Source organism: Centropristis striata, chromosome 19 (genome assembly GCF_030273125.1).
Source record: "Centropristis striata isolate RG_2023a ecotype Rhode Island chromosome 19, C.striata_1.0, whole genome shotgun sequence".
NCBI classification, from domain to species: Eukaryota; Metazoa; Chordata; class Actinopteri; order Perciformes; family Serranidae; genus Centropristis; species Centropristis striata.
Window position 1 is genome coordinate 26,057,101 of NC_081535.1, and position 241,594 is coordinate 26,298,694.

General features: G+C 38.4%; 7 protein-coding genes across 8 annotated transcripts in view; 4 read left to right on the plus strand and 3 right to left on the minus strand.

Annotated features, from left to right (window-relative positions):
• LOC131992184 (golgin subfamily A member 6-like protein 24) overlaps nucleotides 1-2,391 on the minus strand; it is a 10,809-nt gene extending 8,418 nt beyond the window's left edge. The window contains exons 1-2 of the mRNA XM_059357669.1: nucleotides 2,258-2,391; nucleotides 1,057-1,483 (exon numbers count right to left, since the gene is read on the minus strand). Of these exons, the coding sequence (XP_059213652.1) occupies nucleotides 1,057-1,483; nucleotides 2,258-2,391 (561 nt within the window). The remainder of the gene's footprint in view (nucleotides 1-1,056; nucleotides 1,484-2,257) is intronic.
• Nucleotides 2,392-16,646: 14,255 nt separating this feature from the next.
• dnajc25 (DnaJ (Hsp40) homolog, subfamily C, member 25) lies at nucleotides 16,647-25,502 on the plus strand. Its single transcript, XM_059358557.1, has 5 exons — nucleotides 16,647-17,031; nucleotides 20,440-20,592; nucleotides 21,990-22,360; nucleotides 22,465-22,564; nucleotides 24,793-25,502. The coding sequence occupies exons 1-5, from the start codon at nucleotides 16,690-16,692 to the stop codon at nucleotides 24,913-24,915; spliced, it is 1,089 nt and encodes a 362-aa protein (XP_059214540.1). The 5' UTR covers nucleotides 16,647-16,689; the 3' UTR covers nucleotides 24,916-25,502.
• Nucleotides 25,503-30,824: 5,322 nt separating this feature from the next.
• On the minus strand, nucleotides 30,825-51,775 carry LOC131992404 (spindlin-1-like). Of its 2 annotated transcripts, none has more exons than XM_059357974.1 (9): nucleotides 50,702-51,775; nucleotides 50,326-50,517; nucleotides 44,859-44,942; nucleotides 41,879-41,984; nucleotides 40,993-41,041; nucleotides 40,712-40,847; nucleotides 38,474-38,591; nucleotides 35,812-36,045; nucleotides 30,825-34,926 (listed from the first exon to the last, which is right to left on the minus strand). In XM_059357974.1, the coding sequence occupies exons 4-9, from the start codon at nucleotides 41,916-41,918 to the stop codon at nucleotides 34,727-34,729; spliced, it is 777 nt and encodes a 258-aa protein (XP_059213957.1). In that variant the 5' UTR covers nucleotides 41,919-41,984; nucleotides 44,859-44,942; nucleotides 50,326-50,517; nucleotides 50,702-51,775; the 3' UTR covers nucleotides 30,825-34,726. The 2 variants fall into 2 exon arrangements, with proteins under 2 accessions (XP_059213957.1, XP_059213956.1); XM_059357973.1 differs by having other exon boundaries at nucleotides 50,698-51,775.
• Nucleotides 51,776-69,482: 17,707 nt separating this feature from the next.
• On the minus strand, nucleotides 69,483-89,180 carry zmp:0000001301 (uncharacterized). Its single transcript, XM_059357670.1, has 18 exons — nucleotides 89,119-89,180; nucleotides 87,711-87,783; nucleotides 87,527-87,569; nucleotides 87,090-87,168; nucleotides 85,051-85,139; nucleotides 84,788-84,934; nucleotides 81,971-82,022; nucleotides 81,121-81,221; nucleotides 79,590-79,675; nucleotides 78,837-78,918; nucleotides 78,672-78,757; nucleotides 78,500-78,587; nucleotides 75,651-75,699; nucleotides 75,410-75,500; nucleotides 73,862-73,962; nucleotides 73,473-73,557; nucleotides 70,939-71,043; nucleotides 69,483-69,670 (listed from the first exon to the last, which is right to left on the minus strand). The coding sequence occupies exons 1-18, from the start codon at nucleotides 89,178-89,180 to the stop codon at nucleotides 69,566-69,568; spliced, it is 1,524 nt and encodes a 507-aa protein (XP_059213653.1). The 3' UTR covers nucleotides 69,483-69,565.
• Nucleotides 89,181-93,023: 3,843 nt separating this feature from the next.
• mfsd14ba (major facilitator superfamily domain containing 14Ba) lies at nucleotides 93,024-120,462 on the plus strand. Its single transcript, XM_059357928.1, has 12 exons — nucleotides 93,024-93,305; nucleotides 101,280-101,378; nucleotides 101,543-101,605; nucleotides 103,272-103,399; nucleotides 106,568-106,682; nucleotides 110,415-110,633; nucleotides 110,738-110,851; nucleotides 111,012-111,083; nucleotides 111,857-111,969; nucleotides 112,493-112,590; nucleotides 113,165-113,328; nucleotides 116,324-120,462. Exons 1-12 carry the CDS (start codon nucleotides 93,228-93,230, stop codon nucleotides 116,594-116,596), a joined length of 1,536 nt encoding a protein of 511 aa, XP_059213911.1. The 5' UTR covers nucleotides 93,024-93,227; the 3' UTR covers nucleotides 116,597-120,462.
• Nucleotides 120,463-121,694: 1,232 nt separating this feature from the next.
• LOC131992884 (uncharacterized) lies at nucleotides 121,695-134,432 on the plus strand. Its single transcript, XM_059358596.1, has 7 exons — nucleotides 121,695-121,805; nucleotides 123,849-123,968; nucleotides 124,064-124,429; nucleotides 124,547-124,660; nucleotides 126,874-127,437; nucleotides 130,335-130,451; nucleotides 131,699-134,432. The coding sequence occupies exons 1-7, from the start codon at nucleotides 121,724-121,726 to the stop codon at nucleotides 132,298-132,300; spliced, it is 1,965 nt and encodes a 654-aa protein (XP_059214579.1). The 5' UTR covers nucleotides 121,695-121,723; the 3' UTR covers nucleotides 132,301-134,432.
• A 6,806-nt stretch (nucleotides 134,433-141,238) lies between these two features.
• On the plus strand, nucleotides 141,239-239,566 carry shroom3 (shroom family member 3). Its single transcript, XM_059357671.1, has 26 exons — nucleotides 141,239-141,403; nucleotides 153,940-154,094; nucleotides 175,004-175,186; nucleotides 201,040-201,165; nucleotides 209,464-209,682; nucleotides 212,822-213,147; nucleotides 213,239-213,491; nucleotides 215,384-215,433; nucleotides 215,551-216,028; nucleotides 216,802-217,098; nucleotides 218,696-219,137; nucleotides 219,768-219,901; nucleotides 220,089-220,238; nucleotides 220,743-221,203; nucleotides 221,493-221,720; nucleotides 221,852-222,035; nucleotides 223,309-223,636; nucleotides 226,101-226,177; nucleotides 228,426-228,514; nucleotides 228,823-229,591; nucleotides 229,717-229,963; nucleotides 230,446-230,591; nucleotides 232,886-232,985; nucleotides 233,114-233,279; nucleotides 234,390-234,511; nucleotides 236,771-239,566. The coding sequence occupies exons 1-26, from the start codon at nucleotides 141,239-141,241 to the stop codon at nucleotides 237,173-237,175; spliced, it is 6,300 nt and encodes a 2,099-aa protein (XP_059213654.1). The 3' UTR covers nucleotides 237,176-239,566.
• Nucleotides 239,567-241,594: the final 2,028 nt, after the last annotated feature.

Below are 241,594 nucleotides of genomic sequence, written 5' to 3' on the forward strand. Positions count from 1 at the left end.
AGCCCAGCAAAATAACTAGGTTTGCGTTGGTCGAAAAGGGGTAAAAGAAATATACACAGCTACACCATTAGCAGTAGCAGCAAGAGTTTGCAGCTTTAGACCTAAAGCTAAAATTAAGATCGAGTTGCATTGTTCGAGTTGCTGCAAGAAGCAAGCTCCATCCTGTAGTCTCTCCCATCGGACCTGATCCATTACAACAGTCTCAACAGGTTAGGAATAGGGCTTGTAACTGGAGAGTCGCCGGTTTGAATCCCAGGACTGACAGACTGAAGTGCCCTTGAGCAAGGCACCTAACCCCCCTGCACAGCTCCTCGGGCGCAGTAATGTGCTGCCCACTGCTCCCTACATGGTGTGTTCACTTGTGTGTAAAAAGGATGGGTTAAATGCAGAGGTTGAATTTCCCCATTGTGGGATTAATAAAGTAATCTTCTTCTTCTTCTTCTTAAATTCACTACGCATTTTTGAGGACATTACAAAGTTTATTGGATATGTAACTGTAACATTACACAACACATTAATATACAGTACAGGCCAAAAGTTTGGACACACCTTCTCATTCAATGTTTTTCCTTTATTTTCATGACTATTGACATTGTAAATTCATCAAAACTATTAATGAACACATGTGGAATTATGTACTTAACAAAAAAGTGTGAAATAACTGAAAACATGTCTTATATTCTAGTAAGCAAAGGGTGGCTACTTTGAGGAATCAAAATACAAGACATGTTTTCAGTTATTTCATACTTTTTTTGTTAAGTACATAATTCCATATGTGTTTATTCATAGTTTTGATGCCTTCAGTGAGAATCTACAATGTAAATAGTCATGAAAATAAAGAAAAACGCATTGAATGAGATGGGTGTGTCCAAACTTTTGGCCTGTACTGTAGGTATTAGCTGAAAATAATAAATCATGTAAATCTTGCATGAAGGTGAACTATTCTGTCAATATATTTAAAGGTCTGAACCAGTGATACCTATCCAAAACACATGGTCCATAACTCATAAGAAAACTGACCAATGGTTTAGGTTTAGGCAGTTTGTGTCTCAGTACCTGTTTCCAGGAGTGACTCCATTTTTCTGCAGGAGACGCCCATTCAGCTTCTGGTTCACAGCCCTTTGGTTTGTACTTGGTGTTGTCAGTCAGCTCTATGGTTGTGAATCCTGGGACTCTGCTTTTCGTCTCTTTGTCCTTCAGGAAAAGATACTTTGGAGGTTTCAGGCTCATCCAGGAGTCTTTCCAGAGAATACTGAACGCATCCACGACAACTTTACGTTTTTGCTTGGGAAGTTTGGGCGTTTCGGGTCTCTTGGGAGGAGGCGGAGGAGGAGCAGGCTCATGTTTGGGTTTGGGAGGAGGAGGGACAACTTTGAATTTGATTTTGGATTTGTTATTTTCCTCATTATTTGCACCGCTGGTGAGCTTCTTGTATTCACTATCAGCAACAAGTGACCAGTGATAATTCCACTTTGAGGCAGATCTGCAGATGCAAAAAAAGAAAAAAAAAAGTTGTAAGAGAGGACAAGGAGAAACGTAGCATTGAGTTGTATGTAGTAGTAGTAGTATTAGTTCTACTTGTATGTGTATGCGCGTGTGTGTATACATACATATATATATATACATATATATATATATATATATATATACATACATACATATAAAAATAAGTATATATATATATATATGCAGCATATTTTATTTTGCATATATTAGACCAATTTTATCTTCAATTTCTTGTTCATTTTAATGCCTGGTACAACTAAAGGTCCATTTGTTTGGACAAATATAATGATAACAACAATAATAGCTGATAAGAGTTAAATCTAAGAGCTGATATCTAGACATTTTCCATGGTTTTCTTGATAATACCTAAAATCATTATCAAGATTCCATGAGTAGTGTTGCACAGTGTCGCCAGGTGAACTTCTAAAATGAGTATTACAACAACCACAGAGCTTAACAGCTCTTCATTTCAAACTCTTTCACTTTACAAAAAAGATAACAATAATTTATAATTAAAAAAACCCACAAAACCGTTTTCACTTGTTTTCACTGATGAAAAAACTTTTTTCCCCATCCGTTCTTATTCATGAACACAGAAAAATTTAGATCAGTCTGTGAAAAATAATGTGCAATAAATCTATATAAATAATGATAATAATAATTATTATAATAATAATGTGATATGATATGCCTCTCAGGGTTTCCATAGTAAAGTAATACAAAAACTTTTATTAACATCACATATTCTCACTCTTTGAAGGAGCTTTTCTTCCTAAATTCGGCCTCCTGTTTGTTCTGCTCCGCGATGCTCTGAGCTTTCTTCTCCCATTGGTCTCTCAGATTCCCGTTGCTGAACGTCCTCTTCTCCCCCTTTTTGGACAACATCCTTTAGTCTGAGAGGAGATCACACAAACAAACCAGAAACATCAGAAACAGCAGCAAATCTGTCACTCGTGCATTACGTTGAATTTCCACAGTATGCACTGTAAAAAAAAAAAATTAAAAAAAATTGTTTTTACGGTAAAAACCGTCAGACAACTTTACCGTAATAAATACGGTGCAACTTTTTCTAATATTACGGTAAAAGGATATTAGCACTGTTGATTTCCAGTTTAACCCTTTGATGCACAACATATTGACCCCCCTTCTAATGCACAACATCAGTCAAAAATTACCCTCATTCATTCCCCATGTTATTTAATGCTTACTGTGTGTTTCTGTGCTCTATCTTTTGATATCAACGTATTTTATGATTGAATATTCCAAGTATTCTTTAAATATCTTGTTTTTTGATAACAACAGATCATTATTTCCATTTTGCTTCTCATACTTTATGAAATTTTTTTTTTTGTATTATAACATAGCTAACTACTTGACTAAGTAGCTAGCTATTTAGCCAAGAAGTTAGCTAAGTAGTTAGCTTAGCAAGCTACTTAGCTAAATACTTGGCCAAGAAGTTAGCTAAGTAGTTAGCTTAGCAAGCTACTTAGCTAAATACTTGGCCAAGAAGTTAGCTAAGTAGTTAGCTTAACAAGCTACTTAGCTAAAAAAATGGATATGGGTCATTTTTGACCCATGTTGTGCATTAGAAGGGTAGTGACACAAAAAGGGATTTTATTAAAAAATGAATAAAGGAAAACTGAGGGATGTATGATGATTATAACAAACTAATTGAGGAAAACCTGGAATACTGAATGATGAAAATAATTTATTGCAAAGATATACCACATAAAAACTCACTGGGTCACTTTAGACCCATGTTGTGCATCAAAGGGTTAAGTTTGCCATTTTATTCCATATTATACTGTAAAAAAAAAAAAAAGTTTTTCCATCAAAAGAAACACTATTCGGCCATATGATTGACAAGAAAATACTTTATAAATGCTGAATAAATGAAAGATTTTACCATTAAATATGACAGTATATTTCTGTTAGAGATATGATGTTTAGTACATTTAACAGTGAGAAAAAGTATTTTTACAAAAAATAAATGCAAAAATGATGGCTTGTATATATATTACAGTATATTTTTGCTACAAACACGGTGACAGTGTATTTTACAGTGGAGTAATGTATTTCAAAAAATTAAAAAATGTAAAAAAATACAGTTTTTACTGATATATACATTTATGCTGTTTCATTGTTACTGAAACTGAATTAACCCATTTATCATTTTACGGTCTTTTACTGTCATGGTTTACATTTACCATTAAATATTACATTATATTTTTGTTAGAGATATGGTGTTTAGCACAATTAAAAGTGAGAAAAATATTTTTACAAAATATAAATGCAAAATTACAGTGATGGCTTATATATATATTACAGTATATTGCCAGTGTATTTTACAGTAGAGTAATGTTGTTTTTTAACTGTAAAAGAAAAACTGTTTTGGCTGATATATACATTTACAGTGTTTCATTGTTACTGACACTGCATCATGCCATTTATAATTTTACGGTCTTTTGCTGTCATGGTTTATAAGTTTTTCCACAATAAAATCTACAGACATTTTTAATGGTGTGATGCATTTCTCCCTTGACAGCTCATGGTGTGTTCAGGAGCTGGTAAAGAACTCCAGACATCTGACACTTAATGGTAAGTTGTTACTTTTACTACGGTACAAGCATCATCTCATAAAGATGTCAGGCATCTTTAAGTAATCCATCACAGTAAGGTCAACTACAACTGCAACTAATAGTTATTTCAGTAATGAACAGTCCACTCTTTTCTTTTAATAAGGCAAAAACCTTTCTTATGCACCCATCAATGTTTACAATCTAGGTAACACTGCTTTCATGAGATGTCCTTTATCAACTCATAGAAGGAAACATTAAAATTGTTCCATATTTTTAAAAGGTAAGAGGTAAAAGAACCTCGAAAAACATGTGTAGCCCCCGGAGCTAAAGAAATATTAAGGCACCACTGCTGTTAAAAAAAACGTTTGACTATGTCAACTAAATGAAACAGGAATTTTGAACAATTAGATTTTTTCTTTTGTAAACTCATGCAAATTGGCAAATCAGCATTTAACAAGAGAATGGTTAATTTGCATATTTAAATAAAATATGAAGAAATTAAGTATATAAGTAATAATACATTTCTATGATAATTCTCTTGCTGTGAATCCAGTTCAGGACTTCACAAAGTCATTCTCTTCTTTCTGACCCTTTCCCCTTCTGTTCCCTCAGTCAGTACATAAAGAGCACACAGACATAATATGAAACGTTATGTATACATGTGCATAATTCATGAGCTCCGGTATTCATACATACCTACAATGCAAGACAGACAAATAATTGTATTGGTCCAGTTTTGGTCCAGTTCTCAGTGCAGGGTCTTGTTGAAGACTGACTGGTCAGACTGTGACACCACACGACAGGCGTCACTCTATAATTAAACACAGTCAGCAGCAACGTGCTTCAAGCAGCAACAACAACAAGAAAACTCTACTGCACCGAGTCTGTACAGATGGAGATATTGCTTCTATTAGTGGATTTTCAGGTTAAAAATGTTTATTTGTTAATATATTATACACAACAACAAAATTTAACTTCTGAATTTAAATATACTCAGTTTAATAATTGTAAGACATCTACTTTTCATAAACCTTTTTTCTATTTAATTCTCATTTAGACTTTGACAATGACTTTGTCAATATTTTTTCTGAAAAAGAACAAAATGACAATGGGTTAATGGTAATTTATTGGTTGACTTAAAACCCACAATGTCAGACTGTTGTTGAACACACCAACAAATTGTATGAGGGGCCAAATAGGCCATGATTCATTCTTCCGTCTCACATTCACAATTTTACCTCTCACATTCACAATTTTACCTCTCACATTCACAATTTACTTCTCACATTCACACATTTTTTTCAAATGTGAGAGGTAGAACTGTGAATGTGAGAGCTATTTTTGTGAATGTGAGAGGTAAAATTGTGAATGTGAGAGGTAAAATTGTGTATGTGAGAGGTAAAATTGTTAATGTTAGAGGTAAAATTGTGAATGTGAGAGGTAAAATTGTGAATGTGAGAGATAAAATTGTGAATGTGAGAGGTAAAATTGTTAATGTTAGAGATAAAATTGAGAATGATAGAGATAACATTGTGAATGTGAGAGGTAAAATTGTGTATGTGAGAGGTAAAATTGTGAATGTGAGTAGTAAAATTGTGAATGAGAGAGATAAAATTGTGAATGTGAGACGTAAAACTGTGAATGTGAGATGTAAAATTGTGAATGTGAGAGGTAAAATTGTTAATGTTAGAGGTATTTTATGAATGTGAGAGGTAAAATTGTTAATGTTAGAGATAAAATTGTGAATGTTAGAGGTATTTTATGAATGTGAGAGGTAAAATTGTGAATGTGAGAGGTAAAATTTTGAATTTGAGAGGTATTTTTGTGAATGTGAGAGGTAAAATTGTGAACGTGAGTGGTGAAACTGTGGAGGTCTTTGTTTTTCCTTAACAGGAAATCAGGAGAAGAAATAGCAGATTTAAAGTAAATGTTGCCACCACAGACTCACTGACAGTGGTGGATTATCTTTCTCTAGTCTTTCAAGTTGACATCTTTGCAGAAATTACATGACACCAATGAAAATTAACCTAAAACTATACCATAGGCCTACTAGCCATAGACTCAGAGGTGTTAGGGAGAGTTCTGTGTAAAAATAAATCTGCAGACTTTAATCCCTGACTGACTGGAAGATGGACTCTGGGACTTAACAGTATCTGTTTTGATAATGATCGCGACATCTAAATAACCATGACTCAGAATAAGGAAATGATCTCAGCCTCCAGGCCCCTGCACATGATAATGTAACAGTGACCTCAACATCCTAAATGGGTATGGAGTGTAGTTTCTGCTCCTGGGATTACACAAAAATTGTGTTTCGATGGGGCTCGTTAGCAGCTTGGTCACAAACATAAGGACCTCTCTGTGAACTGGGCACATGTAACGAGGCTGATTGTAGAGCAGTAATATTTAGCTGTGATTTATTGTATTATAATTACCCAAAATATGTACATATAGTTCTTACCTGACATGTTTATCCTCATATATATTCCATTCCTGTAGCCCACGGTCATTTTTGTGTGTCCACATATTGGGCCGTCACACTAGCCTCCCCCTTTTTTTCAGTATATTGTTGCTACAAACACAGTGCCAATGTATTTTACAGTGGAGTAATGTATTTCAAAAAAATAAAAAAATAATAAAAATACTGTTTTGGCTGATATATACATTTACAGTGTTTCATTGTTACTGAAACTGAATTAACCCATTTATCATTTTACGGTCTTTTACTGTCATGGTTTAGCAGTTTTTCACCGTTAAATCTACATTTTTTACAGTGTAGCCTCCACCAGTTACACATAGATCAATTTAATATCCATCTGTCTCTAGAAAAGTCAACAAAGAAGCTTATTATAAATACTTAAACATTGGCAGAATGGCTGCTATCATAGTTGCTCACTTAACCATTAGCTGGGTTTGACTTTGCCTTATTTCATTAAATTAATTGACAAGGCTTGAAATGCTCTAAAAATAGAAGGGTGCTTCAAGCCCTAAGTGGGATTGTGTTCTTAATGCCGCTACCGCCTCCAGCCACAAACATCCAGACCATGCATACATGCCTGACCCAGCACAACAGAGTTCATCAGTCCAACAGTCTGATACCCTCCACCCCCTGCCCAGGCACAGAGACAGAGGCAGCCCCAGGCTTCCAAAATAAGAGCCCACAAAAGGTTAAGTTTTGTGACAAAGTGATGAGGAAAACATAACAGTAACTGTAGGAAGTTCTGTCCAATTCACATTAAGTAGAAATGTGTAGTTGGTAAAATATGTTTGCTGAATCACAGAGATTCTTTTAAATATTCAGAAATGATGGCAAATCTAATTTGTTTGGTTATCTTCTCAACTTGAGCTGTTGATCTTTCTGGTGTTAGTCCTCGCTAAATCCTGCGACCTGAAGTTTATGTTTTTGACTACCCACTTCTATCTGATTGGCAGCTCTCAAAAATTCTGTTGGCCTATCACATCCCAAATCCCACTGCAGTCGTAATGTAATCAAAGAGAAAAGTAATTTGTGTTATCTGCGCCACGATTATGTATGACAGGCCATATGGGCCATAATTCATTCTTTCCTCTCACATTCACAAAAAATACATATTTTTTTGAGTATGTGAGAAGTAAAATTGTGAATGGAGGAATTTTATGTGAATGTGAGGGGAGTTTTATGTGCATGTGAGAGGAATTTTATGTGAATGTGAGAGGAATTTTGTGTGAATGTGAGAGGAATTTTATGTGAATGTTTGAGGAATTTTATGTGAATGTGAGAGGAATTTTGTGTGAATGTGAGAGGAATTTTGTGTGAATTTTAGGGGAGTTTTATGTGAATGTGAGAGGAATTTTATGTGAATGTGAGAGGAATTTTGTGTGAATGTGAGAGGAATTTTATGTGAATGTGAGAGGAATTTTATGTGAATGTGAGAGGAATTTTGTGTGAATGTGAGAGGAATTTTATGTGAATGTGAAAGGAATTTTATGTGAATGTGAGAGGAATTTTATGTGAATGTGAGAGGAATTTTATATGAATGTGAGAGGAATTTTATGTGAATGTGAGAGGAATTTTATGTGAATGTGAGAGGAATTTTATGTGAATGTGAGAGGAATTTTGTGTGAATGTGAGAGGAATTTTATGTGAATGTGAGAGGAATTTTATGTGAATGTGAGAGGAATTTTATATGAATGTGAGAGGAATTTTGTGTGAATGTGAGAGGTAAAACTGTGTATGTAAGAGGTAAAATTGTGAATGTGAAAGGTAATATTGAGAATGAATTATGGCCCCTCATAATTCTGGTCTGCTACACAAACTACACTGAAAACCATCTTCTTGTAATGAAGAAACTGGCAAAACAAACCAAACATTCTCCTTCCTGTAAGAGCATGGCACCCATATTACCCACATTGCAACTTGACTAGCTAACTGTCGTCATGCAGGCTAAACAACGACATGCCTCTAAAATAATATGCAGTATAACATATTCATATTAATCCAAACCACAATCTTTTCCTAAACCAAGTAGTTTTTGTGCCTAAACCTAACCAAGTATCATCTAGACCAGGGGTAGGCAACCTGTGGCTCCGGAGCCACATGCGTCTCTTCAGGCCGTCTGCAGTGGCTCCCTGAGGCTGTGATGACAAAAAACTTATGCAAAATGAAGCTTTATTTATTAACATTCTAGTTTTCATTAATCATTGGTTTAGGCCCAAGCTATTTGCATTCTTCAAATATAAAAAATATGTAGCGTATATATGGCACTAAAAAAACGACAACATTTTAACACTTTAGTCAACAAAAATATGCACCATAGCTTATGAAAGTCTACAGCCCAATGCCTTAACCTCTACATTTTGCCAACTTCCAGTCTAGTTTGGAGTTTCTCTGGCTAGGCTAGATTTTAATTGCAAATCTCCTGAGATATTTCTTCGGTATCCAGCCTCTTATTACCACTTGGGTCCTAGCTGCATTAGGGCTGGGCAACATATTGATATAAAATATATATTGATATATTTTTTAATGTGATATGGAATTAGACCATATCACATATATCGATATAGTTTTTAAATATATATATATATACATATATATATATATATATATATATATATATATATATATATATAAATGCTGCCCTTTCTTGGGTTTGTCATATTTAGTTATTTTGTAGTGTTCGCTATTATTTTCTCATATAAATATATTTATTTCAGAAAAAGATCGGCCTATTCAATTTCATGGGCTATTTTTGTGCACTTTATGGAGCTTTGATTAAAAAAAAAAAAGAAAAAAGGTGCACCTGTTGTTTTGCATTTGCTCTCACTTTGCGATAAAAATATTGGGATATATATCATATATCAATATTCAGCCTAAATATATCGTGATATGACTTTTGATCGCCCAGCCCTAAACTGCATTAGTAATGTCGGTTGGCTGATTTGGAGTCAGTAGGCTGGTTTATCTTCATAGTAAGGCTCATAATAAGGTTTGTGGCTCCTTTACAACATTGTTTCTCTTCTTTTGGCCAACAATGGCTCTTTTGTAAGTAAAGGTTGCCGACCCCTGATCTCGACCTAACCAAACTGTGACTGTTTGAGGGTGTGTCCTGTAGTGGGTGGGTCCTACTGTGCACCAACAGATAGATCTCTGGGTAACGTTAGCGGACACCAATGTAGCCTGAGCCATGAGCCAGCAGCAGAGACGAGGAGTTGGGAACAACAACGCTGACTCAAGTGGAAGAGCTTTATCCAACTACGCACATCTACCTACGAGACACAAAAGGCTTGATACTATTTTAAAGTAGATATAAAATCAGTGGAGTTCCTCAACATTATCTTGTGTCAGTCACATCAGCGTCAGCTTGCACATAATAGCAGATAAAGATTGCTACAACTACTCCAGGACTGTTTTGAATTGATAAAAAAAAACCAATATTACTTTTTTTCTTCAGGCTCAGTACATTTAGAGAAATAATTAAACCGATACCGACTTACCTGATGTCTTTCTGTCTCTCTCTCACACAGTCTGTCTGTCTGTTTACATCCCCTGCGGTGACCAATATCAGTTCACCTTAAGCTGAAGTAGAGTATGTGTCTGCTGTCTGTCTGTCTGTCTGTCTGCTGTCTGTCTGTCTCTATCTCTGGGCTTGTCTGTCGCTAAGCTTTGAAGGTACCTGTTTGTCTCTGACAGTTAAACTGTCTGTCTGCTGTGTATCTGAAGTCTGTTTCTGCATTTAACTTGAAACAGCTTACACTCATTTGATATTCAGGGCACACTGTGTGGTGAGTGGACTTCCCTCCTTTGCTATTTTTACATCATACGTTCAAAGATCCAGAGCTGCCGCGCTAAATTTAGTGCCTGGGTGAGGCAAACACGAGGAGAGCAGCCAGCCAGCAGCCTGTTAATATATAGAAGTGACTTGAATTGGATGAAAACACGGAAAGGAAATCAATCTTAACTTAACAGGTGCCTCAACAACAGCAGACAGAGCAGCAGTCTAAGCCAATCATAAAGCAGAGCTGTGAGCTAACCAGAGTCACTAAAACACAGCAGTGAAGACATTAACATGCCAAGGATCCAACTGGAAGCTCCGCCCCCAGAAACTTCTACCCCTGTATCAGTTGGCGGTGTAGTGTTGTGGGGGTCCAGAGGCCAGTACTACCAAGCAGAATTTGAGGTTAGGAAGGTAACTTCATTGTTAATATGCTAGTTTACTTCTCCAGTGGTGAAATGTAGCTAAGTAAATTCACTCAAGTACTGTGCTTAAGTACTATTTTGAGGTAATTGTACTTTATTTGAGTCAAGGTTATAATAGTTTTGGATTTTTCATTAGTTTTAGTTTCATTCTGATTTTTTTGTTTTCAAATTCAGTTAGTTTTCATTCGTTTTTAGAGTAAGTTTGCTAGTTTTAATTAGTTTTAGTATTTTTTCTTTTTTTTAATTGGGTATTTGTTGGGTGCGAGATTTTAAAAAGTCACAATAAATGTTTCCTTTATTTCCGTTTATTATCCATCTCAGGCCCAATAAGTTTATTAAGTCATAAAACCAGATAGATGAAATAGATTTCCTATTAACCAAAAAGGTTTACGTATGAAAAAAGTTGAAAACGAAGGATATTTTAACTATAATTTTAGTTAGTTTTAGTTAGCTTTGTAACCTCACAATACAGTTTCAGTTAGTTATCGTTTTTTTTTTTAAACTCTCGTTTTTATCTAATAATCTATTAATATATTTAGAATATATAAAACAATCTGAGTGGGTCCATTCTGCATTTTGATACATTTAGAGGCAAATATTGTACTTATTACTTCACTACATTTAGCTGCCAGCTTTAGTCACTTTTCAGGTCCAGATTTAACATAAAATATATAATCAATTTAAAGTGAGACTTTTTAAAAAATTTAATCTTATAACAGTATATTAAGTAATTAAATGAGCTGGCTTAGAGGGGAAGTATAGGACATAATTTATTCTTCCCTCTCACATACACAATTTTACCTCTCACACTCACAAAAAAATAGTTTTTTTTGTGTATGTGAGAGGTAAAATTGTATTTCCATTTTATGTAACTTTATACTTTTCCTTCACTATGTTTTAAGGCAAATATTGTACTTTTTACTCCTCTACATTTAGCTGACAGCTTTAGTTACTTGTGACATGAAAACCATAATACATTTAAAGTGATAAGATTTTTTTTTTTTTAATCAAACCTCATAACAGTATATTAATTAGTTAAATGAGCTCTTTCTTGAGGAAACTGAGATGCTGCTTACATAAAAACATCAATACAAATAATGTAATATTTAGAATATACAAAAAAGTCTAAGTTGGTCCATTCTGCATAATGAGTACTTTTACTTTTGATACTTTAAGTACATTTTGATGCTGATACTTCGGTACTTTTACTTCAGTAAGTTTTGAATGCAAGACTTTTACTTGTAGTGGAGTCATTTCACAGTGTTGTATTAGTACTTTTACTTCAGTAAAGGATATGAATACTTCTTCCACCACTAGCTCCTACTAAGCTCTCGCTCAAGGGCACTTCAGTTTTTGACCCATCAGTCCTGGGATTAGAACCGTAACCCTCCAGTTACAAGTAAGATTCCTAACCTCTAGGACTGCCCACAGACACCAGATCAAGACCGTTCTCAATTCTCTGACACAGATTCTGTGTATCTCAGTGTATGGGCTATGAGACGATTTATTTGGGGAGAAAGACTGATCTGAGACCAGCAAAGCCCTCTGGCTTTGAGATATAGACTGATTTATGAAACATGAGACCCAGCTGAGGTCTACTAATGCTTGTAAACAACTAATTGACCAACCGAGATGATAAATAAAGCCACAGGGCTCAGTGAAGTGCAGCATGACTCAGCACTAGGCCTGCGCGATACGGACCAAAAGTCATATTCCGATATATTTAGGCTGAATATCGATATACGATATAGATGATATTTCTATAGCGAAGTGAGAGCAAATGTTCAGTCAAAAACCAAATATGACATGTCACATAGTTTTATTGAAACTGTTTATTTGAGTGAACATAAATACTGTATAACAACAGGAGTACCTTTTTTTTTACATTTAAAGAGAAAAATATCTTAAATAAAAATAGCCTATGAAATAAAGTAAACCAATCTTTTTGATTTTTGAGAAAAGAATATTGAATATTACAAAATAACTAAATATGACAAACCCTAATGAGGGCAGCATTTATATATAAAGAAATATAAAAAAAAAAAAACGATATCGATTTATGCGATATGTTCTAATTCCATATCACTTTAAAAAATATATAGATATATTTTTTATATCAATATATCCCCCAGCCCTACTCAGCACATTAAACTCTTTAGATTTTCCCTCATTTATCTATGTTGGACTAATAATGCAGCACCAAAACTGTCCAATGACTAACCTGTGAGTCATTATGACTTCAGTTTTACCCTTTATTTTAAATTTATTTGTAAACTCTGAATGTCAAATGTCTCTGTTCTGAACAAGTGAACCAAATACAAACTTTCTGAATACATACTCAAGCAGGCAAGCTGTTACTGCCTCTGTCTACTTCAGGGGTCAGTTTTCTGTGAGGTCCTTGAGCAGCGGGAGACCCTGTAACAGGATCCTCAGGTCACTCTGCTACTGCTGATGAAAACTGCAGCAGGTCAGTCTGAGCTACACACCAGGCCTCACTACTATTTTTATTTACAACCACCGCTCACTACTGTGAAGCCATTTCTATATGTACAGGTGCTAATGTTGAGAAGGAGAAATTGTAAATAGATTTAAAGATTGCATGTTCTCCCCGTGTGAGCGTGGGTTCTCTCCAGAGGGTCCGAGGAGGAGAACCTACATTACAGAGTTTGTTTCAGGTGGACCACAGTGCCACACGTACAACGTACAACATCTGGGGAAAACACGGGTTGAATGCGAAGGAGTAACATGTAATTGTACACTCACTAGAAGCCAGTCAAAACACACATGCTCATTTATTTACTGTGTCTGAAACCATCAAGCACCATATATCCAGCTATCATATGAAACTAGAAGATCTGAGGCATCTATAGGCATCATGTGCGGCAGGATATCGTGTCGAAATAACGCTGCAAAGTTATGCTATTTTTATTTTAATTTTCATGGTGATTTTTAAAGAGCCCATCCTATGATCTCAATGAAAACAGGCTCTCTGTGTTCCCATGAGTCTCCTCCATAGACTGTATAAATAATGGACGTAGTGACCGTGATGTCACCCATTGGTTTGTGGCCCGTTGGAAGCATCCAGTTCAGCGTTACACTCGTCGCCATCTTGTTTCCGATATGGGGAGCAGACCATATCTGGACTGTGGAGAAGCTGCTGCTAATTCGTGTTAGCATTAACTAGGGGCGTTCCCGGTGGCACACCTGGTAGAGCGCATACCACAGAGGCCCAGTCCTCGTGAGCGGGCTGCCCGGGTTCGAATCTGGCTCGGAGCCCTTTCCCGCATGTCTTCCCCTCTGTCTCCCCCTTTTACTCTCAATATCTCTACTGTCAATAAAGCTACAAAATGGCCAAAAAAAAAAAAAAAAATGTTAGCATTAACTGGGATGTGCATTTTAGCTAGCAAAAAAACAAAAACAAAACTTACTTTAAACTTGTTACTTACCTCAGAAAACGGAGCAGCGACTCCTTGGAGTGTCTGTTAGTCCAACCAAACGCTGAACAAGACATTTTTACTGAACAAAACGTTCAAGTAAACTGTCATTAAGAGAAAATACAGTGAAAGGGTCAAAGTTATGAGATCAAACCGGTAAACTTCCTTTTTTATATCTATATAACGTTATATATAACTTTATTGACACATTGCCGTGGATACGCATTGCTCTGCTTCTCTCCTGATGAAGGCTCGCCTTGTTAGTGACCTGTCAATCAAAGATAGCCATGCCCCAAATCATAATTGAATATATATAAATATACGGCTATTACTGACTTCTTGTTTTTTTCTTTAAATGGTGCCATCTAGATACATAAACTACAAAATGATGATTCTGATGATTTTAATTTAATTTGACCTGGGGCATATTAATTATCCAAAAGTCTCAGACAACCAAAATCCCAATAAACATTGTTTATATTATGATTAACTCCATTACTAACCATCTCAATCAATATTCAGTGCAATGGTGTTCTTTACCTCTTGTAGATCATGGTTCAATGAAGATAATTCACTAAAAAAATGCATGTTAAAACTTTTTTTATGTACATTGGAAATACCTACATATAAAATACAATGGTTAGTGATGTGCCAATGAAGCTTCACCATTTTCATTATTTTATGAGTCCACAAGATGGTGCTATTGGTTTAAAGAAAAAGGCTGAAGTAATGGTGATTGTGTGTGCTTTCAGCTCTTTGTTGAACAGAGAGTGCCATCTAGTGGGTTTATAAAATAATGAAAATGGTTCATGAGGCTTCACTGGCACATCACTAACAATGGTTTTACAAGGCATTGTTATGTGAAATGAACCCTTTTCATTGTATATGTCGATTACACTTATTAAGCCAATAGAATAGGTTTCATCCCGAAAAAATACTTTTTACTATTTATTTTTCATTTTTATATTTTAAAACTTTGAAAAGGGTCAATTTGACATGTCAGTCATTTATGAATGTTACTTTTCTTTGAACAGTCATGGCCTCTTCTGAATACACAGTTCTCTATCAGGATGTCGTAGCAATCAATGGCTACCTGAGGGTGCAGCAGAACAAAACATGTCAGGCTTATTTTGTGTGCTTGCTTGCAAAAGCACACTAACGACTATTCACCGGGTCTATTTTTAGTGCCACGGCTTAGGAGCGAGGCATCTCTTATTATTGCTCATGTTTATTATTATAGATTATTCTTCTGTAAAAACTTTGCCGCGTAAGTAGTCTCGCAGCTTTGAGAAATCGCGAAAAGTAAAAACGTTAAAAGTTGCGCCCTAATCGGGAATCGTGTAGAATGACTTTTACTTTTGATACTTTAAGTACATTATGATGCTGATACTTTTGTACTTTTACTTCAGTAAGTTTTGAATGCAGGACTTTTACTGTAGTGGAATAATGTCACAATGGGGTATTAGTACTTTTACTGAAGTAAAGGATCTGACAACTTCTTCATCCACTGACTGCACGTCATCATTCTCTACCTGACACAAAGATCGTGTATGCAGACAGAGGGATAACTCGGTAACCATAACACGGTCCGGTTCTGTGCTGGGGGCCACTAGTCGGTAGGTTCGTTCGAGATGAACCAGGTGCAGAATCGAATCGATGCGATAATGCACGTCGTAAACCGAACCGATACAAGACGTCACACGTAGGGAACGATAATCCCAGCTGCTTTCCAGAGACTGCAAGACCCAGGGCATCACGCATAACGTCTGGCTCTCACCAAGGTTATAACAGTTAACGAAAACTAATAAAAACTAATAAAAACGAGTTTTTAAAAAAATAATTACTAACTGAAACTGTATTGTGTGGTTACAAAACTAACTAAAAGCTTTTAAAGTGTAGCAGAGTGCGTTCACATTTCTTATTTGACATCAACTCTAAAGTCTCGATATAAAATTTAAATTCTTTTGTAAAACACTTAGGTTAGGGAGGGATTTGGAAAACTTCATCTTACCCATCAGAAGCACAAGATTTTTTTTAAAGCATATACTGTTTTGTTATTAGATTATATCTTTAGGGACAAAAATGATGGGCTGTCCAGTCTTATCGAGTATGAATTTTTCCATATCCCTCCAAAATATAGATGACAATGGGCAACTAAAATAACTAAATAAATAAATGTAAAGTTGTCTCTGGCTCATCTCAACAAAAAGGGCACATTTCGCCTACATCAGCAAACCTGGAAATCAATTTATCACTTGGGTAAATATTATGCAAAATTATAAAATGAACTTCTCTGATATCTCTTATTTGAGAGACAGAATTGGAAGGGACACAACCATGCTCTATGCCAGTTTATTACCATCTCTCCCTCTGTTGTATTGACGATCTTTAACACCTCGTCATCTCTCCATCTCGTCGCGTCCTGGTGATGCAGGCAGCGTGCGACGGGCAGCCTGCTCCGGAGCAGCAGCAGCAGCAGAGGCAGTAGACGGAGATGGCTGCGCCCACGGAGCGGTGCCGCGGCGGAGGGTTTTGTGGCTCTCCGCGGACCGTGAAGCCTTGGTGGCGGCTGGCGGTGCTCTTCTTCTCCGTGTCGTCGCTGCCGGCGGTCACCGCGCTGGTGGAGGGCCTCTACTGCGGCACGGAGGTCTGCTACGATGTGCTCGGCGTCACCAGGGAGGCCCCCAAGCTGGAGATCGCCCGGGCTTACCGGCAGCTGGCCCGCCGGTACCACCCGGACTCAATCAAGAAGGGAGGGCCCGGTTCGGAGGGAGAGACCCAGGAGTCCGCACACAAGAAGTTCCTGCAGATCGCGACCGCGTACGAGACGTTAAAGGTGGGTCAAAGTCTCAAAGTTTTTATTTAGACACTTCAGCAGATCCTCATGTTTCCACTGTGTCTAATATTATCTTTAATATTCCAGTAATATTCATCAAGTGTCGCCAACTATTGTGCACTTATACTCACATTAGGATTCATTGTGCATTTTTATTTACATCTTATTTATTTACATTCTTTAATATAACGTGCATGATGGGGACTGACGTTGCATTAATGGCGTATTATTTATCCACTTTATTTAAAATAAAAATACAAAATCTTTATCATTTTCTTATTAATGAGGGGGCTGGCATATGGTACTGTTAATACCACCTTAAAAGGAGAGGTGTGAATCAGCAGAGGCCCCACAATAGGGCTGGGCAATATGGACTAAAAGTCATATCCCAATATATTTTGCCTGAATATCGATATACGATATATATCCAGATATTTTTATTGCAAAGTGAGAGCAAATGTTCAGTCAAAGTGAAGTTTTTATTGAGATACTCCAGCAGCCACTCGTCCCTAAAGATCCTCAATTCCAGTGCACACGGTGTCTAATAATATCTCTAATATTCCAGTAATATTCATCAAGTGTTGCCAACTATTGTGCACTTCCGCCTCCGTAATACTCACATTAGGATTCATTGTGCATGTTTTTATTTACATCCTATTTATTTACATTCTTTAATATAACGTGCATGATGGGGACTGACGTTGCATTAATGGCGTACTATTTATCCACTTTATTTAAAATAAAAATACAAAATGTATAATTTTTTGTTATTAATGAAGGGGCTGGCATACGGTACTGGTAATAGAGGTGTGAATCATCAAAGGCCCCACGATAGGGCTGGGCAAAATGGACCAAAAGTCATATCCCGATATATTTTGCTTGAATATCCATTTACGACATATATATCCAGATATTTTTATCGCAAAGTGAGAGCAAAAGTTCAGTCAAAGTCTCTGAAGTTTTTATTGAGATACTCCAGCAGCCACTCGTCCCTAAAGCTCCTCATGTTTCCATTGTGTCTAATATTATCTCTAATATTCCAGTAATATTCATCAAGTGTTGCCAACCATTGTGCACTTTCGCCTGCGTAATACTCACATTAGGATTCATTGTGCATGTTTTTATTTACATCCTTTTTATTAATATTCTTTAATATAACGTGCATGATGGGGACTGACGTTGCATTAATGGCGTACTATTTATCCACTTTATTTAAAATAAAAATACAAAATGTATCATTTTTTGTTATTAATGAAGGGGCTGGCATACAGTACTGGTAATAGAGGTGTGAATCATCAAAGGCCCCACGATAGGGCTGGGCAAAATGGACCAAAAGTCATATCCCGATATATTTTGCTTGAATATCCATTTACGACATATATATCCAGATATTTTTATCGCAAAGTGAGAGCAAAAGTTCAGTCAAAGTCTCTGAAGTTTTTATTGAGATACTCCAGCAGCCACTCGTCCCTAAAGATCCTCATGTTTCCATTGTGTCTAATATTATCTCTAATATTCCAGTAATATTCATCGAGTGGCGCCAACTGTTGTGCACTTTCTCCTCCGTAATACTCACGTTAAGGATTCATTTTATTTACATCCTATTTATTTACATTCTTTAATATAACGTGCATGATGGGGACTGACGTTGCATTAATGGCGTACTATTTATCCACTTTATTTAAAATAAAAATACCAAATCTTTATAATTTTCTTATTAATGAACAAAACCGACTTTAGAAGGGAAAAAAGAATCTCCATTTATGAATACATTTTTGACCTGGAATGAAAATAGACTTCTTCTGCGTGCATTTTCTACGTGCAGATTTTGCACATATGACTAGAGCTGGGCAATATATCGATATAAAAAATATATTGATATATTTTTAAATGTGATATGAAATTCATATTGCATATATCAATTTAATAAAAAAAATCTCCTTTTTTACATATAAATGCTGCCTTTACTTTGGTTTGTCATATTTAGTTATTTTGTAATGTTCGTTATTCTTTTCTCATATAAATACATTTATTTCAGGAAAAGATCGACCTATTTTATTTCATAGGCTATTTTTAAAAATATATTTAGATATTTTTCAATCTAAATGTGCACTTTATGGAGCTTTGATTAAAAAAAAAAAGGTTCTCCTGTATTTATGTTAACTTAAATAAACGGTTTCAATAAAACTACTTGTGACATGTCATATTTGACTTTGACTGAACATTTGCTCTCACTTTGGGATAAAAATATCCGGATATATCGTATATTGATATTCAGCCTAAATATATTGGGATATGACTTTTGGTCCATATCGGCCAGCCCTACTGGGCAGCATGTATTGATAGATCTTGGGATAGGTTATGTCTGTTAACTCATAAATTGGTTTCACTCTAATTCCTAAAATATAAATTATTTTGCGTGTTTTTATTGCTGTAGTTTCCTCCTGGTTAGGATTCCTTCCAGTTCAGGAGGTTTTTACCATGAATTATCTGCAGCATCGTCTCTAAGAGCCACTGATCAAAATCTGTAAAAACACTGAATATGAAAAGCGTTCATGTTAATAAGCAGTGTTTCTCTGAAGCTTGTGACCTCCTAGAGTGCTCCGAGCTGAGCTGTAGCCAGTGTTTGCTCAGCTTGTTTGTCTGATAACCAAAGATCCAGGCCTCAGATTAAACATGCTTCCCCTGCTTAGATTATATGGTATAAAATCTCAAAGATCTAAAACGTGTATCACAAAAATGTGCCTTAAAACTGAATTAAAAGTCAATTTATGATGGCTTCATTCAACACTCAAAGGGGATACGAGGCCACTGACAAATGAATGGGACCATTACCTTGATTGAAATGAAGGATCTCTTTCAGTATATTGTATTGCAAAGACACATTTTCATTTAAGACATGATGTAAACTTTTGTTTTTGATCACCACAAATGCAGCTACATATTTTTCTCTGATTAGAATGATTTTAGTTAAACTTTCTTGTTGTGACATGTGCAGAATGCTCTTATTCATGCACAACAGACATAAAACAATGTGTATTTTTTTGTTGTAATGTGCACAAATGTTTTGTTTGATTCGATTATTCTTCCAGAGAAAAATGTGGTTCCACTCTGAGGTGGAAATAAACTTCTAATATTCACCAGAAGGACTGATATGTGTATATGCAGATGTCCAAATGTTTGCTTTAGTTTCGTGTCCAATGGGGAAGTGCCACATAGACAGAATAGAGTTATTACTCTGCAATAATTGCACCTGAGAGCAAACAGGGTGTATCAAAGAGATATGAAGAACACCTGCAGGAATGAAGAGAAAAAAACCCACTAAGACTTAAAATATAGATTCTTGAGTTTGTGTGAGCTCTGCCTGCAGGTATAATGCAGAAATAATGTGTGTCTGTGTGTTTGCAGGATGAGGAAACTCGGCGGGACTACGACTACATGCTGGACCACCCTGAGGAGTACTACCAGCACTATTACACCTACTACCGCCGACAGCTCACTCCCAAAGTGGACGTCAGGATCGTCATCCTGGTCACCATCTGTGCCATCTCCATATTTCAGGTACGACTACAGACAGCCTCCAGAAACTACCAAGCCAGAGCCAGAAACTACCAAATGTTCTAAACACCACTCCGTCCATATTAACTGGCTCTAGTTCTAGCAGGTGAGAATCAGCGTATCGGCCCCACAATACCATTTTATCCCGATACTTGAGTCACAATACAATATTATTGCGATTTTAAGCATTTTACGATATGGTGAGTATTGCGATACAATATATTGTGATTTAACTGTTTAACTGCATTTTGTGTCCAAAAAATTAAATTCAATCAAGAATTTTATTTGTCAAATAAGAGAAAGTTCTCAGTCTGTTCATCTCACTTAAGTCTTTTTATTTCTCCACAATGAGAGTCAAACCCACAGTCTGACCAACAAAGTATTCAGTCAAACTGAACTGAACTGATATCAAACATGTATGGACGACAACAACTGCAGCATTTTTTCAAACTTTCAAAAACAACAAGCTTCCCTGCTCTCTGTTTTTTTGATTGAAACATAAAAAAGCCAAATTTTGCAGCGTTATTCCTTCCTGACATGATATCCTGACGATATGGCGTCTATAGATTCCTTAGATCTTCTAGTTTCATATAATACCAGTATCTCCAGTATATTCCTATTCCTACTTGGTGGCCATGAATTGATATAATATTGCCACACAAAATATGGCGATACTATTACGATTTGAAGCTGTGTTTAATGTCATGGATATATACGAGTCTGGACCATTGATGTATCATAAAAACTGGATACTGGATAGAAGGATGGCCCCTTTTTAATCCAATGAGAAATGCTTACATGGCGCATACGACAAAGAAGTTTTCTACCTTTTTAATTTCACACGATGTGCCCCACTGAATCTGCAGTCTCTGTGCTTCTCCTGCAAGCTCAGCACGTAGACTTTATATTGTGATGAGGTCACAGCTTTCTAAATCGCCTCAGCTCAACTAGTATTACTCAAGGAATTATTCTAACTGGTTGGTGGATACTGGTATCATATGAAAGAAGAAGATCTAAGGAATCTATAGGCTGCAGTTGTTGTCGTTTGTTATCAGTTCAGTTCAGTTTGACTGAATACTTTGTTGGTCAGTCTGTGGCTTTGACTCTCATTGTGGAGAAATGAAAAGACTGAAGTGAGATGAACAGACTAAGAATTTTCTCTTAATGGACAAAACAATTCTTGATTGAATTTAATTTTGTGGACACAAAATGCAGTTAAACACTTAAATCGCAATATATTGTACAACAATACTCATTATATCGCAAAATGCTTAAAATCGCAACAATATCGTATTGTGACTTAAGTATCAGGATAAAATGGTATCATTGGGCCTCTGCTGATTCCAACCTCTAGTAAAGCCTGTTCTCTGAGGCCTCTGACCCTCCTGTCCCTCCTCCAGTACTACAGCTGGCACAGCAGCTACAACGAGGCCATCAACTACCTGGTAACGGTCCCCAAGTACCGCATCCAGGCCACGGAGATCGCCAAGCAGCAGGGCCTCCTCAACCGCACAAAGGAGAAGGGCAAGAATCGCCGCTCCAAGGAGGAGATCCGGGAGCAGGAGGAGGAGGTGATCCGTGACATCATCAAGACCAAGATCGACATCAAAGGAGGCTACCAGAAGCCCAACCTGTCGGACATCCTGCTGTGCCAGATTGTGCTCTTCCCCTACTACCTGACCAACTATGTGACCTGGTACGCCTCCTGGATTTATCGCTTCACCATCTGCAGGGAGGAGTACGGAGAGGAGGAGAAGTTCTACATGATCAGGTCAGTACTTCCACAAAGTTTAACCAGATACAGTATAGTAGACGCCCTGATACCTCAGTGTCTTCTCACTGTGAAGTTCTCCGACTCATTGTTTTCTGTCTCAGGAGGAACATGAAGATGTCTCAGTCTCAGTTTGACAGTCTGGAGGAAAACACCAGACAATCATTCCTGGACAAACAGCTCTGGATCAAAGAAAACTTTGAGGTTTGCCATTATTTAATCCTTCTTTAACTCTTGTGTCGTCTTAACTACTTGTCCTAAGGGTCAAAAAATGACCCACCTTCACTAAACCCAAATCTATTTTGCATGTAGAAACAACCTTCACTCATCACAAACTTTGTGAAAATCGAGGTTTTCCCTCTTTATACTGCAGAAAAACTGTATTTAATCAGTGGAAAACTCACCTTTATAACACCTGTCATTATTGGTTTACTGTTTTACTAAAGGGGTTTATTTTTATTGCTAAAAAGCTACTGCATAGGTGTAAACATAATTTTTTATCAAGCGTGCATGTGTACGTGCATGCACGCATGCATGGTTTTTATGGTATGAAAAATTACCATAGCTTCAGCCTTTTTCTTTAAACCAACAGCACCATCTAGTGGGCTCAGAAAATAATGAAAATGGTTCATGAGGCTTCATTGGCACATCACTGGCGCTATCAATCCGTAGCATTTCTATTTTTGCCGCGAGCCGTTTCTAAACCGCATCAAGCTCAACAGAGCAGATCGCACCAGACAGGAAATCCGACACAGATTCAACGTAATACACTTCCGCCCCCTTTCAAAATAAAACACAATACGCAGTTCATGCAGCCTGAAACTGCTTCACATCAACATTATGTTATGACCGGGGCACCAGATCAGCAATCAATCAATCAAAGGGTCTCAGAGGGTCAGAGACATGGACGACAAGAGACTGATTGTTGAAGGGGAACAACATACAATCATTTGTGACATAACACATTCTTTTTATAAGGATAGATGTCGAAGAAGCGTCGAAGAAGCAAAGTAAGCTGTTTTTATACACACAGTTTATCACGGGATCTCGCACTCTTCTGTATGTTCAGGATTATATCGTGTTCTCGTTATCTTGCGTGTATACGGCTGGCTCGCTGCGCTGCCGTTACTCTAAGGCTGCACAATTAATCAAATTTTAATCGTGATCACGATTTTGGCCGCCACGATTAAATTAACCTGATCGTCGGCGATATTTCCATTTTAAAATGCGGCTCTCCTGCATATCTAATCAAGCACTTTTTACACCAGTAGTCCACCAACCACCAGGGGGCGAACACATAGTTAAGGTTTCATGTAGCTGCCTAAATAAATAACGAGCGATCGCTAAGCAAGATGTGACGTAGTACTCGCCGCCACAACAACACATGCCTTTTGTAAAAGCCGGCGAAGCAGTGTTGCCAATTTAGCAACTTTGTTGCTGTATTCAGCAACTTTTCAGACGTCCGTAGCAACAATTTTTCAAAAAAAGCGACTGGCAACGAATCCAACGACTTTTTCTGCTGTTATTTGAGACTTTTGGAGACTCCTTCTTACTCTTCTTAACTTGTTAAGGAGTCGAAGCGGCACAGTCCTCCTGCAGCAGTCTCTCCCAGCTGCAGAACCAGAGGAGATGTTAACCCCTTAGCGTCCAGTCTGCAAATTGCTAATAGGCTAACAGTTAGTTTGTTTACAACAAGCACCGGACACTAAAAACTGTTCCTATTTTTCGTTTAAAAGTAGTGCAATAAAAATACGGGTGTTTTCCCTAACATGATGAATAATCTTGATTAATAATCGTGATTACGGGCGTTCCCGGTGGCACACCTGGTAGAGCGCGTACCATAGAGGCATTGTCCTCGTAAGCGGGCGGCCCGGGTTCGAACTCAACTCGGAGCCCTTTCCCACGTCTTCCCCTCTGTCTCCCCCTTCACTCTGTCCTATCAATAAAGCCCAAAAATGGCCAAAAAAATATCTTTAAAAAAAAAAAAATTGTGATTACAATATTGATCAAAATAATCGTGATTATCATTTTGGCCATAATTGTGCAGCCGTATGTTACTCGCCCCCCGGTGGGAATTGACGCCGAGCAGAGGACGGAGCAAAACCGCAGCCGTTCCGCACCGGGTGGAAATCCCCAGTAAGACAACACAAGGGTTAATATCTTCTTTCTGATAGCTTCCTTTTTAGTTTGTTCCCCGTCATCATGGGGCCTCTAGTGATTCACACCTCTATTGTCTAATCCTCATAAGTAACCTGATTGGTTGAATCCTTTATGAAAACTCAGAAAATGAACCTTGTTCCAAAAGAATCTAACTTTGCTTTTGCTGAGTTTATATTCTGTGTGTAATGTACATTCAACTGAACTGACCAAGTGATCTGTAACAAACTGCTGTAAGAAGTGACCCTGTAACCGTGGTGACGTGTGTCTGGCAGGTGCACAGAAAAGAGCAGGAGGAGGAGATGAAGGTGAAGATGGCGACAGACCCGAGGATGAAGAGATACCGCCGCTGGATGAAGAACGAGGGGCCGGGCCGGCTGACGTTCATCGACGACTGAACGGCCCCCGCGCTCCGTCTGTGACATACACACCTGCTGCCTCAGTGCCAACACACACGGACAACACACACACACTGCTGTGTGAAGATGTAAACCTGTACAGAAAGATTAACTATGCCTGTTTATATAGTGAGAGATATTTTCATAGGGATCAGGCCTCATCAATGGGATGACTAAGTGGAATAAACTGTGAGCTGGGGATTCAGATTTTTGAGTCTTTTTTTTTTTTTTTTTTTACATCTTGCTATTTTTTTTTTTTTTCAAAACCAAAACAAATTTCAATGATTAATTATATTTTTCTGTACTTTTCTCCAGCTGTTGTGTGTTCTCTCTCCTGCTGGTAAAAGCAGATGGATGAATGGATTTTGATGAAAGGATTTTGTTAACGCCAAGTAACTTGAAGGCTACCAGTCAAAGTGTCCTTGGGCAAAGCAGCCAAAAGTCTAAATTGTAGAATTATTGAAGATTATTAACACTTATTGAGTCTCCGATGAATAAACCAGATAGGGTTTTTTGTTTTGTGACATTTTTTTAACTTTTTTTTTACCCGGTTAGGTGAGAAGAATTTAAATGTAATTCCTTGTGTATCCAAGGTGTGTTTAGCAGGCTGAGCAAACAGAACGGGAGCAATGGAATAGTTGGTCTAGCGCCATCAAAAGTAAGTAAATCTGCTTTAAAAAAACTCACGCAAGCTGTCTGGTTTACATATTATAACAACCATGATTCCGAAAAGTTGGGATGCTGTCTGAATGAAACAGTGTGATTATTTGCTTTTTTTCTCAGTTTTTAATTTTTTTATTTTTTACATGCAGATGAAACCATAACTCTTTGAAGCCATGCTGTTGTAACAAGTAGAGGTGGGGCAAAAATCAATACAGCATAATAAAGATATTTTGCATGGTGATATATCGATTCATGACCGCCAAGTATCGATATTTAGCGTTCCAGCGGGCCGTCAGTATTTTCGCTCGCTTTTAGGAATATACTGGAGATGGTATCATATGAAACTAGAAGATCTAAGGAATCTATAGGCACCATGTGTGTCAGGATATCATGTCAGGAAGTTGTTGAAATAACGCTGCAAAGTTAGGATTTTTTTATGTTTCATTCAAAAAACAGGGCAGTGAAGCTTGTTTTTGAAAGTTTGATAAAATGCTGCAGTTGTTGTCGTCCATACATGTTTGATATCAGTTCAGTTTGACTGAATACTTTGTTGGTCAGTCTGTGGGTTTGACTCTCATTGTGGAGAAATAAAAAGACTGAAGTGAGATGAATAGACTGAGATTGATGATCCAGTTAAACAGTTAAATCGCAATATATTGTATCGCAAAATGCTTAAAATCGCAATAATATATCGGGACAAAATCATATCGTGGGGCCTCTGGTGACTCACACCTCTAGTAACAAGTGCATAATATAATATATAATGGTATTATCTCGCTGAAATAAGCAAGACGTCCCTGGAAAAAAAGGCTTCTGGGTGGCAGCATATGTTGTTTCATAAACCTGTGTGTACCCTCAAGCATTAATGATGCCTTCACAGATGTACCCATGGGCACTAACACACCCCCATACATGATGTTTGAGCTGGTAACAGTCTGGTTGGTCCATTTCTTCTCTAGTGAAAGAGAACATAGTGTCCATGATGGACTTTTCAGACCACAGCACACTCTGGGCCTGGGCCTAGAGGAGTTGCCTGTGTTTCTAGGTTTTGGTATATATGGCTTTCTCTTTGCATGGTGTTAAGTCTTGAACAGACTTGCATTTGTCCAAAACAAACTGTTTGACGACAAGTTTTCCCAAATGTTCCTGAGCCCACACAATTATGTCAGTGAGGGATCCAATGTTATTTTTCAGCCTGGCCCCTTATGGATAGAGATTTCTCTGGATTATCTGAGGCTTTCTTGCAATTGTTTAAGAAATGTACTTAAACAGTTATTATTTGAGGTGAGCAAACACCCCATCCTTGCTTGTAAGCAATTGAGCTTTTCATGATGCTCCTTTCATACCCAATTGTGAAAATATCCCGTTACTGGTGATGTGCTAATCTCTTCATTTTCTGAGGCACTCTAAGTGATTAGTGTTACTGTGTTACTGATTGGATAGATCGCTAAGCAGGATGTGACGTAGTACTCAACGCCACAACAACACACGCCATTTGTAAAAGCCGGTGAAGCAGTGTTCCCAATTTAGCGACTTTGTTGCTAAATTTAGTGACTTTTCAGACTGGAGACAAATCCAGCAACTCCTTCTTACTCTTCTTACTGAGCCGCTAACGAGCCAGAGGCTGTTAGCTACAGTTAGCTCTGTAGCAGTACAGTGTGTATGTGCTGCTGCTACAGGAGGTGTTCACTTAGCGATCTCTGTTTGTTTACAACAAGCACCAGATACTCTGTGCGCAGTTGGCGATGCCGTTAATTCACAATCACTATGTTTATGATCAGTGGAGACTCTGTGCATAATTAGCCATGCTGCTTTCAGCTGCTGACGTTGTGCACAGTTAGCGACGGTGAAAACTATACGACACCTCCAGAGTCTCAAAATCCCTCTGGGGGCTAACTTGTAGTGGAGACACGCAGAGTGAGTGGACTTTTCTCGGTGGCCATTTTTCCCCCTAGTGGAAACACTGCTGTTCAACAAAGGGCTGAAAGAATACTCAATTTACAATCGCTTAAGTCTTTTTTCTTTAAACCAAGATCACATCTAGTGGGCTTAGAAGAATAAAGAAACATTTTTTGGAACATATTTCAGGCATCAAATTCAGAGTGGGTGTATTTTTACATTTAAATATTAAATTAATGTCAAGAAAATAGAATTGGGGAATGATCACACTGCTTTATTTGCATCCCAACTTTTCTGGAATGAGGGTTGTTTACTGAATAAGTGTAGAAATAGAAATTTGGTGACGAGCTAACAAGATACGAGAGGGAAGTGCTGCTATCCATCTTTTCATTTTTTTTACTCTGCTAAGATGACAAACAGCAGTTCTGTTGTTGAGGAGCACAAACTGGTGATGCTGATAAGGTTCTTCTCTCTTTCCTGATCCGGTTGTTAAAGCTTTTTATCAGAGAAAAAGCAGAAGCAAAGAGAGGCTCTAAACTGATATTTATCTTATTGTGTAAATGGAAGCCAAAGTCACAGCTGCAAGTATGTGAAAATTTGTGCAACAGCAGATGTTTATCACAAGTGGTGTCTGCTGTTTCTTCAGAAGTTTACTGCATCTGAATAACTCGTTTTTCTTAATATTTATTGTTTCACATTTCACTGGTCTTTTTGGTATTGCGGCAGCATTAAAGTCATACTGTAACTACATAGCCATTCAGTCTATGATATGAATACGACAAAATTGTTTTATAAATAAATACATTTTTAAAAATAAAGTTTTAAATAACTTTGTGTCCGTTTCCTTAATCTAACCCCTTCTTGGTGCCCCCATGTTTGAAAAGATGACACCACAAAAGTCCTCTCTTGGATGCCTCCATTGTCTGTTTTTCAGAATAAGGGCAAAAATCTAAATTAAATTATTTCCCAAAATGTTGAAATACTCATTTGCTTGGTGTAGGTTTTAAATGGTTGCCCTAATGGGAAGTTAAATGAATTATTCAGCATGTTTACTGCACAAGGCCCCTCGAGGGGTTTATGCTCTGAGATTAGAGCCCGGCTGCAGCTGGATTTCTAAAGCCAATATTAAATATATTAACAAACACAATAAGAACATAGCCAATTTGAATATTTCTGTAATGTTGTGATTGAAAGCCAACCTAGGACACCACTACTAAAGGCTAATACATACTCTGCAAGAACAGAGAAATGTGTTCTCTCTCCCAGGGCATGATGTCTTTTTGCTCTTGCAGCCCTGGGAGCAAGGTTATAATAGTTTTGGATTTCTCATTAGTTTTAGTTTTAATTTCATTGTGATTTTTTGTTTTCAATTGCAGTTAGTTTTAATTTGTTTTTAGAGTGAGTTTGCTAGTTTTAATGAGTTTTTATATTTTGGAAAATGCTTAGTTTTAGTTTTTTTGTAACGGGGTATTTGTTAGGTGTGAGATTCAATAAGGTCACAATAAATGTTGCCTTTATTTCCTTTGTCTGATCCATCTCAGCCCCAATAAGGCTATTAAGTCATAAAACCAGATAGATGAAATAGATTTCATATCAACCAAAAAGATTTACGTATGAAAAAAGTTGACAAAGATGAAAACGAAGGACATTTTCACTGCAATTTTAGTTAGTTTTGTAACCACAAATTACAGTTTGTTATTTTTTTTTAAATCATTTTTATTTCAGTTAAAACTTTTTTCAATTCTAGTTTTTGTTATTTCATTAGTTTTAGTTAACTATAACAACCTTGACTAGGAGAGGGAACAAATTTCTCTGTTATTGACCATCATCTGGGCAGAACTTTGTTCTTGTGTGGTATCCAAGAACTATAGTTTGATTGGTCAGAAATTTGAATGTGACATGTGCTGCAGTGACGACTTCCCAGGACTTCTGCAGTGGAGTTTCTCTTGATGTATTTAGTATTGTTCTTGTTCTTGCCACATTGAGAAAAAAACAAAACACATTTCTCTGTTCTTGATGAGTATATAAAATGCTTTAAGCTTGCCTGGGTGAGTGTGACTCTTCCCTATATCTGAGAGGTTCATGCTGTGTTCAAGACTCACCCAGCCACTCCCCGTCTCTGCCTGCTTGCTCCAGTGACTCACTACTTTAAATAGGTGTATTTACAAAAGTTGTGGTGTGTGGAAAAACAAGAATAGTTTCAATCTTCATTCCTCCTCAGTCTCTTCCTCCAGTGTCTTTTTCCCATTGTGTTGCTGCAGCCTGTTGGGCTTGATTGAGTCCAACACCACAGCCCTCATGTGCACGCCAGTCTGAACCGGTCAATCAAGCTAAAACTAGTGATGTGCCAGTGAAGCCTCATGAACCATTTTCATTATTTCCTGAGCCCACTAGATGGCGCTCTCTGTTCAACAAAGAGTTGAAAGCACACTCAATTAACCTATGGCTAAGCCCCGCCCCTCCACTCACTCGGACAAACAGTCAACATTGCATGACAGGCGCGATGGCAGCTGTCACAGTAGGAGATATTTCAAATGTACATGATTGTTAGCTGTTGTCCAAAGTACAAAACTAGCACATAACAGGCCAATGAACTCCCAGCAAACAAAGTGACATGATGTACAACACAGCTAGAAGCTAACGTTAGCCTAACGTTAGGGTTAGGCTAAAGTTAACTTTAACATCTCTAAAAAAACATCTCTAGCAGAGTGACAATATCTTGCCTCAAATACGTTGTTGACTTACCTTAGAACAGACATCCTTGTTCATTTTATCCACATTTAGTTGGTGTTGTGGTCTACCACAGAACTTAATCCAGAGCAGACACTTATCTGGGTTGAGATGTGGCTTGGGAAAGGGTAGAAAATCCACCCCGTTTCCCAGCCTCTCAGGATACCTGGTGTCAGAGTTGCATGTACCCCATGCACACTGTTCGACCGTTTTAAACTTAAAATCTCAAGAAAAACATTGAAAACGATTGAAAACTGACTAACTCCAATGCGTTTCAATGGACGTGGAAGCAGAGAATGTCCGAGTGTATTGGGTTAGCTATGCGCACTGTGATTGGCTCAGCGCATGTGGGGGCGTGGCTTAGCCATAGGTCAATTACCATAGCTTCAGACTTTTTCTTTAAACCAATAGCACCATCTAGTGGTCTCAGAAAATAATGAAAATGGTTCAGGAGGCTTCATTAGCACATCACTAGCTAAAACCACACCTACTCCCGTGCAGACACTGACTGAACCATAGCAATAAGAGAAGTTAGACACTAAGTTGAAAAAATATACTCTCTGGAGTTACAGTACTTATACTTTTCTTATGTTGGAAATAAAACAAAGGACGCCATGTCAGGTTTTCCATCAACAATAAAAATTATTAACATACATTTTAAAACATACAAAAACAAAAAATACAAGGCAGGAGGATGATAGAAGGCCCAAGTCATTCCAACTTCAACAACAAACTGAAATGAACTGACTCAATTATTTCTCATAATCTTTCTGCAAACCAATTCTTGCTGCGTTTTTTCTCGTTAAATTAGAAATAGTTCCTGTTGAGATGATCACAATCATACTTCAATGAAAAAAGAGATATACAAGTGCAGAAAACGACAGATCTCTGAGAGTCTGTCTTTTTTTTTTAGTGCGGTTATAATAAGAGCTGTAATCTGCCTCAGCAACTAACTACATCACAGGAAGAACACAGGCTGAAGGTTTTTCATAAATTAGTCTGTTCTGTGCTTTTATTCCGATTGGTCACCGATGTAAAGCATTGCTCATCAGTGCAAAGATGTGTGGGAAATCTATGAGGAAAAAAAGTAGCAGATTTATGAGAAAAAAGTGGCAAATCTACGAGAAAAAAAGTAGCAGATTTATGAGAAAAAAAAGTGGCAAATCTACGAGAAAAAACTTTTTCTACTTTTTTCCTTGTAGATTTGCCACTTTTAATCCCATAAATTTGCCACTTTTTTCTCGAAATATAACCCCCTACCCCCTTTTTTTTTCCCCCCATAATACACTGGCGTACAGAATACATTAACAATAGGTTTATTTTGTTGATCAAGACACAAACTAAAAAAAACCAACAGAACTACCTATGAGCAACACCTCAAAGCACCATCATTTTCAATGTTCTTTTGTTACAGACTTTTTTTTTTTTTTGTTATAGGATTTTTTTTTCTTTTCGTATTTGGTTATTAGGATTTGAGTAAAAACAGCTCCATCCTAACCTTCAAATTGCAATTTTACCTCCAATACTTGCTGTTCAACTACAAGTTCAAATCAGTACAGAACACACGTTTATGGAAAACCTTCAGTCTGGAGTAAATCCAAATAAAATAAAATGTACATTTGTATAAAAGGAAATTTAACCCTTCATATTGATCTATAACAGTGACAGTTAACTGAGGTAATTGAAAATAAAAATTGGCATTGAAACAAGTTTTGGCACTGAAAAATGGTTCAACTGAAAATTAAAAACACAAACATTCAAAAAATTACAATCTCACAATCATGTTATGTTATTTCATGTTTGATATCGTTACGCATTATCATTGGTTTGGAGGATTTTTACAATGGTAATGCATTTTTCACTGGTTTTTCTGATTTTTTGGTGTGGAGAGGAGGGACAAGGAGGGTCCAATTTGCCAAAAGAGTGACAAAACTTGTTGTTTCAATGCCAATTTTTACTTTCAATACCTCAGTTAACTGTCACTGTTCTAGCTCCATACCTTCACTGGTTGTAAATCTCTTCATATATACTAAACACGACTGATTGTGTCCTCACTTACTGCATTCGTGCTGCGGAAGAGACCGGATCATCTCTCTGTTTCTTCAGACAGAAACAGCCAGGAGAGCATCAGATCTACACCACGCAAAGTTCACAATCTTTTGGTTTGTGTGATACTTTTGTTGCAGTCATAATTTTATCAGCAAAGACATGGAAGTGAACTGGTGCCACTGATGCCTCTGAAACTGAAGACTCCACTGTATCACTACAGTGGATTTGAGTCTTTAGTAGATTCTGGCAACAACTAAAGTCAAACATACTCATGAACTGTCCTGGGAATATTCTTCTGATCTCTCCCGAGATTTAAGGTGCATTAAGCCATGTTTTCTGATCCTCACATCCACAAGTTTTTAAATTTTGAATCCACCGCTGTCTTCCAAGTTCACACGGACGAAGAACAGTCCAAGAAATCTCAGATCCAGGCGTTTGTCCGTCCGTAACAAGGTATTCAACAATAAAACCATCTGCCAAGGACAGAAAGGGCTTTGGCCAAGTTTCAGTTTTGTCTCTCCGTCCTTTGAAATCCTTCATTGACAACTTAGAAAAGACAACACAAGAGCAAATCCAAAAAGGCTTTAGTGAAATCACAAGAAAAAGCTGTCCGATCGTCTTTAACATCAAACGACTTCACGACAGGAAGGGGTTTTGGCAATGATTAAAAGCAAAAAAGGAAAAAAAGCCCCCTTGTTTTTTTAAATCACAGTTTTTTTTGTACTGAAGACGTCTTTTGATGAGGATTACTGAACCTCTTTATTAATATTCAGTTGGAGTTTTTGAGATGGAGTCTGTGTAAGTAGCACACTATATTGTTTTGTTCTATACAGATATTCCACTTCAGTCAACCTTTATTCCAACCGAAGGCCCATGAATTAAGTTTGGGGATTTTTCCCCAAAGAGTTCCCCTTTGTTTGTGACCAGACCATCACGTGTAAAAGGTTAAAGGTTGGTTTGTCGGGTTTCCAAGGCTTCGGGAAGTATCTCAAGTCCAAGTTGAACCAGCTTGTGTTGTTTCAGTTATATGGAATCTCATTAAGCGTAGAAAAAAATGTGTTAAGAATGGAAAACATTCAAACAGAAATGATGAGATATCAATTCTCGTAAAAAAAAAAAAAAAAGTTTAGTAATGCAAAATTATGAGATATACCAATTAAATCAAAATGTAATCAATTAAAAAATATATTGGTTATCTAGTAGCTCAAAATGATGAGATAGTATATCACAATAAGTCATGTTACATCGTAAAAACTTTGATTTATAGCAGTTCTAATTGGTCAAAAAAAGTAATAAATTAGGAGGTAACATGTCTAAAATTATGTCGATTTTTCATGGCAAAAATGGGCTTCCATACAGTTGCGATTCTGGATACTGGAGATGACAAAGATAACAGACGATGCCCCTAAGTTGTGTTGTCCCAAAAACACAAGCTCATTCTCCATTGTGATCACAACTGGGTTATTTTTGCTGTCCAAGAATTCTTCCTCAAGTCTTCTTTCCGCAAAGAAATCTTTGAGGACAGTTTTGTCATGTTTCTACACTGCCAGCAACTCCAGACCTTCAGAGATAATGATCCCATTTCCTTATCATGTGAGAAGAATCGACTATGATCATTATCTTATCATTATCTGTGGCACAAATCGCAGAGTCCACATTTTTCCTCTACAATACCCCTTTTTTGACCAAAGCAGTTCCAGGGCCGGTTCGGAGCCGGTGCGGGTTCGCAGTTGGTTGAACTTGCGAACCACGTTTGATACACATTTTAGTTGGTCTCTCTCAACAGCACTTAGTTGGTCTTGTTGGTCAGAAAACCCCGCCCCCAGCCCCTGATGTAAGCGGTTGAAGACCAGCAGAGAGTTGGTGCCGCTGTGGAACCAGTTTTCCTGGCAGAGAGCCAGTTCTTTGGCAGTCGAAAAAAAAACAAAGAACCGGTTTGTAATTGGGCAGCGGCCGGGAACAGGCTTGGTCGAACAAGGGGTTTAACAAGAAGAGCATTGGATGAAATCTAGATACTGACGGCTTCCTTTTTGTAGGTGTAAGTGGTCTTGGGAAAACACAAAAGAATTTCAGGGTTCAGCTACTTTTGAATAGAATGTCAGATTCCTAAAAATACTGCCAAGAGAAAGTTATTTGTATCTTTTTTTCTGAAGTAAAAGGGAATGATTTAAGCCAGGGGTATTCAAAAAATGTTGGACTGTGCAACGTAAAAAATTTAAGAATCTGAGAAGGTCAATGGTGATTCTTCATGTCACTAAACTGGGATTATTTCCCATCTTGAACATCCCCGGACCCAGTTCGATATCCATCCAGTCGTTTTCCATGGTGTATATGATTTTTTTAAGTCTTTATTTTTGTCCTCGGTGGTCTGAGAGGAACGCTCTGGATCAAATGCTTCCGATGTTTCAACATGTGCTGCATTTTGTTTCTTGTCGTGTGGGAGGGGCTCAGTCAGGACGTCTGCAAAGTCTTATGAAGTTTTGACCAGGTCATAGACGTAAATGAGGAAGTCGTCGTCAAACTTGATGAAGTAGACGGACGGCTTGGCCTCCACCTGGTGGATGACCATGCCTGTTCGTTTGCCGCCATCCTCTTTGGCGTACTCAACCTGTTTGCCCACCAGACTGTCCACCACCTCGCCTGGTTCCCTCTCTGTCGGGACAGTGTCATCTACAGGGAGACGGAGAGTGAGAGAGAGGTGTTAGCACTGGTTGATATTAACATGTACTCCATCTTGCCTGGTTTTTACTCTTCTCGTAACACATTAAAAACAAAGACAGATAAAAGGATGTTTCTGCCCTAAAATTACTTATCTGCTGCAATTGAGATTCCAAAACTTGGGATGCTATGAAAAACATGATAAAAACATAATGCAATGGTTTGCAAATAATTTGCAACTAGGGCTGCACAATTAATCAAATTTTAATTGTGATCATGATTTTGGCCGCCACAATTAAATTAACCTGATCATTGTCGATATTTCCAATTTCAAATGCGGCTCTCCTGCATATCTAATCAAGCACTTTCTACACCAGTAGTCCACCAACCTCCAGGGGGCGGGGCCGTTTTTCTCCCCTGAAAAAAGCCTGGTTGCTGATTGGATTTAACGCTTTTAACAACTTTTCAGAACACTTAGCGACAAATTTTCAAGAAAGCGATTGTCGACAAATACAGCTACTGTTGTTATTGGAGACTCCTTCTTACTGTTCTTAACGAGCTGCGGAGGCCGGCGTCTCGTTAAGAACTGGGGACTTCCACCGGAATGACTGCACCGCGGGTTTGCTCCATCCTCTGCCCGGCGGCAATTCCCACCAGCCATGTACACGCGGCTGGTGGGAATAAGCAGCTGGTGCTAATAAAACTTGCTGAACAGAGTATTGAGTGCTTTGTGTTTGGCCAGCTCACCCATTAACTTAGTGCAGTTGTCAAAATTGCCACAAGACGGCCAAAATAGGCTCAGACCCCAGAGGGTTAAGACCCATGAAAGGACCAGACGGGTTTAGTTGCCACCTGTTTAAAAAAAACAAAAAAAAATAGAATAAGACTCTCACTCACTTGAGTCTGGCATGATGCGGAGGTCTCCCTCTTTGTAGTCGTCCAGCAGCTGGTACATGTAGAGAACTGGGTCTTTCTCATAGGTGATGTAGAACCAGGTGGTCATGATGGGAGCCCGAGCCAGCACCATCCCCCTCCACTCCTCCTTCGGACCCTCCTCTGTCTCAAACATGTGCTCCACCGCTTTACCGATCATAGTGTCGGCTAGGTTGACATCTGTTAGGCGGGATTTAGCTGCAGGGATCAGAATTCAAATCACCCGTTGGATTCTGATTGGGACCTTTGTTACATGTCAGACCCCTCTCCGTCTCTCTGTCTAGCCCTTTTTTCTTCACTGCTGATTGAATAAAGGCTAAAATGCCACCAATAATATATTTCAATAGAACATAAGGAAATGAAAGTTTGTCAGGCAGCTTTACATTGTCAGATTTTGGTTCAGCTGTTATTGGGAATGTGGAACAAATTTTTGATTTATTGTCATAATACACGTCAGAGAGGAGAACTGGGGCTATTTCTAGTTCGGGGTAGAGGTTGGGGAAAAAATCGATACAGCATAGTATTGTGATATTATTTTTTGCATGGCAATATTATATCGATTCTTGGCCACCAAGTATCGATATTTAGCGTCGGCGGGCCGTCAGTATTTTTGTTGTTTTTGTGGGCTCACTTTTAGGAAAATACTGGAGATACTGGTATCATATGAAACTAGAAGATCTAAGGAATCTATAGGAACCAGAGGCCATGTGACACGATTTTATCCCGATACTTGAGTCAAGATACGATATTATTGTAATATTTTTGCAATGTTATTGCGATTTTAAGCATTTTGCGATACAGCTATAGGCATCATGTGCGTCAGGATATCATGTCGGGAAGTTGTCGTAATAATGCTGCAAAGTTCAGCTTTTTTATGTTTCATTCAGAAAAATTGAGAGCAGTGAAGCTTGTTGTTCTGAAAGTTTGATAAAATGCTGCAGTTGTTGTCGTCCATACATGTTTGATATCAGTTCAGTTCAGTTTGACTGAATACTTTGTTGGTCAGTCTGTTCAGTCTGGTTTATATCACCATATCGCAAATACTTTAAAATCACAATAATATCGTATCGTGACTCATGTATGGGGATAAAATCGTATCGTGGAGCCTCTGGTTCCTATAGATTCCTTAGATCTTCTAAAAGTCTTCCTAAAAGTGAGCCTGCTATGGCCTCCGAAAAAAAACAAAAAAACGGCGAAAATACTGCCAGCTGTCGGAATGCTAAATATCAATACTTAGCGGCCATGAATTTTTTCATTTTTTTCCCCACCTTGCAAACATGATCTGCGAACATTAAACATTACTTCACTGACATACTAAAATCTAGAAAGTTAGGATTTGCAGACAAAAATGTATACCGTATTTCCTCAAATAGGCTTCTATTAAGCCTCTCATAAAGGACCAAAGCATGACTTCTTCATCACATCCAGACTAGAAAAAAAAGCAGCGTGGAGCCCTACTGTAAATTTACCTCTAAAGTTCTGGCTGTTAACTCCATGAGGCCAGTTTCAGTTTGATGATGATATACAAAGTAAAACTGGAGACAAGCTCAAATATATTTTGTATAAAATGATAGAACTGGATGTAACCCTCTTATATGTTAAATTTGCAACCTTTGTTCACATTTGCAACATTTAAAATTCTTTATTGAGCATGATAGTGTTTTGAAACTAAAAAAAAGATTCAAAATCACATTTTATGTTGGACTAAAGGACTAAAAAAGACACAAAATGACTAAAAAAAGACACAAAGGGCACAAAATGACAAAAAAAATACACAAAATGAACAAAAAAGGACACAAAATGAACAAAACCCCCAACAAAATAACATAAAAAGGCACAACAAAAGACACTTGTTGAGGTTGTGCTGAAAAAAAAAAACCAACATGGCATTTAAACATTTTTAAGTGGTGTATACAGGCAGGATGAAAAGGATTCAGAAATGGACAAAATAGCCCAAGACTCCATAGGGTTAATAAAAAATCAGTTTGGGACCCGGCTAATAATAGGGGCAGGCTATTATTTGAAGGAGGCTTTACCTCACAGTACCTACAGTACTAACTCATGTGGCCAAACTTCAAAATACAGGTGTTGTGTGGAAATCTGTTACCCGTCAAATGATGTTTCCTGAATGGTGTTCTCCGTAGCATCACCTCCGCGGTTGGAGTTAGGATTTCAGTTTAAGGTTAGGCCTTGTAGAGAGAACTGTTTGGGGTTAAGGTAAACTTGGGCTCATGTAAACACCTTAAAGGAGGACTGGTTGGGGTCAGGGGTCAGGTTGGTGCAGGTTAAGGTAAGGGGGACACATATCGACGGGGGAACAGACTTTGACATAACACCGGTAGGTAAGACACCCGGCTTATAAAAGAGGCCGGCTTTTATTTACTAAAAATTGTTTTTACACCCGGTTACTAAATGAGGCCGGTCATTAATAGGGGCCCGGCTTTAAATTGAGGAAATACAGTATGTGGTAAAATTTCCAGGAAAATGTCGAACATGTTCAAATATTGGTATTCCAGTGTTATTTCCCAGTTATAAAAACAGTAAAAATAAAAATAAGTTTCGACTAAAACTAGTCATCTAAATAAGCAGCTGTGTTCAGTGTGATTCTGTCCTCAGTTCATCTTACCGAGTCTGTCAGGGAGCACCTCCAGTCCCTGAACCCTCTCGTCTTTATGAAGCTCCAGACCATAAACACAGTCGAAACCATCGTACTTTATCAGATAGAGAGAAGGGTTGACAGGCACCTGGTGGACACATACATTAGAAACATTGTTTCTGTGCTCCTTTTTCACACAGCCTTTAAACAATTGTTGAAGTCGGGACGTTTGCATCAACAATAAAAAACAGCAGGTAGCAGTGAGGAGCCTGAACTCAGCAATAGTGTATGCACATACTAGAGATATAACGAATGTCATTTTTTAACCTTTGAAGCTTCGAGTGTCTGTCGTCATATTTTATGAAGTCATCAACCTAAAAACAAAAAAATCATCAAACAACAGCCTAAATTTGAATAAAGTGATTCATCAATTAAATTAGTTAGTCTTTTTAATTAAATCAAAACTTTCTCATTGGATATAACTGGTCCGTTTTGTCAACATAAATAATATAATCCAATAAGGTTTAACCCTCCTGTTATGTTGCGGATCAAATTGACCCATTTCAAAGTTTAAAAAAAAAAATAATAATTAAAAGTATTTTTTCATGAAAATACAAAATTTTAAAAAGTAAAATAAAAAAATTAATTTAAAAATTAGTCAGGTAAAACCATTATTTTTTAAATGTAAAGTTTTAATATGCATTTTCTTTTATGAAAAACGAGTGAATTATCCTCATTGAACCATGATCAGTGAGAGGTAAAGAACAACACTGCACTAAATACTGATTTAAATCATTAGTAATGGAGTTATTCATGAAATATAAACAACTTTTATTGGGAATTTTTTGGTTGCTGACATTTTTGGATAATTATACATGCCCTGGGTCAAACTGACCCACGAACATTATTGCTGTTCCTGAGAAACTAACACAACAGGAGGGTTAAAGGAACATTATGCTACGACAGAGATGTTAATAAAAAAAAATGTGTTTAAGCAGAAATAACATTTTTGTTATTGTGGTTATATAATTGTAATTGATGGAGCTGTTAGATTGCTTATTACAGGTGCGTGCCTCCCTTTATGACTGGCAGAGAGTGGCAGAGAAAAAGTTTTTTTGACTACAGTGAAACATTTTTTTAAAGGCTAAACGCAAACAAATGTGGTTTGAAGCAGAATATTTCCTTCGATAAAAATACGTTGTGAATTTTCAATAAATTACTGTATGTACTTTTTGATTGGAGTTACTGGAAATTAGTGATGTGCCAATGAAGCTTCATGAACCATTGTCATTATTTACTGAGCCCACTAGATGGTGCTATTGGTTTAAAGAAATGGTATGGTAATTGAGTGTGCTTTCAGCTCTTTGTTAAACAGAGAGCGCCATCTAGTGGGCTCAGAAAACAATGAAAATGGTTCACGAGGCTTCACTGGCACATAATTACCGGAAATATTTGGATCAGCCAAGTCGGAAACAATCCTATGCAGCCACTACTGGAATCTACTATATCAGTGGTTCTCAAATGGGGGTACGTGAAGGCACTCCAGGGGGTACGTGAGATTTTAAAATATACATTTAAAAAGTAGCATCCATGCAGAAAATCCTTTAAAATAATCATTTAATAAATATTTTAGGAAAATATAAGTTCATAAATGAATTTTATATTCAGTAGACTATTCAATTTCATGATCCTAAAAACCCAGAGTCTCCCCCATACCAGGATGGTTGGACCCAACCTGTCATATGCCACCTGGCATCACCTGTCAATCACTTGAAAACTCAAAGATGGAGTCGTGGTTGAAGCGTAGCAGTTATAGTTTTAAATGGTTATATGCTCACTGTTTTTACTACAATAGTTTGAATCACTACATTTTAGTGATGAAAAATATTAATCAGACACTGATGGCACGGCGCTCTGTTTGTAAGTCTTTTTTTTTTTTCAACCAAAAATGCTTTGTCCTGGTTAGGGGGTACTTGGCTGAAAAAATATTTCACAGGGGGTACATCACTGAAAAAAGGTTGAGAACCACTGTACTATAGTATTATCATAATAATATTAGTATAGCCCAACCTTTATCTGCATCTGTGCTCAAATACTGGGTTAAAACGGGATGAATAAACATGCAAAAAAAGCCAAATTTGAATTAGAATTAGAAGATACACACATGATTAAACCGTTTATGCAACATGTAACTATAAAACATATTTCGTGCCTGCCTGGCTCCAATAATCCCTCACTCAGACAGTGATCACTCGGCCCTCTGCTCACCTGGTCCAGCACGGTTCCTTTCCAGACCACGTGTCCTCCTCCGTCTTTCCAAACATGTTGGATCCTGCAGCCGACGATGTTGCGTCGTGGCTGCTGCAGGACTTTGGTGGTCGGACCCAGACTGCTCTTGTGTTTCCTTCCAGGAGACATGAAACAAACACAGTCAACATTATCTTCTTTGAGATTATGTTCATTGTTTAATCTATTGAATTACATACTTTCTACTCAAATTACATCATTTTGTCCATAATAACAAAGGACTGCAAGGACTCATAACTCACTTATGGGGATTCTTTTTCTTCATCATATTTGCAGAAACACCTGCATGCCCTAAGAAGAGAAACAAATCACTGCACATTAAACATTATTCAAATTACAACTTCCAGCAAAGATAAAAATGGTGGAGGTTTTGTATGTTTTAGCCCATTTACCACAGGTATTATTATCACTACAAACATCCATATTCAGGGTCTCTGCAGGTTTCAATCAGTCAAATTTAAGACTTTAAGGACTTTAAGACCATGATGAATACAATTTAAGACCAATTTCACATCCATACTGCCAAAAAAGTATCAAAGACATGAAGGAAAAATTCTGCTTTTACTTTTGATACTTTCGGTACATTTTGATGCTGATACTTTTGTACTTTTACTTCAGTAAGTTTTGAATGCAGGACTTTTACTGTAGTGGAGTCATTTCACAGTGTGGTATTAGTACTTTTACTGAAGTAAGGGGTCTGAATAGGGCTGCAACTAACGATTATTTTCATTATCGATTAATCTGTCGATTATTTAAACGATTAATCGATTAGTTGTTTGGTCGATTAAATGTTGAAAAATATCAGTCAGTGTTTCCCAAACCACAAGATGACATCCTCAAATCTTTTGTTTTGTCCACAAACCAAAGAGATATTCAGTTTATTGTCATAAAGGAACAAAGAAACCAGAAATATTCACAAACAGATTCACAGAGAATTTGGACTTATTGTCTTTAAAAAACTGCTCAAACCAATTATTCGATGATCTAAATAGTTGACGATTAATTGAATAATCGATTATTGTTCAATTAATCGAATAATTGTTGCAGCTCTAATCGAATCCAATAGAAAACAGTTGGAAAACATATACCACCACGATGGAGTGTAAATAACTGTGTTTGACCTCTGACCTGCATCAGCTGTGTCTCTGTGTCCCGGAGTGCTCTTCATTCATCTGGAGGCAGGGAGGCAGCCAGGCTGCCCAGCCACACAGAGACTACTCAAACCTGTCCAGGGCTGGAAACAACAAGAGGAAGTGATCACCTCTGGGAGGAACAACACAATGACTGGCCACAAAAATAGGTCTTTACTGATATCTAGTGGTGAAAAGATGGAACAACAACAACACACAGACCTTGTGTAGTGTGATGATGACAGAGTTCATCAACTGTTTTCCCCCCAATTATGACTAACTGGCCACAAACATTCAGCTTGATATTAAATATGTCCATGTTGTTGTGATGGAAATGATTTGTCTGTGGTTACAAGCTGGAAACTCTGCATGACAATCATAGAAATAGAATTATAGACAGAAGGGTGTTAGAAATAATAGTTATTCTGTCTCTGTTGTCTGTCTGTGGGTGACGAACGTCACTATTTATGCATGCGTAATTCACTATACATGTGTGTGTGTGTCCTCTCTGTGCATGCAAGCTGCTTTGCTACAATGCTCATGTGCTAATATTGTTTTTAAACTATGATTAAACTAAACACATTTACTGCATCTGCTTAAACTTCCTCTGCTCTATTTAGAATAAGATTCTATAATCACAAAAATATATATTTTATTGTTTTGTTTTGTTTGCAGGAGTTTGTGTTTTGAAAGTTTTGTTAACAGGTCACAGACATGATGTGCTGAGCAGAAAGATAACGGTCTTCTCTGCTTGGTGACATGACGTGTCCACGTATTGAATAAACTGATAAATTAGCGGATCAAAAGGAGGCACCTTCTGGAAGAGATCTGCCTACATTCTTAGTAAACTTTTGTTAGGCTATAAAACTGGGTTTTAGTGAAATTATACTTGGTTCAGCCTCATGAACTAACCAGCCTTTGTGTAATCAGGGACGTGTAGACTGAACCCAGAGACTCTGTAACTGCACATTTCTTGACGTATTGTAATAAAATGAAGTTAAACTGAGAACTCTGACGTCTCCTGCTCATCATTCCCCATCAAACGATCAGCGCAGAGAAATAGGTGAGGATTTTGTGTTGGAGTCAGATAATTTAATTTTAAAGGTTTCCTCAATGCATTTCTCAACAAAGGGATAGAAGGCATTTTCAATCCAACCAACACACGCTCTGGTTCTGGCATGACACTGGCGACACTTTCCACCAATATCTCTTCTTCCACTGCCACAAAGCTCCAGTGCTACCAACACTAGCTATTGCTCTGAGCAATCCTGGCACCCATCTAAATAAACAACTTTAACTGACCACAGCTGGAGTCAGCAGCAGGTAGTGGTTAGACTTATTTCAGCAACAGGTAAAGCTATTTGTCTATCAGGAAACCCCATAGATCACTGATAGTCCTTTCCAACCAATGCAAACCTAGTTCTATTACTGGGCTCTCTGCGACTACAATAACAATAACAGCAGACTACATCGTCTCTCTACAAATGTTGCTCCTGGCTTTGCGAGTCTACATTGGCGTCCAAACACAACATGTACAACACATTTGTTCTGCTCGTCCACAATCCTATGGACGGAGATTACGTCCTTATTGACACTGAACGTAATGTTAAAGTTAGACTTTGTTGTAAGCTCACGCTAGCCTGTATCAATCACATTGCAGTTTAACAAATGAAATAAAATGAATGACTGATGTAATCGCTTCGTGGTTCAAGTCCAGCAAAGAGTTGGTACTCCTCTGGAACTAGGGCTGGGCGATATGGACCAAAAGTCATATCCCGATATATTTAGGCTGAATATCCATATACGATATATATCATGATATATTTATCGCAAAGTGAGAGCAAATGTTCAGTCAAAGTCAAATATGACATGTCACAAGTAGTTTTATTGAAACTTTTTATTTAAGTGAACATAAATACTGTATAACAGCAGGAGTACCTTTTTTTTTTTTAAAATAAAAGCTCCATAAAGTGCACATTTAAATAAAATAAATCTTAAATAAATATAGCCTATGAAATAAAATAGGCCAATCTTTTTCCAAAAATAAATATATTTATATGAGAAAGAATAACAATTATTACAAAAGAAGTAAATATGACAAACGCTAGAAAGGGCAGCATTTATATATAAGGACTTTTTTTTTAACTATATCGATATATGCAATATGGTCTAATTTCACATCACATTTAAGAGTATATCGATATCTTTTATATCGATATATCGCCCAGCCCTATCTGGAACCAGTTTTCCTGGCCGAGAATCCAGTATTTGGCAGTTGAAAAGTGAGGAACTAGTTCAACATTAGGCACCGGCTCCGAACCGGCACTGGAACTGCCTTGCTAGAAAAAGGCGAGTTGAGAGTTGAGGCAGAGCAGATAAATAGAGTAAAAAAACTTGGCCTATCTCCCTACAATTCTATTGGCTGTCTCGAATCTGCAAATGCACCATAAAAACTAACAACAACAACATATTTCGGAGGCCGTAGCGGGCTCACTTTCAGGAACATACGGGAGATACTGGTATGATATTAAACTAGAAGATCTAAGGAATCTATTTATATAAATATCGTGTCGGGAAGTTGTCGAAATTACGTTGCAAAGTTAGGCTTTTTTATGTTTCGTTCAAAACAAATTCAGAGCAGTGAAGCTGCTGAAAAATGCTGCAATTATAATTATCGTATCGTGACTCAAGAATCGGGATAAAATTGTACCGTCTCATGATTCCCACCTCTATATATTAGTATAATAATATAGCTATAATAAGAACTTACACTATATTAACCATTTCCATATTTCATTAGAAAGTTAAATGTTTGCATATTATCTTGTTTTGCCAACTGAAGATAAGAAACATTTGCATGTCACTCACAAGCTAAAGGTTAAAAAAAGGTATGTAATTCAACAATCCATCTGTAAGAAAAGCACCAGTGCAGTCTAATAATGTAAGGAAAAACACAAGTATTTGTGAAGAGTATTTACCCAGTCCCCAGTGCTCAGGTGTGCTGACGGGATGTTCAGTCGTCTGGATTTCAGGATTCAGGCTGCTCATCTGCAGAACCAAACCTGTGGCAGGAAAACACAAATCAACGATTCAACAGAACTGAAGGATGATTAATCTGCAAAAAACGACTGTGGCTTTCAGAGGATGATATCAGTAAAATAACCGAGTAATCAGGACATGCAGGGAGCTGAGGAAGAACATGAAATGCTACAGAAAGCTCTAGAAATTCGAGACCTTGGATTAAGATTTCTTTTTAACCCTCTAGAGTCTATGAAAGCACCTGCACATTACTTCTTCATGATGTGAAGACATAAAAATGAAGCAACATTGAGTCTTCCATCAGCTTCCCTTTTAAAGTTCTGGCTTGAAACTCCATGCCAGATTTTTTTTGATGATATTCAGCCAAGTAAAACCGGAGATATTTAGCTTAAGTATAAAATATTGAATTAGATATTATCCTCATTTTACCTGTTATTTGTTATATATGCAACCTGTATTCACATTTGCAACATTTAAAATTCTGTGTATTGAAATATAATTTAAGATCAGATTTTATGTTTTCCTTTGTTTCTTTTGGGTTCAACATTTTTATGAGGACATATAGGCGAGGTAACGCTGAAAAAACTGACACCAACATGGCATGCTGAAGATTTTTTAACAGATTTTTTTAAAGGACATAATAGCCCAAGATTTCAGAGGGTTAAGGGAATCATTCCTGACCACATACATGCTAAATTCTGTCTAAAACTATGCCAAACACTATGTTAGTGTTTTAATCCAATGTCCAAGGTAATACTTCAGCCCTACCGGGACATTTTCACATTATATATCATGATTTAGCATTCAAAAGTCATAAAATTACAATGACACAGCTCGGCCAGTTCAGTTCAGATGAGTGGACCAGCATCCAAAAGGTTCCATATCCTGAACATGAGACTTTAATTATTGATCAGTGGAGCCTTTGAGAAAGGCCTGGAGCGTATTATTTATTTGTAGGCAGGGTGTTATGTAACACATGTGACCCTCTAACTGCTCACTGTCCCCTTCATGCTCTGCTCTGCTCCAAACCCTTCAACATGGAAATCTCCCAACTATGATTATTAATGGAAACTGAAAAATGAGATGTGGAAGAAACTATGCTACAAATATTTTTTTGTCAAATCAACAGACACACCTACATCTTTAAGACCCAACCTACACTGCCCTACAAAGCCTAACTGCAGTAACTACATTTTTGTTCGAAATTGAGTTATAACTAAAAATGACCTCCTTGATGTCTGTTTTATGTTGTGACAAAAACATTTATTTTAATTTTGCTTTATTTCAGAAAAATGATGAAATATAAAAACAGACACTTATGATAAACATTCATAGCGCCCAATAAACAGCTCTGGAGGAGGTTAGCCAGGCTAGATATGGTGAGTATTAAGATACAATATATTGCGATTTAACTGTTTAACTGAATTTTCGATACTTTGACAACTTTCCGACACGATATCCTGACGCACATGACTCCTATAGCTATATCCCAAAATGCTTGAAATTGCAATAACATCGCAATAATATTACAATAATATTGTATCTTGACTCAAGTATCAGGATAAAATCATATTGCGGAGCCTCTGGTTCCTGTACATGGTGCCTATAGATTCCTTAGATCTTCTAGTTTCATATGATACCAGTAGGGATGTGCCAATGACGCCTCATGAACCATTTTCATTATTTTCTGAGTCCACTAGATGGTGCTATTGGTTTAAAGAAAAAGGCTGAAGCTATTGTAGTTGAGTGTGCTTTCAGCTCTTTGTTGAACAGAGAGCTCCATCTAGTGGACTCAGAAAATAAAGAAAATGGTTCATGAGGCTTCACTGGCACATCACTAGATACTAGTATCTCCAGTATATTCCTAAAAGTGAGTACTGGGGGGTTGCGACTGTGAAAAGGTTGAGAACAACTGTTTTAGCCTACTTTGTATCTTAGAGATAATTAGATGATGCACACCCATCAGGTGTTTTTCCTAAAAGTGAGCCCGCTTTTTGACTTCAACAAAAATGTTGAAAATCCTGACGGCCCACTGACGCTGATGAAAGGAAAAAAGGATATAATGATCTGTTGTAATAAAAATAAAAAAGATATTCAAACACACAGCCAGCATGAATTAACATGGGAGATGAATGCGGGTCATTTTTGACCCATGTTGTGCATCAAAGGCTTGAAGAAAATATATTTGAATGCCATTTTAGGCCAATTTTGAAAGCCCTGTGTCATCAATATCTGCGTATGGCATCAACTGATGACTTTTAGCAACTTCTGAAGCTAGTGCTAGGAACGTTCATTTAAAAAAATAAAAAAAGACTTGGCAACGCTGCTCCTGCTCACAGCATGTTACCTGCAGAGGAAACACTAGGGACATTCTGTAACATCTGGCTGCAGCTGGTGGTGGTTTCCCTCCTGTTGCTACAGGCAACATTATGATTAGTCATCAGCTGTCATAAGGGGCCGAACGACGCTGGACTCAAGTCTGATTCTCTTCAAGACATAACTTCAACATACTGAAACTAGATAGGTGGAGCTCAGCCCAGAACGCAGAGCAAAACTACATTGTTCTTCACACACACACACACACACACATACACACACACACATACATACTGCTGTTACTGCAAGGAACTCCAGCCTGAAAAATCTATCAAACACTGAATGTTTCCCTCTGGTCTCCCCCAAAACATCTGGATTAAATCAAGTCCCTGCATTGCCAACTGTTAAGACATTTAGACCTTAGTTGTGTGAGTTTTCCTCATATGTGTTTTTAAAAGACTAGTTCTACTACTAAAACTCCAGACCTGCCAAACAATATTCAGTGGACACTTTGCATTTAAAAAAGCAACACTTTTAGGTACTCTGTGTAAATATCTCAGTCTGCTTTCTTTGATATATAGCCAGTGTGTTTCCTTAATTGGCCTTGCCCATGAGCTACCACTCAACATACAGACATAACATTGGGATGAAGTCACAAATTGAGGAAAGTTTAACAGATTTAAAACCTTCATGGATCAAAAATTCACAATAAAGAGTCATCATCAAGCTTCTTTGCAGTTGTCCTGTCAACAGTTTTGCAGACTTGTCTGTTCCATTCTGCATAACGAGTACTTTAACTTTTGATATTTTAATTATTACATGTTGATGCGGATACTTTTGTACTTTTACTTCAGTAAGTTTTGAATGAAGGACTTTTACTGTAGTGGAGTAATTTCACTAGGGCTGCAACTAATGATTATTTTCATTATCGATTAATCAGTCGATTATTTAAACAATTAATCGATTAGTTGTTTGGTCAATAAAATGTTGAAAAATATCAATCAGAGTTTCCCGAACCACAAGGTGACGTCCTCAAATCTCTCGTTTTGTCCACAAACCAAAGAGATATTCAGTTTATTGTCATAAAGGAACAAAGAAACCAGAAATATTCACATTGAAGAAGCTGAAATCAGAGAATTTGGACTTATTGTCTTTAAAAAACTGCTCAAACCAATTATTAGATTATCAAAATAGTTGACGATTAATTAAATAATCGATTATTGTTCGATTAATCGAAAAATTGTTGCAGCTCCACATTTCACAGTGTGGTATTAGTACTTTTACTGAAGTAAGGGATCTGAATAGGGCTGCAACTAACAATTACTTTCATTATCGATTAATCTGTCGATTATTTAAACGATTAATCGATTAGTTGTTTGGTCAATAAAATGTTAAAAAATATCAATCAGTGTTTCTCAAACCACAAGATGAAGTCTTCAAATCTCTTGTTTTGTCCACAAACCAAAGAGATATTCAGTTTTTGTCATAAAGGAACAAAGAAACCAGAAATATTCACTTTGAAGAAGCTGAAATCAGAGAATTTGGACTTATTGTCTTAAAAAAAACTGCTCAAACCAATTATTGGATTATCAAAATAGTTGACGATTAATTTAATAATCGATTATTGTTCGAATAATTGTTGCAGCTCTAGATCTGAATACTTCTTCCACCACTGGAAACAGGCATGCTGCAGAAATAATGGAATAATTAACTTTTGGGTACAGCAAGTAGATAAAAACAACAAAATCACTGTATGTTTACTATACTAATCTTCAATTCAAGTGCAGTGGGACAGAACAGGGGAATGAGCAGGTCGGCTGTAGTTGTACCTGCAGGATCAGCCTGCAGATGACCTTTGCTTTGATTTGGTTAGGAGTTGGAAAAGGGGGCGTGGCCATCAGCAGACTGGAGCATTCAAATCAGCTTTCAGCAACTTCAACAGAAAAATGCTAGGGCCGTACTGTACACGCTTTTAATACTCTATTAGATGCATTGGTATAAGAAACACAGCACTTGCATCCATGAGAGGTTGTGTAAAACCACACTCATGCTTAAAAATAAAGGTCTACAGAGGAAGCATTTTTTTTTTAGCCATGTGTCTCTCCTTTTTTTTGAGCCGTCAGTGGTGGAAGAAGTATTCAAGTACTAATACTACTGTAAAATGACTCCACTACAACAAAAGTCCTGCATTAAAACTTACTGAAGTAAAAGTACAAAAGAATCAAAAAATGTACTCAAAGAATGGAAAGTGAAAGTACTCATTCTGCAGAATGGACCCAATCAGAGGTTTTATATAGTCTAAATATGTTATTACATTATTTGTACCGATCACCAATTTAATTTTCTCAAGATAGGGCTCATTGAACTACTTAATATACTGTTATGAGGTTAAAAAAATGTCTCATAACTTTAAATTGATCATATATTTTATATTAAATCTCGACCTTAAAAGTAACTTAAGCTGTCAGATAAATGTAGTGGAGTAGGGAGTAAAATATTGGCCTAAAAATGCAATGGAGTAGAAGTATAAAGTTACATTTAATGGGAAGTACAAGTACCTCAAAATTGTACTTAAGTACAGTACTTGAGTAAATGCACTTAGTTACTTGCAACCACTGGAATGGGGTTGCTAGTTTGACCACCACTATGCTAACTGGCTAAATTAAAAAAATAATATATATATATATAAATATATAGAGTCATCATCTGCACTGATAATCGACCAGGCAGGTTGTGCAGGGCCAGTGTCAGCCATGTTTCCTCGCCTTGTTTTTACTATGATAACAGCCCAGATCAGGGGAGAGGGGCGGATATGGGGCCTCACACCAGTGGACAGCGGAGGGACTGGTCGACGGGATTTCTGCGGGAAAGGCAGAAATATCCCGAGACAGAGAGCCAGCAGCGGCAGACCGGGTCCTGTCTCTCTGTCTGCTGCTGCCTCCCCGCCCCTCCCCCGCCAGACCAGCCGTCGGCGGGAGAACGCCACCGACGAACCGAGCGGCGCCCGGTGTGTTGTTGCTGTTTGGCGCTTTACCTGAGGGCTGATAGCTAGCTGGCTACGAGACAGGTGCATATTTGTTTCTGTCTTACCGTTATTATTTTTAACAAATGGAGGTCGAAGCGGGCTGCGGCGGGTTTTCTCGCCTCCTCCTGCTGTCTGTCTGTCTGTCTGTCTGTCCACAGAGCCTGTTTCCACTTCACAGGAACCAGCAGAGGCTCCACAGCCATCTCACCGCGGAGAGTCAAGGCAGACACGGTCAGACAGGACACGTCCGGTTAGGTCTTTCACAATAAAAGCGCCAGTGACCGCGATTAGATGAGATAAGATATTTTCAATTCGAGTCAGTTTATTTGACAGACTCGTGTCCAAAAAGCCACACAAGACAGGACAGATAAAAACAAACAAAACAAGGCAAGCAAACAAACAAGAAGAAAAACAAATACAGGAATTAAAATACATACAGACATTTCAGCCAATGTCCTCTCAGTCTGGATGTGGACCTGGAGCAGGTCACAAAGGGATCAGAGAGTACCACCATCAGAGCTGGCCCAAGCCTCCATGGGGCCCTAACCAGAATTCGATTTTGGGCCCTCTATTTCTGCCAATAATATTGATTGTTAATAGCAAGTTAATAACATAAATAATACCAATGCAATAATAATACGTAATGTATAAAATTGCCCCCCTAGAGGCCACAAGGCCCTAAGCAGTTGTTTAGTTTGGTGGACTCATCCAGACTGCGTAAACTTAAACATCACATTTCTTAAAAGTGCTTTCAGTGTGCTAACTCCTACAGATACAAACATCTGACTAGCACTCCATCCTCTGGGAACCTGCAGTAAAATTCTCATTGCGTCTTTGTAGGCAACTTGTTACTTCTGCATGCTGGATTTTTTGTCAGAAGACCACAGATGGGCAGTATAGATGGTGTGCAGTAAGCTTTGAACAGAGCCACTTTAACTTGAGTAGAACAGCAGCTAAACTTACATGCTATGGTGTTGGCCTGTGCATATAACTTAAAACACTGTCTGTATATGTCATCATCATCATTCATATCATCTGCAATACAATGACCAAGATTTATTCTGCAGTGGGGAAATTTAATTGTCACAGCAGCTCAAGATACAGACACATAGGTATAGAAGACAGAATATAAAAAATAAGACGTATACATTCTATACACATTATCTACATACATTTCTGCCACTTTGCATTTATTATTAATTTATATTTTTTGTGAGAAAATATATTTTAGCATGTTAAATAGGTTAAACAGGTGGTTTCATGTAGTAGTATGAACATCAATGAATAAATATATTTAAATATATGCAGAGATATACACAATATGGTTTAAGTGGTATATGACATATACAATATAGGAATGTGGTCGAATGTAAACAAAGACAGTGCAAAATAAAGCAGAAAGTGACCTGGTGGAACAAACAGTGCTGTATTATGTGGTGCTGCAGTCAAAGTGATTTTAAAAATGTGTCAAATAAAGTGAAATAAATGTAACTTTTTATTATTATGTACTTTTATTTTTTACTTTACCTATTTTATTTTTTTGAATGTAATTCATTTCTAAGCTGCCTCCAGTGTTTCCTCACTGCTACATGTTGAGATGGAGCTTCCTCAGTTTGTGCTTTGTTTATAATAATAATAATAATAATAATAATAATAATAATAATAATAATGGGATGGAAGTTGCTGGGGTGGAGGGTGTTTGCTTGTTTCTATGTTTTGTTATTATTGTTATTATTACTTTCTCCTTTTTTATGTAAAGCACTTTGTGTTGCATCTCTCTTGTATGAAAAGTGCTATACAAATAAAGTCTGATTGATTGCTTGATGCATAATAACAAAATGTTTCTGTGTAGTTGGGAACTATTAAATCATTTTTGCCTCAATTTTAATCCCTGTCTTCTGTTTCTCTTCGCATTCCACATATTTACATCATCACATTTGATTTGACTTGAAACACTCTCAAAGCAGATGTAATGTGAATAATCATCAAGCAGATAAGAGTTGTATAACATATTCTAGGCAAACTCTGCTGAAAATAAATATGGAAGAAGAGGTGTGAAAGAATTGGATTATAACATTAAGTCAAAAACAAAGCTTTTATTTTGTTTTATCGCCTCACTTCCGGTCATATTGCTACGAAGTGACACTCTCCACTCTCTCTCCCCGCCCCTGCCTCGCTCTGCTAAATAGTGCAACCGAGGGGAAATACAAGGACGCCGACTGGCGCATTACGCTGTTTTTCCTTGCTTAATAGTGATCCGTGCTGCTGTTGAATGCGACAGTGGAGGAGACAGAGACAGATATATAGATGGAGAGAGACAGTCAGACAGATAGACAGTCAGAGAGACAGACAGCTGTTTCAGCCAGATGTTCAATTAATGAAATAAGTTGTGATACATTCTGTGACATTTGTTAAAACAACATTTTCTTCTTTTATTCCTCCATGTTAGCACTGCAAAAAAGTGTTGTCTAAAAACAAGATAAAAACACTAAATCTGAGGGAAATGATCTTGCTGCATGGACAGATAATTTCACTTGACAAGATTTCTGAAATTAAGATTATTGAATCTAGAAATAAGCATGTTGTACGCTTAAAATAAGAAAGCAACTCTTAAAACAAGATCAATTAAAGCTGCAAGCAGCGATGAACTGGCCCGAGCAGAGTGCACTGACAATTATTTGTTTCCTACCAAAATAAAAAAAACTTTATATTTAGAAGTGTTGGATAATTTATCTTATTTTAAGAGTTAATTTCTTATTTTAAGTGTTCAACATGCTTATTTCTAGATGTAAGCAGCATTTTTAATTTACTCAAGATAGGGCTCATTTAATTACTAAATATACTGGTATGAGGTTTAATTTAAAAAAAATTTAAAAAGCCTAATCAAATTTATCATGATTTTCATGTCTAAAGTAACTAAAGCTGTCAGCTAAATGTAGTGGAGTAAAAAGTCAATATCTACTTCAAAATGTAGTAGAGTAGAAGTATAAAGTTACATAAAATGGAAATACTCAAGTAAAGTGTAAGTACTACAAATTGTACTTAAGAACAGCACTTGAGTAAATGTGCTTAGTTACATTCCACCACTAGTGACAGTAACCCCTGTTGGATTATTAGAGCCGTAGTGTGACTGAGATTGGCCACATTCACCATTGTATGGCACAGGACGGAAGAACATTGCATTTTCCAAAGACCAAAGACTTTGTTGCTTCCAAGTGGAACTCCTGAGCCCATGGTTACCACATGGGAAGTCCTGTACACAATATGCTGGCTGAGTCAACAGCAACGTGGACGACAAAAGACTCCTTGTTCTCTTGTCAATCTTTCTTTACTCACTTTTAACTTTTTCCTAATGTCTACTCCAGTGGTTCTCAACCTTTTTTCAATAATGTACCCCCTAACCAGGACAAAGCATTTTTGGTTGGAAAAAAAAAGACTTAAAAACAGAGCGCTGTACCACCAGTGTCTGATTTATTAAACTTTGAAACTGATAAACACATACAAAATTCAAACATTTGGAAAAAAAACCCCCAACTATTTCAAACATTTTAGATGTTGATAATCCATGACTACATTTATTGCAAATATTTCTAATCACTAAAATGTAGTGATTCAAACTAATGTAGTAAAACAGTGAGCATATAACCATTTAAATCTATTACTGTTACGCTTCAACCACGACTCCATCTTTGAGTTATCAATTGATTGACAGGTGATGCCAGGTGGCATATGACAGGTTGGGTCGAACCATCCTGGTATGGGGGAGACTCTGGGGTTTTAGGAGAATTAAATTGAATAGCCTACTGAATCTAAAATTAATTTTATGAACTTATACTTACATTTTCCTAAAATATTTATCAAATAATTATTTTTAAAGGATTTTTGCATGGATGCTACTTTTTAAATGTGTATTTTAAAATCTCACGTACCCCCTAGAGCAGTGATTCCCAACCGGGGGGTCCCGGTTGGGAAAGACACAAAACGACAAAAAAGAAACAAAATGACCAAAAAAGACACAAAATGACCAAAAAGACACAAATTGACCAAAAAATGACACAAAATGACTAAACAAGACACAAAATGACCAAAAAAGACACATATTGACCAAAAAGACAAAATGACCAAAAAAAGACACAAAATGACCAAAAAAAGAAAACAAAATGACCAAAAAAGACACAAATTGACTAAACAAGACACAAAATGACCAAAAAAGACACATATTGACCAAAAAAGACACAAAATGACGAAAAAGAGGAAACAAAATGACCAAAAGACACAAATTGACCACCAAATGATAAAAAAAAAACACAAAATATCCAAAAAAGGAAACAAAATGACCAAAAAAGACACAAAATGACCAATAAAAGACACAAAATGACCAAAAAAGACACTAATTGACCAATAAAGACACAAAATGACTAAACAAGAGACAAAATGACCAAAAAAGACACATATTGACCAAAAAGACACAAAATGACCAAAAAGACACAAAATTACCAAAAAAAGAAAACAAAATGACCAAAAAAGACACAAAATGACCAAAAAAGACACAAATTGACTAAACAAGACACAAAATGACCAAAAAAGACACATATTGACCAAAAAGACACAAAATGACCAAAAAAAGACACAAAATGACAAAAACAGACACAAAATGACCAAAAAAGACACAAAATGACCAAAAAAAGAAACTAAATGACGAAAAAAAGACAAAATGACCAAAAAAGGAAACAAAATGACCAAAAAACAGACACAAAATGACGGAAAAAAAGACACAAAATGACCAAAAAGACACAAATTGACCAACAAATGATAAAAAAAGACACAAAATTAAAAAAAAGGAAATAAAATGACCAAAAAGACACAAAATCACCAAAAAAGTAAACAAAATGACCAAAAAGACACAAAATGACCAAACAGACACAAAATGACTGAAAAGGAAACAAAATGACTAAAAAAGGAAACAAAATGATCAAAAAAGACACAAAATGACCAAACAGACACAAAATGACCAAAAAAAGGAAACAAAATGACTAAAAAAGGAAACAAAATGACTAAAAAGGAAACAAAATGATCAAAAAGACACAAAATGACAAAAAAAGGAAACAAAATGACCAAAAAACAGACACAAAATGACCAAAAAAAGAAACAAAATGACCAAAAAGACACAAATTGACCACCAAATGATACAAAAAGACACAAAATTAAAAAAAGGAAACAAAATGACCAAAAAGACACAAAATCACCTAAAAAGTAAACAAAATGACCAAACAGACACAAAATGACTGAAAATGAAAGAAAATGACTAAAAAAGGAAAGAAAATGATCAAAAAGACACAAAATGACCAAACAGACACAAAATGACCAAAAAAGGAAACAAAATGACTAAAAAAGAAACAAAATGATCAAAAAGACACAAAATGACTAAAAAAGGAAACAAAATGACCAAAAAGACACAAAATGACCAAAAAAAGAAATAAAATGACCAAAAAAGACACATATTGACCAAAAAGACAAAATGACCAAAAAAAGACACAAAATGACCAAAAAAAGAAAACAAAATGACCAAAAGACACAAATTGACCACCAAATGATAAAAAAAAAACACAAAATATCCAAAAAAGGAAACAAAATGACCAAAAAAGACACAAAATGACCAATAAAAGACACAAAATGACCAAAAAAGACACTAATTGACAAATAAAAAGACACAAAATGACTAAACAAGAGACAAAATGACCAAAAAAGACACATATTGACCAAAAAGACACAAAATGACCAAAAAGACACAAAATTACCAAAAAAAGAAAACAAAATGACCAAAAAAGACACAAAATGACCAGTAAAGACACAAATTGACTAAACAAGACACAAAATGACCAAAAAAGACACATATTGACCAAAAAGACACAAAATGACCAAAAAAAGACACAAAATGACAAAAACAGACACAAAATGACCAAAAAAGACACAAAATGACCAAAAAAAGAAACTAAATGACGAAAAAAAGACACAAAATGACGAAAAAAAGACAAAATGACCAAAAAAGGAAACAAAATGACCAAAAAACAGACACAAAATGATGAAAAAAAAGACACAAAATGACCAAAAAGACACAAATTGACCAACAAATGATAAAAAAAGACACAAAATAAAAAAAAAGGAAACAAAATGACCAAAAAGACACAAAATCACCAAAAAAGTAAACAAAATGACCAAAAAGACACAAAATGACCAAACAGACACAAAATGACTGAAAAGGAAACAAAATGACTAAAAAAGGAAACAAAATGATCAAAAAAGACACAAAATGACCAAACAGACACAAAATGACCAAAAAAAGGAAACAAAATGACTAAAAAAGGAACCAAAATGACTAAAAAGGAAACAAAATGATCAAAAAGACACAAAATGACAAAAAAAGGAAACAAAATGACCAAAAAACAGACACAAAATGACCAAAAAAAGAAACAAAATGACCAAAAAGACACAAATTGACCACCAAATGATACAAAAAGACACAAAATTAAAAAAAGGAAACAAAATGACCAAAAAGACACAAAATCACCTAAAAAGTAAACAAAATGACCAAACAGACACAAAATGACTGAAAATGAAAGAAAATGACTAAAAAAGGAAAGAAAATGATCAAAAAGACACAAAATGACCAAACAGACACAAAATGACCAAAAAAGGAAACAAAATGACTAAAAAAGAAACAAAATGATCAAAAAGACACAAAATGACTAAAAAAGGAAACAAAATGACCAAAAAGACACAAAATGACCAAAAAAAGAAATAAAATGACCAAAAAAGACACATATTGACCAAAAAGACAAAATGACCAAAAAAAGACACAAAATGACCAAAAAAAGAAAACAAAATGACCAAAAAAGACACAAAATGACGAAAAAGAGGAAACAAAATGACCAAAAGACACAAATTGACCACCAAATGATAAAAAAAAAACACAAAATATCCAAAAAAGGAAACAAAATGACCAAAAAAGACACAAAATGACCAATAAAAGACACAAAATGACCAAAAAAGACACTAATTGACAAATAAAAAGACACAAAATGACTAAACAAGAGACAAAATGACCAAAAAAGACACATATTGACCAAAAAGACACAAAATGACCAAAAAGACACAAAATTACCAAAAAAAGAAAACAAAATGACCAAAAAAGACACAAAATGACCAGTAAAGACACAAATTGACTAAACAAGACACAAAATGACCAAAAAAGACACATATTGACCAAAAAGACACAAAATGACCAAAAAAAGACACAAAATGACAAAAACAGACACAAAATGACCAAAAAAGACACAAAATGACCAAAAAAAGAAACTAAATGACGAAAAAAAGACACAAAATGACGAAAAAAAGACAAAATGACCAAAAAAGGAAACAAAATGACCAAAAAACAGACACAAAATGATGAAAAAAAAGACACAAAATGACCAAAAAGACACAAATTGACCAACAAATGATAAAAAAAGACACAAAATAAAAAAAAGGAAACAAAATGACCAAAAAGACACAAAATCACCAAAAAAGTAAACAAAATGACCAAAAAGACACAAAATGACCAAACAGACACAAAATGACTGAAAAGGAAACAAAATGACTAAAAAAGGAAACAAAATGATCAAAAAAGACACAAAATGACCAAACAGACACAAAATGACCAAAAAAAGGAAACAAAATGACTAAAAAAGGAAACAAAATGACTAAAAAGGAAACAAAATGATCAAAAAGACACAAAATGACAAAAAAAGGAAACAAAATGACCAAAAAGACACAAATTGACCACCAAATGATAAAAAAAGACACAAAATGACCAAAAAAGGAAACAAAATGACCAAAAAACAGACACAAAATGACCAAAAAAAGAAACAAAATGACCAAAAAGACACAAATTGACCACCAAATGATACAAAAAGACACAAAATTAAAAAAAGGAAACAAAATGACCAAAAAGACACAAAATCACCTAAAAAGTAAACAAAATGACCAAACAGACACAAAATGACTGAAAATGAAAGAAAATGACTAAAAAAGGAAAGAAAATGATCAAAAAGACACAAAATGACCAAACAGACACAAAATGACCAAAAAAGGAAACAAAATGACTAAAAAAGAAACAAAATGATCAAAAAGACACAAAATGACTAAAAAAGGAAACAAAATGACCAAAAAGACACAAAATGACCAAAAAAAGAAATAAAATGACCAAAAAAAGAAACAAAATGACCAAAAAGACACAAAATCACCAAAAAAGACACACAATTACCAAAAAAGACACAAATTGACCAAAAAGACTAAAACACATTAACACATGAACACTTTAACACAGTGGAGACAGAGCTGACTTCCAAAATAATTTGGCGACCCCCAGAAACCATCTCGCGACCCCAATTGGGGTCGGGACCCAAAGATGGGAGAACAGCTGCCCTATGGAGAGTCAAGAGTGGTGATGTCATCAAGCAGAGTGTAGAGGGAGAGGAAGATTTATCAAAAAATAAATTTGAAAACTGCGCTCAAGGCCGCAAATTTCACTTTACAGAAATAATTTATACATAGAAACGTATTGAAAATTTGTCCTCTGACTCTGTCGCTGAGACCATGTGAACCAGTAACTCTGCCGCTGAGACCATGTGAAGCAGTAACTTTGTCGCTGAGACCATGTGAACCAGTAACTCTGCCTCTGAGACCATGCAAACCAGTAACTCTCCTGCTAAGACCAATGTGAACCGGCGACTGCCACTGAGACCATGCGAACCGGCGACTGCTACTGAGACAATGTGAACCGGCGACTGCCACCGAGACCATGCGAACCGGCGACTGTGTCGCTGAGAGACCATGTGAACCGGTGACTCTGTCGCTGAGACCATGTGAACCAGTAACTCTGCCGCTGAGACCATGTGAAGCAGTAACTTTGTCGCTGAGACCATGTGAACCAGTAACTCTGCCTCTGAGACCATGCAAACCAGTAACTCTCCTGCTAAGACCAATGTGAACCGGCGACTGCCACTGAGACCATGCGAACCGGCGACTGCTACTGAGACAATGTGAACCGGCGACTGCCACCGAGACCATGCGAACCGGCGACTGTGTCGCTGAGAGACCATGTGAACCGGTGACTCTGTCGCTGAGACCATGTGAACCGGTGACTCTGTCGCTGAGACCATGTGAACCAGTAACTCTGCCGCTGAGACCATGTGTAGCAGTAACTTTGTCGCTGAGACCATGTGAACCAGTAACTCTGCCTCTGAGACCATGCAAACCAGTAACTCTCCTGCTAAGACCAATGCGAACCGGCGACTGCCACTGAGACCATGCGAACCGGCGACTGCTACTGAGACAATGTGAACCGGCGACTGCCACCGAGACCATGCGAACCGGCGACTGTGTCGCTGAGAGACCATGTGAACCGGTGACTCTGTCGCTGAGACCATGTGAACCAGTAACTCTGCCGCTGAGACCATGTGAAGCAGTAACTTTGTCGCTGAGACCATGTGAACCAGTAACTCTCCTGCTAAGACCAATGCGAACCGGCGACTGCCACTGAGACCATGCGAACCGGCGACTGCTACTGAGACAATGTGAACCGGCGACTGCCACCGAGACCATGCGAACCGACGACTGTGTCGCTGAGAGACCATGTGAACCGGTGACTCTGTCGCTGAGACCATGTGAACCAGTAACTCTGCCGCTGAGACCATGTGAAGCAGTAACTTTGTCGCTGAGACCATGTGAACCAGTAACTCTGCCTCTGAGACCATGCAAACCAGTAACTCTCCTGCTAAGACCAATGCGAACCGGCGACTGCCACTGAGACCATGCGAACCGGCGACTGCTACTGAGACAATGTGAACCGGCGACTGCCACCGAGACCATGCGAACCGGCGACTGTGTCGCTGAGAGACCATGTGAACCGGTGACTCTGTCGCTGAGACCATGTGAACCAGTAACTCTGCCGCTGAGACCATGTGAAGCAGTAACTTTGTCGCTGAGACCATGTGAACCAGTAACTCTGCCTCTGAGACCATGCAAACCAGTAACTCTCCTGCTAAGACCAATGCGAACCGGCGACTGCCACTGAGACCATGCGAACCGGCGACTGCTACTGAGACAATGTGAACCGGCGACTGCCACCGAGACCATGCGAACCGGCGACTGTGTCGCTGAGAGACCATGTGAACCGGTGACTCTGTCGCTGAGACCATGTGAACCAGTAACTCTGCCGCTGAGACCATGTGAAGCAGTAACTTTGTCGCTGAGACCATGTGAACCAGTAACTCTCCTGCTAAGACCAATGCGAACCGGCGACTGCCACTGAGACCATGCGAACCGGCGACTGCTACTGAGACAATGTGAACCGGCGACTGCCACCGAGACCATGCGAACCGGCGACTGTGTCGCTGAGAGACCATGTGAACCGGTGACTCTGTCGCTGAGACCATGTGAACCAGTAACTCTGCCGCTGAGACCATGTGAAGCAGTAACTTTGTCGCTGAGACCATGTGAACCAGTAACTCTGCCTCTGAGACCATGCAAACCAGTAACTCTCCTGCTAAGACCAATGCGAACCGGCGACTGCCACTGAGACCATGCGAACCGGCGACTGCTACTGAGACAATGTGAACCGGCGACTGCCACCGAGACCATGCGAACCGGCGACTGTGTCGCTGAGAGACCATGTGAACCGGTGACTCTGTCGCTGAGACCATGTGAACCAGTAACTCTGCCGCTGAGACCATGTGAAGCAGTAACTTTGTCGCTGAGACCATGTGAACCAGTAACTCTGCCTCTGAGACCATGCAAACCAGTAACTCTCCTGCTAAGACCAATGCGAACCGGCGACTGCCACTGAGACCATGCGAACCGGCGACTGCTACTGAGACAATGTGAACCGGCGACTGCCACCGAGACCATGCGAACCGGCGACTGTGTCGCTGAGAGACCATGTGAACCGGTGACTCTGTCGCTGAGACCATGTGAACCAGTAACTCTGCCGCTGAGACCATGTGAAGCAGTAACTTTGTCGCTGAGACCATGTGAACCAGTAACTCTGCCTCTGAGACCATGCAAACCAGTAACTCTCCTGCTAAGACCAATGCGAACCGGCGACTGCCACTGAGACCATGCGAACCGGCGACTGCTACTGAGACAATGTGAACCGGCGACTGCCACCGAGACCATGCGAACCGGCGACTGTGTCGCTGAGAGACCATGTGAACCGGTGACTCTGTCGCTGAGACCATGTGAACCGGTGACTCTGTCGCTGAGACCATCTGAACCAGTAACTCTGCCGCTGAGACCATGTGAAGCAGTAACTTTGTCGCTGAGACCATGTGAACCAGTAACTCTCCTACTAAGACCAATGCGAACCGGCGACTGCCACTGAGACCATGCGAACCGGCGACTGCTACTGAGACAATGTGAACCGGCGACTGCCACCGAGACCATGCGAACCGGCGACTGTGTCGCTGAGAGACCATGTGAACCGGTGACTCTGTCGCTGAGACCATGTGAACCAGTAACTCTGCCGCTGAGACCATGTGAAGCAGTAACTTTGTCGCTGAGACCATGTGAACCAGTAACTCTGCCTCTGAGACCATGCAAACCAGTAACTCTCCTGCTAAGACCAATGCGAACCGGCGACTGCCACTGAGACCATGCGAACCGGCGACTGCTACTGAGACAATGTGAACCGGCGACTGCCACCGAGACCATGCGAACCGGCGACTGTGTCGCTGAGAGACCATGTGAACCGGTGACTCTGTCGCTGAGACCATGTGAACCAGTAACTCTGCCGCTGAGACCATGTGAAGCAGTAACTTTGTCGCTGAGACCATGTGAACCAGTAACTCTGCCTCTGAGACCATGCAAACCAGTAACTCTCCTGCTAAGACCAATGCGAACCGGCGACTGCCACTGAGACCATGCGAACCGGCGACTGCTACTGAGACAATGTGAACCGGCGACTGCCACCGAGACCATGCGAACCGGCGACTGTGTCGCTGAGAGACCATGTGAACCGGTGACTCTGTCGCTGAGACCATGTGAACCAGTAACTCTGCCGCTGAGACCATGTGAAGCAGTAACTTTGTCGCTGAGACCATGTGAACCAGTAACTCTGCCTCTGAGACCATGCAAACCAGTAACTCTCCTGCTAAGACCAATGCGAACCGGCGACTGCCACTGAGACCATGCGAACCGGCGACTGCTACTGAGACAATGTGAACCGGCGACTGCCACCGAGACCATGCGAACCGGCGACTGTGTCGCTGAGAGACCATGTGAACCGGTGACTCTGTCGCTGAGACCATGTGAACCAGTAACTCTGCCGCTGAGACCATGTGAAGCAGTAACTTTGTCGCTGAGACCATGTGAACCAGTAACTCTGCCTCTGAGACCATGCAAACCAGTAACTCTCCTGCTAAGACCAATGCGAACCGGCGACTGCCACTGAGACCATGCGAACCGGCGACTGCTACTGAGACAATGTGAACCGGCGACTGCCACCGAGACCATGCGAACCGGCGACTGTGTCGCTGAGAGACCATGTGAACCGGTGACTCTGTCGCTGAGACCATGTGAACCAGTAACTCTGCCGCTGAGACCATGTGAAGCAGTAACTTTGTCGCTGAGACCATGTGAACCAGTAACTCTGCCTCTGAGACCATGCAAACCAGTAACTCTCCTGCTAAGACCAATGCGAACCGGCGACTGCCACTGAGACCATGCGAACCGGCGACTGCTACTGAGACAATGTGAACCGGCGACTGCCACCGAGACCATGCGAACCGGCGACTGTGTCGCTGAGAGACCATGTGAACCGGTGACTCTGTCGCTGAGACCATGTGAACCAGTAACTCTGCCGCTGAGACCATGTGAAGCAGTAACTTTGTCGCTGAGACCATGTGAACCAGTAACTCTGCCTCTGAGACCATGCAAACCAGTAACTCTCCTGCTAAGACCAATGCGAACCGGCGACTGCCACTGAGACCATGCGAACCGGCGACTGCTACTGAGACAATGTGAACCGGCGACTGCCACCGAGACCATGCGAACCGGCGACTGTGTCGCTGAGAGACCATGTGAACCGGTGACTCTGTCGCTGAGACCATGTGAACCAGTAACTCTGCCGCTGAGAGCATGTGAAGCAGTAACTTTGTCGCTGAGACCATGTGAACCAGTAACTCTGCCTCTGAGACCATGCAAACCAGTAACTCTCCTGCTAAGACCAATGCGAACCGGCGACTGCCACTGAGACCATGCGAACCGGCGACTGCTACTGAGACAATGTGAACCGGCGACTGCCACCGAGACCATGCGAACCGGCGACTGTGTCGCTGAGAGACCATGTGAACCGGTGACTCTGTCGCTGAGACCATGTGAACCAGTAACTCTGCCGCTGAGACCATGTGAACCAGTAACTTTGTCGCTGAGACCATGTGAACCAGTAACTCTGCCTCTGAGACCATGCAAACCAGTAACTCTCCTGCTAAGACCAATGCGAACCGGCGACTGCCACTGAGACCATGCGAACCGGCGACTGCCACTGAGACCATGCGAACCGGCGACTGCCACCGAGACCATGCGAACCGGCGACTGCGGTTGATAGTTATGTATACAGATAGCTTTCCCCTGAGACGCCGGTGTTGGTCTCTTGCATGCAATGTTTAGACTTACCCTTTCCGCCCCCTCCCCAGCAACAACAATTACAAATATCACAAAAGTTTTGTTAATCTAAAAAGTTACCATCAAGATGTAACCTCTCCTTGGATGGAAGTGTGTGCAATGGTTGGTTTAAAAAAAAAAAAGATGATGTTTAGTATGATTGACTTGCATTAAGTCATGTATTTAAATATACATTTCATGTTTGTGTTTGTTGAAATGGAATACAGACAATGTTTTGTGTATCACTTTGTGCAGGATTAACAATTGAAGAATTTTTTAAAAAGCTTATCTTTTCAACTGGTGAACGGGGGCAAGTGGGTCCAGAGGTCATCCAGCTGTTCTTGGACTGTGGGGGTGTCTGTATTTTCAGAACCTGATGACACACAATACCAAATGTATTCATACATTATAAATACTCAATTGTGAATTAATATTGTATTATTCAAAGGAAGTAGTTAAGACAGCAGATTGTATTATCAGGCCATGTCTGTGTCCACTGTGATGGGGAAAAAAACAAACCCATACCTTGTAGACTGGAGAAGGAGTTGTGGATCCGTTATCCATCATCCACAGCCAGCTGGTTAACGGAGGTCTTTGAGGTACCCCATGGTCAGAAGTGGTTGGGCTAAGTGGGGCAGGATCTGCAAGGTCGAGACTTGTCCAACGCACTTTCTGAGCGGCATCTTGGAAGCAGTGGTCTTCCTCGTCTCACTTGGTTCTGCAATATACAATAGCCTGTACAACAATAACTCACAAAATAACACAATTGTAACAATAATATGCAATTGTAAGTGATCTGAACTAAATTAATTTGCTAACTTAACTGTCCCTAGACCAGCATAAAAAGCTAAACTATACAAACTAAATACTCTACTATAAACCTAACCTATTCCTAACCTAACCTAAATATAAATGTGCAAAAAATATGAAAAGTTAGCTTAGTCTGTCTTGAATATGCTGGACACAGGAAACCTGGAAAAGTCAGAAAATGCAGTGACTTCTATACTATATATTGAGGACCACATGCTGAAAAATCTGCATAATGACAACAAACAACAACATGGTGATGGCTTCTCTGGTTTTAGCCTACAAAATAAATAAATACAACATGTTAATGAGACAGCAATATTTAATTAGATGAGAGTTTGACCAAGCGTCAATTAATGAATGAACATTATTGTTACCAATTTTTTTTTTACTAGTTACTAGTTTTTGTACTAAGAATCTATTTTCCCCCCATTCTGATTTAAAAATAAATAAATGCACGAATAATACTAATAATATTGATTATCCCAAATACACCTTTCCTTCAAATATATTTGTATATCACTATACATGACATCACAGAACAGTGGTTAAAAGTTCTTTATAAATAATAATTTCAGTGTTTCTCAACATTACAGAAGCATTTTTTAAAAATTGCTTACCTGAAAAGGTGAAGACAAACAACTGAATGCTGAAGGTCAATGAAGAACTGGATACTCAAGTCTCTTAGGTGATGTAGTGTTTATCTAGAACAGGATGACAACTGTGAGCATTGCAGCAATGTAACAATAATGTGTTATTAATGTTTTAAATAACTGAATTAATGAAAAATCAGTATGAAGCTGAATATAATAATTTGGATGAAATACACATATAGCACCTCTAGAAACATAGCAAAAATGTCAGCATATGTGCCCCTCTGCATCCTTTATAGATAATATAAATTTTAACTTTCTTCATACATTTTTTACGTGTTTTATACATTTTTATAGCACCCATGGTCCTCAGGGGTCAAAAAGGACCTCATGACATTAGACTGGTTTTAGGAAATGTAGAAAAAAATATTACCAACTTTTTTTTCACCTTTTAAGGTAACTCATGACCAAAAAAAAATATATTTCATTTTCATTTTTTTCAATATTATTGGTCAATTTTATTCAAATATACAAATATCAAAACATAAGTTTCACTAAAAGTTGACATGACCTACTCTGTGCATTCCAATCAAGAATTATTTTTTTCCACTATTACTATTGAAAAAAGTATCCATGTTTTTTTTTTTACTTTTTTCTCTCTTGAAATGGAGGCCTAATTTTGAATATTTGACTAAAATTGACCAATAATAAAGAAAAAATTATGAAAATTATATATCAATCAATCAATTCCTGGGGTATGAGTTGCCTTAAATGATAAAATAATTAAAAAAAAAAAAAGTTGGTAATTTTTTTTTTTCTACGTGTCCTAAAAACAGTCTTGTGTCATGGGATCCTTTTTGACCCCTGAGGACCATGGGTATATAGTCGACGGGAGGACCACACAAGGGTTAAAAAAAAAAATAATGCATAATTTATGAAAGTAGTTTATGTTAATAACAGTCTTTGACAAACACTCACCAGTAAATAAATGGTCAAGCTGTAAATCTGTGAGGTGAAAAACAGGATTAAAGCTTGCTAAGAAGATGAATATGAATGGATAGGTTGATAATTCTATTGACACCACAGCTCGGTAACACCATGGTAATAGTTAGATAATAATCTGATAATAGTGGCGAATACTTTCAAAAGCTTTCAGTGTAATAGTACCCAAATGCACCCTATACTAAATTTAAGCCATTAATGGCTATGTCTCTGGTATTACAAATACACCTTATTACATAATAACCTCTATTATCAAAATAGTACTGCAGTATTAATATCAGAAGAAAACAGGATTAAAGCCTACAACAAAAATGCTTCACAGCACCACTTGAGGACACACACACACACACAGAGTACATTAATATTAGTCATAGGAACACATACTTCAGGTACCAGTTGACATGACAAATTGGAAAAAAGAAATGGTAATAGTTTTGGTAATAGTCTGCTAACAGTAGTGAGTAACATTGACACTGACACAATGTAAATTTTAAATGGTGAAGTAAACTACCAGTTCATCATTACAGTACATTTTTACAGCCCTGACTCCATGGTTAAATGTATATCCCCATGATTATCTTTTCTTTTTAACCTCTCATTACCAAGTGACATGAGTTTCAGTTTAATATTATCCAAATACACTGAATGTTCAAATTTAGCCATTGATGAGTATGACATTGGTATTACTATTACACCTTATTACATAAGAATACCAAAACATCCTCACAAAAAACAGGACTACATTATCAAGAAGCTACCATCAAAATCCACATACAATTAGCTACAAATCACAGTTAAACAAAAATTAGTCAGGCCAACATTGTACACAAACCCTACATTAAAAATGGCACTTGGACAACATTAATCAGGGAAATAGCATAAGCTAGCAATTTTTAGCATTATTATATCATTATTAGCATAATGACCCCTTCCCAGATAGACACAAGACAAAACAGCAATCATAAACTGTTGTGGCCTAGATTATCAACCCACAATGCATTATAGGCTGTCTGTCAGTAGCATCAAATCAGTCAAACCATGCAATGCACTCTTAGAATCAATAGTGTTTAATAGTGCTAACACCAGACACATCTCCTGGTATAACAACTGTTAGCATCATGGTAACTGTAACATGAAGTAACTGTGAAGATATTCTGCCTCGACGGACCATTTCTAAATTGCTTTGACATGATGCTAAAGCTAGCTCGCTAGAGAGCGCTAGCTCAGACCTAAGACCAGTAGCCGCGAATAAATTAGCAAAATAAAATGACAAACATCGTCCAAAAAAACCTCAAATAACTTGCAACTACATTTCACAAAATTTTCGACAGTAGTTTAAAAGTTCAAATATGAAAATGCTAACATTATAAGGCACAACTGTAACGGTAGCATGCTAGCGAAATATACAGCAAATAAAATCATGTCTTCTTACCTCAGAGGAAAAGCCAGAAAGGCCGAGTCCCGCCAGCGGACAGGATTTACACCAAGCCAAAACAGATTCGCCCCATAACTGTGCTCCAATCCAGTGATTCCCAGCCGCTGTTCCGCCGCACACAAGTGTGCGAACACTTGTTAAAAATGCTTCACCACGCATGGTATGGTCCAGGTCAGCCTCCTGACAGCAGATAGACTCAGGACACACCGACACCAGGTGCTGCCGACCCGCTCCGCCCCCCAGACGGGCTCCGGCTCCACATCCTCCTCTCTCCGGACCGCCGCTCCAGTCTCTGATCAGAAAGTCTTCCAATGTTCATCAAACAACCGTTGTTGTTCTTTAGATGATGCCGCCGCTACCAGCTGTCAGCAGTAAACTGAAAAGGCACCCACGTGGGCTGGAAAATGACCAATCATAAGAGGCCTAGGGTCAGCCTTGGCCCCGCCCCCAATGTGTCAAATGTCCTCGCTCCGCGCGACTAGAGCTCCACCGCGAGCGAGCACGGGGGAGAATCTGCTTCACTCAGTTGCTGAATATGTGCGCGAAGATCAAACAAGTGCGCGCGGCAGTTGAAATCTGCGCGCGTGACACGAAATAAATGCGCATGCAAATGTGTTATCGCTCGCACGACTTTTGACTCAAATATGACGCCATAAAGTAACAGCATTTTTTAACCGTTTTATTACCAGTGATGAAGCGTAGAGTTGTAGTCGTGAACGTCATGAAACAACCGTTGTTGTTCTTTAGATGATGCCGCCGCTCCCAGCTGTCAGCAGTAAACTGAAAAGGCACCCACGTGGAGGGCTGGAAAATGACCAATCATAAGAGGCCCGGGGTCAGCCTTGGCCCCGCCCCCACTGTGTCAAAAGCATAGACGTAGTCACCTAGTCACTTGCTGAATATGTGCGTAGATCAAACAAGTGCGCGCGGCAGTTGAAATCTGCCTGCGTGACACGAAATAAATGCGCGTGCAGATGTGTTGTCGCTTGCGCGACTTTTGACCATAGTTTTTGACTCAAACATGACGCCATATTTCTTGTTTCTAAATGGGTTTGCCGTGACACGGAGCAGAGACCTTACAGTCCAGCGGTGCATGCTGTCTCTCTGAAGCAGAGGATGGCGGTCGTCGGCTTGATTGCTCTGCTCTGATTGGTCAACTCCACCTGGCCACCTGGTTGCTCCTCCAAGACAGACATTCTAACTTAACGGACATGGTGTTTTTAAAAAAACCACGAGACCTTATAACTTGACCATACATTGTCCAATCTGCCTCAAACTTGTCATGCATGATGATGGTTCATCACTGACCAGTTCTACATAACAATATTTAATAAATTCGCGCCCTTTTTGATTAGCCACGCCCCCTTTCATAACTAATAAACTGCCCTAGAAACTTGTATAAGGTATCAGATTACTCGGCATAGAGTTCCTGTTTAATTGGTGGTTGATTACCCCGCCCCTTTTCATTAGCCACGCCCCATTTTACTAACTAATGAACCGTTTGTCCTAGAAACTTGTATGAGGTGTCTGTGAACAGAGTCCCTGTTTAACTGCTGATTTAATCAACGAGAATCAAGGGCCAGAGGCAAGCACACAATCAAAATTTCTTTAGAAATTTTGTAGTTGTTTATTATTTTACATCCAAATAAATAAGTTAATGAGTCAAATAGGGCTTTAGCAATATGTTTTTATTGAAGGAAAGTTTAATACACAAAGAGTCATTCAGGATGAATGCCAGGGTCCAAAGGATCTATCTATCTATCTATCTATCTACATTCCTTTGAACTGTTGCATGATGGACAGAAGATGTTCGTTGCGTTTCTGGATGCTGTTCTGCTCCTCCTTCAGCCGCTCCTGCTCCTGCACCACCTCCTCCTGAGGACCCAGCAGACAGACAGACAGACAGACAGACATACAGAGTGAAGAAGAAGAAGCACTTGTGTATTGATTATCTTGGTGAATTTTACAGTTTTTCTCAGTGACTTTGGTGCATTTCTCACATCACTATTCACATTTGCACAACAGTTAATGCATTTCTCAAAACAATTAGTACAAACTGCAAAACCTAGTTGATAACCTGCAGAAGTGTGTCACTGTCTCAAAATGGATCATAGCTCATTCCTCAAAAGCAAGTATTCATGTCAATGAAAGTGTCATCAAGATGAAAAGTCCTGACACCATGTTTATGAACAAGATGTCTCTGTCATGTTTTCATTATGACAGTTTACTCTGGATATGTTTTCAATGCTAAAAAGTCAGATATTGGTGACGCTACCTGAAAATACTCCAGACAGACTATATACTATTTACACAGCCATTTGAAAACTACAGTAAAGTTACACATTACTGTATTTAGTGAGGTAACTGAGTAAAACACACTGAATATGTATGTTTCACATTTTTACTTCATATGCTCTTTGCAATTCTAATTTGTTTACAGCATTGTGCAAAAGGAAAAAAACAGCCTTATTTACAACAAACATGGCGTCCATTTGGGTCGAGCTGTGACAGTCCAGTGTCCAGGTTCAACTAATGCTTCACACAGCCTTCTCATCAGTGAAAGCTGAGCCTCACCTCAGAGAAATTATTCAATTTAGGAGAAATTTTCAGTAAAAAATAAAGATTTAAAAAATGTATAAAATTTGCTTGACAGTTTTTGACAACTATTTCAACATTTTTGTATGTAATGACTCAAGCAATGAAATGAGGACTATTAGTTGAATAGTTAATTTGACTGACATGACATAAACAATGATAATGTTATAAAACAGCAGAAAGTTGTATGAAAGCACTTGATGACTGTCCAAAATCATTTGTAACGTGTTGTTAGGAATGAGAAACTGCTACTATGAGGAGCACAAATGACTAAATGTTGTGGAGGTTGAACTAACTGTTGTGCAAATGTTAATAGTGATGTGAGAAATGCACCAAAGCCACTGAGAAAAACGGTATTTCCAATGAACAGACAAAACTGATTATGTCTTTCTGAAGGCCTTCAACAGAGCAGATGACTGTATTTTTAGCAGTGCAGGTTGCAGGTGCAAGTAATGTTCCTGAGGACCTTTGTGTACAGTTCAGCCACCAGACAGAAAAGTCAATTTCCTGTTGTGCAGGAAATGGAAAAAAAGTTAGTGTTTACTGACTCTGAGTCTGCAGAGCTCCCTCCTCTCTCGGTCATTCTCCTCTGCTCTTGCTCGGAGCCATGCCTCATTTTGAGATCGATGTCTTTCGAGCATCTCCTGCAGCTCCTGACACACACACACACACACACACACACACACACACACACACACACACAAGATGCAAGCAAAGCAAGATGTAGGTGATTAGGTTATTATCAGACATACTGTAATGTTGACTGGTTACATGGTGACCTGCAGATTGAGTTTCTGGCCAGCTGTGAAATCATACATGAGTAACTCCTGTTTGGTTAAGTTCAATCATGTTATGATTTGGTGGGCGTGTTAGTGGTTGTTTATGCACCATTCATGTTCCAGGTTTTTTGTTTTGGTCTCTTTCTTCGGGTTATGTCTTATTCATGTTCTTGGTTTCACCACATACCCTGGAATGTGGATAAGTAGTGTTAATTGCCACACACCTGTGATTGCCAAATTCACCTGGGCCGCCACACAAAGGCTGCGTTCAGACTGCAGGCGAAACTGATTCAAATCAGATTCCTACTCAAATCTGATTTTTAGGGCTGACTGTCCACACTGTTTTTAGCAAGTGTCCAAATCGGATATGGCTCTGTTCAGACTGGGCCACATTATTGACTAATCTGACAGGTTGCTGTAGTAATATACGTCATATAATTGCGACAACAACAACAACAACAAACATGGTGGATATTGGCCTTATCACTGTCCAGTAGAGGTGCAGAACATCTCAGACGCACCAGGGGAGAAACCGGGCGGATGGACGCCCCCATCGGGCCCGCATGAGTAGGGCGCGGCTGCCGGTGGACACCTCGTCTCCACGTTGCCCGCGATACGCGTGCCGCGTAGAGTGACATCACGGACAGTCAAAACCGATCTGAGTGTTTGGAGGTTCAGACTGAGACGCATCTATCCAAATGCGATTTGAAACTACCTCCCGAAGGTGGTTTTGATTGTCTGCAAAAATCGGATTTCATGTGATTTGTGACTGTTCGGACTTCAAAAGATCCATCCAGTTCCAATCTGGATGGGCTAAAAATTGGATTTTGGCTGGCAGTCTGAACGAGGCCAAAGAGCAGGTCAGGTAGAGCAGAGAAACAAAGAGCAGAAAAGCAAGAGAGCAGCAAAGCTCAATGCAGTTTGGTTGGTGAACCTGTTGCCATTTACTGCTTGGAGGAAAGTTTCACGGTGCTCGGCGATAGAATAAAATTTTGTACCAGCTGAACTCTCAATATCTCATTGATGCCGAGGGCTGTTATAGACATCATTCAAGGATACAGAAAACATCGTCTCCTCCAGACTGAGCGGCTCCCAATAATAGCCGATACTGAGCAGTACCTCGGTAACTGTTTAGCTCTTCTTTTAGAGAGGCCCTCAGGCCATCTGAAGGCCCCTCACAACCAACTTGTGCACATGTCCCAGACTACCAATTATAAAAACTAGAAGTTTACATTTGTATCCTAGCTGAGAGATAATCTGCTTCAGCTGCTGATATTTCAGCACTTTGGTTAGGAAGGCCTCTTCAAGGCTGTATTCAAAGGTACAGCCGACCTCCAGAATGAACAACACACACACACACACACACACACACACACAGGCGCTGAGAGCCCTGTAACAGTGAATTCCCTTGCAAGGTTATAACAGTTTTGAATTTTTCATTAGTTTTAGTTTTATTTTTGTTGTGAATTTTTGTTTTCAAATTCATTTAGTTTTAATGAATTTTTAAGAGTGATAGTTTTAGTTTAGTATTTATTTTAAATGCTTTAGTTTTAGTTTAGTTTTTATTAGTTGAATTTTTTTGTAATGGGTGTATTTGTTGGGTAGGAGATTAAAAGAGGTCACAGTAAATTTTGCCTTTATTTCCTTTGTCTGATCCATCTTCATTGTGTATGAAAAAAGTTGACAAGGACGAAAAAGGACATTTTCACTATAAGTTAGTTTTAGTTAGTTTTGTAACCACACAATACAGTTTCAGTTATTTATCATTTTTTTAAAAACTCATTTTAATTTATATTTCAGTTAATGAAAATGTTTTTTCAATTTTAGTTTTCGTTATTTCGTTTTGTTTTCATTCACTGTAATAACCTTGTTCCCTAGCCCCTTACCCTAACCCCTTAACCTAACCTTCACCATCACAACTAAATGCCCAAAACTAACCCTAACATAAACCTAATATAACCAGCACCCTAAAATAAAGTCTTAAATCTCCAAAAAGCCTTTAAAGAAGTGTGGACCGGCCAAAATGTCCTCACTTTGCAAAAATGTCCTCACTATGTTGGTTAAAAACAGGTCTTCACTTTGTAGGAAGTACAAGTACACACACACACGCACACACACACACGCACACGCACACACACACACACACACACACACACACACACACACACAGACCATCTGTGACATGCTGACTCTGCTTACATGCACAGAAGCATTTTGCTAAGCTAACATGAGGTAAACTAAGCTGGCATTAGCATCTTAGAATGGATTAAATGAGATATATTAGTATTGTGTGAGTGATGAACCTGTTGCTGTTGTTGTCTGCAGGATTCATGCGCATCTTTATCTCTTTGCAGAGCAGCAGCAGCTTGAGACAACTCTGACTTCTCTCTGGAAAAAAAGAAACTCAGCCGTTAGGAAAACACGACAGGTTTTATAGTTATACGGATATCCAGAGAGTTAATCAGTCAATCAAATGATCTCGTGTGACCAGACGGCAACCTTCCCAAAAAATGAAGCCAGAGCAGAAGTGGCAAAAACTGCATTTCCTCGAATGACCACTTGAGACTGGCTACAAAAGTCAGACTAAATAGTAAACGAACCAAATGTATCAATTTCACTCTGATTCTATCTAATGAAACATCTTGGGTTGTGAAAGTAACATTAAACAACTTAAACAAACATGAACATGTACCGATCCAGTTTGTGGAACTCCTGGTCCAGCAGAGTGAAGGCTGTCTGGATCATTTTCATGGCCTGATCTCGAACTGCACTGAAGTCTCTGTGGACAAACGCCTGCAGGAGGAAACATCAAACTGCCTGTGTTAATGTTAGAGTGAGGAGAAAGTATAGGCATACCTGTCAAGTTTTGGATTTGAAAATAAGGGAAATTTTCCTGCACCCGCCGCACCCACCTTAACCAAGCTCCAGTATCTCTTACATCTTAGGACAGGTGTACAAGAAAGCTAAAATCACCACTTGTCAACCACTTATAAACTACAGTTGGCTTTATGCAGAGCTGCACTACTTCCTGAACTTCAGCCAGCTGCTTTGTTTCCTGTCTGCCATTATTGGACAAACTGATTAATCCAGGTGTGCCTGACCTCAGTTGTCCCGACAACAATAATCAGACACACCTGGATTAATCAGTTTGTCAGAACTCTATGGATGACGGTGACTACATCCATTATTTATTTAAAATATATTTTTTGGGCATTTTATAGCTTTATTGATAGAGATGTTCAGAGTGAAAGGGGAAGAGCTCTGAGCCGGATTCGAACCTGGGTCACCCGCTCACTATGTATATGTGCTCCACCAGGTGTACCATTGCACCTTATTTGTTTCACGGCACCAACATTTTTATACTGCATATTCATATTTATTCTGCACTGGAATTCTACTCCTTAATACATACTCCTTCTTTAGACACTTTATTTTTTATTCTATTTTATATTTTATTGCTTGAAGTATGCCTAGGTTGTTCTTTTTATCTAATTTTTATCTAATTGTGTTGTTCTCTATCTATCTATCTATCTATCTATCTATCTATCTATCTATCTATCTATCTATCTATCTATCTATCTATTTTTTTACTCCGCCCGGGCCTGGTTAAAAAACGGGAGATTTATAGGAAAATACTAATACGGGAGGACGGTGGGAAAGAAGGGTAAAATGGGATACTTGACAGGTATGAGTATAGGCAGTGTATCAACCAGGACTACTGCTACAACTACATCTGATACTAGTGCTGTAACTACTACTGCTAATAATGTGAGACACCTCTAACTCTCAAACAGCTGCCAACCTTAACTATGAACCAACATGGTCTCACAGAAATCCGTGTAATAGCCACGGATTCGCTTAACTTAAAATCCGTGGAATAGCCACGGAATCACTCAAATTTCCGTGAAACTGACACAGATTTTACTGCAATGTAAGTTAATGACATGTCATATCTCGTGGCTATTCCAACATACAAAGTGATTATGTACATTCACTGAGTGAAGATTTAGAAAATAAAACACATATTTCTCGCTAGAAATGGGATCAAAATCCATTTTTTTGCAGAAACTAAGTCAAAATATTAATTTTTTCACTAAAAATGAGAGAACTGTCCGCCATGTTTTTGAGACCAGGTTCCTATGAACCTACAACAAGCACATGTCCTTGAAGAAATGTAACATGCAACACCTGTGACAAAGTATGGAAAGTGAAATACCAGTGACGTGTGCAATGTCATCACCTGAGCATTAGCTGCTGTGTTCCTGGACTGGTTGAATGGAGCAGACTCACTCAGCTCATAGCGAACATTAGGAACCTTTGTGGGAGTGAAGCTGTTAACGGTCAAAACCACAATGAAACCAAAGTGTCAAAACTGAGATATGAGACTCAAACAGAGCGTGACAAGAAGCTAAAACTGTAGACACACACTGCTCACACACAATAATGAAACTGAAACACAAGTGTGCTCAGCAGCTGCTGACCTGTGGCTGACTCCCTGAAGACCAAACTCTGAGAGAATCTCCTTCATCACTGTGGAGAAACAATCGTCACTCAGTCTTTTGTTTCCAGTTTTATATCACAGACTGTATAAAATAAGTAGACATAGCCGCCATGACGTCACCCATTGGTCTGTGAACGACCAATCTGAAGGATCTAACAGATGAGTCCTGAGAGCAACAGCCACATGCTGAACAAGACTTTTTTTTTGGCAACCAGAATGTTAAAATTAACTTTGATTCAGTGAAAACACCTTGAAAGGTTTAGAGTTCAAATACAAAATCACTGATTAGACTCAAAAGTGTAGAAACGAGTCAGTCAACACAGCCACACTCTACAAAATACCCTGCTTCATCATCTATTTTTACTCTAAATGGGACCATAACTTATAAAATGAGCATCACTCTGTATTAAAGAACACTTGAAACTAAAGACTGAGACCATAAACTAATTAGGAACATTTTAACTGAGGTAATAAATCGAGTAAGAGTCATTTTCTGATTTAAATCGGTACAATCCAGGTGGCAACCTCCGGGTCTGGGCAGGGAGGCAAACCAGGAAGTGCCTTCAGCTGCATTCTACCGAAAATTCCAGCAGGGGGCGCTGACGGCTGCTGCAGAAGTTTTTCTGTCCATTAATTTCGATACACAAAGAGAAAACTTATTATTATTATTACCTCAGAATTTTTTTATAGGACACTATGGTCTCAATCGCTGATAGAAATCCAAGTCAATTTTATGTTAATAGTGTAAAGAATGGCCCCATTTAGAAGAAAATTGAAAATAAAGAATTGTATGATTTGGGGCGTGGCTACCTTTGATTGACAGGTCACTGACAAGGCGAGCCGTCATCAGGAGAGAAGCAGAGCAATGCGTATCCATGACAACTTAATGACAGTTTATTTGAACGTTTCGTTCAGTAAAAATGTCTTGTTCAGCGTTTGGTTGGACTAACAGACAGTCGCTGCTCAGTTTTCTGAGGTCAGTAACATACATTTTGGTTTTGTTTTTTGCTAGCCAAAACGAACATCCCAGTTAATGCTCCAGTTAATGCTAACATAAATTAGCAGCAGCTTCTCTCAGTCAGGTTGAGGTGTAGAGAGGCTATAGTTAGTGATCAGACCCCTCTCCTCCTCCACAGTCCAGATATGGTCTGCTCCCCGTATCAGAAACAAGATGGCGACGCAAGATGCCGACGAGTGTAACGCTGAACTCGATGCTTCCAACGGGCCACAAACCAATGGGTGATGTCACGGTCATTACGTCCATTATTTATATACAGTCCATGGTACAATCTGACTTTTTTTTTCAGGCAGTGGAGTCACCCCCTACAGTTCATTAGAAAGAATGCAGGTTGAAGCTTCATTTCATTTTTCAAACCTGGAGGCTGTGCCCACTTCTTTCATACAGTTCTTCTTTTAGCCATTATATGCAATTTTTAAATAAAGGCCAAATTCTTTGTGCAGTATCTTACACTGTAAAGAATTTATTGTGATTTTTACAGTAACTTTTTGGCAGCAATTAACAATTTATTTACAGTACTGTTTTTTATACTGTAAAATAATAAACAATTAAACACTGTGATTTTAGTTTTATTTACAATTCTGGTTTCTTTACTGTAAAATAAAAAAAAATTAAACACTGATTTTTTAGCTGTGTTTACTGTACTGATTTGTTTACTGTAAGAATAAAAAAAACAGTTAAACATTGTGATTTTTATTGGTACTGTATATGGCAATACGGCACAGTAAACAATGCTGTTAATTTGATAATAATTTGAAATAACTAGTTGAAATAATTTGAAATAACTAGTCATTGCAAGTAATTACTCTATACACTAAAACAAATAATATTAATACATTTACTGTTTTACAATTGATTTCCATATTGTGTTTTGAATGAAAAACTTTACTTTAAGTTAATTATTTAAACAGCATTTAGATAGGACTGATTCTGATCAAAATTATGATAAAAATGGAAAATATAGACGTCTACTTTACTTTTCATAGTACTACACTGTCTATTGTGTTTTTTCTACAGTAATGTTTTAACTACTATAATTTTCCACAGTAATGCTTTGGCTACTCCAATTTTGTCATAAGGAGACATTTTTATTGTAAAATATACAACAATATACTGTAAAAATCAAACAAAGTGATGAACTGTGAATAATACAGTAACTGACTGTAGGTTTCACAGCGATTATTTACAGTGTAGGAAAAAATTTTCCATTTCAGCTCCACTGATGGTAAAAATAGCTTAATCATAAGGATGTTATTCACTGTAAAAAAAACGGTGCAACTTTTTCTAATATTACGGTAAAATTATATTAGCACTGTTAATTACCTGTTTAAGACATTTTATTCCATATTTTACCATCAATAATGAAATGTTTTTCTGCCATAAAATTGATCAGAAAATACTTTATACCATTTTACCATTAAATATTACAGTATATTTCTGTTGGAGATATGGTTTTTAGTACATTTAACAGTGAGAAAAAGTATTTTTCCAAAAAATAAATGATAAAATGATGGCTTGTATACAGTATATGTTTGTCTACAAACACGGTGCCAGTGTACTTTACAGTGGAGTAATGTTTTGGTTTTTTTTACATGTAAAAAATACTATTTTGGCTGATATATACATTTACGGTGTTTCATTGTTACTGAAACTGAATTAACCCATTTATCATTTTACGGACTTTTAGTGTCATGGTTTAGCAGTTTTTCACTGTAAATTCTGACATTTTTTACAGTGTACGTTCTGTCCGGTACTTTCAGATTGTTGCTTTAATTAGTAGTATATTAATAAGATAAATGTGAGTAATATACCTGGTTGTCTCTCCGAGGGGTTAATGAGCTTCATCACCTTCAGGTCATTGAACTCCTGCTCCTCATTCTTCCCTCCAAATACATACAGCTGTGAGCCAGACACAGCATATTTCAATATTAAATAAATAATAAATATAATAAACAGATATTATATTATTTTCAGCACACTGACGTGGCTGTGGTGGATGAAGGCGGTGTGTCCGTGGCGTCGGGCCGGAGGAATCCCAACGTACAGAGGAACTTTCCACTTCATCTTAGCTGAAGAGACACGATGTGAAATATTAAGAGAATAATTATATGATCATTATAGTCAGTTAATCTGCAGCGTCTCACTCACAGATACTGAGTTTATGGATTTCGTTGGAAGACGTCACCGTGCCATCCTCATTTTTGCTTTTGCCACCAAACAGATAGATATCCTCCATGAGATGAAACAGAGGAAAGTTACATTCAGTACAATTAAAACGGCAATAAATAATCCATGTATGGATAGAAATATTATTTAACAATAGCTAAATTGTAAAATTATTATTTTATGAACTGAGGTCTTCTTCCTCTTCTCTTCCTTCTCCTCCTCTCTCTCTCTCCACCTCCTCCTCCTCCTACTCTTTCTCTTCCTCTCCTCATCCTCCTCTCTTTCTCTCTCTCTCTCTCTTTCTCTCTCTCTTCTCCTCCTCCTCTCTCTTCTCTTCCTCTCTCTCACTCTCTCTCCTCCTCTCTCTATCTGTCTCTCTCTCTCCTCCTACTCCTCCTCTCTCTCCTCCTCCTCTCTCTCTCCACCTCCTCTCTCTCTCTCTCTCTCTCTCCTCCTCCTCCTCCTCTTCCTCTCCTCCTCCTTCTCTCTCTCTCTATCCCTCCTCCTCCTCTTTCGCTCCTCCTCCTTCTCTCTCTCTACCCCTCATCCTCCTCCTCCTCTCTCTCCTTCTCCTCCTCCTCCTTTCTCTTCTCCTCCTCTCTCTCTCTCTCTCTCATCTTCCTCCTCCTCCTTTCTTTTCTCTTCTCCTCCTCCTCCTCCTCCTCTCTCTCTCTCCTCCTCCTTCTCCTCCTCTTGTGTGTGTGTGTGTGTGTGTGTGTGTGTGCGCGCACGTACTTTATCATGGTGTGCAGTCAGTGTTTGTCCGCTGCAGGCTGCAGGTGATTCTCCCTTCACCTCCCATTTCTGCCACACCAAGTTCTCTAAAAACAGAAGGAACTAAAACTCAGAATCAAATCATGTGTAAGAAATCACAAGTCAGACTGTTTAATGTTAGGGTGTGTAAAAGCTTAAAAAGACTACACTTTGTATGAAAGACCAGGTCCAGGATTGACTATACTAAAGGGAAATCAGTTAATTTATCACCAACTTAACTAGGGCCTCGGGGCAATCGCACCGAGCACTGGTCCCATACAGCAATAGCTGAAGGGACCAGTGCTCGGGGCAAAGCCCTCGGTGTGCTATCACTTTTCTCTACAAAATACAAATTTTGCATTGAAATTAATGGGACGGCCAAAAAAAAATGAGCGAAAAAGAACAATAATTGGAGATTTTTAAACGTCTATTTCTCCGGCATAATTTCACCTAGAGATTCCATTTAAACTTTAAACAGTAGACACAAGTCTTGTGTATCGGTGTATTAATCCACGTTTCGATAGGTCATATAGTTTTTTATCAATCCCTGTTCAATGACCATGATCATTTTTGGAGAAATTCAGAGATTATAATGGGTGTGTATTGCACGCAATGTTCGTGTCAAAGTGTGTGACATCATCGCCAGAGTGTCGAGGGAGAGAAAAAATTGTCAAAAAAATAAATTCGAATATGTAGACGTTCAGGAAGAACTCAGGGCGCCCAAAGTGAAGTCGGATCAATGATAGGTATTATGGTTTTGCCAAAAATGCTTTCTGTTCGAGGCCAGAAATTCCAGTCTGTCCACCTCTGGCTGTTGTCACTCTTCCGGAACATTCAGGTGGCAGTTGATTCTGTTGATTGCTCTGCTCTGATTGCCTTTGATCTTTGATGTGATCACAGTTACAGATACACACACACACACACATGCGCGTAAGCGCGCACACTCCTCACACCAGCATATACATGCTTCAAACACACACGCGCACACACACACACACACACACACACACACAAACACAGGTAACTTTATGTGATTTTAGTTACACACACAAACACACACACACACACACACACACACACACAGGTAACTTTTTCTACACACACACACACACACAAATGCGCACGTAAGCGCGCACACTCCTCCAGATACACGTTGCACACACACACACACACACACACACACACACACACACACATTTTGAGGTTAAAGGACATAGTTTGAAATCTCTGAAGAATCTCATCATAGTGTACACACACTGGCAGTAGCCCCCGTGGCCCTTTCAGAATTTCCCCATAGGAAATTTTCTAGTTATTATTATAGTTCTGCTTTTAAGATATAAATACTGTACATTTTCAACACACAGATAGAGTGTAGACTTATTCCCAATCAAAAGCATTTATGCTTCAGTCAAAATAAACTTACAACTGGCAGATTAGACGCTACTTAAACTTAAACTCGATAATCCCTTAAAGGATTTTTATATATTTCTATATTATCTGAATCTGTGTTTACCTGTGTTGAAAACATGAAAGTCTTTACAGAATTCTCCAGCTGCGTCATGACCTCCAAACATGAACACCTGATCTCCGACCAGAGCAAAGCTCTGATCACTCCTACACACACACACACACACACACACACAATGACACAATTGCTAAAATTACTGTCAGTGTGGAGTTTTTATGTTCAATATCTTTGCAATAAATTATTTTCATCGTTCCAGGTTTTCCTCAATTAGTTTGTTTTTGATCATCATACATCCAAATTGTATGTTTTCCTGTATTCATTTTTTAATAAAATCCGTTTTTGTGTCACTACCCTTCTAAAGCACAACATGGGTCAAAAATGTCCGGTATCCATTTTTTTAGCTCAGTAGCTTGCTAAGCTAACTACTTAGCTAACGTCTTGGCTATTATTAAGTAGCTTGCTAAGCTAACTTCTTAGCTAACTTCTTGGCTAAGTATTAAGTAGCTTGCTAAGCTAACTACTTAGCCAACTTCTTGGCTAAGAAGTTAGCTTAGCAAGCTACTTAGCCAAGTAGTTAGCTATGTAATAATACAAAAACTTTTTTCTTCATAAAGTATGAGAGGCAAAATGGAAATAATGATCTGTTGTTATCAAAACAAGATATTTAAAGGATACTTAGAATAGTCAATCATAAAATAAGTTGATTTCAAAAGATAGAGCTTTTGAAACTCAGAAACTCACAGCAAGCATTAAATAACATGGGAAATGAATGCGGGTCATTTTTGACCCATGTTGTGCATTAGAAGGGGGGTCAATATGTTGTGCATCAAAGGGTTAATGAGATTCAACATTCCTGTAATAACTCCTTCCACTGTGAAACTAATAAGTGTCTTACAGGGCAGGAGGCAGCGACCCGCTAGTTTTTACCGGCGTCCAGGTGAGAGACGCTGAAACAGAGAAAGCACAGAAACTAAATGGCATACTCAAATTTGTTACAGGCTGAATTGTTTAGCAGCCTGATCTCACAAAATTATGTGATATGACCACAACTTCTTAACACCAAATTCTACTCCAATTAAACATGTTCCCTGGTTTAACAATGTCACTGAATGAACAAATGACTGACTTTCACTCATTAGAACAGGTTTTGTGTCCCATGTGAAAACAAAAGTAAACGACTTTTACGCAACTTACATTTTTTACCTACCTTCAATGGCTCACGTCACCATTGCAACAACTTCACTTCAGGCATTTGTTAGAATATTCTGTTATTCTGTCTCCGTGGATGGGGGTCGCTATCTGTTGACATACGTCACTATCTATGCATGCGTAATTTGCTAACTGTGTATGTAACCTCTCTCTGTGCATTTATAGATTAATCATGCAAGATGCTTTGCTACAATGCTCATGTGCTAATATTGTTTTTAAACTATGATTAAACTAAATACATTTACTCTAAATACATTTACTCCATCTGCTTAAACTTCCTCTGCCCTACTTAGAGTAAGATTCTATTATCATAAATATATATATATATTTTATGTGGATATTGTTTGTTGCAAAATCTGTGTCTCCAATAATATCTCTGCAAGTCATTTTAAGGCAGGAGTTTGTGATTTGAAAGTTTGTTCCAAGTCAAGTCACTGACATGGTGTGTTGAGCGGAAAGATAACTGTCTTCTCTGCTTGACGTGTCGACAAATTGAATAAACAAATGAAATCACAGGATCGAGAGGAGGCACCTTCTGGAGAGATCAACCTACATTCTTAGAAAACTTGTGTCAGGCTATAAAAAGGGTTCAGGGAAATTAGACTGCGTCCAGCCTTCATGAACTCACCAGCCTTTGTGTAATCAGGGATGTGTAGATTCAACCCAGGGACTCTGTAACTGCACGTTTCTTGATGTATTGTAATAAAATGTTTTACATGTAAAAAAAAAAGTTAAACTGAGAATTGGGATGTCTCCTGCTCATCATTCCCCATCAACCGATCGGCGCAGAGAAATAGGTGAGGATTTTGTGTTGGAGTCAGATAATTTAATTTTAAAGGGTTCCTCAATGTATTTCTCAACACATTTCTGTATGTTTATATACTGTTCAAACTGTCATTTATAACGCCTTACCAGGAAGTTTTGGGTCCTAAACCAAGATCAGTGGTTTTGTATCCTAGATTCACCGAAACTGCAGCCTTCTTTAGAACCGTATGTGTATGTATAATGACGTGAGCTATTTGTAGACGACTCCGCTGTACTGCAAGCTGCAAAACGCTCATATGGGTCATTTTTGGCCACTGAGTGCAACCAGCACAGAATTCTGTGTTAATAAAGCCCTTTACATACTACTCAAGAACAGAGAAATGTTTTCTTGTTCTCGAGGTGGCGGGAACAAGAAAAAAGTTCTTTCTGGGCAGGACATTTCATAGTTCACGAGAAACTCCACTGCAGAACTCCTGGGAGGTTGTCTCATTCATATTAAAATTTCTGACCAATCAAACAATAGTTGTCGGACACCAAGCAAGAAAGTTTTGCCCAGATGATGTGTCAAGAATAGAGAAATTTGTTCTCTTTCCCAGGGACGTAATTCTGTTCTTGCAGCCCTGGGAGAGAGAACAAATTTGTCTGTTCTTGCGGAATATGTATTTGTCTTTAGTCATGGTAAATGGACCTGCACTTATATATCGATTTTCTAGTTGCTTTGCGACCACTCAAATCGCTTTACACTACAGACTGCGCTCATTCACCGGTTAACACACACACCCTAACACACGTACCCTAAATGGTGCTACCTGCCACCATTGGGAATTCATTCTCACACCGACGAACGCAGCATCGGGAGCAATTTGGGGTTCAGTATCTTGCTCAAGGATACTTGGACATGTAGTCTGCGACAGTCAAGGATCGAACCACCAACCCTCCGATCAGACGACAACCCGCTCTACCAACTGAGCCACAGCCGCCCTTATGGTCATTCCACATAATTTTGTGAGATCAGCTTTCTTTACGACAAGGAGAAGAAAGTCCTTCAATCTTAAAGCTGATGGAGGGTTTGAAATGAAGTTTTATAACTAAGTTCAGGAACAAGGACCACACCGTAAACACACCCAATTTCCGCCACTAATATACTTAAGCACGCCTCATCCATTCCCTTCCTCTTGGTCTACGTTTTTCATATCCCTCCCACCCAAAATGACCCCTTTTATTCCTGTCCTTGTTCTTCCTCCTTGTCAATTTATCCATCATCATCATACTAACTCCCCTCTCTGTTGTTGGTTTCCAGGAACCTGGGGCTATTCCCGTGCCAAGGCTCACCCAGAGGCGGCTCCATTCCCCACACGGACGGGACTCCCCACGTTCCCTAAGCGTCCAACCCTCAGAGCACCACTCTCCGATCCTCAACTACCCCCTGCATCCTTCTCTTCCCTACCCTCTCATCCCCATGACTCCTCTCCCCATCCTATCCCCCATCACTCCCATCATCCCTACGACCCTTCCCCTCCTTCTCCTCTACCCTCATCCTCTCATACATCTCGCATTCCACCCCATCCCTCTACCCTCCTACTCAGTCAGAGAGAGCCCATCTCTACTTCACATTAAACAATTCCAAATTCATACATCTGTTGGTGTGGTACTTGTTAGTGAAATGATGGAAGGTATTCAGGATAGAACATAAAAAAGCAAAAGCATGGTCCTTTAAACAAGATGATGATGTATGGACCTGTGTTGAAGACCATGAGATCGTCAGTTGGATTCCCTCCCAGAATGCCTCCATACACATAGATGTTGTCTCCCACGACGGCAGAGCTGTGTCTCAGCGTTCTGAGCGCCACACCCCCAATTACCAAGCAATCCCAGGTCAGAGACACTGTTAGAGAAAGAAAATAGCATCACATCACATTGCTTGGCTTTACACTACTCATCCTCTTCCTTAAACACTAAAGCAACAACACCAACAAACCAGGCTGGACATCACATCCTCACCGATATCGAAGCTGTGGACTCCAGGGAGACACTCAGTGGCGTCAGGGCTGGACACTCCTCCAAACAGATACAGCTTCCCTTTCACAACACTGAAACAAAAAGCAAGATGAAGCTATACTGTCATCTCGCAAAAGATATTGTATGAACTTTATTAGAAACATAGATCTTACTGTAGCTCTATTTCCAATGGGGCTAATTACTGGACGTCTATATGTACCTCTTTGAGGTCCAAAATAGGTACATTTTTCTCCCCAAACCAAGAGCTGTGCAGGAGCTGAACCTTAGAGGGTACTTTTTAGGAAGTGGGACCACAATGGCTTAAATTGTAGGAGGCAGACTCAGGACACTGTCAGGTTGCAAAAGCAAAGTTTTATTTACAGTGTAATCCAAAAAGTAGTGATGGGACGGAATGTGCCGAGGCTTCGGAGCGTGTGTGGAGAAATCTGGGAAGTCTTTTATGAAACGCGTGAGTGTTGGCGTGATATTTGAACATATAGAGACTGTATCCCAAATCAGACACATCTGCAATGTCGCACTTTCTGGTGTTTTCAAGGTCATTTTGAATAAGATCGCCACCACCAGTGTAGGTATAATTGATTTATACATATTTAACAATCAAAGTGTGAAATTTAGTTTATGTACATGGAGATTTATATGTCTAATTACAATATGACAGAAAAAATGCTGAGAGAAAGCAGTAAGAACACTCGGGTGACGATCTTAAAAGTAGTGATGTGCCAGTGAAGCCTCATGAACCATTTTCATTATTTTCTGAGCCCACTAGATGGCGCTCTCTGTTCAACAAAGAGCTGAAACCACACTCAATTACCATTGCTTCAGCATTTTTCTTTAAACCAATAGCACCATCTAGTGGGCTCAGAAAATAATGACAATGGTTCATGAGGCTTCATTGGCACATCACTACTCAAAAGTACATCTTTATTTTTACTCTACTGTCCGGGTGTGATGATAACGATGATTGATAACATTGTCATTCATTTGGCTTACCCAGAAACATCCAATTTCCCCCGAAAAACCCAGAAGCCCCCATTGTTTTACAGCGAGGAGATTGAAGTGTCCGATTTGGGATACAGTTAGCACACGGCTAATTACCCAGTATTCATTAGCACAATCATTGTCCCATCTTTGGAGAACACTGCAACTATTTTAACGAACATCTCATCTCATGTCCTATTGGATTTATTCAAACATTGACTGAAATCATTCTGACAGGTTTTTTTTTTTTAACATTAATAGACTTTAACCATTAGCCATAAATGAATCAAAAAAGATTAGATGAATGGATGAACCACGCAAAATTAAATTAAACTGTTCTTGGCAGTTATTATTCTCATGCTGACACAGTTGCAGACAGCCAAGAGGCCATCACAAATAGTTGAAATGACAATAAAGGTTTTGACCAGCAGGGGGAGGTCTGAAGCAATTGGATGGAAAGCCTCAAGGCTTCACGAGGCTTCATTTGGCCATCACTAATTTACAGTGCCACCCAAAAAGATAAGAAAAACTTCTGCAGCCACTGTCAGCACCCCCTGCTGGAATTTTTGTTAGATTTTGGAAAATGCTTAGTTTTAGTTAGGGTTTTTTATTAGTTTCAGTGTTAGTTTTAGTTTTTTTGTAATGGGGTATTTGTTGGGTGCAAGATTCAATAGAGTCACAATAAGTGTTGCCTTTATTTCCTTTTATTATCCATCTCAGCCCCAATTTTATATCAACCAAAAAGGTTTACGAATTAAAAAAGTAGACAAAGACTTAGTTAGTTTTAGTTAGTTTTGTAACCACAAAATACAGTTTTAGTTAGTTATTGTTTTGTTTTTTTTAAAACTCTCTTTTTTTATTTCAGTTAACTAAAATGTTTTTTCAATACTAGTTTTTGTTATTTTGTTAGTTTTCGTTAACTATAATAACCTTGCCCTCTACATGTCAATGCAGAATGCCATTGATTAACTGTAATATGATGGAGAAAATGTATTTGTGCTGTTTCCCATTCATCCATGCCAAGCATCAGTGCTGTGGTTTACCAAAGAGTGTGTCCTTCTCTGGCTGAGGGAACTTCTCCGCTCTGAGGAATCTCCTCCCACGTCACATCATCAGGAGAAACTACATACAACAACAAAATCTCTTGTTAATAGTTCATCTCTTCAAGTCTGTAATTCTGCTGAACTACCTGTGATGCACTGTGGAGGACCAAATCTGACTTTTTCTTCCGTAGAATACAATAAAATCAGACAGCTTGTAATGCCCGCGAATTTAATTACGCCCACAAATGTAATAAAAATCTGCACAATAGGCCTACTAATACTGACCGAGGGTGCAAAATCCAGCTGCTGGCTTTATTTGAATAACAGGCTAATGTGACTCGTATAGTTTTCACACCCAAAAAGTTAAATTACCTTGTAGTGTACGTTAGTGAGCATTATCACATTTGTGGGCGTTAAACAGCATTTTTAATTTGTACCTGTTAGCATGAAGAAGTCACTGTAGTAAACAGGGATGTCCTCCTGAAAGAAATGAGAGGAAAAAAAGCAGACTTTTACCATCAAGATTCCATGTGTCAGACAATGTTTTGTGTGTAAATGTGAATCAGTCTGCCGTTAGCTAATTCTACCTGAATTAAAACTGTTTGGAAATGCAAACATCACCTCTTGGTTGATGCTGGAGGCTCCTCCAAACAGAAAGGCCACATTTCCTGCCACAGCTACAGCATGGCCTTGTCTGTGACAGGAGACAGAGACAGTAACGAGGAGTCTGTCCATGTAACAGCAGCCACCACTTCCATTTCCATCTCAACAGCACTCCATGTAAAGCTATGAGGGTCGTAAAGGCAATAATTCATTCTTTTGTCTCACACACATAATTTTACCTCTCACAGAAGCCTGTTTCCTTTAGGGGGGAAAGTGGCCACCAGGAAAGTCTCAGGCCACGCCCTCTCAAACGTCCGCTCACTCTGTGTGTCTCCATTACATAAAGGCCCCCAGAGGGATTTAGAGACTCTGGAGGTGACGTATGGTTTTCAATTGTCGCGATGGAATAAACAAGGGAGACTCAACTGTGGCCGCTGTCACTAACTGTGCACAAAGTCAGCAGCTGATCATAAACAAAGCAGCATGGCTAATTATGCACAGAGTCTCTGCTGATCATAAACATAGTGATTGTGAATTAACAGCATCGCTTACTGTGCACAGAGTGTCTGGTGCTTGTTGTAAACAAACAGAGATCGCTAAGTGAACACCTAGCAGCAGCAGCACATACACACTGTACTGCTACAGAGCTAACTGTTAGCCAGCTCTGTGACTGCAGCTGGGAGTAGTGATGTGCCAGTGAAGCCTCATGAACCATTTTCATTATTTTCTGAGTCCACTATGGCGCTCTCTGTTCAACAAAGAGCTGACAGCACTCTCAATTACCATAGCTTCATCCTTTTTCTTTAAACCAATAGCACCATCTAGTGGACTCAGAAAATAATGAAAATGGTTCATGAGGTTTCATTGGTACATCACTAGCTGGGAGAGACTGCTGCAGGAGGAATGTGCCGCTTCGACTCGTTCTTACTCCTCTTAACGAGCCACCGGCCCCCGCAGCTCTTTAAGAAGAGCCGAAAAGTTGCAAATTATAGCAACAAAGTCGCTAAGTTGGCAAAACTGCTTCGTTGGCTATTACAAATGGCACATGTTGTTGTGGCATCGAGTACTACGTCACATCCTGCTTAGCAATCTATCCAATCAGTAACCAGGCTGTTTTCAGGGGAGAAAAAAAAGACCCTGCTCTTCTACAGGGACAAAAAATTCCTGACAAAAGGGTTCAGGGTATTGCCCGGTAGTGGAAACAGCCCTATACAATAGACTGTATAAAATAAAATAGCCCTATACACATATTATTTGTGAATGTGAGAGGTATTTTTTGTATATGTGAGAGCGAAGAATGAATTATGGCCTCTATGGCCCCTCTTATAAAGCCTTGACATAGTTTATATCATCACATGGCTCCAAACTGAGCTGCAGAGACCACAGATAATTTCCTCTATTATGGTATGAAAACAGTGGGACCCACCTGGGACTCGGGGCTTCACCCCTCACTTCTTTCTCCAGCCAGTGACCACTGGCTAAGGCCATCTTCACATCTGCTGTCTTGTTGTTACAAACACAGCAAATAAATAGGATTATGTCTTGGTGGAGTTATTCAGTGTCTGAATGTTTTCTAGTTACATTTATAAAGCGACGTCATCCGATGAAACCTACCTGTCAGCTTTGTGTCTGTCTTCTTGTATTTTCTGTTGCACTGAACCACGGATGAGTCCTTCAGCTCGGAGTCCTCCTGACAGCAGTCCTCTGCTGCATCTCAGCTTACAGATAAGATACACTTTCCTCTACAGGTTCACTGTTGCCCAGCAACACCCCCAAACACAGTGGCCACCATGTCAGCACTTCACAGGACAGAGGAGAGCACTGAGGAGAGGGAAATGAAGATTGATTGAAAAAACGGATTTGGATAACGTATTCTGATATACAGTGGTGTGACTAAGAACATTCACTCAAGTATTTTATGTAAGTGTCATTTTCAGATGCTCGTCACTCTGCTTAAGTGAGGAGAAGAATTTTAAATTCAATTCTGGGTTATTATAGATTAAACAACCCAGCAGTATATACAATAATGAAAATGAGCTACCTCCCTATAACAGCAACAACATTTAAAGTGATGAAAGCATCAATAATAATAATGATAATAATAATAATAATCCAATAATATAATACATTTTATTCTGAAACTGAAACCATTTTGCAATATCAGTACTTTTACTAATTTATGTGTATATTAATGCTTATGTTCTTTTACTTGTATCATTGTATGTATTATTTATAAACATGTCTATACAAAATGTATAGTATGTACACTGAGTGCTGTGACTGTATAAAAACACTAAATAATCGGGCTATTTTACTTAGATACTATGGGCCAGATGATGTAAATAATAATAATAATAATAATAATAATAATAATAATACCTGTTTATACAAAATTCATTATGTACAGTGTTGTGACTTTCTGTATATACTAAATAATCTGGCTATTTTACTTAGATACTTTGGATCAGATGATGTAAATTATTATTATTATTATTATTATTATTATTATTATTATTATTATTATTATTATTATTATGTGTATTAAGACTGTGCAGACTATTAGACTATTAGGACTGTACCTTTATTTAGGTCACCTTCAGATAAATAATCTTGTAAAGCAGGGTGTGTTTATGTGCAGATGGGGATGTGTTCACACTGTGCTGATATTTGTTGACACTTCCTCATATCTCATTTGTTTATTCAAATATGATAACAGCCTGTTTCTGTCTGTCTGGATTACATTACAAAGTACAAAAAATCTGCTGGATGTCTGCCCTTCCTTTTCCACAGCACTTTGAACGTATTATTATTATTATTATTATTATTATGTAGTCTAATGCAAATATTGAAATGTTTCATGTTTCCATGCTCTGTATCCAGACAGACTCGTGCCTCCTTCTCTATGACCTCAAAAAGATTAAGAAGAAGAAAAAGATGAAGGACATCTTCGTTATAAATATATTTTTTTAATTGCGCTGAGAAATAACAAACTGGAGTGATCCCATAATAATAAATGGTCGTGTGTCTCGTTCTGCGTCTCAGTCTGATTGATGATGTAAGACAGCTCACGTTTTCTAGCCGTCACCACTCTTCTTTTTTTTAATCATGTTTTATTCATACACACACACGAGCACACACAACCGTGACCACAGCCGCCGACACGTGACGTGCCGACTATTAACCTCCGTCTGCCACCGTCACGCCGACTGCTGCATTTTCAAAATAAAATAAAAACACACTTTGACGAATTCTCACAAACACATTTCGCATAAAATGGAGTTTTTTCTTCATAAGGATGTATTGGGTGTTTAAAGAAGCTTCGAAATACATAAAATCAATTCAGTTCGAAAATCTGTTTGCTTTTTGTTTTCTTACCAGGCGCTTTTATTGTAAGGGGTATATTTTATTTCCGGTCTGAAACTAGTTTATGTTCGCACTTTGATATACAGAGGCTCCTGGGATGCTATTGAGATGTCTTTTTTCGTTATTATACCTGCTCTCTTTTATTTGACTTTATTTTTTACAAATTAGTTTTAGAAATCCTGCCCCTGTCTGTCTTCTGTGCTGTTCTGGCCCGACTCAGTCAGGCCTAGAACTAGTCCAGGGCTTTGAAAACCCGGCATGGATTTACCGCATCACAATGTCAGGTGCAGTAGGTGAGACAGGAAGTAGATTGATTTGCTTTCAAAATAAATATATATTTTTTTAATGAAAGAATTAACTTCACATGTGAAGAATGAATGAATAAACTTTTCATTTTACACGTTTGTTTAAATTACTCCCAATTTCCAGTTAATACCCATAAATTCCCATAAATCTCCATAATTCCCATTTTACAATATTTCCAAAATTCCCCAGCTTAACTTCCCATGAAAACATGTCTAGAAATTCACCAACATTTTACCAGGAATTTTCCACCTCTTTGCAAACCTAGACAGTATAATTTGTATATTCTTCATTAACATTAATGCACATATGTTATTTATGTAAATTACTTTTCCATATTACCAGTGGTGGAAGAAGTATTTAGATTTCTTACCTAAGAAAAAGTACTAATGCCACACTGTGAAATTACTCCACTACAAGTAAAAGTCCTGCATTCAAAACCTACTGAAGTAAAAGTACAAAAGTATCAGCATTAAAATGTACTTAAAGTATTAAAAGTAAAAGTACTCGTTATGCAGAATGGACCCACTCAGATTGTTAGTTGTAATGTTATTCTAAAAACATTATAAGTTTATTATTATTGATGCATTGATGTTGTTTAATTTAATAAAGGTAGGGCTCATTTAACTACTTAATATACTGTAATGAGGTTTAATTTAAAAAAAAGAAAGTCTAATCACTTTAAATTGATCATGTTAAATTTCAACCTGAAAAGTAACTCAAGCTGTCAGCTAAATGTAGTGAAGTAAAAAGTACAATATTTGCCTAAAAAATGTATTGGAGTGGAAGTATAAAGTTACATAAAATGAAAATACTCAAGTAAAGCACAAGTACCTCAAAAAGTACAGTACTTGAATAAATGTACTTAGTAATTCGCCACTTCATGCGACATATATGTCAAATAATGTAGTATATAAACATACACATTTGTAAGGGCTCCCAGGGACCAAGGTTATTATAGTTAACGAAAACTAACAAAATAACGAAAACTAGAATTGAAAAAACCTTTTCGTTAACTGAAATAAAAATAAAAACGAGAGTTTTTAAAAAACGATAACTAACTGAAACTGTATTATGGGGTTACAAAACTAACTAAAACTATAGTGAAAATGTCCTTCGTTTTCATCTTCATACATAAACCCTTTTGGTTGATATGATCTAATCTATCTGGTTTTATGACTTCATAAACTTATTGGGGCTGAGATGGATCAGACAAAGGAAATAAAGGAAACATTTATTTACTTATTTAATCTCACACCCAACAAATACCCCATTACAAAAAAGACTCAAACTAATAAAAACTAAACTAAACCTAAGCATTTTCCAAAAAATGAAAACTAATTAAAACTAGCAAACTCACTCTAAAACTCATTAAAACTAACTGAATTTGAAAACAAAAAATCACAACAAAACTAAAACTAAAACCAATGAAAAATCCAAAACTATTATAACCTTGCCAGGGACATACATTACATAAATTTTTTTTTTACTGGATTCCTTGTGAATTTGAAATCATAGATATTGGTTGGAGATTGGATCAATAAGCATATCAACAGGCTTTTATTTTGAAAATAAGCGCAACCCAGACGGGAAACACTATCCTCTTATCATGTTTACTTGACCGTGTGTTAGTGCACTGAGTACCAGGAGAGCTGCGGACTAACGGGGATCTAACGGGAGAAACACTGTGGACCTTAATACGCTCTGTGCCTCAACACAGTGAATAATAATAATTATTATTATTATTACCATCCGTTAGCTCGGTTTAGCCTCTTCGGGGCTACATACGGAGGCATCCTGGAAGCACCCGGAGAACCGCGGATATCTACGCGGCATGGATGCTTCGTGACCCGCGGCAGGTGTGAGGAGATGAAGGGGGAGCCGCCGGCGGCAGCCACCGGCCGCGTGGTGCTGGTCAAGAAGATCATCATGAAGGACGGAGCTGCGGTGGGTGAAAGACCCGCCATTTTTATTCACATTTTTTTTTAATTCATTTTGATGTTTATCCTGCATTAATCCACCAGGTTACACGTTGCTGCTCTTATTTACGCATTTAGCAAGATTTCCATACAATAAGTATCGCTTTAATTTCCCTTTTCTTTATTTTTTTCAGCTTGTGTATTTTTATTTTTTTATTTTATTTATACCAAACGGCAATACAATGCACAGTTACAAAGAAGAAGAAACCAGTTACAGAAAAATTAACAATGCAAAAAATAAAATAGAATTAAATAATATATTTTTTTAAATAAAATAGAATTACATAATATTTAAAAAATAAAATAGAAGAATAATTAAATGGAAAAGAATGAAACAAAAAATAAATAAATAATAAAATAAACAGACGCAAGATTACATGTTAAAGACATTAAACGTAGTGCTATGTTGGCAGTCTTCACAGCTTTTTGGTTTTGTAGACAGGAGAGTTTTCAGCTTGTGTATGACATAAGAGCCTGTTAAACATATGACGCATGGCTCATTAATAAATTCGGTGGCTAGAATAACCACAAATGGAGCCACTTGATATAAATCTGCTCACACAGTTCATTTTCAACCATTTGTCAACCTATTGACGGTTGCAAACAGGTATAAATGGCTGATAGAAATAGATAAAATGCTACAGATGATAAAAAAGAAATAATGTGGAAGGAAAGCAGAGCAGCTCTGGTCCAAAATGGCTGTTTGTCGGATGGAGATCTGTGTTTGTTGTAATGGAGACATGGCAGAGAGGTTTAATGTGGCCCACAGACAGCAGCAGAGCTTAGTGTGAGGATGATGTGGTCAGGACGGATCCATTATGTGTTACATAACAGCTGAACACTCTGAGGGCAGCCAGGCTCAGGCTGCAGCTCACTCAGCCTCCATTTTAACATCCTTCATCACAAATTATTATTTTCACAAGCACTTTTCTCCTTTACTTTAGCATCAGACGTGACGTACCACTGCAGGGAACAGACATGCTATTAAAATGACCTTCATCTGTGTTGTTATACCATCCTTATTTCATTTTATTTCATTTATTTTCAGTGACAAATAGGGGTTGGCAAGATGTCAAATGGTGTAACCACAAAAGAATGATAAATATAAAATACTTTATCAGCCTACAGTGTATTTAAGCGGTCTTATACATATAATTACTTAATTTAAAAAAACATATTTCTGAGTATTTCTACATTTACACATTTCATCAATATTGAGCAGAACATATTCTTCAAACAACCATTTTTTTTACTAAAGTTTGGAAAAATTATGTAAAATTTGTCATACACCATAATGTTGCAATGTAAACATGGATTGTATTTTTTCCTCATTTAAGTTCACATTTATTTTCCAGTAAGTGATCGGATTTTTATGAAAAAAAAAAAAGACTGGTTACACCAACTGACACTGCTTAAGATCACGTCATTGACCCATGCCTCTTGGAATATTCAAAGTCTTCACCATAGGGTCTTGCCTTGGAATTTTTATTTATTTATTTCATTTATTTATTTTTTAGTTCAATTAACTTTTTTTTATCCAATATCCCAAATCACACATTTGCTTCAGAGTAGGGCTGGGCGATATATGGATAAAATTTTAAATTGTGATATGAAATGAGACCATATCGCATTCATTGATATAGTTACATTTTTTGTCTTTCTTTATATATAAATGGAATGTTTGTTATTCTTTTCTCATATGAATATATTTATTTCATTCATATTCATTATGAATATGTACTTAACATGTAGCAATATATTTTTACACATGTCAGTTAAAATACACAAACAAAAACATTTTAGACAATGCAAAGTCATATTTTTTAAAATTTCATTACAGATGTAAAAAAAACAAATATTAGTGACATATATGTATGTCCCATATGTGTACATGATATATAAGGCATGTGTATAGTTGCAACATTCTGGGAATTTTCAAAGTTGGAAACTTTCCATGGGAATTATAGGAAATTATTGGGAATGAATGGGAATAAACTGGGAATTTTCAAAACTGAGTTACTTTATACTTTAAAATATAAATCTGACTAAAACAACCAGATTTCATGGTTGTAAAAAACTAGAGCTGCAACAATTATTAGATTAATCAAACAATAATTAATTATTAAATTAATCGTCAACTATTTTTATAATGGAATAATTGGTTTGAGCTATTTTTTCAAGACAATAAGTCCAAATTCTCTGATTTCAGCTTCTTCAATGTGAATATTTCTGGTTTCTTTGTTCCTTTATGACAATAAATCTCAATCAATCTCTTTGGTTTGTGGACAAAACAAGAGATTTGAGGACGTCATCTTGTGGTTTGGGAAACACTGATTACACTGATTGATATTTTTATACATTTTATCGACCAAACAACGAATCGATTAATCATTTAAATAATCGACAGATTAATCGATAATGAAAATAATTGTTAGTTGCAGCCCTAGGTGTAAACACCTAGCAGCTGGGCAGCAGGGGTCAAACATTCCCTCCACCAGCACATGTGTGCAGGCGCATTAGGCACCAGCTGCTGTTTCCGATGCGTCTATAAACACCAGCTGGACTGTTGATGTACTGAAATAGGTATAAAACAACCAACAGCAGGGGAAAGGGGAAAAATTATTATCTTATTATATATCTGGTGCCCTGTGGTATGTGCCAACAAATCAGAAAAGCAGCAATTTTCAGCAGGATTTTCTTAACCAATGACGGAAAAATCTGAATGCTGTCCACTAGAGGTATGAATCAGCGTATCGGTCCCATGACACGATATTATTGCGATTTTAAACATTTTGCGGTATGGTGAGTATTGTGATACAATATATTGTGATTTAACTGTTTAACTGCATTTTGTGTCCACAAAATTCAATTCAATCAAGAATTGTTTTGTCAAATAAGAGGAAATTCTCAGTCTATTCATCTCACTTCAGTCTTTTTATTTCTCCACAATGAGAGTCAAACCCACAGACTGACCAACAAAGTATTCAGTCAAACTGAACTGAACTGATATTAAACATGTATGGACGACAACAACTGCAGCATTTTATCAAACTTTTAAAAACGGTTGAAAAAAAATAATTTTTTTGTGGAATCAAACTTTGCAGCGACAACTTCCCGACACAATATCCTGATGCCCATGGTGCCTATAGATACATATGATACCAGTGTCTCCAGTATATTAAAAAAACTGTGAAAATACTGGCACTTAATAAATGCTAAATATTGATACTTGGCGGCCATGAATCTACATAATATTGTCAGGCAAAATATTGCGATACTATGCTGTATCAATTTTCCCCGCCTCTAGGCTATAGTCTACTAACCTAATGTGCCAGATAGTTTACTACATATAACTATTTCAGAAACCATCATCGGAAACTGCGGCAAATAGGCAATAGACTACTTGGAAAGCTCCAGTTTATTCCTCTAATTGAGCCCGCTATGTTTATTGTCACAAAGGATTAGCAAATCAACGCATTCTTTCCAACTTCCATGGAATCAGGGTTGTGGAAGCAGTATCTAGAGTTGTGTCGATTTGTGGTTCTGTTGTTGGTTGTCCATTGTACGAGCTTAAACCAGTTTGATTTTATGGCGATTGGCTGAAATAGCATTTGTCATCATAACACATTATGTTTAAAAAATAGCCTCCATAAGCAACTGGGATTCTGTGCTAAATCCAATTTATATTAACTGTGTTTGTTGACTGTGTTGACCATACAGAGTCTACAGACTTTTGTGTTTTTATTTATATTTTTTATCTGGGAGAATTACGTCATCAGCAATCAAGTTTGAAGCTTTGGTTGTGCATGTTGCCAGAAATTAGTGCTACATGACCTTAAGATGCAATACACACATGAACGGTAGGAGCAGTGTAGGAGTAGTACTCACCATTTTCACAACGTGCTTAATTTAACGGTCTTTATTTTTGCCATGATCACAAAATTAACAATTAGTCAGGCGGCTTAGCAAAATAAAGGAGACTCGCCGGACAAAAGCACCAATTTTTTTTCCACATGCTTTCCATCCCCATATGTTTCAATTTTGGATGTGACCCACTTCATCAAGATTGCGGATCGGAGATGGCAGCCATATAAAATCTATGAGAACCAATATATCTTTCAAGCCACTTAGAAGGTCAATCTTGGTGTCAAAATATACATTTTCTGGGTCAAGGAATCATTTAAAGCTATTGAGAATATCACAAGATGATTATTTGATCAAATAGATATGTTCATTTTGGCCATGTATTTACATAATTTCAAACTCAGTTCCTAAGCGGTCAGACATATATTAATATAGGCCATATACAGTGCATGCATTCAGAAAAATAGATAGCTTGCATACATTTTATTGAACTTTATTAGCTTCACTTGTATTATTTGTTACATTTACAACTACAAAGATTTTGCAATTCCAGTGTGCATGTATTGCATGCATGAGCTGCATGAGCACCTTGCACCACAGCAACTTGCACCTTTACAACCAAAGCAAATCTAGCTGAGACAGTTTAGAAGCTTCTATCTTGTATCTCTGAATATAGTAACCTTCTGTAGTGTTACCATTTTTGTTATTTACAACCTGCAAATCCTGCATTTCTATACGCTCTGACTTATCTGGTGTGAAAACCTCCAGTAACACAGGTTATACACAGGCAAACAACGCTGTTTTCAATGGTTGTGTAAGCAAACACATGGTTACACAGCAAGTACATCTCCAGCCTAAGACTACATAAGCCGTGTTTCGACTTGGGGGGGAAAGTGGCCACCCTCTCGAAAGTCCTCTCACTCTGCGTGTTTCGACTACAAGTTAGCCCCCAGAGGGATTTAGAGACTCTGGAGGTGTCGTATCGTTTTTCGCCATCGCTAACTGTGCACAACGTCAGCAGCTGAAAGCAACATGGCTAATTATGCACAGAGTCTCCACTGATCATAAACATAGTGATTGTGAATTAACAGTATTGCTTACTGTGCACAGAGTGTCCGGTGCTTGTTGTAAACAAATAGGGATCGATAAGTGCAGCAGCAGCACACACACTGTACTGCTACAGAACTGTAGCTAACTGTAGCTAACAGCTGCTAACGGGGGCTCTTCTTAACAAGCCGGCCTCCGGCTCGTTAGCAGCTCCTTAAGAAGAGTAAGAAGGAGTCGCTGGATTTGTCTCCAGTTGCTTTCTTGAAAAATAGTCGCCAAGGGGGTCTGAAAAGTCGCTAAGTTAGGAACACTGCTTTTACAAATGGCGTGTGTTGTCCTCGTGTAGAGTACTACGTCACATCCTGCTTAGCGATCTATCCAATCAGTAACCAGGCTGTTATCAGGGAAGAAAAAAGACCCTGCTCTTCTACAGGGACTAAAAAAGTCCCGACAAAAGCCGGCTCCGGACTGCTCGTATTCAAATTAGGGGTATTTTGGCAAGTGAGACCCGCCTCATTCCGGGTATTGTCCGGCTATTGCCCAGTAGTGGAAACAGCCCTATTGTTAGTTAGCTTTATAGTTACCGTTTCTTGTTGATGTCTTCAAAGGGTTTTTTCTGTGACCAACAGCAAATTTACAATGATATAAAACAGAGAAAAGCAGAAAATCCCCACATTGGAGAAGTTGGAACCTGAGAATTCTTGTTCATTTTTGTTGAACCGCAGCAAGGCGTGGCCAGCTTTAAACTTGCTTATAATGTCTTTGCTCTGGTGATCCGTCATCTGATGGCGGTCTCTACAGACACCAGCACACAGTTTTAGTGGGGCATAAGTCCATTGATTGTTCTTCAGGAAAATCCTACTTATTGTGCCTTTAACCATGTCCTGTGATATGTAACTGAGGTAAACTTCAAGATCACTACACTACATTTAATATGCAGAAATTCACATTGATCACAACCACAGGTTAAACTAATTATTACAGCAGGAGACCAAACAATAACCAATGCATCACTTGCTGTTCGTCCTCCTTTTGGTTATAGAAAGATTAAGAGGCCATTATCAACCACAGTTCATTGTATTGTTTGTTAAATAAGGAAAAAATGCTTTCAGCCATGTTTGAGGTATCAGCCTAGAGCTGCAACAATTATTCCATTAATCAAACAATAATCGATTATTAACTTAATCGTCAACTATTGTGATAATTGAATAATTGGTTTGAGCATTTTTTTTTAAAGACATTAAGTCCAAATTCTCTGATTTCAGCTTCTTCAATGTGAATATTTCTGGTTTCTTTGTTCCTTTATGACAATAAACTGAATATCTCTTTGGTTTGTGGACAAAACAAGAGATTTTATTGACCAAACAACTAATCGATTAATCGTTTAAATAATCAACAGATTAATCGATAATGAAAATAATAGTTAGTTGCAGCCCTATGTCAAACCAGAAATCTGAAGATAATAGAAATATTCACCCTGTTCAACAGCTTTCTTAAATACCACACAACCATCCACCATGCTGACAACAATACATGAGAATAGGAAAGCATTTCATTATCAAAGCAGCCTGTGTTAGCACAACCTGTTAATACTTGAGCTAAAGATAGAAAATTGTCCATTTCTCACCTAAATCCTTTGTATCTGTGTCAGTAGGCTGAGCAGTGCTCCACTTTAAAACTGCTGCTGTTTTTTCTAGCCTGCTCTTGTACAGAATGTTCCCTACATTTCACTGTACACCATAAAATAGTACAATAATGCAAAGGTTAAAATCTGTGTGTTTTTATGTGTCTTGGTGTGTTTGTTAGTTTGTTGTGTGAAAATGAATCTGCGCATCTAAGTTTGATTTCTGAATGACATCACTCCCTTATGGCATTGCATGCTGGGTCTGAATTTGTTGATAACATCTATATTATATATATTTTTCCCATCATTTAACATTTATTTGTTGAATGATGATCTGTTTTCCCCAATTGTGGAGACTATTTACCTTGCACTGCAGCTCGATTCTTGCCATATTACACGAAAATCCAATTTATCAGGCTTTAAGTGATGTGTCAGCATCCTGTGTGGAGCTACTGGCAGCTAAGGGTGTGGTTTAGGTGTGTGTGTGTGTGTGTGTGTGTGTGTGTGTGAGAGTTTGTTTGCTCAAAACAACAATACTGTCCTACAAAGTCTAACTGCAGTAACTACATTTTTGGTCAAAATTGAGTTTTAACTAAAAATGAACTCCTTGATGTCTGTTTTATCTTGTGACAAAGTTTAGATTTCAACTTTGCTTAAATTCAGAGAAATAATGATAGAATGATGAAAATTGCAGTAATTACAAAATCCTACTCAAAACAGTAATTGCACTTACCACAATCTGATTTGGATATATTTGCGCATTTAAACATAAGACAAAAGCAGTGTAGCCTTGTATTTCTTCATTGTGTTGAATAGTGAAGACAGGAATAGTAGAACTTATAGGTTTATTTGATAGGGAAATTATCTAGATAGTGATGAAATGAAAAAAAGTGAGATAAAATTATATTAATACTAAAATAAAACATTACTTTTTAATATTAAGTCTAAAATACAAAAATCTTTGAATTGAGTCGTTAAACACTTTTAAAAACACTGATAACAAAATCAATTTGAAAATGTTTATTCACTGAAAACTAAATATAAAAGCTGAAAGAAGACGACAACATTGTGGTGACTGCACTCTGTTTATCATTACTATTAGAACCTTTCACAGCAAAACCAGAGTGCAGTAACTAAATTCTTGGGGTCAAAGGTCAAATAAATCGTCATGATTTTTGAGCATAAAAATTACGTCATCAATACATGTCGAAAGAAGTTAATTATTGTTATTATTGTAACTCTCGTTTTTATTTTTATTTCAGTTAACGAAGATGTTTTTTCAATTCTAGTTTTCGTTATTTCATTACTTTTCGTTAACTATAATAACCTTGTGTCATAGTGATGTCATCAAGATCCACCGAAGACGTCCAGCTGCTGATGTGTCAAATGTGTGTGTGTGTATTTCAGCTCCAGCAGGGTATCGGCAGGCCCAGTGTGTATCATGCAGTGGTTGTGATCTTCCTGGAGTTCTTCGCCTGGGGATTACTCACCACGCCCATGCTCACTGTGAGTAACACTGTGTGATGGTTGGGTTAATACAGAGTAATACAGGCTGGGGATCAGCGCACTAGATTAGGAGATTCAAATCAAATTTTAGATATCATTTTTCCGCCTTTTTACCAGTTTATTGGATAAACTGTATGTTGTGCCTTTCTCTCTCTCTTTTGTAGGTTTTACATGAAACATTTCCCCAGCACACATTCCTCATGAACGGCCTCATTCAGGGCGTCAAGGTATGAACTTCAAAGTTACAGTTAATCTGTATGTTGTGGAAAATAAAAATAGAGCACAGTGATACTTATTAGGACCTAGGGTTGCACATCTCTCTGTGATAAACAATTAGATTTGCATCTAGATACACAGGTTACGATTCGAATCAGAAACGATATACTTTTATAACTGACCAATTGGAATCGATACAGTGTCAGAACGATTCAATTTTATTTGATTCTACGGTTAATATTTGTTCTAGATATTTTAAAGTGTGTCACTCACAAGTTTTGTATTTTATTTATCTTCTGATTCGCCATGGAGTTAAAAATCAGTTTTACCGTGGGTCTGAACAACAAAAAGACCACAAACATCTTTCTACATTTATAATAAATGTTAAGAAAATCATTCTAGTAGCTTTTTTTCTTCTCATTATCTGTTATGGATACTGTTAAAGTAAAAAAAAAACCAGTCCCACATGAGGCTGATCATTTCCTGAGTGTAGGTTTGATATGAGTGACATCATTTACATTTTCCTTCAATGATCTAATCTAAGAAAACATTGGCCGGGGTTCAACGGACACAATCATGTTCTGGGATATTAAATAATGAATTCATCACCAGGATCGTCTATATACGGACGCTAATAGAAAAAAAAGATATATAAAGGCAAAGAGAGACCCATGGAGTTGCACGAGAACCGTTTCGCAGGCAGCTTCAGCTCTTGCGTTGTTTTAGAGTCAAACATTTTATCTATCTATTAGAACTACATAGGCAGAATCAGGTGACTGGGACCCCCAGGACGTCAATAAATGGAAAACAATGATAGAAAGTCATTAGGAACAATTTGATTGACAAAGGAATGTAAAGCACCTGAGGGATAGGACAGAAAGTAAAGAATAAGGGTTTATATTAGCAGTAGTCCCTTACATGGTTGGGCGAAAAAAACAACAACTATGTCCTTTCATGTCCTATCATTTTTGATAATGCATCAAGACATTTAATGGACATTTGATTTGATTTGGCTCTTAATGTTTTAACTTGTAATTGTTTAGTCCTCCTGCCTAACCAATTAGAGGCCAACATGGAACTTATTTATTAATGATGACATAGTGGTGTTTAAATTATAAAAATGTGTTATTTTGCTTTAAATTCCAGTGACATCACTGTGTAGTTGTTTATCTGTGGTGGGCGTAAACTAATCAGTTTGATGTTAGACACTGGTGGAAGATACAGTTTTTTTGACCGTGTGACGGACCTGTTTTCTGTTTTTTCAAGTTTTAATTAAACATTCAAAAAAGAAGGAACGCAAACACTGTTAGCTGACTGACCTGAACAAGTTATTGATTATAATAGAAGGAGAGAAGGAGTGCCACTATGATGTCATCAGTTTCATTTTTCTGAACTTATCTTGTATGGAATCTTGTTTAATATAAATTAAATTCAAAGTCTTCTCGCAAAGCAGCAGTGGTACAGTGCAGAATGAGGAAAGGTTTTTCAGAGAATACCAGAGCATCCCACACATCCAACACATAAAACTTTAATTCACACATGAATGAAACAATCCAGTCATTGAAAAAAAAACCCCAGTAGGAATAGTAAATGGAGAATACAGGTCGATCAAACAACAGAATGATGTTTCCCTGTTACACCTCTATTCTGTCCCTGACTCCGTCTCTTCATGTTCAGGGTCTGCTGTCCTTCATGTCGGCTCCTCTGATTGGTGCGCTGTCAGACGTGTGGGGCAGGCGGACCTTCCTGCTGGTCACCGTCTTCTTCACCTGCGCTCCGATCCCTCTGATGAGGCTCAGCCCCTGGTAAGACTCACTGTTCCCTGTCTGAACAATAATATTATGCTGCACTGTCAACACAACTCCCCTCAACTCAACTTGACTCTTTATATTAGCCTACTTCGTGGATAGCACCTGGTACTTTTATTTTGGTAAGCTCTTCCAGCTGGCCCAATACTAGAAAGTGGATTTAAAACACTGACCAAAAAGTAATCAAGTTGAGCCGAATACAATGCAGTGGATATGAGGCATTAACATCATACAAAGACGTAGGGCTGCACAATTTTGGCCAAAATGATAATCACAATTATTTTGATCAATATTGTAATCACGGTTATTAATCACGATTACTCATTGTGTTAGGGAAGACATCTGAATTTTTATTGCACTACTTTTAAAAAACAATAGGAACAGTTTTTAGTGTGTGCAGAGTGTCTGGTGCTTGTTGTAAACAAACAGAGATCACTAAGTGAACACCTCCTGCAGCAGCAGCACATACACACTGTACTGCTACAGAGCTAACTGTTAGCCTATTAGTAACTTGCAGACTGGACGCTAAGGGGTTAACATCGCCTCCGGCTCTGCAGCTGGGAGAGACTGCTGCAGGAGGACTGTGCCGATTCAACTCGTTCTTACTGGCAATTCCCACCGGTCGCGGAACGGCCGCGTGTATACTGATGACTCGCTACGCTGCCGTTACGCGCCCGGTGGGAATTGACGCCGGGCAGAGGACGGAGCAAAACCTTAGCGCAGCCGTTCCCCGCCTGGTGGAAATCCCCAGTTCTTAACGAGCCGCCGCCCCCCGCGTGTAGAGTAATAGAGTAAGCTAACTGTAGCTAACTGCAGCTACCGGCTTCTTCTTACTCTTCTTAACGAGCCGGCCTCTGCTGGATTTGTCTCCAGTTGCTTTCTTGAAAAATAGTCGCTAAGGGGGTCTGAAAAGTCGCTAAATATAGCAACAAAGTTGCTAAGATAGCAACACTGCTTCGCCGGCTTTTACAAATGGCGTGTGTTGTTTTGGCGTCGAGTACTACGTCACATCCTGCTTAGCGTTCTATCCAATCAGCAACCAGGCTTTTTTCAGGGGAGAAAAACAGCCCCGCCCCCTGGTGGTTGGTGGACTACTGGTGTAGAAAGTGCTTGATTAGATATGCAGGAGAGCCTCATTTTAAAATGGAAATATCGCCGACCATCAGGTTAACTTAATCGTGGCGGCCAAAATCGTGATCACGATTAAAATTCAATTAATTGTGCAGCCCTACAAAGACGTACAGTTACAGTTGTGAAGCCAAGGGAGTCACCTGAACAACCATACCAGGGTTATACCAGGTCATTAACTGTGGCATTGGAGTTCTAGGGTCATCAAAATGCAAAATGATTTCAGTTTTAATAAAGCAGAGATATTTCAGCATGCACAATACATGACCAAAATGATGGACACCCTGAACATAACCATATTAAAGAATCTGTTTGCAGGGATTATCTTCTATTTAGCTTCTATTCAACAGCATATTAAGTGTGGTCCATCAGTGATGTTGGGTGATAACATGTCAGTGCTCTAATTCATCCCAAAGGTGTTGGAGGGGGTGGACATCAGGGCCCTGTGCAGGACAGCCAATTCTTTCATACCAAATTGACAAAACCAATGTATCGATGAAAAACAAAGTGCAACAGAAACCCACTAAATCCTAAACTCAAATACCACTGAAGCTTCTGCTCCACTGAGAGAGATAAGAAAATCAAACCATGAGGAGACTGTAGCAATCTTTAAATTAATACACATAAACATACCGTATTGCCATTTGTCCATCACATTTTCCACATGGACTTTATTGTTTTAGATTATACAGTGTTGATTCTAACCTACTGGATCAAACCACAAACTATAAATAGATGGACAGCTTCTGCCTGGCAACTTCTAATACGTGAAGCCAAAACATTTTGTTGGCTGGCTGCATGATAGGTCACAAACCACATCCCTTACATGTTAGCAGATGGGACCTGGGCTAAACTAAAAACTCAAATACCAAATAAATCTAATTTTAGGTAGTTCCTACACTGTAAAAAGTGTTTGTAGAAATTACAGTAAAATGCTGTCAAATTGCATGAGAAATACGGCCTAAAATAAAAAATTGCATTTCACCATAATAGACAGTTTTAATTACTGTAAATCACAGAATAGAACAAAACTTTTGAAAAACACACAGTTTTACTGTAAAAATATTTTAAAAAATCATGTAAAATGAATGGAGAAATAGCATATTGTCTCAAGGACACAATTACCTTTAAATAAAGGGACTACTCAGTCTAAATTACAGTTTTTGCTGATATTTACATTTAAATTTACAGTAGAAAACCCACTCACTGTAATTTTTACGGAGAAATTCTGGCAACCACAGCTGCTGGTATTTTACCGTAAATGTAACAGATTATTTTTTACAGTGTACAACACAGCTGCATGCTCCAGTGTTCATTTTTGTGATAGGTTTGGGTTGTGATGCTTGGACGGGAACTTCCTGTACTGTGGCTCCATTCTTTGTCACTACTGCGTCCGTGGCCCTTAATGATGTCACCAATGCACATTGGCAGCAAGCATATCTGGAAGAGGTCTGGGCCTTAAAGCCAATTTGGCATAGTGGATGGACAGCAGATTTACAGTTTATGCTCGGTCACATGATCGGCCAAAAATACTTTTGCACATGACTTACATTTGGAATAGGATGCTTTTAATCAGCTGGTGCATTTTTATGAACCGCACAAGCCTCACAAATGACTAATTTCACAAAGTGAATTTGGTTTATTTGGTCCAATAACAATTGGAAAGTCTAGAAGAGCCACATTGTATCCAAGGAGTCTGTCTGTATGGACCCATAGATTTAGGAAGAGTCACAGAAGATCTTGGTATTTTTCTGCACGGTTGTCAAACTTTTTTGGCTTAATGCACCACTCAGAAACTTTCATGGGAATGAACACTGAGACTTCAAACACTACATCTTATGATCAGTCTTTAGATCACTGGTTGGTTCCACCAATATGCATCAAAAAACATCAATGCACAATTGGTGTTTACAGCCATTCACAAGTCAGTTATAGTAGTAGTTGTCTTTTGCATTTCAGTGTTCAGTTGCATTAAAAAAACTGTCTGCCTGAAACTGAGGCTTTTTAGAGTTTGTCTCACAACTGTTCATCCTGCAGGTGGTACTTCGCCATGATCTCCATGTCCGGAGCTTTCTCCGTCACCTTCTCGGTCATCTTCGCCTATGTTGCCGATGTGACGGACGAAAGAGAGAGGAGCACAGCCTACGGTCTGGTAAGAACAACCAAAATATATACATGTTTAAATAAATATACAGTGAACAAAAGATACATACAAAAATAGGATCTTTTGTCCAATGAATATACAGTGTTTGAATGTATCTTTTCATCTTCTATATGCATTTGAGATAATAAAGAATTGAATAAAACTGAGCAGAATCGCATTAGAAGATATATGATCTTTAACTAATCAATAGGTCAAGTTAATAATAGCCAGCAAATGAGTATCCAAATATGTTTTAAGGACAACCAGTTGTCTGTAAAGTATCACAAAGGACTCACATACTGTTGGTGGTGACATAATCAACACAATGACCTCATAGACAGACAGACAGACGGATAAATAAATGCATGGTAGTGTTGAATGACTGAGACTGAATCAGCAACCTTAGAGCACAAACACACAAGTCATCAGGAGAGGAGACAACAACCTTTATGTTATGTCTGCTCTATGTAGATAAGTCATTTCGGTAACACTTTAGATTAGGGAACACATATTCAACATTAATTAGTTGCTTTTTAGCATGCAAATAAGTAACATATTGGCTCTTAATTAGTCATTATTTAGTTATTAATGCCTTATTCTGCATGGCCTTATTATACAACCAGTAAGCCATTAACTAAGAGTTTTCCCTCAATAACCTCAGAATTATTGCTTATTAGTAGTAAGTAAGGTAGTTGTTGTATATGAGTTATGATCTTAGTATGCTTTACTTTGTATGGACTTTATAAGTCTCTACATAGCGGTGAACGAAACCATGGAAACGGCAAATAGCCACCTTCTCCAGACCTTTGACATGACCGGTGGCTCCATTTGGATGATTGGAGGAGGATTGGTAGATTGTAATGTCAATCGTTACTCTACAAAGTGGCTCACTGGTAGACTAACATTGGTGCAAAGTGACCCGCTTTGTAGAGTAATGATTGACATTACAATCTACCAATCCTCCTCCAATCATCCAAAAGGAGCCACCAGTCACGTCAAAGGTCTGGCTATGGCTATTTGCCATTTCCATGGTTTTGTTCACCGCTATGTAGAGACTTATGAAGTCCATACAAAGTAAAGCATACTACCATCATTTCAACTGTAAAAAACACAAATAAAGGAAATAACGTTTCTTTAGGACCAGAGAACAAACAAAACACTGCCATTGTCATGTGGCAGGTGTAAATTAAATTTTAGAGCATATTCCAGACCTTGGTCAAGGCCACGCTCTATCTCACAATGTTAACTAAAATGGAAAAAAAATATTTGTGCATCTGCCCCATGATTCAGACCCTCCCATGTATTGAGTTCTTCCTGGCCCATGCTGCAAATTGTTCCAGAAGTTTTTCCATAATCCTGCTAACAGACAAACGAACCAAACCAGGGAACATAAAGGTTTTGGTGGAGGTAATAAAGTAATCAGCAACCAAGACAGTAGCTATCTTCAGAAGGCCACCAATTCGAACTGTTACTGTACACATTGAGGTTCAAGGTCAAGGTCGCTTTAAACACTGTGAAATCTAAAAATGGCATTATGATGCTGTGACAAAATGTTCTGCAAAATCTCTTTTCTGGCTGTTATTCGACACCATAGATCAGGAGCAGAAGGGAAGCTTGTAACCATATTGGACTGGTATTTCATTGGTACTAATGATAATGAAGTGATGCTGAATTGCTGACACTATTCTTGTTACAATGTTGAAGGCGGTGTGATTGTGATTAAGCATCCACAGTTTGTAGATTCTTTGCAGCAACATCCATATTTCAAGCATTGTCTAATGTGGCTACATATAGATTTGGAAAGACAAAGGTGTAAACTGCAACTTGGCTGGCTGGCTACTGTGAGGTGTTAATTCTAGATTCTGTTTAGAGTCTTTTGTTTGATAAGAATACGCGTGTGGACCTGAACTGCTCTGTAGCAAGGTTATCATAGTTTTGTTTTTTTCATTAGTTTTAATTTTGTTGTGATTTTTTATTTTCAAATTTAGTTAGTTTTAAGAGTGAGTTTGCCAGTTTTTAATTAGTTTTTATTTTTGGGAAAATGCTTAGTTTAAGTTTAGTCTTTATTAGCTTTGTCAGGGCTGGCGAAAAGAACTCAAACGCAGACCAGAGGTAAGAGTGATTACGGTGACTCCCACGTCCGAGGCGTCAACCTCAACAACAAACTGTCGGGATAAATCTGGCTGAGTGAGGATTGGGGCTGAGGTGAACCTTTTCTTCAGCTCCAAAAAAGCTCCTTCAGCCTCAGAGGTCCAGTGAAACGATCTAGCAGGGGAGGTAAGTGCGGTTAAAGGTGCAGCAATGCGGCTGTAATTCCTAATGAAACATCTATAGAAATTAGTAAAACCCAAGAATCTCTGAAGCTGCTTCCTACTCTCTAGCTTGGGCCAATCCAAGACTGCTCTTACCGTCTCGGGGTCCATCCTCACCTGACCCTTGGCAATGATGTTGCCGAGAAACGTAACAGGGGAGGCGTGGAACTCACACTTCTCTGCCTTAACGAATAAACGGTTCTCTAGCAGCCGCTGGAGGACTTGACGAACATGCTGGATGTGCTCTGCTTGATTCTGAGAGAAGATGAGTATATCATCAAGATAGACAAATACTAGTTCATCCTTTGGCACCTCACTTAGTCCGTTAACAAAAACAGCCTGCAGGGATGGCCCATTCCACCCACTCTCTGTTGCCAGAGTCCAGAAATCAATGGCGTATTCAGCCAGGCTCCAAAACCCTTGGCGGAGAGAGAAAAGCCTCATGGATGCGTCTTTACCTTGGACTTGGTGGTTGGAAACCTTAGACATCTCGGTAGTAAAAACGGCATAGGTGGTGGTGACCTGATCCTGCTTCCTCCAGTGAACCGAAGCCCACTCCAGCGCCGCTCCCCGCAGCAACCCAATCAGGTAAGCGATTTTAGCCTTCTCAGTAGCGTATGTAAGGGGCTGGAGATCAGAGACAAGACCACACTGCATGAGGAATGTCTTACATTGTCCCAGATTCCCATCGTACCTCTCTGGCGGGAAGACCCGCGGCTCCCTGCCGGGGTTGGCTGTGGTTGGTGCCGCTGTGGCTGGTACTGGATTGACCATGCGGGTCGACAAGTCACTGATTCCTACCATTATCTCCTGAAGATCCGGTGAGGACTGGAAGGTCGGTCTGGTCTTTATAGGAGAGTTGATTGTGGGATGAGGAATCGGAGTGCAGGAGTGGTGAGATGAGTTGCAGGTGTGTTGGCTGGAGTTGCAGTGACCACGCCCACCAGCGGTTCTTTCATGCAGCTGCCAGTTCACGGCGGTGGGTTGTGACAAGTTTTAGTGTTAGTTTTCATTTTTTTGTAACGGGGTATTTGTTGGGTGCGAGATTAAAAAAAGTCACAATAAATGTTGCCTTTATTTCCTTTGTCTTATCCATCTCAGGCCCAATAAGGTCATTAAGTCATAAAACCAGATAGATTCAATAGATTTTATATCAACCAAAAAGGATTATGTATAAAAAAAATTGACAAAGACGAAAACTAAGGACATTTTCACTATAATTTTAGTTAGTTTTGTAACCATACAATACAGTTTCAGTTAGATAACGTTCTTTTAAAAACTCTCGTTTTTATTTTTATTTCAGTTAACAAAAATGTTTTTTCAATTCTAGTTTTCGTTATTTTGTTTGTTTTCGTTAACCTTGCTCTGTAGAAGTCACAGCTTTCTAACTCTCTCTCTCTCTCTCTCTCTCCCTCCTTCTCCCGTCAAGGTGTCAGCTACTTTCGCAGCCAGCCTAGTAACCAGTCCAGCTATCGGGGCGTACCTGTCGGCCTGGTACGGAGACAATCTGGTGGTTCTGGTGGCCACACTGATCGCTCTGGCGGACATCTGCTTCATCCTGCTGGCCGTGCCCGAGTCTCTGCCTGACAAGATGAGGCTCAACACCTGGGGAGCGCCCATATCCTGGGAGCAGGCGGACCCCTTCACCGTCAGTAGCCAATCATTTACAATTCAGTACCTGATTGGTCGGTTGTGTTATGAATTCTTTTTACGGGTGGACTGATCCAACCTCTCTGTCTCTGTCTCATTCAGTCTCTCCGGAAGGTCGGTCAGGACCCGACCGTCTTACTGATCTGCATCACTGTGTTCCTGTCTTACCTGCCAGAGGCCGGACAGTATTCCAGCTTCTTCCTTTACCTGAGACAGGTGAGACACTGTCTGACACACTGGCGTTACTGCAAGCCCTTACCATATTATTGCCACTGGTGATACACCTGTTTTTTAAAGTCACTTAAAATAAAAGAAGATTTAATCATGACATTTTTAAATTTGTGCACATTTTCTTGTCTTCTGTCCGTCCATCCAGGTCATAAATTTCTCCTCCAAGACCATCGCTGTTTTTATTGGAGTGGTGGGCATTCTGTCCATTGTAGCACAGGTAACACACACACACACACACACACACACACACCCTTGTACTTCTATCTTAGTGAGGGCCCTTGTTGGACTAATGAATTCCCTAGCACGTTACCCTAACCTTTAACCTACCCTCCACCATCACAACTAAATGCCCAACCCTAACCCGAACATAAACCTGATTGTAACCTTAACCCTACAACAAAGTCTGAACTCTCAAACAAGCTTTTAAAGCCGGAACATGTTTTTTAACCAATACAGTGAGGACAATTTTGTGAAGTGAGGACATTTCGGCCGGTCCTCACTTCATAAAAATGTCCTCACTCTATTGGTTAAAAAACGTGTTCCGGTCCTCACTATGTAGGAAGTACAAGAACACACACAAACACACACACACACACACACACACGCACATTTACTCCTGGCCCCATTAACACTCGTCAATTCAAGTGTCACATATTACTTTTTAGTAATCTTAATTTACACATATATAGGAATATATATGCATCTTCGTTAGCCACATTACAAATCTTTGGGCTTCCCACAATATATGCTACAGTCATCTGAGGGTATTTGGTAACTCAAGAAGAAATTATTTCACACCTAAACTTTAGTTAACATAATAACTGTTAGCCCGATAACAGCATAAATGAACACAAACACATGACTTGTAATATGGTTTTTGGACATGCATATAGAGTATGTGGCATGCATACTACTTATTACTAAAATAACAATTAACATAAGTGCAAGGTTTGAACATTTTTTTTAAAAAGTCTGTCTTCCCCTCCTCAGACTCTCTTTCTAACGCTGCTGATGAGGACTCTGGGTAATAAAAACACCGTTCTGTTGGGTTTGGGCTTCCAGATCCTCCAGCTGGCCTGGTACGGCTTCGGATCAGAGCCATGGTGAGATCTCAGTGTGTGTGTGTGTGTGTGTGTGTGTGTGTGTGTTTGCAGTTTTTGGGCAGGCTGCATTCATTCTGTAGGTGTAAGGCTGATTTCAGATGTAGAATGATTACCGCTCAGTCTGGCGCACAGCAGCATCAGTGTTTATTTTGACAGAGCGGCAGCAAGGAGCAAATCGTATTTGTGACTGACTGTGTTGGTGAAAAGGAGTTTCATTCAGTGGACTCAGATACAGTAACATGAGCTGCTTCATCTGTGTGGTTCTGAGAGTGCAAATCAGAACAAACTCTTAAATGCAGAGTATCACTCTAAATATGGCTTCAGCATGTAGATAAAAAATACATACAAAATAATAAATATTATATATATAACTATATATATATATATTTACAGATTTAATATTAATAATAAATTATTTACTAACCAATTCAACTCTTGCCTGGGCTGTCATGTCAGATGCTCAGACATATACATTTTTAACTCCCGTGTGTTTGTGTGTGTGTGTGTGTGTGTGTGTTAACAGGATGATGTGGGCAGCAGGTGCTGTAGCAGCGATGTCCTCCATCACCTTCCCAGCTGTCTCTGCTCTGGTGTCACAGTCTGCTGATCCTGATAAACAAGGTGACAGAGAAATGCCCTTCTCTTCTCCTCCTCCTCCTCCTCTCTTCTCTTCTCCTCCTCCTCTCCTCTCTTCTCCTCCTCCTTCTCTCCTCCTCCTCCTCCTCCTCCTCCTCTATTCTCCTGCTCCTCCTCCTCCTCCTCCTCCTAATCCTCCTCCTCCTCTCTTCTCCGCCTCCTCTCCTCCTCCTCCTCTCTCCTCTCTCTCTTCCTTTCCTCTCTTCTTTCTCCTCTTCTCTTCTGCTCCTCCTCTTCCTCTCCTCTCTCTCCTCTCTCCTCTCTCATCCTCTCTTCTCCTCCTCCTCCTCCACCTCTCCTCTCTTCTCCTCCTCTCCTCTCCTCCTCCTTCTCTTCTCTCCTCTCTTCTCCTCCTCCTCTTACTCTTTCTCTCCTCCTCCTCTTCCTCTCTTCTCCTCCTCCTCCTCATCCTTCTCTCCTCCTCCTCCTCCTCCTCTCCTCTCTCCTCCTCTCCTCTGATCAATAGGTCAGTGTGTTTTCAGACAGGAGAGCTAAATATATCATCAGATACTGTTGTGACCACTGTGTCTCCAGTAACCTGACCTGTGTCCTCCTGCAGGAGTGGTCCAGGGGATGATCACAGGGATCAGGGGTCTGTGTAACGGTCTGGGTCCAGCTTTGTACGGATTCATCTTCTTCCTCTTCAATGTGGAGCTCAACACCATGGACCCAATCCAGGGAGACTTCAACATCGACCCCCTGCCTCTTCAAAGCCCCACTGAGGTACAGAACCCATTAAGATACACTGTATTTGGAATCTCTTGTGGCTTCTTTTCACATAGATATCAGCTAAATATTCAGCCATGACATCAGAATATTTTACAGATGGCGCTCATTCACCCATTCAGACACACATTCACACTGGTGGCCGAGGCTAAACGCTGCCACCATCAGGAATTCATTCACACACCATTGAACAAATACTTCAACATGTAGGCTGCCATGGTCAGGGATCAAACCACCGACCTTCCGATCAGCTGGTGACCGCTCTACTCAGCAAACTCTTCCTAGCACTTTCCCCTTTTTTGTCTTCCGGAAGACAAGTCACCTCTTGCCAGATTAAATAACAAGACTTTCCTTGTGAGACACAATACCAAACAGAGCCAAAGGTAAAGAGAAACGTTCACTAAGTATTTCACTGCAGAGTCCTTTCCGTAGTGGTTGTTATAGGTTTTGGCCGATGGGTCAATTGAATTGATAATCAACGTGGGTTTGAATAAATCGGCAATGCCTGTCTAGCTGCGGATGCATTGTCAATGTTTTTTTTTAGCAGAAAAACACTGCCATGGTTAATTTTAGGGTGTGCATATTGTGAGGGAGGGTTTGCTTGCATTGCTAACTTTTTGTCTGAGAGTCGGCTGCCAGGGTGGTTACCACAAAGCAACTCTATTTGTCTGCTGGAGAAATATAATGCAGGAAAGTTTTCAGCAGGTTTAACATGGATTTCAGTTGATCTTCCACATGGATATATTAGACATTCATAATCTTTGCTGTGATCTGCCAGTTTTTTTCATTTCAGTGTCTTATTTCACCCATAATACATTGTGCAACACGTTATCTTCACTCACTGGCCACTTTATTAGATAGCAAGGTAATAGCAACCTATTAAAGTGGTGGTGTGGCCTTCATCTGCTTCAAGGTTTGACGTGTTGTGTGTTCAGGGGTGTCTTTCTGCTGACCTTGGTTGTAACAAGTGATTATTTGAGTTACTGTTGTCTTTCTATCATCTTGAACCAGTCTGGTCATTCTCCTCTGACCTCTGGCTTCAACAAGGCATCAAGGCTGTCTGGATATTTCCTTTTTTCGGACCATTCTCTATTAACCCTAGAGATGGTTGTTAGATCAGCAGTTTGTGAAATACTCAGACCAACAGCCATGCTACGTTCAAAGTCACTTAAATCACCCTTCTTCCCCATTCTGATGCTCAGTTTGATCTTCAGCAGCTCGTCTTCACCATGTCTAGATGCCTTAATGCATTGAGTTGCTGCCATGTGCCTGCTTAATGCAACAGGCAATGTAAGGGTTTGTGTAGGGGACACAAAAGCAGAACAGAAAGCTGGCAGAACAGTTTATTTACAATATATACAAAAAGAGAATGTGCTGTTTAGATAATGCCATCAGGTGTGTCTGCAGCAAGAGTGGGACACTGGAAACCACTCTCCTGGTAATGTAAGTCTGTTTTATGCAACTTGCACTTGAAAATTCCTCCTGCAGCGCCTCCTCCTACACCTTTGTTTGCTGAATGAGCTGCAAAACGTATATGTTCACACATGCAGTTGGCATGTTCCACCCACAGGGTCATACCGTTTTAGCTGCAAGATCTCCACGTTGACTCATTAAGACGTGGGCAGATGATGTCATGGGGTCCTTGTAGCTTTGTTCACACTGAAAATATAGTGTGTGCTCCAGGCAGTACATTGGAAAACTGACTTCTTTTATAATAATTTGCTGCAATATTAGACATGCTCTAGTCAGCTGGGCTTAGTGATGGGAATTGTAAAGAATTTAGCAGTTCTGATTCCATTATCGATACTGCTTATCGGTACGATTCCTTATCGATTCTTCTCATCGGATGAGTATTCAAATAATACAAATGGCTTTGTTTGCACTAACTCTTTAATATCTTCATATTTAAACAGAAAAGATACAGAAAATCCAGCATGCACTAATAATTGCTCAGTTCCACTCTTATTGCTCCAGAGAAAATTTAATTTTGGGGGTTTAAGCCCAACTGATACAATAACAACATACAATATAATACACTTTGGCTACTAATATTTCGGAATATTTAAAGTGCTTTGCTTTCAACTTGATCCAAAACTAATTTGGACACAAAACAAAGAATGCTTCTGCAAAAATGAACATATTAAACAAAAGTACAACTGCACACTTTTTGTGCAAAAAAATTAACAGAAAATATAGGAATAAATGAGACATAACTACACCGGTTAAAACAACATGCAACTTTGAGAATTATAGATTTCATCTGACCAGATTACCAGAAAATATGCAGCAAATGAACCTACCCAAATTCAGAGGCATCTACTGTGGCAAAAGGGTGTAAACCCTTCACCACAAATCTGGTCACTGTTCGGTGACATTCGTTTTTACTCTTCCCTGCCTCGATGAAAGGGGTTACTAAAGATGTGGGAGTGTTGCCACTATCAGACGCCTCTAGCGACTCTTTTTCAAAAAAGTAACTAACGACAAATCTAGCGACTTTTTCTAGTGTTATTGGAGACTTTTGGAGACTCGTTACTACTTTTCTTAACGAGCAGCGAGTGCATCTTTAGCTGTGCTCCAGATGGGATTTGAGAAAATGTAATGTAAAGTAGGGCTGGGCGATATAAAAGATATATGGATATATTTTTAAATCTGATATGCAATTAGACCATATCGTATTATCGACATAGATCACATCTGCACTGTGATCCTTGTTCCATGCAAGCTGCGGCTTTTATTTAAGATATTTTATATAGGTTCTCCTTATGTTATACAGTATTTATGTTCACTTAAATAAACAGTTTCGATAAAACTACTTGTGACATGTCATATTTGGCTTTGACTTTGGCTGAACATTTACTCTCACTGCAATAAAAATATGGGGATATATATCGAATATCGATATTCAGCCTAAATATATCGGGATATGACTTTTGGTCCATATTGCCCAGCCCTAATGTAAAGATGTAAAATGTCTTTGTTTGTCCCTTTGCAGCGAGGCCTCATCCCCGGCCCGCCCTTCCTGTTGGGGGCGTGCACCGTGGTCGTCGCCTTCATCGTCGCCCTCTTCATCCCGGAGAAACCTTCCTGCTCCTCCTCTCCCTCCCAGCTGTCCCTCAGCGACAAGCCCCACCTGGACAGCAAGGAGTCCATGTCCTCGCTGGCCGGCATCCACATCAACACGCCCCTCCCCGGCAGCGACGAGGAGACCCCGCCCACCGCCAGCGACGAGGACTTTGAGCCGCTGCTGCAGGACAGTATTGTTTGACGGACAGGTGGAGCGACCACACAAGGTGGGGCTTACATCGTGGTTTGATTGATTGACATTTTATAAGTGCGATAAAGAGCCCCGTTACACATTTTCTTTGCTGCAGGGCGGAACAAGGTGTTCTTTTATTGTCAGAAGTTTGCGATTAAAAGCTCCGACTGCGTCGTTTCGTCGCCAGTAGGCGACGTATTACTCCAGCTACCAGGAGCGGAGGCAGTAACAACCAATAAGGATGTTTCTTTTGCAAAGAGGCGGGAGCAAAGAGCTGCAAATAAGATGTCATCACAACTTGAGCGAAGAGACCGAGGCGATTATTTGACTGCCAGAAGACGGAGGGGCCAACAGGGACAACACAGTTTAAAGGGAAACCACAGATTGATTGACAAGAGGAGGGACCAACTGAAAAAGAAAGAAGTATTTTTAAGGTTTTAATGGAAGGTTCTCGTTCATCTTTAAGCTTGAAGTTGTTGATTGTGATAAACAAGAAAAGGTGTTTTTACCTTCAGATGTATCATTTTAAAGCTGTATTTTGATGCTGTGATTATTTCTTATTGGTTATTGTACAAAAGAAACACGTCTGCAACATATTTACAGTGTTGATTTATACTTTTTGTTTAAGAACAACATGTTTTTATTACAGTTATTCTTTTTCCTTTTGGGATTTTTATTCTTTCTAAGTGTACAGTACCTGCTATGAGCTATCGATCGTAACATGGTATGAATGTGACCAGCTCAGAGATGAGTCACCCGAAATCCAACATGTCAAAAATATCAATTTTAATAGCTATTTTCATCTTACATTTTCACAGTTTCAAGTTTCCTCTTTAATTTGTATTGCTCTAAATGAATTTATTTCAAATTCATCAAGGTAACAGAACACCTCACTGGGTAGTTTTATACTCCTCATGTCCCCGTTTGTCACTCTACCTCAGATCAGCGTGTTTATAATCCCGCTCAACCTGGATTTACTCATCCTCTATCACGTTTGTTTTATTTTTTATATCAAAGTCACTTTATTAATGCTGCTGGCTGCTGTCAGTGGGAAAGCTTCAGAGCTGCAACTTAAGCTTTAGTGGTCCAAGCACCAACAGTGTTCAAATCAAAAATTGTTTCATTTTATTAAATTAGAGATAATGCACAAATGTGAAATTTGCAAGTCAGATTTTTGAAAAATGCTTACAATAGAATCTGTGATTTATTGCAGGTACAACAATAACTGACACTGTAACACCTTTTTTCCTCTTATCTCAGGATTCTTTGTCTATCGCTTATTTAAGTGTATTGGTGCTAATTGGACAAAAGGTTGCACAGTCATACTTTTTTGAATATTTAATTATATTAAAACGTTTGGAGAGAAAGACAGGAGTACCAGCACAGAAGCCGGTACTCCTATTTCTGAGTAGCAGATGAACATATTTTAGCCACCAAAAAAATAAATATCAGTTTAGGTGTATGGTATATTTGGAATTTTATTGAGAATTGAGTGACTTGAGTGTTTTTTGACACAACAACACCAACAAACTAGCAGATCTTTAAATAATCTAAAAATAATACAGACTTTAACTACACAGAAACCTGCAGGCCTGGTCAGAAGTGCCTTAAACCTGCATTCTTTCCATTTGCCAGAATGGGGCGACTCCACTGGTTCCAAAATGAAGTCAGTTTGTATGTAAGTCAATGGGAAAATTAGCTACCACTTTCTCACTTGATTTATCACCTCAGTAAACATTTTCAGTTTACTATTGTCTCAATCATTAGTTTCAAGTTTTTTCAATACAGCACAATTAAACAATTAAAGTAGTAACATGTTGTTTTTTATCATTCTTTACCGCAAACTTTTCAACCAATAAGAAATAATAGTGCGAGTAGATTTCCCGCCCTTCACCTTTGTACACTCCCCTCTTCAAATCTTTTTAAAAAAATTTAGTCCGCTTACATTTCTGCACTGTGAAAGCAAACCAGACTAAATACAAAACAAACCAAATTTATCAATTTCACTCTGATTAAGACGAACCATAACTGTTCATTTGAACAACAATTGGCCCTTTAAACAAGCTAGCTAGTTAGGTGATGTAATTTGGGAGGCATCTCGATGACTACGTGTGTAATTTAGATACAGTCAATAACTGATAATGATTTTTTTAGGTGGCTAAAGTACTCAGCTTAGATTAAATGCTTGTCCTTCTGCATAATTCTCCAATCATTTCTGGGTTGTCACAATACTAAAATTTTCAACTCGATACCGATACTCAGGAAAATATTCGATACTCGATACCATTTTCCATACCACAAGGATAAAAACAAAGACCCCAACATTTAACAGAAATATTTTTATTAACAAGAAAAATTAGCAACATGTAAAAATGAACAGAAACACAGGTTAAATATTTATAATAAAAAACAGTTGTGCAAAAAGAAACTGCAACTATGAGAACAAGCTTCAGGTCTGAGGTAGTGCAAAAAATAAATAAGTACAATAAACAATAACAATTAGAACAATATTTTGAGGTTGTATGCTGTGCACAAGATAAGGCAAGCTTGATAAAAAAAAACAACAATAAATAAACTTAAGTGTTCATTCCTTGGCTAGGTATCGGTACTTTTAAAAATGAATATTGTATCCAGATACAACGTTTTAGTATCGATACTTTTTTGAGTATCGATACTTTTGACAACCCTAATCATTTCTAATCCGACTTGTGCTGAGCGCTTGGACCGCAGTATACTTTCCTGCAAGTCAAACTTTTACTTAAAATCTGCTGATCATTTGTGTGCTGCTCCTTCTATTCACTGTATGATGGAGCTGGAAAGTGATTTGTTTGATTTTCTAACAAACGTGGCAGATATGAAGTTTTTTTCCCCTGACAGCAGTGATTTTCCTTTGAATGAACTTATACTTGAAGCATCAGAGAGAGAGATTTAACAAGAGCTTTAGAGAGAATTTAAGAACAGATGTTGAAGAGTTTTAGCAGTATATAACTAACACAGAGTGTACATAGTTATTTGAGCTTAAAATGTAAATGTACATGTGAATGATATTATGGTCTGTATATAAGTGATGTGAGGGATTTGCTTCTTGATCGTGGTTGATTGTGTAGCTCTAACAAAGAGTGGCTGAAGGGTTCAGTTTATGTACTGTAAGCCCAAAATTCATCATTATTGTGTTTCTCATGATCATTCAGATGAGAGTATGAGACAAACCATTTCTTCTGTTATTCACACCTGAGTCTGTTCACATGCACACTGGTGTCCTGGTAATCATATTTAGGACATGACGATGAGTCAAAGAGAAACTGGATATTCATATCTTTGCAATTTTTTTGTTTTATGACATTTAAAAGGTGCTAGATCACACACAACATCTCTTTAATTTGTCTTGTACAAACTGAAACAGATCTACCTTTTTAAATGTTTTCTCCAGTCTAATCTGTTAGAGGCAGGACAAAATTTCTGCTGCCATAATAAAGAATTTTTCATACCATCATTTTCATTTTCTGAAGACCAGGATGTGTGATATTCCACTGTTTCTGCAGCCAGTATTAGATATTTGTACTCAGATCATAGGCAGGATCTTAGTGTGCATGTGAACAGTCACAGGTATTTCATTGACGACTGCACCGCCCCCTCCCAGTCCAGCAGCAGTGAAACTGACTCAACAGTGTAAATATTGTACATGGATTGGATGTTTGTACGTGTGAAGAAATGAAATGTACATGGATTCACTGTAAATACACTTTGTCTGTTGTCTCGTCTGGAAACGTACCAGCCAGTTGTTGGTTATTGGAAATTAAAACAGAACAACACTTGGCACCTGTTTGACGTTTGCTTTTTTTTTTAAATAAAAAAACCCCAATACTATGACATTATTTTGAAATGCTAAGTGATTATTTTGAGAAAGTTTGTTATTTTCTGGCCTTACAGGATCTTTATTTCATCACAAGGGAATTTTTTCTTAAATTTGAAGAAATAGGGGATTCTGTTTAGATGTATTTACTAATTGTTTGAGAATATATTTTCCAATGTTAAACAGGAAAACTTTCTTATCTATAACTAGATTGTCTAGGCAGAGCTCTTTATTTATCCATCTATATTCAATCTTGTGTTTTGTCAAATTTACATTATCATCACATGATGATACAGGATTTCTAAAACACTCTGTAGTGATGCTGTGAAAAGACTTTATTCTAGTGTTTAGCAGCCAACTGTCACATTTTAGATGGTCCTTGGACGCACCGATGAGGACTGGGCTTTTTTGTTCCAGTTGTTGATCCCTCTTCCCTGAGAAGAGAAAACCCTTTCTTTATGTTGTTTCAACTGTGGAATGCCTCATAAAAAATAGAAAATGAAAAAATATGAGAAATCAATAATATAAATAATCATTTTAATAAGTAAAAGTACTAATACCACACTGTGAAATTACTCCACTACAAGTAAAAGTACTGCATTCAAAACTTACTGAAGTAAAAGTACAAAAGTATCAGCATCAAAATGTACTTAAAGTATCAAAAGTAAAAGTACTTGTTATGCAGATTGGACCCACTCAGGTTGTTAGTTGTAATGTTACTCTAAAAGCATTATTTGATTATTATTATTGTTGTTATTATTATTATTATTATTATTATTGATGCATTGATGTCATTTAATTTAATAAAGGTAGAGCACATTTTAACTATTCAATATATTGTCATAAGGTTTATTTTTAAATGTCGAATCACTTTAAATGTATCATGTTTTTATGTTAAATCTCGACCTTAAAAGTAACTAAAAATGTCAGCTAAATGCAGTGGAATAAAAAGTATAGTATTTGCCTTTAAAATGTAGTGAAGTGGAAGTATAAAGTTACATAAAATGGAAATACGCAAGTAAAGTACAATTAATGGAAATAATAGAATAGAATAAAACAGAAAAGAATAAAATAAAATAGAATAGACTAAGATAGAATAGAATAGAATAGAATAGAATAGAATAGAATAGAAGTACCTGTGTTGACATTTCGGCAGCGACCTCTACTGGGCAATGAGGGTTGTTGCTCGGTAACGTCAAGTATTGTCCAATCAGAGCCCGGATTGTGGGTCATGTGACCCAGCAGCCGCGTAGAAGAAGACGGATTGAACAGCAACAACAAATATGGAGGTTCCTCCGTTCAGCTTCACACTGGAGCGCTACTGGACGGAGGAGAAAGAGAGGGCGCTCATAGCGTTTTTCTCCAGTAAGTCAAACACTTACAGCAGCAAAAATTGTATTTCTATTAAAGTTGATGTTTTTTTTTATATATCGATGTGTCTTAAGCGGCAACAATTGGGGGCAACGGTTGCTCGACGAGAATGACAGTCGTTGGAAATAAGCGATAGAGCAATGGCGACAAGCAACTGAAGTCTAGTAAGATAGAGAGACGTTAGTAATGTTTTATTGACTCCTGTTTGTGTTTTACAAACATTTCCTCTGTGTATCTGAACATAGACAAAATTAACAGTGTTGTCTTTGCTTTTAAATGGAGTAAATCTACATCTACGGTTTTTTTAATCACTCTATCTTTCTTATTATTCTGTACCTGAAGTTATATTTTTGGATGACATCAGTGTTCACATCATAAAGTTACAGCGCTTATGGCAGTAAATACATTTTAGTTTTGCCTAATACAAATTATACAGTAGTATTTTTTCAGAAACTGTAGCACACCTGGTGGGTGAAATTGCCCCCTTAAGGTGATGAATCCTGATGCCCCACAGACACACATCCTAAAACCACAAATGACTAATAACCACAAACCTCCACAACTGAAATAACATCCCTGTTTAAATTGCAAGCTGCCATACAATACACTGTACTAATGGTCGACCGATACAGGTTTTAAGGCCGATACCGATAATTTTGACATCAGTCTTAACCGATCCCCGATATGTGCTGTCGATTTTTTTGGGCCGATTCTTGAAGCCGATATTGCCTTTTCTCCCTCCATTTACATGATAAAAATGACACAATAACAAATGATACACAAGTCTCCATTTAAACAAAAAAAGAAACATTTATTAACAAAACAAATAAAACATATTAACAGCTGGATAGCAAACAATGTGTATGTTCTAGGCCTCGAGGTGGTGGCGCCTCAGATGATCCACATATTTGATGTGTTTTTCTTTTTTTCGGTATCAGCAGCAGCTCACCAGAGAATGGCAGATGTTGCACTGAGCCTTGTCTGGTGTTGGCTCAGTGAAATGGGCTAATTGATCGGCAAACGCATGCACATATCGGCCGATACAAGTAAAAAGCGTAAATATCGGCCCCATATATTGGCCGGCTGATATATTGGTCGACCTCTAATATATATATATATATATATATAGTCAGTCTTCAGTCAGTGTAGATTGGACATCTGGTCCAAAAGTGGAGACTCTTTTGTTGACTTTCAGTCATTTTTTTTTCGGATTATCAGGAACTGTTGAAGCAGAGGTGGCACAACTATGTGAAGCTGTTTCTGCAATGAACAAAATCTTGGCAATAGCCAAAAGCCATTGTTATATTTGAATAGCTCAGATAGCCAATGTGTTTTGCTCCAGTGTAGCTTTCCTCTTTCCCAAAGACCTGAGAGAGCACAGTTTGTGTTCCCACACACAAAGCAAGATGTGAAAAAATGCTGTATTTTACCTTGTTTATTTAGGCTTTGATACAAGGACAACACACACACACACACACACACATACATTGCGTATCACAATCATTGAACGAGACTTGAACTGCTGTTGACCTGTCCATGTCATAGGTAACTGGCCAATAGAACTCGGTTGCATGTAAGTCAAATGAAAACTGAATTATTACAGAAATCGGGGCTCATTGTGACTGGGATCCAGTGAGAGCTATGTCAGTCCAGTGCTGCATAACTTTACCTATGACCCAAATTAAAGGCCTGCATTGAGACCAGACTTTTTTCTACGGTTATGTTTACTCTTGGGCTTCCAATCTACGAACCAGAGATCTTTTACAGAATGCAAACAAAGAACATTATGGTTACTGTGATTTTCTTCAGGGTAGTATTGTTTTACTGTGATATTTTTTACATTTGTTGGTTACTGTGATTTTCTCCAGGGTAGTATTGCTTTACTGTGATATTTTTTACATTTGTTGGTTACTGTGATATTCTGCAGTGAATAATTGTTTATTCTGTGATTTTCTGCAGTTATGACCTAATCACTGTGATTTCACAGGCATTTTTACACTACAGCGCTCAAGTATCTTGTTTGTTTTCATTTCCCAGAGCACAGTTGTCTGTGGAACCGCAGGTCGGAGAACTACAAGAACCGACAGCTGCGATGGAAAACGCTGGAGCACCTGAGGATCCTTCTGTCAGCTCACCCTCCACCTGTTCCTTTCACCGGTAGGGCTGTTGTCAGATCCATCAATTCTTTTTTTTTTTTTTATTTGCACATTGTGTAGTAGCAAAAAACATCCCTTCTCCTGTTTTTTCTTTAGTGGAAGACATCAAGAACAAGTTCAAGAACCTCCGTACCACATTTCAGCGTCAGTATAAAATGGTAAAGGCGAACAAGGTGTGCAGGTCGGACGACGTCTTCGTGCCGCAGTGGAAGCACTACCAGCAGCTGATGTTCCTGCAGGACCAGGAGGAGAGCCCCGACGACCGGCCGCTCTCACCGCTGACCATTTCACAGGAGGAGAACCAGCCAGTCGTCTCCTCCACCGGCCTTATTATCTCCTTCCTCCCCACCACGTCCACCTCCTCTCCCTCCTCCTCCTTGTCATCCTGCATCCCCCCAAACCTGATGGTTAAATGTTGCTGGACTGAAGAAAGGGAGCGTGCAGTCATAGCTTTCTATGCTGGTAAACAAAACACTGATTCCAGATCCAAAATGTACTTCTCACTGCAGGCGGTATACAAAACAACACATAATGATGGTGTGGATTCTGACAACATTGGTGTTATTGTTTTGTGTACAGAGCATAGCTGTCTCTGGAACAAGAAGTCTGAAAACCACACCAACCGTCAGCTCAGACTGAGGCTGCTGGAGGTTCTGAGGAGCCAGCTGTCTGACCACTCTGTGTCCTTCTCAGGTAAATATCACACGGTCCTGCAAGTTTTAATGGCTGCAGTCCAACACAGAGAGAAATGAAAAAAAGACTGAAGTGAGATCAATAGACTGAGAATTTTCTCTTGTTTGACAAAACTATTCTTGCTTGAATTTAATTTTGTGGACACAAAATGCAGTTAAACAGTTAAATATTTTATCACAATACTCACCATATTGCAAAATGCTCAAAATCCCAATAATATCATATCGTGACTCATGTATCGGGATAAAATCGTATCGTGGGGCCAATACGCTGATTCCCAACTCTAGTTACTACTATCCTTTCCATGAGTAAATTATGCAAACATCAGTCTCATGAGATTAATTTATCTTTTTGTCTCGTTAGCAGAAAGAAAGATTATAAACGTATTTCACAAAATGTGGTACCATTCACTCCCAAATCAAAAAAGTTTTTTCTTCTCCTCTTTTTTACCTTGTCTTGCTATTTATAAATCCACATTGTTTTGCTGTGAGTTGCTGATAGTTGGAGACATCATATTTTGAGATGTCTGCCTTCTCTTGATTATATAATGGAACTATAGGGCACTAACCTAAACTCTGTTATGCTGTGCTTTTTTAAAACAGCCCCAAATCTAAAAAAACAAAACAATTGGGACATCGTCTAAAATGAAGTTATTTCATCTTTATACTGAACAAAACATTTCAAGTATTCCTTGAAAAATGTAATAATACGGTGCAGGTTTGAAAACTGACTCAAGGCCCTTCTGTGTGGAGTTGGCATGTTCTGTCAGTGTGGGTTCCCTTTTGCAGTCCAAAGACCTTGCTGCTTAAAAATTTAAAATTGCCTGTAGGTGTGAATGAATGAGTGCCAAGGGCCATGGGGGCTACATTTGTGTCCAGCAACATAGAAGGTTGTTTTTTGTGTTTCTGATTCCTGTTATATAAGGGGTGTTTCCATTACAGTCCAATACCCGGAATGAGGCAGCTCTCACTTACCGAAACGCCCCTAATTTGTATATGAGCAGTCCTGATCGGTCTTTTGTCGGGAGTTTTTTTGGCCCTGTCAAAGAGCAGGGCATTTTTCTCCCCCTTAAAAAAGCCTGGTTACTGATTGGATAGATCGCTAAGCAGGATGTGACGTAGTACTCGTCGCCACAACAACATGCGCCATTTGTAAAAGGCGGCAAAGCAGTGTTGCCAACATATTTTCAAAAAAGCAGGGCTGGCGGCTCCTTAAGAAGAGAAAGAACGAGTTCAAGCAGCACAGTCCTCCTGCAGCAGTCTCTCCCAGCTGCAGAGCCGGAGGGGATGTTAACCCCTTAGCGTCCAGTCTGCAAATTGCTAATAGGCAAACAGTTAGCTCTGTAGCAGTACAGTGTGTATGTGCTGCTGCTGCAGGAGGTGTTCACTTAGCAATCTCTGTTTACAACAAGCACCAGACACTCTGTGCACAGTTAGCGATGCTGGTTAATTCACAATCACTATGTTTATGATCAGTGGAGACTCTGTGCATAAATAGCCATGCTGCTTTGTTTATAATCAGCTGCACAGTTAGCGACGACGTCCACAGCTGCATCTCCCGTGTTTAGTCTGTCATGTATGTGATCATGGATTACGGTCAAAACACTATAACACTGTCATTCGACTATTGTTGTTTGCCCACTCCTTCCGTTCTTACCTTTCACAATAAAAGCCCTATATGTATACACCTCATAACTGTACCAGAGGGAACTCAACACATCGACATTGAAGCATCTTGCTAAAAAAGGATACTCAAAATAATAGCTTACAGTAGCTAAGGCTATACTGCTCACCCCAGATAGACTGCCAAATGCCACCCAAGTCATGAATATGAATAGTATTGATTAGTGATGTGCCAGTGAAGCCTCGTGAACCGATTTGATTATTTTCTGAGCCCACTAGATGGTCCTATTGGTTTTAAGAAACAGGCTCAAGCAATGGTAATTTAATGTGCTTTCAGCTCTCTGTTTAACAGAGAGCGCCATCTTGTGGGCTCAGAAAATAATGAAAATGGTTTATGAGGCTTCACTGGCACATCACTAGTATTGATGCAAAAAAATATAAGACCTTTCCTTGGTCTAATTAATCCTACAATGTAACAAAGTACCTCTAAATAAAATCTGACAGAAGGAACTTTATGCATTTGAGCAACAGGCTGGACAATGGTAGGACATGTGAGTATTTGGTCATGACCCCTTTGCTGCTCTTTTCCAGTTGAAGACGTGAAGTGCAAGTTCAAGAACCTACGGACAGTTTTTAACCGTGAATACAAGGCGGTGCAGGCTAGCAGGGCGTCTGCCAAACCCTACGTGTCCAAATGGAAACACTACCAGCAGCTGCTCTTCCTCTACGAGACCTGCGACGAGGACGACAGCCCAGACGACCTGCACGTACTGATGCCACAGGAGGACAAGGATGGGGAACGTGGGAGCCAAACACCGTCTTCCACTCTGAGCAGCTCCTCCTCTAGCTCCGCCCAAATCAACAACTTCAAAGTCAACAACCCCTCTGCTCCCTCCAGCGATGCCAAAACCAACACTAGCGCTGCATACCAAATCTCCCTCTCTGCGTCTCCAGATAATCTCAAAGTAGCCAGCCAAACAACTGCTTCCACATTCCCCACCTCTCCATCCACTTCACTACTGGACGCCAAAGCTTGTACCAATCCCTCTCCTGTCAATTTCCCTGCTTCAGTTCAGCCTGACAGCAGACTGAACACAGACTCCCGCTGCCTCTGGAACGAGGACAAAGTTCAGCTGCTCATATCATTTTACTCTGGTTGGTGGCATCATTTACCTTTTTTTTATAGATCAAATGGCTGTGTAGGTGTGAAATACCAGGCTTAATAGGTAGTGATGTGCCAGTGAAGCCTCATGAACCATTGTCATTATTTTCTGAGCCCACTAGATGGTGCTATTGGTTTAAAGATAAGGGCTGAAGCTATGGTAATTGAGTGTGGTTTCAGCTCTTTGTTGAACAGAGAGCGCCATCTAGTGGGCTCAGAAAATAATGAAAATGGTTCATGAGGCTTCACTGGCACATCACTATTAATAAACACATGTAATGTTGTCAGTGGTACTTTAAAGCTCTTTATAATGAATCTTTATCTCTTTATATATTAAGTGGTAAAGCACGATCTGCATTAATACTGTGATTATACACTCTTGGAAAAAATGATCAGACCACCCTTTTCCTTCAATTTCTTGTTAATTTTAATGCCTGGTACAACTAAAGGTTCATTTGATTGGACAAATATAATGATAACAACAAAAATAGCTGATAAGAGTTTAATTTAAGAACTGATATCTAGATGTTTTCCATGGTTTTCTTGATAATAACCAAAATCATGATCAAGAGAACCATGGAAAATGTCTAGATATGAGATATTTTTGTTGTTATCATTATTATTGTCCGAACAAATGCACCTTTAGTTGTACCAGGCATTAAAATGAACAAATACATTAAGGAAAACAAGGGTGGTTGAATCATTTTTTGCATGACTGTAGATTAAATTTAAGTTTATAGTATATCTATTTAATTATCCAAGTGAAAAAATGTATTAATTTTTATTATTTAATACTACACCTTTTGTTTAGAGTTCATGGGAAATTTTTATTTTAGTCGTATTTAGAACATGGGGTGCCTCTTTTTTTTACCTGTTTATATAGAAAAAAGAAAAACTGATCCTGACAAAAATAAATTTCAACCGACAAAAACACCCTTTTTCATCCATTTCTAACATGACAAAGAAATGAACCAAGATCTGCTCTTCAGTAATAAACACAGGATAGAAAACAATTTAGATCAGATTTAGAAAATGGATCATACTGGATCTATATGGCTCATTATATTAAATTTCATGTTTTCACTTGCCTATTAGTCATCTGATTTGGATGTTGAATCCAGTTCTTGTTGCAATGTGTTAACACAAACTTTCTGTTTGTCTGTTTTAGGTTCTAATAATGTATTAAGTTAAAATATTTTGTATGGGGAACATGGTTAAAAAGACTCAATTCAGATGTGAAATAATCAGATGTACTTTATATACTTGGGACAATTGGTTCCTCAGGTATATTCAAATCTAGAGTGTATATAGTGCATCTATTTAATTATCCAGGTGAAAAAAAGTGTCAGGATCATTTTTGTGTATTATTGTAATAGTGCTTCTGCCTCTTGTGGCTGAAATTAGTATTACAACAACATAAATGTAATGACCCCTGTCACTACCTGGCTCTGAAGCCATGACAAAAGATTGGGAAATGCAGACAAACAGCGATTTAACAAATTATATATTTAACAAAGAATAATAATTGAGCAAAAAATAAACCAAGGATACGATGAGGTGTGATTATCAGTAAATTCAGTAGTATGGGTGAGTGTATGCATGAGTGTAGCTGTAATGTGAAAAGAGGACAACAAATGCATAATAGGAGAGAGAGCGCCAGGCTCCAGGTAGGCGGGGTTATATACAGTCATGGACAAAATGATTAAAACCACCCTTATTTTCTTCAATTTCTTGTTCATTCAATGTTTGGTACAACTAAAGGTACATTTGTTTGGACAAATATTTCCTTTTTTTTTCATTTCATTTCATTTACAAATCATTTTAAAATCCAAATTAATATTTCAAATCATAATATACAGCAAAACATGATCTTGTAAAAAGGGTAACCCCAAAAGCTATCAGTAGCTCATAAACGGGGGCACAGAACATCAAAATAACAATACAATATATTATGAAAAAAAATGAAAATAATAATTTCTATGTCTACCTGATTCCTATACCTAACCCCAAAAGTAATTACATAAGTATAAAGAGTGCAAAGTTTAAACACAATGACAAAAACACATCAGACACTGGTACAGCAGAACAAAACACAGCCACCCAGGCTTGAGCTACTCATATTTGGACAGTAGTTTTTGTTTTCATCTCTTTTTAAAGATGGACAGAGATGCTCAGAGACTCTTTTATCGTCATCTCAAGCTCATTCCAAGTCTGTGGGCCTTTAATCGTCACGCTAAGACTTGTACATTTAAGTTTCCGTTTCTTTCCCTTTATAAGTTGTTTTCCTCTCGTGTTGTATTCGTGAGTTGGTAAAGAAATTGGGATGAGATGACAGAGTCTGTCTTTGAGTCTAAAAACTACATCATACATTAAACAGGCGTTATGGAAAGTGTTGCATTTAGTGAGTTTTAGTAGTTTGTAATATAATGATAACAACAAAAATAGCTCATAAGGGTTGAATTTATAAGCTGATATCTAGACATTTTCCATTGTCTTCTTGATAATAATCAAACTCATTCTCAAGAAAACCGTGGAAAATGTCTAGATATCAGCCCTTAGATTAAACTCTTATGAGCTATTTTTGTTGTTATCATTATATTTGTCCAAACAAATGTACCTTTAGTTGTACCATGCATTAAAATGAACAAGGAAATGAAGAAAACAGTGGTCCAATGTTTTCCATGACTATAATTGGAGAGCACCGGATATAATCAGTAGTCAGTCAGGGGACCGTCACCCTTTAAGAGTAAGGACATACCTGAATACATCTCCTGATCAGTTTAGCATGGGATACAAAGTATCTTTTTGCTGGCTTTTAAAGTAGCTGGTGTTATCTTAACAGTTGGAATGAACATGAAAGGACAAATACTAAAAAATATTCTTTTTCCAGCGCACAGCTGTCTGTGGAACCACAAATCTGAGGGCTACAGGAACAGGCTGTTGAGACAGAGCCTGTTGGAGACTCTGTGCGGCGTCCTGTCTGACAAAGAGCCAGTCCCATTCACAGGTAATGAGACTTATTTATGTAACAGTCTTGTCAATGTCTAAAGAGAGAGGGAGCTATATTTAGTTTGTTGTTTTCAGTGTTCACGTCAAATTGTGATCTCAAGAAAATCATTCCTCATGCGTTTCCCCAAAGTGGTTTTATGTGTTTTGACCATAGACTGTATAAATTAAGGACGTAGTGACCGTAACGGCACACATTGGTTTGTGGACTGCATGTTTGAGGCGTCAAATTCAGCGTTTCACTTGTCACCATCTTGTTTCCGATATGGGCAGCAGACCATATCTGGACTGTGGAGGAGGAGAGGGATCTGATCACTGACTACAGCCTCTCTACACCTCAACCTGACTGATAGAAGCTGCTGCTAATTCATGTTAGCATTAACTGGGATGTTAGTTTTGGCTAGCAAAAAAACAAAAACAAAATGTTCGTTACTGACCTCAGAAAACTGAACAGCGACTCCTTGGAGTGTCTGTTAGTCCAACCAAACGCTGAACAAGTCACATTTAATGAACAAAACATTAAAAAAATCCTCCATTAAATGAAAATACAGTGAAAGGATCAAAGTTATGAGACCAAACCGGTGACGTCCTTTTTTTATATGTATATAACTTTATTAACACGTTGCCATGGATACGCATTGCTTTTCTTCTCTCCTGAAGACGGCTCGCCTTGTTAGACAACTGTCAATCAAAGGTAGCCATGCCCCAAATCATATGATTCTTTATCTTCTATTTTCTTCTAAATGGGACCATCATTTAAACTATTGACATCAAATTGTATTTTTTTTACTAGCGATTGAGACCATAGTGTTCTAAAAAGTGTTCTAAAAGTGTCCTAAAAAGAATTTCTGAGGTAGTGAGAAGTTTTCTCATTGTGAATTGAAATAAATGGTCCCAAATGCTTCTGCAGCCGCTGTCAGCGTCCCCTGCTAGAATTTTTGGTAGAATGCAGCTCAAGGCACTTCCTGGGTTGCCTTAGTGATGTGCCAGTGAAGCTTCATGAAGCATTTTCATTGTTTTCTGAGCCCACTAGATGGCGCTCTCTGTTCAACAAAGAGCTGAAAGCACAATCAATCACCATAGCTTCAGCCTTTTTCTTTAAACCAATAGCACCATCTAGTGGGCTCAGAAAATAATGACAATGGTTCATGAGGCTTCATTGGCACATCACTAGTTTGCCTCGCTGCTCAGACCCAGAGGTTGCCTCCTGGTTTTGACTAACAGTTTCTGTTATTCTTCATTCCTCAGTGGAAGATATTAAGACAAAATTCAGGAACCTGCGAACCATCTTCCAGCGTGAACACAAGGCAGTGAGCTCAAACAAAACATGTGGTTCCGAGGACTTTTACCTTCCAAAGTGGAAACACTACCGCGAGCTGATGTTCCTCTGCGACTCCTGCGATGAGGACGAGCGACCCGAAGACGTCCACTTCCCCGAACCGCCGGAGCCCGTTTACCTCCACCTGGACAGCCAAGCCCTGAGCAGCCATTACCACGATACCAACCAAGCCGCCACCAAACTGACCATCCCATCACAGGGCCTCGAAGCCCCTCCCTCTCCTACTCCCCCAGACTCCCAGCGCTCCTCCCCTTCCTCCTCCCCCTCCATGTCCTCTTCTCACGCCGACAGCCGCGTGTCTGGACGCAAGCGAGCGAGCCGCCACCTCCCGCCCTCCTCCGCCGACATGCTGGACCTCATGAGGACGTTCTGTCAAAGCCAGTCGCTGTCACCGCACGCAGGCTTCCTAAAGTACGTGGAGGAGTGTCTGCACGAGACGCCGCCGGACAAAGTGAAGAAATTAAAGAAGAAGATAATTGAGACAATCCACAGTGTGTCAGAGGAGGTTTAGTGTTTCATTTCAGTGTCATTCTCACTGGGGTTTTGTCTTTTCCATCTACTAAGTCTTATTCCTATTCTACTGGACCTTCTAGGCAACCTGTGTGAGGTTCTAACAGGGACAGCATCTGTCTCCAAACACCTCTTCAAGCCACCCAATGACAATGCCCTCTACACGTATTCTTTGGCTGAATTGCTTCAAACGGAGATGTGAGCCGTCCCTGAGCAAAGACACCAAAGCTACCAAACCTTTGTGTGAAACTGGTGAGATGACGGCTGCCCATGATGTGACCTGTGATGAACAACCACCTTAAAATTACACTACAATCGTTGCAGTAATGTCATTCACAGAAATGACATTCAGCCATCTTTGCATTTCTAGCATCAAAATAATGGACAAACTATAAAACTAAGCCAGGTTGAGGGTCTGTCCCAATACTAACAGCTCTAATGTGCCCATTTAGGCCATAGATTGTCCAAAATATGGACACAGTCTCCATGGTGTCACCAATAAGCTGAAATGAAGCTCAGAATGGGTGGCTCCCATTGCTCCACCTGTGCTGGCTCCTCCTAACTCCTGACTAATACAAAAAAAGGGTCAAAGAGGTTTAGCAAGGGTGAGCTGAGGCGGGCTGAATGCGACAGGCTGTCAATCAAAACCTCCAACCCCTTGAACATACATAACTTTAAGTAGTGATGTGCCAATGAAGCCTCATGAACCATTGTCATTATTTTATGAGCCCACTAGATGGTGCTATTGGTTTAGAGTAAAAGGCTTAAGTAGTAGTAATTGATTGCTTTCAGCTCTTTGTAGAACAGAGAGCACCATCTAGTGGACTCAGAAAACAATGAAAATGGTTCATGAGGCTTTACTGGAACATCACTAACTTTAAGGCTTTATATAAATTAAACAGGTGAATTATAAAAAGGTCCATCCCACTCACAGTTGCCCTGAAGAGGAAACTAGCTATAGAGACCAAAACCGTTTTTCGTCCCAGTATTTTTGAATTTGTATTCTTGCAAATACTGCTTAAATTTTCAGCTTAATGCATCCCACAATTTTGCCAGTTTTGGGCCGGGGTGCCCCTATAGTTCTAGGGCCGGCAGTAATTCACACACATGAAGATGTTTTCCTTCATGACACGATGGATTCAGCTTGAATATTATTATTTATGTCCAAAGTCATGGCAGAGCATTTTCTTCAAGATTGGACTAATTAGAATAAAATTGCATATCTGACACTTATGATAAATATTTGATATTTAATCAGATTATCAAAGGTTTTGAGAGAGAGGTTTGTCCTTAAAACATTTATCATATGCCATTAAAATAGGGTTATGTCTCTTTTATGTCTTAGTGGACCTATGTGCCTTAAAGTTATAATCTCAAAGAGTTTTATTTAAATAAATGCCTATTAATGCTTGTCTATTCCTCGAATGAGGTAATACAGCAGTGATTAAGCCTGTGGCTCACTGTTGAAACACAATCTACTTGTGTGTACACACACTGTATATTTACAGTTACTAGGGTCAAACAAATAAAAGATCAATAGCTTCAGGTTGAAAATTGCTGCTTATGCCTTTCAAAAAATGCTAATATTTGAAGATTTTAACTTTAATGTCACTTTTTTGTGCTTGATCCTACTTATTTGTTCAAAGAAATGATCTAAACTGGAATGTGCCATGTACTGTATTTGTATTTGGGGAGTATATAGCCTAACTTTGCAGCGTTATTTTGACAACTTCCCAACACAATATCCTGACATGGTGCCTATAGATTCCTTAGATCATCTAGTTTCATATGGTGCCAGTATCTCCAGTATATTCCTAAAAGTGAGCCCGCTACGGCCTCCGGAAGAAACAAAAATGGCTAAATATCGATACTTGGCGGCCATGAATCGATATAATATCGCCACGCAAAATATCGCAATACTATGCTGTATTGATTCCCCCCCCCACCTCTGTCATTAAGATGTATCAGTTGTCTTCAGCCTTCTTCTTTCCTGCCTTTGCTGGCCCATTGCACGACATCATGATGTGTGACCAGTATCTGTAGATCAGAAGAAAAGTGTAAAACCATTGGCAGGAATCGGTATTGTCTCATCCAAGTGAAACAGGAACCCAGTCATGGAAAAACTGCTCCACAGAGCAAAGCAAATGTGGGTATTGGGATGGACCCTACCACAGCCAGTCTGTAGTCCCTGTGAGGCTGTAATAGTCTCTACACACAGAAAAACTGTTGGAAGGAAGAAAAAATCAGTTTGCTCTTCACCTCATGCTGTCGTCATGTTGAGTTGGCCCAACTGGAGTGTAAACTGGTCACACAGCAAACATTACTATGCCAGCATGTTACAGTTTAGCCATATAGTAACATGCTAACAGCATATCCTAATATAATTGCTTGTATGCTATCATTACTAAAGGGGTTTTCACAAGTGATGTGCCAATGAAGCCTCATGAACCATTTTCATTATTCCACTAGAGTCCACTAGATGGCGCTCTCTGTTCAACAAAGAGCTGAAAACACACTCAATTACCATAGCTTCATCCTTTTTCTTTAAACCAACAGCACCATCTAGTGGGCCCAGAAAATAATGAAAATTATTCATGAGGCTTCATTGGCACATCACTAGTTTTCACATGGCCGCACGGTTTCTTGTCACCTCCAGTCATTATTCTATGAGTGGAAGGCAACCAGGGAAGTGGTCCTGCTCATTGCGCTAACATCCTATTGGTCCGACAGCTTAACAGTCTGAAGACTTTCTCTAAACATAACCATTCCTGAACCACAGTGTGCTAAATAACATGTCACTGAACTTCTGTCAGCCCCTTGTTTCTATGTGTTGAAACAAGGGGATGTTGGTGCAAAAAGGCCAGATTCCTCTGCTGTGCGTAGCTGATTGCTGCACTTCTGTTTTATTAACCGCATGTTACATGTTAAAAGCACTTTGCTTGTTTGGGGGAACCTTTTGCAGGAAAGCAGTAAGGGTGTTGGTTGTGTCGTGGTGTGAAATCAGCTTAATGCTAACATTTGTTACTATCACACTAAACATTATTTTAACTAATTACATTTTCAGATTTCACCAAGAAATCTAAAGTATGTACACGAATGATTTATGTTTAGAATTTCCTCAAGAGCATCCTACCGCACACATTAGAATTATATATATATATATATACATATATATACAGGTGCATCTCAGTAAATTTGAATATCATAGAAAAGTTTATGTCAGTAATTCAATTCAAAAAGTGGAAATAATACATTATATAGATCCATTAACCACATAATTAATTTAATTGATTTATTGAATTTCTTCTAATTATAATGGTTATATTTTACATTTAACGAAGACCTAAAATTCAGTGTCTCAAAAAATGTTAATATTACAAAAGACCAATTTTTTGGTCTTTTGTTTGTATGTTTAATATGTGTATGTCCATCTATTTGACTCAATACTTGGTTGGGGCTGTTTGACTTGAACGACTGGAAATAGACTTTTCCATCATATTCTAATGTATTGAGATGCACCTGTATTGCCCCAGGTAGCACCTTAATGCTGGTAATATGGCAGTAAGAAAAAAAGTGCTGTAGTGCTGTTTGTCAATCTAGATTGTTTTGGTGTGAGTTGTGCCTTCTCTGATTTTCTGGAGGAACTATTTTATTTCTTGTATAATTCATTCAGGAAATTACTCACAATAAGGCCTGTAGATTTTCTTGAGTAAGGCACTTGACATTTCTGATGTATTTTTTTGGTGCTTCAGCACTTGGGAACTCACACCAAAGCAATCTTGGTTGATATATAAGAGTTGCAGGTAAATGATTTGGGGGTGAACTGTCCATTTAGCATGCATATGTTAGCATCTCAGTCATAACAGAGGCGTCGTATCATGAACCAAAGTGTGACAAGAGAACATTTTATCTATTGCTGGAAGCACAGCGGTTGGAAACTCTACCTTAAGACAGTAGATGGAGAAATTTCTTAAAACACTACTAGTATTTCCAAATGTGTTGTGTTGTTGCCAAAACTTCATCCATATGGCCTTTCAGAGAGAAAAAACACAACACTGAGAGAGAAAAAAACATTTTTGTTTCCACTTCATTCCCTGTGCTCAAAGTACATTGTGGTTTAAACGTTTAAAGGTTTACATTGATTCCAAAATGACAAACCCACCATTTATATTAGAGTTTCTATAGGTGCCCCTTTCAGGACAGATATATTATAATGATTTTATTAAACTTTTATTAGTATTATCTCATCAGCTGCTGCACAGCTGTAAAAACAGTCATGCAAGAAATCTTCTTGTAAAAGATCTATGCATGTAAAGACTCTTAAATTTGCTCTTATTCAATGTTTAACTCTTAGGTTTTGGTTAAATCAAAATAATTTCAAGCAATATTTTTTTATTTAGCACCAGCTATGATTGAAAGTGATTTTTAAGCCTTTCTTGTTTTGTTTTTTTGCATATTTATAGGAATGTTTATATATTTTATATCCTTTGTTTGGTGTTTGCACATTTTAATTTTATTTTCACTCAGTGCCTTATCTGTATTTCAGTAAATGTGCAGGAATTTGTCTTCTTGGTTTTGGAATTTATACGTATCTTATTAAATGTTAATGTATAAAACCAGTAATCCTATTTTTTGTTCTGAGATCACATTCGCAACTACTTCTACTAGGGTTAAATCCTTCTGCACACCTGTAGGTGGCGACCTTGGCTAACAGACTCTGTTGTGTCCTCTGCAGCACTGGCCTTTGAAAGAAAACCACATTTGAATCAGATTTATTTATTTCCCTTCAGAAATAAAGCTCTCCGGGTTGACAAAATCTCAATTGCAGGTCCACTTACAGTGCTGGCTGTTTAGGGTGCTTTTGACACACATTTAGCTCTGAAAGTACTCAAGATTGATGCATTTTACATGCCCCTAAATTATTATTTTTATGATTTGCTAATACTTCCATTTTGTACAACGGCGTACTAGGGCCAAGTGTGAAAAAACAAAAATACGGACCCGGGGAGGGGGGTTATATTTCAAGAAAAACATGGCAAATCTATCACAATAAAGGTAGCAGATTCATGAGAAAAAAGTGTCCGATTTTTTATATTAAAAGCAGCAAATCTCCGCAAGAAAAAGTGGCAAATTTAGGAGAAAAAGGTAGCAGATTCATGAGATTTAAAGTGGCAAATCTTTCTCGCCGATTTGCCACTTAAATTTGTGACTTTTTTGCAAAATATTACCCCCCCTCCCCCGGGTTCGTATTTTAAAAAAAAAAATTTGCACTTTGACAGCATCACAGACTGGTTACAGTCCCACAATTTAAGAGATCACAACATATCAACACTGATGTTAAGCTTTTGCACCTTGCAGTTTAAAATGAATCCTGTCCTGTCAATCAAGGAACTGCTCTGTCACCTACATCTGTTGGACCTAAAAACCAGACTGGCTAGAAACCATCACCATCTCCTGACATGTTTGAAATGTCCTGTGTGTCATCTGGCCCTTTTTAAATCCAGAAACCAGACTTCAAAACCCCTGTGACCTTTAACCTGTTAGCTGATATACTTGATGACACTTCTTTCCAACCACATTCCCAACTGCCGACACACTCAGCTCCTGCTGAAGGACTGCTGCTTCACCTGAATATTACTGTAGTTTTACTATAGACAGACTGTGCCCATAGTGTCATATAGTGAGCAGGGTTCAGATGATTTTGTGAGGCAGTTAAGGTGACAATGTAAACACTAATTGGTAGAGGTGGGGGGGTAAGTCGATATAGCATAGTATGACGATATTTTGCGTGGCAATATTATATCGATTCATGGCCGACATGTATCGATATTTAGCGTTCCGGCAGTATTTTTCCGTAGCGGGTTCACTTTTAGGAATATACTGGAGATCCTGGTATCATATGAAACTTGAAGATCTAAGGAATCTATAGGCACCATGTGCGTCATTATATCGGAAGTTGACGAAATAATGCTGCAAAGTTCTGCTTTTTTTATGTTTCATTCCCAGAAATTGAGAGCAGTGAAGCTTAAACGTTTTTGATAGTTTGATAAAATGCTGCAGTTGTTGTCGTCCATACATGTTTGATATCAGTTCAGTTCAGTTTGACTGAATACTTTGTTGGTCAGTCTGTGGGTTTGACTCTCATCTCATTGTGGAGAAATTAAAAGACTGAAGTGAGATGAATAGACTGAGAATTTTCTTCTATTTAACAAAACAATTCTAAATTTTATTTTGTGGACACAAAATGCAGCAAAACAGTTAAATCTAGGGGTGTAACTAACGATTATTTTCATTATCGATTAATCTGTCGACTATTTAAACGATTAATCAATTAGTTGTTTGATATTTTTCTACATTTTATTGACCAATCAGTGTTTCCCAAACCACAAGATGACGTCCTCAAATCTCTTGTTTTGTCCACAAACCAAAGAGATATTCAGTTTATTGTCATAAAGGAACAAAGAAACCAGAAATATTCACATTGAAGAAGCTGAAATCAGAGAATTTGGACTTATTGTCTTGAAAAAACTGCTCTAACCAATTATTCGATTATCAAAATAGTTGACGATTAATTTAATAATCAATTATTGTTCGATTAATGGAATAATTGTTGCAGCTCTAGTTAAATCACAATAATGTATCGCAATACTCACCGTATCGCAAAATGCTTAAAATCGCAATAATATCGAAGTATTGGGATAAAATCGTATCGTGGGGCCTCTGGGGAGTCACACCTCTAGAATATAAACAGATGTAATTAGTGTGTTGGCAGTCAAATGTAGGTTTATTACAGTAACTACAATTATGACTGAAAACTCTACAACTGAAACTGTATTTTCACTATTGTCATGACATTTCCGAGGGCTCCTCTGCTGTGTAAACGTGTGAGTACAACCCTCTAAAAGTTTGCACTATTTTCTCCATTTATTCCATTTATTGTTGAGACTGTAAAGACAAGTGACAGACAGAATTCTTGGAGAGAAATGGAGACAGCGGGATGCAGCCATGACGGGGCAGTGACACCTAGCCTTTGAGTGTGACCATTCAAAACAGCTTTAGACACTTTGACTGCAGACGTGGCTGCACAACACTTTGTCCAAAGTACTTAAATTGAAGCACTGAGGCCTTGAGTTTGTGCTGCTAATGAAAGCTCCTCTACTTAGGGTTAGGGCTAGGGTTAATCACTAAATGCATGTTAAAACCAACAATAGAACAAGATGTATTTCATTAAAATGCCAAAAAAATCCCTCGAAACAATTATTTTTTTTCTATTTTTAATGGGCTGTTTTCATGTCTACGCTGACCATACATTTTTTATTGAATATTGAACTAAAATTGCAGTGGACACCAACATTTTACTGTGAAAACAATCATTTGTCCATTGACTTCAACTGAAAAAAATACATGATTTATCTATGAAATTGCAGTATTGACACACCTTGCTTGTTTGTTTGTTTTCAGCTGTCATGCCAGACCATTTACTAGTGATGTGCCGATGAAGCCTCATGAACCATTGTCATTATTTTCTGAGCCCACTAGATGGCGCTATTGGTTTAAAAAAAAAAGGCTGAAGCTATGGTGATTGAGTGTGCTTTCACCTCTTTGTTGAACCAATAGCGCCATCTAGTGGGCTCAGAAAATAATGACAATGGTTCACGAAGCTTCACTGGCACATCACTACCATTTACCCTTTATAATCAAAAAGTGGCAAATCTACACAAGAAAAAAGTAGCAGCTTTATGAGATTAAAAGTGACAAATATAGGAGAAAAGTGGCAAATTTATGAGATTAAAAGTGGCAAATCTACGCAAGAAAAAGTGGCAAATCTTGGAGAAAAAAGTAGCAGATTTATGAGATTAAAAGTGGCAAATCTACGCGAGAAAAAGTGGCAAATTTAGGAGAAAAAGGTAGCAGAGAAAGCAAATCCGCGAGAAAGATTTGCCACTTTAAATCTCATAAATTTGTGATTTTTTCCTCGAATAATTAAATTAAAATAATGACAATGATTCATGAAGCTTCACTGGCACATCACTACTAAAAGGCACCCACCTCAGAGATTCCCTCTGCTGCCACACATGAATCTGATTATCAAACAGCAGTTGTAAATTCAAGTTTTTCGGTTTATTATGAAGCGTGTAAGCGATTTGATGCAGCAGACAGTTTAACGTGGTTTCTCCAGTCAGACCTGCTGCTGCAGAGTCCAGCTCTGCTGTGAAGGATTGGATTACAACTCATCAGCACACACACAGGAAACTCTTTTCTCCCTCTTTTATTCAGCTTTTTCTATGCATTTCTTAGATTTATTCTTCCCTCCTTTCTACTTTTTTCCTTCCTTCTTTCCTTTTTTCTCTTCTTGTCTCTCCTCTCTTGCCCTCTCTCTCCCTCTCTCCCTCTCCCTCTCTCTCTCTCTCTCTCTCTCTCTCTCTCTCACTCTACCTCATTCCACCTCTCCCTCAGTCTCTCTCTTTTCTTTTCGCTCAGTGAGTCGCAGTAAATCCTATTGTGATGCTAAACTGATTTTCGGAAGAGAGATAGAAAGAGAGAGAGACAGACAGAGAGGCAGAAAGTTGGTTTGGGTTTCTGTTTGAGCAGATATAATCTGATCTGACCTTCGTTTATCTTACATTTTTATGACTTTCTCCTCTCAGTAAACTTTTGAACTGTTCCCCGACTCTCCAGCGGTAGTTTGGAGACTATTACCGGAGGAATCAGCCGCTCTCTGCGCTTCAGGAATGCACTTTGCAGGAAACGCAGCTCGGTGCTGGGACACCTCCTTCTTTCCTTTTTCTCACCGAGGAGTTAGAAATGAATGAAGGAAATGCGCTTGTGAAGGAGAGAGAGTTTGTTTTCTGCACTCCGCTTCCCCCCTCCTCAGTCCGCCGGGCCGCAGCCGGGCTGAGGGGACATAGGAGCCCGGGGTGAGCGCTCCCTGGCCGGGCATGGAGAACGGCGTACGGGCGGGGCTCCAGCAGCAGCAGGCGGCGGGCGGAGGAGGAGCAGGAGGCGGCTGGGTGCTGGTGCAGGCCCGGCTGCAGGGAGGAGCACCGTGGGGCTTCACCCTGCAGGGCGGCCTGGAGCACGGGGAGCCGCTCATCATCTCCAAGGTACCACACTGGCATCTATAATATGTCTTACACATGATGTCATGTTAATCATATTTACATTTCTGACCAGTGGCGGTTCTAGACCAGTTTTACTGTGGGGGCCAGTGTTTAATCAGAGGGGCACATTAAAAAAAACGGCAAAGATTATATTTCAGCCTTCAAAACCTTTATTTTAGCTTATTGAAAAATCTCATTTAAGTATATTTGGAAGACACAAATACACAGACTCACCAACAATAACAGTTATTTTTGTACAACAATGACATTTCTAATTTTTTTGTTCAGTCATGGAAACAATGTTAGACCACTCTTGTTTTCTTCACTTTCATTAAATGTCTGGTCCAACTAAAAGGTACATTTGTTTGGACAAATATAATGATAACAACAAAAATATCTCATAAGAGTTTAATTTAAGAGCTGGTATCTAGACATTTTCCATGGTTTTCTTGATAACAACCAAAATCATGATCAATGTCTAGATATGAGATATTTTTGTTGTTATCATTATATTTGTCCAAACAAATGTAAATTTCCCATGCAATCTAAACACAATGTGTTGTAGTATTACAATAATACACAAAAAGGGATCCTGGCCTTTTTCAAATTAAATAGATATGCTATACACACAAAAAAATATTAGACCACCATTGTTTTCCTTAATTTATTTGTTAATTTTAATGTCTGGTACAACTAAAGGTACATTTGTTTGGACAAATATAACAATAACAACAAAAATATTTCATATCTAGACATTTTCTATAGTTTTCCTGATAATGATTTTGGTTATTATCAAGAAGAACATGGAAAATGTCTAGATATCAGCTCTTAAATTAAACTCTAATGAGCTATTTTTGTTGTTATCATTATATTTGTCCAAACAAATGTATCTTCAGTTGGACCAACTTTGATTGTTATATAATCAAATATATGTTATTGGATTGTTATTTTTGATGCATTTATGTAAGCAGTGTTTTAATTTCTTAAATTCTCAAGGTAGGGCTAATTTAAACTACTTAATATGCTGTTATGATGTTCAATTAAATAAATGTCTAATCACTTTAAATTGATTTTTATGTTTTTATGTTAAATCTCAAACTGAAAAGTAACTACAGCTGTCAGTGATGTAGTGGAGTAAAAAGTACAACATTCACCTTTAAATGTAGTGGAGTAAAAGTAAAAAGTTATATAAAATTGAAATATTCAAGTGAAGTATAAGTACTTCAAAATGATACTTAAGTACAGTACTTGAGTAAATGTATTTAGTTACTTTCCTCCACTGGACATATGTCAAACAGAATGATCACATTAAAAAAAAAGCAACAGAGATATCCATCATTTTATTTACGGGTCAACTCCAGCACAGTGGAAACTATATTTCCCATAATGTAACCATAACATACTTTAATCTGACCTTCCCTGTCTGGTAAATAACCAGGTTATTTATACTTTGGTTTGTAATGGAGGCTTGTTGTTCAAACTAAAGCAGAAACAAAGTTTGTGTTCTCAAACTTTAGAAAACGTTATTTCAGCTCCTTACCTTGCCTGGTGGCTGGATTCTTGTGAAATCATCTGTGTTTGAAATCACCAACTGATAGTTCTGACCAAGGTTATTATAGTTAATGAAAACTAACAAAATAACGAAAACTAGAATTGAAAATACTTCCTTTCTCGTTAACTGAAATAAAAAATAAAAACTAGAGTTTTTAAAAAAACGATAACTAACTGAAACTGAAAATGTTCTTCGTTTTCGTCTTTGTCAACTTTTTTCATACGTAAACCTTTTTGGTTGATATGAAATCTATTTCATCTATCTGGTTTTATGACTTAATTAACTTATTGGGGCTGAGATGGATCAGACAAAGGAAATAAAGGAAACATTTATTGTGACTTTTTTGTATCTCGCATCCAACAAATACCCCATTACAAAAAAACTAAAACTAACTCTAAAACTAATAAAAACTAAACTAAAACTAAGCATTTTCCCCAAAATAAAAACTCATTAAAACTAGCAAACACATTTTAAAAACTAATTAAAACTAACTGAATTTGAAAACAAAAATTGACAACGAAATTAAAACTAAAACTAATGAAAAATCCAAAACTATTATAACCTTGGTTCTGACCAATCAGTGTCCTGTGAGGAGCTGCTGGCAGCTGAGTGTGTTTAGGTTTAGGTGAGGACACAGGGAGGTGCGCTCCAAACAGCAATGGCAGCCAAAGAAGTTAGCATAGATGCTGAAACAGCATCGGTTGGATGAGAACTAGAGAGTATTCTTTCATTAAAAGAAGAGCAGAGAACAGCACCAGAGGTCTTTGCTCTTCTCCCAAGTGGTTTCAGCATGGCAGGTGTGTGATGGTGATAGACAGATGGTTGGTCCAATCATCTGCCTGGTATTTTTTGTATAGATTAATTTTAAATCTCACGGTAGACTGGTGTGCACAAGGCTTTATGGGTACGCGTGCTGAACACATGCATCCTCATTTCAATTTCGCCAAAAGAAGGACTCTGCCTTCAAATTCAGCCATTTGAGGATCCTTCCTTGACTTTGGCATACAGCCACTATTTGACAGGAAAAGAGACTTTTGTAGTTGACAGTGAAGTGTTAAAAGTTTTGTTTAGCCATCAAATGTAGTGGTTGACCGATATGGGTTTTTTAAGGCCGATACCGATTATTTCTGCATCAGTCTTCACCGATCCCTGATACATGCTGCCGATTTTTTGGGGCCGATTTTTGAAGCCGATATTGCCTTTTCTCCCTCCATTTACATGATAAAAATGACACAATGATAACAAATGTTACACAAGTTTCAATTTAAACAAAAAAAGAAACATTTATTAACAAAACAAACAAAACATATGAACAGTTGGACAGCAAACAATGTGTATGTTGTTCGAGGTCTCGAGGTGGTGGCGCCTCAGAAGATATTTGATGTGTTTTTCTTTTTTCCAGTATCAGCAGCAGCTCACCAGAGAATGGGCTAATTGATCGATGAACGCCACACTTATCGTCCGATACAAGTAAAAAACACAAATATCGGCCCAATGTATCGGCCGATACAAGTAAAAACACAAATATCGGCCCAATATATCGGCCGGCCAATATATCGGTCAACCTCTAATCAAATGTAATACTTACTGAATAATTGTGATGGAATGGGTCGTTTTAGGTCATAAGATAGTCCTCAGCATTTTACCGACTGGTCATTTGTCTTGGAGAAACTGGTGAGGATTGACTCTTGTCAGATGTGTTTTTACCTACCAGAAATATTGTGGTTTAAGCGAGTGATGGTGCCTGTGTTCAGTGTGCAGGAGGCAGGACGTGACACCAAGATGATGCTGTGCAAAATGCAGTGTTTTGCTAACAGCACATCAAGGATCACACTGTGGTCACGTAACCGGTTCATAATTAGTTCATAAATAAACAAAGTCTCCAGCTGTTCCTTGGATTTTTCTGATGATTTCAGCATCGACTCGTACCAACAGGAGCTCCTTTATGTCATTCTCTCTCCAGTTAGACATTTTATTTTTTTAGCCGGCAGGGTAAAGTCTGTTGATCCAACTTCTCACATAACAGCTCCTCTGGATAAGTTCAGGGTTGCAGCATGTGTTAAAGGGGCTTTAGTTGGTTAAGTACAGCTACTGTAATAAGGAAAGCGATCGCTAATGATTCCCCTTCTGTCCTTACAGCAAATGTGGCCTCATTTTATTAAAATGCAAATCAGCAGGCTGGTGCTAGTGTGTGTGTGTGTGTGTGTGTGTGTGTGTGTGTGTGTGTGTGTCTGTGCATGAAGGTTATTCTGGGATGGAGGCCAAACTGTTGTAAAATAGGACAAGAATGTGAATTATGTGTTTTCCTGGGTGCTTTTGAACACACTCATGCTTTTATTTTGTACTGTAATTAGATCAGTGTTAGCACCATTCTCCATGTTTCACCCAACATCTGCCCGACTGTCTGTCGGTTCTCCACTCTGTCTGTTTGTCTCTACATATCCAACTAATGTCTCTTTAATTGCTTCTTCTTCTTCTTCTTCTTCTTCTTCTTCTTCTTCTTCTTTTTCTTCTTCTTCTTCTTCTTCCTCTTTTAGTCTTTTAGTCAACAAACAACCGAACTGCCCAACGACAGTTTGGGTGCTCTGCTGTTTCTCAGCTGGATGAACCTACTTTATGCTCTTTATTATCACCCACACTGTATTTAGATACAAACACACTGTTTAGTAAATAGTTATTGTTTAAAGTTTTTCAGAATCTGAAGGCAGCGACACAAGATTTTTAGATCAGAAGCATTCTGATTTCTCGTTCTAGTCTGTTTGTAGTTCAAGTACAATTGACAGCTGAGTGGGCTTTGGTTGCATGAAGGTAAACAGTCCGTGTGGAAAGCAAAAGAGGCAGATTGGCAAATTGGCAGATATACAGTCTCTGAACTGGGGCTGGGCAATATATAAAAGATATATATCGATATATATTTAAATGTGATATGGAATTAGTCCATATCGCATAAAATCACATTTGAGCTATGATCCTTGCTTTATATATAAATGCTGCCCTTACTAGGGTTTGCCACATTTAGTAATTTTGTAATGTTCGTTATTCTTTTCTCATGTAAATATATTTATTTCAGAAAACGATTAGCCTGTTTTATATTATAGGCTTTTTTTTATTAAAGATATTTTTTTATTTAAATGTGCAATTTATGGAGCTTTGATTTAGAAAAAAGAAGGTACTCCTATTGTTATACAGTATTTATGTTCACTTAAATAAACGGTTTCAATAAAACTACTTGTGACATGTCATATTTGGCTTTGACTGAACATTTGCTCTCACTTTACAATAAAAACATCAGGATATATATCGAACATTGATATTCAGCCTAAATATATAGGGATATGATTTTTGGTCCATATTGCCCAGCCCTACTCTGAACCCATTGGCTACAGTTTGACGACAATTCAGCTTTTTATTAACTTTTAAAAAACATATCTGCAGATATCTGATAAAGAATCGGCGTAAGACAGATAGGGTTCTGAGATTGTGACTATAAACAATGACCTACTAATTAAAGAGGCCTGGATATCAGTTATCTGGATATACACTGGCTATACTGGAACCCCAGAAATATCATCAAATCATCCCCAGGCTGATGGCCGAAGTGTTCTAGGATTGCAAATGCTGAGATGTTTGAGTGAGGAATGATCAAATTATTCACTGTCTCACTGTTTGCAGACTGAGATTGGTTAAGGTGGTTAAACACTTAAACACCTGCTTTAATTTGGCGCCCTCGGCTTGTTTATCATCAGTGCAGTGCATTTGTTGTGGTTCTCAGCTGCGGTTAGAGGTCACTGGGAAGGATTCTGTTAATCCAGGCGGTTCAGATCAGGTTAAACAGTCTTAATGAGTCTTAATCTGAAGGTCTCATGACTGGCATCAAACTGGATGTGTGCACTAACACTTCCAGGGTTACACCTTCAAAATGAAGGTGAACGGTTAAGCTGTAACCCAATATCTACTGCCTCTATTGGTTCCACTTAGATCTACTCTGCTTACCGTAGTTGGGTGTGTTAAAACTAGTAGCTCCATTACATTACGGTAAAGATTAGAAAAGATCAAAATACAGATCTGAATCACATTAAACACATGGATTACATTAAGAGTAACCAGAAAATATCAGTGAGTGTCTTAGTTAGTTTAGAGCTCCTTACCCATTACTTGAATTAGTAATCAAACTGCTGGGAAAGCATCTGTCTGGTCCATTGTAAGTTCATCTCAGTATTTTTCTGTTGCAGAATGATCATAAAGATCTCAGCTCAGTTATTGAGACCAACAGCTGTAAAAGAGCAAAGCTAATACTCATTCAATCTGGGTTGGGATTTTAAAACAACATTCTCTATAGAAAAGAGATGTTGTTTCTGGGACAAACTGCAACTTTCTTTCAGGAACAGAAAATCTGTAACATGATCAAACTTAGGCACAGAGCAAAGACCTGGGGCAGACTTGAAACTGAATTGGACTTAAATCAAACATGAACCCGAGACTCTTTTCTGGTCAGGTCCTAAGGTTTTTGGAGGTTCAAACACTGAACACATCTACGTTGATAAAGCAGTGTGTGGTAGTGAAGCTTCACACAAGTCCAGTGGTTTCCAACGTGTGGATTGGGACCCCAATGTGTCCCAAGAGGTCACAGAATGATTTAAGGCAACGTGAGTGAGAACTTTTCTTTTTGCGTTTTAGCACCCTTACAGTTTTATTGTCATGAATATAAACAGCTGTACATGTCATCAAGCAAGTGCGGCAACAGAAGACATAGCAAGCCAGCTAATATTACTTACTACTCAAACAGAAAGAAGGCCAGCTCCCGAAGAGCCAGTCCAAAATTACCTCTTGTCTGGCAGCCTCTTGCTCGGTCACTCTCTCCTTTTTCTCTTATTTTCTTCCATAAGATTGTCTGAAACTGCTGTATAATTCATTATGTAACCACAAGTTAAGTTCAGTTTTATATTTATCAAAAATTTGAGAGTTTGCTTTTCATACTGGTTGCTTAGCATACTAAGAACTACTTATGTAGATCATCTTCTGATTCATTGATTTTAATGTTTATAGTTTTGTCTAGTGATAGTTTACTGGCTTGTAACCTCATAAGTAATTGACACTTAATATACATAAACATATTACATATTCATATTATTATATTACAACAACAAAACACGTCGCAAATATGAACAGCTGTTCATGTCATCAAGCACGCGCAGCAACACAAGACATAGTAAGACAGCTAAAATGACTTGCTACTCAAACAGAAAGAAGGCCAGCTCCCAAAAAGCCAGTCAATGATTAACTGTTGTCTGGCAGCCTCTTGCTCAGTCACTCTCTCCTTTTTCTCTTATTTTCCTCAGTAAGATTGTCTTCGATCACTCCACCTCTGCCATAACTGTGAAAACAGTTGTATTGTACTGTATATCACTGTCTTCGGTTTCTCTGACTATGAAATAAGTTTAGTCAGATCTAAGTAAATATAATTGATGTTATAGTGATATCAAACTTATAAAAAAACGAAAACTAGAATTGAAAAAAAGTTTTCCTTAACTGAAATAAAAATAAAAATAAAAATAAAAAAAGTTTTTAGAAAAAATGATAACTAACTGAAACTGTAACAAAACTAACAAACTAACTAAAATTATAGTGAAAATGTCCTTCGTTTTCGCCTTTGTCAACTTTTTTCATACTTAATCCAGTGTTTCTATTTCTCCACCTCACCACCATTGGAATTTTCCCGATAGCCCAAACCGTTTAGTTATTATGGTAAAAGTGTCACCAAGTGGCACCAACACTCAACTTTGGATGTTGTGCTTTCACTGTGTGCTAGTGAAAGTCTTCAATTCAACCATGATAGTCCATGAAAATCCAGCAGCGGCAGCAGAATACATGAAGGGGAAACACTGCATAATCCTTTTTGATTGATATGAAATGTATTTATTTAGCTCCAACTAAATAGCTGCTGGTTAGTGAACATGCAGGAACATATGGTAAATATGTTTACTGAGACTGGGATGTCTACCTTGAACCAAAATTAACCTGGAACTGTAAGAGTTAATAACCTTATTGGGGCTAAGATGGATAAGACAAAGGAAATAAAGTCAATTTATTATAACCTCTTTGAATCTGGCACCCAACACAAAAAACTAAAACTAACACTAAAACTAATAAAAACTAAAACTAAGCATTTTCAAAAAATAAAACTAGTAAAACTCCTAACCCTAAAAACAAATTAAAACTAACTGAATTTAAAACCAAAATTCACAACTAAATTAAAACTAAAACTAATGAAAAATCCAAAACTATTATAACCTTGATTCCTACAACTTTAAGGAAGATATTTCTAGTATTCCTGTCAAATACTGGTCATATTTACCTCTATCTTATCCTTCAGGTGAAAACCTCAAAAATCACTCTTTGAATGAACTGAGCACCCTCACTGAACCAGTAACCTGTGATGTAGGGTCAAAAGTAGCTATTACTTCATTCTTCACAAGCCAACAAGGAATGACTGCACTTTTAAAAATCAATTCAGTAACTTTGAATTGTACTTTTTCTCAGAGGAGCCCCCCACTGCTGTCTGAGGATATTTTCCCAAATCACACAGTCTTTATTGATTAGAGGAGGTATGTTGTTTCAGTCACGGTATGAACAGGCTGAGCCGCTCTGTTTGGATATCTCCGTCTACAGGATAATGAATTTCAGCTGGAATACCAAAGTCAGTGACACACACATACACACACTCTCTCTCTCACAGAGTTACTGAGTGATTCTGCGGGCCTTATTTGGGTATATTTATTCCTGAAAAAGGCAAACAGTGCGGGCATGTTCACTGCTCCACAGAGCTGAGCAACGGTTTACATTTTAACACAGTGCTTTTCTTTCACAGCTCTGGAGGATGTTTGGTTTCCTTTATATCAGCACAGCTCATTAGACACGTCTTATATTTGTGTTAGTCATACATGTCAGCAATGGAGATACTTTTGAGAATTCATCTTTGTTTGGCAGACATCTGGGCCTCACCACAATACCTTCATTTCTGATCGTTTTTATGGAATGTCATTGTGTTTTCTGTAATATTGTTGTGTTTTGCACCCAGCAGGGCCACCGTACATAGTAGGTGGCCCTGTGGGGTCGCTCAGCATATACAGTACATGAGAGTGAACGCTGTGTTTGAGGACCCTTCAAATGTTGCAGCTGCAGTGTGTGGGCAATAACACAGTATGCTTTTGTTGAAAAGTAACACATGTTGTAATTCAGAAAAGGGTCAGACACACCCTGTGAGAAATTCTTGGCAGTTGTTTTAACATTCAAAGAGTCCCAGATGGGCGGGGTTTATTGTTTTAGAACAGTGCTGGATACCTTTGTCAATCACAGGAAACTATGTGAAAAACTACTACCAAATCAAGGCACTTTCTGGTGTTGGTTGCTGGTGTTCGAGTTTACTGGTCAGATTCACATTCATCAGGGTGGACATTGGTGGGATGATCAAGTGCAACCAACAATGCAAACTGTGTTGACTATTATATTTATTTTTTCAGTTCTAAGTAAACATAATTGATGTGATGGTGATGTCAAGTGACAAGTCAAGTCAGTGACTAACTCTTGTCTGGCAGCCTCTTGCTCGGTCACTCTCTCCTTTTTCTCTTATTTTCCTCCGTAACATTGTCTTCGATCACTCCACCTCTGCCATAACTGTGAAAGCAGTTGTATTGTACTGTAAACATAGACTGTATATAAATATTGGACGTAGTCACCGTGACGTCACCCATTGGTTTGTGGACTGCCTGTTGGAAGCCTCGACTTCAGCGTTACACTCGTCGCCATCTTGCGTCGCCATCTTGTTTCCGATCTGCGGAGCAGACCATATCTGGACTGTAGAGGAGCGAGAGAAATAGTCTTGAAAAATAGTCGCTAAGAGGGTCTGAAAAGAGGCTAAATATAGCAACAAAGTTGCTAAGTTGGCAACACTGCTTCGATGGCTTTTACAAATGGTGCGTGTTGTTGTGGTGTAGAGTACTACGTCACATCCTGCTTAGTGATCTATCCAATCAGTAACCAGGCTGTTCAGGGGAGAAAAAAGACCCTGCTCTTCAACAGGGACTAAAAAAGTCCAGACAAAAGCTGGCTCTGGACTGCTCGTATTCAAATTTTAACCGGCTATTACCCGGTAGGGAAAACAGCCCTAACCATCCACTACATGTAAGGAGAGCGTCACCTAAGAGGCTGAAAGCATTCATACGCTAAGAAGGTAGTCATAGCCAATGGATAAGCTCACTAGCAGTAGCGCTCGCAGCAAACACCATCACCACTTGACCCTTGTCACAACGTACTGGCCCATGGAGAGTCTTCCATAGCTTTGGCTCTATTTAATTTTTCTTTGTAGGGGTTTTTTTTGACAGGAAGCTTGAAATACAACTAATTATTTATTAAATGACCCCCCCAGTTTGTTGGGTGTAATGTCTTCATTTGGAATGGCCCTCATTTATCAAACGAACGTAGAAACCAGCAGAGATCCGAGCATATAAATATATTTTGTCTTACGACAGGGTTCACATGTGATTCATGAAACATTCGTATCTCGCCAATCACAGCTTAAGAATGATCAACTGTTAAGAAATGTGGCAGCTGGAAACCGAAACTGGAGTCCACGCCCTAATATACACTTTGTTCAGAGGCCTCGCCCCGAGAGTTTATGACATCAAAGTAGGGCTGGGCGATATATCGATATAAAAGATATATTGATATATTTTTAAATGTGATATGGAATTAGACCATATCGCATGTATCGATATAGTTAAAAAATATTTCTTTATATATAAATGCTGCCCTTACTAAGGTTTGTCATATTTAGTTATTTTGTAATGTTCATTATCTTTTTCTCATATAAATATATTTATTTCGGAAAAAGATTGGCCTATTTTATTTCATAGGCTATTTTTCTTGAAGATATTTTTCTTTTTTTTTATTTAAATGTGCCCTTTATGGAGCTTTGATTAAAAAAAGGTACTCCTGTTGTTATAGAGTATTTATGTTCAATGTGTTTATGTTCAATAAACGGTTTCAATAAAACTACTTGTGATATGTCATATTTGGCTTTGACTTTGACTGAACATTTGCTCTCACTTTGCGATAAAAATATCTGGATATATATCGTATATTGATTTTCAGCCTAAATAGATCAGGATATGACTTTTGGTCGGCGGCTGTGGCTCAGTTGGGAGAGTTGGTTGGCCCCCAACTGAAGGGTTGGTGGTTCGATCCCTGACCATCGCAGCCTACATGTCGAAGTATCCTTGAGCAAGATACTGAACCCCAAATTGCTCCCGCGGTGCTGTGTTCATCGGTGTGTGAATGAATTCCCAATGGTGGCAGGTGGCACCGTTTAGGGTAGCCTCTGCCACCAGTATGAATGTGTGTGTGTAAGGGTGAATGAGCGCAGTCTGTAGTGTAAAGCGCTTTGAGTGGTCGCAAAGCTACTAGAAAAGCGCTATATAAGTGCAGGTCCATTTACCATTTACATCGCCCAGCCCTACATAAAGGGACGCAATACTGCATTTTTAATAATGTTTTAATGATACCTAAACATGCTTTGGTTCATCACCATTAAAAAACTAAACACCGCAGAGTTTTATCAGCTCCAGGCATCGATACTATAGTCTAAGATCAATTCTCAGACTCAGACGTGTGGACTTCACACTGACTCAAATTTGCGTACACGAGCTGAGAGCACACTGAGATCTGATCGTACCCTCCACTCACGTCCAAATTGATAAATGCCGAGCCTTGCATAGAAATCTGATCAATATGTGAGCAGATGTGGTCTGCAGACTAAAGTCCTCTGTCTCAGTATTCATGATGATTAAGTCCATGTTCAGACCAAAAAAAAACAGAAAACACAGGTTCGTCATTAATTTCAAGTCTCCACTGCATCAACTCTCAGTCACAGAGGCCCACCTAGTTTCTATTCCCAGCTGAACTATCTCACTTCAACGGACACTGAATGAAGATCAGAGCCACAGCAAAAACATGTTTTATATTTCAAGATTAATTCATCCACCAAACACAGCCAACATCCAGTCTGAGCTGCTGACGTCTGTACAGAGACATGTTGACGACCATCTCAGGATTTGATTGAGCTTATCTCACAGAAAACAAGACTGCAAGACAATGTGACCTTACAGAGGACGAACACACACACACACACATTGATAAACACATAGACACAGACGTACGTTCTGATACTGCTGCACACACACTGACAGTGGCATGCTGAGAGGCATCATTGGCAGCCCTGATAAAGCAGTGGGGTCACGCTGATATACAGTGTGAGTGTGTCAGAGTTTCAGTTGAATCATCATCACTTTGAACAACAACAATGGAGAGCAAACAAAGTGATGTATTTTTGTCGGCCAACCCAGAAGTAGCATCTCCATGGGGTACTTAGTTCCATTTCAACACCATAAAAACTGGAGTTTTTCTTAAAATACAACCCCATACAGAATAATAGAGAGAGGCAGGATGTGAGAATGACAAAGCCACCAGGCAAACAGCCAAAACCTCCTTCTTTTCCCGACAGTGACCCTCCAACACACACACGTGTACACACCACACACAAGTTTCCAACTTACCAGAACAATAGAACCTTGATAACGGCTGCCGCAGCAAGTGTGACTCAACAAGTTTCATCACTGTGTTTCCACGACAGAGATAGATCCAGGGCACGTTTAGCCTAGCTTAGCACAAAGACTGCAGCCCAGAAGACCTCTGAGATCCCTCCATTATTTCTCCTTGGAGCTTGGTGGTCTTCGCCTGATGAGCAGTCCCCAACTCACAGATGGGTTTAGTTTGGCACCTGACTGCATGTTGAGCCGGTGCTTTAGTTGGTCATTAGTTGACTTCATGCAAATTGCAGCTGCAAAATCATTGCATGCTGCAGCGCACTTTTGCAACTTTTCTCATTAACTCTGGCCACATGTTTTGAATTTTTGTGTTTGTTTCCGTGCAGGTGGAGGAGGGTGGTAAGGCAGACAGGTTGGAGCAGCCGCTGCTGGTGGGGGATGAGATTATTGTCATCAATGATGTGGAGCTGACTGGATACAGGCAAGAGGCCATCGCTCTGGTCAAAGGATCGTACAAGACTCTGCAGCTCACCGTACGCAGGTAAAACCTCTGTGTGTGTGTGTGTGTGTGTGTGTGTTCTTGAACTTCCTACATAGTGAGGACCAGAACACGTTTTTAACCAACAGAGTGAGGACATGTGAGGACACATGATTTTGGCCGCCACGATTAAATTAACCTGATCTTCCGATATTTCCATTTTAAAATGCGGCTCTCCTGCATATCTAATCAAGCACTTTCTACACCAGTAGTCCACCAACCACCAGGGGGCGGGGCCGCTTTCTCCCCTGAAAACAGCCTGGTTGCTGATTGGATAGAACGCTAAGCAGGATGTGACGTAGTACTCGACGCCACAACAACACACGCCATTTGTAAAAGCCGGCGAAGCAGTGTTGCTATCTTAGCAACTTTGTTGCTATATTTAGCGACTTTTCAGATCCCCTTAGCAACTATTTTTTTTAAAAAACGACTGGAGACAAATCCAGCGACTTCTTCTGGTGTTATTGGAGACTCCTTCTTACTCTTCTTAACGAGCCGCGGGGAGTAAGAACATGTCGAAGCGGCACAGTCCTCCTGCAGCAGTCTTTCTAATAGGCTAACAGTTAGCTCTGTAGCAGTACAGTGTGTATGTGCTGCTGCTGCAGGAGGTGTTCACTTAGCGATCTCTTTTTGTTTACAACAAGCACCAGACACTCTGTGCACACACTAAAAACTGTTCCTATTGTTTGTTTAAAAGTAGTGCAATAAAAATACAGATGTTTTCCCTAACGTGATGAATAATCACGATTGATAATGATTACAAAGTGATTACAATATTGATCAAAAATAATCCTGATTATCATTTTGCCCATAACCGTGCAGCCCTAGTTTGTGTGTGTGTGTGTGTGTGTGTGTGTGTGTGTGAGAGAGAGAGACAGACTGGCAGCCTGCTTATGGTCTGAACACAGTCTTGTGAGATAAAGAGCCATGGAAATGACTGGTTTGCTGACTGGATTTTTCAGTCCCTGTCTTAATGCCTAATTGGCTGTTTGATACTAACTGACCTCATTGCAACCTGATTGGCTGTCTGAATGAAAGACCAAAACTATAGAGACAGAGCGACATGCGTTATATATACTAAGACCACGCCAACTGGGGTCAAAACAAACACAAGGAGTTTCCTTGACAGTTTTGTCCATTAGCAAAAAAAGTAAAAGGGCTAAAAGCTGCTGTCAGGTAAAGTGTACCAACAAGTTAAAGAACTCAGAACTAACTTTTTAAAATCTGATAAATGATAAACTAAACTTTTAAGAGGACCTTTTAAGAGGTGTGGGACCTGAATCTGAAACCCAAACCCAGCATGTTAGCATGTCTTAAAGGCACAACTCAAGCTAATGTGACTGCTACTGTTGTGTAAGTTGAGACCTGAACCAAATCTGAAATTCAAAAAATCATATTTTTGTTTTATTTAATCCAATGCTGACCTCTCAGCTCACCTGGTTCAATTGTCTGTTTCTACCAATGACTGAACCCCATCAGGTGGAGATTTTCCAGCAGAACTCAAGTGTGTGTGTGTGTGTGTGTGTGTGTGAGAGAGAGAGAGAGAGAGAGAGAGAGAGAGAGAGAAAGAGAGAGGTTGACAGGGAAATAATTACTTTGGTTGATGGATAATGACAAGCAGGAAACTAAGCATCAAGGGGAAAACACCTCATTTTCATATTTTAGTAAATGAATACTTCCGGAGGGATGATAGTTCACACATAATCACACACATAAAACACTTTCACAGTGATGATGAAAGCATTTTTATACTCTATAAGTCATACAAATTAACATCAAAATTACAATCATTATAGAGTATTAGTAGATGTAATTTTACATTGGAGTCGGAATTAGCTTCAAGTTTCAAGCACTTTTAATGTTGAATTAAATACGTTTTCTGCTTCCACTGTTTTTATGGTATTTATCTTATATCTAACAAAGAGCCCATATGACAGATATGAGTGACAGCTTAAGAAGTTAATTTATACTTTTGTTCCCTCATTCCTGCCTTTCTCCCTTCCTTCTTTCCTTCCTTCCTTTCTCCCTTCCTTCGTTCCTCGCTTCCTTCCTTCGTTCCCGTCAGCCGGTGTAATCTGTAGCCGGTCAGGATTCTGCTGTACATCCTGGTTCATAGTCCAAATCAGAGCTGGCTGTCTGGAATAAACACACATGCACACAGGAAGGCAGACTCTGTTCATTACCTGTTATCTGTCATCGTTCATTACCACTGCTGCCATTACTGATTATAACATGCATTATATAGTGAGGCCCTCCATCAGGGGTGAGGTGGAGGGACAAAGGGTGCCGATGACCCCCCGAGGAGGTCTAAGGTCTGAGGGACTGGGTGTGGATGAGGGGCACATTCCAAAATTTCGTGGTGGGCGTAAAAGTGAACTCAAATGTATGTAGTAAATGAATTTACTTTAAAATTCACTTTTGTCATATGTGTCAGGAGAGAGCAACAGCATGTCAAGTGTTTGGACACACCTTCTCATTCAATGTTTTTTTTATTTTTTTATTGTATTTTCTACATTGTAGATTAATATTAAAAACATCAAAACCATGGCTACTTCGAAGAATCTAAAATATAAAACATTCTGGTTTGTTTTTTCACTTTTTTGTTTACTACATAATTCCATATGTGTTCCTCATAGTTTTGATGTCTTAAGTATTAATCTACAATGTTAAAAATAATTTAAAAATAAAGAAAAAGCATTGAATGGGAAAGTGTGTCCCAACTTTGTGTGTGTGTGTGTGTGTGTGTGTGTGTGTGTGTGTGTGTGTGTGTGTGTGTCTGTGTGTGCATTTATATTCCCAAATTTGCACCTTTTCTGCATCAATTTATAGATTTATGGCATTTCATCATGATACAATGTTTGCTGATATCAATAAGTCTGCCACAATACAATTTCAAATTGATTCAATTCTACAATCGATGAGAAAATATCTTGTGCCAATTTAACACGATGTTTTACAGTTTTAACAACTCACAAAAAAACAACTTCAATAGGATGATAATTTGGTTACAATTTAGGTCTTAATTCACTCATTATCAATTCATCAATCACCAATCATTATCAATTATAGCTGTCAATCATGACATAACAGCCCCATTCAAATGACTAATTAAAAACAGCACCAATCAGAAAAGTGAACACTTGCACAAGCATCAGCTTGATAAGAACTATCTTAACCTTCCTGTACTCGTGGGGTCCTTTTTGACCCCAAATCTCAAATTACGATTAATATAGGCTAACTTACATAGCTTGAAATATATGCCCATCAAGACTAGACCACTATTACTATTGAAAAGTATATTCAGGTTTTATTACTTTTTTTCTCTTGAAATGAGGCCTAATTTTATATATTTGACTAAAACTGACCATTTATAATGAAAACAATATGAAAATTATATATACATTTTTTGGTCATGAGTTGCCTTAAAAGGTGAACAAAAAAAAGTTGTCCTATATGTCCTAAAACCAGTCTAATGTCATGGGGTCCTTTTTGACCCCTGAGGAGCATAGGTGTTCTACTTTTATTAGGAGTACACAAGGGTTAAATGACAGAAATCATTTTTTGACCTCTACTTTAAGTTTTTAGTTGTGCATGAAGATGGACACATTTGGGGCTACTGTGGTGGTTAGCCTTCTTATCTCCAAGCAAGAAGGTCGCCGGTTTGATTCCGGCCTGCAGCTCTTTCTGTGTGGAGTTTGCATGTTCTCCCTGTGTCAGTATGGGTTCTCCCCAGGTCCTGCATGCAGCTAAGATTTAATTTTGACTCTTAGATTATGTTTACACGATGACGGTCTGAACAGAAGACACAAAATTGGTGTCGCGTCCACACTTTTTTTTCCGCTTTTAGACGAGCGTTTTTGGGAGGAAATCTGCTGCATACGGTGATGCAAAAGTGTGTGGATTGGATTGGTTATGCATGCCAGGTGGCATCACTTAAATCGATAAGAGCATCTTTAGGCACGTGGAAGTTTTCACACCACGCATTTTCATCAGCTACTCCTTCCACAAAGTTCTCCACCATCCACTAGATCTCCCAGGTCTCATCCAAAGCCGTCTGGCTCGCCTCCAACCAATTGGTGCATCCAAAATGTGATAGAGGTAATTCCAGATCCTTCTCTGTTCACTAATACTATCTGTACATATCCTGTACATTTGGTGGAAAGACTCCTGTAAGTTTATTAGAGCTGCCAGAGCAGCTTGAAGGTCCGACGCATGGAAATAATCCCACATGTTTGTTTATTTCCCTGTACTGGAGCATGTATGTGACGTAAACGCGTACGTGACATGAGCAGATCTGAGCAGAGTTTTGTGTCTTGGCAGTGTAGACGGACACGCTACGGTGAAGCGGATTACAGTTTTACACTCTGGAGGGTGGTTTCACATTCTTGCATTTTTAAGCCACAAAAACACCGTCACAGTCTGCACTTCCCATAAAATATTTTGTCGTTTTTACCTGCAAGCGTCCTCGTGTAAACGGAGCCTAAAAGAAGTGAATGAGAGTGTGATTGTCTGTCTCTATGTGTCAGCCCTGTGATAGTCTGGAGACCTGTCCAGGGTGTACGATGTCTCTAAGGATAATGATGAATTGACACATTGAATGTTTGGAAAAAAAACAATCAGTCACAGTCACTTGGCATCTATTTTAATATTCAGCTTGATGCCTGACACACAAAGCCAGGTATGTATTTGGGTTTGGGGTGTGACTGCTTGCAAGGCTGCTGTTGCTACTGCAGCTTTTATTCACTAGAAGACGCGTGAGAGGCATGACACAATACAGGACTTTAGACTTCACACACACACACACACACACACACACACTGTAGGACAGGTGCAGAAGCACACATGGCATTAAGGGAAGGTGTGGTGAGGAAGGAGGAAGGCGTGAGAATTTCTGCGCCAGACGAGTGTGTGTTTTGGTCCGATCGGCTTCCAGCAGGAATCTGATGGGGAACCACGAGAGGTCGACTGCTCCCAGGTCAGTTTTTATGAAAAGTAAAAAATATTTGGTTGAATTCTATTGGGCTAATATTCACTTTCGGTTCTGCTATGGAAGTTTAAGACAGTGGAACCTTATTTGCATGTTGTGTCCATGTGCAGTGGACTGTGCAGGTCAAACTCTGCAGTTGCATACCTGAACCACATTCACCTTTGGACCGTGGTGTCCTGCTGCATTTTCAAATCCGAGCTCATTTCAAGCAGGAACAGCAGTTTTTACACACAATATCGGTCTCACGTGACACACCAGACGTGTCATAGAGACAGAAGTAGTAAAAGTAACAGTAGCTGCGGCAGGGAAGATTGAGAAAATTGCTGCTTTTTGTAGATTTGACATGATTTCTTTTGATAATCTCCTTAATGTTCCTGAACATAGAAACACATAAGTCTCCTGAAGAAATGAACCACATGAGGATTGTGTTTTGACGATCAGTTTGATGAATTTCAACTGAGAAATCAAGTTTTTCTCTATCAGTAAGCATGATAGTGCAATTTTCCAATTGACACATATTTTACTACTTATTCTACTAGTATTTTGTCATTTCTCGACAGAAAAAAATATGTAATGTTGAATATATTATTTGATATGTCATTTTTTTTTCTGATATAAGACCCATAATAAATATCCCAACATTTCAACTGAAAAACAAAAACAAAAAAACAATTATCCTAATGACAGTCTTTGGCTAAATGAAGGTGATTCATGCTCCCAGGAAGAGCATGGGGCTTTAAAGCCTATTTGTAGTGGCCAAATTGTGGAATTACAACTTCTAGATCCCGAAAGACTTCCCCCATAGATTAATATTGTGAAAGAGATGTCATGGGGAACATTTTTTTAAACATTACAATCCCCGCAAATGAATGCTTTGACCAAAATTTGATAAATTCAGTCCAATAACATTGTAAACCCTCGAAGATCTGTACGATTAAATTATATTTATTTTATTTTATTTTCATTCAAGTTAGTGGAGCGCTAGCAACAGTACACTATGGGCCCCATAGATGCAGAGGACCAAGAGAAGATATGGCTAACTGAGCAACTTTCATAGGAATGAATACCTCCAACACTGTACTCATTGTACACACTTATTGTCAACCTGTGTATTTCATTTGTATTCTAGTTGATTAAGAGAAAAGAAGCTACTTTGGTGCCAGGAGCAAATTTACCCCTTACTGAATGACACTAAAGTAACAGAAAAAAGATAACAAGCTAGAAAAACAACCAACAAATTAACAAACACATGCTCAAGAAAAAAAGATATGCACTCAGTTGTGGTACTTTTTTCGTCTCTTTTACTCTAAATGGGACAATTTTAGCAAAATGGACATCGTGCTGTATTGAATGATAAGAATTGAAACTAACGATTGAGACCATAAACTCGTTATCAAAATGTTTACTGAGGTCAAAAATGTAGTGAGAAGTAGGGTAATTTTCTCATTGACTTCCATTCTATGACTTTTTTTTTTGCAACCAGCAGAGTCGCCCCCTGCTGGACATTAGAAAGAATGCAGGTTTAAGACCTTTTTGCATTGGCTTCACGTTTTAGGCCCACTTGGTTCAACCTGCTGAGTGTTTAATCATGTTTCTGCAATAACAGTAAGATAGTAAGTGGAGCACACAAATAATTTCAAGCTCTGCGAGTAGATGTTTTCATCTGATTTCTCTTCTTCTTTGTCTGCATGGTTCTGTCATCTCTGACTTTATGTCAAAGAACTAGATAATTTATGACACTGTGTTCATTGTTTGTACTGATGCAACTGAAGCTTTTAAAACACTTTCAGTGTCAGTCACCTTACATTATCTGTGAGATTATGAATTCTACTCAGTGGTGGAACAAGTATTCAGTTTCTTTACTTAAGTAAAAAAAAAAAAAAGTAAAAGTCCTGCATTCAGAACTTACTTACATGTATCAGCATCAAAATGTACTTAAAGTATCAAAAGTAAAAGTACTCGTTATGCGGAATTTTATGTATTAAAAATATATGATTTCATTAGTATTATTGATGCATTTAGTAGGTAGGGCTCATTTTAACTACCTGTTATTTAATTTAAAATATGTCTTAATTAGTTTGTTTCATGTTTTTATGTTAAATGTCAACCTGTGAAGTAACTAAAGCTGTCAGCTAAATGTAGTGGAGTAAAAAGTACAATATTTGCCTCTAAAAATGTAGTGGGGTAGAAGTTTAAAGTTACATAAAATGGAAATACTCAAGTACAAGTACCTCAAAAATTGACTTAAGTACACTTGAGTAAATGTACTTGGTTACATCCACCACTGATTCTACTTCACTCCTACCACTTCACAACTCTACAAACCAGATACAGTATTTAAATCAAGACAGTTTTAGAGTTGTTGAAAGGTAGAAATTTTCACTTTTGAGCTACATAGATGTTCTGTAATGAGTGGATCTCCCATTATAAAGTGTTTCTTATTTTGTGAGCCACATTGTCTCAGTCTCACGCTTCTCTTTCACCACTTCCTTTTCACACTCCTCCATCAGATCTCCTTCTGCTCAGTCGCAGCCTCTCAGGAACAATAAACATTTATTGAATTGAACGGACCAAAGTCTGTGCGTGTGTGAGAGAGAGCACTCTATTCAGCAGGTGTTACACTGCAAAAACCAACTGACAAAAAATAAGAAATAAATAACTAGAATAAAGCAAATACATGCTCAAAACAAGTAAAATTATCTGCCAGTGCAGTCAGTACATTTTTCTTTGTAAGAATTCTTTAAATAAGTAAAAATATCTCGACACTGGAAAGACCAATGATAGCTTTAAATAATAAGTCCAAATATTCTTATTTCGAGCAAATGTGGCTTGAATAGCCCGACTGTAGTAACATTAAAATAAGCCAGTAATACTTGAAACGAGCAGGTTTTGGTCGTACATGCAACTAAAACTCTCAATTGGAACCAATATTTTAGGTAAAAACTCACCATATTCAACAGTTAAATAGCTTGAAAGGCATGAAAAAGCTCACAATGTCAATCCTAAAAAAAAAGTACACAATAACAATAAGATGATTACATAAGCACAAAATAATACTACTAATAATTGAATAAGCACATAAAGCTATGGTCAGTAGGTAAATTATACTCAAAACAATATAATTAAGATACTATTGGTAGATATAAGAAGAAAATACTTGGTAAGCTTCATGTTTTTTGCAGTGTGTGTGACTTCGGCAGGTGTTTTAACACCTCTGAGATAGATTTTTTTTTCTGAGCTGGTTCTATAGTTTGCAAGGTTTGTGTATATGTTTCCATCCTCTGTGTCGGTTAGACAAAAGGTGTCGATACCAAACACACCTGTCAGACACCGCCTGGCTCACCACACCTGTCTCTCTCCTCTATACCTGCTGCTGGGCTGCTTCTGATTGGTTAGCTGAGATGAGCCCTGATTGGCTGACAACAGAGTAGTAAAGGGAGAGAGACACACACACACACACACAGGGAGAGAGAGAGAGTTCTCACAACAAGCTGAAAACAAACCAGTGTTTTCTGAGGAGCTGCCAGTTGGAGCTGTAAGTCTGTGGAAGTGTGTGCGTGTGTGTGTGTGTGTGTGTGTGTGTGTGTGTGTGTGTGTGTGTTTGGGGTCTGGTATTTTCACATGTGTGCTTTTAGTTAGTTTGTTATATGGACTGATAACAAATGACACTCAAGTATGAATGAGTCCTCAAGTAAAGATGGATGGTGTGTAGTTACGACCTTAACTATATCATAATAAATGTTACTATTTCATAATAATTACTGTGGTGTAAAATGACATACAGCCCAATTTTATTTAGCTTTATGTTGATGCTATTGTTTTTTACTGTCTGATCGTCTGACTGACCTGTTTCCTGACCCGTCAGACTTCTTTTTAGTGATGTCATCATGTTGCCATATTGGTTTATTTAAAACAAGGACCATGTACAAGGTTCATTAATTACATGGAGTAAAAAGATGGCTTGTGCCAGATTATAACTAAAAGCTAATTTCCATCTGCAGTCCCTGGGCAGGTAAGAAGAATAAAATAGGATAAAATAAAATAAGAACAACAAGCATGCACACGCCCACACACACACACACACACAAACACAATCAATTAAAAATATCAAAAATAGACATATGCAGAGAGTACAGAATATTGATTAGTGCTGACAAGACTGATTTCTTAAAATCCATTTTTTTTACTTCACGTGAGAAAGTATGGAAATCTGTGACACTTTTTAGATGACTGGGGAGATTGTTCCATGCTTTAGTAGCTCTAAAAGAGAAAGCTGATTGCGCAAATGCAGTGCTCCGATTTGGGAGGCTAATATCTCTGCCGTTTACCAAATACATTGTTATAAACTCACAGAAATGATGGACAAAACTACACAAACAAGACCCAAATTGTAATAAGTCGTCAGTCTGCTGATTCTGAGTCAACAACAGGCTTCAGCAGGTCACACCTGCTTGAGGCTGGGCTCGACTGAATTCAAACGTCACAAGGCACCAACCTGTAGGAATGCAGTTTGTCTCTGGAAACAAGTGATCAAGCTCTGTTTACATTCCAGTTGTTTGTTTGTTTTATCTTCATGACCTACAGGACTTTAAATTAACTTTTTTGATCTCCAGCAAACATGGCTAGTAGATTTTTAAAGTTACCAGCCAATCAGATTTTCCACAAGCCAAATTTTAAATACCAACCACTCACGACATGACAGCCATTTCAAATTAAATAGTTTTCTTCTTTTCCCCTCCTCTTTCATCTCCACTGTCCCCTGTGCCTTCAGCCTTCCTCTTTTGCTCTGTTTTTTTACTCCAGGTATATATATAGTTTATTAACTTTACTTCTACTACTACTTTCCGCTCCTTTGTTTTGTTTCATGCCGTCTTCTCCGTATCAGCGTAGCTTGTAATCGATAGCATGCTCGCTAGGCACGTAGCCAATGGTCGTTTGACACGTCATGACATGGTGTTCATGGGAAATGTAATAATTGGTTCTACAAGCAGTGTTGCCGGATAAAGATTACGTTTCCCAGAAAAACATATACAAAACCGCCCAAATGTCTTCGGGGGAAACAGACCAATCTGCCAACACTGACGCCAAATTAGCTAGTAACTTAACAAATGTTACCCACCAATATTAATTTTTACCCTTATTTGGCGGGTTGGTGGGTGTCAATTTAAAGCCCTGATGACCTATATTACTGACATATGGGGCAAACAAGGCTGACCTCACTAAAACCCCATGGTCTGTCTGTACAGCAGTTTATTATCACCCATGTGGAAGCAAGGATAAAGTTGTGGACTCAGGCTCTTTCAGGGGAACGGTCTGAAAAAGAAAAAGAATGTAAAAGGCACCAGCTAGCATAAAGTTTTCTATCATGTAGACCAGCCAATATGGCACTGCATCGCGTCTTCTTAATTGTAAGGACACTTTATCATGGGGCATCTAAGAGGGGACTTTTGTAGCATTTTTTGGACATCAAGGCACCAAGACTCTCCGCTGCTTTAAATGTTATTGCTGCAAGGAACTGTGGAACTAGAATATGTCCTTTCCTTTCATTAAGTGGTCCAATGTCCAGTTCAGGAAACACTTAAGCACCTTTTGTTAGCATTTAGAGAATTCATAAAAGCTCTTAATACCGCTGCCAGCTCTACTACTTTTGTAGCATTTTCTAACTCTCCTCACTTACCCACTGCAGCCCTGCAGGGTGCAGAGAAATAAATAAACTGACTGCGCAACTGAAATTAGAATTAATTTTTAGTATGATAAGTTGATAAGTATATATATCCTTGGTGTTAGTTTTGACTGGTTTACTTATTTTTGGGGCTGCGCATTTTGGTTGTGGTACTTTCATTTGATTGGGGCAATATCTGTGTAAGCCTGCACTAAAAATAGTTTGTAATATCACTTAAATCCCAATAAGCCGCCCTAGGACACTGAATTACTTTTGTTAGTCCACTTGGGGAAAATTAAAATTTAACACACTAGTTATTGGACAGTAATGTCTCAGCTTGCTCAATGGCACCTCAGCAGTGTGGGTGAACCGCCCCTCTCCAGCCTCCAGTCCACACTACATACTGACTTGTCCGTGCTGGCCTTGAAGCGACCCCCCCCCCCCCTCCCCTCCTGCCACATGCTGTAACTATTTCTTGGCGAACAACAAATGGTTGCAGAGACTTCTTGAAGTCTTGTCCTCACGATGAGGTTGCCAGACAACCAGCAAAGATGTTTCACAGACGTACAAAGTGGATGTATAGATACAATGTATTGATTAGTTTGAGTCAGAGGCGTTTCTTGGTGAATGTTTGAATAGAGCAGGGCTAGCTGCTTCCCCCTGTTGCCAGTGTTTATGCTAACCAAGGCTAACCAAATTCAGTCTGTGTACTTTACACACAGGCTGGAGACAGATTGACTATGCTGTCAAAGAAAGAGTGTAAGCCTATCTCATAAAAATACTCCTTGAAAATCATGTTGACCAATGTGTTTGTAGTGCTCCCAGATGGAGTTTTAAATGTGACACGAACTGATCCAACTGAGAGCAGCTTTGAAGGAACCTGACTGATCACTTGCGGTGTTTTTTATTCATGAACGTCCTTAGTGTGGGTGTGGGTGCATGTGTGTGTGTTTTCCCAGTATAGCATGTGTAAAGCGAGCATGCTTAGGTTTTCTCCTGTCTTCTTTTAATTGATACTCGACACTGGCTGTCCTCAAAGGTGAGGTAAGATTATCACCGCTCACCTGTAGTGAGTTTTATTACTCCTTGCCTTGCATCTTGCAGCTGTCTTTCCACTGTTTTGTCCTTTAATCCCCAGTAAGCAGTAGTCTGCACTTCACTGGTGTTACGTTACACATGAAGAGTTTTTGTTTTCCCCCTTAGGCACATGAAGAACACCACAAAGAGGAGGCACATGCCACTCAGAGCAGAAGCATCATTTGTATTTGTCAGAGCAGAAAGTATTAACTCACTGTTGGGTCACATTCCAGCAAAAGGCTGCATTGTTTATCACAGAACATATTCTTGGAGCGATACCAGTAGCTAAAAATGTAAGGTTTCTGCAGAGGGTGGTGCTAGAAAAGATAATTTCATCATTCGGGGTTCATCCCCTGGGGAGCAGGAATGTGATCATTAAAGTTCATAGTTATAAATCTTTCATATATCTCACTCTGGAGGAAATTTCTGGCTCTGTTCATTCCAATTAAAGTTGTTTACACAACTCATACCCCCATATAGAAGTATTGGAGAAATTAACATCTTGACTTGATAACTAGGGATGCACCAATCCAGTATTCCGTATCGGTATCTATCATTGTGGCCAAATGACTTGATTGATAGCGGAAGAAAAAGAAGTATAATCCAATCCATTAGCCTTGACTATAACGTAGATCAGGGATGGCCAACTGGAGGCCCGGGGGCCGCATACGGCCTGCACCCTCACTTGAAGTGGCCCTCAGTACAACTACATGCATTTGAGCATGAAATCTTAAAAGTGCAGTGTAAAATTGCACAAAATTACTTGCAATTAATGTTGGTCTGCTGTTCTTGCACTAATAAAAGTAAGTGGTTATTTTTGATTTGCTTCAAACCTTTTGTATTCCTATGTACACTGTTATACATGTATTTGAGCATGAAATATGTTAAGTTACTGCACTGTAAACATATTTAAAATTGCAGTTTCAATAATAATATCTGGTTAAGTGCACGGTCCTATATGTGGCCCTGTGGTAGTGTCCATGAAAAATTGTGGCCCCCTCCAGCATTTAAGTTGCCCATCCCTGACATAGATGCTTCACTAGACTTTGGGTGATCTGTCGTAAAAGATGGTATTGGATTTTTATCGGACAAAGTGGTATTGTGCCATCCCTATTGTTAACGTACCATATAATAACTGTAGAGATTTTTCAGTCAGAACTAAGCAGTAACCTCAGCTGTTATATGTATGTTGATAATATCACTAGGTTTAGCCAATACTTGGCGTAATTCTGCCTGGCAATCTGTCATGTGCTTGTTGGAAAACCACTAATATAGCATGGGCCATAAACCAAGGTGGTGATGGCAAAAATGCTGAACTCGAGGCTTCAGAACCAGAGTCCATAAACCAATGGGTGATGTCTAACTATGTCCATTACTTTCATACAGTCTATGGTCAGAACCAGTCAACAGACTGATGTTGCCAACGTAGCATCTGGAGCATCTCCACATGAAAACAAACAGCAGGATTCAGTCACTATGGTTGATGGGTAATGGTAGAGCGGGTGTAGTTGTTTTCCTACACTACTAAAAAATCCCCCTGGCATAAATCTAAGAGCGGACTGACACTCAGCATCTGGTGGGGGTTGCCTCAACCATACTAATGACACCACCATAGGCTGGTAGAGTTTGTTCTCTCGGTGTCCCTAGTGTGACCAGACTCAGCAGTCAATCAGTCACTGGGTATTTTGTCGAGCAGGTTTGGCGGCTGTCTCCTCTTGTTTTCCACTGCTCTTTGTATTTGCATGTGCTTTGTTTTGTTTGTGTAACTCAGACAGAATGCAAAGCTGCATTAAACTTATCCAATCCTTGTGTCCAATCCAAAAAAGATTTGGCTAACCCCACAGAGATTCATCACGCCCACAAGATAATGAAGTGTTTTTTAAGGCATGTCTACTTTGACTCTAAGTGTGATATTTAAGTCTTGTGAGGACACCTGATCATTTTGGTTATCTCTGAAGGGTGAACGTGTCATTTGAATACCATGAACACTATTAACAGCCTCCACTATTCTGGTTCCAGGCTTTGTCGTGACAATCCCAAGCTATTCAGGCCATTGATGTTACTAAGTTATCTGCCATGAGTGTATGCTTGCACTTACAGTGTGTGATTGGCCAATGCAGTGCCTTGTTGGATGATGTTACATTGCAAAAGTTGAGTCAGGTTAAGCCTTTTTGCCAGCCGATCCTGTGTGGTTTTGCCCATAAAAGAGTCATAAGTACTCCAACCCATATGACCATGTGCTAAATGGTAAATGGACTAATCATAAGCACTTAACACCACACACAGCGCCCATTCACACACACATTAGCCGTGTTTCTACTAGGGGGAAAAGTGACCACCTGGAAAGTCTCAGGCCACACCCTCTCAAAAGTCCGCTCACTCTGCGTGTCTCCACTACAAGTTAGCCCCCAGAGGGATTTAGAGACTCCGGAGGTGTCGTATGGTTTTCACCGTCGCTAACTGTGCACAACGTCAGCAGCTGAAAGCAGCATGGCTAATTATGCACAGAGTCTCCGCTGATCATAAACATAGTGATTGTGAATTAACGGCATCTCTAACTGTGTCTGGTGTCTTGTAAACAAACAGAGATTGCTAAGTGAACACCTCCTGCAGCAGCAGCACATACACACTGTACTGCTACAGAGCTAACTGTAGCTAACTGCCGCTAACGGCGGCTCTTCTTAAAGAGTAAGAAGGAGTCGCTGGATTTGTCTCCAGTCGCTTTCTTGAAAAATAGTCGCTAAGGGGGTCTGAAAAGTCGCTAAATTTAGCAACAAAGCAGCTAAGTTGGGAACACTGCTTTGCCGGCTTTTACAAATGACGTGTGTTGTTGTTGTGTAGAGAACTATGTCACATCCTGCTTAGCGATCTATCCAATCAGTAACAAGGCTGTTATCAGGGGAGAAAAAAGACCCTGCTCTTCTACAGGGACTAAAAAAGTCCAGACAAAAGCCAGCTCCGGACTGCTCGTATTCAAATTAGGGGCGTTTTGGCGAGTGAGACCCGCCTCATTCCGGGTATTGTCCGGTAGTGGAAACAACCCTTATGACAACCTTCTAACGAGACTTTGACAGATGTTGGCCTGTCCATGGCATTGGTAACTGGCCAATAGAATTCGGTTGCATGTAAGTGCAACTTCTGTAGGGGATTAAATTGTGAATTACTACAGAAATCAAGGCTCACTCTCACTGGGATCCTGTGATTATTGCCCGGTTGTGGAAACAGGCGGCTACCCTAAATGGTGCCACTATCAGGAATTCGTTCACACACCCATGAACACTGCATCGGGGTGTTTTGGGGTTCAGTATCTTGCCCAAGGATACTTGGACATGGAGGCTGCCATGGTCAGCAATCGACCGCTCTGCAAACTGAGCCACAGCCATCCCATATATGGCATGTGTTCCTACCCTCTATAATATAACCAACCTAAATGAGCCTTGTCCCTGAATGTAATAGTTGCAGTTTTAATTATGTGGTTGCAGATTGGTTAGGTTTGGTCAACAAAACTACTTCTTGTGTTTATGAAAAGATTGTGGTTTGAGTAAAAATAAGTATCTTAGTAATTTAACTTTTGTACAAAATGATGTCATGTCGGACAAAGCGTATGTACATAACAGAGGTGGGGGGAAAAATCGATGCAGCATAGTTTTGCAATATTTTGCAGTAAAATATTATATCCATTCATGGCCGCCAAGTATCAATATTTAGCAGTCTGACAGCCGTAAGTATTTTCGCTGCAGGCTCACTTTTAGGAATATACTGGAGATACTGATATCATATGAAACTATAAGATCAAAGTAATCTATAGGCACCATGCGCATCATATCTCTACTCAAGTACACTGTAAGAAATATAAACAATAGCTACTCAATAAAATTGAGGCAACAGATTGCACGCAATATTATTTATTAAATCTAACTACGTTACAAGTTGAGTTAATGACAACTTAACAGGAAGTGTTAAATGTCAATTAAAAACGGACTAATTCTATTGTGTTGGATTCATTCAAAATTCTCTTGATTAAGAATTACATACACATAAAGATTATATTTAATGTGGTCAAAATAAGTAGATTCTATCTCAAACATTTTTATATTAAAGTTACTTAAACAACTGCCTCAAAATCAAGGACACATTTATATTTAATACATTTTATCAAATATATTAAGTAAAATGAAATGACTACAGAATAATTTATTACAGTGTATTAAGATAAAATCATATTGTGGGGCCTCTGGTGATTCCCACATAACTTAACTTATGAGCCAACTTACGCACAATAGTTAAAATAAGGCTTGACTTTTGGTTTCACATGGGACATGAATGGTGGTCTCCTGGGTCAAATTATTTCTATTTAATAACTTTTACACTTTTATCCATAATATCTAACATTAACACTGAGTCAGACAGCAGGGAGGTGAGAGAGTTAAAGAGACGAACGGAGACGAGAGCAGGGGATGAGTCATGATGTCAGAATGCTGTGAGGAGTGTGTCGGAGTGTGAGGAGGTCATGCAGCATACCAGCACAGATATCAGCAGTGTGTCACAGTGTGTGTGTGTGTGTGTGTGTGTGTGTGTGTGTGTGTGTGATGATGATGGTTGGTTATTATAACAATGATCTCTATAATAGCAAAAAAAACATTTGTTCCAGCTGATGTCAATGTGCCATGACCTTTGATCTTTGACCTCCTTAGATCTGGTTGCCATGTTGATGATCTGAGGACTAAAGCTCATTCTGCTACACACTGTCTTGTAGCAGGTTTAATCACAGTTGTGTAGTTGTCTGTAGGTTGTCCCCTCCATCTCTCTCTCTCTCTCTCTCTCTCTCTCTCTCTCTTTGTCTTCCTCCATTCATCTCTGGTGACTCTGTCTTTGTGCTCTTTTGTTGTTGGTTGACGTAATCGAGCTTAATGAATGTTTGAGTTTCTCTTCTGAAAAAAAGAAGAGGAAGAAGTCATTACAGGGGCGAACCTCCGCAAAACCGTTTCCCAGGCAACTGCTTTACATGCGTGTCTGTGTGGGCATTGAAAACATCGTAGAGAGACACAGAATTATTCACATGGCAATTTGGAGGGAACCTCGTCTGTCAAAGTTGCTGATATTGGACACTAGTGCAGCAGTAAGTCACACAACCAGACCAGTATCACTTTAAAGGTGGGTCACCCCATCACCCCATGTTATCACGCCACAAAACAGGTGTTTTATTCTGTTTATACCTGTTTTCCATTATTTATTTCACCATTACCCTGGCCTTCACCTACAAATTGTCACTCAAAGAGATAACAGCCTGGGAGAGAATCAAAATGACCACCAAGAAGCATAAAACAGCTACAAAGACTCACAACGACCAGGAAAAAGGGCAAAACATCTACAAGAAGCAAAAAACCCACAAAGAGCTGCAGCTACAAAAGATCAGACAAAAAATAACAGCAAAAAGATAAAAAGTGAAACAAAACAACTACAAAAAGACCCTAACCCTAACCCTAACCCTAACCACAGAGAGAGAGATGAGTGACAACTACAAAGAAACGCACAAAAAAATACAAGAAAAAGAGGCAAAACAACTATAAAATCTTCATGTCTTGCTCATGTAAGACAGTGCCTGAGGACCAATTGTCTCATGATTTCTGAGAAAGTGACAGAGTGAGCTACGAAGCTTCTCTTTGCAATGAATAATCAAGTAAAGAACAGCAGGACCTGCTGTTGGTCAACATAATTTGATTTCCTCTGGGGGTCCATGTGGCGTTGATGGACAGGATGACATGTCAGTTTATAAAACTTCATGCTTACAGCAGACAGTTCAGATGAAAGTCACAAGGCGTCTGATTCACACTTACCTCTGACTGAACACTGCTGTTTACCTCTAGATGTCACAGTGACTACTGACAACTATTGAACTCAGTGTGTGTGTGTGTGTGTGTGTGTTCTTGTACTTCCTACATAATGAGGACGGGAACATGTTTTTAACCAACAGAGTGAGGACATTTTTGCCGGTCCTCACTTCTTTAAAGGCTTTTTTTTAATTTAAGACTTTTTTTAGGGTTAAGGTTACAAAAAAATGATAATGAATTGAAACTGTATTGTCTGGTCACAAAACTAACTAAAACTAACTTTTAGAAAAAGGATTTCGTTTTCATCCTTTTCAACTTTTTCAACTTTTTTCTACTTTTTTCATACATAATGAAGATGGATGGAAGGAAATAAAAGCAAAGTTTACTGTGACCTCTTGATCTCCCACCCAACAAATACCCCATTACAAAAAACTACAACTAACACAAGAACTAATAAAAATTAAAATAAAACTAAAGCATTTCAAAAAATAAATACTAAACTAAAAACTCTAATAACTAATTAAAACTAACTGAATTTGAAAACAAAAATTCGAAACAAAATGTAAACTAAAACTGATAAAAAAATCCAAAACTATTATACCCTTGGCAGGGAATTCACTGTTCCAATGAGGGCCCTCACAAAGATGGACGAAGTGTGTGTGTGTGTGTGTGTGTGTGCGCGGTGATGAGATGGAAAGTGGAATGAGTCCCTCCTATTCAGGTGATTTCAGGGTGTTGTGGCTGCCACACATTCCTCTGACCAGCTCAACAGGTTTTACTTTAATGGGCCTTCATCTGTGTGTGCGTGTGTGTGCGTGTGTGTGTGTGTGTGTGTGTGTGTGTGTGTGTGTGTGGTACAGAAGTCAGTTCTGAATACTCATCAGTGGAATGTCCTCAGTTAATAATATAAGTCTGGGTGTGTTTCTCTCTGTGTGTAAGTTGTGTATTGTTTCCTGTATTCTTCTCTGTTTGAAAGGATTTAAATGGCTCTGCTGGGTGGAGGGACGACTGATGTATATTCCATTGAAAGGAGTCTGAACCAAGGTTACTGAAATAAAAATAAAAAGTAAAAAAAAAAAACCGATAACTAACTGAAACTGTATTGTGTGGTTACAAAACTACTACTAAACTACTACTAAACTAACTAATATAGTGAAAATGTCCTTAGTTTCCGTCTTTGTCAACTTTTTTCATACATAAACCTTTTTGGTTGATATGAAATCTATTTCATCTATCTGGTTTTATGACTTAATAAAGTTATTGGGGCTGAGATGGATCAGACAAAGGAAATAAAGGAAACACTTATTGTGACTTTTCTGAATCTGGCACCCAACAAATACCCCATTACAAAACAACTAAAACTAATAAAAACTAAACACAAACTAAGCATTTTCCAAAAAATAAAAACTAATACAAACTAGCAAACTCACTCTAACTATCTCACTAATTAAAACTAACTGAATTTGAAAAAAAAAATTGACAACGAAATTAAAACTAAAACTAATGAAAAATCCAAAACTATTATAACCTTGGTCTGAACTATCTTGTAGGCTGTAATACACTGTCAACTAACGTGTCAGTGAAGCAGTTACATCTAGTTAACCCTTTTAAGATGGGAGTTCATACATTTCCATTCTTTACTATGTCTCATAAGATGTTGCAGCATTTAGTTATGCAGATTTGACATTTTGGAGATTTCTTTATTTCCAGTGATTGGTTGGGGAGCACTTCTGTTCTGTAATCTGCCCCTTCATTGTCAGTATACATAGTTAAAGCTCTTCTAGTTTTTGGTTGCTAAATTTCACGAGGCTGTGATTATCTTAGAGGTCACAAAGATCTTTTTTATTAGTGTGTTCAAGTTTTGTTTTTTTTAAATGTCTTGGCTCCTATAGAAACAAACAATATCTGACATGAATACAGTTGGGCTCATTGAACCCACAAGTCAATCCACGAGTCTCAGTTTTCTAGTTTATACCCAATTTATGCAATTTCCAGACCATCGTTTTAGAGATACCATAAAAATTCAAATAGAAAAGGCGAAAATAACACATTAACACTGTAATACATTTTAAACTAAATTGATTTGCATTCCCAAATGTATTAAACAAGTTTGACTTAAAGTCACTTCTATCTTCAGCGCATTATATTAAAATATAGTATTACTTTATAATATTAGGTCTAAAATACACAAATCTTTAAAAAAAGAGTTGTCTTTTAAATACACTGATAACAAAATCAATTTGAGAATGTTTATTCACTGAAAATTAAATATAAAAGCTGAAAGAAGACAACAACATTGTAGTTACTGCACTCTGACCCCAAAATGTAGTTACTGCATTGCTGTAAAAGGTTCTAATAATAATGATAAACAAAGGTCAAATAAATCATCTTGATTTTTTAGCATAAAAATGACATCATCAATACATGTAGAAATAAGTGTCATATCACTAACTTACCCATTTGGCTGCCCAGTAAAAAAAAAACGTTTAAAAAAAATCTCAGTTTTACTCTTAGCGTAGTTACTGCAGTTAGACTTTGTAGGGCAGTATAGTCCACTAAAACATAAATACGCCATACCACCATGCAGTCTAGTATTACACATTGGTCGTGTAGAAACAGGATAAAAGGAGTGTTGATTGATAGCTCTCAATCTGTCCTCATTTAAAGGCAAATCTTATAATAGCTCCATGTATAATACAATATAACACAGTTTAACCCACCCATTATCAGCATGTATGGTATTTGGTATTGAAGGTTGTGACCCAGGTCATATGTGACTTGTCACGGATCAACCCTAGTTGACTGACTTGGTTTAAATGGACAAAAGAAGGGTTGATCATCTTCTTGTCTGAATAAACCAAAGACTCAAAGTAATATTCATACTTTCAGGATCCTGAAACCACTCAACTTTGATCTCTTCACCTTTGTTGCGGCCACAATTGTAATTTATTTATCACACTGTGTAGACCTTTGTGGTGGAAGTTGTTGGATAAATGACTAAATCATGATTGGATGTCATGGGAGCAGAGAACAAGCAGACATGCAGACAGTCCTGTTTATACTGGTCCAACCTGAACGCAGCATGCCTGGCTGATGGTTCAGATTAGCCAATGTGCACTTCTTGGCTAGAAAGTCAAAAGGAGAGTTTGGAAAGGAGCAGTATTGTGAAAGCACTCTCAATGACTCAGTATTTCCATCCCTCCTCACAGCGTTCTACCCCTCCTTAATGTTTTTATCTTGACTAGAGACTCAAGCTATCATTTGGACATCAGATTTTAAGAGTTCATAGTGTTTTCTATTATCTACAAATACAGGATAGAGGGATTTCTTACCATCATTTTCTCCCTCTCCTCAGGGAGTTCGATCCAGGATACATTGAGGAGTTTGGTACTTCACATCCCCCGATCCCTGCTCTTCCTCCTCCTCCTCCTCCTCCTCCTTCTCCACCACCACCACCACCACCACCACAACAAACACCACCGTCATCACGTCACAGACCATGTTCTGCAGGAGGAGTCCAACTACGCATCAAAAACCGGTAGGTGCCAGGAGCTGAGACCCTCAATCTGTGACCGATCGCTAAACCCCTCCAACAACATTCGTCCAATCGTTAGTTGCAATTGTTTTGAAGTGGTGGGTTTAAATGGTGTCTTTAGGGCTGTTTCCACATGAGGCAGGTCTCACTCGCCGAAACGCTCCTAATTTGAATACGAGCAGTCCGGAACTGTCTTTTGTCTGGACTTTTTTAGTCCCTCTAGAAGAGCAGGGTCTTTTTTCTCCCCTGAAAACAGCCTGGTTACTGATTGGATAGAACGCTAAGCGGGATGTGACGTAGTACTCTACATGATGCGCCATTTGTAAAAGCCAGCGAAGCACTGTTGCCAACTTAGCGACTTTGTTGCTAAATTTAGCAACTTTTCAGACCCTCTTAGCGACTATTTTTCAAGAAAGCGACTGGAGACAAATCCAGCGACTCCTTCTTACGCCTGGATTCCACTGGATGCGTAACGACTCCGACAGGGGTCTGTCCGCAACGGCTGCGTATCTACGCAGTCCGTCAACACCCACCGGATCCGTCTGTGTCGGAGCTGTTGCGGACAGCAGAGTCCCGAGGACGCACGAGATCTCGCAAATTCACGCCTAATCAATTGATATAACTGGAAGATAATCAACATCTCCTCGTTAATGACTGGAGACAAATCCAGCGACTCCGTCTTAACGAGCGCTAACGAGGTCGGCCGGCTTGTTAACGAGCCGGCCGACCTCCTTAGCGAACCCGAGGTATTTTATTTTGAAAATATACCGGTGTTTTATTTTGTGTCTGTGCAAGACTTCCTGTCCCGAACGATCTGCTCTGTGCTGAATTTATGCGTAGTGCTCCGTCGTCCGACAAAAATAGAAGCTCTGCGCAAGTGTTGCGAGGGCTGTCGGATGCCCCTGCGTTGTCGGACTCATTACGCAGTGGATCTGCAGTCGGTGGAATCTCACACATTGATTATAATGGGTGCGTAACGGCTCCGACGACGGATCTGCAGCCGTTACGCATCCAGTGGAATCCAGGCGTTACTCTTGTTAATGAGCCGGCGGCCGTTAGCGGCAGTTAGCTGAGTGTTTCTGCAACTACGGGCATTTTTAAGTCCCAGCAGTGAAATTTTGGATTTATGTTAAAATTTGTCCTATGGTGCTTGATAAATATATACACAGTGTCAATGCACATCTTGACACTGAAAAATAAAAACTAAAAAATGTGATTTAATACAATTTATGAAGCATTTTATGGGTCCAAACACTACTTTTGTTCATGTCCCAAAACTGTGGTCTCAATGTTGAGATACATAAAATGAGCCAATTCAATTAAAATATGACATTTTTTCAAATTAAATAGTTTCATATAAACATTACTCTACACCATATTATTTTTTATTTTTTTTGCTTACTGATAATTTATGATTTTTTTCATCTAAATGTGCCTGTCCCACACTTCTGAGTCCTTACCGCAACACTGAACAAATGAAATACTAAACGTTTTTTCAAAGCAAAAAAAAGTCCAATTGCTATGGAAACAGTAGTTAGCATGTGAGCTCATGCATGACCAGTCGGGCCCCCCACACTAGGTGACCCTCAATATCAAGAAAAACAAGGTAAAGATCATCTTTTCCTCTGAAGTATTTATTGTGTGTCCTTACCATTCAGCTTAGTAATCGTGTATTTTGAACTACATTTTAAAAGAAGAAACACCCAGCTACAGTTAGCTCTGTAGCAGTACAGTGTGTATGTGCTGCTGCTGCAGGAGGTGTTCACTTAGCGATCTCTGTTTGTTTACAACAAGCACCAGACACTCTGTTCACAGTTAGTGATTATGAATTAACCGGCATCGCTATGTTTATGATCAGCGGAGACTCATGTGCTAATTAGCCATGCTGCTTTCAGCTGCTGACGTTGTGCACAGTTAGTGACGGCGAAAACCATACGTCACCTTTAGAGTCTCTAAATCCCTCTGGGGGCTAACTTGTAGTGGAGACACGCAGAGTGAGTAGACTTCTGAGAGGGTGTGGCCTGAGACTTTCCCAGTGTTCACTTTTCCCCCTAGTGGAAACACAGCTTTTGTCTCCTGTAACGAACGACCGCTGGCATGTTCGCCAAACTAGTTTACTTTTTAGTAACCCAAGGCCAAGGAGTATTTCATACTACGTTGTTTTGTTGGGGTTGGGGGTAACATGATTGTAAAGTAACGCATTACTGTGATCACATTTACATTACATTTGTCCATAACGCAGCAATGCAATACCTTAGAGGTGGGGAAGAAAATCGATACAGCATAGTTTGGCGATATTTTGCTTGGCAATATAATATCAATTCATGGTTGCCAACTATCGATGTTGAGCGTTCCAAACACCGGCAGGCCAGCAGCATTTGCGCCAAATTTGGCTCACTTTTAGGAATATACTGGAGATACCGGTATCATATGAAACGAGAAAATCTAAGGAATCTATAGACACCATGTGTGTCAGGTTATCATGTCGGAAAGTTGTAGAAATAATGCTGCAAAGTTCGGCAGAGCAGTGAAGCTTGTTGTTTTTGAAAGTCTGATAAAATGCTGTAGTTGTTGTCGTCCATACATGTTTGGTATCAGTTCAGTTCAGTCTGACTGAATACTTTGTTGGTCAGTCTGTGGGTTTGACTCTCATTGTGGAGAAATAAAAAGACTGAAGTGAGAAGAACAGACTGAGAATTTTCTCTTATTGAACAAAACAATTCTTGATTGAATTTAATTTTGTGGACACAAAATGCAGTTAAACAGTTAAATCACAATATATTGCATCACAATACTCACCATATCGCAAAATGCTTAAAATCACAATAATATCGTATTGGGATAAAATGGTATGGTGGGGCCTCTGGGGACTCACACCTCTACAATACATTGTAATACAAGTCTCAAACTGGGCTGAGGGCATTTTGTACACTACCCATCTTATTACTGACATTTCAATGACAGTTCCAAATGTTTTTTAGAAAAGTCTGACATAAATAAATAAAATAGAAATAAAAAAATAAATTAAAAGTTAAAGTGCAAACGAGATGAGGAGCATGTGAGAGCTTGGTTGAGACCAAAGCAAACTCCCCAGGGTTTGTTGTTGCTGCCATATTGACGCTGGCTTCCTGTCTGATAACATTTCCTTCCAGTATCGATAAATTCTTGTTTTCTAACCAAGCCTGATGGTCAGTCATCCTGCGTGTTAAAACAGGAAAGGAAGTCAAAAAGAATCAGTTTTCACTGCAGTCATCTGAAGATGTCACGACCCCTGGTGTTAGGATGTCCTGTCTGGGCTTCCTTTGTATGCATGTGTGTGTGTGTGTGTGTGTGTGTGTGTGTTTGTGTGTGTGTGCGTGTGTGTGTGTGTGCGTGTGTGAGTGTTTTACAATTGGAGGATTTATTTGTGTCCTGTTGTGTGTTTGTGACTCAGGGGTCAAACTCAGATGTAAACAGTGTCTGCTTGGGTTGCTATGGTAACCACCTTCTGTGTTTTTCATTCGCTGTATCACTGCAGCTTGGTCCAGCTGTTTGTTAGACTTTTTATGCTGACAGTCCATATGGGGACACTTCAGATCCCTTACTTAAGTAAAAGAACTAATACTACACTTTAAAAATGACTACACTCCCAGTAAAAGTCATGTATTCAAAACTAAAATAAAACTACATATTATGCAGAATGGACCCACTCAGATTGTTTTATATATTCTAAACATATTATTACATTATTTATTTTGATGCTTTTATGTAAGCAGCTTTAATTTCCTCAAGATAGGGCTCATTAACCAGTTAATATACTGTTATGAGGTTTAATTAAAAAAAAGAAAAAATCTTATCACTTTAAATTTTTTAATGATTTTCATTTCAACAGTAACTAAAGCTGGCGGCTAGATGCAGTGGAGTAAAAAGTTCAATATTTGCCTCAAAATGTGGTGAAGTAGAAGTATAAAGTTACATAAAATGGAAATACTCAAGTAAAGTATCCACTACGCTACTGGCAAGTATTTCATACAACCTAATGTCTCAAAATCCCAAACTATCCCTTTAAAGCTCTATCAGGGGCCAGTAATGGCAGACTAGATAGCAGTGGTTGTAGGTGTCACTCATCGGGGCCAGGTGATATCATAAATATCAAAAATAAAAATAGATTCACAATAGGATTTTTTTTGTACTTTGCAAGTCAATAAGGTGCACCGGGTGGCTGCTTCAACAGGATTATGGGCCTTTTAATGTTCATTCATTATATCTAACGAATATTATTAACTTTTAATGGGTTACGTTCATTACCTGGCCCCTGGACTCCTGTCATTTTGAAAGTTTAGTTTCCCTGAAGGGAACTATGTATTAAACCTGCTGACTGATTACTTTGTAGCTGTGTTAGAATAATGTTATCAGGGATACAAGTAACCAAACAGTTGGTCATCTTCCATGCAAATACTATCCTCACTATGATCAGTATGAACATTCTTGTGCATTTTGATATTAAGATATAAAAACAGAACACTAGCCTATTTTTCCCAAATTTTTTCTCATAAATCTGCTACTTTTTTCTAGTAGATTTGCCACTTTTAATGTCATAAATTTGCTTTTGTCCTGAAATATCACCCTCTTCCCAGGTCTGTTGTTTTTTTCTTTTTCATACTTGGCCCTAATACACCGTCATACTCTTCAGGCATTTTGTCCATTTTTTTGTCTTTTTTTCGTAAATTTCATTAGTTGATCATTTTGGCTGTGTTACAGATTTTAAATCCATTGTTTTGAAACCTTGCATGTCTTTTATACTCTATCTTTGCATTTACAATCCTCTTATTATATATATATATTTATAATAAGAGTATAGATAAATATATATATATATATATATATATATATATATATATAATTAAATTATTTGGCTATGAAGAGGTCAATCCACTCAGAGGTAGCAGTGAATGTCAGGCCTTGGTCACCAACAAGCTCAGAAACCAAACAGTAAATAATGTAATTTTTACGAGTGTGTATAAACAGTTTCTGTAGTCTGCACGGTGCCATTACTGCACTGATCCTCCACATCCCAGTGAGTCTGCAGTCAGCTGTGATCCAATTCACTGCGATAGCACGCAACAACATTCACCAAGTGTAAATAACGTGTTACGTAGTTGTGTGTGAGTGCATGAGACCTGTACATCTAATCTATAGCAGCTTCTCTCTGCCTCTCTCCTACAGTGTTGTTTGTATCAGCTCAGTCCATTCAGACAAACAGTCTATAAATACTGACACTCTGCTACAGCCAGTTTCATCCTAATATGGAGGTCAGGTCCTAGAAGTACTCTGTGTATTTGTGTGTGTGTGTGTGTGTGTGTGTGTGTGTGTGTAATGAACATCACAGCCTCAGGGGGGAGCTAGTGTGACTACATGACTACAGACTTGTTCCTTTTTCTTGTGCCCTGTTGTCTCAGTCCCCTGAGTTTCCTGAGTTTCCCGAGCAGGAACAGGCGTTGTTGTGCTTTCAGAGCTGCGGGGACATCGACTGTCTTGCAGGTGGAATGTTACTTGTCAGCTATGTGTCCTGCTGAACTGCTTTGAGCAACAATATGTTTGCAGGTGCTTTTAACCCTTATGCCCTCCCTGCAAAAAAGGTGTGTCTAAAAACAAGATAAAAACACTAAATCTGAGGGAAATGATCTTGCTGCATGGACAGATAATTTCACTTGACAAGATTTCTTAAATTAAGATTATTAAATCTAGAAATAAACATGTTGGACACCTCAAATAGGAAATTTACTCTTTAAAACAAGATAAAAACACTAAATCCGAGGGAAATGATCTTGTTGCATGGACAGATAATTTAACTTGACGACAAGATTTCTTAAATTAATATTGTTAAATCTAGAAATAAGCATGCTGAACACTTAAAATAATAAATTAACTCTTCAAACAAGATCAATTAAAGCGGCAAGCAGCGATGAACTGGCCCGAGCAGAGTGCACTGACAATTATTTGTTTCTTTTTTTTTTTTAAAAACCTTTAGATTTAGAAGTGTTAGATCATTTATCTTGTTTTAAGAGTTAATTTCTTATTTTAAGCATTCTATATGCTTATTTCTAGATTTAACAATCTTAATTTAAGAAATCTTGTCAAGTGAAATCATCTGTCCATGCAGCAACATCATTTCCCTCAGATTTAGTGTTTTTATCTTGTTCTTAGACACACCTTTTTTGGAGTGCACACCTTTTGTTTGTGTTTTTTTGGGAAAAATTCAAATATGTAAACTGGCATATAAATTGTTAAACTTCTGAAAATGATTGACTGTTTGGTAGTTTTGAACAAGTCTGAAGTTGTTAAAGAGATTTATGAAAAAAGCAGAAAAAAATATTGATATATGTTGATTTAATAGCAGTTTTTGTGTGTGTGGACATTTTTGTATACACCGGTCACAAGAGGATAGTAAATGCACAGATAGAGTATAAACGACATGCAAGGGTTCAAAACAATTGATTTAAAAAAATTGACTAAAAAAACTAAAGTTCCTGCAAAATTTGATGAAGCAATCTGTAACACAGCCAAAATGATCCACAAATGAAATTTAAGAAAAAAAGAGAAAAATGGACAAAAATGCCTGAAGAGGCCATAAGTATGACGGCATATTAGGGCCAAGTATGAAAAAAAAAAAATACAGACCCAGGAAAGGGGTAATAATTTTCAAGATAAAAGCAAATTTATGATGTTAAAAGTGGCAAATCTACTAGAAAAAAGTAGCAGATTTATGAGAAAAAAATACTACTAAGTACAGCAAAGTACTACATCACCACATTGAGAAAAAATGCAAATCCATTGAGAGAGTGTCCTCATACCAATACCTGGGCATGTGGATAGATGACAAGCTTTCCTTTGATGTCCACATCACTGATTTAGTCAAGAAGCTTAAACGAAAGCTTTGGTTTTATTTCTGAAACAAATCCTGTTTTACTTACAGTGCTAAGAAGAAACTTGTTGAAGCCACTTTTTTTTATCTGTAATTGATTATGATGATACTTTATACATGCATTCATCATCCTCCATCTAGGGCCGCGTTGACTCAGTGAACCAATGCGTCACTACGGTTCATTACAAATTCTAAGTCCCTCACTCATCACCTTCTTGCATTTAACGCATTCTTTATGATCTAGTTCATGGGTCTCAAACTCGCGGCCCGCGGGCCAATTGCGGCCCTCGTGACGATATTTTGTGGCCCTCACCTTGAAATGAAAGTTTAATGTAAATTTTATATGAATGGCACTTTACCGTGTTGTGCGTGGAAGGTCCCTTTACTGCACAAGCTGGAGCTTTGTTTCACTTGTTTCTATGACGACGTTAACAAAAAGAAAGGCAGCTGCTACCGGAGCGTTTATTATCTGCCGTGTTGTTGTTACCGCAAGAAGTGGAAATGTTATGTAGTGTAATTTTGTGTCCTTTTTTGGTAATTTTGTGTCTTTTTAAAATAATTTTGTGGGGGTTTTTTTTGTAATTTTGTGTCTTTTTTTGTAATTTTGTGTCTTTTTTTTGTAATGTTGTGTCTTTTTTGGTAATTTTGTGTCTTTTTCTAATAATTTTGTGTCTTTTTCTAATAATTGTGTGTCTTTTTTAGTAATTCTGTGTCTTTTTTGGGTCATTTTGTGTCGTTTTTAAGTAATTTAGAGTTTTTTCAGTCATTTTGTGTCTTTTTTTAGTAATTTTGTGTCTTTTTTGGTAATTTTGTGTCTTTTTTTAGTAATTTAGTGTCTTTTTTTGGTCATTTTGATACTACCTCCAGCAGCCCCCAGGTAATTTGAGTTTGAGACCCCTGGTCTAGTTGGTTGGACATCACTCCAAATCTATAGACAACAGCACTGGTTTACCTTTATACTTGTAAAACTTCCTGTGTACCTGTGTAACCTCCTCTCTGTTAGCTCTGGGACCATCAGCTTCACTCCTCTTAGTGGTTACTCTTAAATATCCCCCGTGTTTCAACTGAACCAGGTAAAACTGCATTCTCTTACTCAGCACCCTGGGAATGGAACAATCTACAGAAAAGCTAAAACTGGAACGTCTGATATCAATCAATGAATTTAAAGCTACCATCAAGACTGTGGTGGCAGAGACATGTGCTTGTTTTTCTTAATAAGGCTCATTATGTTTTAATGTTGTGTTATATTGCACTTGTTTTATTGTAAATGTTAATTTTTTGACACTTGGGTTGAGTTTTGCTGCTATTTTGGCCAGGTCTCTCTTGAAAAAGAGATTCTGAATCTCAATGGGACTTCCTGGTTAAATAAAGGTTAAATAAAAAAATAAAAAAATAAATTTTAAAAGAAAGAAATATTACCCCCCTCCCCCGGGTCCATTTTTTTTCCTACTTGGCCCTAATACGCCGTCGTACATAAGGGTTAACAACAAAGTCATTAAAATTTACTCTACTGTTGGTCTCATCGAGTCAGATAAACAGCAGGACTCTATTCTCCCACAATCCCCTGGGCCATGGGTGGTTATCAGATACCACCGAGGAGAGAGGGGGGCTAGAGGGGGGGCAGTGCTTGTCTCTTATTGGTCCGAAAACAGGAAGCGGGCCATCAGAGCCCCATGAGGCTGGGTGTTAATACGGAGAGGACAGACAGACTGAGTTATAAACACACATTCTCTTTCTCTGACTCCTTCTGTCCTTTCCTTTCCTTTCCTTCTCTTTCATCCCTATCTGTCCCTTTTCCTCTCCTCTCTTCTCCTCTCTTCTTTCCTTCCCTCCTCCGTCTCCTCAAATGTTTTTCTAGTTGAATCACCACATTTTTGTAAAACCACATCATCACCAAATTGCACATTACACATACACGTGCAATTCAAATATGCACACACACACACACACACACACACACACACACACACATAGTTAAAAGAGAAACAGTTCAGTATCATATTAATAGACCTGTATTTCAATTTGGGCAATCACAGCAGTATCTCATTCCGTATTTTTTTTTAATTTGTGGACTACAGGACTACACTGTGGTCTTTAATATAGGCCACATGAGCCCTGGTTTAGGTCTGTTTTTAAAATGTTAACTGGATTGATAAGAAATTGTCCTGTTATAAAGTATAAACTTACACCTGTAAGCCAGTGGGCATGATCACTTTTGAGTATCTTGATTTTTTTGGATGTCACAGATGATTAGAGATGTGAATCAGCGTATCAGCCCCACGATATGATTTTAAACAGAGTCACGATACGATATTATTGGGATTTCAAGCATTTTGCGATATGGTGTGATGAGTGTGAATATTACAGTGCAGACTGGCCCTCAGGGTCATCATCTGGGCCCCCTCTCAATAGAGCTCAACAGTGACCACCCGCTTTTTGATTGGCTCCTGTTCTGGAAGTGAATTTCAACTTCATGTACTCCATTTATGATTCAGAGGGCCCTTATGCTAACAGTTTGAATATAGAAATGTTTAAGGAACAAGATAATGATTTATACAACCTTTGTAGTTCTTTTCAGCCATTCGAAGATGTCGAAGATGTGATGATTGTGGTAGTGTAGTACTTTTCTTAAAACAAGATTTATTTCATATGGATTTGTGGCTTCTACAGGAACAAACAGGTCGGTGAGTTTATACAATTGTTTCACAATCTTATACCTCATAGCAGCTGTGGTTGCTAGAACTTTACGGTAAAATGATATTGGAGCTGTTGATTTCACGTTTAAGATTGCCATTTTATTCAATTTTTTACTGTATAATTTTTTTTAAAATCCGTCAAAAGAAACGCTGTTCTGCCACATAACTGACAAGAAAATACTTTATAAATGCAGCATAAATTAAAGATTTTACCAATAAATAATCTTCCTGTAAGTCGCTTTGGATAAAAGTGTCTGCTAAATGACTAAATGTAAATGTAATGTAAATATTACAGTATATTTTTGTTAGAGATATGGTGTTTAGTAGATTTAACAGTGAGAAAAAGTATTTTTTTCAAAAGATAACATTACATAGACATTTACAGTGTTTCATTGTTCCTGAAACTGAATTAACCCATTTATCATTTTACGGTCTTTTACTGTTGTGGTTTTGCAGTTTTTCACCGTAAACTCTACTGACATTTTTTACAGAGTAAGACTACCTTCAATCGCTAATAGACAAATCCTGATGAGCAATATGAATGTGATTTTCACTTCCGGAAACCTCAATGTTGAGCTCTATAATGAGGGTCTTTGCCTGCATTCACACAGTCAAAACCACCCTTCATAGCCAACTTCAGACAACCAACAGCATGTTTATTTAAGCCAACTAGCTTGCTTCAGTAAGTAGAATTTTTAAAGGGGCCACAACCTCAACAAATCAAAGTGAGTATTAGCAGCAGAAGTAGTATCAATACTACATATTGCCCTCATAGTATACACAGAAAAAAGAGATGTGTCAAAAAACAACACACATGGTTGTGTTGATATAATTTTGACACACGTTGATTTTAGCACACGATGTGTTATTTTTCTTTTCTTTTTTCCCCATGCCTCTGGATAGATTGAAACAATACATGTGTCATCCTACTGGGCGAGAATAGTTTGTGTTTAATAACAAAAAAACTTGATAAAAATGTATATGATAGTACATGAAATAGTCTTTAAAATAATAAAAATAATATTTATATCTTAAATGAATATATAGGCCTGTGAATATATCAAGTTGAAAAGTTTAACGGCCATTTTTTTGTCATCCAATGGATTCGGACGTGAACGTGGTTAACACATTAAGTAGTAGTTTTTGGTCATTTTCAGTTACACATCATCAACATATAATGAGTTAAAATGACACAATTTGTGTGTTAAAACGGCTCACACATATATTGTGTGTTGACACAACATGTGTAGTCCCTAAGCACACTCACTACATGTGTTAAAATTCTGCACAACATGTGTCATTTTTAACACATTTCTTTTTGCAGTGTATACATACATATACATACCCCCAAACTCACACGTAAAAGCTGTTGACATCAGTTTAGCAACATGTTTGGACACACACAGTTTAAAAGTGTCCCCATATCCACTTTCACCCACCTCTCTCTGTCCAATTTTGGTTTCCAAGTAGATCAAAGAGATTATTATTCTGAGCTGGAGGAACAGTTTCCCACGGCAACAGATAAGGTCTCTGTTCAGAGGGACACACCCTGCACGCACACACACACACACACACACACACACACACATACACGCACACACACACACACACACAGGGCAATAAAGATAGTTAGAGACAGACTGTGTCAATAGGAACATTTTCTTAATGGTTCATTGTTAAAACACTTATTTCAGCTCAGTTTTTATTTTTCACACGGCTCATGCTTTCACTAACAGATTGAAAATAACCTTTTATAATAATATATGATGATAATAACATATTAAGTAACACATTTAGAAGACTAAGTGCATTGTCTCTAAGTGTAATGTTAGTTTAGATTTATCTTTTGTTAGTTTAGAGTTATATTTTAGGTACCGTTAAAACCAATCATTAATTAATTTAAATTAGTTGTTACACAAACAGTCATGGACTCCAGAGGTCTGGTTTCCAAGTCTGTGAAGAAATTCCCACAACACACCCATTCACATATACGGAGTCCTGGGTTAGAGAACAGCAGGAGGAGGACGGCAGGTTATTATCTGTAATTACTGAGGGTGTGTTCCCATTTCATCAACCTGAACAGAATACACACACACAAACACACACACACACACACACACACACACACACACGTATGTTTGTGTGTCTGCTCTGATGACTGGGACTGCACAGCTCTGCAGCATTCAGGCGGCCTCGACACCTGATTCATTACAAAGGAAGAGGGTTTCCTCATCCCTCCATCATCACATTGCTCTCTGTGATCTCAGTTACATCTGATCACACTCCCATGACACGACTCCCAGGAATCCGGCCATTGGATTGCCATAAATTGTCATGGGTACCCGTTTTAGCACAAGGACATTCCAGAGATCCCTTAGAAGTTACCAGTCTATGAAATCCCAAGTGGTCCTAGATAAGATAATAATTGTGCTTAAGGAGTCTGAAACGGTTGTTTGGTTGGTTCCATGAGTCCTGGAAAAGGTTAATATAAGGAGGTATAATATTTAGGAGGTCCCATCTGTTCTATTGGTCCTTTAAGTTCTTTAAAGAAGATCTAAAGGTTGTTGATGAGGTTCGAGTAGTCCTTAAGGGGTGCCTGATGGGGTAACAACATACTGGGCAGTAGAGATGGGGGGGAAAATGTATACAGCATAGTATCAAGATATTTTGCATGGCAATATTATATCGATTCATGGCGGGCAAGTATAGATATTTAGCGTTCCGGCAGCTGTAGTGGGCTCACTTTTAGGAATATACTGGTATCATATGAAACTAGAAGATCTAAGGAACCTATAGGCACCATGTGCGTCGTGTCGGGAAGTTGTGGAAATCATGCTGCAAAGTTCGTCTTTTTTATAAAATCTTATCGTGGGGCCTCTGGGGATTGGGGCAGCAGCTAAAGTTATGTGGACCTTTGCTGGAATCTTTTGAGGTCACCGATGTCCATACAACTAATCAGAATGTGGGATAACTTGTAATAAATAAATGTAAAGTCAGTTAACACCATACACAATGTGAGCTGCCTGGTAAAGAACATTATCTTGTGTCCCATCTGGTTGTTGGAAGGCACTTTTGATGGACAATGGTCATCTTGGCACCGGATTTAGATGTATTTTTTATGTATCTTTCATTTTAAAAATCAGGAACTGAATTCTAACAACACACTGTAATTTTTCCACTTATTTTCATTGTGGAAATAGTCTCTAGAGTAACCATGCCGTCACCATAGCTAATGTGTGTATTATGACTATGGTAACTCTGATGCACAACATGGGTCTAAAGTGACCCAATAGAGTTTTTATGTTCTATATCTTTGCAATAAAGGTTTTCGATCATCATACATCCTAATTTTATGTTTTCCTTTATTCATTTTTGAATAAAATCCCTTTTTGTGTCACTACCCTTCTAATGCACAACATGGGTATTTAATGACCATATCCATTTTTAGCTAAGTAGCTTGCTAAGCTAACTACTTAGCTAGCTTCTTGGCAGTAGTTAGCTTAGCAAGCTACTTAGCCAAGTAGTTAGCTATGTACAATACAAAACTAATACTAATACAAAACTTTTTTTCTTCATAAAGTATGAGAGGCAAAATGGAAATAATGATCTGTTGTTAAGATATTTAAAGAATACTTGGAATATTCAATCATAAAATAAGTTGATATCAAAAGATAGAGCACAGAAACACACAGCCAGCATGAAATAACATAGGAAATGAATGAGGGTCATTTTTGACCCATGTTGTGCATTAGAAGGGGTCATCAAAGGGTTAACATGCTGACCATATATCAGATACTATTTTCCAAGTAAAGTGTCTTTGTTGAGCTTGTTTGGATGTTAACATTAGCTAATTAGCACATACAAGGACAGCTGAGACATGACATGGCTTTTGTATTTAGTCATAAACAAGTGACGCACAAATTGAAATTCTGACCTCATGATGACACTATAAGACCATAAATATCTGTAGCAAATGTCATGGCAGTTGTGTATATATTTACCTTTAAATATCTACATTTGTCAACAAAATGGAGAGAGAAAGCGAGAGGAGAACCATGTGGGTATTTCGTAATGTATTTGTTTTTAGAAAGTAGTCATTTTGTCCTTTTGTCAATACGTCTGCCCTTGTGTTTGGACTCCAGTGATAAGCTGACAGTCAATAATAGTCGGTTCATTGTTCACTGTAGAAGCACATGCTGCATCATGAGACGTCTTTCTCCCCACGGCTTCAAAGTCAGCTCAATTATTCACTGTTTTAGCAAATTTCTGTCCCTGCTTGTTTACGTGTCCTCCTCCATCCTCCTCCTCCTGCTACTCCTTCTCTCCTCTCTCACCTTTGCACTTGTTATAGCTTCCTCGTTACCTCTCATCCCTTCCTTAAGTTATTATCTATCTTATATTGTTGAGTTCCATTTCTCTTATCCTCCTTTATCTCTTTCACCAATTCCTCTCTTCCAGCTGCTTCATTCCTCGGTATCTCCTCCCTAACAACTCTTATCTCCCTCCCTCCATCCTCCTTCCCTTTTCTTGCTACTCGTTTTTTCTCACTATCTTGTGCACTACCTCCCTCTTTTCTCTCCTCCCTCCTCTTTCTCTCTCTCTATTCAGACTCTCTCGGTGTCTATCGCTCACACACCAAACAAGCTACCATCCAGACCAAGCCGGGCTAAGGATGTTTACTTCATGCTTTTATCATACGGCCTAATGACGCATAATTGCTTCATTTGGTTAACGAGCTTGGGGACGGGGGATCGACGCAATGCAGATTCAACCCAACTGACCAGCCCCAGACGGGAGCAAAGAGACAAATCGGTTGTAGGGCTAGGGGCAGGATCAGTAGTGGCGAGCTTTCTTGGTGAAGTTTTGACGAAAAAAAGAGGAGTAGATGAAGCTAGAAAGTTCAGGAATAGGGTGGTTTCGTCGGTCTGGGTTTGAACTTTTTCCAAGGAAACACAGCAGATAGTGGACTGTAGCATTAGAGACCAGTTGGCTCAGAAAGATGGTTTTGGTTTGTGTTAGGTTTGAGTAAAAGTAGAGTAGATACAGGTAGAAGAACAAAGGTTTTAAGGTTAAAAAAAAGTTAAGAAAAGATATGGCAAACAAAGACATGTGAAGGAGGAAAGTGGAGAATGCAACAGAGTAAATTTCTTGAGTACTTTTGGTACTTCTTTTGATCCTGGACTTGGGACTCCTTGTACACAGGAGAGCATGTAAGGGGACAGTTGAGTACAGGTTAGTGGAAATGAGAAAATAGGCCTTTTAGTTTCAGAATTCCAAACACCAAACAAATAGCCCAGAGAAAAAGTAGTGGAAATGGAATTTTGTGGGATTTTCTAAGAGACGAGGGACTCACTTAGACAAGAAGGAGAAAGCATTAGAGTAGAAACTACAATAAAGTGGACTTTGAGTTGGAGCCATGGAGCTGCTGGAAGCGTTCTACCGCAGGAAGCTCCGCAAGAAGCAGAAGAAAGTGGAGCTGGGCCGGTCGGACGGGGCGCTGTGCCGCTCCCCGTCAGAGGCCAGCGTCAATGGCCTGGCAAGCGGAATCATCTCCAAAGTCCTCAGGTTCACCTCCAGGTAACACGGGTCACATGTTTGGATTATCAGTCAGAAACTACAGGTGATGTTTAGAACATTTGGAGGTCTGATTTAGGTGTGTTTGGGTCAAGAAAGTGCATGAAGAGGATGAGTAATAAACTGGAATAAGGGAGTTAGTGATAAATGTTGTTGGACATCTGTAGTGACGTCTCATTTGAGTCCTAGTTTTTTTTTATATAAATACTCTTTTTATAGTTTTTTTCATTTTTATAAGCACAAACGTTAGGAAAAAAAGAAGTCCCACCCCAAACTAACAGTGAGTGTTGGGCTATATATTTCTATTTATACATAAGATAAGTAAGTAAATAAAAAGACAACAGGAGACAGGTAAACGAAGAGTACATACATAAAATAAATGAAAGAGCAGACAGTCCTCATCTTCCAGGGACAAATGAAGAGTTATAGCTTCTGTAAAAAGGAATGCAGTGGTTCCCAGATCCTCCAGAACTTGTCCGATTGGTGATTAAGGTAATGAGTCAACTTGTTGAGAGGAATAAGAGCAGAAATCTGTGATATTCACATGTCGACTGGAGGGATCTGGGGAGTTGACCACCACAGCAAGATACATTTTTTAGCCAAAAACAAAAGATTAATCAACAAAGATTTGGTGTCCATGCCCCAGAAATTGTCTGGAGCATGATTAAGTAAACAGAAAGAAGAGTCCTAGTTTTAACCCTCTGGGGTCTGATATACCACATAATATTTATTATACCCATGTTTTGTATTTGGTATTTTGTTAGCACAACTTCAGCATATTCTGACAATTTGTTTCACTTTAACCCACTTTATTAACCCTTTGGAGTTTGGGGCTATTTTTTTTTTTTTTTTAAGATATTTTTTGGCCATTTTTGAGCTTTATTGAAAGAGACAGAGTGAAGGGGGAGACAGAGGGGAAGACATGCGGGAAAGGGCTCCGAGCCGGATTCGAACCCGGGCCGCCCGCTCACGAGGACAGTGCCTCCATGGTACGCGCTCTACCAGGTGTGCCACCGGGAACGCCCCCGGAGTTTGGGGCTATTTTGATGGGTTTTGACTATTTTTCATTCTGCCTGTATAAACGACTTAAAAAATGTTGGTATTATTTTTTTCAACACAACCTCACCTGATTATTATTTTGTCATTTTGACTTACTGGGTCAACATTTTGAACACAAAAAAACCCACACACAAAAAAATACAAAAAACACATACAAAAATGACGAAAAACATACATAAAAAACACATAAAAACACAAAAAATGACAAAAAACAACAACAGAAAAACACAAAAAATACATTAAAACACATTAAAAACACACAAAAATCACACAAAAAACTCTGCTGAAAAAGAGTTGATGTACTAAATGTGACATGGACACTTCTGGAAAAGCCAAAACTTTAGAGGGAAGTTGACAGCAGGGCTCCATGCTGCTTCGTTTTTATGTCGCAACGTCATGAGGTGTCATGCTCCGGTGCTTTCGTGGACTCCACAGGGTTAATCTGCAACCAGCAGCTCTATAGCTCAGTTGGTTGGTCCACAAAAATGTCCCACCCTTTGGCAGCCACAGTTTTTGTCCGACGCAAGTGAAATTTGGTCAAGTGTTTGGGAGGTTGTGTTTATGTAAATGCATAAATGCCTGGATGCATGTAAATGATTGGTTGCAGCGATTGTCAGTTTGCAGTTGTTTGATCATGACTTGGCATGAATTTGCACACATACCTGGACTTTGTATTTAATTTTTCTAGTTGTTTTTTACAAACTTCTGAACAGAGGGCAAATAAATGAATATTAATGCTGAATACAAATGCTGAATATTCCTTGGTGACCAGTGACATTTGCGTTTTCAAAGCTTTAAACTGAATTTGAGAAATGTAGAACTCTGATATACAATATTTATGACTCAGATGTGACATTTATGACTCGGATGACCTTGGTGACTTGTAAATGTAAGTCCATGAAATGTATGGTCATTAGCAGTGCTAGAAGAAGTATTCAGATCCCTTACATAAGTAGAAGTACTAATACCACATTGTTAAATTACTCCACTACAAGTAAAAGTCCTGCATTCAAAACTTACTGAAGTAAAAGTATAAAAGTATCTTCACCAATATGTACTTAAAGTATCAAAAGTAAATGTTTTATATCGTTATGCAGAATGGACCCACTCAGACTGTTTATATATTCTAAATATATTATTAGATTATTACTATTGGTGCATTTATGTAAGAAGTGTTTTACTGCTGTCAATGTAGGGGCTCATTTTAACTACTTAATATACTTTATGTGGTTTAATTTATAAAAATGCGTAATTACTTTAAACTTATCATGTTTTTTAATGTTAAATTTCGACCTGAAAAGTAACCAAAGCTGTCAGCTGAAAGCAGTGGAGTAAGAAGTACAATATTTGCCCTTAATATGTAGTGAAGTAGAAGTATAAAGTTACAAATGTGGAAATACTCAAGTAAAGTACCTTAAAATTGTACTTGAGTACTGTACTTGAGTAAATGTACGTGGTTACATTCCACCGCTGGTCATTTGTGAGTTCCAGTGGTTGTTAGTGACTTAAAACATTTGGGAGGAAAGGAGGAAAACCAACACACAGCGTCATCAGGAGTCAACTCATCTGTACTTACTTACAATGTTCAAAAACAATTTAAGCATTAAAACAATTGCAGCAAGATTTCTTAAAAACATCCCTAGGAGCTTAGCCTGGCTAACACCAGACTATGTCACAAATGAGATATAGTCTGGAGACCATTCATTTTTCTGTAGAGGAGGCTTGGTTTACAATCGTCCAGAGCCGTTTATTGTGCGATACGAATGAATCATACAAATACAAATCATAAGCGTCTGTACGTAGCTCTTAGCCAATCGTATCAGTTATTAGACCACAACGCCTGGGGTCTCGCTAAACCCCATTAGCTTAGCCACTAACAGGGCTAGTTGGTAGATTAGGCTTTTGCCAAATCCTGTTGGAAGCAAGGCTAAAACTTTCTTTTTGGTGGTGATAAAGGAGTGTAAAGCCAAATGTGTTTCTTCTTTTAAAATAACTTTGGCTCTAAACTATCTAGAACACTGTCGACAGCTAGATCCAAAGAGAGCTTGGCGTCTGCTGCAGCCATGTTGGATCCGTCAGCAAACTACAAACTTCCGTCTGTCCAATAGTGCGCGTCATCTTCTTGCCTCCCCGTTCTGTGATTGGATACCAAAAGCAGGGCTAAGAAGGGCTAAGGTGGTGCTGAACCTTGAAAAATGTGTCACTGCAGTCCGTACAGCAGTCCATCACCCTAAATAGGAAAAATGAATCAAGTACATTACAGTGGTAGAGAATGAAGTCGATATTTGGACCAACATGATGGTTGTCGATTGGTAATGAGAGGATGTTCTCCATTGGAGCATCCTGTTTTGGCCATACGCTGTATAAATAATGGACAACACGTCTCTGCTTCCTTTCACTGTATAAAAGTAATGCCAAAATATCCCAGATATTGCTGCTGCCATTTTGCATCTGGTGAGATCATTTGGTAACATTAGTCTGCGCGGCAGCCATTGACTGGTGCCGAGGCATCGTCATGAAGTCACACTCCCTGTTTTATGTAATCAAATACCAAAAATAAAACCACACCTATCAGAAAAATTTTTACTTGAACTTGTGTCAGCTTGGTAATAACCAGTGGGGGAATGTTACTAAGTACATTTACTCAAGTACTCTTAAGTACAATTTTGAGGTACTTTACTTGAGTATTTCCATTTTATGTAACTTTATACTTCTACTCCACTACATTTTAAAGGCATATATTGTACTTTTTACTCCACTACATTTAGCTGACAGCTTTAGCTACTTTTGACTTCTTTTCTTTAATTAAACCTTTATTTAACTAGGAAAGGTCCCATTGGGATTAAAAATCTCTTTTTCAAGGGAGTCCTAGCTAAGACAGAGCAGCAGCACAAACAAAGAACAAGTTAAAGCAAAACAGACACAAGACACACAGTTAATATTACAACACAAAACATGATACATTTAAAGTGATTAGATGTTGTTGTTTTTTATTACCCTATCTTGAGGAAACTGAAATGCTGCTTACATAAATGCATCAATAATAATAATTTAACATATTTAGAATATATATAAAACAATCTTAGTGGGTTCATTCTGCATAACAAGTACTTTTACTTTTGATACTTTAAGTACATTTTGATGATGATACTTTTGTACTTTTACTTCAGTAAGTTTTGAATGCAGGACTTTTACTTGTAGTGGAGTAATTTCACAGTGTGGTATTAGTACTTTTACTCAAGAGATCAGAATAATTCTTCCAGAATGAAAACTCATCTGTTCCAATTAGCTTACTCCGTTTAATTGCACTGCACTTCTTTTTTCCTTTGTTATATTATCTTCTGAAACCGCACCGCTCTTTGTTTGTTTGTTTGTGTCTCGTTTTCATTCCGTTTTGTCTTGTTTAAACTATTGTACAGTATCCTTGAGTGTTAGAAAGGTGCTTATAAATCTAATATATATATATATATATATATATATATTGATTCTTGCTTCTATCTCTCTATCTCGCATCTATGGATCTGCCTCTTCGGGGTGTGGTCCAGGTTTTAGAATTATTCTTGGGTGATTTGAAACTTAAACTAATTATCCAAAAGTGCATAAGGCCAGTCCCCCGAGAGCTCAAAGAGAGGGTGAATATCTGTACACGTGTCACAGCGATGATAACTTGTTGAGGTATTCCAGTCACGTCCCGTCATTATCCAGGTTCCTCGGGTTCACAGACATGCAGGCTTTCATGTCTCTGTCTCCCACTTACTCAGATACGATCTTTTCCTGTTTATCTCTGTGGATGAATACAGAGCAGCAGAACATGTCAAATATGACGAGGATGAGGAAGATTTGTGTAACCGGCATGCTGTTCAGCGTCTCTGTTATCATAACATAACTGGTTAGATAACACGTTCAATATAATGACTATGATGTCATAAAGATTATCACGACAAAGAACGCATACATGTTGTTTTTTCCCCTTGTAATAATATCTCCATGAACGAATGAAATAGTTTCTTGTGTGTCTGGTATCAGATGAGCAAACTACAAGGAATCAATCAGTTCAGCAACAATCTGTAGCAGAGAATCAGTTTCTGTTTTTAAGTTGCCTTCAGTCACTTATTTCTAATGGCTTTTACTTTGGCATTATTTTTTATAACTTTTATTTTTATTGTTGTTAAGGTACCATTAAAGCTCTGAAGTCCAGGAGACTTTGGTTCAAATTTGTCAACTTCCTGCATTTATTTCTGTCTCTGTAGCATCTTTCAGTCTGTCCTTACATCACATTTATGGCTACTTTTTCTCCACACAAACTTGGCTATCAGCCAGATTTTTCATTTTATTTGTAATTAACAAAGTATAAAGCTACCAGGAAACCAAAATACAAACAAAAGACACAGGTGTCTTTGGAAAAGTACCATTTTTTTTTATTTTAACCATTTATACACACAAAAACAGCAGAAATAATAATAAACAATAAAACTATAAAACAGTCTATTTGCATGTAAATTAAAAATAGTAATAGTTTTCATTGTAGAAAGAAAATTCACATTTTAAAAATGGTCTAGGAACATAAATGGCACACTGTGAAAGCTCCTATGATTGAACTTTCAACTGGCTTTCTCAGCTTGTCTACATATCATATATAAATAAAGTTATTACTGTAAATAAAACGTGTGTATTTTCAATAAATAGATGGACTCCAAAGGGTTAATGAAACTCTGAGAGAGTCTACTGTTTTCAATAGGCCTACGCATGTAAAAAAAAAAAAAAAAGTTGAAAGTGAGAACAACTGTGGTGGATGTAACTAAGTACATTTACAAGTACTGTACTTAAGTACAACTTTGAGGTATTTGCATTTTATTTGAGTATTTCCATATTTCCTTATGGAACTTTATACTTCTACTTCAATACATTTAGAGGCAAATATTGTACTTTTTACTCCACTACATTTGGCTGACAGCTTTAGTTACTTGACAGGTCGAGATTTAACATGAAAAATATATTTAAAGTCATTTTACTTGTTTTTTTATTTAATTAAACCTCATAAAAGTATATTAAGTAGTTAAAATGAGCCCTATGTGGATACAATTAGATTCTGCTTACATAAATGCATCATAATATTAATCCAATAATATATTTGGAATATATAAAACAATCTGAGTGGGTCCATTTTTCATAATGAGTACTTTGCCCAGCTTTGGTTACTTTTCAGGTTGAGATTTAACATAAAAAACATGATCAATTTAAAGTGATTAGACATTTTTTAATTAACATCATAACAGTATATTAAGTAGTTAAAATGAGACCTATCTTGAGGAGAATCGAACACTACGTACATAAACACATCAAAAATAATAATCCAATAATATAGTTAGAATAATATAAAAGAAATCTGAGTGGGTTAATTCTGCATAACGAGTACTTTTGCTTTATACTTTAAGTACATTTTGATGCTGATACTTTTGTACTTTTACTTCAGTAAGTTTTGAATGCAGGACTTTTACTGTAGTGGAGTCATTTCACAGTGTTGTATTAGTACTTTTACTTTAGTAAGAGCTCTGATTACTTCTTCCACCACTTGAGAACAACATAGTGCAGTAGAGTACGACCTGACTGATGGAGTTAATGCTGTGTGAATGTGTGCGTTGTTATGTAATTAATACATGGAGAACATGTTGAGAGGACATTAACCCTTGTGTCGTCTTAACTACTTGTCCAAAGGGTTAAAAAAAAATGACCCACCTTCACTAAATCCCTTAAATAAAGGAGCTTCATTCATCACAAACTTTGTGAATATCGAGGTTTTCCCTCTTTACACATTACAAAACTGGATTTAATCAGTGGAAACCACTCATCTTTATAACACCTGTCATTATTGGTCTACTGTTTTACTAAAGGGGTTTATTTTTATTGCTAAATGTACATCATAGGTGTAAACATATGTTTTTAATAAGCATGCATGGATACGTGCCCACATGCATGTTTTTTATGTTTTTTGTGGTATGAAAATTATTTTATAGCTGCCTAAGACAAGATTTGTCCCCTGTTGGTGAACAGCTTTCATATATGAACAAAGGCAATGTTTTACTTTTTCTCATGTTGAGGTCATTCTAGGAAAAGTCATTGAATTTCAAGCTGAAAATAGATCATTAAGGAGGTTTCTCTGCTGTTAAACACAATGGTGGGTCGTTTTTGACCCCTAAGACGACAGACAAGGGTTAACAGCATCAACAGCAAACTAAAAGTAATGGATGTAGATGAGAAAACAAGAAGGCTTCCCGGTGAACTATGATAAATGATAATGACAAACTAGTAATAAAGACCTGGGGCCGGATTCACAAAGCATTCATTCTTCTTTCTTAAAACAAAATTTAAGAAGATTTGCTATTCATGAAGAAATTCTAATCTTTTCTTCAGTTATTTTCTTAACTTTCTCCCTAAGTTTTTTCCTAAGATAGAACTTGAGAACAAATGAGATTCTTGAAAACAAAGTTCTTAGATTTCTTCTCATATTTCTTCACAACTTTAAGAGAAGCCCTCAGCAGTCTGAAAACAGCTACATTCAAAAGACAAGTCTTGATACTTATTTACTTTAACTAATTTGTATGACATTTATTTGATTTAGTTTAACCCTAGACAATGTGTTAACAAATATTAATCATTGAAGTTGGTCAGAGTAGGGTTTTTTGTGTGAATGTATCACATAAATCTTATTCTGGCAGTTGACTTGAAATGTCCTTTCAGTCTGTGTGACATGTCGGCCTGTTCCTAGATTACACTACAATGTAGTCTTAGTAAATCATGGAGGCAGTTTTTTGTATTTAATACTACTTAATTAATCACTATGAACATATTATTTAAGTAGGCAAAGTTACAGAAACCATGCAAGTGATCTAAAGTTAAAAATCTAAGAACGTCCGAAGTAAGAAGACCTACGACAATTCTTAAGAAAAAAATGGTGCATAGCATTTAAGAACATTCTTAAGAACATCCTAGTTTTTTCTTAAGAATTTTCTTAAGTTTTATCTTAAGAATCATTTTGTGAATCCAGCCCCTGGCTTGTTAATGTCAAAAAAGTAATCCAGAGTCCATTAAAAGTTCTAACTTTTTACGTGTCTTCATAGCTTTTTATTGATGCATTAAATTGAGACTGTCTCATCATTGCCGGGTACTGATAGCCTGTGTGATTATTCCTTTTTCCTTGGAAAGGCCAAAGAATGTGATGTTTACTATGCGCAGCCTTGAGTGCCTTGCTTCCCTTTGCAGCACCAACAGCTTTCATTTGAAAAAAATCCAAGTTTTCAAGTCAGGAAAAAACCAATTAAAATATCCATAAAAACAATACAACTAATATGTAACAACAGACTATAATAAAGTAATTTTCAGGACCATTTTTGACAAAAATTAACATGCTATAATCTGCCTTTTTTTCATTTTTTTTCCCCAAGTTTTGGACATCCCATAATATGGTGTTTTTCTGTGATTTCTGGACAAACTATCCTCTAATATGTATCAACAGACTATACTAAAAAGTAATTTTCAGCATTTTTAGGCATTTTAAAACTTCTGTATGTCTTAGAGAGGTTTTATAATTGATTTTGTTTTTTAAAGAGCATATTTTTTTCATTTGTACGGGAAGGAAGGGGCAGAGCTAGGCAACATGAGACCCAGTAGTCCATGGTTGAGACCATGCAGCTGTGTGTGTGTGTGTGTGTGTGTGTGTGTGTGTAGGAGGAGGAGGACGCAGCAGGTTCCAGCTTCAATAATAAACTTTGTTCAGTGGTAGATGATTCCCTGCAGCAGTTTGAGACGTCTATTTCCGTGAAAGAAGATCTGTGTATTATGAAAGAAGCCAAACATGATTCAAATTAGAAACTATGACTTCACTTTGGTGTGAGTGTTACATGACATCCACCTTGAAAGTGCCTCCCTCTCAAACAAACTGAAAGTGTTTTCTGAGGTTCAACAGTACAAGTGCTTAATTCTTTCTTTGTTTATTTTGAGGGAATAGTCTTGCAAAACACACTCATTAGCTTTCTTGCAAAGGTTAAATACATCTGCGTGGTTGATATGTAGCTAAAGCTAAAGTGAAACAGTGGAAATATCATTTTACCTTTATTTATTATTTATTAAATAACTTTTATTAAATAATTTTTCTCTGTCAATATCCTGACATGACTGACTGCCTTAACCCCATCTTATAATACAAAATACCACATTTATTTTCTTTGTAAACAGAATTTATTTGCTGTCTGGTGGATTTTAGCCTGTAAAATCCAGTGTTTTCTTATTTTGTTGAAACAGAATCTCAGTGTCCTCAGAGTGCAAAGAGCAGAAACTAACCCACTATCAACATGTGGAGATAAGGAGATAGAAACGTCTTTGTGCAGAGGAAGCGGTGACAGCTGCTGACTCTGATATCTACAGTATCTGAAACCTGATGATCATTAGTAACAGAGCAAAAGGGAAACAGTGGTCATCTGTATTCATGCTCTCTGTTTCTGTCTCTCCTCCTCCATATTGTTTCACCATACCAACATCTTTTTCTTCTTCTACGTTTGAGTCTTTTTTTATTGAATCGCTGAGTCTAATATCTAGAATTAGAGCTTGAGATAAATAGATCTTATCTACCATCACAAGAAACCATTAAAACAGATAACAGAATATGCAGGATTTGTTTAGATGTGTTGAGTAGTTTATTGTAATTTAAAGTGACCTTTTTTTTCTGAACTAGAAGGACTGTTGTACGATGGCGTATAAGGGCCAAGTATGAAAAAAAATATATGGACAAGGGGGTGGGGGGTAATATTTCAAGAATAAAGTGGCAAATCTATGAGAAAAAAGTAGCAGATTTATGAGAAAAAAGTGGCAAATCTATGGGGAAAAAGTGGCAGATTTATGAGAATAAAGTGGCAAATCTATAAGAAAAAAGTGGCAAATCTATGAGTAAAAAGTAGCAGATTTATGAGAGAAAAGTGGTAAATCTATGAGAAAAAAGTAGCAGATTTATGAGAATAAAGTGGCAAATCTACGAGAAGAATGTGGCAAATTTATGACAAAAAAGTAGCACATTTTTTAAAATAAAGTGGCAAATCTATGAGATAAAAGTAGCAGATTTAGGGGAAATAAAGTGGCAAATCTACGAGAAAAAAGTGGCAAATTTATGACAAAAAAGTAGCAGATTTTTTAGAATAAAGTGGCAAATCTATGAGATAAAAGTAGCAGATTTATGTGAATAAAGTGGCAAATCTATATAAATGCAGCAAAATTCTGTATCTTGCAATGTTAATATAAAAATAAATATATCATTTGTGGATCTGCTCTGTCATTTGGAATTGATCTAAAAAAAAAAAAAAATTTTTTTTGGAATTGGTCCAGTAGTTTTTCTGTAATCTTGCTGACTGGAGGATGTTGTTGGTGAAAACTTCCACTTGCTCCAAATACCTACAAATTCCAGTGCAATCATTTTCTTAGAACATATGAACCATTCATTAGGACAGCCTGCATGAGGTGATGGGGTAACAAAAACGGCACAGTGTTTTTTATGGTGACTGACCTGACCATACATGTTGTAAATACCAATCAAATATTGTCCGTACACTAACTCTCTCTGTGTTTCAACCCCACAGACGCAGTGAGCAGGCGTCTCGTCCTCACTCGTGGCATTCGACCAAACTGGCTGAAGGTCAGCAGCAGTCAGATCAAAGAGGGATGGAAACGATGAGCAGCGCCTGGCACCACGGCTACCATGCCAGGTCAGCATTTAAAAGCTCTAATAAATATCCATAGTTTTCTCATCAGCCCAACATGAATATAAGAGAAATCTATCAGGAATATTCAGTGTCCAACCAAACTTGTCCTGATGTCTGTGTTTTCTTAGCATTTCTGCAGGCAAAATGTATTATTTCTATGACGGTGTAATAACAGGAATTCTGCCAGTAGTGGGCACCAAAGTGGAGATAACAGAAGATTTGTAGACATACATTTTTTTACTTGCGCCCTTCATAGACTGTTACAGGAATGTGTACATTATACACCTAGACCGTATTAAAGAAGTGGTCATACTTGGCATAGTAATTTTGATGAGCAAAAAATAGGCTTAAAATGAATTGTACTAAATGCAAAAAATGAACAGCCAACTCCTTTGAGTGTCCTGAAGTACAGCCGAGCACTCAAAGACATTTTTAGGTTTCCAAAATGTTACAATATAACTTTGGTAACAACTATTCAATCATATGTCAGCCACACCCTAAAGTGTGCCCTGCTTTTATTCTATCTTACTCTAAATGATGCTACATTAAAAAAGAGACTTGACACTATCAAGTGAGACCATAAAAACTCATTAGGAAAATGTTTTCTGAGGTAATAAATCAAGTGAGAAGTGCGTCGTTTCTCATAAACTTCTATACAATCAAATTTCTTTTTTCAACCAGTGGAGGTGCCCTCTGATGGCCATTAGAAAGAATGCAGGTTTAAGGCTCATCCGCATTGGCTTTCCTTTTTAAGGCCTGGAAGTTGCCACACTGAATATAAGAGGTGGGAGAAAAATCGATACAACATAATATTGTGATATTTTTGTGTGGCAAGTATTGATATTTAGCGTTCCGATGGCCCGCCATTTTCACCGCTCCGGAGGCTTCAATTTTAGGAATATACTAGACATACTGGTATCATATGAAACTAGAAGATCTAAGGAATCTATAGGCACCAAGTATGTCAGGATATCATGTCGGGAATCTTTTTATGTTTTTTCTTTTTTTTACGTTTCATGGTGATTTTTTTTAAAACGGTCATGTGACCTCTGATGTCATGCTCTCTCAATGAAAAAAATAGACTCTCTGGGTTCCCACAAGTCTCCTCTTTACATACATGGCTGCCTCCCAATTCAGAACTGAGAATTTTCTCTTATTTGACAAAACAATTCTTGATTGAATTTAATTTTGTGGACACAAAATGCAGTTAAACAGTTAAATCACAATAATAAAAATTATAATAATCATTTTTATTTATAGAGCACTTTTCATGTTACAAAGTGCTTTACAAAGACAAGTTAAAAACAGACCTAAAACAACAGATAAAAATAATGTTAGAGAATGACATAGTTCTTTGCAATCAAAAGACATTTCAAGGTAAAGTAAAGTTCAGGTAAAATCAGGAAAGGTTCTCTGATAAAAGTATGTTTTAAGAAGAGATTTAAAAGAGATCACTGACTCAGCCGACCCGATTGCAATATATTGTATCACAATACTCATCGTATCACAAAATGCTTAAAATCCCAATAATATCATATCGTGACTCAAGTATCGGGATAAAATCATATCGTTGGGCCTCTGATGATTCACACCTTTAGTAATAAACATTCCATTCATTGCTGTTGGATTCCTCTGTTAACATTACACTACTTATACCATGTTGCTTAACTACATTGCGTATAGATATAAAATAAGTGCTATTCTTGAGCAGATTTTCTGTACTTGATGACAGCTGTCCACCAGTCAAGGACATTAATCAATGGAGTCTTTTATCACCTAACTTCTTCCGTTTTGATTCAGTGGACATCTGTAGTTGGAGATAAGAAGACAATAACACAAGATAAGAAACACAATGATCTGTTTTATGATACTACTGTGTACATATCTATGTGGTTTCCCAGAAATGACTAAAGAGACGTTTTAGATCTTGGATTTTGGTTTTTACTGTGTGCCGCTATCAGTCAGTCACTCAGAGGGTCAAAGTTCATGTTTTCAGAAAGTAATAATGTCTCATATCTTATCTCTGACTACCAGAAAACAGGCTTCACTCTTCAGCATTAAGAATGCCCTGCTAAAAGATCTATGCATGTTATTATAGTTTACTAACAGTGTTATTATAGTGTGTTTTTATCAGATCAGAGTAGAAAAATATGCAAGAAAATTATGACAAGCAAGTAATTTACAACATATTCACAGCTTTCCTGAAGAATTAATGGACAGTTGTGATTTGATATAATGAAACCACACTAGTAAATTGATTACATGACTTTGCCTATGCCTTATCCAATCATGTTTATGTTACCAAAACCATCTTATTTATGGTGACTGTTTATAAAACACTCCAACAGTGTACACTGCCCTACAAAGTCTAACTGCAGTAACTACACAAAGGGTTAAACTGAGAAAAACTGCTTTAAAGTTCTTTAACATTTTTTAAACTGGCCAGCCAAATGGATTATAGGTAGGTAAGTGATATGACACTTATTTCTACATGTATTGATGATGTCATTTTTATGCTAAAAAATCATGCCAAATTATTTGACCTTTGACCCCAAAAATGTAGTTACGGCACTCTGGTTTTGCTGTAAAAGGTTCTAATACTAATGTAGAAACCAGAGTGCAGTAACTACAATGTTGTTGTCTTCTTTCAGCTTTTATATTTAGTTTTCAGTGAATAAACATTTTCAAACTGATTTTGTTATCAGTGTATTTAAAGGTGTATAACAACTCTATTCAAATATTTGTGTATTTTATAATTAATATTATAAAGTAATGTCATATTTTGTCTTAATATAATTTTATCTAAATTTTATCTTAATCACTATCTAGATAACAATTTCCCTATCAAATAAACGTGTAATTTCTATTATTTTTATGTTTAAATTAGTATATATATCCAAAGCAGACCATGGTAAGTGCAATTACTGCTTAATTTTGAGTTGGATTTTGTGTTTTTTTAATCATTATTTCTCTGAAATAAAGCAAAATGTAAATCTAAAACTTTGGCACAAGATAAAACAGACATAGAGGAGTTCATTTTTAGTTATAACTCAATTTCGACCAAAAATGTAGTTATTGCAGTTAGACTTTGTAGGGCAATATAGTGTTGCTAGATTATGAATTTGTTTAAGAAGTGAAGGTTCAGAGATGGATCAGTCTGAGGAGCTGTCAGCTGCTGTCTGTCTGTTATATGATGTGACCTTTGACCTCCTGTCTGCATGGTGTGTTTTGATTCTGAAGTGTCAAAATGTCAGCTTGTAACAAAACTGATCCAAAAACGACTTCCAGTATGTGAATGAATGGATCCTAAATGCAAATTTCTTAATATAGAAATACAATAGTTGGTTAAATAATTATTTTTATTTTTTATTTTTTTTTAGTTTATTATTAAGATCCCCATTAGCTGCAGCAAAGCCACAGCTATTCTTCCTGGGGTCCAACAGTATCAAATATACAGTTAAAAACACAAAACATAAAAAAAATAAAAAATAAAACAAAACAAATTATTACAATTATTCACATATTAATCCATATTACACACATTTCTACATATATGTATACATCATTACAAAATCTACTAACACATACCAATACATATGTTGTATATACACCTTCTTTCTACAGCATATACATTATAATAACACATATCATATATCTATAGAAATATACTACATATATATAAATATACCATGTTTTATTATTTTGATAAATAATGTTTTATTAATATTTTGAATTGCTTTATGTTAGTGGTGAGTTTGATATTTTTAGGCAGTGAATTCCATTCTTTCATACCTCTAAACAGAAATGTGGGCTTGATGGCGTTAGATCTTGCTTTAGGTAATGTAAAGTTTCCTACAGCTGCATGTCTGGTGATATATTTATGACTCTCTGCACTAAAAGCAAGGTTTTTAAACAAAATAAAAGGTGCTTTTAGGACAGATATATTTCTAATAACAATTAGCAGTGAGTACAATAGTCTGTCTTTGACCAATAACCAATTAAGTTCCTTGTGCATAGAGATAATATTTGTCCTGTAGTCACACTTTAGTATTGTGCGGGCAGCTCTATTCTGTATACATTGTAGTTTATTTAACATGTCTCCAGTGGCATTCGACCAAACTGCTGGGCAATAGTCGAGATGTGATAATATTATCGATTGTATTGCTGTTTTCAAGATTTTTGGATTCATAAAAGTTGCATGTCTTCTTAGAATTGATATCGCTCTGCCCATCTTTGCAATCATATTATTAATGTGTTTTTTCCATGATAATTTGTTATCAACTGTCATTCCCAGCAATTTGGTCTCATGTACCTGGTCTATAGAGATATCATTAATTTTAATATTTAATACAGGGTTTCTATCAATATTATAATTTGAGCCTACAATCATGCAGTTAGTTTTAGATATGTTCAGGAAAAGCTTGTTTACTTTAACCCATTCAGCCACACCTTCTAGTTCCTTATCTATAATAATTTCTAAGTCATTGTTAGTAGATGCTGATGTATAAATGGTTGCGTCATCCGCATACATAATTGTGTTAGCTTTCTCTAATACATACGGTAAATCATTTGTGAAAATACTGAATAATAAAGGACCAAGGCAGCTCCCTTGAGGTACTCCACATGTCATGGTTTTGGTTTCTGAGTAGCTGCCATTAAAAAATACTGTTTGTGTCCTGTTTGATAGATAGCTATAAAACCAATTAAGTGCAGTTTGCTAAATAATTAGTTGATTATTGATTATTGGAGACAAAACCTCAGCAGAGCCATTCTAAACATAACCTTGCAGTACTTCTATTTTTGTGAGGACCAATTAGAGCAGCCTTGAGAATGAAGACAGTTGCAAGACTTTTAAGAAAATGTAATTTTTGTAAAGTGTGGGACTTTTTTTGAAAAGTTCAGAAAGTATGGAACTTCATTGGAGTCATAGAGGGGACAATTTATGAAGTACGGAACGAAAGTGAGAACCATTCTGGGACGTTTTTTCGGAAGGTGAGGAAGTTTGAGGGAATTGAGCACATTTTGGGAAGTAAGAACATTTTTGGGAAGTGGTGACGTTTTTATAAAATGTCTTTTAGGGGATTTTTACTTAGAATAAGAGTTAGGGTTAGGTGCCTGTGTGTAGAGTCCAAAAGTGTTGGACATGTATGTGTGTTAATATTATTAAGAGTTCATGTTGTCTTGTAAAGTCACAGTTGCACTATGCAAAATTGTTGTCTTGGATAAGTCACAGCTTCTGCTTGATGATATGTCTGCTGACACGATCATAATAAAGGTTTGTATTAGAGGTAGACCGATATATCGGACCGATATTTGCATTTTTTAATTGTATCGGCATTGGCCGATACGTGCATTCGTTTGCCAATCAATTAGCCCATTTCACTGAGCCATCACCAGGCAAGGCTCGGTGCAACATCTGCCATTCTCTGGTGAGCTGCTGCTGATACCGGAAAAAAGAAAAACACATCAAATATGTGGATCATCTGAGGCGCCACCACCTCCAGGCCTAGAACAACATACACATCGTTTGCTATCCAACTGTTAATATGTTTTGTTTGTTTTGTTAATAAATGTTTATTTTTTTGTTTAAATTTAAACTTGTGTAACATTTGTTATCATTGTGTCATTTTTATCATGTAAATGGAGGGAGAAAAGACAATATCGGCTTCAAGAATCGGCCCCAAAAAATCGGCAGCACATATCGGGGATCGGTTAAGACTGATGTCAAAATAATCGGTATCGGCCTTAAAAAACTCATATCGGTCAACCACTACATTTGATGGCTAAACAAAACTTTTAACACTTCACTGTGAGTGGGTCAACTACAAAAGTCTCTTTTCCTGTCAAATAGTGGCTGTATGCCAAAGTCAAGGAAGGATCCTCAAATGGCTGAATTTGAAGTCCTTCTTTTGGCGAAATTGAAATGAGGATGCATGTGTTCAGCACGCGTACCCATAAAGCCTTGTGCACACCAGTCTACCGGGAGATTTCAAATTAATCCATACAAAAAACACAAAAAAAGTTAAGACTTGTGTAACATTTGTCATTGTGTCATTTTTATCATGTAAATGGAGGGAGAAAAGGCAATATCGGCTTCATGAATCGGCCCAAAAAAATCATATCGGCGATCAGATAAGATTGATGTCAAAATAATCTGTATCGGCATCAGCCTTAAAAAAACCTGTATCGGTCAACCACTAGTTTGTATTATCACACCAAAAACATAGCTAGCTGTTCCTAATGAATGTATATACAGTCATATATAGAGTCATGAAGGTTGCACAAACTGGTAAATACATAATTGTTTTAGTTTTTGTGCTTGTCGTGCTATAGGGTGAAGTGGAGCTGTTCTTCAGCAGGTTTATGTCATCAGAGGAAGTTACATCACTGCAGCAAAAATTCTCTGATGTCGCAGCGTGTGTGTGTGTGTGTGTGTGTCTGTCTGTCTGTCTGTCTGTCTGTCTGTCTGTCTGTCTGTTGGGTGGACGGGGCATTGACGTCTATCCCCCAGAAAGAGGCATTCTTGATGCCCTTCCCCCTCATCTCTGGGTCTCCCATGGCAACAACCCCCCCACCCCCTTCCCACACACACACACACACACACACACACACACAAACAGACTCTTGTCCTGTTAGTAAAGTGAGGTTCAGGATAAAAAAAGTTTGTCGTAAAATATTTTCAGCTCTGTTTTAATGGAACTAGAAGTATGTAACAGAAGATAGAAAGTCACACAGACACTGACGCCAAAGTTAGTTAGAGAAGTTACCGAAAAGTAGACACAGACAGACAGACACACAGACAGTGTCCCCCTTTTCCAGGGCAGTAATTGCATTGTGTTCGGTTGAAAGACTTGGTGGGTCAAACTGTGACGTAGACACACGCACACACACACATTTACATTCCAGTGAGTGATGTAGAGTGAGGTAACAGCAGATTCAGCAGTAAATCACCATGTTTACAACCAACGGTTAGAACAAATAAAAACCCTTTCAGACATGCACCTACTTGCGTAACTGTTGGTCTACTGTCTGGACACACCCCTGTCATTTTATGTAGAAGTCACAAGGGCAGTCCGATAAAGCCTGGCATGTGACATTTCTGCCGTGGTGGAGAGTAACTAAGTACATCTACTCAACTACTGTACTTAAGTACAATTTTGAGGTACTTGTACTTTACTTGAGTATTTCCATTTTATATAACTTTATACTTCTACTCCACTTCCACTCCATTTTTAGGCAAATCTTGTACTTTTTACTCCACCATAAGCCAGATGAGCCATATACAGTATATAAAGTAATTTAATGCATGTATAATTTGGCAATTTTTAGCATTTTTAGGCATTTTAAAATTTGACCATTTTTGCCAAAAATTGACATACTATATTATTACTTTTTTTATGAGGGGGTCATTTTTGGACATCTCATAATATGGTGTTTTTCTGTCATTTCTGGCCATATTATGCTCTATTAATATTAGTATGCTTTATTAGTACCTTTTTTGTTTTTGGCAGCCCACAGCACAACACAACATGTTCAAAATAGATTGCAACTCTTCCTGTGATTAATGTTTTCTTGTGTATTTAAGCCGACTTCTGATTCCTTCTGCAACTGATATGCGTGCCCGATCGTGCGTGATATTAGAGTGAAATGTTCTCATAGGGGTCTATAGAGACAAAGAGCAACTTGTCATAATCTGAAAATGAAGCTCACCAAACGGCTTAAATGCACACTGCAAAAAATGTGTGTCTAAAGATAATGATCTTGCTGCATGGACAGATAATTTCACTTGGCAAGATTTCTTGAATTAAGATCATTAAATCTAGAAATAAGCATGTTGAACACTTAAAATAAGAAATGAACTCTTAAAACAAGATAAACCATGTAACACTTGTAAATCTAAAGTTTTTTTAATCTTGGTAAGAAACAGATAATTGTCAGTGCACTCTGCTCAGGCCAGTTCATCGCTGCTTGCAGCTTTAATTGATCTTGTTTTAACAGTTAATTTCTTATTTTAAGCGTTCAACATGCTTATTTCTAGATTTAATAATCTTAATTTAAGAAATCTTGTCAAGTGAAATTATCTGTCCATGCAGCAAGATCATTTCCCACAGATTTAGTGTTATCTTGTTTTTAGACACACCTTTTTTGCAGTGCAACATGTCTATATTTAGCTGAAACATTATATTTAAGCACGGCAAGTGATTGTTTTAGCACTTTATGTCTAGCAGAAAAGGACCAGTTAGTTGCAAACATGATCCTGCATGGCTTTATGATTGTTAATTATCCGCCTCTGTCCGTCAGTGCCTCGACCACCGACCTGTCAGGCGGGTTTGACTCTGGCAGCAGCTACCTGAGGAAGAGTCCGGACCAGTACAGCTCGAGGGGCAGCATGGAGAGCCTGGACCCTCCTCAGTCCTCCCAGCATCACTCTGGAGCTCAGCACCACCACTCACTGGGCCACCACACCCACAGTGGACCCCACCCGGCCTATTCCTCCTGCCACCAGCTGTCCTCTGCCAGGTTAATACACTCAAACACCTCAGCTCATACTGTCTGCACTGCAAAAAAGGTGTATCTAAAAACAAGATAAAAACTCTAAATCTGTGGGAAATGATCTTGCTGCATGGACAGATAATTTCACTTGACAAGATTTCTTAAATTAAGATTATTAAATCTAGAAATAAGCATGTTGAACGCTTAAAATAAGAAATTAACTTTTACAACAAGATAAATTATCTCACACTTCTAAATCTAAAGTTTTTTTACCTTGGTAAGAAACAAATAATTTGCAGTGTGAAAGCCAGAGAACATGGACTCAAGTCAAATTGGACTTGAGTCAGACTTAAGTTTTTGTCAATTTAAGGACTTTGAACCCGACCTGAAAAAACCAATAACAACTTGCAATTCAACTTGGACTTTAAAGGGGATATATCATGAAAAACTCCCTTTTTCAGGGCTGTCTAGATCAGAAAAGATGGAATATAACAATCCATTCAGATTTGGCTCCACTTCCTATGTCACATGGAGGCTCATTAAAATATACTGCCTCATCTGACCCACAGTCACACTGTGTATCTCCACCCAAAAATTGAACCCATTAGAAACATGGCTTTCTGACAGAAATCTGCCAAATGTTTAGTAGTAGTTGCAGTATAAAGAACAACAAAGTACATGCATGGAAGAGGTTGTGGTGGATGAATGGGCCAACATAGGACTTTAACCAAGAATACTGGGGTTCATGTCCCATGAGAAACTATTTAGTCGACTTATTATTCTTGTTTTGCTTGCTTTTTCTCAGTTTTCAGCTGCAGTTTATAGTTTAGATAGCTTAAAGAGATAGACCGAATACAGGTATATAAAAACTGTTTAAAATAACATTTTCTGTGAATACCAAAGCATGCAGTAAACATTTACAATGTTCTCGTGGAAACCCAAAATACAAGTTTGACCTGAAAATTTGCACAATACATCAAGCCCAAAGACTATGTTATTTAAAAAGATTGTGACAAATCAATTAATTTTCCCTAATTTCCTGAATCAACTCATGTTAACGCTATTCAATACCAGCAAGTCCACACTTAATTCCCCAGATCCACTTTGTTTGAACCAACCAAGAGCATCCAAGTTGCAGGAGAGAATCACAAAACACTAACATTACTTTACTATGCACCAGTTACTCTGTTGTTAAAATGGCATGACATTTGGTGTAAAGCACATTATGACTTGTTTAGGACTCAAAACTCGGAAAAAAAAAGTTTTGGACTCGGGACTTGTCAGTCTGGACAAGGGACTTGTCTGCCTTTACTTAACTTAAATTTCTTATTTGTGACTTGCAACACAATAACTTGGTCCCATCCCTGCTGAAAGCTGTCAAAGTACAGAAGCAGGTTCAGATTTTGTCTAACCAGCTTAGCTCAAACACTGAAAGCGGCTGTAACGACTAATCTAGCTTCATTAAAAGAGTAATAACTCCTAAGTCAAACAGCTTAATATAGAAATGTGAAATGGAGACATTGTGGTTGTAGCAGCTGTTGGTCTTTAAGCTATTTGTTGACCTACAGCTGCTGGGTGCAGTCATGAGACTGCCAGTTTTTGTTCAAATATTTTATCAAATTTTCCAGTTTTAGGAAAATGTTCAGACAGAAAAAGTGAAAAAAATGTAATGAAATAAAAAGATAACACTGGACAATAAGCACTTCATAAGATAGTGTACATACCGACCTATTCTGCAACATTTTTACATGTAAATATGCATACTTTTCCACTCTTACTAGCTCAGTCCAAAATCTTTTTATATCATTGAGTCTTATTAGCTAACCTATTGTTCATTTTGTGATAAAAGCACCAAATCTGGTACATATAAAGCTTAATATATTAAGAAAAAGACTGGATATTGGGCCATCGCATATTCGCATTCTAATGACCATGGCTGCCAATTTTCCAAAATGGCGGCCAGCTGTTACCAGTAGATAGAACCTGGGCCTCCAAGCTGCTGTTTACATGTTCACAACACCACAAATGTTAATTACATAAAAGTTCTAGTGAAAATATGTTTTTTGACAAAGTAAAACAATAACAAATTAAAGAAAATGCAACGAAGTGGTGTGATTGCCTCTGCATTTTATTGTAATAAATTAACTCCTTGACGTTCTGATGTTCTGTTCGCAGAACAATGGATTAATCGGCCAGCCGCCGGGCTCATGGGGCTGTAGCGGACTTAATTTTCACATCATATCTATCTTATGAAACTATCTTATGAAAAAAAGATCTCAGGAATCCATTGGTAAAAAGCATGCCAGGATATGATATCGGGAAGTTGACGTAATACGGTGCAAAGTGAGCCTATTTTAAAAATGGCTGCCACTGCAACCAGGGTCTGAGTTTGTGATGGCCCAATAGCCAGTTTTGTTCCCAATATATTTATCAACATATCTGCCAAATTTGGTGCTTTTATCACAAAATGAACAATTGCTATGATATATTAAGCTATGCCACCCCACTATATATATATATATATATATATATATATATATATATATATATATATATATAGTGGGGTGGCATAGCTTAATATATATGGCATATGGCATATATATATATATATATATATATATATATATATATATATATATATATATATATATATATATTATATATTATATATATATATATTTCAACCATTTACGGTGGTGTAGTGGTTAGCGCTCTCGCCTCACAGCTAGAGGGTTGCCGGTTCGCCTCCCGCCTGCGGCTCTTCTGTGTGGAGTTTGCATGTTCTCCCCGTGTCAGCGTTCTCTGGCTTCCTCCCACAGTCCAAAAACATGCACTTAGGTTTAATTGGTGACTCTAAATTGCCCGTAGGTGTGAATGAGAGTGTGATTGTCTGTCTCTATGTGTTAGCCCTGCGATAGTCCTGTCCAGGGTGTACCCCGCCTCTCGCCCAATGACAGCTGGGATAGGCTCCAGCCCCCGCGACCCAATTGCGGATAAGCGGTTAATGGCAATGAATACATGATGAATTTGAATGTTGAACTGGTCACTATGTGTCATCCTTTTGTAAGTACCATAGATAAGAACAGCTTGACTAGCTATTCAGGTGTGTCCTTCACAGCTGTAAATATTTCAATGATTTTAAATGAAATATTTTCTTATGTTCCAGGTCCTCCAACAGCATCGACCACCTCCACAGCAAACGAGACTCTGCCTACTCCTCCTTCTCCACCAGCTCCAGTATCCCAGAGTACCTCGCCTCCACCCCGTCCTTCAGCCCAGAGCGCTCCTACTCGCTGGAGACTGTCCCTCAAAGAGAAGGAAGAAGTGGAGAGATGCAGCAGGCTGACATTTGTTACGTCAGGACGGTTTACGACCCCCAGCAGTGCCTATCTCAAGAGCACGAGATGAGCTCCACCTCTGTCGCGCTGCTACGTAACAGCGATTCCAGAGGTGGGGGCGGGGCGAGGTCAGGGCAAAGCCGGGAGCTACAAGGTGAACTTTCTTCTTCAGGATTTTTTTTTTTTCGGGTAATGATATTTTAATGTGATGGCGTCATTGCATTTCCTTTTACTATTGGTTCCAGGTTCAGCGGGTGGGGTCTGTTACCGTGGTAGCAGCAGTGGTAGCAGCAGCAGTAGTGGCAGCAGCAGAGATGGTGTACCAGCATCAAACAGACACAGTGTGGGTCCCATATGGGGCCCCGCAACCAGCCGCAGCTCCTATGAGAGCCTGAGGGGGGCGCCAGCTCCACCCAGGCGCAGCGACAGCTACGCAGCCATCAGGAACCACGAGAGACCCAACTCATGGTCCAGTCTGGAGCACGCCCGGTCACTACGGTGAGTGGGTTCTGTCAAAATAGGGTGAATGTAAGTTGTACAGACTTAACCTTCTGTGTGGGTAAGAACTACTTTACCTACCAGTATCATCTTAACCTCTCATTATTGTCTATTTGCACCCAGGTGAGAATTGTCACATGGCAGCTATTCGGCTATTTATTGCAGTTCAGAACAAGACACTAGGATTATCAGGGCCGTGCTTTATGACCTTGTGGTTTAACATCCTTGTGGCTTAATGTTAACATTAAAAAGTGTATGGAAGACAAGGTTATTATAGTTAACGGAAACTAACGAAAGAACGAAAACTAGAATTGAAAAAACATTTTCGTTAACTGAAATAAAACTAAGAACAAGAGTTTTTTTAAAAAACAATAACTAACTGAAACTGTATTGTGTGGTTACCGAAATTAACTAAAATTATAGTGAAAATGTCCTTTGTTTTCATCTTTGTCTACTTTTTTCATACATAATCCAGTGTTTCTATTAGAAAGAGGATTCTGTTCGTGAACACGCAGGAACATATGGTAAATATGTTTATTGAGACTGGGATGTCTACACTCAAAACACCTGGAACTGTAAGAGTTAATAACCTTATTGGGGCTAAGATGGATAAACCAAAGGAAATTAAGGCAACATTTATTGTGACCTCTTTGAATCTGGCACCCAACACATAGCCCATTAAAAAAACCTAAAACTTACACTGAAACTAATAAAAAATAAACTACAACTAAGCATTTTCAAAAAAATAAAAACGTAACCTAAACTAGCAAACACACTCTAAAAAGTAATTAAAACTAACTGAGTTTGAAAACAAAAATTCACAACGAAATTAAAACTAAGACTAATAAAAAATCCAAAACTATTATAACCTTGATGAGGGTTGGTTTCTCATCTAGCTGGTTAGCTCCGGTCAACTCCAAGTCATGGGGCCATTTGGGCCATAGTTTCCACTCCCCGCTGTGTGATGGAGAAACATACGTTTTGTTCAATTTAATGTGGAGTGGTGGGAAATTGGTAGAGGTTGTTAATTGTTTGGTTAGTTAACGAAACTAAGGTCTAACGGGTAATGGTAACTTTAGCCATAGGGTTAGGGTTAGGGTTAACTTATAGGGCCAAGGCCAATGTGTGAATATGGTGCTCCTTTACCATGTTGATGCAAAAAGGACCCATAACAGGTAGAAATGAATACTTCTGGAAGTAAAAGTCACTTTATTACCTGGACACCTGGCTGCTTGTCATTTCCATGATATACAACTGGGTGTAAATGTCAATATCCATCCATTATTTTTATTCTTTTGTGTATGAATTGTGTGTATGACAGATTTTGTTCTTAAAACACAAGAATTTAACTGTTTTTACATATATCCTTGTTAAAATGACTCAAGTGTCTGCAAGTAGTAGATGCATGTTGTATGTAAAAGACTAATGAAAAAACATGTAGTAAACATAGTGGAGCAGAGGATGAGGATGATCCACACTACAATATGATATGCAAGATTGTATAGTATGTTATGACACAATAAAATGTACAGTCAGGTACAATATGATTTTAATTGGTTCAGTATAGTTTGATACCATGTCGTTCAAAAACATTCAGAACAAAACAATGGAGTTTGTTCAAATGGTTGTTTCTCAAATAAAACATAGTTGTGTAAAATTAAAATTTGCTTAAACTGTGGCTCGGTTGGTAGAGTGGTTGCTCATTGTTCGGAAGATTGTTGGTTCGATCCCCGACCATGGCAGCCTACATGTCGAAAATACTGAACCCCAAAATGTCCCACCGATGCTGTGTTCATCGGTGTGTGGATGACTTCCCAATGGTTCTCAGTGTGTCCTGTCCATTTACCATTTAAACTAATCAAATGTTATTTAACCAAATTTATTTTACTCAGATCTCTGCAGAAAGGTGCCTACCATCACTCCAGCGGAAATGTGGCCTCAGGTATATTTGAATTATATCTTCAAGATTTTACTCATGCTGTACCAACTATGTGGACAAGCTCTGCCATCATCATCTGCATAACTCTTACAAGCACTGACATCATTAATGTGATTCCAGGTAAAGGCTTGTACGGCGCTGAGGGTCAGCTCCACACAGTGATAGAGAAGAGTCCAGAGAGCAGCCCCACCACCAAGCCCCGGCAGGGTGGAGGCTTTTCCCAGCCCCCTTCCCCAACTGGACCCTCCTCTGGACCTTCAGGCTCCATCCCGCCGTCAGGCCGACTCATTCTGCCCACGGGCATGTACCCGGTCCCCCAACTTGAGCCCCACTATGCACAGATGCCCAGTGCCAGCCATGGGCCAGGATCCTCGGGAGTCTACCCCGCCCTGGCCAAGGAGAGCAGCCGACAGCAGCAGCAGCAGCAGCAGCAGGGCATGGGAGGGAGAGAGGAAGGAGTGATGGAGAGGCGTAGGGATGGAAGGATATCAGCTACGGAGAATGGATACCAAAACAACACTTCTTCCCTATACCCGTATCCCTCTTCTTCAACATCTGCCTTTACACAACTCAAGACTCAAGCACACGAGGCAGACAGGTGATTTATACTGATATTTCCAGCTTAGTGTCGACCAAGGTTATAATTGTTTTGGATTTTTCATTATTTTTAGTTTTAATTTCTTTTTTGTTTTCAAATTCAGTTCGTTTCAATTAGTTTTTACAGTGTTTGCTAGTTTTAATCAGTTCTTATTTTTTGGAAAATGCTTAGTTTTAGTTTAATTTTTATTAGTTTTAGTGTTAGAGTCAAAGTTAGAGTTAAAGTCACAATAAATGTTGCCTTTATTTCCTTTGTCTGATCCATCTCAGCCCTAATAAGGTTATTAAGTCATAAAACCAGATAGATTAAATAGATTTCATATTAACCAAAAAGGTTTATGGATGAAAAAAGTTGACAAAGACGAAAACCAAGGATATTTTCACTATAATTTTAGTTAGTTTTGTAACCACACAATACAGTTTCAGTTAGTTATCGTTTTTTTAAAAACTCTTGTTTTTAATTTTATTTCAGTTTTTGTCATTTGGTTAGTTTTTGTTAACTATAATAACCTTGGTGTCCACACTCCTTACCAGTGGCTGGAAAAAGTTTGTAGCTGTAGTTGGTTGGCCTATGTTCCCACAATTCTACATTTGACAAAGTATGGCAAAATGCAAAACGTCTATTTGTTGAAATCTCACATATCGTCAGCTCAGTTGACTTACACATCTGATGTTGTGTTCCTGATTCTAGCATTACTCTCACTTTGTGCTACAGAGCGGTAAAATAAGTTCATATTGGCCCTTAATGCTAACTCAGTCTTCTACCTTTATCAGGCATCAACAGGAGGAGTCAAACTCTGACCACTACCGACCCCTCATGAAAACTGCCGGTGAGGGATCAGAGGAACAAACAGGGGCCCAAAGGCCCCCGAATCACCAGGGACCTCACGGCCAGAGCTTCCAAGGCTCCCACAGTCAAAGAAGCCAGAGACCCCACAGCCAAGTGTTCCAGGAACAGATTCAGGATTACCATACTGCCCACATCCAATCGACTGCTGGACTCAGGCCCCAATCCTCACAAGACTGTAGGGACTCCTGCATGCCTGTCCAGTCCAGGGTAGAGCGCAGAAGGTACACTATGGATAGATGACAGTTGACTGATAATATTTGATTATGACTTCACAGCATTTTGAGATTTGGGATTCTGCTTTTGTCACTTTGTGAACCTCCTTTGAGATTATCTGCTTGAAACAATGGGCCTCATGCAAGAACATTTACGTATTCTTATCTTAGCTTTCTCTTACTTTAACATTTATAATGGTTATTAAACTCAGAATTGCTTCCAAGTAATGAAAAATATGATCTATTAGTGAAAAATTGCACATGACTCTTACAAGATCTGGACCATTCGTAAATTGTGTTTTTGCCTAAGAGAATATTTGAAATAGAAAGAGAAAATTGGTGAATGTGGCACATTCCCCCTACTCACTTGTACAAGCCATTTAACAATAAATGTGTTTGTGTGGTTCTTGCATGATGCCCATTGCTTGTGATACTGGGAAAGACAAAAACACTTGACTTGATTTCATGGCATCATAAAGCAACAGCATACCTGGTGGTCCTTTGGAAAGTCAAGGGCTGTTTCCACTACCGGGCAATACCTGGAATGAGGCGGGTCTCACTCGCCGAGAGGCCCCTAGTTTGAATATGAGCCTTCTGGAGTGAATTTTGTCGGGACTTTTTTTGCCCCTGAAGAAGAGCAGGGCTTTTTTTCTCCCCTGAAAAAAGCCCGGCTACCGATTGGATAGATCACTAAGCAAGTCAGACATGTTACTCTACTGATAACAATACCCATTTGTAAAAGCCAGCGAAGCAGTGTTGGCAACTTAGTGACTTTGTTGCTATATTTAGTGGCCTTCCAGACCCCCTTCGCAACAATTTTTCAAGAAAGCGACTGGAGACAAATCCAGCGACTTTTTCTGGTGTTATTGGAGACTCTTTCTTACTCTTCTTAACAAGCCGCGGGTTGGCGGCTTGTTAAGAAGAGTAAGAACGAGTCGAATCGGCACAGTCCTCCCAGCTGCAGAGCCGGAGGGGTTGTTAACCCCTTACCATCCAGTCTGCAAATTGCTAATAGGCTAACAGTTAGCTCTGTAGCAGTACAGTGTGTATGTGCTGCTGCTGCAGGAGGTGTTCACTTAGCGATCTCTGTTTGTTTACAACAAGCACCAGACACTGTGCACAGTTAGCAATGCCGGTTAATTAGCCATGCTGCTTTTTATGATCAGCTGCTGACGTTGTGCACAGTTAGCGACACAGTTAGCGACACAGTTGTGTCTCCGTGTTTAATCTGTTGCGTATGTGATCATGGATCACGCTCGAAACTGTCACTAAGCAATTACGTGACAATCGAAAAACCATATGTCACCTCTGGAGTCTAGTAAATCCCTCTGGGGCCTTTTTGTAATGGAGACACGCTGAGTGAGCGGACAATTCAGAGGGCAGAAAACAAAGAGCCTAATCTGCTGCTGGAGGTCTTCAGGCTATGCAGAGCCAGAATCCAAATGTCAATTAAAGAGGATGTTTGTTTGACATTTTTGCTAGATACCAAATTCCCAATGTTAGTTCATACAATGATTGGGTATGTTTCAGGAGATGTCAATGATGTTTTTACCATCTTTACTTACTAATTGTCTTCCATTTTTTTCTTTTTCTTTCTTACCTTCAGGTCAATGGACCAGACAAGCACTCATTCAGAGCCGGTGGCGTCCCCCAGGCTCGCCCAGGGACAAATGCCTCCTACTCACTTCCCTGTCCACCCTCAGCCTCAGGCTCCACACCCCTCCGCTGCCCAGCCTCCTCCACGTCACCACAGTGACTCAGTAGCTCTTCAATACCAGCATTGGGACCACATAGAGCGGGACAAAGACCGAGAACACCCACTGACCCGTCTGGAGATCGCCCTTGCCGAAGTCCAGCGATGCACCAGCCCCACCAGTGTCGTCTCAACCAGTAGCCACGGTAACAGTAGCCATGGTGATGGCAGCCAGGGACCTGTCCGCAGCCTCTCTGTCCTGGAGAAGGTCAGTCGTTTTGAGCGTCGGGAACGGACCGGAAAACACCGCAGTCAGAGCACCACCAACGCACAAGACAAAGGCACCCATTTGAGGGTAACTCCGAACAAACCTTTTTTTGGTTACCATTTTGAGCGATCAGTCAGGTGAACTATATTTAACAAGCCCCACTCAACTAAGTAATTGATTTGTATGGATATTTTGATTTAAAGTGTACTTGCCAGCCAACAGAACCCTATCATTAAGTCCCCCAAAGTGCTAAGCATAATCAACTATATAGCATTAAAAGTCAGAGGCCATGATTCAGGAGTATCATCTGTGTAAAGGGGAATTCAGATCTGTTAACTTGACTTTGATTTAATATGTCTGGAAAGTAGAAAAAATCTACATGTTCTTTTCTGCAACATTTTGATAATTTAATTCCTAAATATCTTACAATATAAAACCAAGTTGTTTCATGATTGATTCATCAAAATTAACTCAATTACGCAATTTGCCCAACAGTTTCAAGTCAGCATCCGGCAGTTTCTTAATGCTGGGGACCCATACTTTACATTTGTAAAATAAGGCTTTGGGTGCTCAACATTACCAGGTTTGCATTGCGGCTAGTAGACTAAAACCAGATAAGACTTTCATCTTCCAGACTTCAGTTCTGAAATTGAAAATCCTGATACTTGTTGACTGTGATACTTCTTCAGTGCTTTATGTTGTCTGGTTTTGAATCAGGTGGCTGAGAAAGGACGCAGCTCTCCGTGTGGAGCAGATGACCTCAGAAACATGCTGGAGAGAAGCAACAGCAGGACCAAAGCCCATAGGACTATGAGCTACAGAGGAGGCAGCAGTGAACACACGAAATACAGGTGATTGGTAAAACTATATACTGAAATATTATCCCAATGAATGTCATTATGGTAGCATCTGTAACTGCTGCAAAAACTCATATCACATATTTTTCCCATGTTTAGCACTGTTGATATAGTAAAATTCAATCATATTTATTGGACTTACCTCCCTGTCAAAAGGCATAAATGTATGTGTGGTGTTCAGAACCCCAGCAGATCCCAATTCAGCGCTCCAGAGGAGCCGAAGCACCTTCCAGCTGGACGAATCAAGAGAGGTTGACAGCAGGAAAGACTTCCCCCGGACACAGGACATCCAAGAGATGCTGGGAACCATGCAGGACACGTCCTACAACAGGTTAGTGTTCCCCAACAGGTCAGAGTCTTCAAACAGTGCATAGTCCTCCTACATGTCAGAGTCTTCCAACATATCAGAGTTCTCCAACAGGTCAATGTACTCTACCAGTTCAGAGTCTTCAAACTGTTCATAGTCTTCAAACAGTTCATAGTCCTCCAACAGGTCAGAGTTCCCCAACAGGTCAATGTATCTACCAGCTCAGAGTCTTCAAACAGTTCATAGTCCTCCAACAGTTCAGATTTCTCCAACAGGTCAGTCTTATAACAGTTCATAGTCCTCCAACAGGTCAGAGTCTTCTAACAGTTCATAGTCCTCCAACAGTTTAGAGTCCTCCAACAGTTCAGAGTCTTCCAAAAGGTCAAAGTCCTCTAACAGGTCAATGTACTTCACCAGGTCAGAGTTTTCCAACAAGTCTGAGCCCTCCAACTGGCCAGATTCTTCCAACATATCAGTTACCTGAGTCTCTCTGCACCACCCTGACAATGGAAACTTGTCTCTTATCAGAACTTACAGGGACTCTTTGAAAGACGCCCAATCCAAGGTCCTGCGGTCCACCTCCTTCAGACGGAGAGACCTCAGCTCCTCAATCAGTCCTCCACCACCTGCAGCTCCTCATCAGCCTCCACCTGTCCTTGCCAAGCACCACTCCTTGGAGAAAAAAGGCCCCAAAACCATGCCCAAACCTCAGGGCATCATCATCACGCCACAGTCACCACAGTCGCCACCACCAGTCACAACCCCTCACACCCCTAAGGAGCGATTTGTTGTCAGCCCAGAGACCCGAGGCCCAAGTCCTCCAGCCCTCCCCAGTGTCCCGGCGGTTGGACCTCCTTCTATGTTGCGGATCTGCGGCCGAAAGCGTCTGACAATGGACCAGAAGAAACGATCATACTCAGAGCCAGAGAACATGAATGAGGTCGGGGTTTCAGATGCGGAGACGGCTGCCCTATTCAGGCTTGGAGGAGGTAAATAAACTTAAGAAAATAATATAAAACAAGCTGTGGCATATTGCACTGAATTTTATTGAACTTTTTGCACTGGTAATGAAAACAGCGCAAAACATATACAGGCCGTTTTTTAGTGTTTTAATAGAATCATGTAGATATGCTGTGATATATTGACAGTTCTAACTTGTACCTAGATCTTGCTCAAAATAAATTAGCTTGATTTTTTGGGTATCTATTACGGCACATCAGAAATATAATGTGTACGTTGCTGACCATGGGCTTTGACCCTGATCTGTGTGTCTGTCAGAGACCAGTGTGGCAGATCGGCGGAAGATGTTTGAGCTTGTGGCAAGTCGTGTCGGGGGTGGAGCTCTGCAAAATGCCACATCAAGGCCTGACTTGCGGCAGCTTCAGCAAGACGCTCTGGCTGATTATGTGGAGAGGAAGAGAGGTGTGAAAAGAGACAATGGAGGACAAAGGAGTGGGACGAGGCCACGTAGTGCTTATCTACAGCCTGAATACAGCAACAATACAGGTGGGTTTGATGGGTGGATATAATCTACCGGGCGGAAAGCAAATATCTAATTGATAGTGGAACAGATCAATCATGTCTTTCTTTCCTCCTTCCCTCTCTGTCCCCTGCTGTCCTTCCTCCTCTCTTTCCAGTTTCCTCCTGTCACTCAGACACCCTCAGCCTCTCTTCCAGCTCCAGCCTGCTCTCCCTCCAGGACTCTGGTGCAGACCAAAACTTTTCCTCTGGAGAGAGGCGTCTCTTCTCCCTCCACCAGTCCAACCTCTTCTACCCGGGCACGGTGACCATTCCAAGAGCTCCAGTGCACCCATCTAATAGGTAACCTAAACCAGACACCAGCAGCATCTGGAATTTGATTTTCTCACCATTTTGACAGTATGTTAGTGCCGGTCTGTCAGTTGGTTGGTCCAGACCAACAATGATTGATATGAAATTTTGTTCAGACATTCATTGTCCCCAGAGGATAAAACCTCATGGCTTTGGTCACCAGCAGTTCAAACTTTTCACCTATCTAGTGACATAATTTAGCATTTATTGTTTTGAGTGAAATAGTAGCCTGGGTATACCCAGACTGCCTTGCATGCTCGATTTCATTTCGAACTGCAAACAGTCTGGTGTCCATGGCCATTTCTTAGCCCTGTTTTAGGAATCGAATCACAGAATGGGGAGGGACTGCAAGACGATGACGCATACTATTCGACAGACCGAAGCTTGTAGTTTTCTTACGGATCCAATATGGCTGCTGCAGATGCGAAGCTCTCTTTCAATCTAGCTATAGACAGTGTTCTAGATAGTTTAGAGCGAAAGTTGATTTTAAAGGAAGAACAATGCTTTTGCCTTGCTTCCGACAGGATTTGGCAAAAGCCTAATTTACCAACTAGCCCCGTTATCACTCACTGCTGTAATGCCGGTGATCTCGCACGCGATCCTGGGCAGAGCGGATCTGCTGAGAGACCCGCAGCTCATCTATTGCCCATAAAATCAGTGGATGTGTGTGGTTGAATGACATGAGGGAGGAATAAGGCGTAAAATTAAAGAATCTTGCAGAAAGCGAGAACTGGAGAAGCAAAGCAACCCCCCTCCCTCCAACACTCTCTCACAGACACACACACACCAACACACCCGGTAGACTGTGATCTGAAACTGTAGAGCCGCCAGAGCCAGAACATGCTGCAGAAAAACTTTGCAGAAGCAGAATTGAGCATTTTAGTCCAAAAGTAGAGATGGGCTAGTCTGGCTATGTAAACATCAGTCGTCTTCTTCCTTGATGCTTGCTCGAATTTCTGTCGCTCTACATAGGTCATCTGGTATAACTGATACGATTGGCTAAGAGCTACGTACAGACGCTTTTGATAGACATTCGTAGCGCCCAATAAACGGCTCTGGAGGATCGTAAACCACGCCTCCCCTACGGAAAAATGAATAGCTGGTATCCAGACTAGATCTCATTTGAAATATAGTCTGGCGGTAGCCAGGCTAGTGAAATGGATGAAGTCTCATGAAATTTGGTACTATGGGAATAACTCATATGAAGTTAGTTTATGACATTGTTATAACAACTTAATATCTAATTCCTGGTTTCTACTCCCAGTGTTCCCTCTGGCTCCCATTCTGAGCCCCAGGGTCAGGTTCCCCAGGCCCAGGTCCCCCAGGATGTCACCCGTGTAGCTGGGTTCAACAGACACAGTCTATCCTCCAGGAGAGAACTAGGTCTTGACCCCCAGCAGCTGGCCGCAGAGCCTCAACTCAACCTGGGACTGTCAAAGCAGCTCAACGGAGCTCTGCAGAGAGCTGGATCAGCTCGGGGCTCCGGGAAGTCGGCTTCTGCTGAAGATCTCCTGGAGATAACCGAAGAGAGACAACTGACTCCTCAACATTACCGCTCCCGCTCCAACCCCACAGTAGAGACACTGAACCAGGTAAGACTGTACGCCTACTAGGACCTCACATTTTAGCGGATATTGTTGCATTACAAAATGCAGCAGGTGTCTAATGCAGGATTGTCTACTCCAGTGGTTCTCAACCTTTTTTCAGTGGTGTACCCCCTGTGAAATATTTTTTCAGCCAAGTACCCACTAACCAGGGCAAAGCATTTTTGGTTGGAAAAAACAGAGGGCTGTGCCATCAGTGTCTGATTTATTAAACTTTGGAACTGATAAACACATACAAAATTCAAACATTTGAAAAAAAAACTATTTCAAAAATTTTAAATGTTAATAATCCATGACTAAATTTATTGCAAATATTTCTCATCACTAAAATGTAGTGATTCAAACTAATGTAGTAAAAACAGTGAGCATATAACCATTTAAAACTGTGACTGCTACGCTTCAACCACGACTCCATCTTTGAGTTTTCAAGTGATTGACAGGTGATGCCAGGTGGCATATGACAGGTTGGGTCCAACCAACCTGGTATGGGGGACACTCTGGGTTTTTAGGAGAACGACATTGAATAGCCTACTGAATATAAAATTAATTTTATGAACATACACTTATATTTTCCTAAAATATTAATTAAATAATTATTTTTTAAGGATTTTTGCATGCATGCTACTTTTTAAATGTATATTTTAAAATCTCACGTACCACCTGGAGTGACTTCACGTACCCCCAGGGGTACACGTACCCCCATTTGAGAACCACTGGTCTGGTGGACTGCAATTGCATGTCATCCGGCAAGGAGCTGTGGTGGCCAATCACATTTTCTGTGCAATAGTTCTTCAGTATACCTTGTGGCCGTTACATCAAGATCAAATTATTAAATTAATAGCTTCCTTTTTGCTTCTTAAAACGCCAGTGAAAGAGTTAAATCTCACCATTCATCTTATCAGTTTTATATCCATTCACATCTTTTGGTCCCCATTGGTCCAAAGATAAGAATATATTACTAACTCCAATGGATTGCTAAGAAAACAAATATGACATTCATGGCCCTCTGGATGACATTTTGCCATTAAGAGACATTTGGCCCACTGAGTCACAGAGGAAATACCCAGAGTCCTCAGAGTTTCCTGTGAGGTGCCAGAGAGCCGGGGACGTTAGCTGGGCGCTGTCCGATGTGGATGACAGCAAAGATAACACACACATACATACATCATACACACAGAGTTCTTAAAGGAATGCAGTAAAGAATGAATATGACTTTTATCTCCTCCAGTGATCAGAGCACATAAACATAATTAAAGTTCAGTCAGACAAACAGACACTCTGTCCTCTTATTTTAGATCCCACCACACGGTGCCACAGTCCTGCTTTTATGTTTTTAAGTTGGGCAGACAGAGAATTTAAAATGTCCTTGAGCACACCAGCAAGGACGATTATCTGGACTGCATAAAAAAAACAGTTTTGCTGTAGTTTTTGCACTTAATTCATGTGAAGTTGGGTATCTTTTCCAATGTACATGTAAAGAGGATGTTTGGTCACATTGTTTAAAGTAGTTTCAATGCTCTAACCCAATTCAGTGGCTAAACAGCTGACTTCAGGCTTTTGTTGTGTTTGTTTTCATTGTGTGATGAGGTCTGGGGTCTAACATGTGATTACTGATGCAATATTTTTAAATAGGTCAGAGGCACAGAAACAACTTTGTTTAGATGTATTAAAAAATAATAATGAAATCTATCTATCATATATTTGCTTTAACCCACTTACAATAAAAGGCATTACAATATGGCAGGGTTATTACAAAAAGGAGTATTTTAACCCTTTGGAAAAATGAAGATGCGCCTTCTTTCAAAAACTTGGTTAGCAGAAATAACCAACTTATTACATATGGAAAGGGTTTGACATAGTGTTTCTGTCCGCCCTGCAACCTTTGACAAAATTTGACAACCATTTCTTTACTGGTGTTTCCCTTGTAGTTGTGATATATGTTTATAAAACTGAAAACGTATGAATAAAATATGTGAAAAAATAAAAATAAAATAATAATAGTAATAATGAAAAAAGATAATAATAATAATGATTAAAAAAATGTTATTAATGTAGTTTAATACTAATTCCTTTACAATTAAACAAAAATAGACAATAAAGTTTCCATAAATAAATTAATGTTAAGAAACATCCCATATCGCTGTCTGCAGCACAGCACAAACAGCACAAATTCCCTTTTTCCCAATTTTAATAGAAGTGAAAACCTTGTTTTGCATCCTCTCTGTGATTTGGATCCGCTCTAAAATGTAATGTATTCAAGTAGTTTTATCAAACACACCTTTATTATTATTATGCATTATAGCAGATGACAGAATTAGGTGGGACTTAACTTGTGGGACTGTGTCACAATATAATAAGATATTATCACACATTATTGATCCCCAGCTGGGAGATTCACAGTGATATAAAGTCTAAATTTCCTTCTAAAAAACTTTATCCGTGTGTGTTTCAGGACTTCCCTCAAGGTGACGTCAGCATGTATGGGGTCTTCACCTCTGAACCTGGACATCACTCTCTGGCTGAGGACAGGTACGTCACATAAACATTCAGACCAAACAGCTGCTGCTTCAAATCCAACAGCAGGTTTATTCTCATGGCTGCCTGTCCTCTCATTGATTATGTTTTTATTCAGTTCAGTAGACTGTATTAGTGTGGATACAACAAGACAATCTTCATGAATGAAAAATCAATAAATGGTAGACTTTCAGATTAAAAGACAATAAATAATAAATAAAGACATTAAATCATAAACCAACAATGAAAAACTCTTTGGCTGAGGGGCATCGTCCTTTCTCACAGATGTTTTCTGTCTGATGGATCATGGGAAATCACATCATTTCTGCGCCGTTATTTCACCTCTCTTCCATAATAGGCTGTTAACATTTAGTCTGTGTGTGTGTGTGTGTGTGTGTGTGTGTGTGTGTACGTGCTTTAGGCTCTTTGCTATTTTAAAACCAACTGTGGCCTTATGAGTCCATGTGCCCTGCTGCTGGCACCGCAGAGGAATGAGAGGGAAGTAAGGGGATGAACAGAGGAGGTGAAAGAAAGGAGGAAAAAGGAGAAGAGATAAGGGAGGGGTGGAACTATGGGAAAGATAGATGAAGGGATGGAGGTGAAAAGAAGGAGTGTAAGGAGAGGAAAGGACATGAAGGGAGGACATGAGGGATGATGAAAGTAAGGATAGAGAAGGTGAAAAAATGGAGTTAACCCTTTGGAGTCTGGGGCTATGTTGTCTGTATAGACCAGTTAAAGATCTTTACCGGTAAGTGTTGCTATCACCTATTTGACCTGATTATTATTTTCATTTTGACTTACTGGATCAACATTTTGAACACAAATTACACAAAAAACACATAAAAACACACAAAAATATGAAATTTTTTTTACTAAAAACACACCGGCTTTATTTTTTTTTTTTTTACAAAAACACACACATATATTACAAAAAACACAAAGAAAACAGGATGGACTCCAGAGTGTTAAAGTAAGGAAGAGAAGGGAAGGAAGGAAACGAGGTAGTTCAAAAGTCTGAAATTGAATTCCAGACGGAGAGAGGAAAGTGGGAAAGGGGACAAAGGAGTCATATGAGAGAAGTAAAGTAAAGAGGAGTTAAAGTAACATTAAATGGGAGGGAGAGCGAAAGGGAGGAGTGAGTGAGGGAGTGGAGTGAAGAAGAGGAGTTAACGAAGGCAGGAAGGAAGGAATTTCAGGAAGCAGAGAAAACTCCCTGACACGGGAAAATAAACAAAATACCAACTCCGGCCCACAGGGATTTATCCACTTAAAACTCTTAAATATGTTTGCTCTTAAAATGTGAAGGTCAGAGGTCGCTTCAGGAATTTTCGTCAGTGTGTTTGTTTTCACAGATCTGTCTGGTGTCTGAATATTACCAGGACCATGAACGCACCACTCCTGGTTACTTTATCACAACATACAATCAGATCACTATGAGGAAGCTGGGCTGTAGAAACAAGAACATGATCACATATTGGAAGGCCCATAACACAGTATTTTCCTGCATATCTATTAATTTTCCAGATTATCCATCAGTTTTTTCCCTATTATCCAACCAGTCTAAGGTCCTGCTTGTGTGCAGTGTTTGTTACAGCCACAGTGTCAAAGTGTTGGACAGAACAAACAACATACTGACAGTTTAGCTATTGTTAGAAATAGAGTCTGTCCTGATGGTGACTATAGAGGAAAAGTGCTTGAGATAATCCTTTCATGATGATGAGTAATATTGTCTACAAATTTGATGCCATGGAGAGATCCACAGCCACCGCCCATAGTTAGAATATTATAAAATGAGTAAAACTGATAAATGGTCAACACTAAATATTACATGTATAATATGTTGACCAGTCAAGCAATTTATTGGGAATTTTTGGAAATTTTAAACCTCAACCTACTTACTTTTCCCCCTTGTTTTTGTGCCTAAATAAACAACTTTTGAAATCAGTCTTTGAGGAATCGAGGGATAGAGCTCCTAGTGTCCAATGACTGATTACCAGAAATGTCCAAGCACAGCAAAATGAAAAGAAAAAAGAAAATATAGGGTCTCTAAAAGACTGCCACACACTTCTGATGAGTCTTAAGTGATGACTGAAAGATATTTCTTTGAGTTTTACATGGTTTTTCAGAAAAACCTCCTCATTCTGCCTCTAAATGAGATCAAATGTGCTGCTCTTTGACGGAGAGATTTTGTAAACAAAACTGAACCTTATGACAGTCCATTGGGATGTTTATTTCCGTCTAAAACTTTCTTTCTGTCTCTCAGACCTGCAGAAGTCCAGCTCTCTGGCAATCTCGTCTCTCCTCAATTCTCTCGAAGTCTAAGCGCCGTCCAGTCTGCAGGACCGTCGGAAGGTGAGCAAAATATATAATCATTCTATGGCTGTTGATTCTGAAATGATGTGACCATGATAGATATCTCCTAGCACTAGTGATGTGCCAGTGAAGCCTCATGAACCATTTTCATTATTTTCTGAGCCCACTAGATGGTGCTCTCAACAAAGAGCTGAAAGCACACACAATTACCATAGCTTCAGCCTTTCTCTTTAAACCAATAGCACCATCTAGTGGGCTCAGAAAATAATGATTCATGAGGCTTCATTGGCACTTCACTACTGAGCACTGTGAATCCTCTCTGACCCTTCCTTGTGTTCTTATCCTAGATCCAGGCTCCGCCCACACTCCTGTCACTCGTAGGGAGCGACAGAGGAACAGTGAGCGGCAGCGGGCCCACAGCACCGCCACCTTGGCGGCCTCTGTTGGCCTGCCCTGCCCCCTCTCCCCATCGGGGATTCAAGATAGCGCTGAGTGGCATGCTAGCGAGAGGCTGAGCCAGGCCAACCTGGATGCCATCACTTTCCCAGGCATCCCGCAACCGAGCACAGGTGACAGTGAAGGAAGTAACACTACTGACTACAATGAAACCCTGGTGACGGTCAGACAGACAAGACACAGTTTGAGTGATGCCACCATATTAGAAGACACTGTCAAGGACACGTTTAGAGGAAGAGCCTTCAGTTTAGAGAGGACAGGATGGTATTCTGCAGAAAACGGCAAACAAGTTTCGCCAGTGCCAGCAGCCCTGCCCGATGTCCAGCTTGCAACCCCACCAAACATGGACGGCAGGGCCATCACGCCGTCTCCTCCCCCATCCTCCCATCCGTCCATCCCCCGGCACCTGTCCTCACTGCGAATCTCAGAGTCCAGCTTCTTCAGCATAAATGACCAGCAGCAACCTCTCGAGTCCTCGATAGGCCTATCGCAGGAAGACTTTGACGAGGTCTTCCTCCAAAATCCTGCTCCTCCATCACCTCCTCCACCAGTCGAAGAGACAAGTATCTTGGAGGATTTCCCTCCTCCTCCTCCTCTTCCTCCTCCTCCTCCTCCTCCCCTGGACTTGGAGCAGGAAGCTGGACACCAGACTGCAAGAAGGTTAGCTGGACAATATATTTCATATTTGAACCTGAATTGAAATATTATCATTAAGAACCATTTCTTTTATTTTCATACTGGCTCTTTCTGTTTTTCCACTTCTCTGTTCTCTTCCCTGCATTCAGTCCTAGCATGGAGGACCTAAACAGCTCCATCATTGACACCAGGAAATCATCCCTCCACTCTCCTCCAGTGTCCCCTTCCCCCTCCATCTCTCCTGCGCCTGTGCCCATCCTCCTAACTTCCCCTAAGACACAGCCTTTCCCCATCACCACATCCACTGAGGACAGCCTAGGTCTTGAGTACCAGCCACTACCCAAGAGGGAAAAAACATCAGAGGAGCTTCGAGTGGAGGCGCTGGCCCGGCAGCTGGTGGGTACCTGGAGTCAACAGTAAATGAAGCTGCTGTACCTAGTTCTGTAGTACCTAGAAGATTCAGTGTTTAACTTTGTCATAGTATCTTGTTCTGACTCTACCTTTGTCATAGTACCTAGTTCTGACTCTACCTTTATAAAAGTACCAAGTTCTGACTCCACCTTTGTCATAGTACCTAGCTCTGACTCTTCCTTTGTCATAGTACCTAGTTCTGACTCTACCTTTATCATAGTACCTAGTTCTGACAATACCTTTGTCTTAGTACATAGTTCTGACTCTACCTTTGTAATAATACCTAGTTCTGACTCTAAGTTTGTCATATCACCTAGTTCTGACTCTACCTTTATAAAAGTGCCTAGTTCTGACTTTACCTTTGTCATAGTACCTAGTTCTGACCCTACTCTGTCGTAATACTTAGTTTTGACTCCACCCTTGCTGTGATATAGATAGATTGATTTGTATTTTTTTATTGTATCCAGTTGTTGCAGGACCGCTCTCTGGTGCCCCTCCTGGACACATGGGGGGGTAAATCCACTGTAGAGCTAATGGAGGAGATCTTCCCAAACAGCAGACTGGTTGGTAAATCACCATGGCAACGAAGGGGCAGTAGCAGATTGGATGACAGGTAATTCTTTCATGAAATTTTAAGTAAACTAAGACACTAATTTTTTGTATCAACCAAATAGTGTGAGTTTTTGTGTGAGTAATTTTATTTATTCACCAGCAAGCATTGACTGTAAACAGTACAGAGTAAGAGTTCAAAGAGCCTCTCCTGTGATAGGCTGATTTTTCCTGTGGTTTAACTGAGCTGGTTTGTTTGCAGTATAGATGTAGAGAAGAATTTCCTGTCTGGTGATTATTACTGTGGTCCCTCTTACCACTTAGTTAGTAATAACAGGGAACTGCAGGAAATGAAGTAAAGTGGGTTTCAAACAGAAAAGTGGATAGAAAGAATGCACTAAACATCACAGACTCATTTAATGATGGAGGGGAATCACACTGAATTTCCTTTAAAGTTTTATGTAACACAAAATAAAGTAGTCATTAGATGACAATTGCTTAAAGTGACTTTATGTAACTGAAGGATGAGACAAACATTGAGGGGACTTCACTGAAGAAACAGCACAAACGTCTGCCGTCTCTACATGATGAAGCCTTTCCAGTCTGTGACATCTTCAATGTGTTTTGGTTTAGTGGTGAACATGGTGTTTAGGGAAGGAATGTTTTCTCATTATAATAAAGGCAAACAACCATATAGAGGCATCCTTTTCCTTGTATACATGATCAGTCAAGCTAGTTACAGGAAGGTAGTTTTTGCTTTGACCTTTGATCCTTGACTGTGACCCTTGTTTTCTTTTGTTATTGTTAACATGATGAATGAATGTCTGCTCTGTGTATTTCCAGCATCTTTAAATCCATTAAATGTATTTTTAGTTCAGAAAATTCAATCAGACATGGAGATGATGGAGCAAATGACTGGTTTTGGGGCATTGATGCCAGGTCTTGCAGCAGGTACATTAGGTTCGCTTGAATTTGTGTAGTTTATCTGGAACCAGGACAGATTTTTTTTAAAATGCTTTCCTGTTTACTGAGTGTTGAAGTGAGACAGTGTTGGCATTGTCATCCAGGACAGGAGAGACCAGACAAACCTGATCAACGTTTCTCAACAGTGGAGTGCAGAGAGAGTCCAACCACTTTACACATTGTTTCATTTAATTTCACTACACAGTTGAATCACAGAAGTACTGTTTCATTGACATTTTTGAAGATAAGAACAAAAAAACTGGTCTTAGCCGTAACACCCATTAGTTTAAGCTTTTCAATGATTAAAAGGCTGAAGTCTCAGTTCAGAGCACAGATGTGACTTTTTTTTACTGTCTTTCCTTATTTCTGTAGCAGATGCATGCTTGCTTTTCTTCTCCTTCGCGTCTGATAAATAAAAGTATGGCAAACAGACAGATGGCTTCCTGCAGGCTAAACAGCTGGACAATGCTGACACCTAGTGGTCAGAGTTGGCACAACACAATGGATGGAATCTGAAATACTGCACAATGCAAATTTTAATGTGAACTTCTTATGATCAAAGCCCTTCTCCACCTCACTGTTTTTTGCTTCTTTCTTTCTTTTGCCATTGACTGATTGTTTGAACATTTTGTTGGCTGTATTTGAGGGAAGTTGGATGAGTTTTTAAAGTATTGTTTATAGAAGTAGTCAGATTCCAAATATAATATACAATATTATAGCATTAATAAACAACATAAAAATGTCAAGATGTCAAAAAAAATGGAAAATCTAAGCTAGATACCTTATTTCTATAGCCTTAATCCTTATTTAATGTTATTATCTGGCAAGTTTTTCTCTTTGTTTATTTGTTGTTTCTTTCTATAGTTTCTTCATTTAATTTAATTTAATTGTGTTAGTAGTCTTATTCTTTAAATCATCATTTCTTTCCTTTTTTATTGCTTCCTATTTCGTCTTCCTTTTTTTTTTACTGCATTTTTCAGAATACATGCACTGTATATGACCTATATTAATATATGTCCAACCGCTTAGGAACTGAGTTGGAAATTACGTAGATACATGGCCAAAATGAATATATCTATTTAATTAAATAACCATCTAGTGATATTCTCAATAGCTTAAATGGATTCCTTGACCCAGAAAATGTATATTTTGACACATAGATTGACCTTCTAAGTGGATTGGAAGATATATTGGTTCTCATAGATTTCATATGGCTGCCTTCCGATCCGCCATCTTGATGAAATTTGGTGCTTTTGTCCAGCATGTCCCCTTTATTTTGCTAAGCAGCCTGACCACTGTATTTAGTGATTTTTTTTAGGAGGAAATAACATTCACATAATCATTAAACAAATACATTTTCTAATTAAGGTTTTTGTTTTGTTGTTTACTTCTTAGGATCCAAGATGGCGTCTGTGATCCCTCTCAGAGCATGACGACTAATGAAGGGAAGGAGACGGATCTGGATGAGGATGAGAAAGACCTGAACACTAGGAAGGTAAAACATTTTGGTCTTTAATCTTCTCCTTCTTCTTATTTTCATTATTGCTTGTTATATAGATTAAAAAAAGAAGTGACACTGGTTAAACTTCTGGGTATTCTTTTGTTTCTCGTCCTGTTCACCAGGTGGAGTTGTGTGAGGCTCTGAACCACAGTGTGGCAGCTCTCAGGCAGGAGAAGGAGGTGCTGTGTGGGGAGCAGAGATGTCACCAGGCGCTGGGGACGAGCATTGAAACCCTGGTGCAGGAACACCTCAAAACCAACGAGAAGGACAAGTACAGCATGTTCATCGGTACGACATCTAACTGTCACTGTAAAAAAAAAAAGCGATATAACTATGATTAATTTACAATATTCAGTGAGTACAGCTCTGATGGGACTTTGAAGAATCAGAATCATCTTTATTGTCATTGCACAGAGTAACAAGTACTAGGACAGCGAAATTAGCCATCAACCCGTCCAAACGTATAGTTAAAACACACATACAATATGACAGAGGTGGACAGGACAGGGAGACTGGGATGAAAGAAAAGAAATACAGCACAACATGAGGAGAGGAAAGGAGGAAAAAACTATGAAAAAAACCTTGGCAACATAAGCACATTACTGCCCTAAGTCTAACTGCAGTAACTACATTTTTGGTCGAAACTGAGTTATAACTAAAAATGAACTCCTTGATGTCTGTTTTATATTGTGACAAAGTTTTAGATTTCAATTTTGCTTTATTTCAGAGAATTAATTATATAAAAACCACAAAATCCAACTCAAAACCAAGTACCGCAGTCTGTTTTGGATATATATACTAATTTAAACATACAAATCATAGAAATTATAATTTTATTTGATAAGGAAATTATTATCTAGCTAGTGATTAACTAAAAAAGAGAGATTAAATTATATTAAGACTAAAATACAACATTACTTTATAATATTAAGTTTGAATCAAGTTGTTAAACACTTTTAAATACACTTATAACAAAATCAATTTGAAAATGTTTATTCACTGAAAACAAAATGTAAAAGCTGAAAGAAGAAAACAACATTATAGTGTCTGCGCTCTGGTTTTGCTGTAAAAGGTTCTAATAGTGATGAAAAAACAGAGTGCAGTAACTACATTTTTGGCGTCAAAGGTCATATAAATCATAATGACTTTTGAGCGTAAAAATGACATCATCAATACATGTAGAAATAAGAGTCATATCACTTATTTACATATAACCCATTAGGCTGGCCAGTTAAAACACGTTAAAAAACTTTAAAGCAGTTTTTCTCAGTTTTACCCTTAGCTTAGTTACTGCAGTTAGACTTTGTAGGGCACCATGCACTTAACACAATACACTTCACAACAAGAACAGACTTGATGATGTACCTGCACTGAGATGTTACCTGGTTGTGTTTGCAGGAGATCTGGAAAGGATTGTGAACCTGCTGCTGTCTCTGTGCAGCCGGCTGTCGAGGATCGACAGATCTCTGCTGGCTCTGGAGAGAGAGGAGCTGACACAAGAGGACGCAGCAGAAGAGAGGGTGAGACACTCTGTTTACTAGTGATGTGCCAGTGAAGCCTCATGAACCATTTTCATTATTTTCTGAGCCCACTAGATGGCGCTCTCTGTTCAACAAAGAGCTGAAAGCACAATCAATTATCATTGCTTCAGCCCTTTTCTTTAAACCAATAGCACCATCTACTGGGCTCAGAAAATAATGATAATGGTTCATGAGGCTTCATTGGCACATCACTACTGTTTACCTGTTATCTATGACTCTATCTACCTGCCCTTCCATCTGTAGCTCTGTCTTCTACTATATGGATTTAGAGCCTCCTGTGAGTTAAATAACTGCAGGTCGTTTGTGTTTTTGCTTGAAGTGTTCTTCATATTATACATATTCTCCACAAAGTACCAGTCAGGGTTACCTAAATACAGAGGTCTGACTTAGGTTGTGTTAATTAGTCCTATTATTAATGACAGCTCTGCAAGCATTTGGTGTCATCTAAATATTATTAACTTATTTTGCATGTCCTCTCCTCTGTCTCCCACTTTCTATCTGACACTTTCAATAAAAAGCATGAAAAATAATCTTTAAAAAAAAAAAAAATAAGGACATTTCTAAGTGACCCCAAACTTTTGAGTGGTAGTGTATGTGTATGCAAGCTTAAGGAAATATGTTACTGCATAGCTTTCTGATTTATCCATCAAAACATTTTGCTTAACTTACAGAAATATAGTTATAGCCTAAAACTTACATTTGGATATATAACTTATTTATAAAATAAAAACGTTTTCCCATTCTTCCTGCTGATGCTCTAAGCCTGTATCCAAGCCTATGTCCTTTTTTTTGGTGCTTCAGCACCCAATAGTTATAACCTCACACATTACAACTGTGTGCAAGCATGCACGATACCCAGGCCCTCAAACTAAAGCAGCTAATTGGAATTTTAAAAAAATGTCTATTTTGTTCTAATGCATCCAGTAAGCAGACCAAGTGTCTGCCATTCCTACAACCACTCTATTTTTGTATGCATGTTACAGTTTTTCTCAGTCACTTTGGTGCATTTCTCACATCACTCTTTACATTTGCACAACAGTTAGTTCAACCTCCACAACATTTAGTCATTTGTGCTCATCATAGTAGCAGTTTCTCATTCCTAACAACACGTTACAAATGCTTTTGGACATGCATCAATTGCTTTCATACAACTCTCTGCTGTTTTATAACATTATCATTGCTTACGTCATGTCAGTCAAAATTAACTCTACTTGTGAATGCTGGATAGTCATTCCATATAAAACTAACAGTCCTCATTTCATTGCTTGAGTCATTACATACAAAATGTTGAACTAGTTGTCAAAATCCGTTTTATACATTTCTTTTAAATCTTTATTTTTTTCTTAAAATGTCTCCAGAATTGAACAATTTCTTTGAGGTGAAGCTCAGCTTTCACTTATGAGAAGGCTGTGTGAAGCATTAGTTGAACCAATGATAAGCCACTTCTCTACAATCACTCAGAGCTGAATCCATAAACCATAAACACTTTACAACATATATGAACCAGCAGGACATAGTGAGGACCATTTCTACAACACTGTGACACTGGACTGTCACAGCTCGACCCAAAGGGACGCCATGTTTGTTGGAAATAAGGCTGTTTTTTCCTTTTGCACAATGCTGTAAACAAATTAGAATTGAAAAGAGCATATGCAATAAAATGTGAAACATACATATTCAGTGTGTTTTACTCAGTTACCTCACTAAATACAGTAATGTGTAACTTTACTGTAGTTTTCAAATGGCTGTGTAAATAGTATATAGTCTGTCTGGAGTATTTTCAGGTAGTGTCACCAAGATCTGACTTTTTAGCATTGAAAACATTTCCAGAGTAAAGTGTCATAATGAAAACATGACAGAGACATTTGACTATTTTGTTCATAAACATGACACTTTCATTGACATGAATACTTGCTTTTGAAAAATGAGCTATGATCCATTTAGAGCAACTGACACGCTTCTGCAGGTTATCAACTAGGTTTTGCAGTTTGTACTAATTGTTTTGAGAAATGCATTAACTGTTGTGCAAATGTTAATCGTGATGTGAGAAATGCACCAAAGAAACTGATAAAAACTCTAACATGCATACAAAAATAGAGTGGTTGTAGGAATGGCAGTCACTTGGTCTACTTACTGGATGCATTAGAACAAAATAGACATTTTGACTTAAATAAACAATGTAACATTACTGAATAAACAAAATTGTGTTTAAATATTTTGTTGTCTCCTCACATTCAGGAGTCCCTCCACCACAAGCGCTCTCTACTCCTCGGTCAAACTGAAGACGCCCAGGAGCTGAAGGAGAACCTGGACCGGCGGCAGCGCGTGGTCCACGCCATCCTGTCCGGCTACCTCACCGAACCGCAGCTCCAGGACTACCGGCGCTTCGTCAGCACCAAACCCTCCCTTCTGATTCGCCAGCGGCAACTCGACGACCTCATACGGCAGGGGGAGGAGCAGCTGACTCGATTGGCCGAGAGCCTGCCGCAGGAGGTGGCGGAGGCTCACGGGTGGTCCAGAGGGTGCCTGTTCTCCTCGTCGGGCCCCAGCCTCTGCTCTTCCCCTTTTCAACCGCTGCTTCCACCCACTGTGATTCCAGGCCCCTCCCACTTAGTCAGGTCCACCACTGTGACATCACTGTGATGTCACGGACAGGCCGCTATTAGTGGCAGTGAAGGATGGGAAATGAAAAAGAGACAACTGGCTCCCTAAAACTTGAGTGAAGGAGCTTTACATGAAGGATGAGCGGGCCTGGAACAGGCTCGGCTCACACTCAAACTATGCACGCTTCACACAATGTGCCTCGTTCTATTCACACGTGACTTTACGTTACACCTTAGCATCAGCAACCAGCGCTGTGTGGAGTAAACTGCCTGCTGCCAATATTTCTAATGACCCTCTGCTCTGAAAAGTGATTTCTAAAGGACCACCAGGTTTTGTCAGGTTGGACGTTCATCATCAAATACTAGAAATATACACAATACAAAGGACAATTCCAGTGTTATTGGTCATTTCTTGTAGTTTTTACAGCTGTTATCATGTTCGAAATACTTATTATTATACTTTCAATATCTAAATATTCTAAATATCTCAAGATGCATTTTCATCCACCAGGTTGTTTGTTTTTTTGGCAAAAAATCAAGAAATTTTTCATCTGGCTGAGGTGGAAAGGTTGGTGTATAGATAAAATCTAAAATGCAAAAAAAAAAAGTGTAACGGAAACAGATTTAGCAAATAAATAATGACATACATGAACTTGAACTTTCAAATCAAATCTCATATTTTCATCCAGTTTTCACTGTGGCCTCTATTTTCTGTAATCTGCTTTTATTAACTGCTAATAATCACATATTCAATTCTTTTTGCAGATTTTCACAAAATTCTGGTAAAATTTGTGAAACACTTGGAGGGAGAGCTGACTCAGTAAGAATGAGAGCAGTGATGCTCTGTAGCATAGCTGTAATTTATGTTAAATATTCAAGATAGATAAGAAAAAACCCACATTTCCAGAAATATTACAGATGGTTTAATCAAACTGACCATAATCCTGGTGCAGATACTATAGGTAAGACAGCAGCCTCAATTAAAAGTAAAAAGGATATACATTTTATTTTTTAATGTCAAGAAAAACTCTCGCTGGAATTGTCCTTTAAACAGCCCTGATGATTCTTTCAGGAACCTCCAGGAGTTTCTGATGACAAGACAAAGTGAGCAGGTGTTTTATCTCCCAAAGACAAATTATTATCATCTTTACAATAACATATGATGATTTTGTCATCTTGTCAAACTCTTCAGAGATTTATGGCCAGATCAGCTTATGTACATGTACAGTTAACTTACAAAAACAACACCAAAATCTGGGGGACACTGTTTTTTATTTCACTACTACAGAAGCAAATAAAATCTGATCGTGGAGGGTAACTGCTCAGATCACTATCACATGATACTGTAACACTACTACAGCCTGTTCTCCCCTCAGAAACGTCAGTCTAGGTCGTGTGTACAGGCAGCGAAAAACAAACTGTATGTCCCTGCATTCTGTTAGAGGCTGGGGTGGTGGATAGTGGTGGATAGTGGTCGACCGATACAGGTTTTTTAAGGCCGATACCGATTATGTTGACATCAGTCTTAACCAATCCCCGATATGTGCTGCCGATTTTTTTGGGCCAATTCTTGAAGCCGATATTGCCTTTTCTCCCTCCATTTACATGATAAAAATGACACAATGATAACAAATGTTACACAAGTCTCAATTTAAACAACAAAAGAAACATTTATTAACAAAACAAACAAAACATATTAACAGTTGGATAGGCCGATGCCGATACAAGTCAAAAACGCAAATATCGGTCTACCTCTAGTGATGGATGGGTCTGACTTTCACCCAGGAGAGTAGGGTTCGCATCCCATGTGAAAACAAAAGTAAGTTATTTTCATCAGTGTCATGTAAAACCATTGTATTGTATATGAAGGTCTTTCCAATGTGCATAAAAAAGTGTTAACATGCATTTTTTATGAAAAACAAGTGAATTATCCTCATTAGACCATGATCTGTGAGAGGTAAAGAACAGCACTGCGTTAAATATTGGTTGAAAAGGTTAGTAATGGAGTTAATAATGAAATATAAACAATGTGTTTTTTAGTTTCTGACACTTTTGTATAATTAAACATGCCCCTTGGTCAAATTGACCTATGAACAGAGAAACGAACATAACAGGAGGATTAAATTGTCTTTCAAAACGCCTTACCAGGACATTTTTTTCCCTAAGCCTAGATCAGTGGTTTTGTAACATAAATCCACAAAAACGTTTGTGCTATTTTTAGAAAGCGGCGCTGTACCGCAAACTGTGAAACGCAAGCCGCGATACTTACGTACATTTAAGTGTCGGAATTTGTAATTTGTGGCACTGACTACTGATGTGCCAATGAAGCCTCATGAACCATTTTCATTATTTTTGGAGTCCACTAGATGGTGCTGTTGGTTTTAACCCTTTATCAGACAAAAAACTATATTTGGTAACTTCAGGTAATATTTCAAGAAAAAAGTTGCAAATTTACTAGATTAAAGTGGCAAATCTACAAGAAAAAAAGTTGCAGATTTAAGAGATTTAAAGTGGGGAATAAAGCAACTTTTTTTCTCCCAGATTCACCACTTTAAATCTCATAAATCTGCACATTTTTTTTCTCGTAGATTTGCCACTTTAATCTCGTAAACTTTTTTCTCAAAATATTTTCGTATGTTTTTTTTTACATATTCTGGCTGTATGTAATATCCTCCAATATTCTCTAGGATTGAAATTTGGAATTTGCAAGTATTTCAATGAGTGCCCTGTTATATAGGGTTAAAGTAGTGAATCTGGGAGAAAAAAGTTGCTTTTTTCCCACTTTTTTCTCATAAATCTGCAACTTTTTTCGCACAGATTCGCCACTTTAAATCTCTTAAATCTGCGACTTTTTTTCTTGTAGATTTGCCAGTTTAATCTAGTAAATTTGCAACTTTTTTCTTGAAATATTACCTGAAGTTACCAAATATAGTTCTTTTCCTGATAAAGGGTTAAGAAACAGGCTGAAGCTATGGTAATTGAGTGTGCTTTCAGCTCTTTGTTGAACAGAGGGCGCCATCTAGTGGACTCAGAAAATAATAACAATCTATCATGAAGCTTCACTGGCACATCACTAGTACTGACACACGACCTCTTCTGTCGTTAAGGAGGGAGAACTTGTTGCACTACTACTGTCACTACTGCCTGTATTTCTGGAGCTTGTAGCACTTTTTACTGTAGCAACTTGACTACTGTTTGCTGCAGAATTTACACTGAATGATAAACGTTGTTCTACTGCCTCTTTAAAAGTTGATGGGATGAAACATTTGATGTAAAAAAAAAAAAAATTAAAAATGGAGAAGTTTAGATTCCAAAGATATTCACAGCATGACATGTTTGCAGATTTGTTATAAATTTGGATTTGAGGTTTTGTTTTGTCCATAAACCTTTTCTTTTGTCTCCCCTTTGTTCAAAGTTTAAGCATTTTACTTCAGATTATTCTCTCAGTGAGTGTCAGATATTTAGACAAATGCCACAATTTACTTTACCAAAAGATATTTAACTTACATTTATATAAAACACAGAAAAGAAGCAACCTATAAATCATTGAAATTGCTGATAAATGTACTTTTACAATCACGTTTAAATTAATTAAACAGAGAGTTGTGTCATTAAGTGCCTCGCTCAGTTTTGGATGGAGATTTTCAAACTGGAATCTTCCCAGTAACAAGCTGTTTCACACTGTTTTTTAACTCTAGAAACAGACTTTCTTAAATTATTTTAAAAAATAAGACTAAATTCATTTTCCTAAAATTGCCCCTTTAACCGTTAAAAAAGTGTCCTTTTCATGGGTAAATAATTGCTGAAATCCGGAAATATTTTTCTGTATCACTTTGTAATAACCATTACTAATAACTGGTAAATTGATACTTAATTATATTACAGCTAAAAGTGTTTGTTTTTTTACTGTTAACAAACCATAAAGGGATTATGCATAAAAATACTAATCTATTAAATTAAATTAAATTATTAGTAATACTAGAATTTATGTTATTTAAACAGTGAACATATTATAACATCTTATACACTATATTAACTAATTGTTAATGATTACCAAATTATTTAAGAATAAACATTGATTAGACAGATGGAACAGATTTGTGACACTTAATAAATGGTTAATGATTGGTTTGTAAACTCTATAGGGATTACCTGGATGTGATTATTATATTAAATAAATACTTCTTTCATATATCACCAATAAAAAGATTCAATGGGGCCAAATAATGTAACTTGATGCTTTACAAACCAGTTATCAATCAAATAATTAAATGTTAAATAAGTAAATCTTAACTTACATAGATGAGAATTGATAATAACTCATTAAAATTGTGTTTGTTAACAGCAAAATGACAATTAACTGAAGTTTAATTAACTATCATGTTTATAAAGTGTTACACCTATTTTTCTGTGTTTATAAAAAGTTACAATTAAAAAGTATTTTTATGGCCAAATAATG

Excerpts from the sequence above, each read along its gene's own strand:
- LOC131992884 (XM_059358596.1), top strand. The coding sequence starts at position 121,724 with ATGGAGGTTCCTCCGTTCAGCTTCACACTGGAGCGCTACTGGACGGAG. Across the intron at positions 121,806-123,848 it reads GCTCATAGCGTTTTTCTCCA|AGCACAGTTGTCTGTGGAAC; the intron begins GTAAGTCAAACA and ends TTCATTTCCCAG. Across the intron at positions 123,969-124,063 it reads TCCACCTGTTCCTTTCACCG|TGGAAGACATCAAGAACAAG; the intron begins GTAGGGCTGTTG and ends TTTTTTCTTTAG.
- mfsd14ba (XM_059357928.1), top strand. The coding sequence starts at position 93,228 with ATGAAGGGGGAGCCGCCGGCGGCAGCCACCGGCCGCGTGGTGCTGGTC. Across the intron at positions 93,306-101,279 it reads TCATGAAGGACGGAGCTGCG|CTCCAGCAGGGTATCGGCAG; the intron begins GTGGGTGAAAGA and ends TGTGTATTTCAG. Across the intron at positions 101,379-101,542 it reads TCACCACGCCCATGCTCACT|GTTTTACATGAAACATTTCC; the intron begins GTGAGTAACACT and ends TCTCTTTTGTAG.
- dnajc25 (XM_059358557.1), top strand. The coding sequence starts at position 16,690 with ATGGCTGCGCCCACGGAGCGGTGCCGCGGCGGAGGGTTTTGTGGCTCT. Across the intron at positions 22,361-22,464 it reads GAGAAGTTCTACATGATCAG|GAGGAACATGAAGATGTCTC; the intron begins GTCAGTACTTCC and ends TTTCTGTCTCAG. Across the intron at positions 22,565-24,792 it reads GGATCAAAGAAAACTTTGAG|GTGCACAGAAAAGAGCAGGA; the intron begins GTTTGCCATTAT and ends TGTGTCTGGCAG.
- LOC131992404 (XM_059357974.1), bottom strand. The coding sequence starts at position 41,918 with ATGAAGAGCACTCCGGGACACAGAGACACAGCTGATGCAG. Across the intron at positions 36,046-38,473 it reads GGTGCTCCCTGACAGACTCG|CTAAATCCCGCCTAACAGAT; the intron begins GTAAGATGAACT and ends TGATCCCTGCAG. Across the intron at positions 34,927-35,811 it reads CCGCATCATGCCAGACTCAA|ATGACACTGTCCCGACAGAG; the intron begins GTGAGTGAGAGT and ends GTCTCCCTGTAG.
- zmp:0000001301 (XM_059357670.1), bottom strand. The coding sequence starts at position 89,180 with ATGGCCTTAGCCAGTGGTCACTGGCTGGAGAAAGAAGTGAGGGGTGAA. Across the intron at positions 87,784-89,118 it reads GGTGAAGCCCCGAGTCCCAG|ACAAGGCCATGCTGTAGCTG; the intron begins GTGGGTCCCACT and ends CTCCTGTCACAG. Across the intron at positions 82,023-84,787 it reads TCTCATGGTCTTCAACACAG|CGTCTCTCACCTGGACGCCG; the intron begins GTCCATACATCA and ends TCTCTGTTTCAG.
- shroom3 (XM_059357671.1), top strand. The coding sequence starts at position 141,239 with ATGGAGAACGGCGTACGGGCGGGGCTCCAGCAGCAGCAGGCGGCGGGC. Across the intron at positions 217,099-218,695 it reads TCCAGGGTAGAGCGCAGAAG|GTCAATGGACCAGACAAGCA; the intron begins GTACACTATGGA and ends TCTTACCTTCAG. Across the intron at positions 228,515-228,822 it reads GTCTGCAGGACCGTCGGAAG|ATCCAGGCTCCGCCCACACT; the intron begins GTGAGCAAAATA and ends TTCTTATCCTAG.